At 41.4% G+C, this 266953-nt stretch overlaps 5 protein-coding genes and 1 long non-coding RNA gene across 12 annotated transcripts; 4 read left to right on the plus strand and 2 right to left on the minus strand.

The window, feature by feature from the left end:
* Window positions 1-7246: 7246 nt before the first annotated feature.
* Window positions 7247-31413, plus strand: NME9 (NME/NM23 family member 9). The gene is made up of 12 exons (XM_043595313.1): window positions 7247-7408; window positions 7722-7758; window positions 13942-13999; window positions 18462-18565; window positions 19614-19685; window positions 22050-22166; window positions 23422-23497; window positions 26363-26445; window positions 26737-26829; window positions 27536-27690; window positions 29014-29150; window positions 31168-31413. Exons 2-12 carry the CDS (start codon window positions 7726-7728, stop codon window positions 31230-31232), a joined length of 993 nt encoding a protein of 330 aa, XP_043451248.1. The 5' UTR covers window positions 7247-7408; window positions 7722-7725; the 3' UTR covers window positions 31233-31413.
* Window positions 31414-34488: 3075 nt separating this feature from the next.
* On the minus strand, window positions 34489-142710 carry ARMC8 (armadillo repeat containing 8). Of its 3 annotated transcripts, none has more exons than XM_043595314.1 (22): window positions 142411-142710; window positions 113683-113759; window positions 102593-102664; window positions 101051-101193; window positions 100849-100946; window positions 97049-97141; window positions 91556-91636; window positions 89353-89428; window positions 89165-89255; window positions 87473-87533; window positions 84781-84981; window positions 82050-82145; window positions 65323-65405; window positions 64929-65010; window positions 61160-61246; window positions 58400-58492; window positions 55176-55325; window positions 54025-54120; window positions 47772-47867; window positions 41866-41938; window positions 40403-40496; window positions 34489-36296 (listed from the first exon to the last, which is right to left on the minus strand). In XM_043595314.1, exons 1-22 carry the CDS (start codon window positions 142453-142455, stop codon window positions 36263-36265), a joined length of 2022 nt encoding a protein of 673 aa, XP_043451249.1. In that variant the 5' UTR covers window positions 142456-142710; the 3' UTR covers window positions 34489-36262. The 3 variants fall into 3 exon arrangements, 2 of the variants coding, with proteins under 2 accessions (XP_043451249.1, XP_043451250.1); XR_006299488.1 differs by lacking the exon at window positions 34489-36296 and adding an exon at window positions 47950-48034 and having other exon boundaries at window positions 40457-40496; window positions 142411-142702; XM_043595315.1 differs by lacking the exon at window positions 113683-113759 and having other exon boundaries at window positions 142411-142700.
* An 11538-nt stretch (window positions 142711-154248) lies between these two features.
* DBR1 (debranching RNA lariats 1) lies at window positions 154249-165939 on the plus strand. Its single transcript, XM_043595316.1, has 8 exons — window positions 154249-154598; window positions 155210-155334; window positions 156684-156764; window positions 158940-159025; window positions 160830-161054; window positions 163861-163941; window positions 164190-164335; window positions 165060-165939. The coding sequence occupies exons 1-8, from the start codon at window positions 154402-154404 to the stop codon at window positions 165751-165753; spliced, it is 1635 nt and encodes a 544-aa protein (XP_043451251.1). The 5' UTR covers window positions 154249-154401; the 3' UTR covers window positions 165754-165939.
* Window positions 165940-199407: 33468 nt separating this feature from the next.
* On the plus strand, window positions 199408-206933 carry A4GNT (alpha-1,4-N-acetylglucosaminyltransferase). The gene is made up of 2 exons (XM_043595317.1): window positions 199408-199818; window positions 206151-206933. Exons 1-2 carry the CDS (start codon window positions 199408-199410, stop codon window positions 206763-206765), a joined length of 1026 nt encoding a protein of 341 aa, XP_043451252.1. The 3' UTR covers window positions 206766-206933.
* Window positions 206934-208253: 1320 nt separating this feature from the next.
* Window positions 208254-212464, minus strand: LOC122491946. Its single transcript, XR_006299489.1, has 2 exons — window positions 212329-212464; window positions 208254-209048 (listed from the first exon to the last, which is right to left on the minus strand). It is a non-coding gene; the product is annotated as an uncharacterized LOC122491946 (long non-coding RNA).
* Window positions 212465-212937: 473 nt separating this feature from the next.
* On the plus strand, window positions 212938-257190 carry DZIP1L (DAZ interacting zinc finger protein 1 like). Of its 5 annotated transcripts, none has more exons than XM_043595321.1 (17): window positions 212938-213023; window positions 216225-216490; window positions 223454-224035; window positions 226630-226714; window positions 230711-230832; window positions 231507-231668; window positions 235027-235155; window positions 239906-239968; window positions 241191-241331; window positions 243614-243644; window positions 244682-244735; window positions 245078-245211; window positions 246947-247139; window positions 250454-250670; window positions 251113-251300; window positions 254765-254904; window positions 256479-257190. In XM_043595321.1, exons 3-17 carry the CDS (start codon window positions 223535-223537, stop codon window positions 256638-256640), a joined length of 2322 nt encoding a protein of 773 aa, XP_043451256.1. In that variant the 5' UTR covers window positions 212938-213023; window positions 216225-216490; window positions 223454-223534; the 3' UTR covers window positions 256641-257190. The 5 variants fall into 5 exon arrangements, with proteins under 5 accessions (XP_043451256.1, XP_043451254.1, XP_043451253.1 ...); XM_043595319.1 differs by having other exon boundaries at window positions 216225-216304; XM_043595318.1 differs by lacking the exon at window positions 212938-213023 and adding an exon at window positions 213229-213478.
* The last annotated feature ends 9763 nt before the right edge of the window (window positions 257191-266953 follow it).

The raw sequence follows: 266953 nt of genomic DNA on the forward strand, positions 1-266953 counted from the left end.
ATTTTCCTGATGATTAATGATGTTGAGCATCTTTTCATGTACATATTGGCTATCTGTATATCTTCTTCGGAAAATACCAATTAAACTTTTTAAATTAATATTTATTTATTTTTTTTTTAATTTTTTTTTCAACATTTATTTATTTTTGGGACAGAGAGAGACAGAGCATGAACGGGGGAGGGGCAGAGAGAGAGGGAGACACAGAATCGGAAACAGGCTCCAGGCTCCGAGCCATCAGCCCAGAGCCTGACGCGGGGCTCGAACTCACGGACCGCGAGATCATGACCTGGCTGAAGTCAGATGCCTAACCGACTGCGCCACCCAGGTGCCCCAATATTTATTTATTTTTGAGATACAGACACAGAGACAAACAGGGGAAGGGCAGAGAGAGAGGGAGACACAAAATCTGAAGCACACTCCAGGCTCTGAGCTGTCAGTGGAAAATATCAATTTAGATCCTCTGCCCATTTTTTAAAATCAGATTGTTTTTGCTGTTGAGTTGTATGAGTTCTTTATGTATTTTGGGTTTTAGCCCCTTATCAGATCCATGATTTACAAATATTTTCTCCCATTCAGTAGGTTGCTTTTTCATTTCTCTCCTTCAGATGGTTTCCTTTGCTGTACAGAACCATTTTATTATGTCATTCCACTTATTTATTTTTGCTTTTGTTGCTTTTGCTTTGGTGTCAAATTAAAAAAAAAAATAATTCCAAAACCTATGTCAAGTTGCTTACTGCCTATGTTTTTTCTTAAGTTTATTCATTTATTTTAGACAGACAGAGAGCATGAGCAGGGGAGGGACAGAGTGAGAGGGAGAGAAGGAGAATACCAAGCAGGCTCCTCACTGCCAGCATGCAGCCTGATGCAGGGCTCGAACCCACGAACCTTGAGATCATGACCTAAGCTGAAACCAAGAGTCAGATGCTCAACCGACTGAGCCACCCAGATGCCCTTGTCTATGTGTTTTGTTTTGTTTTGTTTTGTTTTGTTTTGTTTTGTTTTGTTTTGTTTTCTAGGAGTTTTATGGTTTCGGGTCTTACATTCAAGTCTTTAATCCATTTTGAGCTAATGTTGTGTATGGTGTAAGATAGTGGTCAAGTTTCATTCTTTCACGTGTGACTGTCCAGTTTTCCCAATACCATTTATTGAAGAGACTATCCTTTCCCCATTGTATATTCCTAGGTCTTTTGTCCTGAATGATTTGACCATATATGCATGTGTTTATTTCTGGGCTGTCTATTTTGTTTGATCTGTGTCTGTGTTTATGCCAGGACCATACTGTTTTCATTACTATAGCTTTGTAATATAATATGAAATCAGGAAGCATGATACCTTCAGCTTTGTTCTTTTTCAAGATTATTTTGGCTATTCTGGTTTTTTGTGGTTCCAGACAAATTTTAGGAAGACACATGGCAGAAAGAGAGGTAGCTAGCTCTCTGTCCTGTTCTTAGGAGAGCACTAATTCCATTCATGAGGGCTTTGCCCTCATGACCTAATTACCTCCCAAAGGTCTCACCTCCAGATACCATCCCATTAGGATTAGGGTTACAACATATGAATTTTGAGGGGACACAAACGTTCAGTCCATAACACTATACAACAGTAATCAAGACAGTGAAGTACCAGCATAAGGACAGATAAATAAATCAGTGGGATCAACTGGAGAGTCCAGAAGGAAACTCACACTTACAACCAACTGATATTTCACAAACATGCAAAACAACCCAATGGGGTAAAGCAAAGCCTTTTCACTAAATGGTACTTGCATCCATATGGGAGGAAAGGAAACAAACTTGACCCTTACTTCACATCCCACCCAAAAAGTAACTTGAAGCAAACCCATTCATGGGCACACCCATTCATGAGGCATGTAGCAACAACAAGAGAACAAAGTATTGATACATGCAATAGCTCAGAAGATTCTCCAGGGGATTATGCTGAGTGAAGAAAAGCCAATCCCAAAACACTGCATGCTATGTGGTATGATCTATACATCATTTTCTAACATGTGGCAAAATTTTAGAAATGAAGGACAGAACAGCGGTTGCCAGAAGTTAGGGACTGAGGGGGAGAGAGATGGAGGAGGGAGATGGGTGTGGCTATGAAGGGCAACACAAAGCATCCTTGTGTTCAGGATCCTGACTGTGGTGGTGGATACATGAACCTACACAGATGATAAAATTTTATAGACACACACACACACACACACACACACACACACACACACACAGGAGTGGAACCAAAACTAGGGAAATCTGACTAAGAGGGGTGGATTGTAACAATGTCGATATCCTGGTTGTGATATTATACTACAGGTTTGCAAAATGTTACCATTGGGGAAACTGGGCAAAATGTACAAAGGATTTCATACTATTTTTGCAAGTGCATGATTCTACAGTTATCTCAATAAAAGCTTCAGTTAAAAATAAATTTGAGATGGATCATAGGCCTACATGTAAAATTTTAATAATTCCTTTCATTAGAACTTTTTTATAATTCCCAGGAGAAAATAAGGGACTGTCTTCATGACCTGGGAGTGGGCAGATTCCTTAGGAAAAGATTTTTTAAACAAGGCAAAGAAAACAATAAATATAGAATTAAAACTGATAAGTTAAATTTCACCAAATTAAAAACATGTCTGGTCATTAAAGTCATCACAGTAACTTCAAGCTGGCAGATGGGGGACGGAGTCTGGGGGAGTCTACATCTGATACTTCACCATTTAGGCTCAGAAGCAGCGCTCATCACCTCCACCCTGGCTGAGAAAAACTAATCAAATGGCTCCATCTGGCTGCCAGGAATGGCGGTGGCCATTGTGATCCTTTGCTGGGAAGCCACCTCCCAGCGATGGCCCCACACTGAGGAGAGAGGATAGCAGCTCAATAACAGCAACAGTAATGGCTTTATACTATCAAGAAAACTTAGGAGGCATTGCCTCTCTCCACAACATCCCTGAAAGTTGAGTACTCTACTTCCCATCTTAAAGTCTAGGAAACTGAACCTGAGGAAGTTGAAATAACTTCCCCACACTCACACAGCTAGCAGCTGGTAGGTCCAAGGACCCACCCTAAGTCTGTTAGACTTTTTTTAAAGTAGGCTTCACTCCCAGCATGTAGCCCAACCCAGGGCTTGAACTCACAACCCTGAGATCTAGAGTCAGATGCTTAAGCAACTGAGCCACTTAGGCATCCCACAAGTCTATTAGATTTTAATGCTCCTAGCTGCTTTCCTCAGAGCCAGCCACACTAGAGACATGCTGTCATTTATGGCAAAAGAAACCATAATATCTGGAAGCAGAGAGGTGTGAATATGTATACGCTTTTATCATCTAATGTGGAAAACTGGAAGCTACCTGGGGAAATACATGTATTGGTTTGTGATTTTGCTCTTAAAGTAAGTTCATTCTTGTTTTACACAGTCACAACACAATCCTCAGTGTTTTAATAAAGAAAATGCTCCTGGTATCCAAATTGGATCACAGAAGGGTTTCCCTTGAGCAAACCATCATCTTGTGGCAATGAACATAACCGGTAGGAGTAAGAATAATTTTTGTTTGTTTTTTCTTTCTTTCAGATGCCAAAACACAGCAGTAACCTTTAAGGTTAGAAGCTTTTGCATTAAACAGAGCAAAACAAACAAAGTGCCTTCCTTAGGGCAGGACTTTTGGGCACAGCAATCAAATCTTTGATGGATATCATAAAATACGTAAAAGATGGAAATTTAATTAAATCAAGATGTAAAAAGCTGGGGTGATCCATTTGGGGAAAAACTGAGGTGGCCATATATTGTCCAAAATGTACACTTTATTTTGAAAGTAAAAAGGGTTGATATTAATAATTGCACAGGACAGCAGGCATAACGTCGGGGTATAAAGACATGTTGCCCTAAATTTGTCCTGCGGTTTAACTTGGCAAAGATGTGACTACATTTTATAATAGAGACCAACCAGTAGTGAGACATCTAACCCTTTCAAAAAAGAACAAAAAGTATCTTTCAGTGTGCTGGCAGGAATTTGGCATCTGATTTGAATTTTATTTTGGAAATGAAGTTCTAAGGGAGATTTCAAACCATTCAAGAGCTTCAATAACCACCACTCTGTGGCAACACACATTACTTGCATTTAGTAGACCCAATTTGTAATGCTGTGTCTTACAGACACCCCTGTATGGATGTACCATAGTCTGTTTATCCATTCACCTATTGAAGGACATCTTGGTTGTTTCCAACTTGAGGTGGTTGTGAATAAAGCTGCTATGAACATTACATGCAGGCTTTTGTGCACACCTAAGTTTTCCAATCAATTGGATAAACATGTAGGAGCATCATTGCTAGATCATATAGTAAGACTATATTTAGCTTTGTAAAAAAACCGCCAAACTGTCTTCCAAAGTGGCTGTATCCTATTTTGCATTCCCACAAGCCACAAATGAGAGTGTCTATTGCTCTGTTACTCTTCGCCAACTTTTGTGAACGATTATTGTTAGTTTTTTGGGTTTTAGCCATTCTAATACGTGTGCAGAAATGTCTCATTATTGCTTTAATTTGTAATTCCCTAGTGACAAACGTGGATGAGTATTTTGTTTTCATTTGTTTACTTTTCATCTGTATATCTTATTTGGTGAGGTATCTGTTTACATGTTTTGCCCATTTTTTAATTGGGTTGATGGTTTTCTTATTATTGAGCTTTGTGTGTTTTGGATAACAGTCCTTTATCAGATATGTTTTGCAAATATTTTCTCCCAGTTGCTGGCATTTCTATTTAATTCTCTTAACAATCTTTTGCAGAGCACATGTTTAAATTTTTTTATTTAAAAAAAATTTAGGGGTGTCTGGGTGGCTCAGTCGGCTGAGCATCTGACTCTTGATTTTGGCTCAGGTCATGAACTCATGATTTTGTGGGTTTGAGCCCCACGTTGGGCTCGGGGCCGACAGCCCAGAGCCTGCTTGGATTCTCTCTCTCTTTCTCTCTCTCTCTTTCTCTCCCTCCCCCACTTGTGTGCTCTCTCTCTCTCTTCCTCAAAATAAATAAATACACATTAAAAGATTTTTTTAAATTTGAGTATAGTTGATGAGAAGTCGTTAATTTTAATGAAGACTAACTTATAAATTTTTTCTTTCATGGATCATGCCTTTGGTGTCATGTCTAAAAATTCAAATCCAAGATCACCTAGATTTTTTCCTATGTTTTCTTCTAGAAGTTTTATAGTTTTATATTTTACATTTGTCTATGATTCTTTTTGAGTTAATTTTGTGAAAAATGTAAGATCTGTGTCCAGATCCAATTATTCCAGCACAATTTTTTGAAAAGATTATCTTTTCTCCATTGACTTTCCTTTGCCCCTTTGTCAAAGATCAGTTGACCACATTTATATAGATCTGTTTCTGGACTCTATTGTGTTCCATTGATCTATGTATCTATTCTCTCACTAATACCATGCTGTCTTGCTTATTGTAGCTTTACAGTAAGTCTTGAAGTTCAGTAGCATCAGTTCTCCAACTTTGTTACTCTTCAGTATTATGTGTTGGCTATTCTGGGTCTCTTTACCTTTTTTAATGTTTATTTATTTTTTGAGAGAGAGAGAGAGAGAGAGAGAGAGAGAGAGAGCGCACACATGTGAGTCGGGGAGGGGCAGAGAGAGAAAGGGAGTTAGAGAATCCTAAGCAGGTTCTGTACTGTCAGTATGGAGCCCCATGTGAGGCTTGAAGCCACAAACTGGGATCATGACCTGAGCTGAAATCAAGAGTAGGACACTTAACCAACTGAGCCACCCAGGTACCCCTCCTTACCTTTTTATGTAAACTCTAGAATAAACTGGCTGATATCCACAAAATAGCTTGCTAGGATTTTCATTGGAATTGTGCTTAATCTACACATCACATTGGGAGTAATTGAGATCTTAAGAATATTGATTTTTTTCTATCCACAGACATGGAGTAGCTCTCAATTTACTTAAATCCTTTTGATTTCTTTCATCAGCTGGTATTGATTTCTAGTTTAATTCCACTGTGGTCTAAGAATAGACTCTGTATGAATTCTATTCTCTTAAATGTGTTAAGGTATGTTTTATGACCTGGAAAGGGGTCCATCTTGGTGAATATTCCATGTGAACTTGAGGAGAACCTGTATTCTGCTGTTGTTGGATGAAGTATTGTATAAATGTCAGATTAACGTTGATTGACGTTGTTGTTCAGTTTAACTATATCCTTGCTGGATTTGCCTGCTGGAGTTAGTTATTACTAAAAAATGGTGTTGAAGTCATTGGTTATGATGGTGAGTTCATCTATTTTTTTCTATACAGTTGTATACATTTTTGTTTCATATACTTTGATGATCTACTGTTAGGTACATACACATTAAATATTATTATGCCTTCCTAGGCAAGTGACACCTTTAACATTATGTTTTGTCCTCTCTTTATTCCTGGTAAACTTCCTTGTTCTGAAGTCTGCTTTGCTTGAAATTAAGATAGCTACTCCAGCTTTCTTTTAATTAGTGTTAAGATGGCACAGCTTTCTCCACTCCTTTATTTTTGACTTATCTGTGTCTTTATATTTAAAGTGAATTTCTTACAGACAACACACCCTTGGGTGTTGCTTTTTTCTTTTTTTTAAGTTTGTTTGTTTATTTTTGAGAGAGAGAGAGAGAGAGAGAGAGCGAGAGCAGGGGAGGGGAGGAGAGAGTCCCAAGCAGGCTCCCCACCCTCAGCACAGAGCCCCGCAAGGTGACGGACTCACCAACTCACCAATCCTGAGACTGTGACCTGAGTGGAAGTCTGGAGTCAGAAGCTGAACTGACTGAGCCACCCAGGCGCCCCTGGGCCTTGCTGTTTTATCCATTGACAATTTCTGTCTTTTAATTGGTGTAGACTACTCACACCTTGTTTGTAACTGTTTTCCATTTGTTCCACTTGACTTTCATGCATGATTTTGCATTTGTAATTTTGTATTCTTTGTTAAAGGGAATCCCTTCAGATTCCTCAAAACCTGGAGCCCCCCCCTGCCTGGCATGCATTACGTACCAACAGAAAAGCTGCACACCAGCTCTGGTTGGGCAGGAGGGATGCAGGGCTTGGGGACTCAACCGTAAAGTACAGGAGTGCCCAGGGTCTCTGCTGGGCGGATCCCAATCCCCAGACACTGACAAACGTTTCAGCCAATGGGAGTGTTCCTACAGAACAATTCTGACAGCAAGGGGGCGGGGCTGCCTCCCGCCTCTCAGCTGGGCCCACAGTGGGCGTGGCTTACGTATACGCCAGTTTACTACCTGGACGTTTGCGCTTTGTTGCCCTGACGACTGTGGCTGGATCGCCGCAGACTAGATTGGAAACTCGCTTGCAGCACGTCGAGGACAGTGTACCTGTCGAGAGATCGTCGCGGTGTCTCAGTTTCCCGGGAATACACGGCAGCAGTAAGGATAACAGGGTTCCGTGGCCTTTTCCTGCCTGAATTCTTCGCCAGGCGCTCTGATGCCTGAAGGGCTGCGTCGCAGGCTCCCTGACTCCATGCGGGGAGGGGTCTTGGCAGAAAACCGTCCGGAGAGCCACGACCCTGCGGGCTGCGGGCTCCACTTTCCCCGTGGGGTGTTCATTTTGCATCAGGGCATTTCTTTGCTGCCACTTATAATTACCTCTGGATTTGTGGGTCTTCGCAGAGGTTTGTCTCCAGGCTGCTGTTGGAAACAGCGGGAGCCCTTAGTAACAGGGCTTCTGTCTTCCTTGCAGAGCCATGGGCAGCAAGAAGAAGGAAATTGCCCTGCAGGTAAGCCTCAAGGGGAGCTTGCTTCCAGCGTCTGGTGGGGGTTAGGGATCGAGGAAGATGGTGTGGAGTGAGAAGAAATGTATAAAAATGATGTTATTTGCCAGCAGTGATAGACAGTGTTCTCAAACTTGAATACTGTACCCTTCCATCTTGAAGGAAAAAAAAATCTCCACACACAAAAAAAGACAACTTTTTGTGCCCTTAAAATATAAGTAAACATAACATTGGGTATAAGCTTTTTATGTTTATAGTGCTTATGCAAACCTAACCCAAACATGAATTAAAATAAAACTAAAAAGGCAAGAAAATGTGAACAAATGCAATTCGATGCTGACATATTTTTGTTGAAATATAAATGCAGCTTGCCGTGAGAATATGATGTAGAGTTCTTTTGAGTTTGGGCATGCTTCTGTAACTACATGCTCTCTGGAGACCCAGTTCTCACCACTGCTTGTTGCTATCATTTGCTTATTCAAGAAATATGTTTTGATATTTTATGTGCTACACATTTGTTGTACAGAGCACTTTACTTCATTTGCACCTGGAATGAATGAATCTGTAAGCCAGCATCTGCTTTTTTTTTTTTTCCTGGTCCTAAGCAAGAAGGAGTGTGGGACACCTGAGTAGCTCAGTATTTCAATCGTTCAGCTCCTGAGTTTGGCCCAGGTCATGATCCCAGGATTGTGGATCCAGCCCCCACATCAGGCTCCGGACTGAGAGTGGAGCCTGCTTAAGATCCTCTCTCTCTCTCTCTCTCTCTCTCTCTCTCTGCCCTTGCCACACTTGCACTCTCTCGCTCTAATTAAAAAACAAAGTGCTTTGTCATAAGCAGATCATGTGGATGATCTGTAATATGTGCACATTTTAAAGCAAACTTACAGTGTCTCTTAGTTCAGCTCATCTGGATACATGCTCAGGCTACAGGCACTTCCTGCAAAGTAGCAGTGACCTTGAGACACCTGATTTCCCTTTCATTGTCCTTCGTGGCATGAGCATGTGTTTCAAAAGCCTAGTAATTTAAAAAGGGAGAAATCAATGTCAGTGTAAGGATAGAGTGTACGAGGAGAGGGTGGGAAGAGCTTTGGAATGAAAGTCTGAAGCCCTGATAGTTCTTGACTCTTCTCATAGGCAACTGACACTGGAGATAGATCAAATAGGCTCTCTTGCTATAGTTTGCTCATCTGTAGAACAAGGCTGTCCAGTGCACTATCCCTAAGGGCCTTTCCAGCATTGATGCTGTAATACTCCAGAGTTATGAAACTTTTCACATGCGGACATCCTGTCTGTAAATAAATTCTAAGCACCTAGTCCTACCACTTCTTGCTTTGTGAATGATTTCCTCAGCCTCTCTGAGACTCCATATCCTTTCTGTAAACAGGATAATAGATAGCCTGCAGAGTTGTTGTGACAACTGATTGGATTGATTGCTGCCTATGGTGGCTCTAAGATTTTTGCCCTGTATGATTGTCTTTTCATCTGTTTATGCCCTATGTCCCCTTTGGGGCTAATACTATTTTTTGGTGACTTCAAAAAAAATGTTATTTCCCAGAGTTCTGAATTCAATGTGGTACTCCGAGTAAAGGCTCCCATTTGCTGAGGAGGAGGGTGATTGGGAGTGCATGGGGATATCTGTATAAGCATTGCCTCCACCAGGCAAGCTCCTTGAAAGCAGTGCCCTAGGGTTTGCCAACCCAGGAACCCTGTCCTCTCTCTGGTTAAGACTATGTAGGGCTCCTTCTGTCACTGAGACAGAAATCGCAGGACATCAAGAGACAGTTTGGCCAGAATGTGCCACACGTTCCCTATTCATCCCCTACCAAATATAGGGCTTAGTCAAGTCCAGACATTTCCCATACTGTTCTGCTCCTGCCCCATTCCTGGGAACAAGATTCTCTAACTGTTCAGGTCCTGGCTCCTGTGCTGGTGTGGCTCATTCCATGCCAGGGGCGCACCACAGAGAGTTGCTAGTGACTGGCAGTTGAGCCTCTGGAAGAGACTGTTATGAGAGAGGGTGGGGGTGGGGACTCTTCTGAACCCTCGGTCACCTTTTCAGGACTACATTTGGGAGCCCAGGATGAGTTAGTCCAGCTCTCTTAGGTCATTTAAGGCATCAAGAAACTCTTCTGGTTTTTTTTTCTTTCTTTTTTGTTTTTCATAGGAACAAAAAGCATGGAAATATGATTTCTTTAAAGATGGATCTTTAGGAGTGCCTGGGTGGTTCAGTCAGTGAAGTGTCCGACTCTTAATTTCAGCTCAGGTCATGATCCCAGGGTCGTGGAATCGAGCCCCTCATTGGGCTCTGTGCTGAGCATGGAGCCTGCTTAAGAGTCTGTCTCTCCCTCTGCCCCTCACCTGCTCTCTCTCCCTCTCTGAAGAAGAAGAAGAAGAAGAAGAAGAAGAAGAAGAAGAAGAGGAGGAGGAGGAAAGGAAGGAAGGAAGGAAGGAAGAAGAAAGAAGAAGAAAAGAAAGATGGATCTTTAGTAAAAGGTTTGCAGATATTACATGTTTCCAGCTCTTTTAACGGGACAAAGACCTGAGCATACCTATATTAAGAATGAGTGGTAATTGTCATGGTCTTTTAATTTTTATAGTTTTAAATTAGCCCTACCAAAACTTACTAATTACAATGGGAAAGAGAATAATTTCACAGTGCAGAAGACTCACAGACCACCTTAAGTGATTAAAGTGAATATCAACAAGAAGGGGGCAGATCGAAATTGTGTGTCACCTGATAGGATGCCATGAGAGAACACTCTTCTGCTTTTCTGATGCTCCAGCCCATCTAACCAATTCTAACCAACCCAGAGCTGCACAGCCTGGATCTAATCAGGGAACATCAAACATGCCCGAACCGAGGGACGTTCTACAACATTATTCCCTCATAGTCATCACAAGCGTCAAGGCCATGAAAATCAAGGAAAAGACTGAAGAACTCTTCCTGACTGAAAGAGACTAATCCAGCAGATGATTCCAATGAGATCCTTTGCCATTCAGGACATTATTGGGATGATTGGTAAAACCTGAATGGGATCTGAAGATTTTATATTAATAATCTATATCAGTGTTTATTTCCTGACTTTGATGGTTGTATTGTGGTTATGTAGGGTAATGTATTGAGGGATCTTGATATATCAGATTGGTAACTTAAATTCAAGTAATTTAAAAATAATTCAACTTATTTAATAATTTAAACAATTCAATAAGTTCCTTTGAAAAATTTTAATGTTTATTTATTTTTGAGAGAGAGAGAGAAAGAGTACGAACAGGGGAAGGGCAGAGAGAGAGGGAGACACAGAACTCGAGGCAGGCTCCAGGCTCCGAGCTGTCAGCACAGAGTCTGACACAGGGCTCAAACTCATGAACCGTGTGATTGTGACCTGAGCCAAAGTTGGAGGCTTAACTGACTGAGCCACCCAGACGCCCCTCAAGAAGTTCTTCATACTGCCCTTGCAAATCTTCTATAAGTTTGAAATTGTTTCCAAATAAAGACATTATATAAAAATGTACACTGTTAATAATGTACTATGTATAACATAATATGTATTTCTCCTTGAATTTCATTTATGATGGAAACTAGAATACTTTATAGATAAGAGAAAAATGTGAAGAAATGGCAACAAATTCAAATGCTAATTATTTCTGATGTTGATGTTTGGATATATTTAGCAAAAGATGTGCAAAACACATACACCCAAATAGCACAAAACATTGCCTGAGAAATTAAGGAGGATTTAATAAGTGATGAGAAACATGATGTTCGTGGACTGGAAGACTCAATGTTGTTGCTAAGATCTAATTTTTTCCAAATTGATTCAGTGCAATCCCATATAAAGTATCTGCAGGAGTTTTTGTAGAAATGGACATTTCTAAAATATATACAGGAAAGTGAAGGATCAAGAATAACCAAACAATCTTGAGAAAGAAGAACAAATATGGAAGCCCCACACTGCCTGATTCCAAGACTTTTTACAAAGTTACGGTAATCAGAATAGGGTGGTGTTGGCAAAAGAATAGAAAATAGGTCAATGAAACAGAATAAAGTCCAAAATAAACCCATGCTTATGTAGTCAACTGTTTTTCAACAAAGATGCCAAAGCAATTTAATGAGAAAAATAAAAGTTTTGCAGAAACAAATGTACCTCTACGTGGAAATAAAATTAACGTCAATCCTTCCCTCACAATCCAGACAAAAATTAATTTCAGGTAGCTCACAGACTTAAATGTGAAAGCTTAAATTATAAAGCTTCTGGAATCTAAGAGCATCTTTGTGATATAGATATACTCTACAATCAAATAATACAAAGGCCAACGGTCCAATAAAGAAAATGGACAGACCAGTGGGCATTTCTCAAGATACATAAATGATAAGCACACTAAATAGTGCTTATTTTAATAAATGCTTATTTTTTAATAAGCATTATCTAATAATTTACAGTGCTTAACACCATCAGTCATCAGGGAAATGAAACTACAGCCACCATGAGATACTGCTACATTACCATTAGTGTGGCTAAAATTGAAAAGAATGACGTCACTACATTTTGGTGAGAATGTGGAGCAACCAGGACTCTTACACGTTGCTGATGAAAGTTAAAAATGGGTACAACCACCTTGGGAAAAGCGCGGGCAGTTTCTTACTAAACTGAACATACATTTGCCCTATGTCCCAGCCACGCCACTCCTTGAGCATCTACTTACTGACGACAGAGGAGAACATGAGCCCAAAAAGATGTAACAAGAGTGTTTGTAAGTCTTTGTTTATAATGGCCCCAAACTAGACGTAGCCCAAATGTCCTTCAAGCAAATTACAATACAGTCATACGATGGAATATGCTCAAGAATAAAAATGAACTACTGGCACACAACTACACAGATGCACCCCAAATACACCGAGTGAGAGGAACCAGCACAAAACCATACATGCTGCATTATTCCATTTATAGGAGGCTTTAGAAGAGACAAATGTACTGTGACAGAAAGCAGATCAGGGTTCACCTGGGGTGGGGAGCACGGGTGACTGGGAGGAGACAGAGGAACTTTTGGGGGTGATGGGAAAGTTCTGGATTGTGATAGGGGTGTGGTGACCTGGGTGAGTGCATTTGCCTAAACTCGGTGAACTGTAACTCTTTAGTTCTGTGCATTTCACTGTACATGAATTATAGCGCAAGAGCACATAAAAAGAAAAAAAAATGAATGAATCCCTCTCTGTGTATAAATTTACATAAATGTTAAAACTTGATTTGAGTGAGCACAAAAGTTGCAAAAAGATATCTACAGTATGGTACTATTTATGGACATTTTATGGACACAAAACAATTCTATATGTTGTTTTTTGGACAAGCAACAAGAAAAAGTTATTTTTAAAAGGTGACTGAGGGGGAAGGGAAACAAAAATAATAGAAAAACAGGGAGGGGGACAAAACAGAAGAGACTCATAAATATGGAGAACAAACAGAGGGTTACTGGAGGGGTTGTGGGAGGGGGGGGTGGGCTAAATGGGTAAGAGGCACTAAGGAATCTACTCCTGAAATCATTGTTGCACTATATGCTAACTAATTTGGAAGTAAATTTCTAAAAAATAAAAAATAAAGTTAAAAAAATAGATGAAGATAAATAAATAAGTAATAAACATTTAAACATTTATTTACCAAAAAAAAAAAAAAAAATTGACTGAGGGGCACCTGGATGGCTCAGACCATTAAGCACCTGACTCTTGGTTTTGGCTCAGGTCATGATCTCATGGTTCCTGGGATCAGGCCCTGAGCTGGGCTCCGTGCTGACAGCTCAGAGCCTTCGTGGGATTCTCTGTCTCCCCCTCTCTCTCTGCCCCTCTCCTGCTCACGGATGCACGTGCGTGTGTGCTTGTGTGTTCTCTCTCTCTCTCTCTGTCTCTCTCTCTCTCTGTCTCTCTCTCTCTCTCTCTCTCTCTCTCTATATATATATATATAAATTGAGATTTTCTTAGGTTAGTGGTGATTCCTAGAGATGGAGACAGGAAGAGAGAAAAGGAGAAAGGCAGCTTGGGGAAAGAAGACAGCTTGAGCTGTGTATTTGTACCTATTTTGGGGAGAAAGGGAGGGACAGAGGGAAAGAGAGAAGTAGGTAGGTATCTGGAGTAAATACATCAAATCATTTCCCCATCTATGCCCTCACTAATACAGCCTTTGTTCTCTTTGATGGTAGGTTAACATCAGCACCCAGGAGCTTTGGGAGGAAATGCTCAGTTCCAAAGGACTAACTGGTAATTTAAGATCATTTTTGAGATCCATCCTTTTCAAAATTGCCAAACAGCATATTGAACCATGAAGAGAAAGGCTGCAATGAACGCCATTTCCTATAATCTTGAGTTTCATAGATAAAGGACGAGGTAACTTCTTTGTGTGTAAATATATCTGGCTTGATCATCTGTCAGTTCAGGAAAGCAGTCAGTACTGTCGGAAAACAGGGTTCCCTTGTTTGTTTGGTTTTTTTTCTTTTTTTTTTTCTTTTTTTTTTAAATTTTTTTTAACGTTTATTTATTTTTGAGACAGAGAGAGACACAGCATGAACGGGGGAGGGGCAGAGAGAGAGGGAGACACAGAATCGGAAGCAGGCTCCAGGCTCTGAGCCATCAGCCCAGGGCCTGACGCGGGGCTCGAACTCAAGGACCGCGAGATCGTGACCTGGCTGAAGTCGGACGCTTAACCGACTGAGCCACCCAGGCGCCCCCAGGGTTCCCTTGTTTTAAAGCTGACTGTCAGACCCAAGTGCTGTTTAGTGTTAAGGAATGAAAACCTTTTTTTAAAAAAAATGTTTGTTTGTTTGTTTGTTTGTTTGTTTGTTTGTTTTGAGAGAGAGTTAGAGAGCAAGTGAAGGAGGGGCAGGGAGGGAGACAGAATCCCAAGCAGGCTCTGCATCAGTGCAGAGCCTGAAGCAGAGCTCAGACTCACGAACCATGATCATAACCTGAGCCCAAATCAAGAGTTGGATGCTCTAACCAGCTGAGCCAGCCAGTTGCCCCTGAAAACCTCTTCCGATTACATGAGGCACAAAGGGGAATGTATGGTTAGGAATGTGAGAATCTCTTGGAACTCAGGGGCTGATAGGAGAGCTAGACCTCCCAAGGGATGGGAACCAGGGACTGCACAGTCATTAGGAAACAGCAGAGCCACCGTCCCTGGGCCTCCTCGTCCCTGTTGTCCTGTATGTTATCTATTGCTGTGCAACAATTTACCCCAAAGCCTTGTAGCTTAAAACAACGAACATTTATTATCCCACAGTTTCTGTGGATTTGGAATCCAGGTGTTGCTTAGCCTCTGGTTTGGGCTCTCCCACCAGGCTGCAGTGAAAGAGTGAGACAGAGAATGTCAAGCCCAACTAGAGTCTAGTTTGCTTCCAAGCTCCGTCATGTGGCTTTGGCAGATCTTTAAAAGTCATTTCCAACTTCATTCACGTGGCTATTGGCAGGACTCAGGATCCTACTGGCTATTGGCCAGAGACATCAAGTTCTCGCTATCAGTTTATCCATCAGGCTACTTACAACACAGTAACTTTCTTCCCTAGGGGAAGAGGGAGAGAAGAGGAGGGAGAGACCTATGAAAGTCATAGCCTTTTTGTAACTGAGTCTCAGAAGTGACATCCCATCGCTTTGCCCTGCTCCGTTTGTTAGAAGCCAGTCACTAGGTCCAGCCTGCACTCAAGGGCAGGGGGGTTACACAAAGGCATAAACCCCAGGAGGCAGGAATCCCTGGTGACATCTGAGAGGCTGCCTACCACAACTGCCCCTACTATTCCTTTCTCTTCCTCATTTACCATGCATACCTCTGGGCTCCCTTCTCTCTGTGTATCCACTCACTTCTCCCCATAAATACACCACTCAGCCGGCTTGTCTCTGCTCTCATCTGTCTCCAGCACCACCTGCCCCAAGTGACTTCAGCATTCAAGGCCCCTCCCCACCCCTCTCGCATGACTCAATTTTTCTTTCCAGTCCCTTCACCTACTGTTCCCTGAGATATGCCCTGAGCTCCCACCTGTTTCCTGAACATGCCACAAGTCTCCCCACTTCTTTACTTTTATCCATGTTGTTCCTACTCCCTGGAATGCCATGGCCCCATCACAACCTGGAGACATCACCCTCATTCCCAGGCCCAGCTCCAAAGCAGCTAGCTGCCTTGCATGCAATTTTTCCAGAACCTCTGCATGGTCACTTCCCTCTGGGAGTCACCTGGGCTCCAGGGTGGGACTCTGTCTCAGTCTCTACCCTCCCGCACACATCCAGCTTGGTGTGGCCCCTGTCTGGAGGAGCACGCATGGCTTTCCCCCTAATCTCTAAACACGAGGGCATCGTCTTTTTCATCTCGGTCCGTAGCCGACTTGCCCAGGCCTGGTGCAGAGTGAGTGCTAAATCTCGCTGATTGCATCGATCCAGCAGTGTATGTGTGAGTCTTGCCACACTCCACTACTTGAGGGATTACACAGCTTTTTCGATGGTGCCAGGTCTCAACTATTTTGTGTGCGTGTCTCGTCTGTACAACCAGAACATGGCTCTAGGGCAAAACAAGCATTACCTCTCATCATTCTTTAAGAAGTTGCCATGTTCCAGGCACCCTACGTGATCAGAGCTGACGTCTGCTGGGTGTGGACTCTGTCAAGCCCTGCTCTGAGTGGTGCCAGGGAATTGTGCTGACTGGAGGCAGCAGGGGCTCATCCTTCCCTTCTTATCAGGCTCTTCCTTCTTTCTAAAGCCGTCAGAAATTTGCTTCCAAAATCAACCCCTGTCTTGGAAGTCCTGCCTTCTGCTGGATCATTTTCATCTGCCTTCAAACATGCAAGTCTATTCAGATTTACACACACACACCCCTTTTAATTTTCTCTGCCATTTCTTTCCTTCCAGATGTCTTCCCTGTTTTCCTTCCTGTCTCTCAAACTGTTGCTATGCTTCCTCTCCAGTCCTGCTCTCCCTCATAACCTTGCGAAGCGTGCCTTTGTCGCCACCACTGCCCAGAGAGCCAGGGAGTGCCAGAGGAGCCGGGAAGCTGAACCATGGGTGCAAATCCTGTCTGCTGTTGTCCTCAGAGAAACCCAGAGCTTATCCTCCACCTGGGTGTCCAGGAGGCCCAAATCTGTCTCCTGCCCCTGCTGGTGTCTGGTTGCCTTTGGGACCACTGGTCTTAGATTCTCTGGTTCATACTGGAAACCCAGCATGTCTAGAATCTAGTTCACTTTTCTCCCTCCCCCAAATGATCTCTCCCTGCCACCACCCAGTTCTTTTCCTCTGCCAAGCTCCAAGGTGGAGTCCTTTCCATGCCCAGGTGACTTTCACCATCCATCTTTCCCTTCCCTTTCCAAGTCTCATGGATTCCTCCCTTCCTTTCCTCCCACCCCCAGATCCCCCTCTGAGCCTGGCTTCCTCATCCCTCCCACACCCAACTTGGTTCTCGCTTTTCCCCTGCAAAACAATGCTGCTTGGCTGAAACTAACCGATGCTCCTGAATTCATGCATCTTGTTTATTTCCTGGAGTAGTTGAAAGAGCATGTACTATGGCATCAGACAAACCTGGGTTCAAAACTAGGTTCTACTCCTGCACTGGCAGCACAGAGCCTGTTTAGGATTCTCTGTCTCCCTCTCTCTCTGCCCCTTCCCTGCTTGCCCTCTGTCTCTCGCTCTCTCTCAAAATAAATAAATAAACATTTTGGACGGAAGAAAAAACTAGGTTCTACTGCTTGAAGATTTAATTATTCTTTTTTTAAACCTTGGGCTAGTTACTTCATCTCTTTGAACTTCACACAAGCTAGCACTTTTTGTGTCATGATCGGGATGGGCATGTCTCGCATGTATCTGGTGCACATGTGCTGGCTTAGCTTGCTTAGCTTTCCTTACAGGCCCTGTGGCCTAGTGCAGTCAGGCAAGAGGGTTCCCTCACACCCAGTCCTGACACACTCCAGAGACTGGGTGGGACAAACGACCGAAAAAGTATGCAAGTTTCCCTTAGGTATCTATCAGGTACACTTTCTAGGAGAACACTGTTGATTTTATAAAGTAAATAAAACTCTCCTTTACCCAAAACAAGTGGCTTTTAATCCATCAGGGGAAAATGTCTCAACTGTGTTTATTATCAAAGCAGCTAAGAGTACTTTGTATGCTGACAGGCCACTTACAGTGACCTCTTTCTTTTAGAATAAATAGTTTGGGGTGCCTAGGAGGCTCAGGCGGTTGAGGGGCTGACTCTTGATTTTGGCTCAGACCGTGATCTTGTGGTTCGTGGGTTCAAGCCCCACGTCAGGCTCCGTGCTGACAGTGCAGAGCCTGCTTGGGATTCTCTCTCTGTCCCTCCCCACTCTCTCTCTGTCTCTCCAAAATGAATGAATAAACTTTAAAAAAAATACAGTGTTAGTACACTTCAAATATTTATGGAGGGCCTGATTGACCTTGAAAGAAGCCTGAAAATTACTTCAGGTAAAGGATCCACGTTAAGAAAGCTGTTTTCTACCACACTTACTCCATCATGTTTAGAATTCAAAACACTGAGTTCGTAAGAATGAGGGGCAGTTTGTCCGTCCCCATGCTTGCTTCTACTCTAACAGGATAATGAATCCCTTGACCATTAAAGAACCCTGCAAAGAGATGTCCACTGGAGAGGAGTTAGAATTTGCAGGTATAAATCTTGCCTGATGTGGTGAATGCTGGTGCCCACTGATCGTTCCTGCTTCTTGGTTCCATGTAGTTGTCGACGTCTATCAAGGGTGGTGTGGCCCCTGCAAACCCGTGGTGAGCCTCTTCCAGAAGATGAGGATCGAGGTTGGCCTGGACCTTCTGCATTTTGCCTTAGTAAGATCCTCCCCCAGCAGAGCATCATACAACACTGTAAAATAATTAAACACTTAAAAGCAGGAACAGGAATCAGGAGCTGTTTTTCCAGATCGTTGAAAAGGCATCGGTTATGAATTTTTTGGTCATCGGTCATAGATGCTTACAGTTTCTCTAGAGATGAAGATTCCTACCCCCACCCCCGCCTTTCTGACAATCACTCTGGGCTTGGGCATCTCTTGACCCTGTGCACAGGGAAGGGGTCCGTGTCACTCAACACGTGTGTTCCTTCTGGCTCATCAACACTGTAGACTCTGAAGTCTTATCGCCAGAGCACGGCATTTGAAGATCTCTGTGCTCTGCTCCATCATGGGGAACTTCTAGCAAATATTCGCTTGGATGAACGTATGGAAATGGGAATAAGTTCCAGAAAAGTGTGCAAGAGATGATCGATATGCCGCATGGATTAGAGGTGCATAGGCAGACCGCAGGAGAAAATATACGTACACTGACCTTCTGACACTTCTGGAGAGAGTGTGGGAGGGAGATGCCTGCATGGGGAAGTGTTAGGCCCCTGCACAGGGTTTATCAGACACCGAAGGCAAAGTCTGGGGACTTTCATTGCTGGCAGTAGTAGGATGTCAGGCAGTGGAGCCCCCTGGTTTGGAGCAGCAGCTGGCTGGGGAGCAAGAGAAACCCTGGCTTCCTCCTTGTGTTATTCTTCAAAAAAGCACACCGTCAACAAGTTTTACCAATATGTTGACAGCAAAGTTATTCTGATGAAAAGACCTTAGAAGGAAAGGCATGAGAGCAAGCCAGGGCCTCACCTGGTAGGGGCAGTCACAGTGTGTATGTGAGTGGAGGGAAGGGTGTGTGTATATGAGTGTTTACGTGTGGGGTGGTGTGTGTGGGGGGGATATGTGTGTATATATACATGGCCTGTGTGTGTGTGTTTATGGGGATATATGGGGTGTGTGCCTGTGTGTCTATTGTCCTGTGTGGTTCTCCCACCATCGTGCCCCTGCGTCCCTGGCACCCCAGAGCCCTCCTGACAGCTTGTTTTCTTTAGGCAGAAGCAGACTGTCTTGATGCCCTTGAAAAATACCGAGGGAGATGTGAGCCGACCTTTCTGTTTTATGCAGTAAGTATATTTTCAGAACCAGAACCAGAACTTGTGCAGATCATTAGGGTTCAGAGGGAGGCTTCTCACTGAAAGTCACCAAGTGGCTTCACTGATCCAGACAAGTGAGCATTTTCTCCTTGACTGCATTTGTTATTTGGGGTGAGGATAGATGTACTTAAGTCATGGTAATGCAGGTCCCTGCCTAGGATGGTGGCCTTGCTCGTTGGTGGAGGGGGCTGCGAAGACACAGCTCCTGACGGTCACTCTGGGCTCAGCAGCCTTCCTGACTGGCTGTACGTGGGAAAGAACGGGAGTCCCTCAAATGCGCATGCTCCTGGCTCATGGACACTCTTGACTGATGCTTCACAATCAGAGCACGGGGTTTCAAGATTTCTATTCTCTGCTCTATAAGAGAGGAGCCTTCAGCAAACGTACTCCTTTAATGGGGTAGACAACCTCCGCATTCACTTTTATGTAACCATAAGATGTGAAGATATGTTTACAGAAATTCGGAAATGAAAGGGACTATTGTGGAAAGCCAAGTAGTTCAGTGTTTTCAAAAATAATTTGGATGTTTTTGGGTGTGACATCTGTGCCCTGGCCCCACGCCCCTCAGGGCCTACCACCTCACACCTGGCTTCCTAGCTGAGGCCCTGAAGGCAACTGACTGGTAGGCTACTCCTGACTCCCGCCCCTGCCCTGTACAGTTGGGGGAACTGAGGCCGACCCACTCCCATCTCCTGACAGCCAGGCCAGGGTTGTTTAGCTTGGAAACCTTTGGGCTCCTGTGCTCAGCGCTGTAAGCATTCCAAATTGGAAGCTTATGGTAAACATTATTTGAGCACTGATTTTAAATTTACTTATTTTGAGAGACAGAGATAGTGCAAGCAGGGGAGGGGCAGAGAGAGAGGGAGAGAGAGGGAGAGAGAATCCCAAGCAAGCTCTGCACTGCCAGCACAGAGCTTGATGTGGTGCTTGAACTCATGCAACAGTGAGATCATGACCTGAGCTGAGACCAAGAGTTGGACGTTTAACCGACTGAGCCACCCAGGCGCCCCCGCTGAGCGTTGATTTTTGATGGAAGACTACAGTTATGTGCTGAAACATGGGTGGGGATGGCGGGAGAAGTGGGAAGGAGCCAAAGTGACAGCGGAACACAGGTGCAGAAATGGGATCTGTCACAGGGGTTTGCTTGAGCCTGTAGTGATTAAGGTGTAAATCATAAATCATATCGGACTGTGGGAACAGGTGCGAAGGCAGCAGGCTCCAACCTCTCACCCTCTTGAGGGCCACTGAGGGGCAGGGTGGAAATGGGGGAGGCCCACTTTCTGCGAGCTTCTGTGAGTAATATGCAGAGACTGCCAAAAAGGTCAAAACAGGGAACTTATGTCACCCCAAATGGCACCTCCACTGTGTAGTCTCCTTTGACCACCCCAGGTGGAGCTGGGAATCCCTTCTTGCCCTGAATGCCAAGCATCCTGTACATTTCCCTTTTAAAAAAAATTTTTTTTAATGTGTATTATTGAGAGACAGACACAGAGCATGAACAGGGGAGGGGCAGAGAGAGGGGGAGACACAGAATCTGAAGCAGGCTCCAGGCTCTGAGCTGTCAGCACACAGCCCCCGCGGGGCTCGAACTCACAAACTGTGAGATCATGGCCTGAGCCGAAGTCGGTCGCTTAACCAACTGAGTCACCCAGGCGCCCCCTGTACATTTCCCTCTTAGAGCAATGATCGTATTCTATTGTAATTTTTTCTTTGATATCACTACCTCTCTACCCCTTGACTTCCCAGTCATTGAGGCAACTAAGCTTTTCAGGTTTAATGTTTATATCTGTTGCCTCTATCTTGGTGCTAGGCATAGCAAGTGCTCAGTAGACATTTGTCCAGTGGACAAGCCATGTATAGGCCACATTTCATCACTCACAACCTAGTGTGCCCTGCTCCTCCCTTAACTAACTCTCCCCCTCCCCTGGCATTTTCCTGAAGCTTTTTTTTTTAATGTTTATTTATTTTTGAGATAGAGAGCGCGCAGGAGTCAGCATGAGCTGGGGAGGGGCAGAGAGAGAGGGAGACAGAGAATCCCAAGCAGACTCCGTGCTGTCAGTGCAGAGCCCTATGCAGAGCCTGATGTGGGGCTCGATCCCTCGAACAGAACTGTGAGATCATGATCTGAGCCGGACGCTTAGCCGCCCAGGTGTCCCTCCCTGAAGGAAGTTGAAAGGAGAGGCATGGGGTAGAGGGCAGAGAAGCGGATGGCGGCCTCGACCTTGGGCTCGCTCCTAAGCAAAACTCCTGGACACTCACAGTCTCTTGGAAGAGAGTGAGATCTGTGCAGACGAGGTCAAGTGGTCTGAGTAGCGTGTGTGTACCGCGTTCTAGGGCGGAGCACTGGTGGCGGTGGTTAGAGGAGCAAATGCCCCGCTACTTCAGAAAACCATCCTGGAGCAGCTGGAGGCTGAAAAGAAGGTGCTGGCTGAAGGCTGCGAACGGAAAGTGGTAAGGAGCACTCCCAGAGCGGCAAACTCCGTGTTTTTGTTCCCTCCCCCACTAATTCTCCTGGAGCTGTCAGTGGAAAGCTTCATTAAATGCCTCCCTCTGGGGGCCCTTGAGGGCTCAGGGGGAAGCATTGGCATAGGTTTTAAAGGCTTCTTTAAAAAATTGTTTTAAATGTTTTACTTATTTTTGAGAGAGAGAAAGAGAGAGCACGAGTGGGGAAGGGGCAGAGAGAGAGGGAGACACAGAATCCGAAGCAGGCTCCAGGCTCCGAGCTGACAGCACAGCTGACACTTAATCCAATGAGCCACCCAGGTGCCCCTGAAAGATTTCTTTTAAAAATGCTGCCCCCTTCTTCCAAAACACTTGATCTTCATTTATCTATGTCCCTCTCATCCCCCACTTCAATTCTTAACAGGGGTTTCTAGAACCCTCACAATGAGTTCAGAAATGAAAATAAAGTTATGGAGTCAAGTAGTGGATAGGAGAAGTCAGCCTCAGGGTGACTCACCCCTGGTGGCCTGCCTTCACCTCCCATTCCTGAAAGGTTTACTTGTGATCCCCCGAGGGTTTGTTTCTTTAGTTTAGAAATTAAGCTGTCATTCACATGAGAAATAGGATCAGCATAGCTTGTGATTTTGATAATTTCCACGATAACACAGACTACAAGTTTTTCACAAATAAGCGGCTGCCTTTGAAAATCAACACCACCTTAGATAGAGGTATTTCCTGGTGCTTTGAGCTCTGTCCAACGAGCCTTAACGTAGCTTAGTGTTCATTTTTCAAGTTTTCATATTCAATTCCAAGTAGCAAACCCCTATTTTTATAGAGTGGGTTAGAATCAATCATATTTTTTCCCCAGAAAATCACGCATTTTCCCTGTGGAGGGAGAATGATCTCTGTCTTTACTACTTCCTTGCATGGTGCAGCCAATTGCTTAATATCTCCTTGCGTGTCGATTCTTCCTTCGTCTTCTTGCCAACTCTCGATTTCATCTTTTCTACTTGGCGCTTGTAGAAATGGACAGAATCTAAACCTTAAGATCAGCATAGATTTCTTTGTCTTTGAACACCCTCACCCCCACCATCATCCGGCCACTAAAAAGGATCTTGTAAAGTTTCCAAGGCTGATGATCTTGACCTCCTTTTTTTTTGGCTCTGCATTTTGGGCCTTTGCTTTTTTGGCTTCTGTAGGCTTCTGAAGGTCTTTGTAATTTTAATTAGCTAACTACTTTCTGTTTGTGACTAATTTGTCCTAGATTAGAGACGAGGCTCTGTCTGATGAAGATGGATGCTTCACCTGTGACAAGGACAGTGGTGACAATGAGGACATGGGTGAGTATAGAGCCAATAAGCAAGGTGAAAAGGCAAAGCAGACTCAGATTTTTAAATCTGAGTTTTTAAAAACCTTATGAGTAGGGGTGCCTGGGTGGCTCAGTCGGTTAAGTGTCCGACTCTTGATTTCAGCTCAGGTCATGATCCCACAGTTTGTGGGTTCGAGCCGTGCATCGGGCTCTGCGCTGACAACTCGGAGCCTGCTTGGGCTTCTCTCTCTCTCTGCGCCTTCCTTGTACTCTCTCTCTCTCTCTCTTTCTCTTTCAAAATTGATAAACTTAAAAAAAAAAACACCTTATCAGTCATCAGTGTTTTGGGCAATCTGAATTCTGGGAAGATTAACCATGAAACATTTTGTTTCCGATCACCTGACTTCAAACACACTGTGTCCGATCTCCCTTCTGCCCTTTCTTGGCATCTTCAGCACCACGTGGACTTCAGCTGATCATTCAAGTATAACCAGTAAGACTTTCAAGGCAATTACCATGCATCAGGAAAAGTCCCACCTACTAAAATGGAGGGTAGAATTTCAAGCAGTGATGCTGGTGTTGCCTTGGTCTTCATTTGAGCTAAAGAGCTCACTTCGTATTTTCACCTTTTTTTCTAAAGTGTCCAAAAGTCAGCTGTACCGAACACCTTCTCACCCCACAACCTCGCACCAAGTATCAACTCATGGATTTCACACTCCTGGGCCTCACAGTTATTCTCGAACCTTTACTATGAGAGAACAGCTTGACCTGACAGAATGGAAAGCAGGAGTCAGAAGGGCTGTTGCTGGAAGGCAGCTCTTGACAGTAACCAGGGCTCCGGGGGAAAGCAGCGCTGAGTTCAGGAACCGAGGTGGAAAGAGAAGGAAGATTTTTATCATCGCATGAAGTAGAAAGGCTGTTTATGCGTGTATGGAGAATGAGGACTGTTTGAGTTGGATGCTAACAAGGAAAGAGGCACAGTTCAGGAAAGCAAAAGAACTTCACGTGGGGAAAAAAAATCAGTGTTTTGCAGGAAACATTTGTTGCCTTTTTTTTGGATGATCTCCTCTTCCCTCTCTCATTATATCCTCTCAAATCAAGTCTGTCCACCTAGAAAATACCAGAAAAGCCTGCCCTTGCCCTTAGCCTTCCTCTCCTCCATGCCTGAGTTTCCGGAGCCTCCCTACTCCCTGGGCCACCCGTCACCTCTGGCTCCTGCCTGACCCGCTTCAGGCCCATGTTCCTGCTTCTCTCTGGTGCTCACAGGGCACCAGTGATGTTCCTAGTGCCAAATCCCAGGACCGGTGTCCAGTCATATCCTACAGCCTCTCTCTGAGGACTTGGATGATTTCACAGCGTCTTCTCTTTTTTTTTTTTTTTTTTTTTTTTTTTTTAATTTTTTTTTTTCAACGTTTATTTATTTTTGCGACAGAGAGAGACAGAGCATGAACGGGGGAGGGGCAGAGAGAGAGGGAGACACAGAGTCGGAAACAGGCTCCAGGCTCCGAGCCATCAGCCCAGAGCCTGACGCGGGGCTCGAACTCCCGGACCGCGAGATCGTGACCTGGCTGAAGTCGGACGCTTAACCGACTGCGCCACCCAGGCGCCCCACACAGCGTCTTCTCTTTTGGTTTCTGAGATGTCATGACTTTTCTCGTTTTCCTTCTGCATCTCTGGCCTCTCCACAGCCTCCCCATTCATTGGCCTTTTCTCATTTGCTCCCCTTTCAAGCTGGACATCTCTGGGCCCTGATCTGACCTCTTCTGTTCTCACCCTGCACCCCTAGGGAATCTCACTAATGGGTCAATGTATAAAGGATTCATTGTAAGAATCCTTAGAGTACTAAGGGTACATGGGACATCAGAAACAATACAGAAACATGGATAGATCTGTGGCTTAAAATGATTCACATCTTTGCAGTGTATATGTTCTTGTGATTTCCAGAGTAGGAAGCTCTCCTCAAATGCACATACTATCATGTTTCATTGCAATACAACAGATATAAAATTTAATAACAGAAAATGGGTTCTGGGGGATACAGAGTCTGTGGAGAGTGTAGGTAGCTCACCAAGGCCAAGTTCATACAAACAGGAGTGCAGTAGGGATGAGCTTATGGACTGGACATGGGGGTTCCCCTACAGCTTTCTGCAGGCCTGAGTAGGGGCTACAATCACATGCCACCTCTCTTGTTGTCACAGCTGACTGGACCTGTGGACATTGACCAAAAGACAGCCATTAGGACACTGGTCATGGAACTATGGCTGCTACCTTGGCTCCAAACAACAGCTGGCCAATCTGGTCTTCTCTCAAGAGAATCTGTAGAGATAGAGGAGATGGTAGTTGCAGTTTGGTAGAATTTGCTGGTGCTGAAAAGTCATGGACTCAGGGCCTGGGGAAGTGATTGCTGCCCACATGCCAGCAAAGGTAAAGGAAGCGTTGGTGAAGGGGCCAGTGGAGGGAGAGGAGAAGACAGCAGACAGACTTAGAGGCTAAGAATCAGGACAGGGTGACAGGAAGGCACAACGGAGGCCAGGCTTGTGTGACCTCGACTCCAGGTGTCTCGGACTCCAAGCCATCTCTTTCAGTTGTTTCTGGGGTTCTGCTCCTCAGTGGTCTCTGATCTCTTCCCCACTTTCTTCCCCTCCTCCCTCCCCACCCCCTCGCAACCCCCCTTCTCCCACGTTCCTGTCCCTTGTAGCTAGGTTGAGGTCTGCAGCCAGACCTGTGCCTCTACTAGAGTCCAAGTGTGCAGAGGCACAGTCAAGAGGCCGGAGGGTGGGGGGACCCAGGAGCTGAGTGCAGAGGCAGCATGGTCCCTGTGGATGGCCCCGTGAGAGCCTCAGAGATGGCTGCTGTGAACCCAGCAGCTGAGAGCACCATCCTCGGCTTTTTGCAGCGCCATGGGGGAAGACCTGCACCTTGGCCATCATTAAGCCAGACGCAGTGGTCCACGGAAAGACTGATGAGATTATTATGAAGGTAAGAGAGACAAAGCTTCCCGACAGACACCCTCATGTCTCTCTTCTGGTGGAAAAGTAGGGGCGGACATCGTACAGCTGTGTGCTGGTGGGAAAAGAAGGCTTCTGAGAAGCTTTAACTACAATTCCACTTAAGTAAGTTAAACATCTTAAATCCATTTAGGACAGATACGAAGAGGCAGAGAGTCTCCACTTTTAATGTTACCTTTCCCATTATCTTTTACTTCTCAACACATTTAGATATGAATTTGGGCTTGATTTACCCTTTCATCATATATGTGTCTTTTTACAGATCCTGGAAGCTGGTTTTGACATTCTAACAAATGAAGAGAGAACCATGACAGAGGCAGAAATGCGACTTTTCTATCAACACAAAGCTGGGGAGGTCAGCTCATCTGCTTTCATACATCCGACATAATCTCATTTCTTTCTTTCTCCAACATTATGTTTATAGGTTATTAGTTTGGGAGAAAGCAGAGTATTACGAAGAACAAGAATATGAATTTGCTCTCAGAATAATGATTATAGCCTGTATCAGGTTAAAGTTCTTTGGTTGCAAGGAAGAGATTTTGATTCTAACTTAAGTAATAAAATAAAGAATTTACTGGAAGGCTACTCCATAACTCCCAGAACTGAAGAAGACCGTTGAAGGACTTGAATAAGAAGGTGTTGGGGAGAAGGACCAAGACCTTAGGAGTGGAGTTCCATGGACAGTCACTTTTAGGTGCTGCTGTTGGACAACTCAGATTCAAACACTTTCTTCTGCTTATGACTCCCCTGCTTGAGAGGGAGGCCTGGCCAACCTAGCTCGGCCATAGCCCCCCTCTCAGGCGAGATGTGTGTGTCTGGTGGGGGTGGGGGGAAGAGGCATCATGGTTGTCAGCCGGGGTTGTCCTGCCTTTGCCTTCATCTGGGTTCTCTGGTTGTGGTTGGTCATTACCACCACCCCTCCCTGGGCCTTCCGTGCGCATGCTGGCTGGTGGCAAGGCTGCTCACTGAACCCCTCCTGTCCTGTGGAGGGATGGGCCCACTGACCCACTGTTGGCCCCAGGGCCCCGGACCCAGGTCACTGTTTCCTCTCCTTGTGCTAGGAGGCATTTGAGAAGCTGGTGCATCACATGTGCAGTGGACCGAGCCACCTCCTGATACTCACCAGGACTGAGGGCACTGAGGATGTGATCACTGCCTGGCGAACGCTCATGGGGCCCTGTGACCCTGATGTGGCAAGGAGGGAGCAGCCTGACAGGTGACGTCACCAGCTGTGGTCTTTTCGTTCATCTTAAAACCTGAACCCAAGGAAGCCAAGAGCCCTGCCCTCTATTCAGCCCTGAATTCCCCCTTTATATATATTTGGAGAGACCCTGAGAGTTACACATTTGAGGCAGCCCTGAGGAGGCCTCTCCCTCTGATCCAGTCTTCACTGTTCTCTCTGCAGCCAGAGGTTTCCACAGTGTGATCCCAGAACCACACGCACAACTCATCCAGGAAATACAGATTGCAGGGCCCCACCAAAGCCTGCCAAGTCAGCGACTCTGGGCAGGACCTAGGGGTCGGCATTGCAGACTCAACCCCCTCTACCCTCCTCCCCTCCCAGGGTGTCCTAAGGCTCCCTGGAGTCTGAGCACCCTGTTCTGCACACTGCACTAGGCTGCCTTGGCCCTGTATTTAGCCTGGCATTGCCAATGCCAAATCCATGGTCTTGTCTTTGAAGCTAAGAGAAGCCCAGCCAACAGGAAAGAAATGAGCAAGAGACTAAGTAGCTGCAGTTGTACCTTGTAGTTGTCAGGGCCAGAACATTCATATGTGAACATTCATATGTGGGATGAGTAAGACAGCCCAGGGTTCAGATCCTAGGTTGCTGCATATTCAGTCAAGTCCTTTCTCTGAGCCTCAGTTGTCTCCTCTGTAAAATGGGATCACGATGCCTATCACAGGAGGCCACAGTGTTGTAGTTAAGAGCACGTCCTTGGGCCATGCATTAATCCCTCTGTGCCTCAATTTCTTCATCTCAATCATGGGTACTACAATGCCTCAGACACTGATGTGAGGATTGAATGTGTATGTGTGTGTGAGAGTATATGTATGTGTATATATGTGTGTATATACATGTATATCAAGTACTCAAAACAGTGCTTGACACAAAGGAAGCCCTAGCAATGTTAGTATTATCTTTCGGGGTTACTGACAGATTAACTATGAACACCTACATTAAGCTCTTGGCAGGGTGCTAGTCCCTGGTGGCGCTATCAACAAAATGGCAGCTCCTGAGCTTACACCATGACTCACGCATACTTAAACTGAGAATCACGACAGAGTGTCCCTCATAGAACTGTGGCACAAATGAAATGGGATCATGTATGTGAAGCACCTGGCAACGTGCAGAGAAATCACAATGGAATACATGTCAGCTACTATCCTTGCTGCTGTTCTTGGCATTTCCAAAAGAGAGAAAGCCATTCCACAGAAATGCAGCGTGCTAACTGGTAGCTGGTGACCATGTTGCCAGAGAGCAAAACATTTCTCCTCAAATGAAACAAATGTTTCTTGTGCATTTTGCCAATGTTCCCAGTCTCCGCGCTCAGTATGGCACAGAAATGCCCTTTAACGCAGTCCACGGAAGCCAGGACAGAGACGACGCCAACAGAGAACTGGCATTGCTCTTCCCCACTTTTAAGTTTTCAGACGAAGTTCTAGAAGCCTCTCTGGGTAAGTCATCAAGGCAGTTTGGTCTTTATTACATCTGCAGCAAGTAAGGTGGGGGGGGGGTGATGATTATGTGGCAATCAGGTCTTCAATCTAATAAGGTCCTGTCTGGTGAAGGGCCCATTATATAACCTCAGTAGCAGTCCTGATCTGTTTTGTAATGATGTCGCTTTTTAATACCGTATTACTTTTTTTTTTTTTTTTTGCTCCATTCTTACTTTGGAGTCATATTTTCATTGCAAAGTTACTTTTGCAGTTTCTTGTGGAAACTGCTGAGAAAATTTAACTAGCTTTCTAGAATCGTGCTCCAAAGCCAGAGGCCAGATGTCACTTCCTCACTTCCTGTGTGTTTCACACACCCCACGCCGGACCCTTGGTAGGGTTGCTGAGTGGTAGATCGTTATACAGAAGGGCCCTGGGCCTGCTGTGACTCTTGCATCCCTCAGCCCCCACTTTTTGGGAAAAGTGTGCGGGGTCATCTCCACCTCCAAATCTGGGTGAGAAACCCAAGGGGTCCAGAGTACATGTGACTTACCTCACTCCACAACTAGAAGTAGGCCTCACTCGGAATGCCCCTGCCGCCGAGTTGGGGATCTGTGGTTTGAGCCTGAGGTGAAGGGGCCAGGGGCTAAGAATCCTGGGAAAAGCAAAGGATGTGAGGGTGGGATTCCTGGGAGAAGACTGCGTGCAGATCTGAAATGGTAACAACATACTTGTACACAAACGTTTGACTTTTAACCAATATATTTACCTAAGTGTTTGATATCTTCGCGGTCTCCTCAAGATCTGAATCTGGCTGAGTAAGAACATGGGTGGTCTGGGATGGGAGCTGGCCAGCATCAGCCCTCATTTAATCCCTGCAGCTGCCAGCAGAGGGACAGGCTGGGTGTGGAGGGCGTAGAGAGATCATGGCCAAGAGCAGCTTTAGGCGGATCAGACAGACCCAGGTTGACACACGCAAAGCCATTCCCCTCCTAGGAGGACTGGGGTGACAGTGGCACTGCTAGGGCCAACTTTCCTCTAGGGACCCACCTTCAGAGACAGCCCATAGTGCATTCCTTTAGGTGTCCAGGGCCAGGCACATCTCCGTCCTTTTGGGGGGTAATTGGAAACAAGTAGTTTAACTCAGGGCCAAGTCTGGGGGAGGAGGAGAGCAGCCTGGCTGGGGAATAGTCATCGGAGCGATTGCAGACAGTGTTGGGAGATCATGAGCCTGACTTCTGGGCCAAGTGATGATGAGCAAAGGGGACAATTACCCAGGGGTCTGAGCCAGACCACGTTGTGGGAATAAGTGCACAGCCTCCTGGGAGCAGGACTCTGAAGCAGCCTCATCAGGGTGCTGATGTTCTGCTCATTTGTTTAATGGGCCAGGCTTCCTCAGTCGTCAGGAGCACCGTGTGCTTTCCAACTTACCAGGCACTTTCTCTGCTAAGGGTCAGGGGTCAAGGGCCCTGGAGACAAGACAGTCCTGGGTTTGGATCCTGGCTCCACTATTTACCAGATGAATAGCCTCGGGAAAGTTACTTACCTTTTTTGGACCTCAGTTTCCTCATCTGTGAAATGGAGATAATGACAGACTCATTATTAGCCCTGTAATATCTCCACAATAGCGATCTTCCTCACAGGGCTGTCGTGAAGATGAAAGGAGACAAAGGATATTCAAGTTCTTAGCCTGGGGCCTGACCCATATTAAATGCTCAACAAATAACTCATTTTCCTATTTTCAAGATTTTTAAGCAACGTCCATACCCAACATGGGGCCCGAACTCACACCCCCAAGATCAAGAGTCACGTGCTCCACCGACGGAGTCAGCCAGGCGCCCTTCATTCTAATTTTTAATTCCTGGTCCCTAACATACTTATTAGGGCCTCTCTCTGCTGTTTCCTCTACCCTGACCCCTCACTTCATCCTCTGTGATGTAGTTAGACCCCCTTTTCTTGCTTCTTCTGGGTGAGTAGGAGAGAGGGCTGGGACAGGGCTAGGTTTCAGAAGTCCTGCAGAACATCTGTCGTCCCACAGGCCATGAGGCCGAAGGAGCGGTGGGCCCCACTGAGGTGCTTCGCTTCCCTGAGGACACGGACTGAGACGGCTGTGCAGCTTTTCCGAAGCATGTGACCAGGGTGAGGCCACGAGGCCACAAGATGGAATGTCTGTGTACTCCAATCAGCTGCACAGAAGGAAATCTCCAGAATTGGAACCTCTTTTCCACACCAATACTTATTTGGTTTAGCCATCTCTCATGAACAATAAACAGAATATATATACTTTCCTGCCTTATTAAATAGTATATAGAACATATACTTTTTTTTTTTTTTTTTGCTACTTCTGGGATTTTATAAAATAAATGGACATCAGTTATTGTATCCTGGTGTGACAGGGTGTCATCTCGGGGGATAATGAGTTACACAGGACAGTGTTTCCCCAATAATAAATCTATTTATAGATCAAATAACTTTAGAGTTCAAGCTGATAACTACCAACATGAAAACAGTACAAAAAGATTGGTTAGAACATTTCCAGGCATAGCAACATGGAGGCAGACAGGTACCAGCTTTAGTCTTCACGCTGCCTGCCCAAGCCACAGAGGCTGTCCCGCAAAGCTGCCTGACCTCCCATCTGAGGTTCTCCATGAATCAGGCGTGTTCATAAAACAATGCTTGGGAGTTACATTTGGAACCAGTGTTCATCTCATTTTCTTGACGCTCCCTTCCCCCATTTCTTTGGTTTCTGACTCTGGCTACAGCCTAATTTTTAAAGTGAGAGCTCCCAGTGGAGCCAAGTTGCCTCCAGCATTCGCTAAATCACCTGGTTTAGCCATCCTTCCATGGGTGTGCCCTTGACAGTCACTGGAGGTTTTCAGGAGAATGTTAACTATTATTACCCCCGTGAATATTAACACGGATAGCCATTCCCTCCTGCTAGTTTGCTCTGTGATCTATTTGTAAATTCACTATGCCCAGAGATCCGCTTTGCTGAGGAAAAGGCTGTGTTTGTCTACTCCCCAAGACAAATGTTAGCGATCTCCTTCTCATTTGCTGGTTTTCTCCAGAAGACTTAGCTTATGACTTGAAGTTCTTTAAATGCACAGTTAGCTCCCAGAAGACTACTCTTCTTAGGTGCATTGCTCTTTTTGCCAATATTATGTTGGCACTGGGGACAGAAGGATGAGTCAGGCTGCAGGAAATGAGTAGCAAGTCTCCCCAGAAGCTAGGAAGCCAAGGATCTTCCATCACTGGAGAGATGAGAAATGGTGTGACCAAAGCCTCTAAAAGCAGGTGGGGGAGATGAGTAGGTGGGGGAACGGAGGCTGTGGGGGTGATGTGTGTTGTTGTCTGAGATGACCTTTAAGCCTTCCCAGGAAATAGCTGGGGGCAGCGGGGCTGGGAAGGGAAGGCAGGAAGGGACACTAGAGTGGTACAGCCGGTGATGTGCTCTTTCCATCTAGAACTTGGTAGAGTATTTCTTTTCTCAGAGTCTGGAAGGCTCAAGGCAGAAGGAATGGGGGCAGGGGGTGGGGTTGGAGGAGAGAAGCCTCCTGAGACTGGCTAAAACGTCAGCCCACACTGAGGATGGAACTCCTTGGCAGAGACCTGGGCCTGGCTTCCTACAATGGAAGCAAACCAGAGGATGCAGGATGAGCACTAGGGCAGGCTCTGCCCCGTGAAATAAAGACAGAGCTTCCTTCCTACCTAAGGACTGGCTCTGGCCCTCCACTCAGCGAGAGGGCTGACTGCTCAGCAGAGCCAAGGCCAGGAGCCAAGGGCTGCAGAGACAGGAGGAAAGGTGGCTAGGTAGGCCAAGACATGGCCCTTGAGGCAGGGGTTCCCTCAGTTTTTCTCCAGAAGCCAGGTCATAGGCCACAACTAGCCTCGTGCAGGAAACCCCCACACACCTCTCTGCCCAGGAAGCAGGAGAAATCTGCAAAGGAGCAGGACTGGGGCAGCACCAGCCCCTATCCCAGGTGGCAAGGTGTCGGGACCTCTCCCCATCGGCTCTCCATCAGAATCTGGGGTCAGGCCCCCATTTCCCAGGTCTCACTTCCATGCTTGCCCTGTGGCAAGGGAATTCCCTCCCCTGCCAACCACCTCACCACCCTCCCTCCACCAAGCTCTAGGGTAGATGTCCTTGGCTTTCTGTTTCTAGGGAGCCCAAGAGATAGGAGATGCTTCTCTATGTTTTAGAGACGGGGAAACGAAGTAGTGTGCAGTAAGTAAAGAGCACCTGGGCATCCCTGCAGAGAGAGCACAGCTGGTCATCCGCCAAGCTCGGCACCTGAGTCCAGTGGGTGGTGGCAGTAGAAATGTGGCTGAGGAGAGGATGGAAGGAGTAGACCCAGCACTGGGGAGGTCCCGGTGGCTGGGAGCGGCCACCTGTAGAGGGTCTACTTGCTTTCAGGAGGCAAGAAGAGGGGTTCCCAGCTTGCTGCAGATGCCCCTGTAGGGTAGCTGTAACTCCCACAGGGCACCGGCCCCCACTCTGAAATACAGTCACTTCCCGGCCTCTTACTCACCAAGAATCATAGGTTCCAAAAGCCAGTACACAGTATCTTCTAATGTTTCCTAATGTTCTAGACATTTGGAAAACAGACTCCTTTTTAGAAGTTGCCATGATTTTTTTCTTGGCTTTTATTAGCATGTGTTAAAATCATATTATCCAAACACTACCAGAAGAACATGTATTGTTCTGCATAAAGTGCTTAAGGAAAAAAAAATGCAACTTATTAAACTGGACATTCTTTTCTAGTTCATAAATTTTGGGTTACAATCAGGGCACAAAAGGAGAAACAGAGTGCAGTATTAGAGAGAGCGAGAAGCTTAGTGAAGGACTCGGGTGGAGACACAGACCACGCCCCATTCCTCCCACTTTCTTGCCGACTGAACACTGCACCTGCATAAAGCAGCAAACAGCTTTAATAAATACATTTTTCCTTCATTTAAATCAGAAAAGTTAATTATAGTAAAGCACTTTTTCTCTGACCATCTGTTTATAGCCACAGGCAAGATTTATCCACAGAGTTTAAGTGTGAAAGTGTTAGTTCATTGGGCTTTCAGCTTTCTAATGCTATCTGGGTTCAAGATTGTCTCAGCAATTCGTTATTGGTTTCTTTATATTTACCAACTCTATAGTGTTTCGTGTTACAAATGCCAACCAAGGACATTTTCTCAGTACTAGAAATGTCAACGAGTGGACCTATATAAGGCTTTATTCCCAATAAACTCGATTTTCTTTAAACTGGCGTTCTCACATTAACACTCTGTTGGCCGCACAAAACCCAAGTCCCTGCTGTGACAGATTTTTAAATCGGTGGTGTTCTGAAAAAAATAACAACTTGGCAATCTCTGTGTTTGAATCTTGGGTGGTCATGTTGAGAACAGGAAAAATTGCATTAAATACACTTAAAAACATTCATTTGCAATCAAACATATTTAAATCCTCCAAGGAAGGTGCAGGTTGGTGATGGGGTGGCTGCGGTGTGAGCAGCCCCATCAGGAGTGGCTGGGAGGCTTGGGGTTCTGTCAGTGGCACACACTCATGACAAGCGGCTGGGTCACAGACCTCGCTTCCGGGCCGCAATGCCTCTGAACTTCTTTTAGCAAAGGGAAAAGGAAGGCTGGTTGTTCCTCCAAACAGTCAAGAGCAACCTCTGTTGAGTTCACCTTGAAGCTGACCCAGAAGCTGGAGCCAGGTGCCAAACTAAAGGCTGCAGCAGGGCGAAGTAGCACTCGCTGTCAGAGAATCCATCTTCCATCCGCTGGGGAGAGTCCCTTTCCCTCGCTCAAACTTCAGTGCTTTGGGCTTCATGCAGGACAAAATCTCAGCCACATCTCTTACTCAAATTTTGATCTCATTTTACAAAAGCACACTGAATAGCAGTCCTGAGTGACTAGTAGAATTAGCTGAGTATAGCTAAGAGAAAAACAGCTTTCTAAGCTATCCTGTTCTTTGCTTCTTTCTACAGGTGAGTCTGTAGAGCATTCTTTAGTTTCACAGTGATATATGCTGTTTCAGGAAGCACAAGGTGATCAGACTTTGTTTCCAGGAAGTGATGACCTACTTTAGTTTGAGCATAAGGTTCCACGACTGGCTCTATATCCTGCCAGATACCGCTACACCGATGACAGGATTTAGGGCAGTCGGGAGGCTCTTGGTGCCCAGTTCCTGCCAAGTGTAGCATGCCAGAGTCAGGGCTGGGCTTTCACTATCAGTAGCTATATTTCCCCCTGATGGTTCAAAAATCCTATTGTGAATTTGTTGCCTCACTCCACTCCACCCTGTCCATCTGACTTGGAAGCCTGAGAGCTTATTGAATTAGGCTGAAAAGAGGCTCTGTACCTGCTGATATTGACGGCAGTAAGATGCTAGCTTACTATTTTGCACAGCACCATATATCATGCCTGTTATTCAGGCCAACTACAGCCAACCTTTTTTCTTTTTTTGTTTTTTGTTTTTGTTTTTTTTTGTTTTGTTTTTTATAAAGAAAATCTATGTAAGTTGAGGTTCAGAAATGCATATATTTTTTACTTACAAATATTCATCTGACCAAAATTCAACATAACCTTTATGGAACACTTAACAATTGTTTTGTTTTTAAAATAACATTTCATTCAAACTGTATATAATTCAGTAAAGTTTTTTATACAGCAAGCAATGCTTAAACCCTGGAAAATCTGTAGAAAAGAGATTTTCACACAAAATAAGAAAAGAAAAATTTGAGGTATCCCTCACACACACACATCCATTCATTCTGACCCATGTGCACACACACGCACACACACCTATGTGTGCAGAGACACATTCATCCTCACTCACAAAGTGGCTGCAGCATAGGCAAAAAATTGTAGGTCCAAAGGAAAATGATTGATTGTTCTAACAAAGAGTCCAGGTAGCTCAGAAAACAAAACAAAACAAAACACAATAGTCCTCTGAGGAAATTACTACCTCGAAAAAATGTTCTCAAGATGAATTTGAGATCTAAGCCTACCAAATTGCTTTTGCAAAACAGCTCCCTGCAGTCCAAGGTGACTTGTGCAAATAGAAGGAATCAAATGAGGCTAGTTCCTGTACTTCCTTTAACAAGGATGTGGGATGCTCGCAGGTGCCCAGGGTGCTCCGGTCACGCCAGGTACTGCTGCAGTGCCGTCTTTGCCCTGAAATCACAAAGTTCCTGTTAGCCATCATCTGAGAAGTGGAATGAAGGCAAAAGCCCTGTGGCTCAAAGATGGTAACGTGGAGTCTAAAAAGGTAGATCCCCAAAGGGAAGCAGGGTGAGCCCAGCTGGGCGACTACCACACGGGGCAGAGATGTGCGGTCAGTGGGTAACTTCAATCCCAGGCTGGCTGCATTCCTCTTCCTGAGGTTCTCTTAGAAAGGGCTGCTCTTGTCATTACACCTGTTGCAGCTCAGGGGCATGTTATACTTTTCCTTGGTCACTGGCATTTAGGTGTGATGTATCTGGAATTCTTTACTTTCTCCTATTGCCATGCAGGTTTTATCTAGTGCTCCAGGACACTGTGGGGGTACACTTAGGGTTCTGGGAAGCTAGGAGGAAAATTGACCCAGGGAAAGATATTCAGGGGCTGATTAGAAGGTGCCTGGGGGGCCTAGAGCTCATGACCCAATGCTGACTCATGGTTTCAAATGCCTTCAAATTGAGGAAGGAGGTTACAATTTCATCTCATTCTTTTTTTCATGCCTGCTGGTGTAGACCAGTGTGGGATGGCTGGAAAGAAGGCAGCGAGTTGGAGAGGAAGAGACACGATGTGGGCGGTGGCCTCACCCATCCTGATCCTTGTTAAAGTGTCTTCCTTTGAGCTAGGACTGAGGTAGGCCTCCTTTACTACTGCAATCATGAACTTGGTAAAGTTTCTCAAGAGGCTACAATTGTGGGAATTACAAAGTCAGGTTTTAGCAATGGTCTCCCCCTTCTAAGTTATGGAAAGAAACGGCTAAAATGTTTAGTTACAATTAGCTGATGAAATTAAGCCAAGGTAGACTGGGCATGCAGTAAGCTCGACACAAATGGAGTGTCTGGTTAAGTAATGGGACCTGTAGTTTTTAAAGTGGAAACTAAGGGGTGTTCTTACAATTATCTAAGACTCTATAAATATAGTAACTGCAAATAGTCCAGTCCATCAAAATGGGAAGGCCTGTATACACAGTCTCCGAGTTATGAAATAGTTGGGTTCTACAAAGTCATTTTCCTACAGAAACAAGTTGATGAATGATGCCACAAGCCGCCCTTTAATGACCATCCACCTCACCTCACAATCCCAAGGCCCTTTGAGCCTGAGGTGGAAAGGGCTGGCCGACAATAGCTCCTCATCTCTAAGTGTTTGAAAGTCAAAGGATCACAAAGCCTTAAAGATAGAAGGACACTTGAGAGATGTCTGTGCCATGGTGGGAATGTTCACATGAGGGTTTTGACTAAAATTAGAACTGCCAATTCAGACTCCTTCTGAATCTTTCTCGGGGGCTGTCTATGTTTGTTATATTAGACCTTAGTGTGTACCTTATCATCTTTCTGCTATCTCTTAATATCTAAGAAGTCTTTCACAGATGTTTTAGAGGCAAGATCATGGTTCCTTAGATGGACTAGGTAAGGTAGCCCAGACCTTGATTTTTTTTTTTTTTTTTTCTTAGACCTTGATTCTTTCAATGGGGTTTAAAAACTGCTGAAAACTTACGTGCCATACATATATGGGAAATAGCATCAGACTGGTCTAAGCAATGTAGGCCAGGGCCAAAACCTATTGTACATCCTGCTGGTGAGGCCTCTTTTAGTGTTTCAGGTCATCCCAGAAACGATTTTAAGCAGAATTATTTTTGTTTCTAAACAAACCTGAGAAAAGAAAGCCAGGGAACGATCTGGCCCTCAGCCAGGACAGACGGGCTGATAGCCTATCATCTGAGTCAGCAGCCATACTACTGCTGTGGAGGTGGGGGCAAGGGTGCTGGTCCTTAAAGTACTGCTCAAATCAAGGCTTCAACGGGTGCCTAACTTTGACTCGCCTTTGATGTGATACTCACCGAGCAGCAGCCTTGAGCTGCAGTTATTTGGGGATTTGTCTACTTTGACTCACAGGATGGCAAACTTCAGGGAGGCAGGAGCCCCATCTGCTCTGTGTGCTCTAGAGTCTGGCACAGCCATTCACTTGAAGAGCAATTAGCAAGTGCCTTTTCCCTCGAGTGGAACAGACGAGCAAGCTGACAGCCACGACAGTGTGGTATATCCTATGGGTGTTATGGGAGGTCCTGGCAGACGGGGTCCCCTGACAAAGCATAGGGTGCAGAATGGATCAGGCAAGACCTTTTGGAGGAGGGGACAACCTGATATGAGTTTTCAAGGATAAATGGCCACTGTTGGGGCATTCTCTTCCCTTGCTTTCAGGATACCTTCTGTGCCTGGGTCTCTGTCTGCCTCACTGGTTGTTCCTTCATTTCCTTTGCTGGATCTTTTTCTTTTCCCCTAACTGTTCGAGGGCCCCACAGCATGGTTCTTATAGCCCTCCTACTGTCTTCCTCTCTCTTAGTCTCCTTAGGTGACTTCATCCAGCTTCAGTGCTTTATATACCATCCTAGTTTTTATCCTCAGCCCCATTACCTACCTATGTATTATTAGATAATCCACCACTATCTAGTTGCATCCAAAGTCTGGCATGTCCAAACAAGAATCCTCAATTCTCCCTACCCCAACCCAAATTTCTCTTGTATTCCTCATTATCTTGGTAAATGGCAACACCCTATTCTGTTGTTCAGGCTAAAACCCTAGGCATTTTCCTTTCCTCTCTTTAACATCTTACATTAAATCCATGAGCAAATCCTGTTGTCTCTATCTTTAGATTAAATCCTAAATCTGACCACTTCTCAATACTTCTACCACTGCCACCCTCATCTCATCTCTTACCTACGTGACAATAGCCTTGAACCGTTCTCCCTTCCCTGCTTGCCCAGGTGATTCTCTACGCAGCCACCAGAGTGATCTTGCACAAATTCAAGTCAGGTAAGATCTCTTCTGCTCAAAACTCTCCAATGACTTTCTATCAAACTCTGATTAAAATCCGAAGTCCCTACTATGGCCTATAAGGCTTTTTGCTTGCTCCCTGCTGCCTCCCAGAGTCCACTTATTACCAGTCCAGCCCTCATTTATTTATCTGCAGTCCCACTGGTCTCCCTGTTGTTTCTTAAACATGTCAACCTCATTCCTGCCTCACAGCCTTGCACTCACTGTCTCCTCCGTTAGAATACTATGCTTCTGAACATCTGCCTGGCAGACTATTTCATCCAGATCTTTGATCAAATGTCACATCCTCAGAAAGGACTTTACTGGCCCATCTATAGGAAAAGAAACTTTTTTATACTTCATTCCTTCACCTTGCTGTTTTTCTCATAGTACCTCTCACTACCTGCTATCATATTACATATTCATTTGTTTGTGGTGTCTTCTGTACTAGAATGTTAAGTTCCACAAAGGCAAGGACTTCATCGATTTTATTCACCATTATTATCTCCAAGGCCTAAAACAGTACCCAGTAGAGGTTACTATTGAAAAAAATTCTCTGCCAAAGGAATGGGGAATTAGGCAGAGAGTGGACTGGGTAGCAAATCGGATGGAACAGAATGTGTAAATGCATGAAGATGTGATACTGTGACAGGGAAGGTGTGGCTGGAGTACAGGGCAGGGGGAGCACAGAGAATGAGAAAGGCAGAGCTAGGCCATGGAGCACTTGTGAGCCACGTCCAGGAGTGTGGAGAATGAACATGAGCGGCAGAGTGTATACAGCTAGGGAGAACATTTGCGGCTATTTTGACGTTACACAGATCTCTGATTATGATTCTTGCTTCTCTAGGTATATTGCGAGGACAGCAAACCCTCAGTGGACACTGCTGTATTCCCAGCAGCCAGGCCAGGCTGACACAAGGCAGGTGCTCAATGAGGTTTTGAGGTAATGGATGTTTTTATTATTGGCCTTCCTTTCTATTTTAATGTCAAGAGAATGATTTCTGGATCCTCTCCAGATATCCACTAAGATGGCCCAGGCTCATGTTAACTCCCAATAAGATGAGAATCTTTAAGAAATTTGCTGATTATTAGTTTATCTTACTCAAAATTCCTACAGTGGCTCACAGTTAATGAAGGGAATTCAAGAATCTAAAAGATTTTAAGTTTGGCCATGTGAATTACTAAGCAAGCCAGACCCTTTCATAAAAGAATCCAACATACCCCAAAGCAAGGCCCTTTTATTTTGATACTCACTTGTCACAAAGGTTTGAATCTGGTGACTGACTCAGTTTGTGTAGAATATCTACGATGCCCATGTCTCGTAATTTATCCTGGCGTTCTTGTGAACCTAAGAGATTAAAGCTAACAGGTTACTGGGAACACGACCCAGGCATCTGCTTTCCTTGATGTACAATCAACAATCTAGAGCCTTACCAGGGTCCTTTACTCCCCATCCTTCCATGCCCCTGGTCCCCAGTGAAGTTGGATCCCCTCATGCTTGGATGCTCAAAAACTGGTCTCCCTGCTCCTTGACCCTCCTTCCTGTGTCCATCCTGGATTCTGCTGATCGAGTAATGTCTCCAAGGACTATAGCATCAAGGTCAGATTCTTCAGCCTGGCACAAGGCCCTCTGCCATCGGGCCCCATCTTCGTCTCTTTCTGGACATCTAAAGCCAGGCTCTTCCTAGTTCAAACAGGTCTTGTTTTCCCCCTTCTAATCTCTTTCACCCTGCTCTGACCTCCCAACACTTCCTGCAGTCTCCTGGTTAGCATGTGACAGTTCCAACTTCGTACTGCACTGTCCTCCCTTTCAACTAGACTAGGACCTCCTTGAGGGCAGTTTTGTTTCCCTGGTGCTTGGTGTCTAGGCCTACATGTTGAATTCAATTTCTCTTCCTTCCACTTTGTTCTAGACACGGCTGCTGAATAGAATACTCCTCCTGGAGTCTTTCCTCCCCATCAAGAGCCTGCAGTGACTCACTCATTCACTGACCTCCTCTATACCCAGTGAAGCAGAATCTCTTGGTGTATAGCCCAGAAATCTGCGTTTTAAAAAGTTCCCCAGGTGATTCTTATGCAGCCAACAGCATTGAGACTCACTGTTCTTCCACATCTGTCTGCCACCTTGGCTGGACATTGGAATCACCTGGAGAATTAAAATACTTATGCCTATCATCTGCCCCCCCCCCCCCCCCCCCATTAAATTGGTCTGGTGCAAAAATCCTCAGGTGACTCTAATATGCAGTCAAGGTGGAGAACCTCCAATCCACAGAGGCCACTTTCCAGACTGGCTGCTTCAGCACTTGTGTATTTCTCCTTTCTCACCAATGCACCCACTTCTCCATTAAGCTTATCTGCCTGGGGTCCTTACATGTGCCTCCTCTGCACACAATCAAAGACCCAACTGCCCACCTCTCATCTTCTTCAAGTATCTCCCACCAACCTCCTGCTCAGCCTTCTCAAGGGCATGGACCCTACTCATTTCTCTAGGGCTCCTCCACCCCCATCCTCTGTAATCCGCTACAGCGTTGACTCCAAGGTAGGGGCTCAGTGTTAGCTGTCCAGCTGACTCAGGCTAGTCCCATCGATTCTCATGCCAAGGTGACTCTGCTGGGTACTTGGAACCCACTGAATGAGGCCTGCACCTAGGATCTCAGGGGCACCTGCTGCTTTCCCTCCCATAATTTTCTTGAGAACAAATCTCACCAATCTCTTACCTTCCTCTTCATTCCATATGAGGTTTGATATACAGAACATAGCGGCAAGCTGCAGTTTGACATGTGAATGACCCTATTTGATGCAAAAAAAGAAAAAAACAATATGGAGGTAATCTTACTCGATGTACTTTTTTGTAACATACCACAGGCAATTCCAATAGGCTAAAAGTGTGAATTTGGGCTCTCAAACTTCAGTGGGTGAATGGGCTGGGCTTAAGACAACAGAGAATGGTAGGAAATCTGGTAAACTGGGGAGTGAAGAAGACTTGCCAAGAGACATTCACATTCAGATTTTAGAAACCCTCTGGTAAGCCAAACAAAACACCTCCAGGGCTCTATGGGTAGTTTACAATTTATCACTCTCTCTGTTTTTATCTACACGAGGAAACTTTCAGGTCTCCAGTGGTCAATAAATTGGATGAATGTGCCTTTTGTATTTGGCTACTGATGATCTAATTCAAATTACTTTTTTTTGTTTTAAAGTTTATTTTTGAGAGAGAAAGAGAGCATGAGCAGGGGAGGAGCAGAGAGAGAGGGAGGGAGAGAGAGAGAATCCCAAGTAGGCTCCACACTATCAGTGTGGAGCCGGATGTGGGGCATGAACTCACCAACTGTGAGATCATGGCCTGAGCCAAAATAAAGAGTTGGACACTCAATCACCTAAGCCATCCAGGTGCCCCAAATACTCTTATTCCTAAGAGTACTACTCTTACTCTTAAAAGTAAATTACTCTTGGGGCGCCTGGGTGGCGTAGTCGGTTGAGCGTCCGACTTCAGCCAGGTCACGATCTCACGGTCCGGGAGTTCCAGCCCCGCGTCGGGCTCTGGGCTGATGGCTCAGAGCCTGGAGCCTGTTTCCGATTCTGTGTCTCCCTCTCTCTCTGCCCCTCCCCCATTCATGCTCTGTCTCTCTCTGTCCCAAAAATAAATAAACGTTGAAAAGTAAATTACTCTTATTTGTGGGGTGATGTCCCACAATACTTGATTGAGTCTTTACTTGCTTCATCTAATGTTTCTACTATTAAAGAGCTTCCTCATCTTCTGAAACACAATTCTTATTTTTCTTTATGTACTCAAAGTATAACCACTTTTGTTAAAGTTGGATCATTTACCCATATAGAGTGCTTTCTCCTACATGACAGAGGCCCCAATAGTAACACAATCATTACAGATGATTTTCCTATTGATCAATTAAGAAAAAAGTCCCCAGTACATTTAAATAAAATGCACGTCTGGAAAATACCAGTGGCATAATATACTCAACAGTTTTTGAAGGCAGAGAGATTTATCTCATCATGTAGGACTGTATCTCAACAATGCAGAGACAGAAGGTGGACGTGGCTTTCTTCACTACAATTCTATGGCTGGTGATTCTTTTCCCTTTTTACCTGTCCAGACTTTTAAATTGTACTCTCTCTCTCTCTTTTTTTTTTTTTTTTTAAATTTTTTTTTTCAACGTTTATTTATTTTTGGGACAGAGAGAGACAGAGCATGAACGGGGGAGGGGCAGAGAGAGAGGGAGACACAGAATTGGAAACAGGCTCCAGGCTCCGAGCCATCAGCCCAGAGCCCGACGCGGGGCTCGGACTCACAGACCGCGAGATCGTGACCTGGCTGAAGTCGGACGCTTAACTGACTGCGCCACCCAGGCGCCCCTCTCTCTTTTTTTTAATGTTTGTTTTTGAGAAAGAGAGACAGATCATGAATGGGGGAGGGGCAGAGAGAGAGAGAGGAAGACACAGAACCTGAAGCAGGCTCCAGTCTCTGAGCTGTCAGAACATAGCCCAGCACAGAGCTCGAACTCCCAAATTGTAAGATCATGATTTGAACTGAAGTCTGACACTTAACTGACTAAGCCACCCAGGCACCCCATACCTGCCAAGACTTTTAAAAAGATACCCAGTTCAGGTTCCACAAAGACAAAACATAATAAAACTTATCATCTGCTCCCACCTGAATGGGTATTTGTTGAATAAATGAAATGATATACTGTACAAAAATACATGTTTACGATGTATAAGTTCATTCATTCAATACATATTTCTTGAGGAAACAAATTGTGATGGAGCAAACTACAGGGTGAAGGGGTGGGAATCTAATTTAGGTGGAGAGCACAGAAGAGATCTCTTTGAAGGAGGCAAGATTTTTGTTTTAAATGTTTATTTTGAGAGGAGAAAGCACAGGTGCGTGTTGAGTGGAGGAGGGGCAGAGAAAGGGGGAGAGAGAATCCCAAGTAGGCTCTGAGCTGGGCTCAGTCCCATTAATTGTGAGATCATGACCCGAGCAGAAATCAAGAGTCCAATGCTCAGCTGACTGAGCCACCCAGGCACCCTACAGGAGGCAATGTTTAAGCAGAGACTTAAGGGATAGAAAGGTACAAGTTGTGCCAAGAGTAAGGGCCTAGGGGCACCAAGAGGAAGGAAAAGTTCCTGAAAAGGTCTGAGGTAAGAAGGAGCTACCAAGCTTGTGCATACTGAGAAGGCAAAGTGGGGCAACTTTCAGAGAAGTGGGCGTGGCTAAATTGTGGGCCCTTGTAGGCCAGAGAAAGGACTTCAGATTTCACTCTGAGTTGGGAGGAAGCTCCTGAAGGATTTAAGCAGTGGATGGTGAAGATCTGACCTGGGCTGAAGGGACTGGAGTGACCGTGCAGAGGTGTCGAGGAGGCTACTATAGTCAATCAGGCATGAGATGCTATGGCTTGGTCCAGAGTGAGGGCAGTGGTGATAGAAAGAAGCAAAAAGAATCCAATTCTGCTTTGGGGGAACGACTGACAGGACCTGCTGAAAAACTGGATTAATGAGGTGAAAGAGCTGGAGAAATCAAGACTGGCTCCCAGGTTTGAGCAGGGCAGAGCTACTATACTGAGATGGGAAACTCAGGAGAGAAGAAACTTAGGTTTAGGGGAGATATTTAAGAATTCATTTCTAGGGCATCTGGGTGGCTCAGTTGGCTGGGCATCAGACTTCAGCTCAGGTCATGATCTCATGGTTTGTGGGTTCGAGCCCCATGTCGGGCTCTGTGCTGACAGCTCAGAGCGTGGAGCCTGCTTCAGATTCTGTGTCTCCCTCTCTCTGCCCCTCCGTCGCTCACGCTCTCTCTCTAAAATAAGAGTATTTAAAAAAACCCCAATTTTTATTTTTTTAATGTTTATTTATTTTTTGAGAGAGAGAGAGAGAGAGAAAGAGAGAGAGAGAGAGAGAGACAGTGTGAGTGGGGGAGGGGCAGAGAGAGAGGGACACAGAATCTGAAGCAGGCTCCAGGCTCTGAGCTGTCAGTACAGAGCCAGACACAGGGCTCGAACCCACAAACTGTGAGATGACCTGAGTCAATGTTGAATGCTTAACCGACCAAGTCACCCAGGTGCCCCAAGAATTCATCTTTAAACATCACCTTCAGGAAGCATCAGACAGGCACATGGAGATGTAGGGTAGTCAGGATATATGAGTCCAGAGTTCAGAAAACAAGTGTGGAGGTATATCCTCCATGTGACCCTCCTCTACGCCCTGCCCACATTAAGAAAAGAACAAGCGTTTGCAGAGCTGCAGGCACCATCAGGAAAGCTTGTTGTCATAGCTTTTGAAGGCCAGTAACCATTACTTTGTTTGTATTTTATATTGTTGGATACTATGGAAAATGTAAATACTATAAATGCCTATTCCATTTATCAAGACTACTAGACCAGAGCCCAGAAACCAAAAAAAGCATAGAGAGGATGGTAAAAGCCATGGGAGTGGATGAGATCCCCCTAAACCAGGGGTTTTCAATCACAGCTATACATAAGAACCACCTGGGGAACTTTCAAAAACCCTGATGCCCAAGCCACAACCCAGACCTATTAAATCAAAAGCTTGAAAGGAAAGGGACAAGGCTACAATCTTTGAAAGCTCCCTAGGAAATGCCACTGTGTAATAGTGTAATAAAGACCACAGGTCTCAGGAGAGCATGTAGGAGAGAAAAGAAGAGTCCAGGGCTAAGCAAGGAGGGATACTGTCATGGAAAACATAAGAAAAGATTGTTTCCAAGAGGAAATGGTCAGCTGTGTTGAAGGCTGCTGTACGTGAGGTGAGATTAGGAGAGAAAACTTTGGATTCGGCATCATGGAGGTCATTGGTAACCTTAAGCAGAGCAGTTTTAGTTGAGTGATGAAGTAAAGGCCATATGAAGTAGTTAGAGTGAATTTTAGAGGTGAAGAAGGAGTTAGCATGTATAGAAGATACTTTTACAAAGCCTGGCTATGAACAGGTATACCTCGGTGGATATGGGAAATCAAGAAAAACTTTGAAAAGATTAGAGATACTATGTGGATCTGGTATTGGAAAGATAAGGGAATTCCTGGTTGAAGCATTACTGCTTCATTCAACAAATATTTACTGAGCACATACTAAAGGCCAGGCATCGTCCAAGGTGATAGATACGAAAATGTACACAAAACTGACCTAATTCTTGCCTTCGTGGAGCTTATGTGAGGGACACAAACACTTTTATGTATCACTGTAATTCATCTAAGTGCTCTGAAGGTAACAAAGTATAACCCACATGGATAAGAGCCCACAAGATGTGTCAGTTGAGCTCAGATCTGAGAGGTTAGAAGGCACACCAAAGAGTGCGAAGAAAAGTGTTCCAGGCAGAGCAGAGCCAGCATGTGCAAACGTCCCAAGGTAGGAAGGAACATGCATGGCCTTTTTAAGGAACAGAAGGAGGTCAGTGTAATGAACAAAGCAAAGAGGGAAATGAGAGGAGTTGGGGATACGGATGAGTCGGATCATGCAGGACTTCACAGGCCATCACAAGGTGGGTATGGATGTTATTCAAGGTGTTAACAGGGAGCCACTAAGGGATTCTGGCCTCTATTCTCATAATAGAACAGAAGGTGAAGTCATCACTATGAGTGATGAGGGAGAGAAAAGGTGAGGTTTAAAGAACAAGAAGGTAAGAACCCATTTTGCATGAGAGGTGTCAGCTTGCTGGAGAATCAGAGGGGTAGTAGACACTGCTGAGTACCCATGGTGGGGGTGGGGGTGGGTTGGTTGTAAACTGTGAAATTAACATGAAACCAATCAGCCTGGTTCTATGCCTTTCTCTGCAGCTGTGGACTCTGACAGGCAGGCAAAGAGAAGACAGGTTCACCCACAGTTAGGGTTTTGTTAGGAGACACTGACAGAATGAAAAGACTGTCAGATTTTGGCAACAGGCAGTTTCTGCTGATAACAAGATTCACGGGATGGCTGTGGCAATAGGTGACCGACGTGTTTGGAAGTAGGTAGCAGATTGTGTTTGCAAGCAAACAGGTCAAAGAACAAGTGCCACGGGTGCTGGAGGCTTAAGAGCTCACACACATCGGACAGAAGCCTTGAGAGGTAAGACAGGGGTTTCGGGGCAGTGAGGGAAATCCAAGAGCCCAAGTCCTCACTGAATAAGAAGGAGGCAATCAGGAGACAACGAGGGTGGGGAGTGGGGTGATGGATGGGTGGTAATACTGCCAAACAGCACAAGCTTCAAGGCCTTCCAGTCTCTTTTTCTTCAGGATGAAAGAGAGCTCCTTAAATCTGTTACAGAGTAGTCTCTTCTTTTTTTTAATCTCTGCACCGTTTGTTTTGCACTAACAATGCTATAGTCCCTGCCTTCTTTTTTAAAAATTTTTTTTTTCAACGTTTATTTATTTTTGGGACAGAGAGAGACAGAGCATGAACGGGGGAGGGGCAGAGAGAGAGGGAGACACAGAATCGGAAACAGGCTCCAGGCTCTGAGCCATCAGCCCAGAGCCCGACGCGGGGCTCGAACTCACGGACCGCGAGATCGTGACCTGGCCGAAGTCGGACGCTTAACCGACTGCGCCACCCAGGCGCCCCAATAGTCCCTGCCTTCTGATGAAGCTACCGTGGAGCAGTGAAAGGGACAAAGGCCTACCATGTAATACTTGATTTTCTGCAGGATGTCATCATTGGTCATAATGAGTTCTTTTGCTGTTGTCCCATCTGCTATGTTGGCTAGGATGCACAGTGTCTGGAAAAGAACAAAGGGCTGGTGATCAGGAAAGCTCTGCAGTCCCAGAGGCAAGCTCTCAAGAGCCCAGGCAATTTCCCACCTGAAGTACACAGACGTTCACAGGTCCCACTCTGATCTCCTCTCCTGACACCATCGCCAATGAAGTAACCACACCTAAGGAAAGTCTACCTTAGGCAAAAGAGAACCCAAATATCTCATTAGTTTCTTTTGGGGCATAAGCCATCACTGGGCAAAGGCAGCCATGTCTTATGGTTCATGCTCTCATATAAAACTGTTATCATTTTCTTGAAAATTTCATTCCTAAAACAAACTCTTATTGCTAACCCAATGAGGTTTCTTCAAAAAAGTGGTCTCTTTGGTGGGAGCGTCACAGGTGTTGCAACCTCCCTCCTGCCCGCCTGCTCCAAGTGCTACCTGCTCCCAAGCTCCAAGCTACCTCACCTTCTGGGTGAGGGCCTGGATCCTGTCCACTAGACACATGCATTTAGGATCCCTTGACTTTTAAAAACCTGGCTAGAGGAACAGAAAGGTAAGGAAAATGTGTGAAGGAGCTTAGTCCAGGTTGGTCTAACGAGACTGGAGGGAGCCTGTGCCAGCTGGCAGGTCAGGGTAACCTGAGGATAATCACCACAATGGCAGTGGAGGAAGGGACTTTCTGTCAGCTTCTGGGAGTCTCACAGCCAGACCAGCAGGAGGCAAGGGTTAGGCAAAGGTGAGAGAACTGTGGAAAGGATACTGAGCCAGTCAGTGTCGGTATCTGCAATTCAACAAACACTTACTGAGCACCTACAATGTGCGTGCACTCTGCAGGGCATCAGGTAAGACAGGAGTAACACACACTACCTGACTTTGAAGCCATCACACAATTACATCTCACTGTGATGTGACAGAGGAAAAATGGAACCGAGAAAGCATGACGTGCACTTGCTTGATACTTCAATGGTCAGGGAAGGCTTCATGGAGGAAGTGACAGTGAGTCGTGGAGCACAGCGAAGAACCACTCAAACAAAGTGATGAGAAGTGCGAATAGGGTCTAAATTCAAATACTTTTCTCCAACTCTAACCTTTCTTCTGGCAGACTTAAGCTAATTAAGCTTGAAGATTACAGCTAATTGAGGAGACTGTTTTCTTACTATGGCGTAAAGCCTCAGCTATAAAGAGTGTGTGATCTTATTCTTCTTAGATTAGGGAGTGAGTCCTGAGGTTTGAAAAAAAAAAAAAAAAAGGAAAAAAAAAGTTTGCCTCTGGGATACAAGACACATAGAAAATGCAATTTATAATTCAAGGCTTGAGCAGACACCGAGGTCTATTCCAGGGCACGAAAGCCATGATTGAGAGTATGCTGATATGCTCCAGAAGTATGTGAGATGCTCTGAGGAGGATGTCAGATTTCAAAGTGAGCTGGAACATGTGAGCCTGTCAACAATCTTGGCAGGCACAATACCCTTGAATTTCTTAGGACTGAAGGGACAGGAAGGGGATAAATAGGTTTGGACTCTTAACCATGGATCACAATTTAAAAGGCTTCATGACCTAGGTATTCCCAGGAAGAGGAGGGAATGACAAACACCTTTAGCCTTATCTAGGCAACAACTACCTACCCCTCTCTTACCCACTAAGACAAATATAAGGGGGATTTCATGAAACATTTCTCAGAATAGACTAGCTCAGCAAGATAGGCAAGTGATTCCCCTTCTTGGAGTGCACAAATACACCCATGCATGCTCAGGCTTGGAGAGCATGGCAGAATGAGCTACAGGTCTGTTTTGAAGCCCACACAACCCCCACTGTAACAGTCTTAAAAGGATCAATTAGTTCTTGGGCCCAACAATTTAACCTGGAAGCTAGGGAGCAGAGAGGAAAGCTACACAGATGTCCATGTGCACACGGCACACACACATACTCGTGTGAACAACGGGAGATTAATGATATGGAGCAGGGACTGGCAAATTATAGCCTGCCGGCCAAATCCAACCCACTCCCTGTTTGGCCAATAGAATGTTCTTGGAAAATAACCATGTCTACTTGCTTACATATTGTCTATAGCTGCTTTCAGGCTAGAACAGCACAGCTGACTGGATGACCTGCAAAACTTAAGATATCTACCCTGACCTTTGTAGAAAAAGTTTGCCAAAAAAAAAAAAAAAAAAAAAAAAGTTTGCCAACCCCTGAAATAGAGAAAATAGAGGGGAAAAAAAAATCAATGAAATCAAAAGCTTCTTCTCTGAAAAGATCAATTAAGTTGATAAACCTCTAGCCAGACTGAACAGGAACAAAGGAATCACCAACTAAAAGAACAAAAGGGGAGACAAAATGCAAAGAATACTACAGACTTTAAAAAGATAAGAGAATATTATGAAATATTTTATGTTAATAAATTTGAAAAAGATGAAACGGACAAATTCTTGAAGGACGCAAAATACCAAAGCTCATTCAAGAAGAAATTGGTAACATGAATATTCCTCCTTCTGTAAAAGAAATAGAATTTAGCTAAACACGTTTCCACAAAAGAAATACAATGTTCCAGATGGCTTCACTGGTATATTCCACCAAAATTTAAGAAAGAAAGAATACCAATTCGTCACAAATTCCTTACAAAAACTGAGGAGGGAATGCCTTCACCTCATTCCCTGAGGCAAGCATTCCCCAATAATCAAATATCAATATTATCATCAGATAAAGACATCACAAGCTATACAGCATTATCTCTCGTGAATATAGATGTGAAGCATTTCTTACCAAATTTCAGTAAATTGAATCCAACAAAATATGTCAAGAATAAGACATAATGACATTTTAATATGGTGTACCTCTCCATTTATGTAGGTATTTTTTTTCATTATCAGTGTTTTGAAGTTTTCAGCATAGAGATCCTGCACATATTTGGTGAGATTTATACATAAGTATATCATGGTTTCTGAGCTACTATAAATGGTACTGTTTTTAGAATTTCAAATTCTACTTGTTCACACCACTATATGAAAAATACAATAGCTTTTTGTAATCATCAAGGCAGTATGGTACTGGTACAAGAACAGACACTCAGATCAATGTAATAGAATAGAGAACCCAGAAATGGACCCACAAACGTATGGCCAACTAATCTTTGACAAAGCAGGAAACAATACCCAATGGAATAAAGACAGTCTCTTCAGCAAGTGGTGCTGGGAAAACTGGACAGCGACATGCAGGAGAATGAACCTGGACCACTTCCTTACACCATACACAAAAATAAACTCAAAGTGGATGAAAGACCTCAATGTAAGACAGGAAGCCATCAAAATCCTCCAGGAGAAAGCAGGCAAAAACCTCTTTCATCTTGCCCGCAGCAATTTCTTACTCAACACGTCTCCGGAGGCAAGGGAAACAAAAGCAAAAATGAACTACTGGGACCTCATCAAAATAAAAAGCTTCTGCACAGCGAAGCAAACAATCAGCAAAACTAAAAGGCAACCAACAGAATGGGAGAAGATATTCGCAAATGACATATCAGATAAAGGGTTAGTATCCAAAATCTACAAAGAACTTATCAAACTCAACACCCAAAAAACAAATAATCCAGTGAAGATATGGGCAAAAGACATGAATAGACACTTCTCCAAAGAAGACATCCAGATGGCCAACAGACACATGAAAAAATGCTCCACATCACTCATCATCAGGGAAATACAAATCCAAACCACAATGATACCACCTCACACCTGTCAGAATGGCTAACATTAACAACTCAGGCAACAAAAGATGTTGGCAAGGATGCAGAGAAAGAGGATCTCTTTTGCACTGTTGGTGGGAATGCAAGCTGGTGCAGCCACTCTGGAAAACAGTATGGAGGTTCCTCAAAAAACTAAAAATAGAACTACACATGCACCCCCATGTTTATAGCAGCACTATCAACAATAGTCAAATTATGTAAAGAGCCCAAATGTCCATCGATGGATGAATGGATAAAGAAGATGTGGTATGTGTATACACACACACACACACACACACACACACACACACACACACACAGGAGTATTACTCGGCAATCAAAAAGAATGAAATTTTGCCATTTGCAACTACGTGGATAGAACTGGAGGGTATTATGCTAAGCAAAATTAGAGAAAGACAAATATCATATGACTTTACTCATATGAGGACTTTAAGAGACAAAACAGATGAATATAAGGGAAGGTAAACAAAATAATATAAAAACAGGGAGGGGGACAAAAGAGACTCATAAATATGGAGAACAAACTGAGGGTTGTTGGAGGGGTTGTGGGAGGGGGGATGGGCTAAATGGGTAAGGGGCATTAAGGAATCTACTCCCGAAATCATTGTTTCACTATATGCTAATTTGGATGTAAATTTTAAAAAGTAAAAAAATATAAAAAAAAAAATACAATAGCTTTCTCTATCTTGTAGCCTTGGCTAATTCATTGATTAGTTCTAACTTTTTTTGATGAGTCCATGGCATTTTCTATCAAGGCATTCATGTTGTCTGGGAATAGTTTTATTTCTTCCTTTCCAATCTACATGCCTTTTATTTTTTTCTTGCCTTATTGCACTTGGTAGCAACTCCAGAGGCTGCTGAATAAGACTGGGAAGAATGGACATACTTGTCTTGCTCCCAATAGAAGGACAGTGATAGATATGCTCACTATCTTGATTGTGGTGACCACTTCATGGTATATACCTATGTCAACATATCACAGTATACACTTCAAAAATATGTAGCTTATTGGATGTCAATATACCTCAAGAAAGAAAAAGACATTATCAGATAATGTCGGAGAAGAATTAAACTTCCAGCTAACAACCAGACAGTTTAAGCCTCCCATCATCACCTACCCACTCCCAGACCATCACCAAGATCTATATGAAGAATATAATTTGAGTCCTGACAGAACACATTACTGTTATTGGTCTTTTTTTTTTTTGGGGGGCCCTCATCCAAATCTTGCCTCAACTTTTTGCCTTGCTACACTTTTCAAGTTAAAGGAATTCTATCTAGGTGAGGGTTTTTATAGACAAAATGGACACCTATGCTCTTCAGGTAGAATATTTTGAACAATGCATCTTCTTCATTGTTGTGTTCAATAGATCCCATTCAACCTAATTTCAGTGATGCCTATGAGATTAGTTTTTCTGTGTTAAATTTTTATCAATAAACAAAGTTGTTTATTATTGAATTTTAAGAGAAATCAGCTACCATGTCCATCTTAAAATCACTTTGTCAAATATTTTTGCCTTTTTTGCTCACAAATTCAATCACAGCCCCCACATTCTACCACTCTTACTTCCTGGACTGTTCTGAAGCCTGAGGAATTACTCTCACTCAGGAACACAGAGAATGCGGAGCATGGGCCCTGCACTTAGACTCTAGGTTCAACTCTCCACTGATGACCTTGGGCAGGTTTCCTCCACGCATGAAAGTGTACAGCTCAATGAATTTTGAAAGTGAACACACCATGTAGCCAACATCTATGTCAGAGAGTTGAACATTACCATTGCCTCAGATCTTGTATTAGAAATTTAAGTTTGTAGGTGACCTTTCTTTTTATGACAAAACAAAAGATCCTATAATAAATCCCAGGAAATACAGAAAAGTTAATTCCCAAACTGTCCCCTGATGAATGCAGGGTCTCTGTATTTTTATGCCTACCCTAAACCTGCCGTACTGAAACAAAACAGAAAGTAGAAGTATGGGATAGGAATAAAGAACAGGGATGTATTAGAGTTAAAAAAATGAAAAACGACTCCCCCATAAGGGATTATTTTATCAGGGTGTTACAGGAGTTTCAGTTCAGTGCATGGTGGATATAGAAAGCTGGAAATGATGAGTCCTGGAGAGTAGATTCACTCTGGGATGATCAAAGGTGATATCCCTATATATACAGGGACAGTGTGCACAGTGCATGACACAGAGGGTGAAACTACAGACTCTGGTAATGTTTTCTTCTATTCTGGGAGGAAGAATTCTTGAAGACAGTTTCAGGGGTGATGGAGGATCTTTCTTCTCAAATCTTCCTGGTCTCTACAGCACCTCTGATCTCAGCAATCTATCTTTCGCAGATCTGAATATTCAGGAGACTCCTAATGAGGATCCTTCTTGATATTCACACGGGGAAGATTTTCCTCAGGGGAAAATAAAAGGGGGTGGGGGGACACATACCTGCTCTTTGACCTCAATGTTATGCTCTCCTTCCAGAATAAGGGTGACGGCTTGCATAATTTGCTTCCCATGTGTACTCATTATTTTATCTATATGCTGCAAAATAATGGAAAACCCATTAATTATTATCTGGGGAACAGAGAAAAACACCATAGAAAAGAACAGAAAGCTTCTCAAAGTTAAACAATATAATACATAACTGCTTGAAAGAGAACTGCATACAGAACTAGATACCAACAGATAGTGTTTATCATAGTATAAAACTGCATTTTGCCTTCCCTCTCTCTCCCTCTCTATATATGTGTACACATATACATATAGAGATATACATTACGTACACACACATACATATATATTTTACATTTTTCTGGATGACTTGAAGATAAAGAGAACACAGACTTGGCCTGATAGAATACGGGACTGCAATCACTGGGGATCCTCAAGCCCAAAGATATTAAAGAAAAAGGAATTTTAAAAACGTATGGGGAAGGGGGAGAAGCCAGAGACATGGAAAATATGGCACAGATTTACTAATACCCTGGCGCACAAATGTACAAATAAGGCTCAGAAAACAAGTGAGGCACAAAGGAACCACCATGGTTCATCTACCTGAATGTCACTGACACTGTTGTTCATGGAACATTAGAGAACAAGGAGAGGGACCCCACGAGGCTCAGCCTCTCCTGCTTTGACATATACCCACTGTTCCCCATGCTGACATCTTCAGAGGTCAATCCAGTAAATGTTGGCAGGGTGAGGAGCTATCTATGGAATAGCACTGAGAAGGATTCTTTAAATGGAAAGAAGCAGAGGCCCCAGAGGTAAGTGATTTAGGCAGATGGGAAAACCCACTCTGGCCAGCAAACCAAGTAAGAATAAAGTGACATATCAAGGCCGGCTCACATCTAGCATGGAGTAAGGAGAGGGAGACAGGACAGGCAGTGGAGGAGTGGAGGGTCAGGTGGCTTTATGGTAAAGCAGCTCCCAGAACACTTATGCAAGTGATATTGATACTAACTTCAAACTTCTTTGAAAGGGGCAGCATTTGAATCACTTCTGGGCAGATATCGATGGGAACAGTGAGGGTGGACAACGTTTCGCACTGCACATGCAGGGGTAGTTCATCTGGAAACCTGGATGATTTTACTTACAGGCCGAGTAGAGAGGAGATTTCTAAGAAGTCCCAATGTCTTCATCAGCACATTCAAATCTGAATCTGATAATAACCGGAAGAGCTGTTCAGTACTCAAGCTTCGTAAAATATCTGCTTTTATTTTTTGTTCAGCCTGAAATGCCATATTCTGAAAGGATTAAAGAAGTTTCAAGAATCATGCATAATTTGCTTTATTAAATTATATTTTAATAGTAACTCTGATAATTTTCAAAGTAAAAATAAAAGCTGCAGAAATCCTTAAATTTAAGTCACATTATGTTTCTGAATCCTGTTAATCACCTATTAATTATATCAAGAGAAAGATAACTATAACTCCTATATACCCTCCTGTATAAGGAATATGACCACTTCCTGATATGGGCATTTGAGTGTCTTAAGATTTGTCAAATAAATACAAAATCTACTGTTAGTTTTAAAAAATTATTCAATTTACTTAGACTAAAAAAGGAAAAAAAAACCCAAACAAAAAACCAGTTCACCCATTTCTCCCACCACTGCCTCTGGCAACCACCAATCTATTATCTGTATCTATGAGCTTGATTACTTTTGTTTTTTTAATTTTTATTTTTTAAATTTATTTTTGAGAGAGAGAGTGCAAGTAGGGAAGGGGCAGAGAGAGGGGGACAGAGGATCTGAAGTGGGCTCTGCACTAACAGCAGAGAGAGCTTGATGTGAGGCTTAAACTCACGAACTGTGAGATCATGACCTGAGCCCGAGTCAGATTCTCAACTGACTGAGCCACCCAGGCACCCCTGAGCTTGGTTACTTTTGAGAAATCTTTCTGGTTATCAAATTGCCTTCTGTGCACTTCAATAACAAAATTACTGCTAATGACTATACTGTGCCACCCATTTTGAGAATAACTAAAAAGGACTTCCAGGGGCGCCTGGGTGGCGCAGTCGGTTAGGCGTCCGACTTCAGCCATGTCACAGTCTCGCGGTCCGTGAGTTCGAGCCCCGCGTCGGGCTCTGGGCTGATGGCTCAGAGCCTGGAGCCTGTTTCCGATTCTGTGTCTCCCTCTCTCTCTGCCCCTCTGCCGTTCATGCTCTGTCTCTCTCTGTCCCAAAAATAAATAAACGTTGAAAAAAAAAAATTAAAAAAAAAAAATTAAAAAAAATAAAAAGGACTTCCATATTATGGGTTCAAGTTAGTAGTGGATTTTGTTAACTTTACCAGCCCTGAAACACCTAGTATATTCACAGTACTATGCTAGGGTTGATATGGCTGGGCTATATTATATAGGAAGCTCTTCAAGGGGTAGGAGGTGAATCCAAATTACTAGCAACTCCAGATGGCTGGTGTCTATTTTGCTCCTTTTTCTCCTTCCTGCACAAATTATGGCTTATCCCAGCTTAACCTGAAGCTATAAAAACATCTGAAGAAAATAAAAACACAGCAAATTCCAAATAACTCGTAAATCAACTTCTGGTACAAAAATCTCTTGTAAACTACAGACTTATTATAATACGTGGTTATTGCCCTACAGGAACTTATTTTTAATTAAGGAGCTAAGACATGCGAAAGATGAAGTTACCTAATGACACAAGGTGGCATGGCAGAGTAAAAAGAGTACTGGGCTGTGTCACAAAGACCCAAGCCAGGGGCGCCTAGGTGGCTCAATCAGTTAAGCAACTGACTTCAGCTCAGGTCATGATTTCACGGTTCGTGAGTTGAGCCTTGCATCAGACTCTGTGCCGACAGCTCAGAGCCTGGAGCCTGCTTTGGAATCTGTGTCTCACTCTCTCTCTGACCCTCCCCTGCTCACACTCTGTTTCTCCAAAAAAAAAAGGAAAGACTCAAGCCAAAGATGATTCCAGGATTTGATATTTGGTGGGCAGAGAAGAAAGCAGCAGCTGGTTATACGGTGACTAAGGAGAATAAGATAGTTAATATGGATGAGGAGTGGGATAAGTTCAATTTTCAACAGTAAATTGTACCTGTCAGGGAGGCCACAAATGAAGTCTCACAGGCCATTTAAGTGATAGACCTGGGAAACAAGGGACAATTTTGTTTGGGTATATATATTTCAAAGTAACTTCTATTAGGGGGCGGTGAAACCATGAGAGTAGGTGAAGTCCCTGAAACTCAAGTGTAAAGGGAATTGGAACCTGGGTACTGAAACTGGGGAAACATTCCCCGAGAAAGAGGTTAAAAAGGTGGCTGGGAAGAAAGTGAGGTTAAAAAAAAAAAACAAAAACAAAGCTAACTCCTGGGAAAGAGTCTCAAGAAAGAGAAGTGCTAACAGCTGATGCAAAGTTTAAGAGAAAAATACCCGAAACTACTGGATTCGGTGTTTGCTTAGAAGATGATTATTTCTATCACAAAGTTTGTCTGAAAAAACAGCAGATATACATGGAACAGGAAGAAGAATATGAGTCTGAAACAGGTTCAGAACCTTTTGTCATCACTTATTACTTGTGACAACCTGGATGATTCATTTACCCTCCAAGTCCCAGTTTCCCAATTATAAAGTGGATATAAACCAATATAACTCAAAACAAGAATTAGAGATAAAACACAGTGCTTAGTGTCTGATGCATAGTAACTAAATTGTAACTACTATAATTATGTTTGAAGAAATCCGTGTAGGATTTTCATTTTCAATTTCAACAAATTTTATTTTAGTAAATCTTAAGGAAAAATGGTTATTGACTTCATAGTTACAAAGTTTTATAATTTAGATTACTACGAATTATTTACTAGAAGTTATTAAGAAATTATTAAGCACTTATGCATTGTTCTGTTACACTGGGCAAGTTACTTAATCACTCTGTGCTTGAGTTTACTTGTCTGTGAAATATGAATACTCCTGGCTTATCTTATTTCAGAGTTGTTATAAAGAGCAAAGGAGACATGAAAGGGCTTTGTAAAGCAGGTAGCTTAAGGCAGGTATCAATATATTCATGATAAGGAAAATTGGCTTTCTCCATGTTTGATGTCCAGTTTCAACATGTATCCACTTTCCTTAATAATAAAATGGGAGAACTGTGGCACCCAGTGAACGTGCAACTTGCTTATATTCAAATCTGAAAGCTGACTACTCAGTCTTCCAGGTCCTCGGTCATTAGAAAACTGGGCCAAAATAACATTTTTTAAAAAGCAGATTGCAGACATTTCAAATTACACATTCTTTAGTTTTTACTTTGATAACAGCTCCATTCTCTTTGTAAATGATGACATATATAAAAGAACGAAACATACCATTAAAGCCCAAATTCCATTCACTCGCAAAGCGGGATTTTCACTTTGGGTTAATCCACAAAGTAGTTCCACAGCTCCGGATTCTAAAATTGGCTATGATTGGAAAGGAAAAATGCACAGTTTTAAAGTCAGGTTTGCGACTGAATGTATATATACCCTGGCACTCTGTCTATGGTTTCTTTCCTACTCTCACCCAACTCCAAGCGACTTTCACAAGGATACAAAAATTACCTTGAGAAGGGCAAGAACAGTTCTTCTCTTAATAATTCCAACACTAAAGATAGTCCCAGTCATTTCTCTTTTCTATGTAGTTCTGAAAGACTCCGGAGTTGTCTTAATTTCTGTACATTCCACACATGACCTTATGATTCCACTATCTAATTCCACATTCTCATGCTCACCGTCATTTGAGATGCTCACTCCCTGCCTGCTGCACACGTGTATCCCACGTGTTCTTTACCTGCTGGGACTATGACAACATGGTGGCTTAGACGGAACTTACATAACCAAACTCTTCTTTCCAGATTGTCAATGTTATTCCAAACATGCCGCAGAACCCATCTTTTAGAACTACTGTCAGGACTACCTATGAATGGTACAAACAAAACTGCCACATACTTTTATAATCATGCCACGTTTTACATCTAACATAGCATACTTTATTACTTAGGATCCTTGACTGAAAACAGGTTTAATAATTTCTCAAAAAAAAAAAATTCACACCTTAGAGGAAAGATCTACTGTCACCAAAGAATGCTTAAAAGGCTACCTTTCAAGTGGGTTCCAGAACTGTCTTAAGCAATTCAGACTTACACAGGGGAAAAAAAGGGCAGTGCTTTTCAAAAATTTTTGGAAAAGGGTACACATTCCTCCACTTGTACAAATTGGTTTTGTTCTTTTCGAAACCTTTTTTGAGTATGGTGGACACAAAATATTACATTGTTTCAGTTGTACAACAGTGCTTCAACAAGTTTATATATACATCATGCTATGTGTACAGCCCATCACCATATGATGCTATTACAATACCTGTCACTCCTGAGACTTACTCGTTCCACAACTAGAAGCCTGTGTCTCCCAATTCCCTTTCATCCATTTTGCCCATCTCCCCACCTCCTGTTTTGTTTGTTTTTTATTTGGAAGTAACTTCAAACTCATAAAGCGGCAAGGATAGTATAAGGTACTTCCACTTATTCTTTTCCCAGATTCAACAATTTTTAACATTTTGCTGTATTTGCTGTATCATTATCTCTCTCCTTCTGTATGCCCATATCCACATTTACCTTTTTCCGAACAATTTGAAAGTAGAGCATATACCCCTCATATTTCAATATGTATTTCCTAAGTACGAAGATGTTCTCTTAGATAACTGCAGAGCAGTTACCAAATTCAGAGAAATTAACGTTAAAACAATACTTTTATCAAATCTATAGTCCGTGTGTCAATTTTGCCAACTAGCCTAATAAATGCTTTTATAGCATTTCCTTCCCTTGCAGTTCAGGGTCCAGTTTATTTTTAATATTAAAAAAATGGGGGCACCTGAGAGGCTCAGTTGTTAAGTGTTAACTCTTGATTTTGGCTCAGGTCATGACCTCACGGTTCCTAAGTTTGTGCCCTGTTTCACAGTGATAGGGCAGAGCCTGAATGGGATTCCCTCGCTCCACCTTTCTCTGCCCCTCCCCCGCTTGTGCACATGTGCATGCACGCTCCTTTTCTCAAAATAAATAAACTTAAAAATTTTCTTTAAAAAAAAAAATCAATCACATTAATGATCCTATGCCTGAGCTCATCTACCTCACTTCTAACCAGACCCTGACTATATATTTGGAAGGCAGATCTGAGGCAACAGAAGAGCTGTTTGGGATGATAAATGGTATTGTACTGACTGCAATCAGATCATCATCACGCCAAGAACCCCAGGACCAGGGCAGAGAAAAACAGATGGAAACTATGGCATCCTGTCTAGACTTTCTCTTCCTTCAGAATAACTCCCAGTCTCTCCCCATTTGTTCCAAGATTTCTGCTGGCTGAATAACTGTCTCCGAACCTCCACCTTGTTACTAAATGCCTTCCTAATTATAGTCAAAAGCCTACAGGTGTTGCAATGCCAAAAAGAAACTCAACACAAATGGAACTACTAAATAAAGGGTAGTGGCTAACCCTTGGCTCGCAACTGGGCAGACCAGAGATATTTTCACATAATAAAACTAACTTTATAAGGCTCCTTCCCTCCTTTATTAAAGCTTATTGTAGTTTTCCCTAGTCTAAAAACAATACATACACATGTAATTTGTAAAATGTACAAAAGGGAAAAAATATTCCCTCTTGCAATCCCTCCCCAAACAACTACCATTAACATTAAACATTAAAAAGATGATTTTCCAATGGCAGCAGTTATTTCCTTGAAACGATTTCCAATCCTGGTTTATAATATTGAGTCTTCATTTATTCTTTAGTATATACAGTTTGAAAATAGTCTATTACTTTTGTAATTATTCCTTACATTTGCAGTTGTGGGCAGTTTAGGTTAACTGTAAGCTACAATATCTTTTAAATAAGCTTCATATGCCAGACAGAAAAGGGAGAATAGGAAATTAAAACCGTATTTTGAAAAATGATTTAATTTGCATGCACACCCCTCATCAAACAATTCAGAAGTAGTTTTTAAACCCCAATCCTGCAATTTCAGTTAACTGCTGTGAAAATTATTTGACTAAGCTCTAGACTGGGCAAAGCCTAGGAAGAGAAATTGATACTAACCTCTTTGCTTGGAGAAAATTCAAGAAGAAGATTACATAGCATGGAAGATGCTACTACTAGGATTTCATCTGGTGCATTCTGTAAAACCTATGGAATTTAAAAAAGGGATGCTATTAATGGTTTGGAACAATGAAGGTGAGATCATAAGAACAAATGAGAACCAAACACAATTTATCTTGTAATGTGACTTTTCATATCGGAGAAAGAGTTAGGAAAGATCCACTTGATACCGTGTCAAACCTTACCTGGTGCTCTAATTATGACTAAGACCCTTGCACCTCTCTTGCAGGAGAAGCTACAGCCCCACTGCCAGGATGGCAGGTGCTGCACAGAAAGAGACAAACACAAGTCAGGGAGGGGGTGCTCTATGCGACAAGTGTGAACACCACAGGATGGCTTTGGGACAAGTTAGCTCCATTTACTCCATCACATCAGACCACTTATGAAACCACAAAGTTGCCCTAGGGCCTGAAACGTTCTGATGTATGTTGTCTCTAGAAGGACCTGTTTGACCAAGAGCATGGATGAGTCAAGCTACTACACAGCTAGGGCAATGTGGGGACTGGTTTTCAGCACTGGAATCACAGCCCTGGTCCCAACCCTAATCCACTTACTAGATGTGCTCAAGTTTACTTAAATATGCTCAAGTTTACTTAACCTCTCTGAGTCTCTGAATTGAGGAAAACTGCACTTCCTTCGTAGGACTTTTGAAGATTAAATGTGATACGGTGAATGTTAAGGGAAGCAACATGAGAATAAAGAACACAGACTTCCTGAATGCAAACTTCAGTTCCAACACTAAATAAGTATACTAATTCCTTGGCTGTAAAGTGGGGATAATGGTATTGTTGTGAGAATTAACATGTGAAAAAATTTTAGAACAGTAACTGGCACACAGAAATGCAAGTTTTTAAAGTTAATTTATTGTCATAACTGTTATCATCCACCTATAACAGGTATGAAGTAAACAAACTGCCATGGACTCCCACTCAACTCGGAAGACAGCAAAGCACAATGACAAGTGTTAGTCACCATTAGCTGTTATCAGAACCTGTGGTTTCTAGATTCTAAGAGAGAAGGCTTCAGAAACACCACCACTTATATGGAATATCCACTTCAACTAAATCCTCTGCACCAGCGATCAGATCAGGATTGGGCTCATGATCCCAAAAGGAATCTTAGAAGATCTAGTTATACAAACTGGAAATGGATCATCGCAAAAAAAAATTCAGAGTTAAACATGTTATCTGCTTTCTTCAGCTAAATCAAGTCTCAAGTTCCCAAGAATAAGCAAGAATTACAAAATAGAAATAGTTCTTTTAAGATACCGCATTTTAACTCTCCTGTGCACCGTTACCTAGTCGATGAAGATCAAATCTCATATACTATGCATCCTGATCTCTGAGTTTGCCACAACCCCCTCTGAGATTATGTATCTTCCCTTCCTATATCCCTCAGGTACACGCCCTACCCGTTCTTTAAGCTCATCCCCATTCCACAAGCTCCCTTGAAGCCCTTCCAGTCAGAAGCTGTTCCATCTTCCTCTGAACACATCCTGCCTTAGTTTCTGACCTTTCCTAGGACCCTTATTACGGCCCACTATTCAAATTCTTTGTGCAGCCATGCCAATATCCTTTGCTATTAACAAGTTTAAGCTTCTTAAAGGACTAATCTATCTATGGTCTAATTTATCCTGGCCCCTATCAACTGAATGGCAGTGCACAAAAGGGGTGCTCAAAGAATGTGAATTAATAAAAACAGGGGTGCCTGGGTGGCTCAGTTGGTGGAGTGTCCGACTTTGGCTCAGGTCATGATCTCAAGGCTTGTGAGTTTGAGCCCCGCGTCGGGCTCTGTGCTAACAGCTCAGAGCCTGGAGTCTGCTTCGGATTCTGTGTCTCCCTCCCTCTCTGGCCCTCCCTCGCTCATGCTCTGTTTCTCTCTCTCTCTCTCTCAAGAATAAATAAAACATTTTAAAAAATTTAAAAAAAAGGAAAGCAATCATTTTGCAAAAATTATACTACTTAGAATCATTGGTAGAAATAAGTGAGTGCCTACCAAGGCTTTAAAAATTGCTTTAATAATTGACTTTAAAAATACTATTCGTTGTTATATAGAGATTAATGCACTTTTATCGAGTTTTATTTTCAAATGAGGTAACAATGATAAAAACAGGATAGATTCTATGAAAATTTTAAAAGCATTACTCAATGTAGTGTAAGATATAACACTGAAATTCAGAAGCAGACATCTAACACTGACCAAACAGAATTTCACCAAAATAAGGACAAAAAATGACAACAAATAAAATTTTTAATTAAAATCAAATGCCTATTCTTCTATAGTTTGCTAACCAATAGTTGAAAACATAGCAAAGCAAAAGGGGAAAAAAATCAATAGCCATGCAAACAGCCTTTGAACAGAAACCTAAAAGTATCTGAAATAAATCAATGATTTACTTCCAAGCTTTTAGTATTACATTTTGTGCAACAAAGTAGTAGTTTGATACACTCACATGTACCCAAGTGAATGAAATCCTTCTACATGGCTCACCAAACCTTTGCCCAGGTAGAACTAGCTAGAAACAGCATGTTGTTCCACTTCTGATTCATATGAGCTGAGCAATTAGAGAAAATGGCTCCAGAGGAAATATTTGGGAATTATTTTGGGAAACAGGAGAGCATTAAAAAAAAAAAAAAAATCTTGAATGGACAGAATCAATGAATCCAGATTATGCTACTATGAAAAAGGTGCCATCTAAAAACAAGAGTGCCGATTGCAAAACAGCCTTCCTGAAGAGAGCACTGGTCCAACTCTTTCACCTGGTGCTAATACCCCACCCCTCTACCACAGTATGAAGACATCCTTATGCTTCCTACCTACATGGACCATACATAGTGTTTCTGCTCATGCTGTTTCTCCCTCTGGAAAATCCTCCCGCCTTCCTTTTTTCCCTCAAAGCCCCACTTCGTATTTTTCCTGCCTGAAGCCTCCCCTATTTCTACCACAATGATGTCTCTACTGTAACCTGAAGCTTTAAGATGAGAGCAAGTGGTCTATAGTGTGCCCAGAGATTTTCATAGTAGGTACTGAAAAACAAAAACCAAAAACTTAAATAAAAAAAATTTTGTCAATTAAATGCAAGGTGTATGATGACTTAAAAAAAAAAAAAAATGGTGGACCAGAGACCAAGTTGACCTATGGTTCTGTAATATATTGGGGGGGGGGGGGGCGGACATCAGCAGCCACCTGATGCCTAGTTGAAGTCTTGATTCAGACTTATTTGGCCTGAACGACTTTTTTGTTTTTGGCTCTCAAGGAAAGCTGTAAGACCAAAGAAGTGATATTGGTGTAGAGAAGCAGAAGATAACACTGTGGTAAAAAAAAATATCCAGGGATTCCCAAAAGACTAGGAACAAGTTATATCTCTAAATGGCTGATTTCTTTCCTTCTTATAATTAAAAATTACAAAGACTTTGGATCAAGTCTAAAGTGTAATAATACCAAACATACAAGGAGATTAAGATGAAAAACTAAACTTTCGTTTAAGAAAAGATAACTAGGCATCTGTTTCCCTGTCACACTTGAGATGCTGACCCTGGAAACAGGTTCAGCAGACCTTGAGATGCTTACAACATCAGATTTGAGGAGATAAATATTCAAAATGTTTTAAACAAACATCAGCCATGCTCCTAGACCGGGAGGGCGGTCAGCTACCTCAACTCTCGAAAGACTCTGTGGGAATGGGTGCTGCTTGCTGCTTGCTTCTTACCTTCATTAAAGGTTTCCACACAGCATGATCCTGGAAACTGGTTCGAAGCTGCTGCACAGATCTAGATAAACTGTGCAAACATCTACAAAGAACAATCAAAATTAGCTTCAAAAGAAGCTCAAACTTTTACTTTTCAAACACACTGCTTGGCATTTCACTAATTACTGATATGCACTTCAAGTATATCTATAGACATTGTTAATTCAACTACTTCAGGGCTTCAAGGGCTTTTCAAGCTAGCTTCTCTGTTAAACGATGCTACACACTGTATGAGTTCACCTGAGAATACTTTTGAGTAACATTTGGATTCTGCGCTTACTCAGTGAAGGTCCGGAAAGGAAACAGGTTAAACACACGGCAAAGGGTTTTTATTCAGACCATTTAAAGCTCATACCTGACGGCAGCTAACCGCACCTTGACACTAGACTCAGACAAGCCAGTCACAATTCGGTCCATCATATTTTCAGTCTCAATGATCTGGAGAAAAAGGTTAATGCTGCATAAATAACAACATGAAGACGACAAATTTCACTGCTTGTAAATGCAAGTACGTTAATATCCATCAGACGTTTAATGTTGTTTTTAGCAAGAGTTTTGACCCCTGGAACGATCATTTTGTGGTGGGGGCAGGCAGCTAGCTCATCAGAAATATCTGATGAAATACCTTTCACCAGAAAGGTAGTACTACCCACTAAGGACCTGCCAGAATGATAGGCATTAAGGGGGCAGGTTTTTTATTTTTTACAAACACTGAAAACAGTAGCTACATGGCATAAATATTGCAGAGGTGTTGTGTAAATAGTATTGAGAAAAAGTAAAAGATATAACTGAATTGTCATTGGGCAGGTTCCTGCCAGAGTGAGATTCTAGAAAAATCGTAGTCCACACTCAGCCCTTTATGAAATCTGCAAGTTTCTGACAGAGCCAACCTGTGACTACTTTCTTACCAAGCAAATGGAAACTAAACTAAATATTTAGAAAAGTAACCCCTGCCATCTTTTTACTGTAACTCTATGTCCTGTTACTGCGGTCAGAAAGCTTTTTTTGCTTTTTAATTTAAAAACAAGATAGCTTACAATCTTCCTTCATTTAAGCAACGTATACATACAAAATAAATACTGTGTGGAAGAAATTAAACTTAACTTGTGTGGTCCTATGGACAACCCATATATTAGAAACAATACTAACACAATCCCAACAAAAATGTTAACAAAAAAACCTAATATTCGTTAAGTACGTCTATGTGCTAGGCATTGTGCTAATAAGCTTATTACATTATCTGATTTAACCCTTTTTCAGGCATTATTATGGTTATTCTCATCAGCATATTGGGAAACTGAGGATTCTAGATGATACAGAGTTTGCCTGGGATTACAAAACTGAGAGGAACCCAGGCATCTGACTCCAGAGTCCTGACGCTTAGCCATGCTTGTGATAGGGCTGTGGCTACAGAAGTGTGCCTGTGTTCACAAGGTTGTCCCCAACATGAGTGACACATTAATGGGAGTCCTCACTCCCACAAAGGAGAACACCTGGAAAGATCAACCTGGGGAGCTTAAAAAACAAAAACAAAAAACCTCAGGCCAATTAAATCAGATTCTGTGGAGTAGGGCTCAGGCACCTGTTGGCAGAGTCCAGTGCGTAGCCAAGGCTAAGGATCACTGAGCTAGACCAAAATGACAGGAGTTAGAAGGCTGACCTCAGAACAGGAGCGGGTGGGAAATCTCCAGATGTTCAAGCCAAATGGGAAGAGAAAACAGTGTTGAAATTAACAGTGGTGGGGAGAAAAATACCAACTACTAAGAACATGCAACCGTACTTTAGCTATGGAAGAGGAATAGTTTTTTATGTATCAATTTGCAGGTTTCAAAGTGACAGAAGAAAACGTACATATTGATCTACTCCTCTCCCCAGACCAAATATAATCTCACCCTTACTTGTATGCACATCACCCTGTCCTGTTCCTTCTAGGCCCTCAGCTTCTATCTACTTTTGACCCTCACAGACCTTGCTCCCTGACCTGTATGCCCTGCTCAGATACACCACTTAGTAGGCAGATTCCCCGTTTCACTGTCCTTCCACCACTCATTCCTGCTTCATATCCCAGACCACTGATACTACAATGGAAGTCACCAAACCTGGCAGCCTGGTCTCAGTGTAGGCTATCCCACCTCAGCAGGACCTTCATTCCTGGGTCCATCAGTGCTGCACTGACCGGCAAGAGATTCCAATATCCCCTAGGATGGTTGCTTCCTATTTCAAATTCTTCCCACCTCCTCATGCCCTAATTCCCTCTGTGCCCACCTCATTTTTGCAGGGACTTTGCTTTCTTCCTGGGACACAACTTCCTACTTCTCACTAATATGTCTCCAATATTTCTCTTCACTCTTTGTTGAAGTGGGGTACTTCAAGCTCAAAGCCCTTCCACCCTGATCCAGCAACTACTTTCCACACCTCTTTCTTGCATCTTTATTCTGCCCCACCCCACTGGATCCTTCTCTGGCTACCCTACTGCCCATTTCCACCTTGGCTTAAAAAAGACACAAGTGCCCAAACTTTAACCTCTTTAAGCTACAGTCCTCTCACCCCTTCCCTCCCTGAAATGGTCGCATGTCCCAAGGCTCTGCCCATCTCTCATCCTACGTATATGACAAGGCTGTGACTTCAAAATCAGCTTGATATTCCCTCATCTAACATTCTTTATTCCAAAAATAAAGTGGTGGTGCCAAGGGGTGGGAGCATATGATTACTCTCCAAGAGCTGATTATTTTGAAGATGGTACTTTGGAGATGGAGAACAGTTATTAGACTGGCTGCAGGTGCTTAGGAAACCTGATTAGGGGCAAGACTTGAAAGAAGCTTCTAGAGGCACCGGGGTGGCTCAGTCAGCTGGGCATCCGACTTCGGCTCAGGTCATGATCTCATGGTTCATGAGTTCGAGCCTCGTGTCAGGCTCTCTGCTGACAGCTCAGAGCCTCGAGCCTGCTTCAGACTCTGTCTCCTTCTCTCTGCCCCTTCCCCACTCACACTCTCTCTCAAAAATAAACATGAAAAAAATTAAAAAAAAAAAAAAAAAGAGGCTCTAGATAATGTTTACTGGCCACATCCAGCCAAAGATGTAAATCTGCCAAGGGACAAGTGTAGCAATCATTAGGCATATAGATTTGCTCTATAATCTTGATCAACTCACTTGACCTCCCTGGGCCTTCAGTAAAATCAGGGAAGAGAGCAATGATTATTTGACTTCCTCCCCAAAAATCACGTTAGATGGGGCAAAATTATCACATTGTTCAGAAGTGACATGGGAAACAAGATACGGTAGAAAAGACAAGATAGTACAGGTCTAGTTAGACAGGAGGTCAAAATCAGGGAGCGGGCAATTAAGAGCAAACAGGGCACAGCTCCTATTTACATGCCCACATTTATTTATTTATTCAGTAAATACCTGAATGCTAGACATGGTTTTAAAACTCGAAGACAAAATGGTGAGGGAGAGAAAGCCCTTGTTCCCACCAAACTTACAATGTAGGATAAGCAAGTGCAATGAACTATTTAATGAGTGCTGACACTCTATGGAATCTATGGAAACTATGTTAGCAAAAAGCACTTTAGGGATGACAGGGGCCATACAGTTTAAGGCAGACAGAGTGAATTAAGCATCTACCAATGGTGAGAGGAAAAACATCCATTCTCAGACTAGGATGTTTTACTACTGGCTGGGAAATGGCCACCAATGACCTTACCCGAGAATATTGAGGCTTAGGCTAGCAGACAGTGGAGAACTATGTCAGCAAGGCAGTCATTATAACCATCAGAGCAGAGCCTCATGCTTTAAGTTTCCTGGGGGGGTGTGGTGAACGGTATTTTGGAGATGGAGAATAGCTATATTCTGGCTGCTAAACCTTTCCCCTGTGTTAGGATATAAAATAGGACTATTTGGAGGTATCTTCTCTTTTATGTACAAGGTGACCCTTCTTAGGTTACAGTCTATCCAATGTCTACAGTAGGAGGCCTGGATTTGTAACCAAACTTGTTGTGGAGAGACTTTAGTAACCCTGCTAAAGTTCTCGAAAGCCCACTACTTGAATGCCTGGTCTACTTTCTCCATCAAGGTATCAGTCTAGGAGCAAAATAATGCAAACTCAGAATGTGAACCTAGGATTCTGATCCACAAAGGTATTCTAAGAGCCTATGTGAATGAGCAACATGATCTAACTATGGTTTTGTATTCTTGAGGGTACTGAGGTCATCTGTGCAGGGATAAAAGGAGCATGATAGTGAATATACTGACCAAAATAAAGATAAAAATGTGATTATAAGGCAGAGAAAGGTTTGGAATCAAATTCAGAGACAAAATTTTCAGGTCACCTGGGAAGGAGTTGGCATTGGCTGTTGCCATAGCACTCTGACCCCCATGAAGGTCTAATAGAGTATCAGATAACTTTTCAGACCTGGGGTTAGAAAGCCAAGCACAATAAAACATGTTCTCCATGGTGCCTTTCAACAACTTCGGTACTGTGCTACAAAGCCTTGATAATGATGGAGAGCCAAGTCCCAGCCCCTGCAAAGGATTGGAGGTCTTTCCAGCCTATAAGAGCAATGCCAAGTAAAGCTTGAAATTGTTCTGCCTCATGATTCTTGCTGGAGATTCCCCAGCCACAGTTCAGCAAATATGCCCTATGGCACAGCTTGTGAATTTGCTTAAAAAAAAAAAAAAAAAAAAAAAAAAGGGAAGGAAAGGAGGGAGAAGTGCCTCTGTTACACAGACACTGTGCCTGACCAGGAATATAAGTAGTGGATGAACCTTCAGAGTGGAAGTGCCATTTTTCTTTCTTTGCTCTTCTCAGGGGCCTGGGTTATAAATTTAACTACAGAATTAACTCATAAAAGAATGCTGCATTCTAAATTGATCAAGTTTTAGGTCAATGGACTAGGTGCTATGCATTTCTCTGCTGGTGTCTTTAGTCTTCATGACTACATGCTTTTGCTAAGCTTTTTTTCTCTGTCATTGTGGCTCTTGCAGGTAGATGAGGATCTGACACTTCTGTTATTGGGACAGGAGAACTCTATGGCCTGTGGGAGTAAAGGGCAGTCAGCCTAGAAGGTGCATGGGGGAAATGCAGAACCCAGATAATCCTAAGGTTCCTGGAACACATGGGAATGTTAATATGATGAAAATGGCCTTGGCTTATAAGGAAATTCCCTAGTCTTCAATGAGCTCTAGTGAACTCACATTTTAGTTGTGGCCAAATCATATACCATCTTTTCCTCAGAGCATATGAAGAACTGGAAGAGTCAGAATTAAAAACAAGACCCAACAATTCTTCCAGCATGACCCTGGATGAAGCATTTTCCAGTACTAGCAACTTCAGATTGGACTTTGAACTGTGATCAAAACAGGTCAAGCAGAGGATTCGAAAACCAGGCAGATTCTTAGTGGTGTCAAGAAACTTCTTAGACAGCTCAAAGTGGGTGGGTATGGAGTTAAGGGAGTTGGATGGTGAAGTGGGCATTTTCTTAACATCAATTATTTATGCTAATGTGCACAATGGCGAGGCAAATACAATTCAATTCCAGGTAGGCTAAATCCCAGAAAGTTTTAACAGAGGATGACAAGAGAGAACTGGTCAGAAAGAGTGAAGACCTGGAATCAAACTCTGTAAGTCAGAAGAGGCAGTTCTAAGACCTAAGCAGTGTGTTATTAAATCCAGAAAGTCTAGTTAAAGCAGCAGGGACTAGCAGCCAAGCAGGATGCAGCACATGGAGGTCAGGAAGAAAGAGTAGGTCTGACAAGGAAAAAGGATCTACAATAGACACTGAACCTATTAGGTGTGGATGGCGTCTCTTTCGTCTAATAAGTGTTGATGTAGAGGAGTCCCAGGGGCCACTATTTATGGTCTAGCCCCTCCTAAAACTTATTTTTCTAACGTCAGTGAAATCAAGAGACTCATTTTAGAAACAGGGTAGATAGGCTGGAAGGATGGAGAGGGGCTATGAGATGACAAGATAGACCCTAAAGTGAGAGAAGCATGTACAACCAGCTCATTTGGTGGACTGAGTGAAATCAACAGGGGTCTGGAGAGGGATCCATTCCTAAAAATGGAAAACCGAACTTTCCCTAGGTTTTAGGAAGTGACCATACTGATTTTGCCAGAGAACACTTAACCAAAAGACATGATGCCACGCATATCATGGAAATGCACTTAATATTTCTAATTCTTGAGTACATCCTTCACCAATTCCTTTATTAAAACAAAAGAGCAAAACACACACACACCCCAACAGCACATGGCCTCCCATGAAACAAACAAGGGGCAGCTGCAACTCCTGCTCCTGAACAGGTTCAGCTGGGAAACCAATTCTCTGACTACACTCTTCTCAATGCCATTGAAAGTAGCAGACTTAACTATCTGAAAGAATTAAACACAGGTATGGTAATTTTTTGGTTGAAAAATGTTAAAATCTGAAGAGGATTTAGAAATAAATTCGTCCAACTTCTTTAGTTCATCAAAGAGGTCTCTGCAATTCAGGAAGATTAAGTCACTGGTCAAGGTTCTCTAGGCAAATGGGGACAGGGCTAGGGCTCCACTAGGTTTTCTTACTTCTAGTGTAAGGTCCATTCCACTTGTGCTTAAGGATGAGATTTTTGCTTAGCCTTAGTAACTAAATTGAGATCTGACTTGGTAAACCGGGGAAAAAAGAGAAGTTAAAAAGTTATCGGTGCTAAAAATAAATAAATACATACATAAAGTTATCAGTGATATGGAAACTACAGTCTATATACTGACATCCAAGGCCAATAAAAATTAGTACACTATACAAAAGAGGTCATAGTTAATAAACTGAAGAGCCAAGGTGGGGGGGCAGGAACAGGTACAATTCACAGGGCCTCCAAGAAAGAAAATGACAAATCAATGATTTAGCTTGCCTGGGGGTAAAAATGCCAAAGGTTGAGAGAATGGAAGTCAATGGGGAAAAGATAAGCCAAAAAAAAAACACTGTGAAGAAACCACAAGAGTGGAGTTCCACTGACTTTTCCATTCAATTTCCTGATGATCTGATCTCCATTCTAGAATCAGGATCTAGCTTCCACAGATACTACCTAAATAGAACTAATACTCTACTGTTCTCAGGCCAAAAGCTCCATTTGTTCTAGATGAGAACAGTAGACTTCCCACCCACAGCCTATTCTCTGTGATATCTTTGCCACTGCTCCAATGTACAATTTTCTGACATTTTCCTCAAGCAAATATTTTTAAAATAAAGGGTAGTTTTTACCAAAGGCTTTTTTTCTACAAGAGCTTCTCTTAGGACAAATCACTGATCAACACATATTCTGGAGTCTCACTAAACATTTTACAAAGTATTTCTTCCATTCTCTCAGTCTTCCATCGCTCTCTACTCCCACATTTATACCAAATTTCTCTAACTTAATGATCTTAGGAGGTAGGGCGTGGCAGGAGATAGTTATCTTCTCTGAGGCAGAGAAGCGAAAGAAAGCATTCTAAGAGTTGATCCTCAGGGCCTCATTTTCTTCCTTTCTCTGGAAGGCAGTGAACTAAATTAACACCTAACCCCTCCTATAGGCCTAATGGGAACAACAGCACTTCACTTTAAGAGTGAGGTCAAGGTGGAAGGGGTTCTTAGGGTGGGCCCATTCTAAGGCTTCTATATTTCATTCTTGCTTTTAAGTCCCTTTAGGTAGTATTTTGTAATTTCTACCTCAGGACCTTTTTCTCTTAATTGCTGAGCAACTTTCACTTATGTTAAATGTTTAGAAGAAATACTCAAAATTATTAACTTTTCTGTGCTTTGGAAAGAAGTGGGAGCTCTCTCTTGGCCCAACTTCTTTTTCCCCTAAAACCAAACACAGTGTGTCAGAAATACTTATGATGTCTAAAAACAGATCAACACTATGGAAAAATATTTCTCTATATATAACAGTTTGATTTTTAAAGCTCAATCATCAACTTAATGGAAGGACATAAATAGCTGCTGACTTATATCAGTACATAAATAAAACCATTAAAAACTACTTCTCAAATAATAGAACTAGAAACTTCCTTTCCATCTTTTACTGTTTTCCATGGATCTGAATAATGGATTGCCAAGAACTGTGCAAACGATGGCTCTGCTCAGCCCCTATTCCTCTATATACACAGCCATGCATGCAACAGTGTTGATTATCCCATAGGTTGGCTGGCTGAATTTTAATGTCCAGACATACACAATTTATTCAATAAACACAAGCATAGCATCTACTATTTGCCAGGTAATGCTTCTATGGAGTTTATATTCTAGTTACGAACATTATAGCTTAACAACGAATAACTATTAAAAGAAGATACAAGTTGCCTCAAGTTTAAATCTGTTCTAAAAGAAAGCTATCTTGGGGCGCCTGAGTGGCTCAGACGGTTAAGCGTCCCGACTTTGGTTCAGCTCATGATCTCACGGTTAGTGAGTTCAAGCCCTGTGTCAGACTCTGGGCTGACAGCTCAGAGCCTGGAGCCTGCTTCAGATTGTGTCTCCCTCTGTCTGCCCCTCTGCTGCTTGCACTCTCTCACACTGTCTCTAAAATAAACAAACATTAAAAAAAAGTTTTTATAAGAAAGCTATCTACAAAATAAAAGCTGAAACAGTACCTGTCTGACATTAATTCTGGATGCTTCCTTTATAGAACGCTAGTTTACAATGTGATCACATCTAGACAGTGTCCTTAGAAAAACATTTCCAAATGATGTAGAACAGAGATATGAAGATCCTTCATTCTGTGGGTCACAACTTCTGAAAATGATTTTAATATTTTACAAGGGGAAGGTGAAGCTGCTTTCAAATAAACTTTTTTCCCCACAAATAAACCCTTATTTGAGATGGACTATTATATAAGAGATGGACTCTTCCAGATTCATTCATAATAGCTATTTTAATTACAGCTGTATTTTAATCATATCTGGCTGTACTGATCATGATAAAACTGGCTTTCAATGTAGACAATGCTTTTTATTGCACACATAAGGTACTGGAATTACAACATAGCAATTAGTGTCTCATCTTAACTACTTTAGAGTGTAAGCTCCTAGGGGCACCTGGGTGGCTCAGTCACTTAAGTGTCTGACTTTGGTTCAGGTCATGAGCTCACGGTTCATGGGTCCAAGCCCTGCACTGGGCTCTGCACTGATAACTCAGAGCCTGGAGCCTACTAGAGATTCTGTCTCCCCCTCTCTCTGCCCCTCCCCTGCTTGTACTATCTCTCTTTCAAAAAAACAAAAAAACAAACAAACAAAGCCAGATGAATAAATGGAAATAAAGCATCTCACTACACAGTTTGTACCAAAAACTATGTGATAGAAAAGACACATTTTCTGAATCTGATGTTTTTAACCAGCTAATACCAGCTATTAAGTTCCCTCAACTGAAAGCATTTTCAACTATTTTAGACTATCACACATTCTCCTGTAAATTTTCTTGCCATTGTATACCATAATTTGGCTCTAGTGATGGTATTTAACTGTACATGAATAAAGTTATCGTTAACAGCATGGGCTTTGGAGTCAGAGACTGGGATATGATATAAGTGCTATCACTTACAATCCGGGTGGCCTTGGTCACATTGCTGATTTCCTAATCTGCAACAGCTATCTCACAGGGTCGTAGGAGGTTTAAGGGTGATAACATGCCAATGCTTAGCACAGTGTCTAACACACAGTAAATGCTCAATAAATGGTAGCAGTTATGTTAAATTAGGTTTCCTAAATAGGTTATCACTTGATATAAGTATCTGAGTTATATAAGTTTTGTATGCCCCCATACCATGTAACATAATGCTTCATATGTTGTAAAGGCTGAATAGATGTTTGTTTAATACATGAACTGGATCTTTATTTTTCTCTTTGGGATGGTGAAAAGTCTTATTCAGGCAACTTTGCTAACCAATATACAGAATCTAATAACATTTCCTACATAACTATTATCCAATTTGTCTGGGGTCCATTATATGCCAAAATCATTCAAACAACGGAATCAACATGTAGAAAAGTATCCAGTAACAATATCCTATCATCAACACTTGATAATGTCTCTTTTGCAGGAAGTTAGACAACTGACCTCTCCCCCCTCCTGTGGCTTTGGTATGGTCCCATCTTTCTATATAGTCCATTACAAAGAGGCAAATGGGAATCAGAGTTTTTCACCACACCGGTTTATGGTCATTTATATTTAGCTATGCATTACCAGCATAAGGTGAGCCAATTTTTTCTGTAAAGGGCCAGATAGCAGATATTTCAGGCTTTGTGGCCTTAATGATTGTGTCATTAAGTACTCAATCTGCCACTGTAGTGGAAAACAGCCATAGGCAACACAAACAAAGCAACATGGTTTTATTCCAATAATACTTTATGAATATTTTGTCAATTATATTTCGATAAAACTGAAAAAAGAAAAAAAACCTTTATGGACACAAATTTGAATTTGACTTTTCAAATGTCAGGAAATATTCTTCTTTTGATTTTTTTTTCCCCCACCAACCATATAAAAATGCAAAAACCATTCTGAACTGGCAGGTTACAGAATTATTACATAGGTAATAAGTACCTACAGGCTATTGTTTGCCAAGCCCTATACTAGCATTTATAATTCTGGGGAAAAGTGTAGCAGCAATGGTCCTGGTTCCTTACCACAAACTTGACTTTCTTAAGGTCTACTACTCCACAAATATTGTATCATCCCATACATTTCATTCATTTCCAGGAAGAATGTTCTGAAAACCCAATTAAATTACTAATTTTAGAGCTCTACAGATCTAATAAAGATATTTTAACGCATTTCTTGGTTTATAAGATATGTCTTAATTGTTAGACTGTAAACAAAATAACCAACTTGTAGTTCATACTTTAAGAATAAGAACTGTAATTCATTGGTTAACGCAACTACAGTACCACAACTAATAACAGAACACTCAATTTTATGTCTCCATTTAATGAAACTGAAATAAAAATTCATTACTTCATTTTATAAATACCTCTATTATGTATATAGCATTATCACTCCCAGGTTTGCTTCTTTCAGTATGCTGAAGGCCAACGGTCTCAATTATGTGGTCAAGTGGCAAAACCTGGTGTACTGTCCCAGTTAACTCTTTAAAAATACTTACCATCATGAAAGAATGTTGTAGAGTTCGTTTAAAATTCTTTGGTAGATTAGCCTTAAGAAGATAACTAACAATTTAAGCACAGATTAAGTCAAGGAATTCTGAATTCTGCATGAATTTTATTATTCAATAGCAGAGCCAAGTCCTGAAGAGTGCTACTTCTGTGGTACCGTCGAAAACCTTCAAAATGTTCAAGGCGTTTGCTTCAACACGCAGGCTAAGGCTCAGAAATAATTCCTTGCATCTGCCCAATTTCATGGCAGAGGCAAATACAGAAACTTGACACTGTGCCTTTTAAATGACCATTTAAAATTACTCAACTTTGCAAAAAATATTTAAAAATATAAATTCATGGTATAATCATACTGTTACCCAGAAGACAAACTAGCAATAAAATCAAGCTACAATGGATGATAAAAATATTCAAAAGTGAAATGCTCAGGCAAGTTTTTCACAGCAGAAAGATACTACGAAAAACTGACCTATATTTATAAATATGCTTTAAAATCTTGTAACTTTAAAATTACAGAAGAATTTACATTTGTTCAAAATTTGAACATTTGTATTTGGGTTAGGATTTTATACAAATGATGACCCTTTGGTGAAATGACATCTAAGGCAACCATGAACAGTAATACTTAGATAACCAAAGTTAGGTAGAATTTGGCCTCTTTACTCTTCTCAAGACATCTATTACCTATGATTTTGACCCATTATTGATTTATATTGTAACATACTATTTAACTCCAAGAAACAAATTATATTTGATGCTTTGGAGAACATGCTACAGCTATGCCAAGAAAAAGTTTTAAAAACCAGTATTTTAAAATCTAAGAGTAAAAAGACATCATTACAACTAAAGAAAAGGCTTATGCTTCTGAAATACATTCTTTTTACTAGAATAAGTTTTGGAAACTCTTAAAAATTTATGCCCCAATGCTGTTCAGCTTTTCTAATACACTTGAAAATGTTTATTTTTAATCTTCCAATGAAATCATTTAAGATATTCTAACAAACGCTTCCATTTATTGAGCACCTACAGGCACCATGCTAAATATTTTAAATACATTAGATATCATCCCCACAATGACCCTGCAGATACAACTTCCTTTGCTAGGAAAAAGTGGGTAGAGAGAAATTTTTTTCCTTTTCTTATTTCTCTCTGCCTTTTCAAACAAACAAACAAACAAACAAACTCCACTGTTCAGTTTAAAAAGAAAAAACATCTCACCCTTGGCTACGTTCTTCACATGTAACATACAAACATCTGTGACTAGATGATTTTTTTTTCCCCCACAAGGAACAAAAAATTAAGATTTCATGTTTTCAATTCTTGAGAATATAAAAGGCATGTAGAAGAAATTAAAAATAATAAAAATATTAATTGCCAAATCGCTTCCAAGATAGTTATATTGATATCACCATGTGCATTTTAATTGGTTCCCAGTAATTCTTTCATCCCCTAGAAAATTCTTACTAGCCATTTCTTACTTTTCTCTGACTTACTGAGGTTTTATTATAAATGCTGAGCTTTAAGGCTATGTCTTACTGCTGTTTACCTCACCTCTGCTTTCCCCTTCCCTCCACTCATCGGGTAATGTTTATACAATGTAGGCAGCTCAATCAATCCAGAAAGAATTAAAACTCTGACATTCATTAATAGGGGAGATATTTTACACAGATGTATAACACTGGTCCAGATTCATACTTGTGAATGCTATACATTTTTCAAACTCATACATGTAGACACACACAAAAAAAAAAAACCCTAAGAAATAATGGTAAAAATTATTTCAAAATTAAACAACTACTACACCATAAACATGTTCTCTTTGATCTATGTCAAAATGAGAAGATACACCCTTGGGATTGTCTGCCTATTAAAAAATGGGAATTTCTTGCATTTTCTCTGTGCTAAGTATAGTGAAACTCCTTGCCTATATGATCAGATATAGATTTCCTGTATTTTAAAGGTTGTCTGTTCATATACCTGTGTAACTGCTAATATAGTTATGAAAATTCTTAATGCAGAGAGGCCATATATAATTGGATTAAGGGTGCTTAATGATACAATTTTGCAATATGGTTTACTCATCCATCTGTCCATTTTTTTTGTCATCCATTCCTTCTTCAAGTATTTATTAAGTACAAACTACGCACCTGACAGTGTTGTAGATGCTGGGAATATGGTGATGAGCAAAACATAAAAAAATCCCTGCCCTCATGGAGCTTACATTCTAGTTCCTCAAAAGAGATCTGCAACTAAGATAGAAGTACTCAAAACCCAAGAGGAAAACTTTTTCAAAAGCTCCCTTAGTCAGATACCTTAAAGGAGCAAAGGCTACAATAAGTACTGCATTTAACATTTGTAATGTGTCTTATTTTTATCAAAAATAAAAATCATATCTTATTAAGTTTATTAATTTCCTTGAATTTAATTTATATTTACTACTTATTTTCCTCAATTTACACCTTGTTTATGATAAATTCCTCTAGTTCCTTGAAGAGAGTCAAAGTGAGACAATCCTTTTAAATTTCAAACCTAACTGATGATCAGTAGGTATGAATCAAGTGAGAGTCTTCATAAGAGCAATTTTTTGTTACAAAGGATTTGGCTTCATAATTACAGGACTGTCTGCCAGCACTGCCTCTGCATGACTTAACTGCTGACTGGAGTTTTCACTGGGGATGCCAATACCTAAAATCATGTTAGGTATCTTCTTCCCTTTTTACTGTCCCATTAAATGAACATATGCTTCTTAGCATTAATATGCAGTAAAGGCTGTCATTAGAGACTAGACTTTGTTTGTCCATGGCAGAGATTACAGCTAATCTTTACCTGGCCCTGCTGTCAGTACACTTCTGCTAATGTGCTCTGGACCCTTCTTCCACTGAGCTCTCAATTGCTGCCTCTGCCCTTGCTTTCTCTGACCAAAATCCTTGAATTACAATTCTAAGTTCATTATCGCCAGGCCTCATCTGTTGTCATGCTCAGTGGTCCTTCATCTTTTCTTGGGGCTTCTCCCTCTTCATATTACAGCCAACAGTAAGTAATGTTTTCCACTCTCACCAGCAGAACTTTTCCACCCTCCTTAACTTTCTAACAGGACACTGGGAAAACGGTAAACTTCAGTATGCCACAGAGTGATAATGAACGCAGAGCCAGGAATCAGAATACCAACTTTGCTCTGAACAGAAGGATACAGAAAGATCCAAGCATATTAAAGGAAATGCCACTCTGTCTATGGTTTCTGTATTTTCATTTCTATATTTATTCAGCAAATACTTATTGAGTGCTTATTAGGTTCCAAAGACTATTATACAGTTGATTTCTTTTAATGGAAATCCACCAACACTGCTCCAAAGCTGAAGTGGTAAATTTCTAACCTGTAGGTCATATTCAGTCTTTAGCTTAATTTGGTCTACCTCGGAGAGAAGGATCGAGAAACAGAAAAGCAGGCCTTTAGAAGTCTTTAGAAGCAATAAGATAGACTAACTCTAAAAAGCGAGAAGGCCTGTATCTTTCTCCTTTATTGCTATGTATACCTCTCACTGTCTACCTCTTTGCTCTAGTTTTTTCTCTTCTTCATTCCACCTCATTTCTTTAACTGGCCATTATATGGCAATGGGATATAGGTTATTTTCTGTATTTATTGAATTACATTCCTATTTTTAATTTAAAAGGCAGACCAAATTAACACTTCATATTTTTATCCTAAAACAGTCTTTTTGTTGCTTTTGTTTGGAGGAGTGGGGAGAACAGGGCTACAGTCCTCGGAATTTCTTTCACAGATTCTCTACTCAATTAACTCAGTAACTGAAATTCCACCTTGGCAAGCAAAAATATTGCATTAAAAGATAAAACAATAATAAACATTGTACTTCAAGAATCTACACAAAAAAAGGATACAAAGTTTATAAGGCATAAGTGTAAAAGGTAAATAACTATTTCATGAAGAAAGCAAATAAAAATCTACTCAGATAATTATTTCAACAACAAAAAAAAAGGAATAGAAATAAATGCATTCAAAGGAAGAGTTATCATTTACCAATTTTTATACACTGAAAATAAGGATTCTCCACTCCTAAGAACCATTTTCATGCAGATTTTTATCACAAATTATATATTTTCCATTTGACAATTTCTCTCTTCAGTAGTTGCTACAAACTGTAAATTATTCCAACACTTAATTTCCCAGGATTAAATATCTTCCTAAAAACTCTATAATCCCCATCACATAAGAATGTCACAGTATCTTTTCTTTATCACACAAAAAAATTATAATAATTATAACTTATTCTTTATTTGTCATCTTTCTACAGAAATTATCAAGATTTAGCCTTGCCAGGAAATTATACACATTATGAATACAAGCTTTAATAGACTACTAATCAGACTATTGTATTCCAAGTATTTCTATAGAACATGATATCACAAATTAAGTCATTAATTCCAAAACAGTAGTTTATTAACAAAAAAGTACAAAGAAGTACAAATGGACATCCTACTTTCCCCCATTATGGTCCATCTATCTATCTCCCTTTCAGTCCATGGCACAGCCTTCTTGAGCTAAAAGAATAGGCAAAATACTTCTCTTTCCAATGGGCCTCATAACCATCCCCAAACAAATCATTACGTATTTAAGTTATACAGTCAATGTCAATTTTTAAAAAATGTTTTATCTATAGGAGTTGCTATAAAAGCCTCTTCCCTTGCAATATATCATGTACCTAAACTGAATGAAACATATCAGCATCAACATTCATAAATCATGCTTAGATACAGGGAATATCAGATCATTAGCATATTTGCCTTGAAGTAACAGATGACGAATGAAAGCGTAGAAGTGTCAAAAGGGATTTTCATAGATATTTACTAAAACACTTCAAGTCAAAAACATCTTGTTAACTAAATTGAGGTACATGGAAAACATTCAGGTTAGTTGTGTTTTTTTCCACTGATTTTAAATCAAAGCTACTCACATATCTCATCTATTATTTCAATTTTCTTCAGCAATGGTTCCTTTTCAATTTATTTCAATAAACCTACAGTTATTCCATACTTCTCGTTCTACAAGCCCAAAGTACTTCTCTGAATCACAGTAAATTCCCAGTACTTTTCGATTTTTCTCACAGGGCTACAGATGGGAGATTTAGTGAACTGCCATGTTCAGTAAACAATGCTCAATTTGCTCTTTCGGCTATAATTCTTCAAGACAGAACATGTGGATTAATTTACTGATGTTCCTAAAAGCCATGTGTAAAATTTATCTTACTTTTTTTTGGAATGGGAAGCTCCAGCCTTTTAGTTTGTGGAGGCAGCCAGGTCAGAGCTTGCTACTACACTTTAGTCCCTGCCTATAACTAGTCTCATGAAGAACAGGAGTTCAGTGTTAGACTAGACTATAGTAACATAAGGTGCTATATCAGTGAAACACTTTTGGGGAACTGGAAAATTCAGATGACCACTCACTAAACATAAAATCATTATTCCACAAAGATTTTATTCACATCAAACTTGCACAGTAGCAAAAAAAAAAATCAAAACATAACTAAGCCACATATCAAAGAACAATATACAATAAGGATTTGAATTTCTCAATGGCATTGGGAAGTATTTCCATAAATAACATTTACAATTCTAGTGTTAGATCTTTCAAGGTGTCTGAAGCTTCACAGTGCTAGAATTGATTTTTATCAACACATGCAAAAATGTGCAACATAATAATTCATATTAATGACAGAAAAAAGCACGCCAGTTATTTGTCATTCCAGCACGGCCATGCCACTCTATGTTCTAAAAACAAACAACCCCCCAAATCCGGGTCCCATTCATTCTTCAATTATGCCTTTAGTCACTCTGCTTTATTATATTCAAACAGTCACTGTTAGTGCTCTTCACCACGACTTTCAGGCTGACGTCACTCCCTGCCTGCTGGCTGTCAGGACTGGGGGACGCCCCTCTCCCAGACTCACCTTCTTCCGGATGTCTTCATCATTTGCTCCTAGAGAGGCATAGAGCTTGAATGCAGCCTGGCGGAGTTCATGAGCGTGTTTTAAGTCATGATCAAGCTATGGACGGGGAAACAAAAGGTATATTGCAACTCAGTCTACATATTTAATTTTCAATAAAACTATCTGAGTTGGAAAAAAATTTTAACCACTATTAAGATATTAGTGCTATCATTGAATTCCTGGTTATTTTGGGGTTCTGTTCACATAGGACTGAGCCACTCCTGTGTTTGTGCCAATATGACCTAGAATGCATGCAGTCTGCTTCTGTCTAAAAGTGGACACCACAACGTTTGACACTGGAATGGTATATGAAAGACCTTTGTGAAACTCTGACCCCTAAACAGCGTTCCTAGAGAGGAGTTTTAGTGGCACTGATGCTTGCTCACACCAGCTCTTTGAAATGCCCTCCTCAAGAACAAGGCACATTCAGGCCTTTCTAGCCTTAGAATACAGCTGGTAAAACTTGAGTGCTGCTACAGTACTTTTAGAAGGTTTCTTAAACATGAAGAACAGCGCTGGCCCGATTTCAGTATTTACTAAGATTTTAGAAAAGAGGGAAACCTTTGTGAAAATCCTTAATAAACAATACACCAAGGTAATGATTGCTATGTATCTATTACAATTACCTGAGATTTATATTCAGAGGCTTTTTTGATACATTTATTAAAATTACTTACTGGTATGAAAACAATTAATGCTAACTTTACACATGTAAAGTTTTTAAATGATCAATTCTTCCATACACCTGTTTTGTCACTAAACCACCATAGATGTGAAATAGAAGCATGTTCTCACAACACTTTAAATGACTACAAATCGGTAAGTATATAAAGCTTATCAATAATGTACATAATTTTATAACTAATTCACCCAAATGACTACCACTCCAAATGAGTTGCCTTTGAAAGGTTCACCTTTATGCAATGATGTGTTATTTATAACATTCTAAGACCCTTCTTTAAAACTTCCTGAAGAGCTAAGTGGCATATTAGCTACAAAACCCTAACAATAATATATCTTCATCAAGTAAGAGTTTTAAGTTAATTGTTACTGACTGTGGTGTGTGAAGATGGGGAAATAAATCCAGCTGGGTAACATCATTTAGAGTAACAACAGTAGTTCTAAAAATATTTTGATCAAAGCAGGCACTGATGGATTATGGGAGGAACTCCTCAATATACAACACTCATTTTGATGTATAAGTTCTGAAATATCTAAAGTCGTAAGTACTTTCTAGTCATAACATATAGTTAGAATATTGACTTGGATTAACATATACCATGAAAATCATCCACTTATTAAGATGCAAGAATTTCCGACTATGGGTCTAGTGTCTATATTTTTATGGTCAGAAACCACTGTATAATCCATCATCAAAAACAGAGGAATAATCTTCTCTATACCAGTTAAATGATTTACACATATATAGGCCACAAGTTCTTGTAACTATGTTTCCTCACTCTTCTGTCCATCAGAGTATCCCGTTTGCCTTGTCTGGACAGTCAACTGAGGGTGTTCATGAGGCCATAGTTAGGACTTGCTCATGTATCTTTATACCAGTGAAATACTGTGTCAGCGTGAGGAAGTCCACAAGGGAAAACAAACAAGGTAGCTGGTTCAATGTAACCCATTACCTGTGCTGCAAAAACAATACCACTAAAGGAAGAGCAGGCACTAACTTTAATACATAGTGTACATGACTAATACCAGTAACAGTGAAGGTTACTTTGGGCACTTTCTGAGAAAGAGAAAACATAAACCCTTCAGAGTTCATTTTATTTTCAATGTTAAATGCCAAATAAACAGTTGCCTGCCAAATGAAGTTTTGGGAAACTCAGGGGCATGAGAAAGGTCAAGAGGAAAGTTTTTAAAAATTTACCATTGGGACCACTGGCATCAAAAATACAGTCACATTCATGAAACAGTACTGGTTACTAATTAGGAGACAATCAATGCTTTTTCTACCATGATCTCCTTAAAAAAAAAAAAACAAACTTTCTCTAATTGAATATTGTTCTCCTATGCTTAGAGAAATGGTTATGACAAACAGGCTGAGAAGAACAAAGTCAAAAGACCTATCTAGCTATTCTAAGGAACTTATGGTTTGTGAAAAAGTTTGAGAAAAGCACAGTTTGGTTCCTTATGGTCTCAAACTAGAGGTTAAATAGTACTTTAGCTGACACTAGCAGGACCAAAACACAATATAAAACTGAAGCAAGGAAAGAGAAGATGACAAAAGTTAGACAGTGAAAGAGAAAGACAATGGCAGAGAGTAAAATAAGGCCACTCAGTCACCTGTCACAGAAGAACACCCTTGACCTAAAGAATGAGAATATAGCAACACAGATGATTCTGGGAACTTAAACAGGATTAGATGATGTTGCTGTAATGTCAACACCCAGCTTAGATACACCATTATTTTTGGGTTTTAGTTGGGAATCAGGGACATAATTTTCTTCCTTCCTGATTTCCTGCTTAGTAAAAAATTTCTGGTAATTACATGAAATAGACTGGATTCAAAAACCCATAAAACATCATCTTTGTTATCAAAGATTCCTCCATTTAAAGGAAGATTCCTTTATTTAAAAGGGCTCTGAACTGTAATTATCAATTGGTTCAAAGTTGTAAGCAGTAAGAAAACCTTTTAAAAAATCCCTTGACTTGAGCTGCTGAAAAGGAAAACAGAACATACCCTTTTAATATCAGTGATGGCACTCACTGAGCTGGGATACTTGAAATAATCAGCAAGCATGGCAATGAGGTGATCAGTTATGCTAGCGATTCTCTGTAGCTCAACATCTGGTTCAATCAGATAGGCGAGTGTCTCAGCTCCTTCAACTCTCTCCTCTAGTAATCTCTCCTTACTGCACATTCGAACCAAACAAGGCAGTGTCTGGAAGGTAGTGAAATTAATTATTGGCTTTGTGGTAAAGGCAAAAGCTTGATGGAGAGCATAAAATAAGTGAATCAACTCAACGGTTTTTAGTGGCAGTCAGGTTTGTTATCAAATGTTTGAATAAGTACTTTCACAGAATAAAAAGGTTTTTTTGGAATGTAAAAACAAAGTTCAGTGTATATTAATCATTTGCTCTGGCATACCCAATCTAATCATACAACAGAAGTGCATTAATACAAACTCCCATCAGGCCTTTGTGATGGATAAAATTGAAACTTTATTGTACAAAAAAAAAAAGAAAGAAAGAAACTTTATTGTACAACCTACAAAAGACATTTAAGAATCTCTAATAAATCATGTGTGATGTTTCTGTTCCACCTATGTATTTATTTACTTAAAAGACATCCAGCAGTTTAATCAGGAACAACTTTGCCTTAGAAAAAGTTTGCTATCTTTTCCTTAGCGAATAATATGGATGGGATGGTTTTTATTTTTTGTTTGGGGATCAATACCTACAGTTGCAAAATCAAAATACAACTTAAAAAATTCAGTGATCTTACCATTACTCAGATTTCATGAGTTTTCCTTTAAGTGAGTAAAATGCATCCATCACAGTTCCTAGGTTTTCCAAGTAACTCCCTAAAATGACTGTATCTACTAGTCCAATTTTACCTGAGGTCCTTCAAAAATCTTAGTGCTGGCCTTGGTAATTTATCTACATTAGGTCCTTGATAAGAAAAAAAAAATCCCATGTATTTATTATTTCTTCTTCTTTTTTAAATTTTGAACATGAGCCAGGGAGGGACAGAGGATCCGGAAGTGGGCTCTGCACAGACAGCAGCAAGCCTGATGGGGAGCTCGAACACACAAACTATGAGATCACGACCCGATCTGAAGTCGGACGCTCAACTGACTGAGCCACCCACGTGCCCCTATTTACTATTTCTAAGGCTGACGAACCCACTTTAAAGAATAACGTTGAAGTGGAAACTGAAATGCTCTAATTATAGGAAGCTTTCCTCCATTATCGTAGTCAACTCAACTGTGCTTTGCTCCTTCCTAAATTTCTACTGTATCTTTATCATAGAGTGTAGCACTTTATTGTTCACTATTGATTTCCTGTCAGGCTACTGTGTGCTTTATAATACAACCCCAAGCTTCCAAGAGGAAAGCCTTATTCTTATTTTCTTTTGAACAATTACTAACATTTATCAATCCATAAATTCACAGATTATTGAATTAACCACTCACAAATACTACACAAAGAAGATGCTATTAACATAGTTTACCAATATGTAGGAAACAGAGGGGTAAAGCATTTGAATAAATAAACCAAGGTTACTTGCATGAAAGCCCTTAGAATTTTACAGTGTTGCTTACTTAGGGGGTCCTCAGATCTCATTAAAATAATTGAGTTGCTTCACCAAAGTCTAAACAAACATTAGTCTTAATGCTCTTTAATCCTTGGGTTCATTTTGCACACTGAAAATGAGAGATCTCGCATTCATAAAATGATATTTTATTTACATTGTTCTTTGTGGCTAATAAAACATTTAACATATTTAACATACTGTTATCTTCAAAATAACCCTGTGGAATAGACGAACAAAAATTATTGCTTCCATTTTCATGAGTCACCAAAAGAATAAGGGATGTGTCCAGGGTTACCCAAGCCAGTTGGTGGTAGGAGTGCTGAAATGAGACTCGAGGTCTTAGAACTTTTAGGGAGAGTGTCTTATGTGGGTTTTTCTGAATTCTAGTTGCTTTGGACATGTCACAATGATGTTGATGGTTTTCATGTGTTATTTACTTTTCTTTCTCATTATGTCTTTTGATTATCTGCTATGAAGGTGATAAAAAATCTTTATCTGCAGAGCTGGTGAACTGCTTGCCTATAAAACTATGTTGTAAATTTAATGAAAATCAAGGATTAAAATATATTTTCTATTTCACCTGAATTTTACATATTTTTACAATTTCTATATCCTTCTAATTTAACAAAAATGAAAAAGGTGACAGGAACGATTTCATTTTGACTCTTAAAACACATCTAAAACCAATTTTTGAAAATTACATGGCATCATATGGGGCACCAGGGTGGCTCAGTAGGTTAAATGTATGACTTTGGCTCAGGTCATGATCTCACGGTTCGTGAGTTTGAGCCCCGTGTCAGGCTCTGTGCTGACAGCTTAGAGCCTGGAGCCTGCTTTGGAGCCTGTGTCTCCTTCTCTCTCTCTCTGCTCCTCCCCTGCTCACACTGTCTCTCTCTCCCTCAAAAATAAGTAAATATTCTTTTTTAAAAAATTTAAAATTACATGGCATTTCATTAAAAAGAAAAGCATTACGTTTTAATAATGTTATTTTATGCTATGCACACAAACCATGGTGATAAATGTATGAAAAGGAGAAAAAAAAGGGAATACCAATATTTATATTCAACACTTAGGACTGTGTAATGTTCACATGTGTTTAGAATTAATTAGCTCACCTTCAATACAATACAGTTGTCATCTGTCCGAATTGCTCCAGCTCTACACATGTAAGTTAAACTGGAATAAGATGGCAGAGAGTAAATTTCTGCTTGTGTTTTAAAGCTCTAAAAGAAAAACTCCCCACCTTTAAAATATTATGGGTAAAAAAAATAAGACAGCTATTCTTATTTATCTTGAGGGAGAAGGTTTTCACATTACCTTATATGAGGGTCTACCAATTCAAAAACAACTGATAGATCTAGACAGTAAGCCAGATATTTTTCAAAAATACACGCAAAATTGTTTTAAAAATAAAGGATAAGAGGATAAGCTTTGAAGCTAGGTGCTGGACACATTGGAGTTCCTTATACTTGTCTCTATACTGTTTTGTTAAAATTTTCCATAATATAAAGGGGAAAGAGTTAAAAGTAAATATAAAGTTAACACTGTCTAAGATTAAATGAAGTTGGGATATTTTAACTTCAAGAAAGGTAGTGTAAGTATCACAGAAGAAGCACTTAACTTGTCACAGAGCTAGCTATCAGAAATTAACTACTAACTCTTCAGAGCTTGCCAGCAATGGTTTTGAGAACTGGGTCAATGATTTGGTTCTACTGAAAAACAATTTACCTTCACCATTATATCTGGCTTTGAATAAGAATAAAATTACTTTGTCCTCCCTAAGCAGGTACTGAACACTGAGCACTTCAGAAACTTAAATTAATGAATTTCCTTTTTGAATTAGATTCCTTTAAGTAAGCTGAGGGGGCAGGGGAAGGACTAAAACACTCAATATCCTGGCTGCTACAGAAAGCTATTAAAAAAAATAATAAAATTTTTACTTAGATTGTTGAGGACTGAATTGTTTATCTTAAGACTTGTTACCCACATTGTTTTCTGAAACCAGTTCCATGAGAGAATTCACCTTACAAATAAAGAGGCAAATGCTCAATTGCAAAGACAAAAAACACGCAAAAATACAAAATAGTATACTCATATTAAAAAAAAACAAAAAATTCACGATCCATTAGTATTTTACTGAAAATTCCTTACTCTCACCAAAATACTAGAGAGCCACAAATTCTTAAATACTGGAACTAAACAATTAATTTAGCAAAGAATAGGTGCTCAACCTATTAACGTATTGATAATTACAGAACTGACATGTACTTAATACTTAAATGAGCCAGGACATGTGCTAATAATAAGAACTTGACTATCTTATAAACCGTCACATCTCTATGAGAATTTTATGCTTTGTTTTTCTAAACTTGAGGAAGCCATATTTTATGAAATCATGCCTTGGTTATCAACCTCAACTAATTCTCACTCCATATTTTCACATCTTTATATTTTCTTGTCTTAGTCCTGACCATAAATCTGTTAGTTAAATCTGATCTAATTCTGTCTTATTTCAACTGAAATAAGGAGAATGAAACAAAGTAATTTGCTTGAATGAAACAAAGTAATTTTCTGTAGACAGTCTTAGCCATTAATTAAATGAGTGTTGCTGCTCTGCATGCTACTAGTAAGCGGAGTAAAAAAAATTCATGCCCATTTAATAAAATGTGAGACAATCCCATGACTTGCAAATTCTAAAATCCTGAAAGAAGATAGGGACTGGAAGTGAGCTAATTAGGCTGTTCAAAAATACTCTTAACATATTGATAAAGCACTGTCATTCTTCCCACACTATCTTGATTTTTTACCATTTTGCTGATGTGAGCTGCATCTCAATAGGTTTATCCCTCTGTAACATCTTCACAAAAATTTGTGGTAATAATTCTCCATCAACCAAAACTAGAAATAAAGCAAAGAACAAGAATTAAGGAATTCTTTAAATCTACAAAGTTCATAAATTAAATCATTGTAGATGCCATTCAAAGTTCCAGCCTACCATTTACCAGCGTCATCGATACCTGGGGGTTTTCAAAAGCTAAAACTGAGAAGCATTTCAGTGCTTGCATTCGAACCTGTAACAATAAATAAACAAAAAAAAATGCATTTATGCGTTTTAAATGTCTCAGAATCTAAACTCTTCTGAAAAAACAAAGTACTAAAAGAAGGCCTCAAGGGAATAAAAATAACACCTGTATATCTGAAGAGTAGAGAAAGTTAAACTTAATTATAAAAAGCTGAAATTAATTTTGAATGAAAAGAACAGGAAAAAGTGGCAACTAAAATTCAGATAAATTCCTAGTCAAATTTAAAAGAACAATGTACAAAATCCAATGTTAGTAAGACAAAGAAAACTTAATAGCAATTAATCACCAACTGCCTTTCAAGTAGGGTACTTCTTCCCAAACTACAAACCAGAGAACTGAAGACGAGAAACTAGGAACAAATGAAAAAAAGTGTGCTCTTACAGTCATATACAGGATGGGGTTGGGGCAAAGAGAACAGAAGGAGAGGAAACAAAATTACAGTAAAAATTTGAAAAGGACTAAACTAATTTCGTTTTTACAACACCCATGAATTGTGCTACTATTCCTCATAACTAGATTACTGAGGCCAAACTCTTGACCACATACGGCATATTTTACAATTTGTAGGTGCTCCTATGAGAGCTATTATTTTTCACTCTTTCTGTTCAGTTTTCATCAGTCTCATCCTCACTTCCAAGCCTGAGTTCACATGTGATGTTTCTGTGTGCAACTCGAGATTGGCAGGCTGGGCAGCTGAAGTGTGGGGAAGCCCTGTCCCTCACTTTGGCAATGACCTGCTGCCCTAGCATGTGCACACCTAAAATGTGGGACATAAATTATGTCAGTGATACTGACAATGGAGCAAACGTTACAAAAAGCAATGTCACCAAAACCTTTTTCCTTCCACAACCCATAATCTGTTACAGTAGATAAGGAAGCTTGGTGCAGAAAAGACAAGAAAGAAAAGGAGGGAGAATTGAGGGAGTTAAAGAAGACAAAGAGGAGGGGCAGTGAGTAGCCACCCCAGCAATCGTTTCTTCGTGTGCCAGTGCTGACTGCTTTCCTGCTTCTATGTGGCACAGGGCAGAGGAAGCAGCTCTCCCCCGGCTCTGATTAATTTCAAGCCGGGTCCATTCCCCATTCCTATCCTTGTGAGTGCTTCACCAGGATCAAACTTTGGATCTCTCAAGTAGAAAGAACATAGGTAGTAGCAGGCTGCAATACAGCCAAGCACCAAAAAAAGAGCAGATCAGAATCAGTGCAAGAGGACAGAAGACAAAAAGGACTACTGCTCTCTCTGCTCTACAACAAACTCCTGGCATACCAGCACTAATGTGACACAATTAGGACAATGCCCCATTATTTGCTATAACTTACTAGTTGGATAACAATGAAGTGACACAAGTTTTAACGTAACGTTTGATTATATAACGTGATGCTGTTTACCTATATATAAAAGAGAGTGAAGAAAATTTAATTAGCAAGTCTGAAAACCTTTGACTTTTTAACCTAAAATACAAAATGGAACACATTTTAAATGTTGATATATATGTGGGTATACGCTGTAAGTTTCAGTCACTGTGGCTCAATCAAAGCCCTTTCTGACACAGCAAGCCACTGTTTCCACACACTTCAAGGCAACACCTCATGTGTGGCTTTGGCACCGACATCACAGCAGAGAAAACTGTAAAAATCAATAGCAAATCAAGTCACAACCATATTCTGAATAAAATGCAAAGGCAAGGGTGGCTTTTACAATTTTTTAAAGAGGATGCTGTAGTATAACAATGCCCCATAACATTTTATAGATAAAATGTTATTCTTGGTCACAATATCTATCAAAGCACCAATAAAATAGACGGGCCTCCTAGATGAAGACTCTAGAAACCAAAAGTAAAGTATAAAAATCTGGCCATAGGGGCGCCTGGGTGGCGCAGTCGGTTGAGCGTCCGACTTCAGCCAGGTCACGATCTCGCAGTCCGGGAGTTCGAGCCCCACGTCAGGCTCTGGGCTGATGGCTCAGAGCCTGGAGCCTGTTTCCGATTCTGTGTCTCCCTCTCTCTCTGCCCCTCCCCCGTTCATGCTCTGTCTCTCTCTGTCCCAAAAATAAATAAATGTTGAAAAAAAAATTAAAAAAAAAAAAAAAAAATCTGGCCATAATTTTTAACATCTTACTTTGTAAGATACTGAGGTTAGTAGGTGAGCAATATTCTGAACTGCACCATGGTTAAACAAAATTGTTTGATGATCTGGACCCTGTAAGAGAAGAGATTAACAGTACATTAAAAAGAGTAATGATTCATTCCAACAAAACATTTACTTAAATGTAGAAAAGCACATCCGCTACAATGCAGAATTCTCAACTACCCTTCTCTTGCATAAATCCATCCTAACAAGGCAGAGTAGACAAGGGGCTGCCATTTCTTATGTCATCCCAGTTCTGTAGAACTGCTGCTTCCTTACCCACCACCGCCCCCCCCCCACCCCAAATAATGAAGGGGACAAAGAAGCTACCCTGATAGGCACACGCTGTTTGCAGTTATTAAATAACACACTATCAGGGCAACAGAATCACTGTCAATTCTACATTTCATGTGCACAACCTTCCACTATGTCCACTGAAAATAGTGGTAATCATTCTTACAACTTTAGACTGATGAGCTCATCAAAGGAACTCTAAAACTAATTAAGTACATGGAGAACTGGACCAAAGCTTAACTCATCTCAATACATCAGGAAAGTTTGAGTAATGGATGGTGGAAAACTAAACACTCCATACTGAGAAGTGCAAGTGTTTTGGTTTCTGTTTCTATCTGATTTCTTTTTAAATTTTTTTAATGTTTATTTATTTTTGAGAGAGAGACAGAGAAAGAGGGAGACCCAGAATCCAAAGCAGGCTCAAGGCTCTGAGCTGTCAGCACAGAGCCTGACATGGGGCTCAAACCCACAAACCATGAGATCGTGACCTGAGCCAAAGTCGGCCACTTAATCGACTGAGCCACCCAGGCATCCCTATCTCATTTCTCTTCTTAAATAATCATTTCTTAGCACAGGAAGGTGAAGAAATGGGAAAATTTGGGGGTTTTATTTTTCATCAACAATCTTCTACCAAGCAGTTTACTGAAGATCTTCAAAGTGACAGAAGCTAAAGGTTTATGCAGGGCTTTGAGGTTGCCACAGTTCTTATGTGCTGATTTTAATTTTTTAAAATTTATTTTATTATTATTTTTTAATGTTTATTTGAGAGACAGAGAAAGACTGAGCATGAGTGGGGGAGGGGCAGAGAGACAGAGGGAGACACAAACTCTGAAGCAGGCTCCAGGCTCTGAGCTGTCAGCACAGAGCCTGACACGGGGCTCAAACCCACAAACCCTGAGATCATGACCTAAGCTGAAATCGGACGCTTCACCGACTGAACCACCCAGGTGCCCCTAATTTATAATTTTTTTTTAAGTTTAAGTAATCTCTATACCCAGTGTGGGGCTTGAACTTACAATCCAGAGCTCAAGAGTTACATGCTCTAACAAATGAGCCAGCCAGGCACCCCTCCTATGCATTGATTTTATGTACCACTCACCCATTCAATAATGAAGTCAAAGCAAGGATAAGGATGCTACTTCATGCTTATCATTATTCAGAAAAGAAAAACACAGCAGGGAAAGTTGGCTTTCCCTGGACTCACCAAAGGAAACCAGATGCTAGTCTAGAAAAAAACTCTGAAGCCAATTTTTCCAACCCACTCTTTAGCCAAGTAACAACTATCCTGTAGATGCTCAGTCTTTCATGGACCAAAACATCCATCATATGAAGTGGGGAGATTAATATTCATTGTCCTAAATCACAAAACACCCATATTCTATTTTATAGGTAATAATTCTATTAAAAGAGCCCTTTAAAAAACAAAGAAACTTCAGTCATTTCTCTCTTAATTTCTATACATTTTCTAACTTCTCCTAATATCTGATTATTAATTGATACATAATGTCCACACTTTATTCAGGCAAACCCACATTACATATATTAGGTACTTTCTAATGTCTATTAAAAACAATGCTTTATCGAACTTTTTTTCTAATGTTTATTCATTTTTTGAGAGACAGAGAGCAGGGGAGCGGCACAGAGGGAGGGAGAAGCAGCTGTTGGCACAGAGCCCTACGCGGAGCTCAAACTCATGAACCATGAGATCATGACCTGACCTGAATTCAGAGGCTCAACTGACTAAGCCACCCAGGTGCCCCCATGCACATTCTTTCTAAGAGCTAGTTCATGTATGCAATATCTGTACTGATGAAGCCATACTATGAAAAAGATGAAGCACAATGCAATTTACTTAACATAACTGGTCCCTGCTGCCTACAAGACATAGTTTTTAAAATTCTTCAATTTCTTTGCCCCAAGGATAGCAGCAAATAATGATGACAAAAGCAGCTCTTCCTCCTCTGTGCTTGTACATAGGATTATGTAAAAATAATTACAAGGAAGCAATTAGTGATGGAACCAACTAGAGACAGAGCTTTCATTTGTTTCTTATCAAGTCTCTCTTGATCAACCTGGGCTACTGAGGCAACATCCACAGGGTGGGAAGCAAATAAGTCACTAAGTTTTTAAGCTCCAAAAGACAGGTCTCAGAAGTTTCGGAGTAACCTGTTTGAGAGCGGCAACAATTTAGTTCCAATTCATTTTACTAGTTCTTTTTCGCTCCTTAATAAATCAGGGAGAGAATTTCAAAGATATAATTAGGATTAGCTTATAAGACAAATGCTTTAATAATCCCTTTTTCTGTTTCCCTCTCCCCCAAAGTACGTAAATGTATTTAATATTGAGACCAGTACAGCTGACCCGTGAACACTGGATTTGAACTGTGCGGATCCACTTCTATGTGGATTTTTTCAATACACACAGCACAGTACCATAAATGTATTTTCTCTTCATGATTTTCCTAATAACATTTTATTTGTTCTAGCTTACTTTATTATAAGAATACAGTATATAATACATACAAAACACAAAATATTGTAAGAAAACAGTATATAGTACATATAACACAAAATACTCAACTGCTTATCAGAAAGTCTTCCAGTCAATAGTAGGCTATTAGCAAAGTTTTAGGAAGTCAAAGGGTATATGCCGATTTCTGACTGAGCAGGGTTTGGCACCTCTGACCCTTGCACTGTCCAAGGGTCAACTGTATATTCAAATTTGTAAGTCTTAAGTCTATAAACTAAACAACACGAAAGTAAAAGGTTTTTATAGTTAATGACAATACAGAGATCATCAATTATTTTCAAAGATTCACATTACTAATCAGTAGAAAAATTAACATTTTATTTTGGGCTAATTATCACTGGGTTTATAAATGCTATTACGTTTCCTAAAGTCTAGTTGTATCTCAGAACACTTAAATTTGGTCCTTTAATTACAATGGCAAATGCTAATTATTATTAGCATACCAGCTAAAAGAAAGCTGAGTTAAGGTGATTTTCTCTGATAACATCTTCAGTTCTGTCAGTGGCATGAAGATGCTGAGTGTAAGTTCTTCCAGCAAAAGAACCAGTGATTTAATGGTATTCTTTCATCCACGATTTCAGCTAAAAAAGCACTGAGAAGTTTTAGATGAGCAAGCCTAAAAGGACTTAAAAGTTTCTGATGAGTCATTCTAAAAGCTATTGGAGGGCGCCTGGGTAGCTCAGTTGGTTAAGCATCTGATTTTGGCTCAGGTCACGATCTCACAGTTCATGAGTTCGAGCCTGGCAGGGCAGAGCCTGCTTGGGATTCTTGCTCTCTCCTCTTTCTCTGCCCCTCTCCTACTTGCACTTTCTCTCCCTTTCTCTCTCATAAAATTAACGAGCATACTTAAAAAAAATAAGATAAATAAAAGCTATTTGGGTAACTTCTGGAATGGGATTATTCAAACTTCTCACGATGTAACAGTAATTTGACATGTAGTAGTTACACCCCCAGGTCCAACTTTCAGTGCCCCTTTGGGATTACTGTGGTTTTAACTAGTAGATGCTGTGCTCTCAAGCACTCATCGCAGAAAGATTTTTAACAAGGCACAGGAGTTCTGGAGTATCCTTCTTTACCTATCTTCTCGGGCTAGCTAGAAGACTTCATTTCACTGCTGGAAAATTCTACACCTTGTTGAGTTCAGCTCCTTTTTAGCAAATGAATTGCAACAAAATTGTCATTTTTCTCAAAGGCTATCTTTGCTCACCTCAAGAGATTAAAGGAGTGTTTGATATCCCTGGTCCTACGAGTTAGCTTACACACTCTCAAATCAATCTGAAAAGTAAACTTCAAAGACTTTTGATAAAATTCTTAAATTCTAAATGTCTTAAATAGAACTGAATAAGCTGTGAAAGTCAGCTAAGATTTGGGGATGGGAAGTGGTTAAACAAACAATAATGATACTTTTTGTGGAACCAAGTGATTTAATTTTCATTTCTTTGGGAAACTGATCTAAAATAGCATAGATCCGTGATCTTCCTGTCCTGAAAAACTTATAGAATCATCAGGCAACAAAAAATTATTTGTTTAGACATTAGCAAATGTGTAGAAATTATGAAAGTTCTCAAATAGATAATCACCCATGGCTATCAAAAGAGTACACTCAGTATATAAACTAGTAAGCAAAATAAGTAGCACTTTATGACACTGTTAAGTTTAGGTTCACGCTCTTTTAGGAACAGAAATTTCTCTCAACAATTAGCACAGAAGAATCTCCCACTTCTCCGCATAGGAAGGACATCACTTAAAACAATTTCCAACAATGAGAGTATGGGGAAATAGTCATGATCACATACTACTGGTAGGAGTATAAAATGGTACAACCTCAAAACAAGACAGTAAATGTATGGTAAAATTACAAATGCACACACTTTGACTCAGCAATTCCGGTTCTTATAAAATGCTTTACACAAGTTATTTTTGCAGTATTGTTTTGTGATAATGTAAGACTGGAAACAAGGCAAATGTCCAACAATAGATAACTGGTTAAACAAATTACTGTATATACTATATAGTGTATACAATATAATTATTGTATATAGTATTTTACTATATTGGACATACTATACACAATACTATATATATATATATCTACACAGTATATATGTATATATATATATACACACACACAGTGTATATATATATACACAGTATACTGTGTATATATATATATAGTATTGTACACTATATATATACACACACTATATATACATACATATATGTACATATATACACACTATATACATACATACATATACACACATATATATACATACAGTATATATACATACATATATAGTATATATATAGTATATATATATACACACACACAGTATATATGTATATAGTGTATATATATATATATATAGTATTGTATACAGTGTATATTGTATATAGTAAAATACTACACTACCGTTGGAAAAAAAAAATGAGGGAGCTCCTTATGTACTGACATGGGGTAAGTTTTAAGTTATGAAAAATGCAAGGTGCAGAACAGTATGTATGCAATGCTACCATCTGTGTCCCAAAAGGGAAAGAAGAGATATATACATAGGTCTGCTTCTATATGTATGTTATCTCTGGGAGGATACACAAGGATGGCACGTCTTCTGAGACCATTTAAGATTTTACACTACAGAGAACATTTATTCTGGTTCTTACTTTACAGCAGTGTGAGAAGATCTGACAGATGTACTCCTGGGTGTAGCGGGACCTGCTGAGCAGCGCCATGAGATGTGGGATCACCGTGGCATCCTGCAGTCAAAGGAAAAGAGAGCACGGTAACAAGCAACTTAGGTATTGTGAATACACCTAACCAATTATTTCCATGAGCAGGTACATATGCAAACTTCTCAGCTTAATCAGTCAATCAAGTCTCTTTAAGGAACACAGCAAAACAAAAACAACACAGTCCCCAAAACCGTTCAGGTAAAGGACAAGGAGAGGGGCTTCAATATTCATCCTCAACAACAAAATACAAGAATGGGAAATTCTCAATTTCTCTCCAATAAACAGCCTACATCCCCACAATAAAACAAAATCATTCAAAAGACTTGACAGAAATCTGTTCTGAAACCAAAAAGTGAATAAGATATACAATAATAAATAGCCTATAAGGAGGAAATATATAAAAATAACAAGCGACAGTTTTGATCTCTGAGATGTTGCAGTCAGTATCAGTAACTAGCAAGAATCAGTATCAGTAACTAGTAAGAATTATGATGACTGTAGTTAGCTAATTTCAATATTCACAAGACAATTTATAAAATATCAACTTCTCACTTAGAGCATGTCCTCTGCCTACTGCTGACACTTAGCAAGATACATAATGGAGCAGTGGAAGAGAGGAGAATCTGCCCAAACTATTGCAGGGCTCTCCAAGAATCTCTTTTTTCTTAGGGTGCAAAGGCAATTAAAAGTTGAAAGGTATTTAGACTGAACCACAGATGGAAAAAGAGACTTAGCTCAAGCCTCCTAGTCAATGCTGTCATGAGTCCTGGAGCTATATATCCCAAACATGAATGTGCATGCAAAATCCCAGGGGATATTCAGTATGTGCAGATTCTGATTCTGTAGGTTTGGAGTAGCATCTAAGCTCTCAGATGCAGCTGATGCTGCTGGTCCATAGACCACACTTTGACAAAAGACAACAGAGGGCAAAGAAGGCAACTTAAGAGTACCATGCTGGGGGACACCTGGGTGGCTCAGTAGGTTAAGTGCCCGACTTTGGCTCAGGTCATGATCTCATGGTTCACGGGTTTCAGCCCCTCATCGGGCTCTGTGCTGACACCTCAGAGCCTGAAGCCTACTTCAGATTCTGTGTTTCCCTCTCTCTCTGTCCCTCCCCTACTAGCACTCTCTCAAAAATGAGTAAAAACATTAAAAAAAAACTTTTTTTTTTAAAGAGTATGTTGGCATGTGGGATGAACAAGATTTGGGGTTTCCCTTAGAAAGAAAAAGAATGCCCAAGATATATAACAGCTAAGTAGGAAAATAGAAGGCTGCTGATTTCCTATAAGTAGAATCTTTCCCTTGGCTTGTTAGTATAATCCTCTATATTATCATAAGCAGTTTAAAAACAAAATGAAAAATTTAGAAAACTTCAAAGAAAATCAGAAAAAAAAGGAAGAGAGAAGATGAGAATGTCAAGCACATGTCTGTTTTTATGGGGGTGGGGGTGGGGGCAATGGTTACATTGATAGAAGACAGGGAAACAAGTAGCAGCTAAGAAAACAGGCAATTGAAAGGGTGATACAAAAGCTTCTCTTAAGCTCCTGAAACTACTTCCACCTCCTTTCTTTCCTCCATTGCTCGCTCATCCCGCAGTTTTCCTGTTACACCTGCCTCCTTTCTGCCAATTGTCTCACAGATCTGCAATTTATAGTTGATTAAACAAAGCAAAGAACAGTTGCATAATTTGCCCAAAGGCACCCATCTGACAAAAAGGATTTCAAACTAGACATCCTGTCCTCTTCTAAGTGGACTGCCTTGTTTTTCACTCTACTGCCCGAGTTGCTATGCCTGCTAGCTCTATACAATCCAAATCACAGACACCAATAAATTAAACTAAAACACTGTCATTATCCTATGCAACACTTTTCACAGACTCACATTGTCTCTGAGGCATAAAACTGAGATGTTTCATAATTTAGACATTCTCACTGTGAAAGCCACTTAATGTCCCTGAGCCTAATTGTTCTTATGTAAAAGTTAAGTTGGTATTAACCAGTTTTCCAAATTATGTACCATGATCCATTAGTGGGTCATAAAATCATTTTGGAAAATGAGGAGGAAGGAGTTAAAACTGCTGGCCAGGATCAATTCCTCACTGTTACTGGGAATGTAGAGAAACTTATAGGGTAAAGAAGACAAGTGATTGGTTTAATCTCTTTGTAAACATCAAAATAGGACCTTCAGGGAAACTGACATTTACTAGGAGGAGAGCTCTTCTCTGTATAAAGCTTTGTGGAGGATGTCCCCAATTTAGGACAACTTAAAGCATAAATCATTAGTTCTCAAAGAGTGGTCCATGGACCAGCAGCCTCTGAGCTACCTGGAAACTTGTTAGAAAAGCAAATTCTCAGGCCCTACCCCAGACTCACTGAATCAGAAAGTCGGGCAGTAGGTTCCAGCAATCTGTGCTTAATAAACCCGCCAGGTAATCATGGTCTATGCTTGAGTCTAAGAACTGTTGTACTGAGCAGTATCGATTTATGAAGAATAGCTCCCTGAAGAATACTGCACAAATTCCTGATGTGTAAAATTGAGATGTTGCATAATTTAGAGCTTCCCTGCTGTGTGAAGTGACCCACGAACCTCACTTACAGACCTTATGCATCATTATGGGCCAAAGGAGCATGTGTCCAATGTGGGGAGGATGGACTATAGAGACTCATGACATTCCATCCTCCCCCTGCTTGCTATGCCTATGCCTCGATTGCTTGTATTTTTGAAATATTCATAAAATGTGATTCTAGATAAGAACAGGAATGTGTCCTATCTGACACTGATTCTTTGTGTTGGCTCAGAGAAACACAACCAGTATATTTTTAAGAACAAGAAAGGTTAGAATAGAAACCAGAGGGCATCACATTTATAGAACTGTTTTGTGAAGACTGTCACAGGAATATTCTTTCTGTCTTCACCTCCCCCCCCCCCCCCCCGCCGTCCTGCATCCCCTTTCTCTCCCTCTCCCTGTCTGTCTCTGTCTCTGTCTCTGTCTCTCTCTCTCTCTCTCTCTCACACACACACACACACACACACACACACACACACACAGTGTGGCAATGGAAAATACATTTCTTATCATGGACTATAGGTCAGAGAGTTTGAAAAATATTGGCCTGGATAATGTTCATTAAGAAGTCTCATGTAATCGATAAATAAATGCCCCCTCATAATCCCTGAGGTTTTTGAAATCTATTGAATGACTCTAAAGATCTCCAGATTCTCTCACACATGTTCTGATTCTAGCCTGGCAAACAAGCCTCCTATAGGCTGGTTCTGGGTCACCTCTCCAGTTGAAACTAACACTGATGACTTTCCCACATTAGACTACTCTGCCCACCGCCCTGCATATTCTTACACAGATCTTTCCTAGAATGGCCTCTTTCCTCTCCACTTCTCTAAATCTTATCCATTATTCAAGATCCAGGTCAAATTCTCTGTAAAGCTGACTCTGCTGGATTTAACCTAGAGTAAGTACATTAAATATATTGTCTTTAATTTGGTATTAAGAGATCAAAATGGGTTTTTTAAACAGCTTATAAATTCCTCAAGGTCTGATACTATCTTCCACTTCTTTAAAAGATCTAGAACATCTGATATCTGCCTATTAGCAAACACTGATATACTTGAGATTTTCCTATAACATAGTTATGATGACTTTTGAGATGCCGAGTAAAGCAGAAGTAGGTTGTTAGTGAAAGCTAACTGATGATTCAAACACTTCTACAACTCACTGTATACAGTAGCTCCTCTGGAGTGACGGGACTGGTGAAGATGGTGCGCAGGCACCGGAGGCAAGCTTCAATGAACTTCAGGTCTGGAGACAGTAGTCCTGTCAATAGAAAAGAGATGTGAGACTCCTCCTTTCGATCCGTATTTTAAACACTGCAAATTGATTCTAATTTTTACTTGTACAAAAATGACTTCCTTACATACCTTGCAGTAAGGCAGGGATAATATGGCAATCTAGAAGAGACTTGACGTTGTTTTCAGTACCCATAGCAAGACTCCCCAATACCACTGCACATTCAGTTTTCAGCTCTGTGCTTGAGGTTTCTTGCTGAAGCAAGTACAATAATCTAAAAAGAAGGAATTTGATAAACAGAGGAGACTAAAAAAAATTAAACACAAGTAAATTAGCTAAAAGTAATGTAACAGAAAAATGCTACCAATACATCCCACATACTAAAAGTATGGTTGGTGAGCTTATAGAAGGCTAGGAAATGGTCATTTGTTTATATCAATTACTAACTTAATAAAGGAATATTTGGGTAAAAAAATCAAGAAGAGAGTTTATTCATTTTGAGCCAAAGAACTATTACATACAATCTTAGAATTTATCAGGACTATTATTCTGAAATTTGTCCACAAGTAGACAGAGCAGCACCACAGTCCATGTTATCTTCCACTCCAGGATATGAAGACTCTGGACAGTCAGAGCCAAGTGCTGTCAGATCTTAAATTCAGACTAGAAAGGGACCTGGACTATCCAGAGGTATAGTTCAGAGATCACAGAGGTTTAGCCTACAAGAAATAATCAGACTCCTTGTGCAACTCTTCAAGCAAGGAAAACTCTTCTTTCCCCAGTTCTCCCATTTGGGGAACCAGGAGATCCTCTCATTTCTACCCCAGCCTTGCCTGTCAAGCAAATATTCCCTAAACTCTAATCATCCACCACTTACGACCATCTCCTTTATGTTCTACAGTAAAACACACACATTCCTTAAAGTATATTTACATACACTGAACACTAATCCCCTAAGAAAGGCTTCTGAGAGTTTTATGGTTACCACAGTATACATTTGAGGTCAGTTATGATAAAAACAATAAAGCTATCAATCCTGCATCAAAAGACAGGTATGAAGAAAAGAAAAAAACAAAGTATTCAAAATTCTGAATAAAAAACTTATAGCAACTGTACATAAAACTTAGTTCTGAGTACCAAAGGAAAAGAGAAAGTTATACAGTTATCACTGTCTGCCAAAAAGAAGCTTATTTAGTTCATCAGAAAAAAGATCAAACTTTCTAAGTTAAAAAACAGCAAATTCTAAAAATTAGAAATTAAAAAAAAAGCAGGATTAAAAATCAAGCAGGAATTTTTGTCAATTTATTTTAAAAAGGTTTTGAGAATCCTAAGAAATTATTATCCAATCATATAAAACTGCCAAAGCTCTGAGGAGATAGAGAAGAATCAGGCTGGTATATATTGTCTATCTACCCAACACATCTTTATTATAGGGTCAATGATCTTCCTGAATTTCCAAAAAGTACTAATACCTTTGCTTCATATTCCATTCTCTGGTATTTAAAAATTCCTAAAGCTATGCTTCATATATTTCAAAGCATTTATTTTAAAAATTAAGAGGCTTTTAAAACAAGATAGACAACATAGAAAAAAGATGGGTCTTACAGAGGAGAATGAGAAACACATCAGAAACTTAGTATGAATAGCAGAAAGGGGGCTGATAGCAAACATACCTTGGAACAGCTCCTAAAACAATGAGATTGGCTTTCTGCTTGTTGTTTCCAATTACAGCATTTTTCATGTCTCTGAATTCAGGGGAAGAGAAAAGGGCAAGGGATGTTGAGACCTCACAGAAACATCAATGATCAATTCTTTGCACTTTATCTTTACTATGCAACATCTTGGATTGACAAGTATAAATATCTGACAAAGTGAAACCCCGATCCTTTTTCACCTGGAGTACCAAAGGAAAGAACAGAGATAGGTACTGAGTGAACCTGAGGGCTGTAATACAGGAGAGTAGGGGAGTGGGGGAAGTGGGAGATACCCTGAGCACTCATAAAAGACTTCCAATACAAAGAATGTTGAGTTCTTCAGAAAAGGCCCACACATTATATCTAACGTTGCTTCAGGGATCATGATTTTGTTCCTTTCTTTCCTATTTTTCTGACTTCTTTGGGCTGATTGTTTCTTATGGTTCCATTTTATCTCCTTTTATTGTCTTATTAGCTGTGCTTGAGTTTTGTTTTGTTGCTTTTTAGTGGTTGTCTTACAATTTACAGTCAGAGCCAAGTGCTGTATGTTTTAACTTATCACAGTCAGTCTTCAAGGAATATTATCTTATTTCGTTTGTGTTCTAAGAGCCTTGCAGGCATATACTTCCATTTTTCCATCCATTCTTTGTGCTATTACTGTCATACGTATTTTTTTAATTGGTTAGAAATAACAATATATTGTTACTATTTTTTTAGTTAAGCAGCCTATTACCTTTCAAAGAGATTAAAAAATATGAAAAAAACACTTTTATTTCCCACATATTCACCCATATTTTTTTACTGTAGCTACACTCAGATCTTTACTTCCTCAGGAGTAAAACTCTATTCCACAAGAACAGTATCTCTATGAATGACCAATTGGTTCACAAACACTGGTCCCAAATGACAGGTTGAGAAAAAATAAATAGCTCCAAGTAAACAGAGTACTACTAATAAGATGATTAATAAAAAATACCCTCATCAGTCAGTAGTGCTATCTTAATATAAAACACTAGAATGCTAAGTGATTCTACACAGCAGTGGTTCTCAAAGTGGGGAAGAGAGGATTAAAGCCCCATAGGGGCATTTTGGAAGTTAATTGAGGGTGTCTGGAAATTTCTGGCCATAGTTTTACAATTAGACAGAAAGTGTTTTTTGTATACTTTTAAAGAAAATGGAATTTTTCAGTATTGCATTTGTCCTGTAAATAAAAGAAGATTATACTTTTTATTATAAGTTATTTCATTTTGGGAAATCAGACCACCAGCACAGTGTCCACTCACAGTACTAGAGTTATCAATACCATACATCAGTCCACATTTTCAGCTCTTGCACTCACACTGCTGAAGTTTTCTAATGTATTCATGACTAAATGTTTACATATGGTAACATAAATTATCTTAAAATTTTTTTCACTTATACTATAAGCAGGGAAGGCATTATATTATTTTTGGAGTTATATATGTGAGGAGTTTTATTATTACTAATTTAATTTCAGGGTAGCACAGGCGTCATTAACAAATATTTACGGGGCGGGGGGATCACGTCTGACAGTGTTAAGACCATCAGTATAGAGCCTCAAAGTTCTTAGCTCACCAATTTCTTTCATATCCCCAATAAGTTCCTCTACATTGCCACACAGTGTCTCTTTTGACTCTTTCTAGGCAACAGAGCTCTAACATATACAGAAATGTTTTGTCAACTTTGAAACTTAGAATCCTAAAAAATTCTATAATTGGTAAACCATGATTTTGTAGAAAAACAGTGGAAAACGGAGAAAAAGCTACTTTAAAAAACCAACAAATGTTACAGTCAGCATGTGTTTCCAATACCAACCAAAATCATCGGCATTAAAAACCCTGTTAATAATTATAATGACTTTTCTCCTTAATTACCTTCTTCAATTATGGCAGAAAAATACTGCTATGATGCAGTGATGTGCTGAAAGCGGATTCTTGCCACAAGTTTTTGAATGGCATTTTCCCAAGTTTGGAGCCAACCACTGTTGGCCTAGTCTTCCTCCCAGTAGCTCAGTGCCTGAAGGTAGGTCTATTTTTTTTCAGGGCCTTATCTGTTTCTCTCTATAAACCATCATTCAGATCTTCTACATGGTTCACAGGGGAAAAATAAGAGTATTTTTTCATTTATGGGGACTAAGCTGAATGAAACTTACTAGGGTTTTAACCAAGTTCTGATAGACAATTATAAAATCATGGGATATCAAAGCCTCACAGAACAAAGTATAGGCTTCTACCTCCTTATGGAGATTTACTTCTCAATCATCAACTTATAGACCCTAACTTAGCAGTTTACCACTTACTTTCGTCTTCTTGCCTTCTCTTAATGTGTTCTGTCTATACTAATGTAGCACATCCATTTGTCCAGCAGATATCTATTGAGAGCCTATTTTTTGCCAGGTACCATTCTCTATTCTGGAATTCCCAAAAGGAACATTTCCCCAGATTTCTCTCCACTCTTCCTAAACTAAGCAGAAATGAGGTGTACTTACATTACCTTATAAATGTGTTCCAAGTAACTGAAACCTCACAAAAGTAAATGTTTTTATAGACAAAAGCAAACAAAACCCCCTCCAAAACCAATTTTCCAGTTCTCTTAATAGTTCACAAAAAAGACATGAAGGAGGTAGCTGGTAGTTACAGAGTAAATGCAGACTGAAGAGAATACAATTATTAAAATGGACCAAGGTCTAAAGAAAATAATTCTTGCTGTGGCTTTCGTAAGTAAAATATATCTATGGTACATAATGAAGAGACCTTAACACCCAGCAAATAAATTCTCATCAGGTGTTAACTATAAAGGGATACTAGAAGATCATTTCTATGAAACAGTTACAACCAAAAGAAATAATCATTAGCATATATACTTATCTGTAGCAGATCGAAATATGGTGTAAGATTAAATCTCAGAGCCAGCCAGAGTGTAGCTATTTTCTCTCTCTTCTCCTTATCCCCTCCCTCACACCTTCCTGAGGCTAACTTTACTCATCTTTCAGGTCTGATCATAGATATTCATGTCACTTCTTCCAGGAAGCTTGCCCTGACAACTCCCAGGTCTGGGTTAGGTGTCCCTGCTAGCTACCCTCTATCATAACACATTCATTATTTTGTTAGGATAGAGGTCTATTTCCTCTTGGGAGGCAAGAAAGCCAGTATGACCTGAAAATATCAGAGAGGTTACTATCAATGGATCACAAAATGCACCATAGAGAAATCCAGATTTCTGTAAAATGTAAACTCACAACTATCATCCAAGATGGGGGCACAAAAAAATTATGCAAAACTTATATACTGCCTTGAAGTTTACAAAGGCAGTTTACAAAGGCATATCTATTATTTTATTTAATCTTCATCACAATCTTGAGTAATATTAACCCCATTTTACTGATGAGGAAGCTAAGAATCGGGTTTGGGGCTTTTCTCAGAGCTCCACATTAAATGATAGAGCCAGTCTCAATCCATGTCTTTTATGTCAAGTGTTTTTTCCATTACCTCCAGCATATCAGGCAATCAGAACAAACTGATCAAAAAGAAGTCAGCTAATGTATTTCCTTTTTCCTCCCGTGTTTCAATTTTACATTTTATACAAGATAAAAGCATTTCTCATTTTAAAGATATCCTTTTCCCAGTAGATCAAAGGAATATATCTCATATATACCAACTTTTTAAAAAATGTTTATTTTTGAGAGAGAAAGAGAGAGTGTGTGCATGCCCAAGCAGTGGAGGAACACAGAGAGAGGGAGATAGAGAATCCCAAGCAAGCTCTGTGCTGATAGCACAGAGGGGGCTCGAACTCATGAACTGTGAGATCATGACCTGAGCTGAAATCAAGAGTCGGACGCTTAACTGAGCCACCCAGGCGGCTCTCATTATCTACCAACTTTTAATACTCAAAGGAAAAATGCCCTACTTATACACTACTGAAACTCAACAATTAAATTTTGAGCTCAGCACTGTGTTAGGCTCTATGAAGAATACGAAAGCATCACATAATGGGATGTTTGAAGAGTTTACAATCTTCTTGGGGAGATAAAAATAACACTAACAATGTAAAGCAGTGCTATATTATAAATCAAGTGTTTATAGGCCTGAGATAAATAGATGATCAGACAAGCTTACCAGGTTTTTAGGCAATGGCAGGAACTAAATGAACTTCAGAAAACGGCCAGGATTTAGATAGTGAATGGGAAGGGCAAATGGAAAAGCCATTCATAGAAGACCATATTGGAAATGAACACATCATATTTCTAGGGCAGGACCAGGAGCCTAGATTAAAAAGAAGTGTCCCTTTAAAGTGGGAATACTAAGCAGAACATAAAGAAAAGTGACAGGGAGAAGAGACAAACTAAAGAGGGATAGATTAAGGAGCAATCAAGTTTCCATCAGAAAAAGCGTATCAAGGAAGCAGTGACTAATGAAGGTAAGCTGAATGTGGATTGGATGGGAATGCAGATAATACTAGAGTCAAGAAAGGGAACTAAACGGCTGATGCCCTTCCTCTGTGGTCCCATAACTACTACCCTGTACTTATGATTACCACAGCATTCACTAACCAAACTATAGTGGACTGTCTATTTAGCTATCTGACTCCTTCACTAGACTTCTGGATCTTCCAGAGCAATGACTTTATTATTTATTTGTACACACTCTCACCCTATCACAATGCCTAGCACATGGTAGGCACTCAGTAAACGTTTGCTGAAGGAATTACGCAATCCTTCCAGATATCAGGTTATGTGAGACTAAGATGGCAGCCATGAGAATCATTAATACAGAGCACATTCTGAAGAAGCAGTTAATAAGATGATTTGATGGGTACAGGAAATCGGATATATATCTTGAGTGACTACTTCAAGTCTGAGTTCCTGGATGCAGAGAACAGTAGGAAGCTTGGAAAATAAGTCCCTTAACAAGACAAAGATCTATCTTGATTTTGGACACAATGAATTACCTTTGAGGTGAGATAAAAAATATCCAGGTAGAAAGCTAAAAGGTAAGCCTTGGGAATATCCCACTCTTTGAAGATGGGAGAAGAAGCCAATATTAAGATGTTACAAAAATGCATCTGTTAGGGTATGTTCTTAGCTAAAATCTACCTAGAATCTTTTATTTGCCCGCTAATAAATGGACTCAAGAAGCATCTACTTTTACGTGGAGGTTAACCTTTCTACTTCCTTTCTTTAGTCTGAAAGACATTAATTTTCAGTGTGGAATAGAAAAAGGTTTAAATATTAAACCAACATGTACAGTGCCTACCAGAACTTGTCTAAATTAGAATATTAGGATAGTGATCAAAACCAAGAGAAAAAGTAAACACTGCACTTTGCAGTTAAACAATAAGAAAAAATTTTTAAAAGAACTGGGATCTAGACCTGCTGGGGAAAGTTTTAGTCAATCGGTCAAAACAGCATAAATTTTAAATGAAAACCTAATACCTAAAAACAGAAAATTATCTTTAAAATCATTGAAGGCTGAAACCACAAGCTAAGGATCAAGTATATCATTTTCATTTTGAACCAGTATTACTTTTCACTTACCTGAAGAAGCTCCTGTTTGGAATACTGTACACTCAATTCTTGGTCTAACTGGTATGAAGTAGCCAAAAAAATACACTGGATATTGGAAACTACAAACTGATATAAACTTTGACCTCCTTCTGAAAACTTCCTGGTCATAAAGACAAAATCACATTTGTGGGTAGCTAGACTAAGGTGACATGGTGAACAACTTACAAAATTATTTGGATTTGCAAAATTATAAACATACTCACTCCCCTGTCCCTGTAATTATAATTATGATGTACTTTTTGGAGAATATAACATGCAAACACCCAAGTATATTAAGCTTTCCATTATCAAGGATGGTTAGGGAGTGAGATATGCTGATATTCTAATTAAAGTTACCAGTGCCACATGTGAACTGCCAATTGTAGAAGAATTAGATAACGGGACATTAGATAATATCCAAATTGAAATTATTTTTAACATAAGGGTTTGATCCAGGAGGCACTTGAGAAATTTACAGTGAACTTCCCATTTTAAGTCAACTGAGGCATTTATTGTGTACCTGCTATACATACAAATCGAACAGAATTGAAAATTCACAGTACTTTAGGTTTTTTTAAAATAAATTATCCTGTTGTGTAGATTTTTTGGAATGTACATGGCATTAGATACAGATCTAATTCACTAGCTCAGAAATTAGAAGTTAACATATTTAACTCTTTGTTTTATCAGTGTGTAGTTGCGAATCACCCTACATTCTCTAAAAATGAAGAGTGCAATGTAATAACTGCATTAAAATAAATGCCAGATTTTAGAGCATAATAATAAATCTTTTTAACACATGTAATCATTCCAAAGAACATCAAAAGTGTTAGAACATTATAATATGGCAACAGTAAGTTAAATGTTCTACAAATATAACAAGATATATATACACATATGTATACAAATATACAGCTATTCTTCATATTCAAAATTAACAACACATATATAAACAGCTTACCTATCTGTGCATAAAACTGTATCATCTGATTTAATAATTTCTGGAAAAACTTGCCAACCTTTTAAATAGACTGAATGGTCTCAAAATACATAGGTTTAAACAAGTAAGACTTACAGTCGTTCCATTTCATCTGGTATATGGTCATTTTTATTTGTCTATAACACTTTTAAAAGTAACAGAACTATTTCTTTTGAATTATCCTAAAACTTATATTTTAATTAAAAACTTCTCAAAATCCAAAGCCTTGATTTTATGAAAGCTTTATGCAAGGAAAATGGGACATATCTATATTCTACTAAACCAAAGGTACATAATTTCCTGGAACCAGAAAATCAAGTAATCATTACTAAAATAGACTTATATCATCAGCACATTAAAATATGTTGTAAAACAGGGGCTCCTGGATGGCTCAGTTGGTTGAGCATCCAACTCTTGATTTCAGCTCAGATCATGATCTCACAGTTTGTGGGACTGAACCTGTTTGGGCTCTGTGGTGACAGCACAAAGTCTGCTTGAGATTCTCTCTCCCCCGCCTCTCTGCCCTCCCCTCTGCTCATGTTCTCTCTCTCAAAATAAATAAACATTAAAAAATAATTAAAAAGGGGGGGGCACCTGAGTGGCTCAGTCGGTTAAGTGTCCAACTTCAGCTCAGGTCATGATCTCACAGTCCGTGAGTTTGAGCCCCGCATCGGGCTCTGTGCTGACAGCTCAGAGCCTGAAGCCTGCTTCTCATTCTGTGTCTCCCTCTCTCTCTGCCCCTCCCCTGCTCATGCTCTGTCTCTGTCTCAAAAATAAATAAAAACACTTAAAAAATAATAATGATAATAAATAAAATGCCTCAGAAAATAATTTTTAGAAGTGAATACTTGGTGAAAACCTCCCAACAATTCCACAGTACCCTCAACTGAGTTTAACAAGACATCCAGTCTAGTTTCCCCATTCTATTCAACTTGGAAACTAAAGCCAGGCAAATTTGTTTATATCATTTTTTGCCTGTCAACACAGGGCCAAGTAGGGATATCTGCTGATCTTTTCCTGGAGATTCACTACTTACTATAAAAACCAGATGAGGTGGTCTTATTTATGAAGTTTTTTTTTTTTTTTTAAAAGACCACAGTGTTAAGCAGCTTTGACAACCTACATAAAGAGTTGAACAGTTATTCTTCTTCAACTTCAATACAGTTGAAGTGTATTAGGTTGACCTAATACACTAAAATATCCTTTAACTGTTTTTTAAAGTCATAAACAGATCTCCACACTAGAGGAAACTCAGAACTTGCAACCCAGTATAGTTTATTTGATGTAGCTACTCTGTTGTAGTTGCAGAGGCTACTATTTATGATATATATAACTGACCTCCCTGCTCTCTCTACTCATATCTTACTCCTACCTAATGATCTTCTATTCAGTTAGGCATTTCAAACTTTGCTCTTTTAAGGTTTGCTTCTGTATTCAAACCTTTAATACAATAGGATCATTTAAAATTATGCTAAATATTGTACTACTAACAAAACAGTTATTTCTAGAGAACTCTTCATTTTTCAACAATTAAAACTAAGCACTTCTGTTGCTTCATACTATTTTTCAGAAAGGACATATTCACTAACTATGTAAAATGGTCCTTTATGATGTGGGTTTTCTGCAAAGAAGATCCCTATATGTATGGTAGGATTATGGCTCTAACACAGCTGAGTCGATTAGTTATACACCATGATGAAAAGTCCTCATTGGCCTTTAATTTCTTCAATTTTCTTTTTCCAGCTCGTATGTTTTATATCTTCACAGTTCTTAAGAAAAATCAAATTTAAAGCTGGAAAAATAAAACTCTGGTTGTCCTATCACTAAAGCTAGTTGTCAATTTTTGAATGTCTTTCCAACTGGTTATTTTGGACGCAAATCTGATTACTTCAGCTTCTATCTTCTCCTTCCCTAAAATTAGGCTACCTTTGATTATTTACACTCTGTGGCTACCTCTCCGCTACCCATCTATTTTGGTCTAGTAATGGTCTCTGTATGACTCAATTATGGCTGTGTAGTGTGTCTAAAAAGGAAAAAATCGGTCCTCTCTCTTCCTAAACATCATTTTGGCTCCCCTTTTCTTCTATCAATATTGTACTATTCTGGTATTAAGATTACTTAATAAAATGTTAAAAATAGTTCACATTTTATTCTCTTAAGTACAATTAATTTTCAGACAGTGACAAAGTTTAGGACAGAACTGAGTCAGAAAGCATAAATTTTCTCTCTGGAGACAAGGACAGGTTATCAAATCACCCTACACATATCTGTATAAGGCCAGCTCTATTCTGACATAAAGTGAAAAGATTTGGGGTAATCTATGCCTTTCAAATTTTAAACAGATTTTACTATTGTTAAGAAGCAATCACATATACTGGAATGTTACCACTTGCATTCTCTTGTCCTAGCCCCTCTCCCTCTTCTGTTAGTTTGAATTGTTTTATGTTTGTATTTTTATTTTTCTTTCTCTTCTTTGAAAAGAAGCATCCTATTTTTGAAGTTGTTTTATATTAGAGTCAATAATGACTAAGCACTTAAGTGCCAATTTGTGGGTATCTACAACATACCAGGCACTGGATTTTTTACCTCTGACTTAATTCTTACAACTTGGCAAAACAGGCATATTACACTCCCTTTACAGATGATGAAGTTGAGGCTCAAGGAAATTATGTAACTTGCCCAAGCACACAGCTAGGAAAGACCTCCACTAGGAAATGTCAAGAATTCAACCTCCTGTTGTCCAACTACAAAGACCATACTCTTTGCACTCCACGATCCCTCCACAAAAACCTTTCTCATCTATTTCAGCTAACAGCTTAGTCTTCAAGACTTGATAACTTTAAGAGGCACTATGGCCATCAAGCTTCACCTTAGGTGGTTCATTATAATATGCTCTTCCCACAGTATTTGATGCCTTATTTATCAACTTTCAAGAAGCTATAGTGTTCTTTGATAAATGAGAAATTTCTCAAAGTAACAAGTAACACCTAAATTAGCTACTCATTATCAGATACAAGTCAAGATAAAAGTCACACAGAAATCTTGATTGACAAGATTAGCTTTTCTCCTAAATAACCACTGTAGCAATCATAATAAAAATGATAATAACGTCATCTTCTATCATTCACAGAATACTTAATTGGTCTGATATTTTCAGCTAAACTACTTACTGAACAGCCCTAAATAATATCTAGGATTACTAATATGAAGAAACTATCTGCCTAAAGAGGAGTATTAATCAAACCCATCCCCACAACTAATCTCTGTGGGTAGGTACAACTCAAACTGATTTATTTAACAAATGGATTTAATACCATTTTTCCTGGCAATAATCAAATTAGTTTACAAAGGGGCTGATTAAATCATTACAAAGTCTCCTAGTTAAGGGGACAAAAGCAAAGTCAACATAATGAGAAAACAAGAACTATAATCTCCTGTTTCTGTAAACTGAGAAAACGTGAAGATAAAGTGTCAAGTATGTCAGGTGGGTCTACATCCAGCTTCTCACCTTTTCCAGCTCATTTTGAACAGTCAAGCAGCCTTACTCACTTTTATCTTGCCCCCACATCCCAAGATATGCTTTATACAACGCCCTTTTTGTTGGGGTCAGGGTGGGATGAGGTAGGGGGAGAATTACAATCTGTAGAGATTTTTATAAACAAAGCATCCTAGTCTTTCCATGACTGAGCAAAAGTTAAACTGAAAAGTACTACTTGGCTGATAACACTAACAGGGTAAGAGGAGAATAAAGTGATTCATGTGTACTATCCCAAATGTCCTGACCTGTTTTTCTTTTCTCCTTCCCCTGGCCACAGTTCAGGCCTGTGGGCGCTCCATATCTGCCAACCCTAAAAGGAGTCTTAGGCTAGACTTTCTTCTTTAGAAGTCATGTGTTAAGAGCATAATTATCTGCTCTTGGGATAGAAAATTCATCTTTCAATCACTTGCAATCTTATCACACTTGTCTGACTTAACTTTTTATTTAAGTATTAAAACCTTGGGTATGTTGCTTAAAAATGTTTTCTCTCATTAAACACTAGGGAATTTTGGAGAAAAGAAGGGCATTTTATCAAGAATTTATTTAACTTTTCTAATGACTGCTTTCTAAATTCTGAGATTTAAAACATCAGTAGGAGAGTCAAGCCTTACAATCAATGAGTTAACCGAAAACAAAACAAAAAACCCTACTGACATTCTCCCAGCCCTTTCCAATTATAAAAGATCATCAATTTTATTCCCTTGCTTTTGCTGTATATTAAAGTCACAAAAGCATTCTCCAAAAAAAAAAAAAAACAAACATGTTTTAAAATGGTAAAACAGGTATTCCATAAAAAAGTTAACCATGTCAGTTAACAACTATCAGACAACTCTTTACAGTACAATATTAAAGTTATGAATACCAAGGGATCTTTCCAAAATGGAAGAAAAAAGTTCTAATCCTGCATTTTCAGAATTATAATATTTGGCAAATTCAAACACAAAAACAAACAAGACTTTTTGATAGACTCTTAAATACATACTACTTACATGACACCTTGTAGAACTTTCTGGGGATCAGGGTCAAATAGCCTGTCAACATAGTGGCGACTGCTAGCTGTTACTTCCTAGAAAGTGGGGGGAAAAATTATGACATCTGAAGCCATGCAAATCACAAATTCACAGCATCACCCACATCAAACAGCTATTTAATTTAAGGCAGATGCATTAGAATTTCTATAAAAATACTTACTATATTAATCATTCTCAGAAAAGCTTGTGACAAGATAAATAAGATGGGGAAGAGAGAAGATACCTAGTTCTCACTAAAACCGTAATTAGACAGTGAGATCTTTGTGGCGATCCCTGCCAGCTTTGCCAACAGAACTGAGCGTAAGTATTAAGAAGCAAGGTAAGTTTCTTAATCAACTGTTGGATGTCACCTTCATATGAACAACAGATAGGAGTATTGCTTCTGTTCAGTACCCACTAAAGGGAGAGAAAATCTGGCTCTCAGCAAGGAAAAAAGGGGAAGCACTTGATAAACAGTCCAAGAAGGGTAGTTCACAGGCAAGAGGAAGACATCCAGTCTGATGCAGAGAAGCTACGATGATAGGAAGCAGACATATGTAAAAACAAAAACAAAGGTAAACGAGTTGTCACACTTTCTGTGAGGGATTTATCAAGTCCAACAGAGTTATCTAGTCTGAGATGGCTGAAGCTATGTAGAAAGGGGGGGGTTAAACATAAAGAGCAAGCAGAGACACTTACCTCTTTTTATTTGTACTGTGGAATTTCCTCTATTATATTATTTTCTGTAATACTTTGGGGGGGGCAATATTTTTTATATTTAATTTTCATTACTTAACTTTTTAAGATTTTCTTTAAGTAATCTCTACACCCAACAAGGGGTTCAAACTCACAACCCCAAGATGAAGAGCAGCATGTTCTACTGACTGGGCCAACCAGGCACCCCATTTTTTTTTTTAAAAAAAAGAACATACGTTTAAGAACTAGAGAAAAAGGATTTTTGTCCCTTCTGTTTCTTTCTGGTGGCTGCTGAAATATGCCCCTGTACTGCCACCCATTCACAATGAATTATCATGGAGAGGAAGAAATACCGCTCCATTTTACCCAGAACCCCTAATCAGAAACAGCTAATTGACATCAAAGACACAGTGCCAGCTTAAACCTCTGAGTCACCAAAAATATCTCTGGAGAAAAACTGCATAAACTCTAATTTCCTGATAGTAGAATTAATTCAAAATCAAAACATTTTTTTCCTATTATGAGCTTGCTACCAAAATATCCTCATAAGCAACCCAAATGCCTACTTTTAGTATGCACTCCATTTATAAAGAACAAACAGTGGCAGCAAACAAGCAAAACTGATAGAAATACTTGTGCCCAACAGATACCATTAAAGTACCTGCTAACAGGATTTGGTTTACTGAAAATAACAGAATCAGAGAGTTAGAAGGATTCTTAATAAGTATTTGTTCCAATCCCTTAGGTAACAAATGAGGGATGGATCTTTACTCTGATGTGAGATTACCAAAGTTTAAGTAGGGATGCAAACAACAGTACAAATACATCAAAAAATAATATATCAAGAGCAAAATCCAGAGTAAAACTCAAAATAGTATTCCTATAATATAAACAATGAGTTTTGTCACTCCACTTGAACATATGTGCTTCCCTGGGTTTCCAACATTTTAAGTCCTTCTGAGTACCTCAGACACTTAGTTTCCCTTCTATCCAGGGGCTGATCTTCAGTTTTACTGTTCCTCTTCACGTTCTCTCTCACAGCTCTGGATCTCTTGCCTCTCAATGTGGTTTGGAAAAGGTGCTTGGGTTTAAGACTTGTATCTTAAAAAACTTAAGTTTCACCCACGAACAGCAACTCTCTTTACTACTCTGTACCTGGTTCATTCAATTTTATAAGCACTGAATACCTGCTACATGCAAGGCATTGAGGAAGGCATTAAAGATTTTAAATTTAGCACGGCATGGTTCCTGCCCTCAAGAATTAATTCTCTACTGCAATTGTGTTTACACCTTTATATTCCCTACTAGAATATAAAACAGAAGTATAAACATATATAGGCAGCACTGAGGAGGGAGTTAGTAAACTAGGAGAATCTATGATGAAGGCTTCTTAGAGGAGTTAGTTTTGTCAAACAAATAAGACAAGGGAAGAAAGAATCAGTGTCCCAACACAGCCATAGTGCATATGAAGCCAACACATATATACCATTAGCAAGTACATACCAGTTGCTGGCAGTGAGAAAGAAGGGAGGATAGATGACATCAAGAATGTAAAACACAAAAGGCTAACCAACAGGTGGCCCATAATTGGAGTACAGATTGTCTTTTGGTCACAGTTCTATGCTAGGTGCCAAAGAAGACACAAAAGGATGTTACAGCAGAACCTTGCATTTAAGGGGCTTGTAATCTAGAAGGGTATCAGGCATGTACACACACACGCACAAAACAATCCTCTGAGCTAACTAGGTAGCAGTGAGCTAAGGGGATATAGTCACAAATTCAATTTTACTCTGTGCTTTTGCCTAACATATTCATTGATTTGTCTGTATGGGACAGTTCTTTTATTTTACTGCTTCCCTTTATAGACTAGGCACCTCTCCCCTTTCAGCCCTCTTCTCTTTCAAAAAGCAACCTGGAAATTTAAGAATTTGGGAAAGAAGGTAATTGATAAAGATAGTAAACAAACTGGCCAGGGAAAGCTTCTCTAAGAAGGTGATATTTGAGCAAAGACCTGAAGAAGATGAAGGAGTAAGTCATGTAGCCACCCAGGGGTGAAGCTGTTCAGGCAGAGAATGCCAAATACAAAGGCTCTGAAATTGGAAGTCTCTTCTGTGATCAAACAACAGGAGGCCATTATAGGTTGGCCATTATAGGTTGAGTGAAGGAGAAAGCCACACAAAATAAGTTCAGAGAAGAGGGGCCAGATGGTAAAGAGCTACACTGTCCAATATGATGGCCACTGGCCTCATGTGGCTATTGAACATTTGAAATTTGGCTAAGAACTGAACTTTAAATTCCTTTTGGGGGGGGGGGGCGGGGAGGAGGGGCAGAGAGAGAGAGAGAGAATCTTAAGTGTGCTCCGTGCTCAGCAAGGAGCCAAATGTGGGGCTCAATCCCACAACACTGAGATCATGACCTGAGCCAAAATCGAGTTGGATGCTGAGCCATTCAGGTACCCTGAATGTTAAATTTTTTAACTTTAATTAATTAATATGTAAAATTTTAAAACCAAGACTGGATTCGGTTATTAGGAAACTTTTAAGAATGTCTGGAACTACTTGGGTATGTATATCTACTTGTTTAACTGTAAACTGTATGAAACCGAAATGCCAATCAAGTATTTCCAATCAAAATTTGGCATCCAAATTGTATAAAATACACACCAGATTTTGAAGACTTGAGATAAAAAAGTAAAATAATTTAATTAATAATTCCTTATGTTGTGTTTTGAAATAAAATTTTAATACATTGATTTAAGTTAGATATATTGATTAATTTTTTCTTTTTACTTCTAGAGCATGGCTGCTAAAAACTTTAAAATTGTATGTGTAGCTTAAATTAGTTTTCCACTGGATAGGGCTGGGATAGAGCCCTGTTAGTCATTGTAAGGATTTTGCTTTTTATGGTTTGAATTGGGACGCCATTAGAGTTTTGGGAAAAGAGAGACATGAACTGACTTGTTTTAAAAGGATCATTCTGGGGGTGTCTGAGTGGCTTAATCAGTTAAGCCTCTGACTTCGGCTCAGGTCATGATCTCGCGGTTCATGGGTTCGAGATCCACATCGGGCTCTGTGCTGACAGCTCAAAGCCTGGAGTCTGCTTCAGATTCTGTGTCTCCTTCTCTCTCTGCCCCTCCCCCACTCACACTCTGTCTCTGTCCTTCTCTCAAAAATAAACATTAAAAAATAATAATAAATTGGGGCGCCTGGGTGGCGCAGTCGGTTAAGCGTCCGACTTCAGCCAGGTCACGATCTCGCGGTCCGTGAGTTTGAGCCCCGCGTCGGGCTCTGTGCTGACAGCTCAAAGCCTGGAGCCTGCTTCTGATTCTGTGTCTCCCTCTCTCTCTGCCCCTCCCCCGTTCATGCTCTGTCTCTCTCTGTCCCAAAAATAAATAAACGTTGAAAAAAAAAATTTTTTTTTAAAAATAATAATAATAATAAATAAACAAAAAAATAAGTAAATGGATCACTCTGGTTGCAATCTTAGAAACAGACAAACGCATGGAAGGGGATGGAGGACAAAAGCAGGGAGACGAGTGGGAGGCTGTTTCAGTATCAGAAATGCTGTTATTTCAGAGAGATGATGGTAGCCTGGACTAGGACAAGAGTTTTGAAGGTAGTAAAGTTCACTCAGATTCCAGATAAATGTTGAAGTTGAAATGACTATCAAATTGGATATGCTGTCACAATAGATATGGGCTATGAAAGAAGAGAGGAGCCAAGAGTAACATTTAAGGTTTTTTGCCAGAGTATCCACAAGGATTTGAGGTGTCAATTAATGAGCTAAGTACGACTTTAAGTGATGCAGATTTGAGAAAACCAAAAATTCAGTTTTGAATATGTTAGGTTTGAGAATTTTATTAGCCATCCAAATGAGAATGTCAAGTTGGCAGCTGGATATAGGAATCTAGAATTTAGGAGAGAGTAGTGGGCTAGAGATACAAATCAGGGAAGTGCCAGCATGTTAATGGGATGAGTTCACTAAGGGAGTTCATTTTACCATGGATAAAGCAAGGTCAGAAGAGTGAATGCTGGAGCACCTGGATCAAGAAGAATTCCCCAAATGAGAGAATGTTTCAAGGAGAAAGTAATCAAATATCCCACATATGAATAAAGTACAGCATAAGATGATGACTAGGGCCTGATACAAAAATATGGAAGTCATCAGCAACCTTGATAAGAGCAGTAGAGGCAGACTGGTGAAGCCAATGACCACTTGAAGAGGGCATAAAGGAAAACAGGAAAAGAGGAATTAGAGAAAATACAACTCTTTCAAGGAGTTTCATTTTGCAAAGGAGAGTGAAGAAACAGACTAGTAGCTAGAGGGAGAAGTGGAGTCAGGAGACCATTTTTTTTAAAGATGGAATTAATTAGAGCATAGTTATTCACTGATGAAAAATCTTTTTTAATTTAAACATTTTTTTTTAATTTTTTTTTTCAACGTTTATTTATTTTTGGGACAGAGAGAGACAGAGCATGAACGGGGGAAGGGCAGAGAGAGAGGGAGACACAGAATCGGAAACAGGCTCCAGGCTCTGAGCCATCAGCCCAGAGCCCGACGCGGGGCTCGAACTCACGGACCGCAAGATCGTGACCTGGCTGAAGTCGGACGCTTAACTGACTGCGCCACCCAGGCGCCCCCAAACATTTTTAATGTTTATTTTTGAGAAAGAGAGACAGAGCATCAGCCAGGGAGGGGCACCGAGAGAAGGAGACAGAGAATCCAAAGCAGGCTCCAGGCCCTGAGCTGTCTGCATAGAGCCCAATGTGCGGCTCAACCCCACGAACTGTGAGATCATGACCTGAGCTGAATGAAGTAGGACACTCAACCAACTGAACCACTCAGGCGTCCCTGGAAACTTTTTTAATAGAGAAAAAATATGCTGCAATGAGGCAGCAGGAGAACTTTTGGAGCAATGTTCATGAATAATTGAGAGGGAACAAGATTTACTGACCAAGTAGAACATGGAACGTATAATAACTAGAGAGAATTAAGAAGATGGATATAGCAGTGAGCGCTTGTGGACATGGTCTCTAATTACTCCTATTCTTTGAGAGTAAAAAATGGTGAGAGTGGGTGGGGACGTGGGTGGTTTGAAGAAAGGAGGAATAAGAAACCGAATGGGCCAGGAAAATGTACCAGGATTGCCAGGCAGCACTAGCCTTCTTGAGGTTCATAATTATGAATTTAAAGTATGACCAGTCAGCATGGCTCTTTTTGCCCCAGCAACATTAAAATGTACAGAAGTAGGCATGAAAAATAGGGCTGAATTTAACCAGGGTTGGAATTTCATCACACAAGGATGACAAAGCTAGGGGAAGGGGTCAGCTGAGTTGAAGATATATACAAAGTTGTGATTGTAATGATGGATCTACTGAAGGCCAGTGAAAGAGTGGTAGGACTAACAGACTCTAGATAACAAATGGACTCACGGATTGTTGACAATGGAGCAGTGGAAGGAGTGGCTTGGAAGGACAGAAGGTGGTGGCTAGGATACCTGAAATTGAGATTATGGACGAACTTTAGTTATCAAGTCAAGGTCTAGGAAATGACCATGGGAACACATACCTCAAGGCACGATGGAGGATATGGTCATTGGGGAAGCCTACAGCTTAAGGAAAATTATCTACATAGGCAATGAAATTTCCATATTTCCATAAATCATCACACAAGTAGTTCTAGAGAAAGTGACCGTGAGCTACGAGCTAAATCTTAAAGAAATGAAGGAGAATGAGCCTATAGATGTACAACAAGGTAGAGTCAGAGAAGATACAGATCAGGACTATTTAGAGAAAAGGGAAAGACAGGGGTCTGAAAAAAGCAATGAGGAGCAAGTCTATTTCCATCTCTAGAGATAGAGGGATATCAAAGACATGGAAGGAAAAACAGCCACCAGCTGAAGAAGTTTACAAAAGAAAGCTGGGAAAAAGTGTCACCAGGTCAGTCTAAACAAAAAAGATGAAAGAAATGTGCAGAGAAGCAGTAGGAGAAAGACCAAGGGATGTGGATAGAAAACTAAAAAGACAGTTATATGGGCATACGGAATGACCCTAGACACCTGGACTTTTTGTGGTAGTTAATGTAAACAGATATAAAGAGCTTAATCCTGATGATCTCAAGGGAAAAAGAAGTGTGGCTATGATACTGGGGAGGAGTGGAAAGAGCTTTGGGGCTCTTCTTCATTCTTGCCAACAACAGTGCAAGGAGGGACAGTTTGATCTGGGCACTCCTTATTTACTCCAGAAACAGGAGAAGCAGTGGGGTTCCTTCTTCCCTCCTGCCCATAGAGATAAGAGGATTAGGAGGGTTTCTGATGTCCTGTCCTTTCAAGATGTGACTTCACTTTCAATTCAAAACACCAATGCCCTTTTAAATTGCTTCCTGTAACTTCCGGTAGCTAAATACATGGTGAATCTTCCTTTCCTCCAACTGACCGAGTGAATGTGCCAAGCAGCCAACTAAAGCTCAGGATACAGTCTGTGCCCATAAAGGAGAGCAAAGCTAGCCAGGGTCAGACTGTGACCTCCTCAATTTGGCGCAAGGCTTCAAACAAATGACCTAACAAGTCCTTAAAAGCTGGATCTGAACTCATTTTATGCATTCAAAGCTGCAGTAAAGCTACTACAAATGTATATATAAAACCCCTGTTGCATTTTATACTTACTAGTACTCCCTGAAATTATATTACATGAAAAGGTACATGGGTACCTTTAGCAGAAAGTTTGTAGATACCAAATTTGTGAACCAGAGTTAATTCTAAGAAGAGTTGAATCCACCGTGTGTACAAACAGGTATTAATCATTAAAAAGAAAGAGAAGCCTGAAGCAAATTTCTTTTTGTAGGAAAACAAAAACAGAAACAGGTAATAAGTTGCATTCCATTATGGAGAAGTACTAAGGAAAGCAATTTCCCTTTTATTAGGGTGACCAACTATGACAGACAGCCTCTAAGATGGCCCCCAATGATACCTACCTCCCGGTATTCAAACCCTGTGAAATGTGTTCCCTTGAGTGAAGACTGGACTTAGTAACTTGATTCTAGCAAACAGAATGCAGTGGAGGTGACGGGATGTCATTTCAGAGGTGTGTGTGTGTGTGTGTGTGTGTGTGTGTGTGTGTAAGTGTGTGTGTAAGGCCAGCTGCCATGCTGTGCTATGGAGAGGCTCCCATGGAATGGAACTGCAGGAAGCCCCCAGCCGTCGGCCAGCAAGGAACTGCAACTGCCCACATGGAACTAAATCCTGCCAATAACCATGTGAGTGAGCTTGGAAATAGATCCTCCCTTCAGGTAAAACATGGTTCCTCCTAACACCCTGAACTGCAACCTCTCAAGAAACTTTGGGGCAGAGGTACTGACTAAGCCACACCTGAATTCCTGACCTACAGAAATTGTGAGATAATGAATATAAGTTTTAAGCAGCTAAGTTTCAGGGTAATTTGTTACACAATACAATAAATAATACACCTTCAATTTTTTCATCCAAAATAGGATAATTTTAAACAGTGAACGAGAGCACTATTACTCGTTATCACAAAGTAACAAACATAAATGAAGAGTGCTAGAAACAAAGTAGGCTGTACGATCATCCTACTTTTAATCCTTCTTTAGTAGTACCTAAGAAGAAAAACTTAGAGATACTTCAGAAAACTGGCCAGACAATCCTGAAAAGGCAAACTAAAACAGTCTCTAATTACCCTTCTGAATAAGACACAGACAAGGCACTTTCTCACAGCACTGCTGAAGCCTATGGGTAATCACAGAAGACATTTTTCTGCTGCCTCTCTGAAGCCTTTGAGTCTGCCCCACCCAGCTGCCACACTCTCCAGCTGCCTTGCTGAAGCCAGCGGACACACAATCCACACAGGGAACATCTGGATTGCCCGGCCCTGATGACCAAGAAGGGTGGCTTTCCAGAGCTGCACAGGACTATACAACTGGATAGAGAGCTCCTGGCAGGCCACCACCCCCAGGACACTGCAGAGACAGAAAGAAGACTGAAATACAACACTCTTCATGTGAAAAAAGCCTATTTGCTTGGCATAGAGCTTCAGCCTGAAGGCCAGGCATCAAATTTCCCACAAACTAGAGGCTAAAAAGGCACTCCCAGGGAGACAACATACTTGTCCACCACCTGGGCCTTGGGCTCAGCAAAACTCCCCAGTAATGAGTTTATACACTTGTCTGGAGCCCAGACTTCTGCAACTGTTGCCCTAGGGACACCTCTAGATCCTATGGTTTGGAGGTCCACAGGAACTACAAATGTAGCCCCACAGGACTGCATATATTTGCACAGTTGAAAAACTGCTGCCTGAAGGTCTGGCTTCCAATCAGCCTGAAACTAGGTGTTAAAAGAGATTCCTTCTCTTGGATTGCTCACAGGTCTTGGCACATCCTCAATAACAGGGGCTTATCAAGAATAAGTCAGGCAGTTTAAACAATCACAAAAGTACAAGAGACAACCAAGAGCTAGTCAAGGTTGAAGGATAAGGATCAGAATCTACATAAAACCACTCCTTCAAGACTGAGAAAGGTAGCTGTTTTGCCTGACAGAAACAAGCGCAGATAATCCAACAAAATGAGAAACAGAGAAATATGTTCCCAACAAAAGACGACAAAACCTCAGAACAAGACCTTAATGATATGGAGACAAGGAATCCACCTGGATAAGGAATTCAAAATAACGGTCATAAAAATGTTCATGGAACTTGGAAGAATGGATGAACATAGTGAGAAGTTCAACAAAGCCAAAGCACCAAAGAAAAGTCACAGGGCTAAAGAATACAATAACTGAACTGAAAAACACACTGGAGAGGTGCAAACAGCAGACTGGATGAAGTAGAAGTACACATCAGTGAGCTGGAAGATAAATCAATGGAACTCACCCAAACAGAGCAGCCAAAAGAAAAATAATCTTAAAAAATGAAAATAAGGGATCTCTGGAACAACATCAAGTAGAATAACATTTGCATTATAGGAAGTCCAAGAAGAAGAAAATACAGATAAAGACACAGAAAACTTACTTGAAGAAATAATGGCTGAAAATTCCCCTAAAGAAGGAAACAGACATCCAGGTCCAGAAAGTCTAGAGAGTTCCAAAGAAAATGAACCCAAAGACAGCCACACTAAGACATATTATAATTAAAATATCGGAAGTTAGAAATAAAGAATCTTTTTTCCTTTTTGTTTTTGAGAGACAGAAGGAGCATGAGCAGGGGAAGGCGAGAGAGAGAAACTCGAAGTAGGGTCCATGCCCAGCTCTCAGCCCAGAGTGGGGCTTGATCCCACAATGTGAGATAGTGACCTGAGCCAAAATCAAGAGTTGATCAACCGAATAAGCCACAGAGGTGTCCCAAAAGAGAATCTTAAAAGCAGCAGGAGAAAAACAAATTGCTATGTTCAAGAGAAATCCCATAGGCTATCAGATTTCACAGCAGAAACTTTGTAAACCAAAAGGGAGTGGCTTGATATATTCAAAGGGCTGAAAGGATAAAAACCTCCAACCAAGAATACCCAGCAAGATTACCATTCACATTTGAAGGACAGTCTTCCAAACAAACAAAAGCAAAAAGAGTTTATCACTATTAAACCATCCTTACAAGAAATTAAAGATACTTCTTGAAGCTAAGAAAAAATGACACTAATAACAAGAAAACATACAAAACTAAAAATTCTTACTGAAAAAGGTAAATAAATATATAGTAACAGTAGTGGATTAATCACTTATAAAACTAAGATGGTTAAGATAAAAATTGGTAAAATTAACTAAAACTACAATAATTAGTCAAGAGATACTAAAATAAAAAGACGTAAAAAGGGGCATAAAATGTACGGTGAGAGAAAATAAAATTATAGTTTTGTAATGTATTCAAATTTAAGTTGCTATTAACTTAAAATAGACTATTACATACCCAAGATAATATGTGTGAATTTCACGGTAACCACAAAGCAAAACACTTACGGTAAACACACAAAATGAGGGGGCACCTGGGTGGCTTAGGTGAGTATATGGCTTTGACTCAGGTTGTGATCTTGCAGTTTGTGCGTTTGGGCCAGCATTGGGCTCTCTACTGTCAGTGCAGAGCCTGCTTTGGATCCTCTCTCTCCCTCTTTATCTGACCCTACCCCAATTGTGTTCCCTCTCCCTCTCTCAAAAATAAATAAAACATTAAAAAAAAATGTTTAATGCACAAAATAAGAAAGAAATCTAAACACTAAAGAAAGTCATCAAACCACAAGGGAAAAGAGAAAAAGAAACAAGGACAGAGAACTAAAACACAGCCAGAAAACAATGAACAAAATGGCAAAAAGTACATACCTATCAATAATTACTTTAAATGTAAATGGACTAAATTCTCCAACCAAAAGACATAGAGTGGCTATATAGATTTTTTTTTTAAAGGACACATCCATACCTTGCCAACAAAAGACTCAATCCAGAAGGACAAAAACACACAGAGACTGAAAGTGAAGGAATGGAAAAAGATATTCCATGCAAATAGAAAAAGAAAACCAGTGTAGTGATTCTCTTATTAGACAAAATAGACTTCAACACAAAGACTGTAATAAGGGACAAAAAGAGGCACTACAAAATAATAAAGAGGTCAATCCAACAAGAAGATACACCATTTATAAATATATATTCACCCAACAGAGAAGCAGAGAAGCTCCAAAATACATACAAATATAAACAAACATAAAAGGAGAAAAAGATAGCAAAACAATACAAATAGGGGATTTTAACACCCCCCCCCCCTTGCCTTAAATCAATGGATTGATCATCCAGAGAATCAGTAAGAAAACATTGGTCCTGAATGACATATTAGACCAGATGGACTTAATAGACATATACAGAATATTCCATCCCAAAGCAGCAGAATATACATTCAAGTGCACATGAACATACTTCAAGATAGCTCATGTTAGGCTACAATACAAGACTCAATTTCAGGAAGACTGAAATTATATGTAAAGCATCTTTCTGACCACAATGGTATGAAACTAGAAATCAATTAGAAGAAAAAAACTGGAAGAACTACAAATACATAGAGATTAAACATGTCACTGAACAACTATTGGGTCATAGAAGTAATAAAAAATACCTAGAGACAAATGTAAACAGAAATACAACATATCAAAATCAATCAGATGCAGCAAAAGCAGTTCTAAGAGGGAAGTTCATAAAATACAGGTCCACCTAAAGAAACAAGAGAATCTCAGATAAATAACCTTATACTTAAGGAACTAGAAAAAGAACAAAGCCCAAAGTTAGCAGAAGGAAGGAAATAATAAAGATCAGAGTGGAAATGAATGAAACAAAGACTAAAAGACAATAGAAAAGGTCGACAAAATTAAGAAACAGGTCTTCAAAACGATAAACAAAATGGACACACTTTTAGTTGGACACACCAAGAAAAAAAGAGAGAAATTCAAATGAAATTAGAAATGAAAAGAAGCCAAGTTACAACTGATACCACAGAAACACAAAATCATGGGACTACTATGAACAATTATATGCCAACAAATTAAGCACAGAAGAAATAGATAAACTTCTAGAAATTTAAAATAGTCCAAGACCGAATCATGAAGAAATAGAAAAGCAGAATAGACTGATTACTAATAAGAACATTCAATTAATAATCAAAAACCTCCCAACAAACAAAAGTCCATGACCAGAGAGCTTTACTGGTGAATTTGAGAAGATTTAACTCAAAGATTTAATATGATTCTTCTCAAACTCTTCCAAAAAACTCAAGAGGAGGAAAAGCTTCCAAACCCATTTTATGAGACCAACATTACCCTGATACCAAATCTGGATAAGGACACCCCAAAAAAAGAAAATTACAGGCCCAACATCCCTGATGAACACAGATGCAATAATCCTCAACAAAATATTACCCAACCAAACTCTACAATATATTAAAAGGATTATACATCATGATCAAATGGGATTTACTCCAGAGATGCAAGAATGGTTCAACATCCAATAATTAATGTCATACATATTAAAATTAAACATAAAAATTACATGACCATCTCAATATATGCAAAAAAACATCTGACAAAATCCAACATCCATTTATTTAAAAAAAAAAAAAAACCTCTAATATTGGTTATATAGGAAACATGCTTCAAAAATACTAAAGGCGATACATGACAAACCCACAGCTAAGATCATACTCAGTGGTGAAAAGCTGAAAGCTTTTCCACTAAGATCAGGAACAGAACAAACAGCCCATTCTTTCCACTTGTATTCAACATTGTACTGGAAGTCTTAGTCACAGCAATTAGGCAAGAAACAGAAATAAAAGGCATAATATTAGAAAGAAAAAATCAAAACTGTCACTACTTGCAGGCAATATGATACTATATATAGAAAATCCATAGATTCCACCAATAAACTATTAAAACTAATAAATGAATTCAGTGAACTTGTGGGATAAAAGTAATAAAAATAATGAACTATCAGAAAGAAAACAATCCCAATCATAATTGCATCAAAAAAGAATGAAAACTTTAAGGCACAGATGAAAGAAACTGAAGACACAAGTATTCTGTGCTCATCAAGTGGAAAAATCAATATTGTTAAAATATCCCTATTACCCAAAACAATCTACAGGTTCCATTCAATCTCTCAAAATTCCAAGGACATTTTTCATAGAACTAGAACAAAATTCTAAATTTTGTATGGAACCACAAAAGCCCCCAAAGAGCCAAAACAACCTGGGGGGGCGGGAAGGGAAATTAAGAGTTATCATGTTCCCTGGTTTCAAATTATACGACAAAGCTTTAGTAATCAACACAGTACGGTAACAGCACAAAAACAGACACATGTATCAACAGAAAAGAGCCCAGAAATAAACCCAATTCTATGTGGTCAATTAACTTCTAACAAAGAGTCAAGAATATACAGTGGGAAAGGACAGTCTCTTCAACAAATCATGTTGGGAAAACTGAACAGCTACAATACAAAATAATAAAAATGGACCACTATTAAAAAAAATGGAACACTATTTTACTGTATACATAAAAACAACTCCAAATAGATTAAAAACTCAAATGTACAACCTAAAACCATAAAACTCCTAGAAGAAAACATAGGTGGTTAAGCTCCTTGACAATGGTCTTAGCAATATTTTTTATATCTGACTCCAAAGGCAACAGAAAAAAATCAACAATAAACATATATGAATACATCATCCTAAAAAGCTTCTACACAGCAAAGGAAACAAAAAGGCAACCTACTAAATGAGAGAAGATATTTGCAAATCATATATTCTATCAAAGGTTAACAGCCAATACATACAAAGAACTCATACAATCCTGTAACAAAAAAAATCCAATTAAAAAATGAGCAGAGAATCTGAATCGGTATTTTTCTAAGAATACACACGATGGACAACAGGCATTATGAAAAGATACTCAAAATCATTAATCATCAAGGAACGGCAAATCAAAACTAAAATGAGGTATCACCTTACAGCTATCAGAATGGCTAGAATAAAAAACAAATAACCAGTGTTGGCAAGGATGTGGAGAGAGGGAATCCTTGTGTACAGATGGGAATGTAAATTGGTGCATCCACAATGGAAAACAGTATAAAGGTTCCTCAAAAAACTAAAATTAGAGCTACCACATAATACAGCAATTCCCCTACTGGGTATCTAGCTGAAGAAAATATAAACACTAATTCAGAAAGATATGTGCACCCCTATGTTCACTGCACCATTATTTACAATAGCCAAGGTATGAAAAAAAACTAAGTGTCCATTAATGCACGAATGGATAAAGAAGATGTAGTATATATAACTGACCCTTAAACAACAAAGGTTTAAACTTCATAGGTCTGTTTATGTGCAGATTTAAGGTACTATAAATGTATTTTCTTCCTTATGATTTTAATATTTTTTTCAAGCTTACTTTATTATAAGAATACAGTATATAATATATACATGTGATATTTGGCTGTTGATGTTATCAGTAAGTCTTCTGGTCAAAACTATACTAGTACTAATTAAGTCTGTGGGGAGTCAAAAGTTATATGTGGATTTTTGACTGCATGGGAGTTGTGTCCCAACCTTCATGTTGTTCAAGGGTCAACTATATATACTATGGAATATTACTCAGCCACACATGAGAATGAAATCATGGCATTTGTGACAACATGGATGGACCTTGAAGGTATTATGCTGAGAGAAGTCAGAGAAAGACAAATACTGCATGTTTTCACTTATATGTGGAATCTAAAAAACGAAACAAAACAAAATAAAACCAAGACTCACAGATACAGAGCATAGATTAATGGCAGGGGCGGGGGGCGGGGGGTGGGGGAGGAGGAGGCAGGGGACCACATGGCTAAGGGGAATCAATAAATACACAGTTTCAGTAATAAAACATATGTCATGGGATGTAATGTACAGTACAGATCATGGGAAATAGAGTCAATAACACTGTATTAATTTTGTTAGGTGACAGATGGTAACTAGACATATTGTAGTGACCATTTCACAATGCATAGAAATGTCAAAACGCTATGTTGTACACCAAAAAGTAATATTAATACTGTATGCCAATTATGCCTTAATAAACATAAATCCCCGCCACTTGGAAAAAAAAATTCTTAAGGAAGGGTTTTGAATGTCGAATTACTAAATTCCAGACTTACCACATACGGGATTTAACTTAAAAATTAAGAGAAAATTGTTCAACTGCTGTTTTACAACTTGAAGTAAAACAAGGAGTTTATTAAACAATGAAGACTAACAGTGTTAATAAGAAAATATCAAGCTATTTTATTTTGTTCATTAAAGTCTTGCTGTATGCACATTTCATTAAAATATAATGTTCTTTATTTCTAACATACTCAAGCATTGTGTGGCAGGAGGAACAAATGATCTGGCATTTGAAGACTTGGGTTTGAGTCCTCATTCTACTACTTACTAGTCTTGTGACTTGGGCAAAAATAAAAATTTGAGACCATTTCTTCAATTATAAAATGGTGACATTACCACATAGCTCAGAGTGTGAAACAAATGTAAAAGTACCACACAAATAAGATTTCAGGGAAATTCTATTTTCATATAAAAAAGATAATTGCTTTAACAAGTATATTAATGATTCTCTTGATTATTTATCTTCATGATTAAAGTCTAACTATCCAAAGATACCCTTTTTCTTTTCTTTTCAAACATATCTTTTTTTACCTGATGCCTTTTTCCCAGAGCACGCTAAGTACTCAGCAAAAAATAGGCATCTGAGTGCTAAACTTAAAATTCTAAACTTTCATTATTTGAGATTTTTAAAAACCATTAAAATGTATAAAAGTAATAATCTGTGCATTTCTATAACTTCCATGATAACTTTAAGTGTTATGATGGACTCAGAGAGAATATAACAGTTAAGAAAACCAATATATAGTTCAAGAAGTAATCAATTTACAGTGTTCTTTCTCCCATACAACCAACCCAGAAGAAAAAGGGAAATAAGTATTTTATAATACCTGTTATTTGTTTATGTTACAGTTTACAAAATATTTCATATCTATTTTCTCATTTAAATCACGTGATCTTTAGAAATTAAAACGTAACGATTCTCAAAGGGAAATTCTGATCCCTAACATATGAATGTTTAAACTAGTAATTGCCAACAAAACAAACAAAACCCTAGTAACTGCCAATCAAATTTAACATCTCAATTATCCCACAAACTACCAGGAACTTCAAGATAAAATTGCTTTCATAATCTTCATCATTCAGCACTGTAAGGATAAATCTTGGTTTGGGGGAGAGATCAAAGAAACACAACTAAAAATATAGGATGTTTGAATTCCATAAAGATTCCATTTAAAACCTATTTCAGGCTGAAATCCAATATATGAAATATTCAATTTACCCTTGCATTACGCTAGGTGCTGGTAATAGATAAAACAGAGTACCTTACCCAAAAGGCATTCACAGTACAGAAAAGAAACATATATGTAACTTACGAGTGTAACTTACAGGATCAGTGCAATAAGTGGATACGATATAAAGTTGAAGATATAATTAACTGAAGTACTGAAGTTAGGGGTGGAATGGGAGGTGATGTCTAAGCAGTGAGGAAGATTAATCTGAAAAACTAGTCTTTTTTCCCCTCCCTTTTCACCTAGCAAAATAATGCAAGAACTCTAGGTGGAGAGCACAATACACGCACAAGAGAACATGGTGTGTTCGAAAAATGCAATTTAGTATTATGATATAGTATACACTTGGGAATCCAAAACAAAGCTGAAGTTGCACCCTTTAATTCAGTCAACAAATATTTAAACAACTATGCAGGCACTTTTCTTCTAGGCAATAAACAAAGACACGCCTCCCCAAACTCACCTTTGCAGAGCTTCAGCAAGGGGAGAAAGATAAAAAGCAAAGAATGTAATAAGTAAGTGATACAGATTAGAGGACTATACACAATATGGGGGAAAATATTTAATAGCACATTTTATTTCCATGTCCTTATACTATACACTCTCACAAGCAGGTGGGAGGAAAAAGGGCAGGAGAAAAAGAGGGAGATACACACACCACTCAAAAAGTCCCATGTTCTCTGCAGTTCTAAACAGGAACAGCACTATTCCCTAAGATACATTTTATAAATCCATGTAAGTGATTTTGGCTGTCAAAATGACAACAGGTGTCACTGATATCTAGTAGGCAAGGACTCAAGATGCTGGCTGGATGTTCTGCAATGCGTGGGGCAATGGGCCCACATCCAAAAGACTTTCCACTGTGCAGTCATGTAGGCAAAACAAAATTTTAAAAATTAATTATCTGAGGGGCCCCTGGGTGTCTTAGTCAGTTAAGCAGCCGACTCTTGATTTCAGCTCAGTTAATGATCTCACAGTTCAAGAGTTCCAGACCCATGTTGGGCTCTATGCTGACAGCATGGAGCCTGCTTTGGATTCTCTCTTCCTGTCTGCCTCTCCACTGTTCTCTCTCTCACTCTATCAAAATAAATAAATCAGCTTTAAAAAAAATCGGAGTCTAGAATCTAACTCAATTTTGCATATAAACACAAAATATGTTCTGTATTTTACAGTACAATCATTTTCCCAAAAATGCAACTCCCATATGAATAAGGAAAAGGTTGTACTTTGTCTTGTTAGGAACTTTACCAAAAAAGGATCATTGCAGAAAGTCACATTAAAAAAAAATAAACAATTCTTTCCTAATTTTGAGAGCAAAAAATCTGTCCATCTGGGCCAATACAAAAAAAAAAAAAAAAGAAGAAGAAAGAAAATCATCAACAAAGACTGACCTTTTCCTTGCAAATAGGTATCATGCCCTTCCCATGTATCCCAAAATTCCCACTTACCTCCAAATCAAAAAAAAAAAAAAAAAAAAAGAAGAAGAAAATGCCCAAGTACTATTTAAAAAGATTTTGGTGTTTTGTTGTTGTTTTCTTTTAATTTTTGAATTCTGGTAAACCTCTAGCCCCATTAGAACTCAATGAGATTCTCATCCAAATTCTTTCACACCTGTCATATAGTATTTTTGCAACTATTTTTATTTTATTTATTTTTTTTAATCATGGGATTCATACTTTGGTGTTTCTAGAGGTTTGCAGCATTTCTCTCCCCCCAGATGAGAAATCTAGTTTGGCTGGGTCCTATCTGTGTAGAACGTAACATAATTATGACAACTGAGACTCCTAGAATATAATCTGCTTTAATTTCACAAGCTCAATCATGAAAATACTTAAATACTTCATTTTTAACTTAATCTACTTGGATAAGAGGCAACCCTCAACTCTCAATAATTAAGACTCAAAATAGGACTTTACATGTTAAGAAAACACTTTAAGATAAATAGTAAATAAGTCCATGCCCAGAGTTTGAAAATAAAATTTTAAAATGTGTAAGACTGTACAGTTTTTTTTTCTGTCTTAAATTGGGTATTTGGAAATTTGGCTCTGACACTTTATATAAGAGCATATGACAGTGCACAGTCTGCCTCTCTAGTTCTCAGTTTCCCCAATTAAAAAAAAATGGTAAGAATGAACTAAAGATTATCTACAGATTTCTTCCACAAAGACTCTGTAATTTTACACTCACACAAAGAGGGATTTTTTTTCATAATTCAAAAGCCAGAGAACAGTTATATTAAAAGGGATATGTAAAGTAGTCTTTATTTTTTCTGTGGTGAGTTTTTAATGTAATAAAATATTATTATAGCTCTTGTATAATATCAACAATTGCTATAAACATGCTTTGGTGGTCACAAGAAATGGAAGCAATTTAGCATTCATGCTTCTTTCTAATCAGGTACTGCAGAGTTTATCCTTTTAAAGTATGGTCAAATCACAAGGACTTATTTGGGTCTGGATGATCTTTAAGGTTCCTTCTAACTATTAAATTCTATTCGTTTACTCTTCAAAGTAGATGGGAATGTCTGAAGACCGGGAGCCAAGAGGAGACCCTTCCAGAGAGAGTAAAGGAACTAAGTAAAGATCTATGGTACGAACAGCCTAATCTGGAAGTCCAAGGAAGCAAAACCATCTCTGGGGCATAGGAATGACAAAGGTTGTGAGGGGTTTTACAAAGACTGAGATACTCTGGGTTGGCTGAGGTTCATTTAGATGCCTCCCAAGATGATAAAATAGCCCAGGAAATCCACTAGATTTATTAAAATGCTTCTCAATCTTGACATAACAGAGTAAGGCTATTCAGTCATGGTTGCAGTGTCCTGGACCATAAGAATATTGTAAGTTGTTATTCAAGATTGAAATAATATAATGGCTTAGAGATCCCGGGTAACCATCTTTCATGGTACACCTTGTAAGTGTTACTGTCCACACAGGCTGTCTCCTGATTTTTAAAAAGGGCTTATTTGCTTTAGAGTTTTAGAGACAGAACACCAGTGCCTCGGAGCTATCCATGGTGCTTGACTCAGATGCAGCCCACCACTTACAACAATTGGTGCATTAGCCTTCCTACTAAATAGTACCATTAAGGATCTGTCTGACCCATAATCCACACAGTGGCCTGTGACAATCAGGCCAGTATCATGGGCCACTTGTAATCTCTGTCTATTCCACTTTGCCTGTGCCCAGACCCCCAAGTGCCTTACTTTGTCCTAGCATGGATCTCCAGCTAACCTACCCTTTTCTCCCAGGCCTGCTACTTCATCTGCTATACAAAACCCATCCTGTGGAGATGGTGTACTTATAGAAGATCACTGGCATACTCTGGGCATAAGATTATGGTTCTTCCAAGCCAAGTCCCCACATGCCACATGATACTTTATATGAGTTTTAAAACCTTACTATTATTACAACTTTTACCATTCAAAAATGAATATAAATGACCTTTAAATTTTGCTATATATGTTTGTGATGGACTTTGGGATCAGTAAAAAAGGAAAAAAAGGAAATATTACAAGATTGATGTGTGAGTCAGTTTCAGGGAATCATAAACCACTTGAAACTATGTGCTTCTTGAGGCAGATGCAGGTTTTTCTGGGGAAGAGGGTGTTGATTCTCCTATCCTTAAAAGGTTAAGAACCACTGATCAATATGGTAATGACTCCCAAATAATGATCACCCCAGGTTTAAGCACTAGATTTTTATGTTTGTGATGTAACAAATATATTTGGTCTTTGCCCCAGTTCCTGGCACAAAGCTACTAAAATCCTTGGGATTCCTTAAGTGGTAAGAGTGTCTGTGGTTATTCATAAGGATCCCCCTTTGAGCACACCTGAGTTTATGCTAATGAACAATTAGGCTAGGGCCCCAAGAGAGCCTCAGGATGAGACTGGTAACCAGAGAGACCATATGATTACAGGGCTGGAACTTCTAGTCCTACCCAGCAACCTCTGGGAAGGGGGAAAATGGTGGTGGTGGTGGAGTGGCAGGGGGTGGCAGTCGGGGTGGGGGTGCTGGAGATTAAAGTTCTATAAAAACACTTGAATAAAATTTGATGAGCATCTGGGCTGGGGAATGCATCCATGTGCCAGGAAAGTGGCATACCCCAATTACATGGGGACAGAAGTTACTGCATTTGGGACACATCTGGATCTTGCCCTACGTGCCTCATCATCTGGCTGTTCACCTGTATCCTTTATAATAAACTGGCAAACAAAAGTTAGTATTTTCCTGAGCTTTGTGAGCCATTCTAAAACCAAGGAGGGTTGAGGTGCCTGGGTGGCTCAGTAGGTTATGTGTCTGACTTTGGCTCAGGTCATAATCTGGTTCGTGGGTTCGAGCCCAATGTTGGGCTCTGTGCTGACAGCTCAGAGCCTGGAGGCTGCCTCGGATTCTGTGTCTCCCTCACTCTCTGCCCCTCCCCAACTCACACTCTGTCTTTCTCAACAATGAATAAACGTTAATTTTTTTTTTTTTTTTTTTTTTTAAGGAGGGTGTTGTAAGAACATCAGATTTATAGCTGGTTGGTCAGAGGCACAAAAAAACCTGGACTTGCAACTGGTGTCTCGTGGGGCAGTCTTGTAAGACTGAGCCTTTTACCTGCGGGATCTGACACTATTTTTAGGTAGGTAGTGTCAGAATTCAGTTAAATTGTACAACACCCAGCTGGTGTCCATAGAGAACTGGAGAATTGCCTAGTGGTATAGAAAACACTCCAGAATATCCAACTGCCTATTGCACACCTCTAAAGAGATGTCCAGAAAATACAGCAAACTCAGCAGATCTAAAATGAAACTTATTTTTCCTCCATACTCCCCTAACATGTTCCTCTCCTAATCCTCAGTAGATGATACCACCTAATTGTAAAGGTAAAAATCCTGTCAATCACGTTTGATTATAATCATGACTCTTTTCCTCACTTCCCTTACCTTATCATTCACCAACAACTTTTTGGAAGCCTAATAAATTCTTAAAATACTCCTGAAGCAAAAGAATCATGTGTTCTATAATAATTTTGCAGGTGGTAATGACCACGAAATATTAGTAGGCCCAATACGCTGTAAACTCTTCCTACTGCCTCCACAACTTTTCATTTTCATGAGGCAGCATAATACTCTTATCATTCCCCCTCCTCCAATAACTGTATTATGAATATACTGGAGAATGTAGATAACTCGTTATTCTTCTAATTTTATAGAAGGAAGTCAAAACAGTTTTTCCTTTATCAAAGTGACAACTGGAGGCTGTTTCTACAAAACAACTCTTATTTGGAATTCCTTTCACTCCCATCTAAATAGTCCCAGGGATCATAGCACCACTGCTTAGTGAAGACTGCTGTTCTCTGGTTTCCAAAAGCTAACAAGACTTTTCCTTTGTCAATAACTCCCTATCTTTACCCAGAAGCCAATATGACAGATGGTACGGCAAAACAATCGCCAAATCAGAAATAAAAAAGATACAAGTCAAAACCACTGAAATTCCTGGCTCTTGGCACTATTTTAAAACTCTTAATGAAAATGGGAGGAGACAGGAAGGCTGGATCTCCAAGTGAAATAGAAAGACCCTACACAAAGGTGTTCTAACTCTTGGTTAAGTTCACAAGACTTCTTGAGCACTCACTGAATTCAGGTGGCAATCTTTCCTTAAAGATACAAGATGCCCAGAAACATACAAATGAGCATCTGCATTCTTCATATATTGCCACTAAAGATTTAGAAGTTCATCCTGTTAAATTCCTTTTGGGACTGACCACCTTCTGACATACCCTGAGCTTTCTGGTGCTTTGTAGAGTGAATTAATGGCAAACTTCAAAATGTGCTGACCAGATTTTACTTTGCATTTATTACTAAAAACCAAGAGAGGCCAAATTCATGCCTATAGTATAGCCAGGCTTACCTTCACATAAAAATCTTTCCTATTGTCAGTTGTCCATGTAAGAGAGCAAATCAATTGTTTATAATTATCAAGAACAGAACCAAATCAAGGAATACTCAGACTTGGGCTACCCTGTACACTTCTACCAGCCGTTGGTCAAAAAGGCATAATGGCACTAGGAAAACATTGTGAAGAAGACAACTAAAATAGATGCCTTAGCTGTCTATAGCAGCCTACAATGTTGTTCAATGGCATTTTATTATCTTTCCTCTCAAATCATTATGAAGTGACCAAAATAAAATGCAATCATCCTCTTAATAGAGTCTTTCACAAAGCATAAATTTTCATTTCGGTTAAGTCCAATTACTAATTGGACTCAATTTTTAATTAAAAAAATTTTAAACAGGTCGTGTGTTTGGTGTTAGATCTAAAACTTCTTCACCAAGCCCAAGGTTCTGCAGATTTTCTCTTGTTTATTCTAAAAGTTTCATTTTATGTTTTACAATTAATGGTAATTATGTTTTATTTTATTTTATTTTTAATTTTTTTTTCAACGTTTATTTATTTTTGGGACAGAGAGAGACAGAGCATGAACGGGGGAGGGGCAGAGAGAGAGGGAGACACAGAATCGGAAACAGGCTCCAGGCTCTGAGCCATCAGCCCAGAGCCTGACGCGGGGCTCAAACTCACGGACCGCGAGATCGTGACCTGGCTGAAGTCGGACGCTTAACCGACTGCGCCACCCAGGCACCCCAATTATGTTTTATTTTAAAACAAAATTAATTATGTTTTACAATCTATGATCCATTTTGAATTAATTTCTGTATAAGGTGTGAAGTTGAGATCAAAGTTCATTTTTTAACCTATTGTTAAGAGGATGAAAAGATAGGGGCGCCTGGGTGGCTTATTAAGTTAGGCATCTGACTTGTTAAGCTCAGGTCATGATCTCCATGGTTCATGAGTTTAAGCCCCGTATCGGGCTCTGTACAAACAGTGCAGAGCCTGTTTCAGATTCTTTCTCTCTGTTCCTCCCTAGCTCGTATGCACACACACCTGCTCCCTCTTTCTCAAAATCAATAAACATAAAAAAAAAAAAAAAAGAGGAAAATGAAAAGATAAACTACAGACTTGGGAGAAAATATCTGCAAAGCACCTATTTGACAAAGGACTTATATCTAGAATCTATAAAGAGCTTTCTAAACTCACCAGTCAAAAACCAGCCTGATTAAGAAGTGGGCAAAAAGGACATGAAGAAATACTTCACTAAAATATTTCTTCATATTTCAATAGAATATGGATGGCACATAATGAAAATATTTTTGACACTATTTGTCATTACACAAAAGCAAATTAAGACCATGACGAATTATCACTAGACATCTATTTAGAACAGCTAAAACAAAAAATAACAATACCAAATGCTAGTAAGGGTGCAAAGAGTCTCTCGTACATTACTGATGGGAATGTAAAATTATACATCCACTCTAGAAAAGTGTCAGTTTCTTTGAGAACATATATTTACTATACAACTTAGCAATTGCACTCCTGGGCATTAATCTCAGAGATACAAAAAGTTATGTCCACATAAAAACCTGAACATTGGGGCGCCTGGGTGGCTCAGTCAGTTGAGCGTCCGACTTCAGCTCAGGTCATGATCCCACAGTTTGTGAGTTCGAGCCCCATGTTGGGCTCTGTGCTGACAGCTCAGAGCCTGGAGCCTGCTTCGGATTCTGTGTCTCCTTCTCTCTCTGCCCCTCCCCAACTTGTGCTCTCTCTACGTCTCTCAAAAAATAAATAAATGTAAAAAAATAAATAAGTAAAAACCTGAACATGATTGTTCACTGCAGGTTATAATAGCCCAAAACTGGAAATAACCAAAACGTCGAATAGGTTAGTAGCTAAACTGTGACATCCATACCATGGAATACTACTTAGCAGTAAAAAGGAACAAACTACTGTCACAACTTGGATGGATCTCAAGGGCATTATGTTGTATGACAAAAGCCAATTATTATAGAACGTGACAAAATCACAGGTATGGAAATTAATGGTCACCAGAGGTTAGAGATAGCAGGCAGGGGGTGTGGGTAGGTGTGAGGTAGCAAAAGGGAGATTTTTGTGATGATAGACTAGTTCTGTATCTTGACTGTGGTAATGGCTACACTATATACATATGATAAAATGATACAGAACTAAACATATATCAGTATCAACTTCCTGGTTTTGATACTGTACTACAGTTATATAAAATGTAAACAATAGGGGAAACTGGCTAAAGCGTACACAGCGTACTATCTCTGCAACTTCCGTGAATCTATAATTACGTCAGAATTAAAAGTTTTAAACAATCCAATCAATGTAAAACCATCCAAGAGTTTGGGAAACATGGGAGAATTTATAAATTTGTTGAAAAGGGTGATGTTGTAATGCTAAGTGCAAACCAAAGATGGATAGGGATGATCATGGTGCACCCTAGAAAGACAACTGAAGAGTTTGTTCAATTCCCGGAAACATAGTTCTACCATTTACTGAATGCCTATTATATGCAAGACATAGTGCTATAAATAGGAGTGGGCTTAAGAAAAAGAAAAGGTCAAGCATTTACCTCTGAATTAATTTACTAAGAAGATAAGATAGAACAATTGTTAAAAGCCCCAGGGCCTTTGCCCGGAACTTGCTTTTGTTTTTCTAGTTCATTCTTAACCATCCTTGAACTTTTAGTTCATTGTCACTTCTTCAGAGAAATCCTCCCTACCTCTCCTCGATGTCCTCTACAATAGATCAGGTTCCCCTACCACATGCCCATACAGCACCCTATGTTTTTCATTCATAACACTAATCACCATTCACTATCAAAGAACTGTGTAATGATTTGGCATCTATTTTCCCCATTAGGGTAAATTTTCCTAAGGACAGAGACAGGTCTGCAGCTCACCACTGCATTCCCAAACCCAATGCCATACCTAGCAAATGACAGAAGCTCGGAATATATTACATGAATAAAAGCATACTATGCTATAATTCACATGTACAAACAACCAGGAAGACATTAAGGGTTACTGGGTTTGGAAGAACCCAAGATCACTTTAATTTGAAAAAGCCAGTTTATATGGGACAGACGGTTCATGCAGAGGATATGGAATCTTACATTTAAAGCTGAATAGGATTATCAGCCTTTCGGCAATAGGAACCCACTAAACAACTGAAACAGGAAAGCAGTGTGTCCAATGTCTTCTATAGGAAAATTACTGTGGAGAATGGATTTGAACTGAAAGGGTAAAGCATAAGAGGCAGTAAGAATTTTGAGGACATTGTGGTAATGCAGGCACAAAATGATATGAGAGGGTGGCCATGGGAACAGACAGATGTGTGAAACACTAAGAGCCAAAAGACCTTAAGGACTGATTAGATATACGGACATGGAAGGGGAAGGGCCAAAGATAATTCAAAAGGTTTAACGATGAGTGATGAAATAAAGTATCATGAACAGAAATGCAAAGTGATAATTAAATTCTCTTAGAAGAGAATGTGCTTTGTTAGAAATCTTAGGTAACATCCACACAATTGAAGATGTGACAACAGGTGGAGAAAAGTCAAGCTTGGCAATGTAATATGTGAGTTGATTACAGTTAAAGTTTTAAGAGTGAATGAGATCTCTCATAGAGAAGAAGGTATATAGGGCCTTGAATGAAACCCTTAAAGCCATTGAACTGCCCTTGCTTGAATTACGTTTATCAAGCCACGGAGTCATTTGGACCATGAGATCCCTGAGGGCATATCTGATCTTCATCCTTGCATTCCCTAGACGTATACACTACAGAGTGTTGTATATAACTGGTGCACAGTAAGCAGCCTATGAAAGAAATAAATTATTTTCAAGATAGTGATTAGTATTTCCTGTTCCACCTGCACTATTTCAAAAGGTGGTGCCATAATGGGGTCTGATTTCCCAAGGCTCTATAACTGATGAACTGACAGACAAGAATTTGGAAACGGTGAAAAACTTTAAAAATAAATAAATAAGCCCTTAATGAGATTAGAACTAAAGCAAATCCCCACTATGAGTAGGGAATACTCTTCAAGAAGTTTCTGCATAGGGGCGCCAAGGTGGCTCAGTTGAGCATCCGACTTCAGCTCAGGTCATGATCTCACAGTTGATGGGTTTCAGGCCTGAGACAGGCTCTGCCGTTACAGCTTGGAGCCTGCTTGGAATTCTGTTTCCCTCTCTCTCTCTCTCTGCCCCTCCCCCACGCACGCTATCTCTGTCTCAAAAATAAACAAACATTTTTAAAAAAACTAAACAGGAAATACTCTTTAGTGAGGGAGTGAAACAAATGAAAAATTTCCACTGTATGCACAAGTTGACAATGCACAAAAAGTAAAGAAGCTTCAGGTGAAATGAAGGCTAGAAAAGATAATTAAAGGGAATTAAGGGCAGTTGAGAGGCATACTTCAAAAAAAAGAAAAAAAACATAATGAGGGAGGGGCGCCTGGGTGGCTCAGTGGGTTAGGCTTCCAGCTCTTAATTTCAGCTCAGATCTCACCGTTAGTTGGCTTGAGGCCCTTGGCCAGCTCTGCACTGACAGCGTGGAGCCTGCTCAGGATTCCCTCTCCCTGCCTTGCCCTTGCTTGAGTGTGCATTCTCTCTTTCAAAATAAATAAATAAAATTTTTTTTCAAGTTTATTTATTTTTGAGACAGATAGCAGGGAAGGGGCAGAGAGAGACAGAGGATCTGAAGTGGGCTCACTGACAGGAGAGAGTCTGACCGGGGCTTGAACTCACCAACTATGAGATCATAACCTGAGCCAACGTCAGATGCTTAACCAACTGAGCCACACAGGCGCCACAAATAATGAATACGTAAAAAAGAAAAAAAAACATAATTGGAAAAGTCATTCACCTGCTCTCCCACAAAACATTCCTGGGTATTAGAGGTAGAATAACAGGCTAATCTTATTCAGTCCTTAGATGAACAGTGTTTCCCCAAACTGCAGTATGAAATAAGGAAAAAGACTGCTAAAATTAGTCAAGGGACAAATTTGGTGACAGCCCTCCACCAAATTATCTAGGTTGCAGTATGCCACAAGGTTCTAACCCTCAATCATAGCAAATATCCTAAGTGCTTCCAGATAGGCCAGTGTCTCTGAGGGAGAAGTCAAAGAAGAATAAAGAAACCAGTTGGGGTCACAGATTCTAGGAACCTGACAAGCCAAGTAATCTGTAATTCAACCACCCTCTCAATATCAGCTTCCACAAGTCTAAAAGATAGCCAACCATTCTTTGCCTATTTCCAAGAGCAGCAAATGGACCATTGGTAAAGTGACTATTCTGAGTTGGACAGCTCTAAATTGTAAAACCCTTTGAAGTTATCCCTCAGCAACTTTCACTCCCGGTCCTGGTTCTCAAGAGCAACACAGTGAAAGGTGAAAGTTGTATTTTGGATTTTAACTTGAAACAAAACAAAACAAAACAAAACAAAAAAACAAAAAACCCCCTAACAACTAGGTATTACTTCCTGGCGGATCAATACGTTTCCTTCTTCCAATAGTATGAAAGTTTTATTACCCCCCCCCCCAATGTTTGACTCCCCTTTAAGGAAAAAGTAATGCCAGGCACAGGTTCCTCTACAACCTGAGATGCGACCTCCAAAGCAAAGCGGAGAAAAGGGGCTTAGGCAACTACATAAGCTAGAATATGTTGCAGCTGGTATGAAATCCCCGTTGCCAAGAAGCAAGCAGCTCTAGCCCGTGCCGGGACGCGACAGAAGCCAAACAGACCTGGCCTGGCCGTTCTCAGGCTATGGGGGCCAAGGTGCCTGCACCTCCTCTAGCCAAAGCCACGGGGGGCTGAATGGGCGCTTGTTCCCAGGCCAGCGGCAAGCCGGGCGCCTCACAGGGTAGAGCGCTCGGCCCCGGAGAAGCGGCAGGCTGAGAGGAAGGCTCAGTGAAGCACCTGGCAAAGACCAAGCCGCGCCACCGGGCCAGCTGCCCGTACGCCCAACCACCCTGTCCGCCACAGGCCACCTGAGAAACGGCACCGGTGGGAGCTCCCGGAGTTGGAGACGTTTCTGGCTTGGTCGGGGTCCGGTCTATTCCGCCCGCCCACCCTCTCTCTCCGCGGCCCAAAGATAAGCCGGGAAGCCACCCCAAGGGGTGGTGTCCAGGAGGCACTCCGCGTTTGGGGTGAATGCTGCGGGCCGGCCCGAGCTCTCGAGGTGGCGGGCAGCTGCGGCGGTCACTCACCGAGAGGACGCTCATGCGGATTGGGGTCTCCAACAGGCACGCCATCTTGAGCCTTCCCACCCGGCTGCGGCCGGTGCCGGCGCGGGGGCCGGCACTTTCGACAGGGAACTATTAGGCCAAGGATAGGCGCCTTCTGCAGAAAGTCAGGTAGGTAGACGAGAACGTACCACGCTCTAGACACAGCTAAAGTACAGCCAGGGCCTGCGGAAGGGAGAGGCAAAGAAAACCGCGCTAGGGGCCTCCCCTCGAATCGTCCTCTCAGAAACAGCAGCTACTCTCAGCCTAGGTTAGAGGTGGGAGCGGGCAGCAGTTTCCGCATGCGCAAAGAAGATCTGCCAGCCCCACCTGCCGCTCGCGGTGGGCGGAGCCACAGGGGCGGGGCCTCGCTCTGGCGCTGCAAACTTCGCGGTTGATTCGTTACAACGCGGGAGCTCTCGTATTCATATTCTGATAAACTACTTTGTGTAGTCACGTACGTAATTTGAAGTTCACAATCACATTCATTATCTCACTCCTTTGCACCAGACTTCTAGCGTTGTTATTATCGCCATTTTACACATGGAGGGACTGTGGTCTCAGAACCAGGTCTTCGGCGTAATCTACCCGACCCGTTTATTCTGGTGTGATGTTAAAAGATACTCTAGAACCAGAACGCCTGGGTTTAATCTTTGCTATTTATCATCTGCATTATCTCCAGCAAGTTACTTAACCTCCCTATGCTTCAGCTTTCTCTTCTGTAAAATAAGAGTTATGAGGTCGGAGAACTAAAGCTTTTTACAACATGCCTTCAATGTAGAAAGTGTTATATATGTGTTAGTATTTCCCCAGCCTCTGAGTCAAATAGAAAAAAAAAATGGGGACAAATATCTGAAGAATTAACACTAAAATTCTTCAAATAAAAATAAAAAATTCTCCAAATAAAAATATGCTTCTGATTATATTTTCTGATTAGTTCAGTTTTCCCACTCCGCTCATGTGTGTGTGTGTCTACAAAACTGCCCTCGACTTGACAGGTTTCACCTTCCTGCTGCCTGTAACCAGTAAGGTTTTCATAGAATGGTTGCAGTGAGCCTTTTTCATTACTTTTCTTTTTTCCATTTTTATAGCCACTCCCTCATTCAAGCTGTTACTACCTCTCCCCTGGACTAGAGCAATAGCCTTCCGACTGATCTTGTAGCCTCTAGCCTTTTCACTTTGCTCCTCGCTGCTTTCCTATCTTCTTCCTGTTTAGGTATCCCCCTTTTTTAGAAAGTTCCCCTTAAGCCAAAGTTCCCCTTTGCTTTCAGAAAAACCCTACATTAGAACCTTCTTTTGCTAACCAAAGAAATCCAAAGAGGATGTTCACTTTTACGAAAAAAGGTAGTAAGTAAAAATAGAAGTCAGAGTTTGTTTTTTCAGGGCCCTAATAAAGGCAGCCCTGAACCCCAGACAGCATGGGAGAGTGGCATCCCCAAGCTCCTTCCCCCAGGAACTACACTGAATATCTCAGTATCAAAGCCCATAATTTTGAACTGTGTCTGTGAGCATTTGTGCTTTATCTGCATTTGTTTTGTGCATCTGTTAGCAAGATAGGCACCTTCTGCAGAAAGGCCAACAGAAGCCAAACGGACCTGGCCTGGCACTCTCAGGCTGTGGGGGCCTGAGAAAGGTATCAGAAATGCCTGAGAGGTTGTTTTTCAGGTCTGGGAATGCTCAAAAATGTTTCCATATAAATTAATGTTAATTGCTTCTTTATGCCATTTTGACTTAGAAAATTTTAATAAGAACACTTTAATTTTGAATAGAGGGGGAAATCTGTATTTGGTTTCCCAATTTATTGTAGCCCTAATCATCTTTGTTCATGGCTTTGTGTTTCCAAAGAAACTGTTGAGTTTCTGGAAAGCAGGAATTTCATTTTAGACTTTTCCTTTTGTAATATTTCCCAAACTTCAGTAATCAGTATACCACCCATGCAATCTTTGTCAATCTGCACCAAGACGTTATTATTCACTCAATATTTTTCTTTAAGGTCAGTTTCAATTCATTAAATAGTTTTAGCTTCATCCTAAACCCTAATACTCTGTAAAATCAAATTTTTGTGCTACTTATTTTATTCTAGTCCTTATTAACATAATAACTACAAAAAAGTATAAATGTCCATCCACCACCTAAAATCATGTCATATACTACATACCACAGCAGAGCAGAGCATAACCCTTGCACAGAGCATACAAAAGTATCAATTGAATTTTCAGCTGATATTTGTATCATATACAGTTGTGATAGCTGTGTATTATTCATGCTTCATCCATTAACTTAAGTAATATATCCTCCAGGAAGCCCCTTCCCCAGGTATAAGTTAAGTGACCCCTCCCCCATGCTTTTATGCATCACTGTTCTTGCCACTAACATAGCATCTCCAACAATATATTGTAATTTTTTGTGATTGTTTACTTATTTGTCTCCCCATTATGCACTTCGGGCAGGTATTAGAAATTTTATCTACTAGGTCTTTTATCTCACTACCTAGCATAGAATAGTCACTTAGTAAATGCTTAGTGAATGAATTTTTACTTAGTTTGGACACTAAGGACAAATCCTGGGACAGTGATTTGGGTACAGGTAGTTTATTCAGGAAGTGTTTCCAGAGAACAGGATTGATGGGTCAGGGAGAGTAAGAAAAGAAAGAAGGAAAAGTCAATATAAGGATCCATTATTGAAGTCGCTGCTTACTCCTTGAGGACTTCTGAAAAACATACAGAATGCTCCCCTGGATTTCCCTCTTGAGGTTGGAGCATTTATCCACCACTTCCCATCCTGTATTGGTTGAGGGCTTCCCTGGGCTGTTAACTGTCCTGGATTTCACAGAACAGTGAGGTCTTCCTTAACCTGGTATAGAAAAGCAGAATCTGTAGGCTTACTTTTGGGGTGAGATACAAACAGTATTAATCTGAGCTTGCAGCAAAACCATCATTACAACTGTGGCTGAAATCAAAGTGGAGAGAAGCTAGGGAATGTGATTCAAACATGCAACACCTTTGCTACTCAAGCTTTCCTATTGTTTTCCAGAAGACTGGCGTGGCCAATTTATGGGAAGGAAGTGTTGATTAGCAAACCTGTAAGCTTGAGGACTAGGAATCTCATTTCTAGTTCAAATTTTGCTGCTAAATAACCTTAGGTACACTCGTCAAAGCCAATTAATGAGTAGAAACTGAGGGGTAATAAGAAATTTCGATTTAGCTTCCACATAACAGCAACAACAAAACAGGTAACTTGGGCACTGGTGAGGAGAGGGAAATATCCACACTGACTTACCTACAAACAGGAATGAAATTTTCCTCATTCTCCCATAGCTCTTATCTCAGAGAAGAATTAATTTTGGAAAAAATAATGACAACAAAGTGTGAATTTAATAAAGAAAAATAGAAATACAAAATAAAAAGTAACCAGAAGGAAATCTGAAAAGGATTTATAAATATCTAAGTACAACTGCCAGGATAGAGAAAGACATTTTTGAAAGTAGAAACAAACCTATGCAAAAAGAGGAAAGCATTAAGTATAGCAATATAGATGTAAAACAAAAAGTGGCCTCAAAAGGAATTTAGAAGAACCTTTAAGAAAGATTTGAAAACAGAGGAGATTCTTTAATTGGATCAAAAAGAGAAGATGTATTGGGGGTCTGGGTGACTCAGTCGGTTGAGGGTCCGACTTGGGCTCAGGTCCTAATCTTACAGGTTGTGGGTTCAAGCCCTGTGTGGAGCTCTATGCTGACTACTCAGCCTGGAGCCTGCTTTGGATTCTGATTCCCTCTTTCTCTGCCCCTCCCCCGCTCATGTGTGTGCACACACTCGCTTGCTGTCTCTCAAAAATAAGTAAATAATGTGAAAAAAGGGACAGAAAATATACCAATGGTGGTGCAGTTTAACAGTCATTAACCTATGGGTTTACTTGTGCACACATTGTCGTAGGGGATTCAAAGTCAAGACACGGTTCCTGCCTTGAAGCAGACAGGAATAAAAGTGAGACTCTGAGAGGTTCAATGATTTGCTTAAGATTGCTCAGGGAGTAAGAGACTTAATCAGTTTGGGCCCAGACTTCTCTGTTTCAAGATCCTTACAGAGCTCTCACAGTCTCCTGGGACCTGACAGGCCTCTCCTACATAGGACTAATAAGCCTCACCTAAGCAACCAGCTAATTAAGTAAAGTATACAAGGACTTTGCAATGAGAAATAAAGCAACAGAAATTTATCAGGTGTTTGGAGGGGGTAAAATGTACCTATGCATAAAGCATCAGTAGTAAGACGTTGAAAGTCTTTTATTAGAAACTACAGTAAAAAAATAAAATGTTCTTTTTATAACCAAATTATGGTTCTAGAATTCAAACTGACAAATATAGAAAAAAATGGTGGAATTTGAAAGCTACCACATGACAGCCATATGAGTTAAAATTGTTTGAAGCAAGAATCATCAATGGCTGCTTAAACTGGGAAAAACATAATGAAAAACAGGATATTCAGTCTCAAAGTATCTTCCCACAAGTTGCTCATGATAGTAGAGAAACTTGGTAGACATCAGTTCATTCAAGGGACCGAAATTAATATCATCACTAACGGGATAAATAGACACCATGATAAGATGCACTAATAAGGATACAACATCACTTCCATGGTATTCCTGCCAAAAATGTATGAGTGTAATCATGAGGAATCATCAGACAAACCCTAACTGAGGGACATTCCACAAAACAACACACCCACATCTTTTAAAATTGTCTTGAAAGACAAAGAAAAGCTAAATAATTGTTCTAGATTAAAGAAGAGTAAAGTGACATGACAACCAAATGCAATTTGTGATCTGGAATTAAATTCTGGATTAGGAAAAAAAACCAAAACACGTTTCCCCCTCTTGCTACAAAGGATATCAACAGGAAATTTGGCAAGATTTGAACAAAATCTGTAGATGACGTATCATTGCTAACGTTCTGACTTTGAGTATTGTATTTTTGTTACAAAGTGAATGCTCTTGTTCTCAGGAAATAAATACACAGTGAGGAATTTAAATGTAAAAAATTGAGTAGCTATGGATTAAGCAATTATTTTTCTTTAACAATGAAAAAGGAACTCATTTAGAGAATAATGTTTTTAAATGTATTTATTTTGGGGGCACCTGTGTGGCTTGGTCCGTTGGGCATCCAACTCTTGACTTTGGGTAGGGTCATGATCTCACAGTTCGTGAGATTGAGCCCCGAGTAGGGCTCTGTGCTGACAGCACAGAACCTGCTTGGGATTCTCTCACTCCCCCTTCCCTGCTTGTGTACTCTCTCTCTCCCTCAAAAATAAAAAAATAAATACCGGTAACAAAAAGACACCTCCACCCTGAACGATGGCGACCATGTTAGGCAGATGTGTTTGAAAATGTAAGTCTGATCTTTTTACAATTTACAATACAGGAATGGAAACTGGAAGTTATCCAAACTTGTAAACAAGAGATATTACCTAGTGTTTTTTTTTTTAATGAAATCAGGAAGTCCAATGAAGTGTATGACAAATTTAAGATTCAGAGGCTAGAAACACCACAGAACTTTTATTCTTTTGTGATGTTTGTGTCTCTTCAGTTTAGTTTTACCACCACAGACCTGCTCCCTTCTTAGTTTTCTAATTGAGTGTGCTGCCACCAGGTGGTGGTAAATGCCATAATCATCTAGTTCAATTACAAGATAGAGATATCAAGGATGGATGTTTTTCTTGATGTTTGTCATGTTTTATTTATAAACAGACTTGAGGGGCACCTGATGGCTCATTCAATTAAGTGTCTGACTTTGTCTCAGGTCATGATCTTGCTATTCGTGGGTTCGAGCCCCATGTTGGGCTCTGGGCTGACAGCTCAGAGCCTGGAGCCTGCTTTGGACTGTGTGTCTCCCTCTCTCTCTGCCCCTCCCTTGCTCACACTCTGTCTCTGTCTCTCTCTGTTTCAAAAATAAACATTAAAAAAAATATAAACAGATTTGAGAACTCATTGCCCAGATATCTCCATAGCTCACTCCCTTACATCACAAAGTCTTCTACTCCATGTTCCCCTATCAACATGGTCTTCCAGAACCACACTATATTCACGAAGTACCCTACTCCCCACCTCAGCATTTCCTATCCCCTCAAGCTGCTCTATTTTTAATTATCCATCATTTAAACATGGTTCTTCCTGTGTTCTTTATTTTTATCCAACTCATTTGTCTGGATTTCATTTTCAAATAATTTTTTTTTTTTTCTTCAAAAGGGGCCCCCATGGTATTGTTTCCTTGGAGTTCTTTTATGGTTGAAAACATCTGTTTGTTGCCTTTCACTTGAATGACACCTTGGCTGGTATAACACATAGGAAAATAGAACCGATTCTAGGTCTTTTAAGCAAAAAGATCACAATGTTTTTGGAAGGGCTAAAAATGCACGGGGGGTGGGGGAGGAAACATATCTTACTTCAGATCAGGAACAGTAGGAAGTTCACTAGCACTGAAGGAGCTTGAGATGCTGAGCTACCACTGCCATGGCTAGAGCCAGAAGACAATAGAAAGAGTTTTTACTTTTCTTCACCCTTCTAATTTCACTCAAATGTTCTCATTTGCAAAATGGAATCCAGACCTCAGCTGGCAAAGGAGTCTAAGAAATATAGTTTGTTAGTTCTAGCCCCTGCAATACGTGGATGGGTAGAAACTAAAGATACACAGAGAGGGGCGCCTGGGTGGTGCAGTCGGTTAAGCGTCCGACTTCAGCCATGTCACGATCTCGCGGTCCGTGAGTTCGAGCCCCGCGTCAGGCTCTGGGCTGATGGCTCGGAGCCTGGAGCCTGTTTCTGATTCTGTGTCTCCCTCTCTCTCTGCCCCTCCCCCGTTCATGCTCTGTCTCTCTCTGTCCCAAAAATAAATAAATAAACGTTGAAAAAAAATTAAAAAAATAAAGATACACAGAGAGCAGGGAAAGTGCATATATATATATATATATATAATATACCTATCATACACAATATATGTTATACATATGAGTAAGTGGCAGAAATGGTGTTCCTTTATTCCTAAATATATCTATATCTGTATCCATATCTCTAACTATAATATGTAAGTTTCCTAAAAACAAAGAATTCCCTTATACAGCCACAGTAAAATTATCAAAACCAGGAAATTAATTCTGATGCAAGACTATTGAATTTACAGACCGTATTTATATTTTGCCAATTGACCTGCTAATATGTTTTATAGCACCATATTTATGAATTCAGTCTTTAATTTTTAATCTCTCTCAGTTTGTCCTTTATTTCATGAGCATATTTTTTAAAAAGACAAACCAGTTATTTTTCAATTGTCTTTCTCAATTTCAATTTGTCTGCTATTTTTATTTTTTAATTATTTTTTTAATGTTTATTTTTGAAAGAGAGACAGTGTGAGCGGGGAAGGGGCAGAGAGAGAGGGAGACCCAGAATCTGAAGCAAGCTCCAGGCTCCAAGCTGTTACCACAGAGCCTGATGCAGGGCTTGAACCCACGAACCATGAGATTTGACCTGAGCCAAAGTTGGACGCTTAACCGACTGAGCCACCCACGTGCCCCTGTCCGCTATTTTTCAAGATTAGATTCAGGTTATGCATTTTTAGCAGGAATATCACAGAAATAATATATGTCCTATCAGGAGGCACTTGGTGTAGATTGGTTCATTCCTAATGAGATTAACTTTGATCATTCTGTTAAAGTGACGTCTGCCAGATTTCTCTAGTGTAAAATTCTTATTTTTGTTTGTATTATAATAAGTATGTTTTGGAAAGATACTTTGAGACTATATAAGTAGTCTCAAATAATAGATACATTGAAACTATGTAAGTATCCCATTACTCTCTAAAGTTTTACCCAGTGGTTTTAGCATCCATTGAAGATTCTTGCTTGAAAAGATAATAATGAGGATAATGTAATGCTTTCTTATGTAAAATCCCTATTTCCCCAATTACTTATTTATATTGATATAGAATACAGTTGACCCTTGAATGACACAGGTTTGAATTGTGGGTCCACTTACACATGGATTTTTTTCACAGTACAGTACTGTAAATATGTTTTCTCTTCCTTATGATTTTCTTAATGTTTTCTTTTCTCTAGTCTACTTTATTGTAAGAATATACTATGCAATACATGTAAAACACAAAATATGTGTTAATTAACTGTTTATGTTATCAGTAAGTCTTCCAGTCAACAGTAGGCTCTTAGCAGTTAAGGTTTAGGGGGATCAAAAGTTATACATGGGTTTTTCACTGTGCAGGAGTCTCTGCCCCTAACCCCCACATTGTTCAAGGGTCAACTGTAATAGATTCCTACTTTATTCAGTGGCCTATAGTCGGTTACTATGATTTTGCATTTTCATGCTGACATTGTTTCAGATTTGGCCAGTGGCAAAACTTCAATTGGTGTCTCGTGATATCTGAGATTCTTTGAACACATCCTTGCTTTCTTGCACAAGATGATCCATGCTCATTTTGTACCTTTTTTGCCTTGGAATCAACGACTTCAACAAGCAGACTTGATTTCTTTTAGAGGAGAATGCTTTTTAGAAACCAAGGTCTAGGGTCGCCTGGGTGGCTCAGTTGGTTAAGCATCGGACTTGAGCTCAAGTCATGATCTTGAGGTCTGTGAGTTCAAGCCTTGCGTCCAGCTCTGTGCTGACAGCTCAGAGCCTGGAGCCTGCTTCAGATTCTGTCTCCCTCTCCCTGCCCCTCCCCCACTCATCTCTGTCTCTGTCTCTCTCTCGTAAATAAACATTAAAAAAAATAAAAAAGAAACCAAGATCTGGTTACCCCTAAGAAGTTTAAATGAATACATGCTGAGCCTCACCCCAAGTTATGCTCTTTTTAGCATGTTTCCATTGTCGACATGTGGTGTCTCTTTTCATCTTGCTCATTGCTGGGTGCTTCTATCTAGATGCTGTCTTTCTTTCCCAGCTGAATTTCTTTCCCAGCAAATCTGAGACCTACCTGTCTGTTTTCCTCATGGGACTACACACACATTTTGAGGGTACCTGTCTGTTCAATGAGTGGCCTTTCACATTTGCAAAAATAATTATCTTCATTGTTCACCCCATCCATTTTTCTCTAACAATGTTCCTGTTTTTTCTCATTTAAAATGGGGAGGGGAGGTGAGAATTTCTCTTAAATTTGATTCTCTCTGCATTTAAGAAAGTCAGTGAGAATTCTAAAGTTTGGTGACTCACTGGTATGGCCTCTAGAAATGGGGTGTGGGTTGGAAGCAGGAGCTGAGCCACAATACACTTCTTCATCCTTATTCATTATCTTCTATTTCTTTCTTTGACCACTAGTGTTTGAATGTTATGGCATTAAGTTATTGTTTCCTATTGGTCACAAAAGAAGAAAATTCAAATTGACTGATACATTAAAATTTTCTTGTAAACTCTGCATGGCAATTATAAGGAGATACCATTGTATGCCTAACGAAATGGCTAAAATGTAACAGACAGACAATACCAAGGCTGTTGAGCATATGGGATAATTGGAATGGTCTTATGTTACTCAGGAAAGTGTAAACTGGCATATCCATTTTGGAAACTAACCTATCTATTAAATCTAAACATATCTAATCTATACCCAGAAATTATGTTCCTGGAAATAATCCAAGAGAAAGCAGTGCTATGTCCACCAAAAGATTTTTTACAAGAATGTGCATGGTGGTTTTACTTACAATAGCTCCAAATTAGAAACAACCTAATTGTCTTTCAGCAGGAAAATAGGTAAGTAAATGATGGTGTGTTCACAATGGAATACTACACAGCAATGAGAAACAGCATGCTATTATAAATCTATAATATAGATTTATGGATGAATCACACAGACATTAAATTAAGCGCATATATAGAGAGAGACATTTATATGAAGTTTGAAAACAAAGCAAAGGTAAAACAGATGATGAGGATTAAGAGAGTTATGATGGAGGAACCTCGATGGCTCCGACTTTTGATTTCAGTTCAGGTCATGATCTCTTGACCTGCTTGGGATTCTCTCAGTCCCTCTCTCTCTGCCCCTCCCCCACTCCTGCGCATGTGCTCCCTCTGTCTCTGTCAAAAATAAATAAACATTAAAAAAAGAGTACACATATGATAAGCACTGAATAATGTATAGAATTATTGAATCACTATATTGTACACTTGAAAGTATTATAACACTATGTTAACTATACTGGAATCAGAAAAAGAAAACCAACAAGCAAAGCTGATCTATGTTGATAGAAGTTAGAATAGTGCTTTTCTTTTGGGGATAGGGGCTTGTGAGGAAGTACAAGGGAGCCTTTCTGAATACTGGAAATATTTTATATCTTGATATGGGTGGTGGTTATATGGGTAATTACACATGTAAAAATGCATGTTCATGCAATTTGTTCATGTTACTTTATTTAGACCTCAATTAAAACAAAATATTTTAAATGCAAGAAAAGAATATCCAGAAAAAGACAATTCCTGTAGCTTAAAAATAATGGAAAAGGGTGCCTGCATGGCTCAGTAGGTTAAACATCTGATTTAGGCTCAGGTGGAATTGGGCTTCATACTGACTATGTGGAGACTGCTTGGGATTCTCTCTGTCTCCCTCTCTGCCCCCCCCCCCCTCCACTTTCTCTTTCTCTCAAAAATAAATAAACTTAAAAAAATAAAGATAAACGGAAAAAGTTAAACTTTGCAGTACTGCAAAAGCATCTCTTCTTATGTATTTCAAAAATCCAAATCAGAAGGAAGACAAAATATTAAAAAACAATTAGAAATACTAGATTTCCATAATTTTCTTCTCTCTTGATCAGTTTAAATATCATGAAAGTTATATCTTGTAAATTTGAAAGAAATTGCCTGTAATTCACTCTGAGTACAATGTCCTTCAATGGATTTAAATTTTCCAGTATTATTATCATGTTTCTGTTTACATCATCTGCTTAATTTTTAATTAATTCTGGTGTCCTTGTTCCTAGAATGTTATTTTATGCAAATTTTTAAAATGAGAGTTGGATTTGTCACTGTTGTCTTTTTTTTTTAATATTTATTTATTTATTTATTTATTTATTTATTTATTTATTTTTGTGCCCTCTCTGAGGCAAAAAATATTTTATTTTTAAGACCCCACCTGGGTCTAGAACTCACAACGTCAAGATCAAAAGTCGTGCTCCAACCGCTGAACCAGCCAGGCACCCCACTCTTTGTATTATCTTGATTAGATTACTTTTCTTGTTAAATTTGCCAGACGTGTTTGGTGTTACTGATTTGCTTGTTTCTGTCTTGGCCACTCATTTTTCAACTGTCAGTTTCGTTCTTTTCCCTCCTGGATGTTTTCGAGACATTCTTCTGCTTTCATTGAGCTCGCAGTCTAGTTATGCAAACACCTATTTGGTAGGAAAATAAAGAGTCCCCTGCTCCTTTAAAAAAAAAAAAAATAACTGATAATTTTAGAAACCCTTCGGTGGGATCATTTTAAAATATTCAGTAAGTTTTTAAGTTTTATTTAAAAATTATTTTCAGTTTGATGTGTTGTTTGTTTTGTTTTTCCCAAAAATCTTTTAATTTCTAATTTGCTCTTAGGCAATTATCTTTGCGTTGACAGGTTCGTCGTAGGAATTAGCCAATCGCACCGGCTCACTTTTTTAGTTTGGCTTAATTTTATCAAACTAAACTACTACTTCTGTGTCAAAAAACAAAACAAAACTATTCTGGTTTTGATTTTTATCATCTGTCAGGCTGCTAAAACTGAAAGACCCAAGAAGACAGAGCTCGAGTCAATTTGAAAGCTGTCTCAAATCCTGGAATTCTTGCCCTGCTCCATCCTCTCGCGAGATTTGGAAGCCGGAAGTGGGTTCTATTTCAGGCGTCTCTGCGAGGCGTGTGCTCAGTTAGTGTTGGCGGGAGCTGAGCGATCAGTCTGCTCCTTGCTCCCCGGCCTAGGCTGGGTCTGGTCTAGGGGCTTGCGGGCAGCGCTCCCCGTCTCCGGCCGGCAGGATGCGGGTGGCTGTGGCCGGCTGCTGCCACGGCGAGCTGGACAAGATCTATGAGACGCTGGCGCTGGCGGAGAAGCGCGGCCCCGGGCCGATAGACCTTTTGCTGTGCTGCGGCGACTTCCAGGCGGTGCGCAACGAGGCCGACCTGCGTTGCATGGCCGTGCCGCCCAAGTACCGCCACATGCAGACCTTCTACAGGTGAGCAGCGAGGTCCGGGCCTCAGACCCAGCGGTGCGAGGCGTGACTAGCCGGCAGTGAGTGAGTGGGAGAGAACCCGGACTGGATTCGAATTCCCCCTGCCACTGACTCGCTGTCTCCCTTACTTACCTTCTTTGTTCACGCTGTGTCTAGGAACTGGTGCTTCGTAAATGTCACTTTTCTCTTTTCCTTTCACCTGTCTTATCTGTTTCGGAAGGGATCGAAGCCTGAGGGGAAAACCTGGAGGAAGAAGCTGACAGGGTAATCTACCTTGCACTTGATAGGACTCTGGGACTAGTCTATTTACTGATGCAAGAGTTTTTATTGGACGCCTCCTCTGTGCTCGTCCGCGTTCTAGAAGCTAAGGTTAAGAACTGACAAAGTTCATTGAGCGTACACTGGCTTTAAACCCAAGGTGGCAGACCTTCATTCTTAAGAACAAGTATAGGCAATTCACTTAGAGCTTTTTAATTTTTTATAATGAGCTCAAATATCTCCTTTGGGCCTTATTTTGCTTTTCTGCTATGCCCGATTGCATGGGCATGCCTAATTGCTTTTCTCTATGCTTGATTTCTGCTATGCCAACTGACAACTTTACTCTTATGTTCTAGGTATTACTCCGGTGAAAAAAAGGCCCCAGTTCTCACAATTTTCATTGGGGGAAACCATGAAGCCTCAAATCATTTGCAAGAGTTACCCTATGGTGGCTGGGTAGCGCCAAACATTTATTATTTAGGTATGTGTTCTGGGTAATTTCTTGCTTTGTTTGTAATGGAAGCGCCTGTCAGGATTTGTGTAACAGGCAGCATCTTGAGATATATGGTGTTTGCGAAATGTCTCTTAATTTAAATAGTTAATCATGAAACTGTAATTAGAATGGTTAATTTAAGTAGGTAATTATGAAAATATGTCCATGCTTCTAGTATTTTAAGCAATATAGATAATAAAACATAGTAAAAAATGCAAAGGCCTTATGTACTGTTCGCAATCCCTTTATTTTTTCTTACTCTTTCTGTTGATTGAGAAAACTCAAACTTATTATGATGGAAATTGTTAAACATACAGAAGAATAGAGAATAGTGTAATGAATCTCTGTACGTGTTAACCAGTTTCAACAACTATTATTCTGCCATCCTTATTTCAACCCCACTCCCCTCTAAACTTTTACTTAAGTAACTGTAATTCCTCATTATTTATTGCTTAGTTCATGTTCAGATTTCTGTGATTATCACAAAGATGTTTGTTTTACTTTGTTTGACTTGTTCAAATAGAATCCAAATGAGGCCTGCACATTTCATTTGCTTGTCATGATTCTGAAGTCTCTTAGGCTGTAAGTGTCCCTTTTCTCCCCTACCCATGCTTGTTATTTGTTGAAGAAAATGGGAACTTTTTCTTGTAGAATTTCCTGTGTTCTGGATTTAGCTGATTGGAAATTCTTATATTGTTTAACGTGTTCCTTTTATCCTCTGCATTACCTGTAATCTGTGTTTAGATTTACAACCGGATTAGATTCAGGTTCAATTTTAGTCCTGTTAGACTATTTAGTCCATTCTTTTCTTCGCTTAAATGTTTTCAGCTCTAATGATGACATGATAACTTCAGAAATATAATTTATCTACTTCATTACTGATCTTTTGACAACTGTAATATTGTGAAAAGATGTTTGAAGATGATCAATCAGAAATAAAATATAGAAACTGCAGGTTATTGATACTTTATACCTGTTGACTTTCAGATGTATAACCTATAAATCCATCATAGGACACTTTTCCTTATTTCCCTGCCAGCCCACTGTAATATTTGACTAAGTACCAAATTATGTCTATTTTTCTCTTAACATACCTAATCTCATTGGCCCTTCCTTTCTGCTTAGTATCTTCCCTGATCTGCTTCTAGGCCTTTCATCCCTAGTCTGCCTCTTATATTGTTGGCATATTGCTATGTGAAAGAGTAACTTCATCTTGATATTTAATTTTCAAATAATTTTAGGACTGCATGGAGTTCTACGCCTTTAAACTGTTCTTTTAGTTAGTAAAGAGATTGCTTCTGCCTATGGTAATTTTATTTAACTGCGTACTTTTTCAGGTTTGGCTGGTGTAGTAAAATACCGAGGTGTAAGGATTGGTGGAATCTCTGGTATCTTTAAATCTCATGACTATCGAAAAGGTATTGTTCTGAGAATTGTTTTTAAATTTTAGAACTTGCATCTGTCAGACTAACTTAAGCATAATATATAGTTTGACCTTTTCATGGAATTGTTTCTCTGAACTGACTACTTTCAAAAAAAATTGTTTTTAATGTATGTTTATTTTTGAGACAGAGTGTGAGTTGGGGAGTGGCAGAGAGAGAGGGAGACACAGAATCTGAAGCAGCCTCCAGGCTCTGAGCTGTCAGTACAAAGTCCGACGTGGGGCTTGAACCTATGGACTGCGAGATCATGACCTGTGCTGACTGAAGTCGGATGCTTAACCGACTGAGCCACCAAGTCACCCCTGAACTGACTACTTTATTTTATACATATGAAAAATTTGAGAGTACTAGAACAAATTATCTCTGTATCCACCATCTAGTTTTTTCAAGTCTTAGCGTTTCGCCACTTTTAGTTACGATTTTATTTTGTTTTATTTATTTTTTGAGAGAGCGAGAGAATGTGTGAGCAGGGGTGGAGCAGAGGGAGAGGGAGAGATAGAATCTCAAGCAGGATCCATGTGGGGCTCGATCTCACAACCATGAGATCATGACCTGAACTAAAATCAAGAGTCTGACACTTAACGGACTGAGCCACCCAGGCACCCCAGTCGGGATTTTAAAGAAATAGTACAGATTCAGTCAGAGCTCATAGTTTATCAGTTCTCAGTCCTATTCTCCTTTTATCCTTCCCTTTCCTTACCACGAGTCACTCTTCTGAATTTGGTGTTTGTTATTTGCTTGATTATGTCATTACCAGATAGGTAACAGCTTTAAACAGTGTACAATGTAGCATGTTTTAAATTTCATATGAATGTATCATTTTGCATGTATATTTCTGCAACTTGTTTCATTGTTTAATGTGTTTTTGAAATCCATGTTGATACATTCATTTTAATTTGTGAATAGTATTCTATTATAGAAGCATATCGCAGTGCACTCATTTATTCCATTGTATCTGAAAAAATTGATCTTAAAGGAATAGCTTGAGTTCACATTGATTTCAAAATTTTATGAATTAAGTTGGCAGCTAAAACTTACATCCTCTGTGTAACTGTTAAATCACAGATCTGTTCCCTGCTGCCCTGCTCCCTATGATTCTAAACTATTGGCAGGGGAGTACAAAAATAGGTTGTCTCCTTCACGGCAGGTGTGAGTGCAAACTGTCCTCCACTCTTTGGAGGACAGCTGGTAATCTGTGGAAATTATAAAAGTACTCTGACCCAGGAGTTCTACTTCAGGAATTTAATGTACAGATATATTCCACACATGCAAGATGATGTGTACACATTTATTATTTCAGCCTTGTTTGTAATGGCAAAAGGTACGAAGTAATTAACTCTAACATAACTCTATCATGATAAAACTATACAATGCAATGCTATGAAGCTAATTTTTTAAAAAAGTAGAAGAAAGCAACTCTATGTGTAACTGATACACAAAGAACTCCAACTTAAGTGAAAAAACAAAAACAAAAACCAAGGCATAGAACATGTTTCAACTATGCTGCTATTTGTGTAAAAAAAAAAAGAGAGGATAAAGAAGTTTGTGTATTAAATGCATAGATGATGTCCCTGGAATAAAATACTAAAAGCTGATTAACTTGAGTTGCCTCTAGGTAGTGTTAGTAGTTAGTAGGAATAGGAGGATCCCTGCCTCCCATTGTTTTATCAGCTTTGTTGAGGTAAAACTTACATACTATTATAAGTATACAATGTCGTGATTTTGGTAAATTTATGTAGGGTTGTGCAACCATCCAGATTTAAAACATTTCTAGTATTCCCAAAAGTTTTGTAGTTAATCCCTGCTCCCACCCCAGCCCTGGGCATCACTGGTTACTTTTTATTCCTTTCTGATGATATCTCTTAAATTTTAAACTATATGAATAAACAACGTATTCCAAATTATAATTTAATTTAAAAAATCATAAGCCCCTCAATTATTTAGATTTATAGTTAGTGATCACTCATTAGTAGAAAATACCAACATTTTTTTTTTTTTAATACCAGCCTTTTAAGAGCAGTGTTTTCATAGAATTTTTAAGAACCAAAACGGTAATGACAGACCTCCGTTTTGGAAAAGTGTGTGTATGTTATTTGTATTTGCTGTATTTAAGGGAGTTGAATATAGCTTATTTCTCTTCTTTAATTCCAGGTCATTTTGAGTGCCCCCCTTATAATCCAGCTACAATAAGGAGCATATACCATGTGAGAAATATTGAAGTCTATAAATTAAAACAGGTATGTAAAAATTACATTGCTGCATACTTGAAAAAATTAGTTAAAGTCATTCTGTACCAAAATGTGTTTTGATCATTTTGGTATACCACTTCCAAGAAATATTTCAGTATAGAATACTTCAGTATTTCTAAAGTTTGGATCTTGAGTTGCTTTTAGGAGGTTCACAGATGAACATTTTTTTTTTTATTCTAATGTTACGCATTTATTTTAGGAAGTAATAATAAAATAGAATATTTAATCTATGACTGTGTATATTACTACTTAGAATAAGGGTAAAGAATATATGTTGGAATAAAGTGATACTTTAAAGAAAATATTAGAATATTTCATTTTATTTTTTTTTAATTTTTTTATTAAAAAAATTTTTTTTTTTCTTAATGTTTTTATTTATTTTGAGACAGAGAGAGACAGAGCATGAACAGGGGAGGGGCAGAGAGAGAGGGAGACACAGAATCCAAAGCAGGCTCCAGGCTCTGAGCCATCAGCACAGAGCCTGATGTGGGGCTCGAACTCACAGACTGTGAGATCATGACCTGAGCCAAAGTCGGACACTCAACCGACTGAGCCACCCAGGCGCCCTAGAATATTTCATTTTAAATAATGGTATTAAGTAGGGAATAAATAATGGTAAGGAAGATAGAGAATGTGGTAAAATTGTGAAAGTGGTATTGGAACACTGGCTTAACTAGAGAGTAGCTGACACTAGGTTGTTGTTTGAGAACCCATTAAATGCCTGACACTGGGCTAAGCAGTTATCACACATGACATTTCATGTAATCGCCACACAATTCTGTGCGGTAAGTATTACTCTAACTTTGTCACGTTAAGGATGAGAGATCAAGGCTCAGATAGGTAAGCAGCCTTCCAGGGAATTCCCTAGGAGTTAGGTGGTGGAGTCGCCTGAAGCTGTCAGACCCTTCCCACCATGCCCTACAGCCTCTGCAGGAGCTTAAGGATGCTTGTGGGCGTTTCTTTAATGTCCTACTCATAACAGGTCCCTACCTTGAATCCTTTTTCCCTTTCACCCATCTCAGTCCTACCAGTGTTTGACGACCCAGCTTAGGTACCAGTTTTCTAGTTTAAAGCCATCACTCTTCTCTGAATTTTCATCACACTTACTGCCCGAATCAGTTATTCAGCGATTATTCGTATCCTTTATCTTGTATTGTCTTGAACACATAAATTATTTTAATTTAGTTTTCCAAGTTTTGTTGCCGATTACTTGAAGGTGCTGGGGATGTGTAATGTATGGAGTATATTTTGTAGCCTCCCCATGAAGACACCAGCTACCTTGAATACCTCTAGTATAATTTATGTAGCAAGCAGCATTTTTTACGTGTATGCTCTATGAGTCCATTAGAAAAAAAGAAGGGATTTATCTTTGGGTTTTACTATATTATTTACATTAGAGATCTCATGAAATCTGTGTCTCTCTGTATCTTAAAACAGTTCCTTTACTAAAAGTGACAAGAATAATGGTTATTGTATATTTCAGAAACCCTATATTAAAGACCATGGCTAGTTGGCAGTTAGATCAAAGTATGTCTCTGTTGACCTGCCTTGCCATGGAATATAAGGATGATTTGTGAGGTAGAGAGAAAGCTTTTTCTCCTTGCTTACATGAGTGAGGAGTTTAGCATTTCTTAGTATTTCTGTGACCTTCTTAAATAAAGTTTGCTTAGAATGAATTACATAGAAATCTAAAGATCTAAGCGGTTAAACAATTGTGTGGTGGTGGAGAGAAAGTGTAGGGGATTGCTTTTGGCTAATCTGTTTTTGGGTTTTCTTTCTTTTTCTGTTAAAGCTGAAGCAACCTATGGACATATTCTTATCTCACGATTGGCCAAGAAGCATATATCATTATGGAGACAAGAAGCAACTTCTCAAGACTAAATCTTTTTTCCGACAAGAAGTGGAAAATAACACATTGGGAAGTCCTGCTGCCTCAGAGCTTCTAGAGCACTTAAAACCTACCTACTGGTTTTCCGCACACCTTCATGTGAAGTTTGCAGCCTTGATGCAGCATCAGGTAGAAACCAGAATATTCTTTGATTTGACAAACACTTAGCAAATATCTGTAGGCTAAGGCACTGTTGGCACAGTTGTAACTTTAGAGAAAGAACTCAAAGATAACTTTGCTTTTGCGAGTAACTCCATATCCATGGGGCAGGGAAGAGACAAACAGGCAATAAGTATTATTATTCGTGATTAGTGATAGTAATAAGTTTGTGATGAAAAGTGCCATGATGCTGTGGAAGTGCCTACACCAGACTCTGGTGAATTGGGGATGTAGACACAGAGATGAAGAGATTGAGAAGGTTTTCCAAAGGAATTGATTGTGCCAGGAAGCAGTAGAATATGAGGGCAGTGTAGGTAGGGAGCCCAGTGTGTGCCAAGGCTAGAGGTCTGAATGCGTGGCGCGCTGGGGGCTGCAGCAGTCCCTGCAGCTGAGGCGAAGGGAGAGATGAGGCTGGAAGGACATCCTAACTGCCTGCTGGGCCATGTTCTGGAGTTTGGGTTTTAACCAGAAGGTAATGGGGAAAGTTGGGGAGTAGTGAAACCAGACTTTGATTTTAGAAAGATTAGTTTGGTAGCATTTTTGTGTATGGATCATAGTAACGTAAAATGGGAGGCAGAGAGGCTATTTAAGCATAAGATGAGGTTCTAGCCTGTGGCAGGGAGGGAACACAGAGAACACGATCTCCAGAGAGATTTTGGAGGCAGAATCATCAGGATTTGGTGACAGAGGGGGACTTCCAGAATTTTCCTTGGGTAGCTGCATGGGTGATGGTGCTTGATGAAAGGTAGAGAATAAATAGAGATTTCAACTTAGGCTTTTATGGAGATAGTTGTTTATTCTTTTCCCCTCCCATTCTGACTGACTTTCCACCTAAAGTATTCCATAGGGAAAACATTTAGAAAACGCTGGGTTAGCAAGGTTAGAAATTCCTTCTCGAAGTCTTCTTCTATAGAATTCCTGAGAGTCTTTAATGTGCTGATGGGCGTCGTCTTTCTCCAAGAGTGAGTGGAATGTGGGGTGCAGTGCTGCTTGAACTTGACCATATTCTTTTCTGTGGTGGAAGTGCACTTTAATGATGTTCTTCAAGTACAGTTTGGAAAATTCTGTTTGGAAACATTCCTGTGGGCCCTTTCTGTTGTGGGCTTATCCTCACTCCCCAGTTTCATTGGGAGAAAGAGGCAAGGTGACTCCTTTTCTCTTCCTTTGGATCACTGCCAAGGTGATTATCCTCTTTAAATGTCCAAGTTATCTATTCAGATCAGTCACCTTTTCTACATCTTTGTTATTCTCTCCCATCTTCTAGGGCTCATGACATGCCCTAGGGCTCATGACACGCTCAAAATCCTAGGGCCTGGATTTTTACTGAACCATCGGCTTTGGTTCTTTCCCCCCATTCCATCTTGGGTTGTCAGCCTCAGGGAGTTCTATCTCTGAATGAATATGTTCAGTCCCTTTTAATTAGCTCCTCAACCTCGCCTGCCTTTGCCAGTGGTCTCTTTCAGCCCCTTTACCCACACCAAAGATCACCTTTTCTCAGAACTGCCCCTCTGTCAAGATCTGCCTGCACTCTCTGTGCCTTCACCTCTCAGTCCATCACCACCATTGAACTGAAACCTGGCCCACAGCAGGGTGTCCCATAGCTGCTTCCTGTCCTTTTTCCTACGTGGGCCTTACTGTTCTCCGTGAGTCACTTTTGTACTTCATCCAATATGACCTTCATGTTGTGGTCCATCACCCCCTGCCCATGTTTCTTTTCTGCCAATTCAGTTTTTACAAAATAGCTTACTTGGAATATAATTTACATGTCATAAAATTCACCTATTTAAATGTACAATTCAGTGAGTTTTGGCATATATCCAGAGTTCCAGAGGTTTCCAGAGCAAACAGCACATAGCCCAGTTGTAGAACATTTCCAGTACCCCAAAAGATGTCTTGTGCCTGTTTGCTGTGCTGTTTGCTGTCAGTCCTTGTTCCCGCTCTCAGCCCCAGGCACTAATCTGCTCTGTGTCTCTGTGGATTTGCCCTCTTTGAAATTTATATAAGTGGGATCAAAGTCTATAGTCATTGGCACGTGGTTTCTTTTGTTTGTGTGTTTTTGAGGTTCATTCGTGTAGCAAGTGTTAGTATTTCTTTCATTTTTATTGTTGAGTAATATTTCATTCTGTGAATGTATCCCATCACTTTTGGTGTTGTATCTAAGAAATCTTTGCCTAATCCAAGTTTATAAAGATTTTTCCTTATAATTTCTTTTAAAAGTTATATAGTTTTAGCTCTGCCAGATTACTTTTCAGCTCTTCTGTTATCTTAGCCTTTGCGTTATATACTTTGATTTAGCACTGGCATTATCATCAGCATTAGTGTCTGCTTTGACTTTTGTAAGGAAGTTGAAGCCCAGAGAGTTTAAGTGCATTGCCCGTTATTACACAAGTGGTTGTAGAACTAACTTATTTTGGAAAAGTGACAGTTGTTGCTTTGACACATAACTTAGGGGTATGTTTAATAAAGATTGTTTCCATCCTATTCTGTGTATGAATTACTGTGATAATTTAACATTCTTTCTGCGGCTGCCTGGCTGGCTCAGTCAGTTAAGTGGCCAACTTCGGCTCAGGTCATGATCTCATGGCTCGCGGGTTCGAGCCCTGTGTAGGGTTCTGTGCTGTCAGCTCATAGCCTGGAGCCTGCTTTGGATTATGTGTCTCCCTCTCACTCTGCTCCTTATCTGCTCATACTCTGTCTGTCTCTCTCTCAAAAATAAGTAAACATTAAAAAAAAAAAAATTTAACATTCTTTTTAAAATTATGGTTCATATTTGTAGGCCAAGGATAAAGAACAGACGGCCAAAGCAACAAAATTTTTAGCCTTGGACAAATGCTTACCACATAGAGACTTTCTTCAGGTAAAAAGAAAATGAAATAACTTTGCAATATAGTTTTGCTCTTCCAATGATTAAAAAAAAATTAATTTTCCCTTCAGAATTTATTTGTGCTCTTTATAATTTATGTATTGTGAGAATTTTGGAATACGTTACATTAGTGTTTTTAAGCTACTAAATTAAATTCCTTTTAAATTTTATTGTTATACTGTAATTCTTAGCATATTAAAAATAGAAATTTTTTTCTTAAAATTATCAATTTCTTCCTATAGGTAATAGAAATAGAACATGACCCCAGTGCTTCTGAGTACTTAGAGTATGATATTGAGTGGCTCACTGTTCTAAGGGCTACTGATGATCTTATTAATGTGACGGGGCGCCTATGGAATATGCCTGAAAATAACGGCCTGCATACAAGGTAAGTCTGACATTTAGGGTTTGCTCTCTCTGGTGCATGCACGATTTTTTGTCCCCTCCACCTTTTTTTTTTTTTTTCCTTAAATCAAGGGAATTATTGTTAAATGAGTGTCAGAATAATTCAAGGGTTACTGACTGGTATGGAAAACTACAAATTTTCCATCTAAGGGATGTAAGAAAATGGGCTATTGAGTACCAACCCAAATTAGCACATAAAGCATGTATAAAACTATAATGTGGTGATGATTTGGTTCACACATTAAAGTAACTTATGCTTATTTTAGAGTGTGAGTTAAGAACAGCTTTTTCTTTTTTCTTTTTTAAAAATTATTTATTTTGAGAGAGAGAGAGAGAGAGAGAGAGAGAGACCGCAAGTGAGAATGGGGTAGGGGCAGAGAGAAGAAGAGTGAGAGAATCCCAAGCTGTCAGCACAGAGCCCGATGACATGGGACTCGAACTCATGAACCATGAGATTGTGACTGGAACTAAAACCAAGATTTGGATGCTTAACCAACTAAGCCACCCAGGCACCCCAAGAAGAGCTTTTTCTAAGAATTGTTTTTATTTCAAAATGGTCCTTTGGTAAATTAACTGTAATTTTATTAAACGGAATTTTTATATGTGGTTTAGATTTTATCCTTACACCTGATGTCCACAGTTAGATCTTACCATTTGTTGTCTGAGGCTGATAAAATGTAAAAAGCTATTGTTTTGGACTTTTGTAGGTGGGATTATAGTGCAACAGAAGAAGCTATGAACAAAGTATTGGAAATACTGAATCATGACCTCAGAGTTCCATGTAACTTCAGCGTAACAGCTGCTTGTTATGACCCTAGCAGGCCACAGACACAAATGCAGTTGGTGCATAGGATCAATCCTCAAACTACTGAATTTTGTGCTCAGCTTGGCATCACTGACCTAAATGTCAGGCTGCAGAAGGCCAAGGAAGAACATCACTTGTGTGGTGAATATGAAGAACAGGAGGACCTGGAGAGTAATGACTCTGGTGAAGACCGTAGTGAATATAACACAGACACGTCTGCCCTGTCCTCTATTAATCCAGATGAAATAATGCTAGATGAAGAAGAGGAGGATGAGGATAGTATCGTAAGTACACACAGTGACATGAATACACCGTCTGTAGAGCCTTCTTCTGATCAAGCTTCTGACTTCTCTGCAAGCTTCTCTGATGTCAGGATCTTGCCAGGTTCCATGACTGTATCTTCTGATGATACATTGGGTTCCCCAGATGGCAGAGAGGGGAAGCCTGGTGAGGCTCTGGAGTCGGAGGATGGAAAGGACTTAACCGAGTTGCCCCTGAAGAGGCTGAGTGACGAACATGAACCTGAACAAAGAAAGAAAATTAAGAGGAGGAATCAAGCCATCTATGCTGCAGTGGATGATGACGATGCAGCATAAGACAATTTACTTAGTATTATATGTAGATATGTGATTTTTAAGACCATATTTTTAGAGTTGGATTTTTGACACTCAAGACTTAACTTTGTAATAATGAAGTTACATGAGAGAATTTTAGTTAGGTATTGACTTTGTCTTTAGTCCTTTGTATATTTCAGATAAAAATATTAAAATTTTATATATTTACTTGATTGAGTACCTTTTTTTTTGAAGACGTATACCATTCACTTTCATTATTTTCAGGAAACACTCACGGGATACCTACTCTGTACCAGGCACTTTTCTGTAAAATGACACTATGAAGATGAGTAAGACCGGAATTTCTACCTTTGAGGAGTTACTACCACTGTGAATATTTTTGTGTATAAAATATGGCATCTTTATATTTTGTTTTGCAAAGTCATTGTTGCATGTACGATTTTGTATGCTTTCATTTTATTTATTATAAATATTTTCCCTGGTCTGGTCTTAACGTCTGTCAAATATAATTGAAATTGAAGATGGTAGGTAAGGTTTCAGGAAATAAATTACTTTAAATACTAAACATTGGTAAACATAAAGTTTTACATTTAATTGCTGAGATGAATATAACCTTGTTGATTTTGGCATAGTTTAGCTTTAGCTTTAATTTTAAGGTGACTATAGTAACTGTACAGGTCATTTTTGACACAGTTCATCTTAGAATTAATTACTATCAGGGATTGAATTGCACAAATGCTGCCCCTCGTGCTGTATCATGTGGCTTGTTAGTAGTAGAGTATTTTATTTTTAATGTTTATTTATTCTGAGAGAGAGAGAGAGAGAGAGAGAGAGAGCGAGCGAGCACATGCATGCAAGCAGGGGAGAGGCAAAAAGAAAGAGAATCCCAAGCAAGCTCTGTGCTGTGAGTGCAGAGCCCTAAGTGGAGCTCTGTCTCACGAACTGTTGAGATCATGACCTGAGCTGAAACCACGAGTCGGACACTTAAATGACTGAGCCACCCGGGCACCCTAGTACTAAAGTATTTTTAAAGATCCACATGGAAAAACTATCCCTCCATCCTGTCTCTGGTTAAAAATGTCTGGATCACCTGAGGAGATGGTTACCCTGCACTTTGGATGAGGAGTCATGAATCCAGAAACTATTCTGGGATGTCATCCCACAGCAGTCCAAATCCAGGGGTCATTAACCTAGGAGAATGCTGTAGCAACTGGCTTCCATCTTGTCAGCATCTGACTTGAAGAACGTGGAGCAATTTCTGTTTATTGCTATCCATTGTCTTTCCCTTTTTAAGTTGAATAGTTATTTTAGTTTTCATTTAGTTTCAAAAGGATTTTCCTCATCACTGATTTAATGGAATCCCATAGTTCTGACATTTAGGTTTTTTCCCCCCAGAAATTATTATTTTTTTAAATATAATTTATTGTGAGATTGGTTTCCATATAACACCTGGTGCTCATCCCAACAGGTGCCCTCCTCAATGCCCATCACCCACTTTCCCCTCTCCCCTACCCTCCATCCACCCTCAGTTTGTTCTCAGTATTTAAGTCTCTTATGGTTTGCCTCCTCCCTCTCTGTAACTATTTTCCCCCTTCCCGTCCCATCTTCTGTTAAGTTTCTCAGGATCCACATATGAGTGAAAACATATGGTATCGACCTTTCTCTGCCTGACTTAATTCACTTAGCATAATACCCCCAGTTCCATCCACATTGCTGCAAATTGCCAGATTTCATTCTTTCTCATTGCCAAGTAGAATTCCATTGTATATGTAAACCACATCTTCTTTATCCATTCGTTAGTGGATGGACATTTAGGCTCTTTTCATAATTTGGCTATTGTTGACAGTGTTGCTATAAACATTGGGGTACAAGTGCCCCTATGCATCGGCACTCCTGTATCCCTAGGGTAAATTCTCAGCAGTGCTATTGCTGGGTCATAGGGTAGATCTATTTTTAATTTTTTGAGGGACCTCCACACTGTTTTCCAGAGCAGCTGCACCAGTTTGCATTCCCACCAACAGTGCAAGAGGGTTCCTGTTTCTCCACATCCTCTCCAGCGTCTATAGTCACCTGATTTGTTCATTTTAGCCACTCTGACTGGCGTGAGGTGGCATCTCAATGTGGTTTTAATTTGTTTTTCCCTGATGAGGAGTGATGTTGAGCATCTTTTCATGTGTCTATTGGCCATCTGGATGTCTTCGGTAGAAAAGCATCCATTCTTCCCATTTCTTCACTGGATTATTTGTTTTTCGGGTGTGGAGTTTGGTGAGTTCATTATAGATTTTGGATACTAGCCCTTTGTCCAATGTGCCACTTGCAAATACCTTTTCCCATGCCATTGGTTGCCTTTTAGTTTTTGTTAATTGTTTGCCGTGCAGAAGCTTTTTATCTTGATGAGGTCCCAATAGTTCATTTTTTCTTTTAATTCCCTTGCCTTTGGAGATGTGTCGAGTAAGAAATTGCTGCGGCTGAAGTCAGAGGTTTTTTTCCCTGCTTTCTCCTCTAGGGTTTTGATGGTTTCCTGTCTCACGTTCAGGTCCTTTATCCATTTTGAGTTTATTTTTTTAAATAGTGTTAGAAAGTGGTCTAGTTTCATTCTTCTGCATGTTGCTGTCCAGTTCTCCCAGCACCATTTGTTAAAGAGACTGTCTTTTTTCTATTGGATATTCTTTCCTGCTTTGTCAAAGATTAGTTGGCCATACATTTGTGGGTCCAATTCTGGGTTCTCTATTCTATTCCATTGGTCTATGTGTCTGTTATATGCCAATACCATGCTGTCTTGTTGATTACAACTTTGTAGTACAGGCTAAAGCCTGGGATTGTGATGCTTCCCTCTAGTTTTCTTCTTCAATATTACTTTGGCTATTTGGAGTCTTTTGTGGTTCCATACAAATTTTAGGATTGTTTGTTCTAGCTTTGAGAAGAATGCGGTGAAATTTTGATTGGGATTGCATTGAATGTGTAGATTGCTTTGCGTAGTATTGACATTTTAACAATATTCTTCCAATCCGTGAGCATGGAATGTTTTTCCATTTCTTTGTGTCTTCTTCAATTTCCTTCATAAGCTTTCTATAGTTTTCAGCATGAAGATCTTTTACATCTTTGGTTGGGTTTATTCCTAGCTATTTTATGGTTCTTGGTGCAATTGTGAATGGGATCCGTTTCTTTATTTCTCTTTCTGTTGCTTCATTATTGGTGTATAAAAATGCAACTGATTTCTGTACATTGATTTTGTACCCTGCGACTGTGCTGAATTCATGTATCAGTTCTAGCAGACTTTGGTGGAGTCTGTCACATTTTCCATGTAGAGTATCATGTCATCTGCGAAAAGTGAAACTTTGACTTCATCTTTGCCAATTTTGATGCCTTTGATTTCATTTTGTTGTCTGATTGCTGATGCTAGGACTTCCAACACTATGTTAAACAACAGTGGTGAGAGTGGACATCCCTGTTGTGCTCCTGATCTCAGGGAAAGCTGTCAGTCTTTCCCCATTGAGGATGATATTAGCTGTTGGCTTTTCATAAATAGTTTTTATGAAGTTTAAGTATGTTCCTTCTATCCCAACTTTCTTGAGGGTTTTTATTAAGAAACGATACTGTATTTTGTCAAATGCTTTTTCTGCATCTATTGACAAGATCATATGGTTCTTTTCTTTTCTTTTATTAATGTGATGTATCACATTGATTACTTTGTGAATATTGAACCAATCCTGCAGCCCAGGAATGAATCCCACTTGATCATGGTGAATTATTCTTTTTATATGCTGTTGAATTTGATCTGCTAGAGATTGTTTAATAAAGATAAAAGCAGAAAGTAATTATGTATAAAATAACAGAGTTCATTAATGATGGTTCTCAAAGTAAATAGTAATAAAAAAAAGACAGTCCTCTAGCTTGTCTAATCATGAAAGTACAAATGCCAAAAAAATAAAAGAGATAAGTAACCAGTAAAACAGGGTATTCAAGTAAATATGGGGTTACTCTCATAACTGGGTACAGATAAATTTGATAAATGATTACTTTCCTAGGAAAATAGAATTTACTGAAATTCATTCTTTTTTTTAAATTTTTTTTCAACGTTTATTTTTGCGACAGAGAGAGACAGAGCATGAACGGGGGAGGGGCAGAGAGAGAGGGAGACACAGAATCGGAAACAGGCTCCAGGCTCTGAGCCATCAGCCCAGAGCCTGACGCGGGGCTCCAACTCCCGGACCGCGAGATCGTGACCTGGCTGAAGTCGGACGCTTAACCGACTGCGCCACCCAGGCGCCCCTGAAATTCATTCTATTAGAGGTAGAAAGTGAAAAAAAAAATTCCACAGAAGGAATAAAGTTCTCAAAGGATCAACTCCCATGAAAAAGCAGTTGGCTCAGATGGTCTCAGGAGGAAAGTACCAAATCTTCTAAAGGCCAGATAATCCCTAATGTTAGGTAAACTTCCAAAATGTAGAAAAATAAAGGGAAGTTTAGTTTTCTTTTTATGAAGCAAGTATGGCGATGATACCTAAATCTGATAATTTGCAAAAAAAAAAAAACACCCCACATATGACTATTGCTGCCGAAGTCCTAAACAAAACATTAGCAAACAATTTATAGCGCATTTTAAGCATGACTGATACAAAAATGGTTCAGTATTAGGAAATGTGTTGATATAACTCACACAGTGATAGCTCTAAGAACAAACATCATGATTATCTCCATTGATGATGAAAAGGCCTTTGGCAAAATTCCACACCCATTTCTGATTTTGTGAGAAGTAAAATCTAGCATCTTGTTTCATGGGGAAACACTGTAAGTGTTCTCATCAAGGGAAACTAAGCAGAAGGTCAAGGAAAAAGACAGGATCCCTACTACCTCCGTTACATTTTAACATTGTGTTGGTGTAAAGAGCAAAACAATTAGACCAAAGGGGCACCTGGGTGGCTCAGTCGGTAAGTGCCTGACTTGATCTCAGCTCAGGTCATGACTTCCTGGTTCATGAGCACTTTCAGGCTCTTTGCTGACAGCAAGAAGCCGGCTTGGGGTTCTCTCTCTCCCTTTCTCTCTGCCCCTCCCCGGCTTGTGTGCAAGGTCTCTCTGTCAAAATAAATACAAATTTACAAAAAACAAAACAAAACAAAAACAAAACAGATGAAAGAGAACAGTGAGGGAAATCAAGATTGCAAAGGAAGAGACAGCTATATAGAGATGAACTGAACATTTAGGTGGAAAACAGGAAAATCAAAATTAAAACTAATACAGCAAAGTAATAAGATAAAAATTGACCTACAAAGCAATAGGTTTCACATACACAATTACCATTGACTGGTGCAATACAAACAATATCAAAAAGAAATAATAACAAATGTACAAAACCTGTAATGAGGAAAACCTTAAAATACACACAAAAATGCAAAATTAGACTTGAACTAACGGAAACCTCTCTTATTCTTCGATAGGTAAACCCAACATTTTAAAGATGCCAATCCTTCCTAAGTTAATACATAAATTTAACATGACCCCAATCAAAATATCAGCACATGCTTTTATTTTTTGTTTCTTTTCCTAGAGCTAGGCAAGTTACTTTTAAAGTTCATGCGGATAAATAATTTAGAACAGACAGGAATATCCCCCAAAAGAGCAATAGATTATGCTAGCCATATGAGCTGTTAAAACATAATATAAAACCTCTATAATTAAAGCAATGTGTATTGGTTAATGAATGGACAGACCACTGGAACAGAAAGACTGGAAGTAGGCCCAAACATGAAATGTTAGTATATGATTTCAGTGGCATCTCTAATCACTGAGGAAAAAGATGATGTTTTAAATAAATAGGGTTGGATCTCTGGATATCCATTTGGAAGCAAAACACCCCTTTTTTATATTTATATATACACATACACATATATACATATATATTATAAATATAAATATATAATATATAAACTATAAATATATATAAACTATAAAAATATATATTATTTTATATATAATATAAAAATCCCTTGTTATATATATTATATAATAATATATGATATATAAATGTTTTATAATATTTACATATATTTATGTAATATATGTTATATACTATCTATATAAACTCCAAATAGACCAAAGATATAAATGTGCAGAATGAAAACATATAAATACCATATGAAAACCTGGGTAAATGTTCTCATAATCTGGAATTGAGGAAAGCCTTTGTAACTGTATCTCAAAATCCAGACATGGTAAAAAGGAAAGACTGATACATTTTGACTCTATACAAAAATAGATAACTTTTGCATGGCAAACAAAACACCAAAAACAATGTTAAAAGACAAATGACAAACTGGAAGAACGTATTTGCAACTCATAACACAGACAAGGGGCATATTTTCACAAAATATAAAGAACTCTTTATAGAGACCTAGTTATGCCACTTTTTTTTTAATTAATTTTTTAAAAAAATTTTTATTTTTAGAGAGAGAAAGCATAAGCGAGGGAGAGGGGCAGAAGGGAAGAGAGAGTAAGCCGATTCCACACTCAGCATAGGGCCAAACATAGGGCTCACTATCCCATGACCCTGGGATCATGACCTGAGCCAAAATCCAAAGTCAGATGCTTAACTTGCTGAGCCACCCAGGCACCCCTTGATCAAAGAGATAAAAAGATGAAAATCATTGGTGCTCATTAGTTCCAGCAGTGGCACTCTGACAGAACTGTTGAGTAGTTTCTATTATCTATTTTACACCCTCAGAGTTGCTCTTTTCGAAGCATAGGGTTTCAGGATTCCTTTCATCTTCTAATCCCCATCACCTTATCTCCTTACGGTAAATTCCCCTCTTGTTTAATTCAGCCAGCCAGAGTTTTGGTGCTTGCAACCAAAATACCCTGACTGATACATATGCTCCTGACTGTTAATGAGCTTGTAATTGGAATAGGGGAGGAAAAGGCAAGATAAGAAAATTATGGCCCTTATCTATTATGATTTCCTTTAATTCTTATTTATCAGCTTAGGCCATTCATTTATTCATTCAAGAAATATTTATTGAGATAAATGCATCCCAGGCACTATGCCAGGGAAACAATGGTGAGAAAAATCAGGTATAATTCCAGCTTTCATGGAGTTTATAGTACAATGAGGGAAATTAATATTAATAAAATAATACCTCAATAATTAAGAAATCCCAACTATTACAGTGTGATAAACGAGAGGAATATAGTACTATAGGAGCAAATCAAGGGGACATTTGATTCACAGCTATTGTTTAATATAATACTGGAGGCCTTGGTCAAAGCTATAAAATAAGAAAATAAGAGATATCAGGAGTGGAAAGGAAACATCGTTATTTGCAGGCCATCTACATGTAGATCACTCATATAAAAAGGGAAAAAGCAAAATAAAAAGATTCATAGACATAAACAAGGTCAACGAAAGTTTGCCAGATACAAAGAGAACCTTAAAAATCAGTAGCATTTTTCTAAAATAGCAATAACCAGTAAGAAAAATATAATACAGAACAACAATGCAACAACAAAAATAAAAATGTTTCTGTAAATTAATTTATCAAAAAATGCACAGACTTCAATAAAGGGAAAATTAAAACTGTATTAAGGGAAAGAATTTAGTATTTAAATAAATGAGAAAACAGTCCAGGATTCCGGATGTGATAGCTTAACATTGTAAAGGTGGTGATTGTTGCCCATCAGCTAGTACCAGTGACCACAAACCACCGAGGAGAAAACATGAACCCCAATCCTGGTAATTTAATAAATCTGGAAAGTTAAATTTTAATATAAATTATAGTAGTGATATGATGAAGAAGATTCGAAATCAGTCCCTGAAAGTATATAAAAGTATGGTAACAAGAAAAAGCATTGTGAAATATTGATGTGCTCTCTATCTTTATTTTTAATATCTCAACGCATATCTCAAAGAATTCCAAAACATTTCCGTTGCTTTCCTTTGTCCAACTTTGGACTTGTCTGTGGATCAACTTATTGACTCCAAAGTGTGAAGTTCCTAGTGATTTCACAAATTCCTCATTAATGTATTAAACTTCTGAACTCTCTTCATAAATCTGTGTTCATCAGTCATTGTCGGGGTACACAATTGTTCTTCCTTAAATTTAATTTTTTGGGAATTGGTTACATATTCACATGGTACAGAATTCCAATAACACAAGATACATCCAATAACATGAAGATCTCCGTCCTGTCTCTGTCTGCCATTTAGCCAGTTCCCCTCCCTAGGGTCAACCAACGTTATCAGTTGAATTTCTTTTTCTCCTCTTTTTTGAGAAAGATAGTGGCAATCCACACATTCTCTTATTCACTGTTTTTTTCCCCCACTTAATATATATCTTGGAGATGATTCCATGTCCATATATAAAAATCTTCCTTGTTTTTTATTAATGCATATTGTTTCACTGTATACAAATATATTCTTTGATTTTTTTTTTAATTTTATTTTTTATTTTTTAAAATTTACATCAAAATTAGTTAGCATATAGTGAAACCATGATTTCAGGAGTAGATTCCTTAATGCCCCTTACCCATTTAGCCCATCCACCCTCCCACAACCCCTCCAGTAACCCTCATTTTGTTCTCCATATTTATGAGTCTCTTTTGTTTTGTCCCCCTCCCTGTTTTTATATTATTTTTGTTTCCCTTCCCTTATGTTCATCTGTTTTGTCTCCTAAAGTCCTCATATGAGTGAAGTCATATGATTTTTGTCTTTCTCTGACTAATTTCACTTAGCATAATACTCTCCAGTTCTATCCATGTAGTTGCAAATGGCAAGATTTCATTCTTTTTGATTGCTGAGTAATACTCCATTGTGTGTATATACCACATTTTCTTTATCCATTCATCCATCAATGGACATTTGGGCTCTTTCCATACTTTGGCTATTGTTGATAGTGCTGCTATAAACATGGGGGTGCATGTGTCCCTTTGAAACAGCACACCTGTATCCCGTGGATAAATGCCTAGTACTTCAATTGCTGGGTCATAGGGTAGTTCTATTTTTAGTTTTTTGAGGAAATTCCATACTGTTTTCCAGAATGGCTGCACCAGCTTGCATTCCAAAAAAATATCTTTAAAAAAAATTGTTAATGCTTATTTATTCTTTGAGAAAGAGAGAGAGAGCACGAGCAGGGGAGGGGCAGAAAGAGGGAGCCACAAAATCTGAAGCAGGCTCCAGGCTCTGAGCTGTCAGCACAGAGCCCGACGCGGGACTTGAACTCACGAACTGGGAGATCATGACCTGAACCTAAGTCAGACACTTAACCGACTAAGCCACCCAGGTGCCCTTAAAAATATCTTAATTTGTTAAACCAATCCCTTCTGATGAACATTAGGTTGTTTATGATCCTTTGATCCAGGATCACCTAGGTTGTTAGAAAGTTGCCATTTAGCCCATAAAGTCCATTTATATGCCCCATTCTGATCTTCACGCTCTCTCTTCCTCCAAAAGTATCCATTATCCTGTCTTTTATAGCAATCACTTTTCTTGTGTTTCATTATAGCTTTTCACTTGTGGGCAATCCTAGACACTATAGTTTAGTCTTATCCTTCTAAAAAAATTACAATGTCTTTAAAGGATCTTTTAATCTTCAGGATGCCCCTCCTGAAGGGCATTTATTTTCTTTTCTTTACACCTTTTTAGATTATGACCTCAGGACTTTTGATATGCAGCTTTCCACAGTTTAGATTTTGCTTTTGGTGAAAGAGTTGAACACATTCCTCTATCCTCTGTATTTCCTGCAAACTGGCAGCTGGAGCCAGATGCTTTATCAGACTTAGATAAAATCCCTCTGAAAAGACTATAGGTGGTGCTATGTTCCTTCATCAGGAGGCACACGATGTCTAGTTTTCTTTCTTTTTGTAATATTAGCAGCTTTTGATGCCCAGGGTCTAGAACGATTAGTTTACTGAGAGTTGCAAAATAATGATATTCTTTTCATTTTAAGTTTTTTATTTATTTTGAGGAGGGGGTGTATGAGCAGGGAGGGGGCAGAGAGAAATAAAGAAAGAGAGAATCCCAAGCAGGCTCCGTTCCATCAGCATACGGAACCCGACGTGGGGCTCAGTCTCATGAACTGTGAGATCATGACCTGAGCTAAAATCAATAGTCAGATGCTCAACTGACTGAGCCAACCCAGGCACCCCCAAAATAATGATATTCTAATTCAATAACTCATTTTTCATTTATTATTTGAGATACTGTATATACACTTGTAAGATGGAGTATTTTATAAGAATTCTGTTTTTATAGTCAATAACCAATAGTGCAATTTTATGTGGGAAATATAGGATAAATATTTGATTCTTTCTCTTGCAAGTTTTCAGACAGTGAATTGAATCCCTATTACAATCCAAAACTGGCTAATCAGTTTTTATTTTTTTTAATAATTAGCAACCTATGAATTTAAACATATTTGAAGAGTTTCAATCAGTCCCACTTTGGCCTTTTAAAGCTAACAGTGTTCTATTTTGTTCAGTAGAAACCCCTTCACGTTGGTTTCTGAATAATTTTCACACGACCCTAGTAGCTTCCTTTATCTGGTGTGAGAATATATTCTTGATTGTACTTTTTTTCTGCCCCGGCATGGAATGAAGCATTTCCCCCCAAAAGTCCTTGTTTCTCTTAGTGAGACATGATATTTCAAAACCACAACCGGGGTACAAGGACTGCTAATTGCTGCTGGATTGGTCATTGTTTCTAGACTTCTTCAGTGGACAGAGTTAGGAAAAATATACACACACAGACACGTAAACACTCCCCCCAACACACACACACCCCAAAATACTTCATGAGTTCATACTGAAATTTCCAATTAAAATGCAGGACCACAGGCTGTTTTACCCAACCTCTTCTATATTACATTGATATCTCCTATCTTTTATACTGGAAATTTTGATTTCAAGGACCTAAGGTACAGTAGAATTATAATCTCCTATAATCACTCATTTTCTTTGATCTCTAATACACACATACCTCAGAGTAATACAAGTACTCAGAATAGTCAGTTTTTTGCATAAATGTGATTTTCTCCCCATTTTGGTTTTTGACTATTGATGTGGTGAATTTTAAGTCTCTCCTCTTACAATTTTTCTCTATTTCTCCCATCTGTATTTTGTCCCCCTTTTCTTCCTTTTCTGGTTTCTTTTAGATGAATTGAATATTTTGAATGATTTGATTTTAACTCCTCGGTTGGGTTATTAGCCATCAACTTTGTTGTGTTATTTTAGTGGATGCTTTAGGGTTTCTAGTATACATCTTTGTTGGGGAAGGTCATCGAAAAGACCTGACCGCCAGTTGACCTGTGAGCTGGACCCAGGTGATTGGAAGTGCCTCACCTCCTCCTGTGTCCTTGGAATGTGGGTTTGCTTGCTTTTCCCACACCCAGTGGCTGCTCCAAGGACATAGATTTGAGATAATGATATGGTGTTGAGAATACCTGTACAGTATAAGTGACTATACCCAGGGAAGGCCTCCCTCCATATAAATTTTTAATACGTGGCAGGCAGATTCCGGGATCCCCTGGCCTTGCAGCAGCCCAGGGTAAGCCTTATACGTAAGTTCCCTTTGCTTATCAAAACTGCCACATAACAACCTGGAATGGCCTCTTCCTTTGCTCTCTCCCTGCCCACTGCATTTGGGGGCCAATTTCAGGTTACACCTGGAATGCTCTCCAGAGGGTTGTGAACCAACAATCTTTTAAGTTATGACAGCATACCTTCAGGTGGTAGTATAACACTGCACGTATAGTGTAAGAACCATACAATCATATACTCACATGGCTTCCTCTTCAGCCTTCATGCCATTTCACATATGTCTTATTTTTGTGTGTTACGAACTCCACAGTATATTATTTGGATTTTTATTTCAACAGTGACATATTTTAAAGGGGTCGAAATAATCAGAAGAGTACTTGTATATTTATCCATGTCATTACCATGTTTAAAATACATTTATGTATTTATTTAAAAAAATTTTTTTTAACGTTTATTTATTTTTGAGACAGAGAGAGACAGAGCATGAATGGGTGAGGGTCAGAGAGAGAGGGAGACCCAGAATCCGAAACAGGCTCCAGGCTATGAGCGGTCAGCACAGAGCCCGACGCAGGGCTTGAACTCATGGACCGCGAGATCATGAACTGAGCTGAAGTTGGAGGCCTAATCGACTGAGCCACCCAGGCACCCCTATTTTTTAAAGTTTATTTATTGTTTTAGTAATCTCTGTGCCCAATGTAGGCCTTGAACTCAAGTCTCTGAGATCAAGAGTTACACGCTATTCAGGGTGAGCCAGCCAGGGGCCCCCTGTTGTTACTATTTTTGATATTCTTTCTTCCCTTGTACCAGATTTCCTGGTATAGCTTTCTTCTGCCTCAAGGACCTCATTTAACATTTCTTGTAGTGCAGGTTCTAGGAGGTAATTAATTCTTTCAGCTTTTGTATAGCCAAAACACACACACACACACACACACACACACACACACAATTTTATTTTGCGTTCAATATTGAGAGATATTTTCACTGGGGATAGAATTCTAGGCTTAAAGGTGTTTGTTTTTGTTTTTATTTTGTGCTTGAGTACTTTATTTTTATTTATTTATTTTTAATTCTTTTTTTTCCAATTTTTATTTATTTTGAGAGAGAGACAGGCAGAGAGGGAGAGAGAGAGAGAGAGAGGGAGAGAGCAAGAGAGAATCCCAAGCAGGTTCTGCACCGGCAGCACGGATCCCAATGTGGGGCTTGACCTCATGAACCATGATATCATGACTTGAGCTGAAACCAAGATTCAGATGCTTCACTGACTGAGCTACCCAGGCGCCCCTGTGGTTGAGTACTTTAACACGTTACTTTACGGTTTCTTTTTCCCATTGTTTCTGACAAGAAATTGGGATCATTCTTATCTTGGTTCTTCTATGTAATGAGTTTTTTGTTTTTTGGTTTTTTTTCTCTGACTGCCTTTAGTATTTTCTCCTTCTCCTGGATCTGAGCAATTTGGTTATGATGGGCCTAGGGGTAGTTTTCTTCTTGTTTCTGTTCCTGGGGTTAGCTGAGCTTTTGAATCTGTGGCTTTATAATTTCCATCAAATTTGGAAACATTTTGGCTATTATTATTTTTCCAACTATTTTCTCTGTCTCCATTATCTGTCCTCTGGGGGACTTCAATTACCAATATATTAGGCACTTGAAGTTATTGCATAACTCGCTTGATACTCTGTTCATTTTTAAAGATTCTTTTTTTTCTCTGTGCTTCACTTCGGCTAGTTCCTGTCATTATGTCTTCAACATTTCTATTGGTATGTCAAGGACATTCTTTTCTTGTGCAATGCCCAATCTGTCACTAATCCCATCAATAAATTTTTCATCTCTGATATTGTAGTTTCATCCCTAGAAGTTTCACTGGGGTCTCTTTTATCCTTCCACGTCTCTTCTTAACTGTCTTGAACATACATAGTATTTTAAAAGTAACTGTTTTTAATATCTTTGTTTGCTAATTCTAACACATGTCAGTTCTGGGTTGGTTTTAATTGATTGAGTTTTCTTTTCCTTTTCATTATTGGTTATCTTTTTGCTCCTTTGCATGCTTGGTAATTTTCAATCAGATGTGAGACATTGTGAATTTTACTTTATTGGGTGCTGGATATTTTTGTTTTCCTATAAATATTCTTGGACTTTGTTTTGGGACTCAGCTAAGTTACTTGATGCTTTTAGGTCTTGCTTTCAAGATTTGTTAGGCAGTATCAGAGATGTGTTAGTGTAAGGGCTAATTTTTTTTCTCCCAATACTGAGACAAGAGCCTTCTGAGTTCTCTACTCAATATCCTATGAATCAGGAGGTTTTTCAGCCTGACTGGTGGGAACAGGCACTATTTCTGGTCCTGTGTGACCCCAGGTATACTTCCTCTGATTCCTGCCAGTGCTTTTTTCTCTAACCTCAGATATTTTCTCACACATTTGCTCTGATTATTTCTCTGCTGAATTCTCAAGGATGACTCTGTCGGTCTTCAGAGTTTTTACTCTGTGAAGCTCTCTCCTCTCCAGCACTCTGCTTACCTCAATCTACCTAGAATCTCAGCTTGTCTTTTCCGTGCAAGAAGTCTGGGTTCTGCCTGGGCTCCTCGTTTCCTACACTGAGGCCTTGAAATTCTCCTGCGACAGGAAGCTGTGGCAACCAGAGGGCTCACCTTGCCTGTTTCCCATCTTTCAGGGATTATTGTGCATTGCTTGATGCACAGTATCCTGAAAACCATTGTTTCATATATTTTGTCTATTTTTGTTTATGTATTTTTGTGCATTTTGTGTATTTTTTGGCTATGTTTTTGTTTGTGTATTTTTTGTTTCAGCTAAGAAGCAGGTATTCTGGTACTCTGCCTTTCTTAAGTGGAATTCTTTACTCGTACAATTTTGTTTCCATTCCTCTTGGTATCTCCTCAGTGTGAGGCTCTGTGTTGGAGAGGAAGTCTGGTTGTTCAATTTCCAGAGCTCACAGAGGCTCAGGCTATTCCAGGCCCTTTGGGTTTTACTATGGGTCCCTTGCCCTCACCCACTACTACACTGGATGAAGCCCTCCCAGTCTTGGTGCTGCTGCACATCCCAGCAAATATCTGGTGGATACTTTGAGTTTCTCCCGCTCTCGGACCTGGTTGCTTCTCTCTGCTTTCTCCAGCACAAAAACTGAGACCGTGGAGTTCTTGGGGCTGTTGGTGGATTGTTGCCATCCACTTATATTTTGAGATTTATGGAGATACCTTCTCACCTAGTTGTGTTGTAAATGTTACATGTGGGATTTTGGTTTAACAATTTAGCTGCTCCTTCTGCTTTTATGTGGGGATTTGAGAGATTCAAAAATTATGCTGCTGTTGCCATTTTTCCAGAGTCCTGCTGAAATTTCTTGAGACATTTATGTTCTTACCACATCATGGATTTCTTTTAGACTATCATTTCCACTAATAGTTTGTCTTTTTTCCTCCTATATAATTTAAATTCTTCTTCAGTTTTTCCCCTGGAAAGCTGTGGCTGTATCTTTCTTTTTCTCCATCTCCTCTTCCTTCTCTTCCTTTTCCTTTAAAAATTTTCCCAAGAATATGTGCCATCCAGCCACAACTTTTGACCTGTTTTTTATCTTTCCATTTCTATCGTACCGTTCTAGGGACAAGCATTTAATCATCACTTCTCTGGTCATTCTGTCCTGTCAGTGCAACTGCTCCAAAGGCATGTGGGAGAATCAGAGAAGGGAGTGGGTCCTTCAATACCTACCACAGATTAAGACCTACCTAAAAAGCGAATGGAATTTAAGAAGTACAGATATCCCCAGGGTGCCTGGGTGGCTCAGTCGGTTAAGCGGCCGACTTCCGCTCAGGTCATGATCTCGCGGTCAGTGAGTTCAAGCCCCGCGTCGGGCTCTGTGCTGACAGCTCAGAGCCTGGAGCCTGTTTCAGATTCTGTGTCTCCCTCTCTCTGACCCTCCCCCATTCATGCTCTGTCTCTCTCTGTCTCAAAAATAAATAAACGTTAAAAAAAATTAAAAAAAAAAGAAGTACAGATACAGGAACAGAATAATAGACCACTGGAACAAAAGAGAAAACTCAGAGACAGAAATATGGGGGCATCCATATGGTAACTTGCTATATGATAGTGTTGATATGACAACACCATGACAAAAGCATGAACAGTGTTGCAGATGATGTTGGGGAAACTGGTTTACTACAAGGAGAAAAAGAAAAATCATTCTTCACATCTCACCATGAACAAAGAAATGGATGAATAAACTTAATGTGAGCTATGAAATTCTAAGGAGAAAGAGAAAAAAGATGTAGGAGTATATCTTTGTGACTAAGGAATGAGGAGAGTCTTCTTCGATAGGATCTCCCAAACACAAATCATTCAACAGAAGAACTGTTGTATTTATTGCATCAAACCAAGAATATTTGTTAGACAGAAGATACCAAAGACAAAATAATCCAGATGACATATTGGGAAAAGAAAGTTGCAGTGTTTAAAACCAACATGAGACTAATATTTAGATTATATAAGAAATTTATAGATTTTACAAGAAAAAGGCAGAGAACCCAACAGTAAAATGAGCAAAGCACATGAAAAAGCAACTTACAGAAGAGGAAAACGAACAGCTAACATATGTGAAGAAATTCTCAACTCATCAGTTATCAGAGAAGTGCAAACTAAAGCAACAGTGAGATACCCCACAGGAACACTGGTGAACTGCTGACAGTCTAGTGATTGGTCACTAGCCCAATACTGGCATGCTAGGCACATGAATGAAATGACTATGGTGGCAAACATAGAGGTCCTGTATTGGTCCAACAGCATTGACCCCCCACTTCCCAAGACTGATCTAGCTATTGCTGTCTCTGTTTGTTCAACTTGTCAGCAACAGAGATCAACACTGAGTCCTTGATATGGCACTATTTCTTGAGGAGACCAACTGGCTGCTCGGTGCCCAGTTGGTTGATTATATCAGGCCCCTCGCATTGGACAAGCCAATGGTTCATCCCCACAGGAATGACTATTCCAGATAGGAGTTTGCCTTTCTTGCCTGCAAATCTTCAGTTATAGCCCTGTCTGGGGTTATGGAATGCCTCATCCACAAGCATGGAATCTCACACACCACAGCTTTTGACCAGGGGACTCACTTTACAGTGAAGGAGGTGTCGGAGTTTGTCCATCACCATAGGATCTATTGGTTGTATCACATATTGCACCATCCTGAGGGAGATTTGTGAAACAGTCTTCCAAAGGCACAGATGAAATGCTAGCTTGGAAAAACACGGAGAGAATGAGGTGCCATCCTTCAAAACACAGTATAATTATATCAGTCTGAGACCAGTATATGGTGCTCTGTTCTGAAGAGGAAGAGTCCATGGATCTACGAATCAAGAGGTGTATATAGGAGTGGCTCCACTGGTCACCATTCCTAATGACCTGTCAGAGGGTTTTGTGCTGTCATTGCAACTTTGGGCTCTTCAATGTTGGAGGTTCTGATCCCAGATAGGACAGGTTCTTGCCAGGTGATACTGCAAGGGTGTCATTGAATTACAGACTGCTGCAAAGCGCTGGGCTTCCTGTGCCCAGGGACTAGCAACTTAAAAGGAACAGTTATGTTGGTGGAGATAATTGACCCTGACCAGCAGGAGGAGGTCAGGCTGCTTTTACACACTAGCAGCAGGAAGGAATACGGTATGTATGGAAAGTAAGAGATCTGCTTTGGGGCCTCCTAGTCCTCTTTTGCCCCATTGTAACTGTGAACAGACATGTGCTGCAACCTTGAACTGAGAAAGGATATGACTATCAAGGATTCAGGCACTACAGAATCATGAGTTGCCCAACAAGCTAAGTTACCAAGATGTGACAAGATGATGTTTGAGGGTGAAGGGAATTCAGAATGGATGTTGGAGGAGGGAGTGGACAAGTTGTAGCTCTGAGGTCAACTACAGTGACAGGGGCTGTAGTTCATCTCTCTAACCTCTTTGTTATTAGTTCCTTCCCACCCCCAGGAAGAGAGGCCTGTGGGAACCATGGAAACACTGCTCCCCGAAACTATGTGGAGAAGTAGATCTGTGCAGCTCATGGGGTGCACTGTGGCAGCCAGGAGGATGTGCCTCACAGACCTCCAACCAGAGGAAGTATAACTGACCAAAGGCCCAGCTACTGCTCTGTGAAATGCACTGCTGAGTTGTGTCCAGGCCACTTTTCCTATGGGCTTCCAGTGACTGATGTCACAAGAATCCTGAAGTAGACCCATTCCTGGGAGACATAGCTCTCCTCTAATGGCTGAGTGCTCTGAGGATTCCCTGATGACACTAGTGAACCTGCCAAAGACAAGGACAGCCGTCAGCCTAGGACACTTCCACCCAAGCTTTTCAGACTCCTACTGGGATTTTTCCAGCTTTCCAGCCTCACACAGTTCCCTTCCTATTTTCTCTCACACAGACACATACACTAATAACTTCTTGTACAATTAATCTTGTCCTGGTATCTGCTCCTTGGAGGACTTACATAGCTTGTACAAGAGAGGGTAAGCAAGGGAAGAGTTAAGAATGACTCCTTGCTTTCCTAACTTGAGTACTGGTCACATGGTGGTACTGTTAGGCACTGAGAAAAGGGAAACCAGGGGGTCTCCATTTAAAGACAGAAGGTATATCAAGAGGACAAACAAGAGGTATGGGGGGGGGGGCCTGGGTGGCTCAGTTGGTTAAGTGTCTGATTCTTGATTTTGGCTCAGATCATGATCTCATGGTTCCTGGGATCGAGCTCCATGCCAAGCTCCATGCTAACAGCATGGAGCCTACTTGGACTTCTCTCTCTCCCTCTCCTGCTGTCCTTCCCCACTCATGCTCTCTTTTTCTCTCTCTCTCTCAAAATAAATAAGTAAACATTAAAAAAAAAAACCAAAAGAGCTGTGTGGAAGGACAAAAGGAAGGGAAAGCAGAGAGGTCTCAGGCAAGGAGGACAATTTCACCCATTATGGGTTTCTGTTGCAAATGAAGTTGTCCTTTCCTCATTGGAGGCCTGGTTTCAATTCTTCAAATCTTAAGAGAAGTTCCAACCTCACTTATGGCTCAAAAACAGATTCTCATGAAAATATATGGAAGGGAACCAGAGAGAAGCTTACTCTGAGGTTTCTGTCTCAGTTAAGCTGCTGTAACAAAATACTGTGCACTGGTAACCTAATCAGAAGACGTTTACTGTTCACAGTTCTGGACACTGCTAAATCCAAGATCAAGGTGCAGGTTAGGTTCCTGGTGAGGATCCTCCTTCTGGTTTATATATATCCTGCCTTCTTGCCATGTCCTCATATGGTTTTTCCTTGGTGCAAGCTCATGGAGAGAGAGAGAGAGAGAGATCTTATCTTCCTCTCTTAAAGGATGCCAACTTCTTAACCTCATTTAAACCCAATTCCCTCTGAAAGGCCCCGCCTCCAAGTACCATCACAGGGGGATTAAGACTGTATCATATGAATTTTAGTGGTGGTGGGTGGGGGCACAAACATTCAGTCCAGAACAGTTTCTTTCAGCCATATTGGGAAATGCTGATTCTCATGGCCACTCAGTCTTCATAGAGTTCCCGTGCCATGTGAACACTGGGCATAGATGGCTCCCAAGTCATTACAGGAAGAAGAAACAAAATACTGACTTAGAGAGTGTAATATCAAAATGCCTTCAGTCCTCCACTCTCAGACTGGTCCACTGTTTTCTCCAGGCTTCTTGCAGACTCAGATTCTTTAGCTTGAAATTGTTTCACTGAGAACAATTATTTTCTCTCCTTTCCCTGCCTTTATCCCTACCCTTTCTTTTAATTGCAAATAAGTTTTAAAAGGGGAGAAATTACATGTGCAAATACAGTAATTTCCTGAAGGAGCCCAGACACACATTCTTGATGGCCAAGTAAGGTTTTGTAAACAGAAGCATGTTTAATTAGTACGACTGAGACCAAAATGCATTATCTCCAGAAACACAAAGATAGAACAATTTTCTTAAAAAATGCAGAATGGTTTAAAATATCGCGATGAGACAAAGGGAACTTCTCTGGCACAGACTCGCCGATTTTTTAATAAAAAAATTTGTTTTCAAGACTTAATATTGATAATATCACTCCTTAATGTGCTTCGGTTGTTCTCCCATGGGTTCCCAAGAGGTGGGCTATAGATTATTTCTCTCTCTGCTGTGCACTGGCTCTGTCCAGCTATCTCCTCACTATTCATGTAAACCCAACACTCCAGTCTTTGTTCCAGTCTCACAACAGTGGTGAAAGGAATTAGCACTGTTGATAAGATAGGACTGTGTGTATTAGTTTTGTCCTCTTGAGAACTGAATGCTTTAACACATTTATCAGTCTCCCTTGCTTAACAAGTAAGTTAAAAACCGGAACTGTGGTCTCCAAAGTTCCAAAGTAAATAGGACAAGTATTGTGGGCTTGAGTATTTCCTTCTTACAGTAAATCAGAGTTGAAAGAAGCTACAGAATTGAGAAGTGTGCTTTTCATGTGTAATTCAATTCAACAAACATTGATTGTTAAAAATTCCTTTAACTTTTCCTTCTCAATACAGTGAGTCCTTTATGGCAGAGGGAGTTTAGGCCCAAACATTGAACTATTTACAGTTGAAGTTATCAGAAGTTATCCATAAGGCTAGAAGGTTGGGGAAAGTTCTGCTACAGTTCTGTGGTTTTTTTTTTTGTACTACATTTTATTTTATTTTATCTTTTGGTGCTAGTTTCAAACATCCAAAGAACAGCATTGTAAAATGCAAAGAACTCTGGATTCAGAGTCCCCCCACCCCCCATCCTGCTCATTTATTTGGGTCTACACCAATCCACATTTCCTAAGGTCTTATTACTTAGCAGCAAATACCAAGCTTCATAGCCCATGGGACTGACCAAGTCTGGCTTACATTGTAATGGAGAAAATGAAAGCATCTCTCACAAGTGGTAGAAACTCCTAGGAAAGTAGACGCTATCTGGATACACATGTGGCTGTCACCTGTGTGTTCAGACCCATCCACTCTTCAAAGATAAATAGCTCTTTGTACATGTCTACTCAGATATCTATACTGGGGTCCCCAGGGGCTGCTTGGCTGGCTGGAGAAGGCCTGAGATTGTGTGGTGAAGATATTTGGAGGGATTTTGAACTGAGGTAATGTCCCAGAGGGACAAAGAGCAGAGACATGTAGGTGACTTGCAGGAGAAGCTATGGATAAGTAGCATCCAGAGTAAAGCTACTGATATGAGCTATGGCCCCAGGCTTCAGGGGTTCCTGAAGTCCGTCCTTGGAACCTCTAGGGATCTGTGGAGTCTGGTTGGGAGCTGCAGCTGGGGCACCTGACCACAAACACAGGTTGGTGTGGCACAGGCCAGACACAGCAGAAAGGGGAACAGGAGGAAGGAAAGGCAGTTCTGCTCAAAAAGGAAGAGAGAAGACTGAAGGGAAGGAAATGGGGGCTCTGAGAGGTTTCTGGTAGAGTGACTCAGGTGACAGGAGGCCTCCTCAGAAAGACTTAGAAAGGACCTCAGGCTGTGGCTCTAAAAGGCCCCAGGTCCCAGTGACTGACTGCTGGTTTCTGCACGTGCTTTCTCCCCCTCACATGGGCTGAGGCTTTCCTTCTTAAATGTATACTGGGAAATAGATTTCATTCATCTGCGACCAACAACTTAATATTTGTCATCAGGGAGTCCAAATACCATCCACAGTAATAGTGTTCTATTTTCCCCTTCTTTACCATGGTGGAAAGTGCAAGTTGCTTCTTTGCCTTACAGAGAGCCCTTTCATCCTCACCCTGAGCCTGAGGTCATATATTTTCCACACCGCACAAGAGAGATGAGGCTCCAGGCAGAGCTGGGACTTCCTGATGCACTAAGCCTGGGGCAGGTAGAGGCATGACTCCAAGCTCAGTGCTCTGTCCATCATAACCTCTACTCGGTTCTTGGTCAGATAGGTCCTACTTTTCATGCTTAGGATTTCAGTGCATCACCAAGGCTCACTTTCATCTTTGTGACAAAGACTACCAGCTACTTCCTGCTCTCTGCCGCAACCAGTTGTTCAGTGATTTTGGTCACTGTGCAAGCAGTCAGAAGGCACTCGGGTATGTGAGTACCTGAGATACAGACACTAGAAATGTATCACTCCCCCCAGATGGAGCCCTCTACTTACTCCAGAGTGGGGAGCAGGAGCTCTGCTCTGCCCTGCCTTTTGTAAGGAAAGAAAACCAATCTATCCAATGCTAGGGAACCCTGGAAACAGGCCAAGCCACTCTGAACCAAGAATTGATGAGGTCTGGAGAATAAACTCAGTTCCAAAGGAAGAAGGTGTGCATGGAGACCTAGAAAGCTGTCCTGGGGAGCTGGGGACACAACGAAAACCAGAAGCCATAGACGAGTGGGACAGCTTTACCTTCCTGGATGTAGGACCTGAGTCAGAATCCAAAGCCTGCTCTGGAGGGGACCTCTCTGTTCACACTAGAGCATCTAGGGGGAACTGAGGTTACCTTTTGATGGCTGAGAGAAGGTTCTGAGCTGAGGATATGTGACTCCCTCAGCAGAGGATGGCTCCATAAAGGATTACTAGGTGCTCATGCCAGGGGCGTTGGGAAGCAGACAGCAGGAGAGGGACGGGATCATGGAAGACGTGGGGGCTGCCGCATCCATGGAGGGTGATAAAGCTGATCTCCTGAGACTGCCAGAAGTTCACATACCACAAGGGGAACCTCAGGGCAAAAGCATCCTTCCTGAATTGACTTAACTGAAACTGGGAATCAATTCCCATTCCAGATCACCAGGTCCTTGGACTACTGGGATTTGTCCATTGCTTATTTGTGGTGATGGCTTTCCTTTTCTTTTAATCAAACCTTGTGTTTGCAAGGTTAGAATCAGTTTACAGGGGTGTCTAGTGAAGAAACCTTCCCAAGTCTCTGCCCATGATTTCGATTGAAGCAGACTGCCCAGTCACATGCTCTGCCAGTTCCAGGGTTGTGCTGTATGTTTCTTCCAGGTGAAATGCTTGCCTTATAACCCTCCTGATAGATCCATAAGTAGGCAGGATTAGTGTGTGGGTCACCTGGTAGATTGCAAAAACCCCTTATGTTCCACAAGTCTCTGCATTTGGGGGAACTTAGTAAAGGGATGAGCTTCTGGAATTTTTGTGTTTGGTGTTGATCTTCTGCCAATGATTTACTTCCCCATTGTTGAATTGGTTGAGGAGGTGGTGATTTATCAGAAAGCATAGCAGGAAAAATTTGTTGTCATTGCTAAGACCTCAGGTGTTAGCTTATTGCAAGTTCCTGGATTAAAGGTAATCAAATAAAGGAAAATTTCAACTTTTAATGTTTGTAGGTCCTGCTCCTGGGCTCCCAGGGAAGCTATACTTTAACATTTACTAAGGTCAAAATGACTTGACAAAATCTCAGGGTATGGCTTCATTTCTGCCCTGAGCACACATTGTACATCTGATTTGTTTAAAAATAATCAAAAAGGAGCATTCCAAACATAAAGATGAGGAAAAGAAAAAAACCCCTCCCTGGTTCCCATAAAATTAAAGTCATACAGCCCTGCATATGCTAGAAGGTTAGAATATGGTCTGCAACTTTCTGAAATGTCTTTTGTCTAATGATTTGTAACTTTTTAATGTAGAAGATGTACATGATCCTGTCCCAAATGTGCCTGTGCCAGAGCACTATCTTCTTTGTGAAGATTGTACATCCTGGGCAGCTGTCCTAACTTGGGCTCAAATAAAACTCTTTCTCTTCTTTTAGAAATTCTAAAAGGTTTGTTCAATTTGCATCAACATTTTTTGGCATAGTCAGCAGGATATCAGAGCAACTCTTGTGAGATCACCTGGAGGTCCCCTGGAACTCGGCCCTCTACCAGCACGGGCCCTTTGTTCCTCTCCAAGTTCTCAGCACCTCGCATGTGTATTGGGTGAGTTATGGTATCCGGACCTCCGCAACTGGAGTTAATGGTCCTGAATTTTATTTGAGCTGTTTGTTTGAGATTTTGAGCTAATGTTGTCCAGGCAGGAGTAATCTAGAGGGGTCAGAGTCGATGGGTTGGTTATTTTAATTTGGCAGTATGCTACTTGATGCTATTAATATAAGGCTTGAGTAAATTTTTCTGGCTAGAAATATGAGAGACTGAATCACTCAGCTCCAAAGAAAAGGGAACCCTTGCTTTTTCAGGCCAAACGGTGCTTTCAGGTGGTTGCAAGCCTAGCAGAAGTGTCTGATGACCCTTCTATGTACAACATGCATGGAGCCTCTACTGGCAAGTGCTTACTTAAAATATGGAAAATTTTAACTAAGGATAACCTGAGTCTCAGATGGCCCAAATGGGATTCTTTGGACATGTCTGAATTAGTTTTCTTGGGCACACAGTTAGAGAAAGCCGGTTGGAAGACTAAACAACCAGAAGCTAGAAAGCCATTTGGTTCAATCAGTGAAGCCCCCAATTTTGTGAGGAATCAATGATCATAGAGGTACTCTGGGCTTCATTTGATTTAGTTATTGCTGCTGCTTTGGGTATATTTGGACAAAACTGGCTGTGTTCTAATTGGCAAATGGAAAATGACTAATTAATGCCACCTTGTGATTAGATTTGTTTTATAAAAGAGGACTAAGAGACTTAGTTTTCACTGGAGACTGAAGGTTTTAAGAATTAAAATTCTGATAAATGTGATTGAGACTTGAAAATGATACAAAAGTAACTCTGAATGTAGGAAAATGGGAGATTTATAAGAGGTATAAGGAATGAGGATACATTTTTGTTGAGGGAAAAAAAGTAATTTTGCTCTGAAATGAGGCCGGTTATTTAGAGGGAAAACTTAGGACAAATCAAAATGAATAAAAGAAAATTATAAAAGTTTTGTGAAGGAGAATCTTCGGAAAAGAATTTTACATGTTGTCAGGACCACATGGAATGAATGAATTTTAAAAGTACACTAGCATAAACAAATAAATACATAAATAAATAAATACATACTAGTACAAGATTGGAATTTGGTTTTTCTCTCTGTTAAAAAGACTAAGTTTTCTTGGATTGGTGGCCTGCTCTTGATAAGAAATTATCAGCAAAGTTTTTTCTCTTTATTTGCCCAGAAAAAACAAAGTTCTATGTTCTGTCTTCATTAGTTTTTTTAATTTTTGACTAAGAAATTTAAAACTTCTCAATATTAAAAGAGCTAAATTTTGATAACAACTATGTAATCTGTATTTGCTTTTAGTATCTCTTATGGCCACTTATGTTAAACAGATTAATTAAGGTTTAAGTTTTGTAATAATCTCTAATCCTGTTTAAGAAAATGCTTTAGAACCTTCTGAGGTTTTTAACAAACTTTCCCCCAAATTCTAAATGAAGTTTTTTTGACTAGTTAGGCTTATTTGGTTTGTTAAGTTACATGGGAAGTATTGTCAAACAAACGATGATAAACCTTATGTTATATCATGTGGGTAAATGCTGTTGCATTATATAAAATTCCTAAAGTTAAAAAAAAAATTTATGTTTTTATTTTATTTTTGAGAGAGAGACAGAGTGTGAGCTGGGGAGGGGCAGAGAGAGAGGGAGATGGAATCTGAAGCAGGCTCCAGGCTCTGAGCTGTCAGTGTAGAGCCGGATGCGGGGCTTGAACTCACAGACTGAGATCATGACCTGAGCTGAAGTTGGATGCCCAACCGACTAAGCCACCTAAAATTCCTAAAGTTTTACTATGTCCTGGTATAATGTCATCATTTGATATTTTACTGATTTAAATGTTGTGTGTCACAAAAATAACCACATTTCCTTGTCAACTACATTTTAGGAGACTGTTGTCAGACTTTTAACCATGGCCATTTTTTGAGTCTTTTGTCATTGCAGTTATTATCCTGATGCTCTTGCAACTGTGTTTTAGCTTCAAGGAGATTCACAAAAAGGACTTGTGATGAGCACAGGATTCTGATATCTTTAAGATCATAAAACTAAACTGGGTAAGAATTTTCAGAATTAATGGAAAAACTGCATTCAGACAACAAGAATTAATAACATGAGACAAAGTGAATTGAAAAAGATGATTATAGTTCTTATGACTCTTGTTTAAAATACTCTCTAATGTTCTCTAATGTTTGCTCTTCCAGATTTAAGAAAACCTTTTCTCTTAAGATCTATGGCTTAATAGAATTTGATAAAATATTCCTTTGTAAGCAAATAGAAACATTTGTCTTTTCTCCCTATCTGAACCCTCCAGAATTCAGAAACTCTAAATGAGAATTCTTTCTCACTTGGCAATTATAGTCATTTACATACATCCAATGAGAATCTGTTTTTCTTGTAACAGGACACCACTGAAAACATTGGCTACATTACCAAGTCTTTAACTAGAATGTCATATTTGAGAGACACCTGCATAGATTCAGATATGACCAGACAGGTTTAAGGAACTAAGATTAACTTTATGAAGCCAGTAAAGTCCCTTGGAAATGTTAGCCTGATACCTTGCTTATAGAGTTCCCAAGAGCCTTACCAGGTAAGTAAAGAATATCACTTCAGGTGCAGGAACCTCAGGATATTTTGGGGACCGCAGGAGAAGAGAAATTCACCCAAATCTACAGGTATTGCAGGTGAGTCTGATGGCAAGTATTTGGCTGGGCTTCTGGCCTTGAGAGGCTATTAAAAGTTCAAAGTGCTGCAGTCGCTCTGGAAAACAGTGTGGAAGTTCCTCAAAAAATTAAAAATAGATCTACCCTGTGACCCAGCAGTAGCACTGCTAGGAATTTACCCAAGGGATACAGGAGTGCTGATGCATAGGGGCACTTGCACCCCCAATTTTATGGCAGCACTTTCAACAATAGCCAAATTATGGGAAGAGTCTAAATGTCCATCAATTGATGAATGGATAAAGAAGATGTGGTTTACATACACAATGGAATACTACTGGGCAATGAGAAAGAATGAAATCTGGCCATTTGTAGCAACGTGGATGGAAATGGAGAGTGTTATGCTAAGTGAAATAAGTCATACAGAGAAAGACAGATGCCATTTGTCTTCACTCTTATGTGGATCCTGAGAAACTTAACAGAAGATCATGGGGGAGGGGAAGGGGGGAAAAAGAAGTTACAGAGAGGGAGGGAGGCAAACCATAAGAGACTTAAATACTGAGAACAAACTGAGGGTGGGGGAGAGGGGAAAGTGGGTGATGGGCATTGAGGAGGCACCTGTTGGGATGAGCCCTGGGTGTCGTATGGAAACCAATCTGACAGTAAATTATATTTAATATAGAAAAATAAAAGTTCAATGTGAAATTCCTTATAAAAACTTTGAGCAAAGCACATTTTTAAAAACAGATGGTAAATCACTATTCTTGCTATGTTTATGTAAATAAGTAGGACAAATTTGTTAAAAAATGGACTTATTTTACAAACGAATTAATTTTAATTTTGCTACCTTCAACAGAAACGAGGGTGCTTTTAGGGACAAAAATTAAGTTTCAACAACACACCCTTCATAGATGTTAGATTCTAGTTCTGAATCTGAATGTTTGTTTGCTTATAAAATCAGGCTGGATCCTGAATTCTTCTGGTTTCCTCAAATGCCTGGCTATGACTCTCCAAATGAAGGTTTCCAGTTTTGTCCCATTCTCTTGACCTGGAATCACTGAGAACTAAAACTGCCCCTTTTTCTGAAGGCCTGCAAACTGAAACTAGACAACTTGAGGTAAACTTCAGAGAAATTTCTTTCTTTCCTTTTTATTTTATACATTTTTTATTGTTTATTTATATTTGAGAGAGAGAAGGGGTAGCGGGAGCAGTAGAGAGAGACGGAGACAGAATCTGAAGCAGGCTCCAGGCTCCCAGCTGTCAGCACAGAGCCTGATGCAGGGCTTGAACCCATGAGCCGTGAGATCATGACCTGAGTTGAAGTTGGATGCTTAACCAACTGAGCCATCCAGGCGCCCCCAGAGAAATTTCTATAATAGCTCATATGTAGATGCTCTTCATGTCTGTTGCTCTATGGGCCACTCAAAAGAATGAATTATTATTTTCCTGTTTCTTTTTTTTCCCAATATATGAAATTTATTGTCAAATTGGTTTCCATACAACACCCAGTCCTCATCCCAACAGGTGCCCTCCTCAATACCCGTCACCCACCCTCCCCTCCCTCCCACCCCCCATCAACTCTCAATTTGTTCTCAGTTATTAAGAGTCTCTTATACTTTGGCTCTCTCCCACTCTAACCTCTTTTTTTTTTCCTTCCCCTCCCCCATGGGTTTCTGTTAAGTTTCTCAGGATCCACATAAGAGTGAAACCATATGGTATCTGTCTTTCTCTGTATGACTTATTTCACTTAGCATAACACTCTCCATTTCAATCCATGTTGCTACAAAGGGCCATATTTCATTCTTTCCCATTGCCACGTAGTACTCCATTGTGTATATAAACCGCAATTTCTTTATCCATTCATCAGTTGATGGACATTTAGGCTCTTTCCATAATTTGGCTATTGTTGAGAGTGCTGCTATAAACATTGGGGTACAAGTGCCCCTATGCATCAGCACTCCTGTATCCCCTGGATAAATTCCTAGCAGTGCTATTGCTGGGTCATAGGGTAGGTCTATTTTTAATTTTGTGAGGAACCTCCACACTGCTTTCCAGAGCCGCTGCACCAATTTGCATTCCCACCAACAGTGCAAGAGGGTTCCCGTTTCTCCACATCCTCTCCAGCATCTATAGTCTCCTGATTTGTTCATTTTGGCCACTCTGACTGGTGTGAGGTGATATCTGAGTGTGGTTTTGATTTGTATTTCCCTGATGAGTAGTGACGTTGAGCATCTTTTCATGTGCCTGTTGGCCATCCGGATGTCTTCTTTAGAGAAGTGTCTATTCATGTTTTCTGCCCATTTCTTCACTGGATTATTTGTTTTTTGGGTGTGGAGTTTAGTGAGCTCTTTATAGATTTTGGATACTAGCCCTTTGTCCGATATGTCATTTGCAAATATCTTTTCCCATTCCGTTGGTTGCCTTTTAGTTTTGTTGATTGTGTCCTTTGCTGTGCAGAAGCTTTTTATCGTCGTGAGGTCCCAGTAGTTCATTTTTGCTTTTAATTCCCTTGCCTTTGGGGATGTGTCAAGTAAGAAATTGCTACGGCTGAGGTCAGAGAGGTCTTTTCCTGCTTTCTCCTCTAAGGTTTTGATGGTTTCCTGTCTCACATTCAGGTTGTTTATCCATTTTGAGTTTATTTTTGTGAATGGTGTGAGAAAGTGGTCTAGTTTCAACCTTCTGCATGTTGCTGTCCAGTTCTCCCAGCACCATTTGTTAAAGAGACTGTCTTTTTTCTATTGGATATTCTTTCCTGCTTTGTCAAAGATTAGTTGGCCATACGTTTGTGAGTCTAGTTCTGGGGTTTCTATTCTATTCCATTGGTCTATATGTCTGTTTTTGTGCCAATACCATGCTGTCTTGATGATCACAGCTTTGTAGTGGAGGCTAAAGTCTGGGATTGTGATGCCTCCTGCTTTGGTCTTCTTCTTCAAAATTACTTTGGCTATTCGGGGCCTTTTGTGGTTCCATATGAATTTTAGGATTGCTTGTTCTAGCTTCGAGAAGAATGCTGGTGCAATTTTGATTGGGATTGCATTGAATGTGTAGATAGCTTTGGGTAGTATCGACATTTTGACAATATTTATTCTTCCAATCCATGAGCATAGAATGTTTTTCCATTTCTTTATATATTCTTCAATTTCCTTCATAAGCTTTCTATAGTTTTCAGCATACAGATCTTTTACATCTTTGGTTAGATTTATCCCTAGGTATTTTATGCTTCTTGGTGCAATTGTGAATGGGATCAATTTCTTTATTTGTCTTTCTGTTGCTTCGTTATTAGTGCATAAGGATGCAACTGATTTCTGTACATTGATTTTGTATCCTGCAACTTTGCTAAATTCATGTATCAGTTGTAGCAGACTTTTGGTGGAGTCTATCGGATTTTCCATGTATAATATCATCTGCAAAAGTGTCATCTGCAAAAAGTGAAAGCTTAACTTCATCTTTGCCGATTTTGATGCCTTTGATTTCCTTTTGTTGTCTGATTGTTGATGCTAGAACTTCCAACACTATGTTACACAATAGCGGTGAGAGTGGACATCCCTGTCGTATTCCTGATCTCAGGGAAAATGCTCTCAGTTTTTCCCCATTGAGGATGATGTTAGCTGTGGGCTTTTCATAAATGGCTTTTATGATGTTTAAGTATGTTCCTTCTATCCTGACTTTCTCGAGGGTTTTTATTAAGAAAGGATGCTGAATTTTGTCAAATGCTTTTTCTGCATCGATTGACAAGATCATATGGTTCTTATCTTTTCTTTTATTAATGTGATGTATCACGTTGATGGATTTGTGAATGTTGAACCAGCCCTGCAGCCCAGGAATGAATCCCACTTGATCATGGTGAATAATTCTTTTTATATGCTGTTGAATTCGATTTGCTAGTATCTTATTGAGAATTTTTACATCCATATTCATCAGGGATATTGGCCTGTAGTTCTCTTTTTTTACTGGGTCTCTGTCTGGTTTAGGAATCAAAGTAATACTGGCTTCATAGAATGAGTCTGGAAGTTTTCCTTCCCTTTTTATTTTTTGGAATAGCTTGAGAAGGATAGGTATTATCTCTGCTTTAAACGTCTGGTAGAACTCCCCTGGGAAGCCATTTGGTCCTGGACTCTTATTTGTTGGGAGATTTTTGATAACTGACACAATTTCTTCACTGGTTATGGGTCTGTTCAAGCTTCCTATTTCCTCCTGATTGAGTTTTGGATGTGTGTGGGTGTTTAGGAATTTGTCCATTTCTTCCAGGTTGTCCAATTTGTTGGCATATAATTTTTCATAGTATTCCCTGATAATTGCTTGTATTTCTGAGGGATTGGTTGTAATAATTCCATTTTCATTCATGATTTTATTTTTTTTGGGTCATCTCCCTTTTCTTTTTGAGAAGCATGGCTAGAGGTTTATCAATTTTGTTTATTTTTTCAAAAAACCAACTCTTGGTTTCATTGATCTGCTCTACAGTTTTTTTAGATTCTATATTGTTTATTTCTGCTCTGATCTTTATTATTTCTCTTCTTCTGCTGGGTTTAGGCTGTCTTTGCTGTTCTGCTTCTATTTCCTTTAGGTGTGCTGTTAGATTTTGTATTTGGGATTTTTCTTGTTTCTTGAGATAGGCCTGGATTGCAATGTATTTTCCTCTCAGGACTGCCTTTGCTGCGTCCCAAAGCGTTTGGATTGTTGTATTTTCATTTTCGTTTGTTTCCACATATTTTTAAATTTCTTCCCTAATTGCCTGGTTGACCCATTCATTGTTTAGTAGGGTGTTCTTTAACCTCCATACTTTTGGAGGTTTTCCAGACTTTTTCCTATGGTTGATTTCAAGCTTCATAGCACTGTGGTCTGAAAGTATGCATGGTATTATCTCAATTCTTGTATACTTATGAAGGGCTGTTTTGTGACCCAGTATGTGATCTATCTTGGAGAATGTTCCATGTGCACTCGAGAAGAAAGAATATTCTGTTGCTTTGGGATGCAGAATTCTAAATATATCTGTCAAGTCCATCTGATCCAATGTATCATTCAGGGCCCTTGTTTCTTTATTGACCGTGTGTCTAGATGATCTATCCATTTCTGTAAGTAGAGTGTTAAAGTTCCCTACAATTACCACATTCTTATCAATAAGGTTGCTTATGTTTGTAATTGTTTTATATATTTGGGGGCTCCCATATTCAGCACATAGACATTTATAATTGTTAGCTCTTCCTGATGGATAGACCCTGTAATTATTATATAATGCCCTTCTTCATCTCTTGTTACAGCCTTTAATTTAAAGTCTAGTTTGTCTGATATAAGTATGGCTATTCCAGCTTTCTTTTGACTTCCAGTAGCATGATAAATAGTTCTCTATCCCCTCAATTTCAATCTGAAGGTGTCCTCAGGTCTAAAATGAGTCTCTTGTAGACAGCAAATAGATGGGTCTTGTGTTTTTATCCATTCTGATACCCTATGTCTTTTGGTTGGCGAATTTAGTTCATTTACATTCAGTGTTATTATAGAAAGATACAGGTTTACTGTCATTGTGATGTCCTTAGGTTTCATGCTTGTAGCGATGTCTCTGGTACTTTGTCTCACAGGATCCCCCTTAGGATCTCTTGTAGGGCTGGTTTAGTGGTGACGAATTCCCTCAGTTTTTGTTTGTTTGGGAAGACCTTTATCTCTCCTTCTATTCTAAATGACAGACTTGTTGGATAAAGGATTCTCAGTTGCATATTTTTTCTGTTCATCACATTGAAGATTTCCTGCCATTGCTTTCTGGCCTGCCAAGTTTCAGTAGAGAGATTGGTCACGAGTCTTATCAGTCTCCCTTCATATGTTAGAGCATGTTTATCCCTAGCTGCTTGCAGAATTTTCTCTTTATCCTTGTATTTTGCCAGTTTCACTATGATATGTCGTGCAGAAGATCGATTCAAGTTACGTCTGAAGGGAGTTCTCTGTGCCTCTTGGATTTCAATGCCTTTTTCCTTCCCCAGATCAGGGAATTTCTCAGCTATTATTTCTTCAAGTACACCTTCAGCACCTTTCCCTCTCTCTTCCTCCTCTGGAATACCAATTATGCGTAGATTATTTCTCTTTAGTGCATCACTTAGTTCTCTAATTTTCCCCTCATACTCCTGGATTTTTTTTATCTCTCTTTTTCTCAGCTTCCTCTTTTTCCATAATTTTATCTTCTAGTTCACCTATTCTCTCCTCTGCATCTTCAATCCGAGCCATGGTTGTCTCCATTTTGCAGTTCATTTATAGCATTTTTTTAGCTCCTCCTGACTGTTCCTTAGTCCCTTGATCTCTGTAGCAATAGATTCTCTGCTGTCCTCTATACTGTTTTCAAGCCCAGCGATTAATTTTATGACTATTATTCTAAATTAACTTTCTGTTATATTGTTTAAATCCTTTTTGATCAGTTCGTTAGCTGTCGTTATTTCCTGGAAGTTTTTTTGAGGGGAATTCTTCCGTTTCGTCATTTTGGATAGTTCCTGGAGTGGTGCGGAACTGCAAGGCACTTCCCCTGTGCTGTCTTGAATAACTTGCGTTGGTGGGCGGGGCTGCAGTCAGACCTCATGTCTGTCCTCAGCCTACCGCTGGGGCCACAGTCAGACTGGTGTGTACCTTCTATTCCCCTCTCCTAGGGGCAGGTTTCACTGTGGGGTGGCATGGCCTGTCTGGGCTACTTGCACACTGCCAGGCTCGTGGTGCTGGGATCTGGCATATTAGCTGGGGTGGATTGGCAAAGTGCACAGGGGCGGGAGGGGCAGGCTCAGCTCGCTTTTCCTTTGGTGATCCACTTTGGGAGGGGCCCTGCAGCACCGGGAGGGAGTCAGACCCGCCGAGGGAGGGATGGATCCGCAGAAGCACAGTGTTGGGTGTTTGTGTGGTGCAAGCAAGTTCCTTGGCAGGAACTGGTTCCCTTTGGGATTTTGGCTGGGGGATGGGTGAGGAAGATGGCGCTGGTGAGCACCTTTGTTCCCTGCCAAGCTGAGCTCTGTCGTCTAGGCCTCAACAACTCTCTCTCCCGTTGCCCTCCAGCCTTCCCGCTCTCCGAGCAGAGCTGTTAACTTATAACCTTCCAGATGTTAAGTCCTGCTTGCTGTCAGAACACACTCCGTCCGGCCCCTCTGCTTTTGCCAGCCAGACTCAGGGGCTCTGTTTGGCTGGCGGGCTGCCCCTCCCGCCGGCTCCCTCCCGCGGTTCGTGTAGCGCGCACCGCCTCTCTGCCCTTCCTACCCTCTTCCGTGGACCTCTCATCTACGCTTGGCTCCAGAGAATCCATTCTGCTAGTCTTCTGGTGGTTTTCTGGGTTATTTAGGCAGGTGTAGGTGGAATGTAAGTGATCAGCAGGACGCCGTGAGCTCAGCGTCCTCCTCCGCCGCCATCTTCCCACCTGTATCTACCTTATTTTCCTGTTTCGAATCGTCCTCAAATTCCTCCAATAAACCCTAGTGACTGCATTTTTCTCGTTAATATTATTGTACCTGATATGATCATATTTCATTGAGAATTTAAACAATCAAATCTTAGAAGTGATATTCATGCATCATTTTCTTATGTGCTCTCTTGATCAGGTTTGGAGAATGTATATTTGTAATTAGCCGTGTTGATTTAAAGGAGCAGGCGGGAGAGAGGAGTAGACATGCTGAAGGAGCTCCAGTTCTTCCTGTCGGCCATCCTGCTGCTTGCCTGTGTCTTCTTCTACCAGCTCAGCCTGAAGTCCAGCTGTCTCTTCTCTTGCCTTCCTTCCCAAAAGGCCCAGCAAGACCCGGAAGCCCTCCTGGGCCATGGGCATGGCATTGTGTTCATAGAGACCTCAGAGAGAATGGAGCCAACGCCTCTGGTCTCTTGTGCTGTGGAATCTGCTGCCAAGACTTACCCAGAGAAGCCTGTGGTGTTCTTCATGAAGGGTCTCAACACCACTACACGGCTGCCCTCAAACTCCACTTACCCAGCCTTTTCCCTCCTCTCAGCCATAGACAATGTTTTCCTCTTCCCTTTGGATATGAAAAGGCTGTTTGAAGACACACCATTGCGTTCATGGTACACTCACGTAAGTGTTCAGAGAATCTTAGAATTTCAGTGTTGGGAGGTACCACAAAAAATGAGTCCAATCTCCTCATATTTTGAATAGGTAAACTGAGCATAAGGACTCAGTGTCAGAGATGGGACCAGAACCCAGACCCTGGTCTTCTTTGTACAGGGTTGAGTCCTGATTCAAACAAACAGGAGAGACTTCAGTTAGGTTTATCTCTAGCCTGGTGTCTTTTGCTTCCAGCCTTATTTCTTAGGAACTATGCTTCTCTTGAGACCATTCTTAATGAATGAGTTTTGGTAACTTTTATGGGGGTATAATCACTTATTTTTCACTTATTTAAACCCATATGTGTTAAACTGTTTTTTTTTTTGCATTTGAATGGGAAATGAGGCAATATTTAACTTGAAGATGATGTAAATAGTGAACTCATGAGAAATCAGATGGGGTGCTGCTATATGAGATTGGGTTATATTGAGATACAACCAAGACATGCCAGGAGCTCTTGGGAATTTTGTAATCTTCATCTTAGCAACATAGTATAATAAGGAAATAACATTTCAATTAAATATTTCTCTCACAGAGGGCCCACAATCAGATAACGCTTAAGTAAATTATAGTACAACCACTCAATGATTCCACTATGCAGGCTTTAGCCATGACATCTTATGAAGACTACAACACAATATGGAATAAATACACTTGTATTAGAATGTAATTGTAATTATTTTACCTATGTACCACCCTTCCCCCCAACCACATGGAAGAAAAAAATCCTGAAGAAAATACACAACACACAGTAATAATAGGTGTGTTAGTGTGATTGGATTGGGAGTGCATTTAGTGATGAGAATAAGTTAATTTTATAAATAAAATTATTATTATTATTATTTTTTAATATATGAAATTTACTGTCAAATTGGTTTCCATACAACACCCAATGCTCATCCCAACAGGTGCCCTCCTCAATGCCCATCACCCACCCTCCCCTCCCTCCCACCCCCCATCAGCCCTCAGTTTGTTCTCAGTTTTTAAGAGTCTCTTCTGCTTTGGCTCTCTCCCGCTCTAACCTCTCTCTTTTTTTTTTTCCCCTCCCCCATGGGTTCCTGTTAAGTTTCTCGGGATTCACGTAAGAGTGAACACATATGGTATCTGTCTTTCTCTGTATGGCTTTAATTATTTTAAAAACAAAAAAGTAATTTAAAAATTGGCATCAAAATTATACTATTTGCTTATCCTGTAAAGTTCTTTCTAAGTTCTAATCATAGGCTAGACCAAATGTCAGATGGTAAATACTTAGTAAAGGGGCCAGACAGTGAATACTTAAGGTTTTGCAGGCCAAGAGGCAATATTGAGGCCATTATGGTGGTACTTGTGTTAGTTGCCTATGGCTGCTGTATCAAATGACCACAAACTTGGTGACCTAAACCAACAGAGATTTGTTCTTTTTTGGTGATGGAGGCCAAAAGTGCCAAATCCACTTCACCGAATGGAAATCAGGTGCTGGCAGGGCCCCAGTTCCCAAGGAAGCTCTTAGGAAAAACCCTTCTAGGGGAGATCTGCACATGTCCTTTTCCTCTGTGTGTGTGAACTTTCCCCTTACATCTTTCTTTCTTTCTTTCTTTCTTTCTTTCTTTCTTTCTTTCTTTCTTTCACCACTTTAGTGACGAATGACTGACATATGAAAAGCTGGACAACTTGGTGAGTTTATGATGCGGCTGTTTTTTTGTTTTGTTTTGTTTTCTTAATTTTTTTTTTTTTACATCTGTCTTTAAAGGATACTTGTGATAGCATTTAGGGCCCAAATCAGGACAACCCAGGATAATCTCCCCATCTCAAGATCCTTCATGTGATCACACCTGCAAAGACCCTTTTCTCAAATGCAGTAACATTTACAGGTTCTGGGATGTAGGACCTGGGGTCTTTGAGTGGCCATTATTCAGTCCACTACAGTATTTATATATAAAAAATGAAAACTCCTGTCATGCCCTGCCTCATTCACCTGGGTACTGAGTGTGCTTTCCTGGGTGGAGGACACATTTGAGCCTACTTACTGTCATCTGGAGACATTTACTGGACTAAGCAACTGGCATGTGGGGGAAGTGGTCAGTTTTACTTTTGACTCCATGTGACTTCCATAACCAGGGTGCCCATCTCTTGTCCTGAAGAGCCTGCAAGTCTCAAATTCAGACTCATCAGGAGGTGATGAAGCAGCTCATCAGACTGAGATTTTACCGGCAGCTGCCAGCACAGGGGTCCTAACAAATAGTTGGTGACAAGCGCAGGCCCCTCGGAAGGAGCAGGACAGGCCACAGGCTGGGAAGGCAGGCCCTGGCAGCAGAGAGGGTCCCTGGAGGGGACATGCTGGCTAGGTCCCTGTCGCTCTCAGGGCTAGCCTGCTAGAGGGTGTTCCAGGAGATCTAAACAAGAACAGCTGTCTGTTGGCCTACTTTCCCCACAGCTGGGCTAGACTAACGTTACCTAAACTGTGTTACGCTCCTTACACAAATAAATTTCTGCCCAAATTGTTTTGGAAGGTGAGATGCTGCATTCTACACTGTAAAAAAAATTTTCCCTCATGGACTAATCACGTACATGAAGAGATTAAAGCCTCTGTACTTCTGAACTAAAGAAACAGTAATTTGATTCAACCAGAATCTTCCAAACTTATCTGAGCATGAACACCTCTTTCAGTAGGACATAAATGTTTTCTGAGAGCTGATGTTTCATAGAGCACAGCCTGGGTCTTCTGAGCTGTACCTCAATTTTACAAGGTTGAATTTTAGGAACGAGGTGGGCCCTGGGACACAGAACCCTTAAGTGTCTGCCCCATCTGAGCCCTCAGGGTACTGCACTAAGCCATGCATCTGCAGTGATCACACCATGATAATTTTGGGGTGCTGGTCTGTGACATGTTCTGCTCCATTGGGGATGACCTAATGTGCCATCACTTGCTGGTTTGCTGCACTGATTTGGCAACTGTAGCCTTTAAAGATGTCTGGGGTTGCGTACTGTGGGGTAGGAAGGGGATGAGCAGTCAGAATCCTAATCCCCTTGCTGGAGCTCACCCTTGTGGGAGCTTTTGTGTTTTAGGTAGATTTAGTCCAATGCCCACAAAAAGGCAGGCTTCTTCCTCCTGTGATTTCGTGTGGCTTTTGATATCCTATGTATCTGTTCACTAACACTCACCAATTTACCAAATAATCAATTTTACTTATTTTTACCAAAACCTTATTTTTTTTGGAATGAATGGATTTCTGGAGCCAGACTGGCTGGTTTCAAATTCAGCCTTTGCCTCTCTCGCTTTGGACAAATTACTGAATTTCTTGTTTCTTTTATCTCTTAACTTGAAAAATGGGAATAATCATAATATCAGTCTTTGAGCATTTGTGTAGATTATAAAGAGCTTGGAACAGTTTTTGATAAATTTTGGCTGTTATTATTTATGAGGTTTTCAGCAATTGTATACAATTTTGTGATGTTAACAATTTGTGTAAAGATTCCTGCAAAGTATTAATTGTCTTGCCTTCATTTGGCTTTATAGCAATGATTTTTTTTAATTAAAAATTTTTTTTGTTTAAGGTTTATTTTTGAGAGAGAGAGAGAGAGGGAGACAGAGTGTGAGTGGGGAAGAGACAGAGACAGAGAGGGAGACACAGAATCTGAAGCAGGCTCCAGGCTCTGAGCTGTCAGCACAGAGCTGGATGTGGGGCTCAAACTCATGAACTATGAGATCATGACCTGAGCCAAAGTCGGATGCTTATCCAACTGAGTCACCCAGGTGCCCCTATAGCAGAGTTTTTTTTAAGTGTTTTTTTTTAATGTTTATTTATTTTTGAGAGAGAGAGAGAGAGAGAGAGTATGAGTGGGGTCGGGCAGACACACACACACACACACACACACAGACACACACACACAGAATCTGAAGCAGGCCCTAGGCTCTGAGCTGTCAGCACAGAGCCTGACTCGGGGCTCAAACTCACCAACTGTGAGATCATGACCTGAGTCGAAGTTGGATGCTTAACCAATGAGCAATCCAGGTGCCTCCCTTTAGCAGAGTTTTAAAGAATGTTTATTAAAAAATAAATAAGTAGATAAATAAATAAATAAATAATAAATAAATAAATAAATAAATAAATAAATAATGTTTATTTTGTCAGGGCACCTGGGTGACTCAGTTAAGCGTCTGACTCCTGTTTTCGGCTCTGGTCATAATCTCCTGGTTCGTGCCCACGTTGGGCTCTGTCCTGACAGTGTAGTGTGAAGCCTGCTTGAGATTCTCTCTCTTTCCCTCTCTCTATGCCCCTTACCCAGGCACACTCTCTCCTTCTCTTTCTAAATAAATAAATAAACTTAAAAAAAAGAATGTTTACCTTGTCAAATGCCAAATGTTTATGTTCAATCTTTCTTTACTTTTAATTCATTTATTGGGGCGCCTGGGTGGCTTAGTCAGTTGAGCGTCTGACTTCAGCTTAGGTCATGATCTGATGGTTCATTGGTTTGAGCCCCACATGGTGCTCACTGCTGTCAGCGTGGAGCCCACTTTAGATCCTCTGTCCCCCTCTCTCTCTGCCCTTCCCTTGCTACTGTTTCTCTTTCTCTCTCAAAATTCATTTAAAAAAATTATTTATTTATTTATTTATTTATTTATTTATTTATTTATTTATGTATTTAAGTAGGCTCCATGCCCTGTGTGGAGCCCAGCGTGGGGCTTGAACTCACAACCCTGAGATGAAGACTTGAGCTGAGATCAAGTGTTAGGATCATCCAGTTGTCTCTATTTCAGTCTTTTAATCAATATGTTTCAATCCAGAAAAATCTATTTTGTTTTCTCTATTCAAACTTTTAGCATTCCATTTGAGAAGGTTGCTGTCTATAGTGATTAGTTTTTATTGCCATTTATAAAGATGGTTTTTTATTCTTTTTAGAGTCACTTACTGCTTTGCTCCCTTTTTTAGCATTTGCAGTCACCCTCGACTCCTCTCTCCCCCTCCACATCCAATCCATCCACACCCTGACCCTCTTCATCTTTACCGTGTGCCTAGGATCTGAACATTTCATCTGCCTTCCTAACTTGCCTCTGTGTTTCTGCCCTTGCTGCCTCCCAAGCCCTGCCCCTGTCTGTTTTCCACAGAGGACCCTTTCAAGACTGAGTCAGGTCACGTCACTCCTTTCTTCTAAACCTTCAAGTAATTTCAGTCTTCAGATAACTCCAGTCTACGTGATCCATCCTCCCTCTCCACCCACCCCTCTCTGCTCTCATCTCCTACCCCTCCTTCACTGCCCTGCTTTGGCCACACTACTCTGTTCTCTGTTTCTGCACACAGTGATTGTATTCCTACCTCAGGGCCCTTGAGCTTGCTGAAACCCAAGGTAAGATAGTGTTCCACCCTGCCCCCTTCATATCCTCCTCACCCAGCTGTTTTTCCTTCATAGTCCTTGTGAACACCTGACATATTATATATTGATTTATTTATCGTCTATCTCCTCCAGGTAGGGATTTTTGTCTGTCTGTTCATTGCTCTCTCCCTAGCAGCTATAACAGAGCTTGGCACATTGAAAGTAGGCCCTCAATGGGGTGCCTGGGTGGCTCAATCGGTTAAGTGTCTGACTTCGGCCCAGGTCATGATCGCACACTTCGTGGGCCTGAGCCCCGCGTCAGGCTCTGTGCTGACAGCTGAGAGCCTGGAGCATGCTTCCAATTTTGGCTCTCTCTCTCTCTCTCTCTGCCCCTCCCCCACTTGTGCTCTCTCTCTGGCTCTCAAAAATAAGTAAATGTTAAAAAAAATTTTTTTTAAAGGAAATTAGGGCCTCAATGAATATCATTAAAGGAAATAATTAGTGAGAGAAGGCATGCATGCATTTTAAGATTCTTTTACCAATTTCTCAAGAAGCGTACATATTGATCTATTCTATAGTTTCCTAGTTTACTTTTTCTTTATTAGTTTTTAGCATTTCTAGGACTCAAAAAATTCCTGCTTCACAGTTTCATATTTGTGGTTAAACTACACCCTGCTGAAAATGGCTCATATGGTTTATTGTGAAATCCCTTCAGGGTTTCTTCTTTACCATTCTACTGCTTTAATTAAAAACAAACAAAAACCAAATTCATGAATTCTTTAAAAGCTTGCAAAGTCTGCCCATTGACACTGGTTGCTGTAAACTTTTCACTTACAGGCAAATTTTGGGGTGGAGGTAAGTTTGGTCATTTTGTAAAATTGGGTTTTTGTAAGCAGATTTTCGAGAAGCTGGCTTGCTTCCTTCTCCTCAGCTACCGTGGGCTGGCCTCACGTTGTGACACCCTTCCTTTTTCTCCTGCTGCTGTGGCTGATTTGCACGTGTTCCTGCAGATCAACGCCAGTGTGGAGAGCAACTGGCTCCACGTCAGCTCAGATGCGTCCCGCCTGGCCATCATCTGGAAATATGGCGGCATCTACATGGACACCGATGTCATCTCCATCCGGCCCATCCCTGAGGAGAACTTTCTGGCTGCACAGTCTTCTCAGTACTCTAGTAATGGGGTGTTTGGATTCCTCCCCCACCACCCCTTCCTGTGGGAGTGCATGGAAAACTTTGTCGAACACTACAATTCAGACATTTGGGGCAACCAGGGTCCCAGTTTGATGACAAGGATGTTGAGACTGTGGTGCAAACTTAGAGACTTCCAGGAGGTGAGTGATTTCAGGTGTTTGAACCTGTCCTTCCTACACCCTCAGAGATTTTACCCCATCTCCTATCCAGAGTGGAGGCGCTACTATGAAGTCTGGGACAAAGACCTGAGCTTCAATGACTCCTACGCCCTGCATCTGTGGAACTACATGAACAATGAAGGAAGGACTGTGGTTAGAGGGAGCAACACGCTGGTGGAAAATCTCTGCCGTAAGCACTGTCCCAGGACTTACAGGGACCTGATTCAAAGCCCAGAGGGGTCAGTGACTGGGGAGGTGGGTCCAGGTAACAAATAGAGCCCACACTGGCTCTATGTTATAGAACTGGTTCCTGGAGTGCCAGCGTGCAGCTCATGTCCACGTTCCCCAGGGGTGGGGGGGTTTACCCACGTATTGCTTAGGCTCAGCTTTCTCTGTCTATAATACAAAAATCCCAAAGACCATTGGTGTATAAAATATAGAAGCTTATTTCTCTCTCATGTAAAAGAAGTCTGAAGGCAGGCGATTCGGGGGGGCGGTGTGGTCACTGTGGTCATTGGGGACCCAGGTTTCTTGCATCTCTCTTGTTTGTTATCCTTAGCGTCCATAGCCCCTGGTCTATGTGGCTGCTTGGTATCCAGCCCATTATGTCTGCATTTCAGGCAGCAGGATGAAGGAAGGAGGAACGTACCCCTCCTTTATTTTATGAAAACTTCCTATAAGTACTGTGTAACACTTGCCTTTACATCTCACTCACTCACTGCAAGAGATGCTGAAAAATTTAAGGAGGAAGAGAAGAAAATGGGTGTTAGGAGAGGCAGCTAACGGTTTCGCTACCTGTTAAATTTACTTCTGTAAGATTAATTTCAGCAGAATGGACTAGGGACAAAGAGTCTTGATTTCTGATCCTGACTTTGATATTCATTAGTGAATTCAGTCAATGAATATTAACCAAGCCCCTTCTGTGTGCCAAGCACTGATTTAGTTGCTGAAAATACTGCTGGATCAAGCAGACATGGTTCCGTCTTAGTCAGTTTGGGCTGCAGTAACAAAGTACCACGGACTGGGTGGTTTATAAACAACAGAAATTTATTTTTCACAGTTCTGGAGGCTGGTAGTCCAAGATTAGGGTGCCAGCACAGTCAGGTTCTAGTAAGGATCCTCTTCTGGTGGCAGAGGGCACTTTTCTTGTAGAATTCTCGTATAGGGGAAGGGGTCAAGGGAGCTCTCTGGGGTCCTTTTTATAGAGAAACTAATCCCACTCATGAGGGCTTCACCCTCATGACCTAATTACCTCCCAAAGGCCCCACTTTCTAATATCATCACATTGAGGGTTAGGATTTCAACATATGAATGTTTTTTAACATTTATTCATTTATGAGAGAGAGAGAGAGAGAGAGAGAGAGACAGAGACAGAGACAGAGAGAGAATGAGTGGGGGAGGGAGACACATAATCTGAAGCAGGCTCCAGGCGAGCTGTCAGCACAGAGCCCAACATGGGACTCGAACCCATGAACCGTGAGATCATGACCTGAGCTGAAGTCGGATGGTTAGCCAACTGAGCCACCCAGGAACCCCAATCTATTTATTTTTGAGAGAGAGAAAGGCAGGAGAGGAGCAGAGAGAGAGGGAGACACAGAGTCTGAAGCAGACTCCAGGCTCTGAGCTGTCAGCCCAGAGTCCAACCCAGGGCTCGAACCCACGAACTGTGAGATCATGATCTGAGCCAAAGTTGGACGCTTAACCTACTGAGCCACCCAGGCACCCCTTTCTATTTCTTATTGATTTATAACCACCCTTTGTATATTAAGGACACAAACATTTTTATTATTTTAGTGTAATTTTTTTCAGTTTCTCCCAGCTTGCCATGCCTTGGGTTTGTTTCTAGACGCACAGAGGGTCCTGGTTAGACTGATGCTGCATTTTTCATTTTGCAGGAAAGAACAATTTTTTTTTCCTGAGACAGGCGATCTCTTTTGTAAGTGCATCTATCACCTTTAAGGTGATTTTTTCAGGGAATGTGCTAGAGTATAATTTGTGCCCAAGGAAAAGGTTTGAAGCCCAAGCTTCAGCCAGTTCTTGACATGTCAGAGTGCAGGCCACTTGTTGCAAGGTCCTCAGATTTTTCAAAAGAAATCAGCAAACCAGATTTTTATGTAAAATCTCATTTTGACTATATACCTGTCAATCCATCCATCACCACTGTGAAAACCCAACAACATACTTTTGACCTACGATTACCTCAGTTAGCATTTGCGGCCAGCATCCGGGCATTGGGAGATCTGTCCCATACACCTCAGATGCCCTTCTGGAAGCTAGAGCTGGCTCTGGAGCTGGCTTCTGAGGTGTGATGCCAACAGTTGACAGCAGAGAGCACTCCCATGGTGGGCTGCCTAGGGTCTAAAGTCCACCTTCAATCAGCAGTTGGTTCCACTGCCTCCTGTCACATCCCTAAGTGTAGGAAGGAGACCAGTTGTGACGGTGTCTGTGCTGAGTCAGAGAGCGGGTGTCTGTCACTGGCCTGAGGAAGGGGTGAGAGGCTATGGGGCCAGATGAGAACTGCAGGTATTCAGGACCCACCCTCTTGGTATTCTTCGGAACCTAAAATAGAGCACATAGAAGGCACTCACTAACTCTTGGCTGTATCGAATGTTGAAATGTGGCCCAGTAGGGGAAGGATGTGAAGGTTCCACGTGTGGGAAGTCTTGGTCAGCCAAAGACAGTTTTAGCTTTTGGAATTACTGACAAGGTAGATGAGGCTGTATGTCAAGTTCACTTTCTCACAACAACCCTGCAAAGGAGGGTACCCCAGTTACACAAAGGGGAATTGAGGCTGGTGTAAATGACACATACAAACACACACGGGTACCGCCAGAGCTCCTTTCTGCATACTTCAGGGATCCAGTGGGAAGAGAACTGAGAAACAAATTTTCCAAGCCCCCACAGATTTCAGATTTGTATGAACTCTAGAGGGCACATCACTGACTGCAAGGCCCTGGGCTAAGCCTAGAGATGGCTTAGCTAATTTGGTTCTCATAATGACCCTGCTAGACAGAGTTTATTTTTCCCATTTTACAGAAGGGTTAAGTGACTTTTCCAGGGTTACATAGTTTGGGAATGTGGAAATGTAAATGCATCATTTAAAATGTTTAATTCCAGTATAGTTAACACACAATGTTATATTAGTTTCAGGTGTACAATATAGTGATCCAAAAATTCCATACATCACCCAGTGCTCATCACAAGTGCATTCCCTAATCCTCATCACCTATTTCACCCATCCCCTATCCTCTCCTCTCTGGTAACCATCAGCTTGTTCTATATAGTTAACAGTCTGTTTCTTGGTTTGCCTTTCTCTCTCTCTCTCTTTTTTCCTTTGCTTATTTGTTTTGTTTCTCATTTTTTACAGGGTGTCCTATGCTTATCTTTTTAATGTTTCTTTCTTTTTTTTGAGAGAGAGAGAGAGAGAGAGCATGAGCAGGGGGAGGGGCAGAGAGAGGGGGGGACAGAGGATCCAAAGCAGGCTCCATGCTGATAGCAGTGAGCCTGACATGGGGCTCGAACTCACGAACCGTGAGATCATGACCTGAGACGAAGTCAGAAGTATGATGCTTAACCAAGAGACACCCAGGTGCCCCAGTTTGTTTTGTTTCTTAAATTCCACATATGAGTGAAATCATATGGTATTTTTCTTTCTCTGACTTATTTTGCTTGTCATTATTCTCCCTAGCTCCATCCTTGTTGTTGTAAATGGCAAGATTTCATTCTTTTTTAATGGCTGAGTGATATTCCATTGCGTGTGTGTGTGTGTGTGTGTGTGTGTGTGTATTTGTGTGTATTTGCGTGTGTCCATCACCTCTTCTCTATCCATTCATCTGTTGATGGCATTTGGGCTGCTTCCATAATTTGGCTTTTGTAAATAATGCTGCAATAAACACAGAGGTGCATAAATCCCTTTGAATTAGTGTTTTTGTATTTTTTTTTTTTTTTGGGTAAATACCCAGTAGTGTGATTACTGGATCATAGGGTAGTTCTACTTTTAACTTTTTGAAGAAACTCCATACGGTTTTCCAGAGTGGCTGTACCAGTTTGCATTCCCACCAACAGTGCACAAGGGTTCCTTTTTTCTCCATATCCTCACCAACACTTGTTTTTTGTGTGTTTGATTTTAGCCATTTGGACAGGTGTGAAATGGTATCTCTTTGTAGTTTTGCTTTGCATTTCCCTGATGGTAAGTGACATTGAGCATCTTTTGATGTGTCTGTTGCCTATCTGTATGTCTTCTTTGGAGAAATGTCTGTTGATGTTTTCTGCCCATTTTTTAAAAGAATTGTTATGCCACCTGTTGTTTTTTATATTTTTATGATTTTTTAAAAATCTTTAAACGTTTATTTATTTTTGAGAGAGAGAGACAACGCGGGCAAGGGGCAGAGAGAGAGGGAGACAGAGGATCTAAAGTGGGCTGTGCACTGGCAGCGGAGAGCTGGATGCAGGGCTTGAACTCACGAACCGTGAGATCATGACCTGAGCCAAAGCTGGACACTCAACAGACTGAGCCACCCAGTTGTCCCCTGCCCATTTTTTAATTGGTTGATTTATTTGTCTGTGTGTTGAGTTTTATCAGCTCTTTATATATTGTGGATACTAACTCTTTATTGAATACATCATTTGCAAATATCTTCTATTCGGTAGGTTGCCTTTTAGTTTTGTTGATTGTTTCTCTCACTGTGAAGATTTTTATTTTGACATAGTCCCAATAGCTTATTTTTTCTTTTGTTTCCCTTGCCACAGGAGACATACCTAGAAAATGCTGCTACAGCTGATGTCAGAGAAATTATTGCCTGTGCTTTCTTCTAGGATGTTGTTGTGTCTTTGACCCTAAAGCCTGTGTCTTTGTCTCCCCTCTAGTAGGTGGCAGGAACTCCTGGAGTGAAAAGTGTGCCCTGGCCAAGAGGAAGAGGAGGAACAAGATTCCCCATCAGAGTAGATGGCTTACAGACATCCCTACTGGGTCCTGGTCCTGGCCGGCCAGTTCTTTTTTTCCATTTAAAAAATTGTGGTAAAATATATAGATGCCATAAAATCTACCCTTTTAACCATTGTCAAATGTACAATTCAGTGGCGTTAAGTACATTCAACCAACCCCACCATCCATCTCTAGAACTTCTCCATCATTCCAAATTGAAACTGTACCCGTTGAACAACAACTCCCTATTCCCTACAACCCCCGCCCCAGCCCCTGGTAACCACTATTCTACTTTCTGGAATAGCTCTATGAATTTGACTATTCTAGTTACCTTGTATAAGTGGAATTATATAACATTTCTCCTTTTGCATCTGGTTTATCTCACCTACCGTAGTATTTCCAAGGTTTATTCATAGTGGGGCATGTGTCAGTCCTTCATTATGTTTTAAGACTGAATAACAGTTCATTGTATGTATGTACTACATTTTGTTCATCCATTTATATGTTAACGGACACAAGTTGTTTACACCTTTCGGCTGTTGTGAGTAATGCTGTTATGAACAGGAACGTACAAGTATCTGTTTTAGTCCCTGTTTTAATTCTTTCAACGTTTTTTTTTGTTTTTTGTTTTTTGTTTTGGGACAGAGAGAGACAGAGCATGAACGGGGGAGGGGCAGAGAGAGAGAGGGAGACACAGAATTGGAAACAGGCTCCAGGCTCCGAGCCATCAGCCCAGAGCCTGACGCGGGGCTCGAACTCACGGACCTCGAGATAGTGACCTGGCTGAAGTCGGACGCTTAACCGACTGCGCCACCCAGGCGCCCCAGTCCCTGTTTTAATTCTTTTGAGTATTTACCCAGAAATGGAATCGTCAGATCACATGCTAATTTTATTTTCAATTCTTTGAGGACTCACCATTCTCTTTTTCACAGCAGCTGTACCATTTTATATTCCCACCAGCGATGAAAGGAGGGGTAGCGGCTCCAATTTGTCACATCCTTGCCAACACTTGTTGCCATACACGTTTGCAGATTGAGACTGGAACGGGAGGAAGACCTTTTAAAAAAAAAAAAAAGCCAGAAATCTGAGTCTCAGTAAAGCAATGACTGGCTAGGGATCGGGGACCATATCAGGGGAGAAAGAGTTCTTGGGTCCTGGGTTTCAGAGGCAGATCCACAGGACAAGCTAGAAGGTTGGGGGTTGTGGGTTGCTCGCCATACGGACTAGCTCTGCAACTGCTCCGGCTTTTCAGCAGAACAGCCTTTGTTGTTGTTGTTGGTGGTGGTGGTGGTGGTGGTGGTGTGTGTGGGGGGGTGGCTGTGTAGACCGGAGCACGTCCAGCCTCCCTGGGCTCCACGCGGCCGCCCTCTCAGGAAGGCCTGGGAGCCTTTCTCTTGGATCCTGGATTTTCGCAACGGATTAAACGTGGCATTCCCTCCTTCCCTTCTCCGTAACAACCTAAAAATAGCTCGTCCCGGGGGGAGGCGGATGGGAGAAGCTCCACCCCTGTCTGGGTGGGGTGGGGAGGCAGTCTCGAGAGCGCGAGGCGTCGGAGACCCGGGGGCCTCCGGCTGCTGGTGCGGAAGGCTCTGTCGCCCGCGGGCCCGCAGGTCGGCTGCACGGGGGTGGGCGGCCGGTTCGGTGCCCGCCGGGGAGGGCGTCCGGGCTCCACGACGCTGGGGGAGCATCCCCGGCCAGCGCGGCGGCGAGCGTTCCGGGAACGGCCCCCGGGAGGTCGGGGCGGTGGAGCGAGCCGGGAGGCGGGGCCGGGGCCGGGGCCGAGCTGGGGAGCCCGCACCTCCGGACCTCTGCCGGCTCCGCCGGCTCCGGCGGCCCCCAGGAGAGCGGGGCTGCGTGGGAAAACTATGGCAGGAATTCGGCTCGGGAGGGGTGCGGGTGGGGAGCGCCCTCGCCGTCCGAGCTGTGGATGCCGCGGGCTGCCGGAGGTTAAACATTAGCGACGCCCCGCAGGGGACCAGCCGGCGGAGCTGGGGCTCTGGACCGCCGCTTCCTGCTCCCCGCGTGGGCCCCCAAATCCAGCTCTCTCGGCCTGCCCTGGACCGAGGTACCCCGGGAGGGAAGCAGGAGTGACTGCACCCCCAGGATTGGGCTTCCCTGGGTGGACAGACTTGGATGCTTACTTTTTGAAAAAAGTAAAATGGTTTGGGGGGCTTGATGCTCTGAGTTCTGCAGGTAAAAGGGGATCTTTTGATAATGAGGTGATTTAAAAACAAACACATTGGCATCTTGGTTTGTCCCTCTTGCGCTCTGGGGCTGGAGTTTAGCAGGAGGCAGCACAATGGTATTTTCCTTTTGAAGTCGATGCAGATGAAGTCCAGGGGAGACTTGCTTTGTACAGGACGGAATGAGGATCCAGAAGGGGGTCTGGAGGGCTTGGACAAGGGCTGGCCTTCAGCCAGCACCCTAAGGGCCCGGCCCCTACCTGCCCCTCCATTGTTCACGGAATTTGATTTCTAACAGCACAGCACTTGGAAGAGAAGCCTGGTGAATGAGGTGCTTTCACTGTGGCCTCTCACACTTTTCATCTGCAGACAGAGTGGGTGGTCTCCCTCCTCTGTCAGGGTCCCTCATCACTTCCTTCTGTCCCCCTGGAGCTGAGGACTGGCCAGTGAAAACAACCCCACTTACAGAAGGCCAGTCCTACAGTCAAGTGGTTGATAAACAGTCTTTTTTTTTTTCCTGTCTCTGTCAGCACCAGGGGTCTAGAGACATCTTCCTCATGTGGAGATACTTTTGGATACTGTCCAACTTGATAAAATGGTCCCACAGAGGTATATGCTTCAGGTTGGGAACAGAAGCCTGAATTCCTTTGTGGAATATAACTGGCTTCTGCCACAGAGCTGGGGTTTGGTCAAAAGGCCTGTGGCTCAGTGGACACTGACAGGAGCAGGGAAGGGGGCAACTTGGTGGGCTGTTCCGAAACCCCTGGCAGGCCCCTTTCGTAAACGGCCAGTCCTGGTTAGCAGGGTTGACTACCTGCAATGCCAGCTGTACCTAGGCCTTGCGCCTCTAGGGGGGGTTTCTGTGGGGGCTCCATGGGAAAGAAAGCGTCAGTATATTCTACACTGGTATTCTTTTAGATGTGAAAAGCAGTAGTGAGTTTTGACAATTCTGTACCTAGGAAGATAGGTCATGTCGGTTTGTAGTCTTCCTCCCTAAAATACTCCTAAGCAAGGCCAGTCAAAGCCCTTCCCCCAATTTTTATTTTATTAAAATTTTTTTCATGTTTATTTATTTGAGAGAGAGAGAGAGAGAGAGAGAGAGAGCGCGGGGTAGAGGCAGAGAGAAAGGGAGTCACGGAATCCAAAGCAGGCTCCAGGCTCTGAGCTGTCAGCAGAGAGCCTGATGCGGGGCTGGAACTCATGAACCTCGAGATCATGACCTGAGCTTAAGTCCGACAGTTAAGTGACTGAGCCACCCATATTTTTGACAAAACTATTGGTGCCGTTTTTTAAAAATGCCTCCTTAGAGGAAAATACAGGCTTCCAGTTATGGAGTAAGTCAACAGAATAAAAAGCAGAGCATTAGGGATACAGTCAGTGATACTGTAGTAGATGGAATGGGACAGGTAGTAGCTACTCTGTTTGTATGTAGCTACTGTGTATGCTATGTTTGTGAACATAACATAATGGATAAACTTGTCAAATCACTAGGTTGTACACTTGAAACAAATGTGTAACATTGTGTGTCAACTACACTAAAGAATAAAGATAGGGGCGCCTGGGTGGCGCAGTCGGTTAAGTGTCCGACTTCAGCCAGGTCACGATCTTGCGGTCCATGAGTTCGAGCCCCGCGTCAGGCTCTGGGCTGATGGCTCAGAGCCTGGAGCCTGTTTCCAATTCTGTGTCTCCCTCTCTCTCTGCCCCTCCCCCGTTCATGCTCTGTCTCTCTCTGACCCAAAAAAAAAAAAAAAAAAAAAAAAGAATAAAGATAGAAAACTACCTCCTTAAAGTTCCTGGGAATGGAAGCCAGCTGTAAGGGAGAGAGCGGTTCGCTACTTGTTGGTTCTGGGAGTGGGTGCAGACCCCAGGAAGGGCAAGAGGGAGTGGGAAAGGTACACCTTTCTTTAGAAAACAACAGAATCAGGGAATAAGGCTAAGATCTGTAATGATAATGTTCTAGAAGAGCTCTTGAGTCACTCTCATCTCCTTTGGGATCCCCAGGGCTCCCTCGTCTTTGATGTGAGCATAGCTTGTTTGCAAACTGTGTGAGGGTTTCCTTGGCAGCCATAACAGTGAGCACTAATGACATGCCTGGGCTTCCCAGGGCGTGTACTGCTGAAGGTGGCTCAGGAGCCAGGGCACCTTGACTCTAACAGCTGCTCTTGGCTGCGTTCTTGAAGGAGCAGAAGAGACAGTAAGGTGGCAGCGGCAGTGGTATAGTTAGCTGTCAATTTGTATTAGAATCAGCCATTTGATTGATTTTGTGCAAGTTATCTTTGACAGATTATAGGTGGGCAGGTTTCAGAAGAACCGTAAAGTCTTCAGGAGTTGTTCCTCCGTGGGATGGCTGCCTCGTGAGGTGGTGAGCACCTCATCACGGTGGGTGTGCAAGGCAAGAAAGCTTTCTTTCTTGGCTGTGGGATTGCCCCAGGTAGAAACCATCTCTTCAGTAATGAAGCAACCTTGGAATGTTAGCATAAATAGCATTCTTTGGGGTCCACTAATGCATGGCATTGATCTAGGATTGGAAGTTTCCTGGGACCCCATCAAAACATCTAGAGACGGTTAACATGGCTTCAGATTTCGTAATGACAGCAAGTCATTTCTGCCTTGTGTTTCTATTTCCAGATGTGGGGACAGCTGTCTGCTGATAACTCAGTCTGGAGAAAGCACTGTGTTCCTGCCTGTGGGGGGTGTGTGGTTTCCAGGTAACCTGCAGCACTCTTATTTGGCTTTGTCTCCTGCCATCCCAATCTGGACGCAAGCTGTGGAGTTGAGTCGTGTTCAGCTACGCTCTGTGGAGATACAGAGAAAATTTCGAGTCTCCGGCACTGGTCCTCTTGTGATTTCCTGTAAAATCTTTCCGTTCTCGGAGATTGGACAAGAGATCTCAGGTACTGTCATTTCCATGATGGGAAGTAATCTACGTGCCATCATCATCATCATCATTGGGAGGTAGTTTGGCATAACTCCAAAGCCTTGGAGTCAGAATCTGATTCGAATTTTGGCTTCAGATTTTAGCAGTTGAGTGAGTTGGGGCAGGTCTTTTAGCTTTTCTGAGCCTCGGTTTCTACATTTGTCAGATGAGGCAGATCAGAGCTACATACAAGGTTGTATGATGGGTAGAAATAGCAAGGCTGGCACAGTGCCTGGTACACAGAAACTTTGACAGTTCTGTTCAGGTGAATAGCAAGCTGGAGTACAAGTAATATGCTAGGGGTTAGAATACAACAGATATGAATAAGCCCTGGGGGACCTTATAGCTGGGGGAGAAGGGGAGGAGAAGGGAGACAGGAATGTCCTGGTATGGCCTCTCCTTGGTACACCCACTGCACCCTGTCCTAGCTCCTACCCTGGCACTTACCAGTCTGTAGGGTAATTTTTGTGTATTTTTCTGTCATTCTAGAGAACTCTGGAGCCAGACACCGTCATTTACTAGTTGTATGAGTGTGGGAAAGTCTTTTGCCCTCTTGGGTCACCTCTGAGTTTCTTCATTTGTACCCTGGGTTGTAGTGAGAACTAAGTGGGATAGTGCATGGTGAGCCTTATAACTGTGTGGAGCACACACTTCCAGAACTGCTAACTGGTTTCATTAACAACAGAGGGACTGTTGCCTGGGTCGCCATCAACTCTGAATGCCAGTCATGGTGCCTGGCACTTAATAGGGGCTCAGGAGTCATTTGTTGATGACAGATTTGCACAGCCACACCAGTACAGACCGGAGTGTGGCCAGGTGCCCAAAGGAGTGTACACCCTGCTCTGGGAGCCCGGGGGAGGGGCAGGGAGTTCTGACTGTGAGCCTGGGAGGGATTTATGGTGGCTGTCAGGTGTGAGGAAAGCCTTGAAGCGTGCGTTCATTCACGGGCAGTGGGAGCAGGAGGATGTGGTGCAGGTCCATCTCTACCAATAGGCAGCATGATAGTGGCTAAGAGGTCAGACTCTGTAGCCAGGCTGCATAGGTCTGGATCTTGCCTCTTGTGTCTGGGGCAAACTTCTTTACTTCTTTGTGGTTTGGATAATATTAGTACCCCCTTGAGGGCTTGTCCTGAGGATTACAGGGGTTATTCTTTTTTAAATTCTTGTTTATTTTGAGAGAGAGAGAGCGCACATATGCAAGCACAGGCAGGGGAGGGGCAGGGAGAGAGGGAGAGAGAATCCCAAGCAGGCTCTGCGTTGTTAGCGCAGAGCCTGTCGTGGGGCTCGATCTCACGAACTGTGAAATCATGACCTGAGCCAAAATTAAGAGCCGGATGCTTAACCAACTGAGCCACCCAGGCGCCCCTACATGAGTTATTTTTTATAAAGCACTTAAAAACAGGGCCTATAAATAAATATGCCAGAGATATAAATGTGTGGACAGTAAGTAATATTGTAAGTGGGAGATGCAGCTAGAAAGCTGGTTTGAAAACAGTTCATAAAGGTCTTTGAATATCTTTTTAGGTACTAGAATTTAGAATTAGCCAATGAGGGACACATAAATCCATTTCCATATGGCTGAAGCCCAGTGATGGCTGCCCCTTTTAAGATTTTATTTTGGGGCGCCTGGGTGGCACAGTCGGTTAAGCGTCCGACTTCAGCCAGGTCACGATCTCGCGGTCCGGGAGTTCGAGCCCCGCGTCGGGCTCTGGGCTGATGGCTCAGAGCCTGGAGCCTCTTTCCGATTCTGTGTCTCCCTCTCTCTCTGCCCCTCCCCCGTTCATGCTCTGTCTCTCTCTGTCCCAAAAATAAATAAACGTTGAAAAAAAAAATTAAAAAAAAAAAGATTTTATTTTATTATTATTTTTTATTAAAAAAAATTTTTTTTGTCGCTCCTTATCAGGGAAATACAAATCAAAACCACACTCAGGTATCACCTCACGCCAGTCAGAGTGGCCAAAATGAACAAATCAGGAGACTATAGATGCTGGAGAGGATGTGGAGAAACGGGAACCCTCTTGCACTGTTGGTGGGAATGCAAATTGGTGCAGCCGTTCTGGAAAGCAGTGTGGAGGTTCCTCAGAAAATTAAAAATAGACCTACCCTATGACCCAGCAATAGCACTGCTAGGAATTTATCCAAGGGATACAGGAGTACTGATGCATAGGGCCACTTGTACACCAATGTTCATAGCAGCACTCTCAACAATAGCCAAATTATGGAAAGAGCCTAAATGTCCATCAACTGATGAATGGATAAAGAAATTGTGGTTTATATACACAATGGAATATTACATGGCAATGAGAAAAAATGAAATATGGCCTTTTGTAGCAACGTGGATGGAACTGGAGAGTGTGATGCTAAGTGAAATAAGCCATACAGAGAAAGACAGATACCATATGGTTTCACTCTTATGTGGATCCTGAGAAACTTAACAGGAACCCATGGGGGAGGGGAAGGAAAAAAAAAAAGAGGTTAGAATGGGAGAGAGCCAAAGCATAAGAGACTGTTAAAAACTGAGAACAAACTGAGGGTTGATGGGGGGTGGGAGGGAGGAGAGGGTGGGTGATGGGTATTGAGGAGGGCACCTTTTGGGATGAGCACTGGGTGTTGTATGGAAACCAATTTGTCAATAAATTTCATAAAAAAAAATTTTTTTTTAACATTTATTTATGTTTGAGACAGAGAGAGACAGAGCATGAACAGGGGAGGGGCAGAGAGAGAGGGAGACACAGAATCTGAAACGGGCTCCGGGCTCCAAGCTGTCAGCACAGAGCCCGACGCGGGGCTCAAACTCATGGATCGTGAGATTGTGACCTGAGCCGAAGTTGGCTGCTCAACCGACTGAGCCACCCAGGCGCCCCTATTATTTTTTATTTTAGAGAGAGAGAGAGAGCACAAGTGGGGATGGGGTTGGAGAGACAGAGAGAGAGAGAGAGAGAGAGAGAGAGAGAGAGAATCTCAAGCAGGCTCCATGCTCAGCATAGAGCTTGATGTGAGGCTCAATCTGATGACCTTGGGATCATGGCCTGAGCTGAAATCAAGAGTTGGTTGCTCACCCCACTGAACTGCTGCCCCTTTTACACAGGGTGTGCACTCCCCATTTTGCCACAATCCCCAACACTTCCTAGTACAGTCGTTCTGAATCAATAAATCTGGGGGTTTGCATTTCTAACAAGTTCCCAGCTGCTGCTGCTACTAGTTGGGACCAGTTTGAGAACCACTGCCTAATTGTATCTTGGACACTCGAGTAGGGAATCATTTGTTATATTTCCTGCATTTAATGCTACCTTCCTGGCTCTAGGAGAGTTTGGATTTGCAATTTCTGGTATATCAGTATTAGAAGGCTGGATCTAAAGGTCCCAAGAGAGAGATGGGCCAGCAAGAAAGAGATTTGGGAGTGGCTGAGGCTCAGCCTGAAGCAGGCCTTCGGTAGCTGACGCTGTGGGTATGTGTGAGCTCATCTTCTGGGAGAGTGTGCAAGGAGGGATGGGTTGTGAATGAACAACTGAGTATCACGAGGGCATTGCCCACCCACAACTCTTCCCCACGTTAAAGGAAGGGGAAAAAGATAGTAACTGTTCCAGGAAAAGGCTAGAAGAAACATTCGAAAAGGTGGGAGAAGTGAGAGAGTTGCTGGTGGAGCATTCTTGGCCTTAATCTTAGAGAGAGGACTGTGGGCAAACCTCTGAGGCTAAAGCTTAAATAGTTAAATGGTGAGCTCTAGGTGAGCTCCCAGTCTGGGGAAGGATAGGAAGCAGGTGTCCAGTTACCCCACGGCATGCCTGGTAACCTGCTGTTGCTCTGAGGCATAGCTTGTTGTGGCAATTGTCTCTGGGGCTGCAGTGACACAGCGGCAGCTTGGAGCTGAGCATGGTAAGTATCATGTCTCCTGTCTCCTTTTTTTTTTTTTTTTAATTTTAAGTAGTGCAACATGTTAAGTAGAAATGAGCTGATCTTCTCATGGCCATGATGGGGGTGCACGTGGCTGGATAGTTTTGGTTTTGGAGTATATTTGGGGGAGGGGTATCTGAGAAAGGGAAGCATGGGAGTTAAAGTGGAAAAGGTGGGTGAGTGGCGGCCTGTGAGCAGTCTTCAAGGCCGGGCTGAGGGGTTTGGACATTGTACTGTGGCAACATGGGGCACGCTGAGATCCTGTGTGGAGGGCGGATGTGTAGTTAATATACCTCGGTAACCCCAGTGCTGGGCACCAGGCCTGGCACCACTAGGCATGCTGTGAATGAGGGAGGGTGGTGAGTGAATGAATGAAGGAGTTTGAGGCATAAGGGGTCATGATCTGATCAAAGCGAAGTTTTAGGACAAACAGCTTTAAGAATCAGTGTTCGGAGTCCACTTTGGAGCCAGATGCACCTCCAACCGTACTTCAGCTCTGGCCCCCTAACCTGGGACAACACTCCTAACTTCTCCAGACGTCAGTTTCCTGTCTGTAAAATGGGAACAGTGATACCTGTTTGTAAATTTGTATGTAGAGGTCGTGTGTGGCACAGAGGCTGGCCCTCGATACTCCGGGGCCCGAACGTTACTGAGTGCCTTCGCCTTGCACCTCCTCCAGTTCTCAAGGACCCTATGGGGAGGTAGGGCAGGCCATCACGCCTGTCCCTGTCTTTCTCAGGTGAAGGCTCAGGAGGTCAGGGGTCTTTCCTGGAGGCCTTCCCCACCTTGCAAGCCTAGCCCCACCATTCCTTCAAGGCCTTTCTCCTTCATGAGGTCAGTGACCTCTCTCGTGACTTTCTCTTGTGCTGAAAAGTCTCATCTAGAAAGAACTTGATTAAATAGGGTCACCTGTACTTCTTGTTGCCCCTGTCAGATTCAAAGTTCAATGGCAGAAATTGTATTTTTTTTTAAGTTTTTTTTTTTAAGGTTTATTTATTTTTGAGGAAGAGAGAGACAGAATGTGAGCAGGGGAGGGGCAGAGAGAGAGGGAGACACAGAATCTGAAACAGGCTCCAGGCTATGAGCTGTCAGCACAGAGCCCGATGCGGGGCTTGAACTCACAAACGGTGAGATCCTGACCTGAGCCGAAGTCGGACGCCCAACCAACTGAGCCACCCAGGCGACCCAGAAACTGTATTTTTTAAATAAAAATTATAAAAGTAATAGATGATGATAGTAAAGAACTTTGAATAGTATCGAAAGGTGGAAAGTGGAAAATCAGTCTTCAGCTTCCATTCCCACTCCCAGAGACAACCATTGCTCACAGATTGTTTATTTTTACGGAAATACCATAGTCTATGCTTACAAAATGTTGGAGATAATGAATCATATATAGGAATCATAAATTAGTATATTTTATTTAATTATTATTATATATGAGTAACAACTTTGAATCATTCATATATGTGTATGTACATGCATATATATTATTTATGTACCATTACCATTATTGGTCTGTATAAGGCTTCCCTGTCTATCCATTTCCTATTGATGCATTTTCCATCTATTTATTTATTTATCCCTGTTTCACACCCCATTTCCTTCCTCCTTTATAGGCAACCATTCTAATGTGGGATATATCTATACATCTGTATAGAATATACAGGTATAGATATATCAAATAGATATAGGTAGATGCAGATGTGAGATATACATATATTTATTTTTGCATATTATTATTAGATATGATTATATTAATTATCATTCAAGCAGATAGGGATATATCTCTGTGTGTGTATATACATACACACACACTCATTCTGTATCAGTGCATGAATAGTAGCCTTATTCTTTTTTTTTTAAAGTTTATTTATTTATTTTGAGAGAGAGAATGTGCATGCGAGCAGGGGAGGGGCAGAAAGAGAGGGAGACAGAATTCCAAAAGGCTCTGCACTGACAGTGCAGAGCCCAACATGGGCCTCAATTTCACGAGCTGTGAGATCATAATCTGAGCCGACATCAAGAGTCCGATGCTTAACCGACTGAGCCACCCAATAGTTGCCTTATTCTTATCATTACCTGCATAGTATTTCATTGTATAGAGATACCATTTGTATCCCCTCTAGTACTTTGTGCTTCACTTTCTTATATTTTTTCTTGTACTTTGCTGTTACAAACAACACAACAAGGATGGTTTTTGCACAGGCACCGTTGCACACTTGTATAAGTTTATCTTATACAAGTATAATTCTTAGTAGTGGAATTTTCCTTTTAAAACCCTATTGCTACTATCAGTTTACTCCTTAGAGAGAACAGTTTCTGTGACTACCTAGAGAGTGCAGAGGAGAATCTGAGTCTTTTGACAACAAATTGGGCCTCTTTTCTCAACCAGTAGGTTTGAAAAAAAGACCATGGTGGATTGAGCACAGTCTGTGTGCAGAGACATGGCTGCCACATCAAGTGTCCCCATCATTTTGCTCATATCCCACCAGAGAGCATAGTTGTAGGGTCACCCTTTGCAGCTGGGGCCACTGGGAGACGTAGCCCACTCCTGTTCCGCTACAATCTTGCAGTTACAGGAGGGAGGACGGGATGTGGGGGAAGTTAGGCGGCTCTGTCTCCCACGGCAAGTTATTGGACTTTATCCTGAAATCACTTTGGGTTGTAGAAGGACCACTTAGCCATTTGATGGCTCCCTTTGACGAAGACCTCCGGCAGGCACTCTTGCAGTGGACTTCGGTATGGGGCATGGTGGAGGGGGCACTCCATGCCTCATTCCTAACCACAAGCCTGCAAAGTAGGCCCCCTGCTCCCCAGTGGACACAGAAGGCTTCAGGATATGAACCTGTGATCTGAATCCACATCTGTGTGATTATAAGGCCCACACCCTGGCCTTACACCTCTCTCGCCGTGCCCGAGCATGCAGGCATACTACAGCTGTTGCACACGTCCCTCACCTCACCCCACTTAGGCTCTTGCTGGCCACGTGTGTAGCACGCGTGGCCACATGCATCTTGCCTAACTTGGACTCTTTTCTCCTTTTCCAGGCCTTCTCTCAGCTCCTCTGCCTGCTGCCGTGGCCTTGGTGGCACCCTCCCTCAGTGGTCAGCCCGGGGCTTCCTCAGCCCATGCAGTCCCCTGCTACCACTGCTGAGGGCCTCAGTGGCCCTCCCTTTGGGGCCTACCCACTCCCTACCTTCAAGTTCCAGCCTCGCTCTGAGAGTGTGGACTGGAGGCGCATCAGCGCCCTGGATGTGGACCGCGTGGCACGGGAGCTGGATGTGGCCACCCTGCAGGAGAACATCATGGGTGTCACCTTCTGCAATTTGGACCGGGAGGTGTGCAGCCGCTGCGGGCAGCCCGTGGACCCGGTGCTGCTCAAGGTGCTGCGCTTGGCTCAGCTCACCATTGAGTACCTGCTGCACTGCCAGGATTGCCTGAGCGCCGGCGTTGCCCAGCTTGAGGCCCGGCTGCAGGCCAGCCTGGGGCAGCAGCAGCGAGGCCAGCAGGAGCTGGGTCGCCAGGCCGACGAGCTCAAGGGCGTGCGGGAGGAGAGCCGCCGGCGTCGCAAGATGATCGGCACCTTGCAGCAGCTGCTCCTGCAGACGGGGGTCCATGGCTACCACACGGTGAGGAGTCTTTGCAGGGTGGGAGATAGGAGGTCGCCCGGCCCCTTGGGCAGTTCCGCCGCCCTGGGCCCCGGGGTTGCTGGGGGCCATGCTTACTGAGGTTAGAAGCAGATGTTAGAGATGTCTCATCAAGTTCTACACAGTGTGTGTGTGTGTGTGTGTGTGTGTGTGTGTAGATTGCATATGTGTGGCAGGTGTGTATATGAAGGATGTGTGTGCATATGTGTGCTTGTGGAGAGGGCGCATGTACAGGATGTGCATGTGTGAATGTATATGGAGGATGTGTGAGTGAATATGTGTGTCTTAACGTGTGAATGTTTGGAGCATACATCTGTGCATGATATGTGTGATATGCAGTATATAGAGTATGTGGTGTGTAACGTGCTTGTGTGTGAAAGTGTGTATATAAAGATGTATTTATGGTGTGTGTGAATGAATGAAAGATGTATATGTGTGTAAAGGTGTATGTATTTATGGAGGGCAGGAGCGTATGTTTGAAGGGTTTGTGTGTGCATGTAGCAGTGTGATATGAAAAGGTGTGTGTAAGAGGGGTGTGTGTGTGTGTGTGTGTGTGTGTGTAGAATTGGTGTGTAGCAAGGGACTGGTATTGCCAGGCCCATTCCGACATGTTCAGCCAAGTGACAGTTCATTATCCAGAGTGGCATTTGAACATTTGCAGCTGCATGGAAAGTGTGGACTGGGGACAGTTGCAGTTTGGTGAATTGTCATGGTGGCCAGGCCCTGTGCCGAGTTCTGAGGGTGCAGGCACAAGTCATGTTCATTCAAGTTTTCAAGAAATTCATAGTTTAGGGGTGGGTGGTGGGATGGAAGGAATATATGGTGCAATATTAATTGAATGGTAATTGATATAACTAATATAATGTCAATTATGATAAAAAGGGTCAGAATCTTTTAGTAGTAAGTGACAAAACAGCAGTCTGAGTTGGCTTAGGCCAATAAGGAATTTATTGGTTAATTTCACTGAAAAATCCAGAGCCATGGTGGGACTCAGGTATGGGTTGTCCTTGGAATCAGACAGTGACACTAGAATTTAGTTTATCTGTGGCTCTTGGCGACTCTTCCTCAGTGTGGGTTCCATTCTTAGAAAGCTGCTGTCTGTGTGGTAGCATGTTGGGCCACCGCAATGCTAGCATCTGATTTTCCCAGATTCAAGGCTGGCATGATAGAGGGCCTACTTTGGTCCCAGAAACCTGGCTAGTATTTCACTGTCTCCTGTATTTGGCTGTGTTTGGGTCTCCTACCCATCTCGGTTGGTGAGCTCAGGGTTGGGAATTCAGGGCTGTAACTGGCTTTGGTCTAAGTCACATGTCCCACCATGGAGCTGGGGATTGACCAAAGTCCATGGCTGGATAGTAAAGGACAGGGTAATTCCCCAGAAGAAAACGGGGGTTCTGTTGTCAGAGGAAGAAGGAGTGGCTACTGTCCTATCATGACTCTTTGACGACACCTTCTAGAAGTTGCATCTGTCACTTCTGCTTACATGTCATTGGCCAGAATGTAGTCACATGGCCATACCTGGTTGCAAGGGAGGCTGGAACTTATAGTGTTTATTCTCATTAACGTCATGACCAGCTAAAAATCAGGGTTTCTAAAACTAAGAAAAAAGGGGCAATAGGTATCAGGGGACAGCTGACAGTTTCCGTCACATTTGTGTAAAGATAGACCCTCTTAGTCTGATTGAGTAGGATTGGCCGCCTGCAAAGTTGTGTTGGAAAATTTTTGAAGTTTTACAGTGAAAAGATGATGTGAAAGATTGGTAGGGTCTGAAATGCTTGAGGAGAGTGAAGCAGAATTAGAGATACTATTATTTGCTGTCCTATGCTCTGGTGGTCCTCAGCCCTGGGGTAGGACCTGGATATTGTTTTTGTTTTTTCTTAACTTTTTACTGTGAAAAAATGTAAACATGTACAAAAGAGGGAGTATGGTAATGAGCCTTTATTTGTGCACTACCCAGCCCACTCATTATCAACCCTGGCCAATGCTTTTTCGTATGTTCCCCTACCCACTTACCCCAGTCCTGCATTACATTCGGCTGTATTAGACATATGGTGTTATCTCTAACTATTTCAGTATGGATCTCTAAAAGGTGAGGACTCCCACTTTTAATTTTTTTTTTTCAACGTTTATTTATTTTTGGGACAGAGAGAGACAGAGCATGAACGGGGGAGGGGCAGAGAGAGAGGGAGACACAGAATCGGAAACAGGCTCCAGGCTCTGAGCCATCAGCCCAGAGCCTGACGCGGGGCTCGAACTCACGGACCGCGAGATCGTGACCTGGCTGAAGTCAGACGCTTAACCGACTGCGCCACCCAGGCGCCCCAAGGACTCCCACTTTTAAACATAGACATAAGACCATCATCACGCCTTTGAAAAACCAACAAAAACTCCTCAGTATCATCAAATACCCAGTCAGCACTCACAGCTCCCCAGGGTACTGGTCGTGTTCAAATCGAATCCTTCATTTCTGAAGCAGCCCAGGGGTCCCAAAGAGATGGGAATTTTGATCTCGGGAGAACCCCAGGCTGAGCTAGGTGATCTGATACCACACTTCCCACTCTTTGCCTTCCGTGCAGTGCCACCTGTGTGACAAGACGTTCATGAACGCCACCTTTCTCCGGGGCCATATCCAGCGCAGGCATGCGGGTGTGGCAGAAGGTGGTGAGTCCAGGTGGCCCTCCTGGGACCGTGGAAGGGCCTGGGCTGGTCTTCAGTGGGTGTGGGGCACATACACCACCACAGCTGCCCTCAGGCCTCATCATCCAGTAGAGGAGGAGGTGATCCCATCGTCCACACTGGGGAGATCCATCCCACATGGGCCTGGGAGGGTTTCTGACAATGTGTGTAGAGAAAAAGGGAGTCAGACAGTGGGTTCCAGTGTTAGCTTTATCCCTTTCTACCATGTGACCACGGTCATTGCCCCTCCCTCTGAGTCTCAGTGGCCTTTGCTGTGAATTGGGCAGTCAAATGGGGTGACTTGGAAGGGTCCTTACCTCCCAACCTTCTGTGAATCTGCTCTTCTCTGATGCTAACTGTGAATGAGCTTAAAAGGGGTTAATAAGCAGTTAGACTGGTTCTTTAACTCTGTATGTACATGAGCTTATTATGACTTAATCACTTTAATTTTATCATTTCAAATTCCAAAAGGAGTAGCAAGGCTGTATGTTTCTCCATAGAGAGATTTGCATACTTTATATCCATTTTTAATGGATGTTAATATTTTAATATGTGACATAACAAATAGCTGCTAACAAATAAAATAAATACAGATATGAAAATATAAATCATACAATATAAATCTAAAAATTCCATTAAGTAAAACCTTTTTCGTATTTTTCATTTTAATTTCCTCTCCAAAGAGCAGACTTAGAGTTTTTATTTTATTTTTTTTAACATTTATTTATTTTTTGAGAGACAGAGAGTGAGTGGGGGAGGGGCAGAAAGAGAGGGAGACATAGAATCCGAGCAGGCTCCAGCCTCTGAGCTGTCAGCACAGAGCCCGACACGGGGCTTGAACTCACAAACCATGAGATCATGACCTGTGCCGAAGTCGGACGCTTAACCAACTGAGCCGCCCAGGCGCCCCATAGAGTTTTAAAACAGTACCATTTATCTAGTTGTGATGCATTTATTAGATATCTAATTATTTTTGATTCTACTTTGGAGGCTGCTAAAGGAAAACAGATTTTCTACTTCTTAAATGAATTTTTCTGATGAAAAGATAGGTCTTTGAAGAGATATCTGTATACTGAGGTACATGGCAGCATTATTCACAGTAGCTAAGATGTGGAAGCACCTAACTGTCCACAGACAGATGAATAGAGAAGGAAAATGTGGTCTATGCAAGCAAGGGAATATTATTCAGCCTTGAGAGGAAAGGAAATTCTGTAACATGTTACAACAGGAATGAACCTTGAGGATATTATGCTAAGTGAAGTAAGTCAGCCACAAAAGGACAAATACTGTATGATTCTACTTATGTGATATCTAGAGTAGTCAAATTCATACAAACAGACAGTAGAATGGTGGTTGCCAGGGGCTGGGGGGGGGAGACCATGGGAAGTTATTTAAAGCATACAGAGTTTTTGTTTTACAAGAAGAAAAGAGTTATGGAAGTGGATGGTCGTGATGGTTACACAACATTATGAATGTACTAATACCTCTGAGCTGTACCTTTAAAAAGGGTTAAGAAGTGGGGCTCCTGGGTGGCTCAGTTGTTGAGTTTCCAACTCTTGATTTCAGCTCGGGTCATGATCCCAGGGCCGTGTGCTGAGCATGGAGCCTGCTTGAGATTCTATCTCTCTGTCCTTCTGCCTCTCTCCCCTGCTCATGCACGTTCTCTCTCTCTCTCTAAATAAATTTTAAAAAATGGCTAAGATGCTACATTTTATGTTATGTGTATTTTACCACAATAAAAAAATTGGAAAAAATGCCTTTGACCTGGAAAATTTAAATACAGAAAAGTAGAAAAGAGAAAATAAAAACCATCGACAACATCACCTACTTAGTATTTTGGTGTGTTTTCTGTTATTATTTTCCTGTGTACATATGTAATCATACAGTATGTGGTTGTGACTATTGCTTTAAAAAAATTTTTTTTTAACGTTTATTGATTTTTGAGAAGAGAGAGACAGAGCATGAGCGAGGGAGGAGAGAGAAAGAGAGAGACACAGAATCTGAAACAGGCTCCAGGCTCTGAGCTGTCAGCACAGAGCCTGACTCGGGGCTTGAACTCACAGACCACAAGATCATGACCTGAGCTGAAGTCAGATGCTTAACCGACTGAGCCACCCCGGCTCCCCTATTGCTTATTTTTAATTAAAAATATATCACATTTTCCAGTGTCATTCAGGCATCTTGGAAAACATGATTTTTAATTGCTGAATAATATCCCATCATGCAGCTATCATAATTTATTTCACGATTAAATTATTACATACTTTATAGGGGTTACTCATAAATTTCCTTGTTATAAATCACTTGATCAACATTCTTATATGCAAATCTTTGGGCATATTCCTTATTATTTTCTTAAGGTTAAGTGCTGAAGGAGAGGGAAAATATGTTCTTAAGGCAACTTTTGCTAAATTAATATTCATGACCTTTTTATTCTCAGGCAGATATGGCTCTTCAGATATCTCCACTCTCCTATTTCATATCATCCTAAATCATTTTGTTAACCCAAATTAATTTCTACTGTGTCTAAAATTGCTTCTTTCCAAAAAGTACAGTCTGAGAAAGACCATCTCTCTTTTCAAAGAAAGACTTAGAGTTTTAGATTTTTTTTTTTAAACGTTTTTATTTATTTTTGGGACAGAGAGAGACAGAGCATGAACGGGGAGGGGCAGAGAGAGAGGGAGACACAGAATCGGAAACAGGCTCCAGGCTCTGAGCCATCAGCCCAGAGCCCGATGCGGGGCTCGAACTCACGGACCGCGAGATCGTGACCTGGCTGAAGTCGGACGCTTAACCGACTGCGCCACCCAGGCGCCCCTAGAGTTTTAGTAACAGTACCATCTATCTAATAGTCACTAAAGGTACTTTGAAAAGTAACAAATGTGGGTGCCTGGGTGCCTCAGTCCCTTAGGCATCTGACTTCAGCTCAGGTCATGATCTCATGGTTGGTGAGCTCAAGCCCACATCCTGTGAACACGAGCCCTGCTTCTCTGTCTCCCTCTCTCTCTCTCTCTCTTTCCCCATCCTTGTTCACTTGTGCCCTCTCTCTGTCAAAAAAAATAAATAAATAAATTATAACAATTGTACAAGTACAATTGTCTTTTTCATTGGTTTATCTGTATGTGGTTTAGTTAGAATGTTCTTTTATAATTCATTCTTTTTAAAAAAAATTTTTTTAATGTTTATTTCTGAGACAGAGAGAGACAGAGCATGAGTAGGGGAGGGGCAAAGAGAGAGGGGGACACAGAATCCGAAGCAGGCTCCAGGCCCCGACATGGGTCTTGAACTCACAGACCGCGAGATCATGACTTGAGCCGAAGCCGGACGCTCAACAGACTGAGCCACCCAGGCGCCCTAATAATTCATTCTTTTATTGTTTAATCTTAGAAAGTTTGAAGTATACACTTAAAAAACTTTGGCTGAAAGTTTCCTTCATAATGCATGCTGTTTTTTTTTTTTTCACTTGAAACTTACTACTATACGTATTTCTGAAAAAAAGGGAACTTAAAACTACAATTATTTTCACTACTTTAAACTCCTCTCTGATGGCTGTGAGGATGCATAGATATGTTCTTTGTATTGATAATCACCGTGTACATGCCATTTGGTATTCTGCTTCTGTTACTCTATCAATTTTGCTTTTACATTTGCATGTGTTAGTACTGTCAAAATAGTTACTTTAAATGACAATAATAGTTCACATTTATTGAGTGGTCATGCCAAGCACTATGCTAAGCACTTTGCACTGTCACATTTCATCCTCATGACAACCCTCTGAATTAGGTGCTGTTATTATCTCCTCTTTCCAATTTGGGGAAACTGAGGGCCAGGGAGGTTATGTCATTTGCCTTGTGGTCAGTATCCAATGGGAGTGGCAAACTGGTCTCAGACTGAGGTGTGACTGATTGCATAGGCGACGAACTGCACTCCATTAACTTTTTGACTTAACCCGGTCACCCTATCTTTGCATGGAGCCCACAGGGAAGCAGAAGCAGCAGGAACAGCCAGTGGAGGAGATACTGGAGGAGCTTCGGGCCAAACTAAAATGGACCCAAGGGGAGCTGGAAGCCCAGAGGGAGGCCGAGAGGCTCCGGCAGCTCCAGGTGGGCACGGAGTGGAAACACCAGGGAGACTTGCTCGAGTCTCATGCAGGAGACCCATCATCCACGGGTGTCTCACAGGACCAGAAGTCTCGCTGATTTCCTGGAGCTGGGAGTCAGAGCTAGGATGGCATCTTCTTGGTTGTGGCAAATGATCTTAGGTTATCTGCAAAGGAAAATCCAGTTGTTTTCCCAGATCTGTATGGCCAAAAGTAGGAGAGAGAATTGCTGTTTTCTGCCCTATTCAGCATCCTCTGAAGGCGTTTGAACCTGAATGTTAACTTCTTACACTACAATGCTACTTGGCTTTTTGAAAGCCAAGACTGGATAAACTCCAAAGTCCAGTCTCGAGGACATACTTAGTAGATAATTGTAGAATGAAAATCTGTAATCTTGCCTTACTCATTCCTTCATTTCTTTATTCTTCATTCATTTCTTCAGCATCCATTTATTGAGCACCAACTATGCCAGGATCATAAAGAGAGAGAAAAAGATCTCTATTGTCAAGGGACTTTATAGTTCAGAGAAGACTTGTCTCACTCCATGTCCAAACAGTAGGACGAATCTTCTTTGGTCTCTAGAGTGACTTGCACAGACAAGGGGCCCTAGCAGTTTCTCAGTAAATGTTTGCCATGATGTAGAATTAGTGATTCTATTGTTCCTGTTTTTCTTTCCAGGAAGCAGAGATTGCTCGTCAGAAGGAGATAGAAGCTAAGAAAGAATTTGATGAATGGAAAGAAAAAGAGAGGGCCACGCTATATGAGGAAATAGACAAGCTAAAAAAATTATTTTGGGATGAATTTAAAAGTGTTGCCAACCATAACTCAACTCTAGAAGAGGTACCCAACACAAAGTCTTTCAGTGTTCTTTTGCCGAAAATATGTTTATTTGTTCTCAAAATTCATTTCTTCGTTTGTACTCGTTTTATTTCCTCTGCCATTGGGAGCTAATACACTGTGAGGCTGGATATCAGAGGCCACTGCCAGGGATTGAATCCCTGCTCTATCACATATTGGCTGTGTGACCTTAGGCGAGTTACTTAACTTTCCTGTGCCTCAGTTTCTCTTCTGTACGACAGGTTGCTGAAATGGTTAAATTAACACGTAGACAGCACTTAACATTGTCTGGTATATAGTAGAAACTCCCTAGACATTATCTTTATTTTTGCAAAGGGCTTTCTTTTGTCACTGGATGAGCTATGAGGCAAAGTTTGAATGAATGCATTTTTCTCTTAATGGGTATTTGCTGAGCACTGGCTATATGCTAGGCACCCTGTTGGGGTCTGTGGAGATCATGCATAATAGTAAGATTTACTGAGTGTATTAACTGGTTTCTAGCCCCTGTGCAGAACACTTTATATACATTAACTTTTAATTCTCACAACAACAAAACAACCGTAACATTCTCAAAGTAGGCACATTATTAGTTTATAATTTCTTTTCTATTTTCTTTTAATGTTTATTTCTTTTTGAGAGACAGAAACAGAGTGCGAGTGGTGGAGGGGCAGGGAGAGAGGGAGATGCAGAATCCGAAGCAGGCTCCAGGCTCTGAGCTGTCAGCACAGAGCCCGACGTGGGGCTCGAACCCACGAAGCATGAGATCATGATCTGAGCCGAAGTTGGACGATCAACCGACTGAGCCACCCGGGTGCCCCTGGTTTATAATTTATTTTTAAAAGTTTTTTTTTTTTTTTTAAAACAACACTATTATCATTCCTCCTTTACAGGTGAAGACACTGGGGTTCACATAACGTGCTCAAGGTCACACAGCTACTAAGAGGTAGACCTGGGATTTGAACTTAACTTTTTAAACTTGTACGCCTCTGCTCTTCTAATGGATATACTGTTAAGTTCATTCAAGAAAACATTATTAAAGATTATCTCTAGACTGTATCTTCCTATATAAACCTGTATGACTAAAACCATATCAGGGAAAAAGTTTTGAGGAGAAATATTTTCAGAATGTATCGAGCTCTTATTGGTCCTTCTAACATCAAGGAGAATCATTTCTTGTTTTTGAAAATGAACTGTCTGCATTTCTCATAGTCATTCCATGTTTTGCTAAAGGAATACCTTGACAACTTTTCCAGAAGGGGCTTGTCATAGGATATGCTTGGAGTCTTGGGTGGTCCATCATCTCAATCTGAGATGGGAAGCCAAGGATAGGGGTGGCTGTGGGGTTGAGATGAGAGCTGTGTGTGTGTGTGTGTGTGTGTGTGTGTGTGTGTCTGTAGTGACTTAAGCCCTCCCTGCAGTGTGGTCAGGAACGATTTGTGGGAGATAAGATGCTTCCCCACCATATGGACCTCATGGCCCTACCCCCCCCCCCCCCCCAGCTCCACACCCATCTTCCCTGAGCTGGCGTGCGCCCTGCTGACTCTCATCCCCTGACACGGCACTAGCTGACTGGATGTTTGATAGATAGGTATTGATTTGAATTTGGAGTTACTGTTCAGAAACCACCCCATCAAAGGTCAGAGGGTTACTTTTGGCTAGGAAATTCTAAGTTTTGGTGAGTGAGGACATAATTACCATCCATGGTTTCTTTTTAACTTGGATCACATTTCCCTAAACTGGAACATCATTTTTCTGTTTTTTATTTTTTATTTGTCTTTTCTCTGTAGGATTGCATATGCTGTGTTTTTGTGTTTGTGTGTCTCTCCCTGTCCCCTCTCATGTGACATTTCATTATTTTACTTTTATTATGGGAACCAAACTGGAGACCCAAATTCTCAGTGTATTTGGATAATTACTTTGTTATTTTTTTTTTCTAATTCTGGGGAGAAAGAGAGAAGATTTCGGTTAGAGTGAGTGTGAATAACACTGTAAGACAGTCTACCTCATAACACAACAAAAGATTTCCCTTGCTGTCAGGAGGGCCAATGAGAGGGAAATACTTAAAAAAAAATTTTTTTTTAATCTTTATTTATTTTTGAGAGTGAGACAGAGTGTGAGCAGGGGAGGAGCAGAGAGAGAGGGAGACACAGAATCTGAAGCAGGCTCCAGGCCCTGAGCTGTCAGCACAGAGCCTGATGTGGGGCTCGAACCCACGAACCGTGAGATAATGACCTGAGCTGAAGTCGGACGCTCAACTGACTGAGCCACCCAGGAGCCCCATTGGGTAGAGGGAAATACTTTTTGAAGATGTTTCTCCTCAAAATTTCCCCCCTGGTACAGAAGTCTGTGAGCTTACTTTGGCTGAGTTGCCTGACTGAAGAGAGATAAGATGTAGGGTAAATCCAGTGGCCAAAGGAGTACCCATTTGAATGGAAATCACCATGCCGGTTTGTCATATGCCGAGAGAGCCAGCTCTCTGGGCATCATAAATATTGGGGTGAAGGCAGAAATGACACACGAGAAGCCGAGGGTTGTGCATACACTTAATAAAGCATTTGACTCTATGAAAATACTCAAGGGGTTTAGAAATGGTTAACATTTGGACCGGATATTGCTTTAGCAATAGAGAAGAGTTAAAGATTAGCAAGAATGGTATCAGGTTAAACTCAGGGACTTGCAGTTCTTGAAAGCTTTAATGGGTCTTACGAGTTTTGTATAAAATAATAGAGATGGAGATGATTTAATTTTGTGAATACAGCAGTGATATATTTAAAAATATAGCCATAGGTGGAAAGGCCTCTTCTCTCGGATCCACTTTCCTGTGGATCCTTCAGATCCACGCAGATTTCCTTCAGATTACACGCAGCTAGCTGAGGAATCATTAGGTATGGGTGATACCACTCCAAGCCACACAAAGCCAGGTCTGGTTGGTGACAACCAGGATTTTTTTGTGGGAGGAGGGACAGGAGTCCTCAGGGAATGGTCCAGAGTACCCGAGACCCTCCCAAAGGCCATAGGAGTCTGATTCTCTTCAGCCTATTTGAGACTGAAGAGGAAAGGGGGCAGCTGTCTAGTGAGCTCCGGATTTTGAATGCAGCAGAATGCTAGTGCTATTGAAATTATGTTCTCAAATTCTGTTCTTCCACGGGAACTTGCTTCTCCTGTGTAAGCACTGAGCTCTCAACCCTGGGGAAGGGGAATGCTCACTTGTGGGTGTGTTTGCAGGGATGTAGATATCTGGTGAGGACAGCTTGGACTTTGTGGTTGGGTAAGGTGTGCCTTTTTGACATTGCTCAAGGTGTAAAAGACAACATCAAGACTAGATCTTCATCTAAATAAAACTGTGTCCCGGCCTTTTCAGAAACTGCAGGCATTGCAGTCCCACAATATGATGGAGTCCAACCTCGGGTCACTACGGGACGAGGAGTCTGAGGAGCGACTCAGGCAGACTCAGGAACTCCGGGCCCTGAAGGAGATGATGGAAATGCAGGTGAGCTAACGTCTCATGCTTTTCCTCTGCCGCCAGCCAGGTTGTCTTCCAACAAAGTTTCTTAGTTTCGCCCTGTGGTGTTACGGAAGCTGAAAGACATCAAATTCTACATTTTCAGACCTTCTGCCAATACATGGAATCATGGAATAGGATTCTTAGGCTTGGGGCTGGGGCTTAAGGTGGGGCTGGTGATACAGATGGTACAGTATCAGGTTTGCTTGGGATCTTTTCAGAACACATACAGTTGTGTCTCTTATTGGGCGCCTTTACTCTCATTTTGATTCCAACCCAGTTGGAAACAAATCTTCTGGATTTGAAGGTATTTGGGATGGGTCTAGTGATGTGATGGTAAATATTTAACAACGGCTCTCTGCTTTAATAGGTAGCAGCTGCCATTTTCCATGGTGTAGAATTTCCCGCCATCTCTGATTTCGTGCTACCACCGTGAGGTCCCTGGGTATGGCATTGGAGAGGCTGGTGCACAGTCTGCTCTCATAAGCCGGCAGGAGGCGGCTCTGGCCACCCCTGGATGAATCGTGCAATGATGCAGCGAGATAGGGTCTAAATCACTGATAATCCCACGGCAAGGAAGGGCAATGGGGATCGTTACTAAATCAGGTTGTGCTTCTGTTTCTGCTTCTCTAACATTGTGAAGAAAGAGCTTAAAGTCTAACTAACAGCAGTAAAATATTTCTACTGCTTGATGTCTCCTTTCACAAGTTTCCCGGTAAGGGAAGCTAATTTTTTTCTATGACCTCTGTTCACATCCTTTTGCCTAATTTTCCTTCCCGGTTTTTGTGAGTTTGTAACATATGGAAGTGAACCCAGCCCTCTGTTATTCTTATACTTATTTTTCCCTTAACACTGGTCTTTCAATTTTCTTTATCGTGGTTTGGGTCATACAAAATTAATAATGTTTATGTGGTCAAAATGATCAAATCATCAGTTTGTTTATGGCCACTCTGATGTTTAAAAAGAAAATATTTTTGTGTTTTCTTGTAGTGCTTTTATGGCCTTATTTATTCATTCATACATACCACTTTACTGAGATATGATTGGCATGTGAAAAGTTGTACATGCTTGATGTATACAACTCAGTGAGTTTGGGGATAAGAACTCACCCTTGAAACCCTCACCACCATCAGGCCACAGTCATATCCATCACCTCCCAAAGTTTCCTTCCACTCTTTATTTTATTTTCTTTGTGTGTATGGCAGTAACACTTAACATCAGATCTACTTTCTCAGCAAAGTATACAATACAATTGAGTAGATATTTATGATATGATATTAGAAATTTGCTTTAAAACAACCTAGTCTTGGGGGTGGGAGTAGATGGGGTATAAATAAGACAAGATTTGCCATAATTGCTAATCACTGAAGCTGGGTGGTGGTATATGGGACTCCATTATTCTATATTCTCTATACTTTTGTTTATATGAGAAATCTCCGTAATAAACACTTTTCGAAAAAGATTATCCCAGTGTTTCTCACACACAGAGATATTCTTAGGAAATTGAAAACTGCTCTTTAGAGCTTTTAAAAATTTTCCTACAACTTAAAAGTTATATATACTCAAAAAAAAAAACCAACCACACATTACACATACTCATAAAAATCTAAAGAAAGAACAAAAAGAGGCCAAAAGAGAAAAATTTATCCACAGTCCTGACATTCAAAAATATATTCAATTTTAACATTTTGGTGTCTTTCCAAGTATAAGTTTTAGTGATACATTGTGGTGATACTGTATATGAATGAGGAATTTTTTAGCATGCATGTTTAGGTTATAAGGTTTTTAATTCTACACACCCATACATTCAACAGATACCATGCATGTATTATGTACCAGGCATATATATCTTGCATAATGAACTTTGTACCCTTCGACCATAACTTCCCCATTTTCTCCCTGTTTTAACTTCTAGTGATCACCATTCTGTCTCTGTTTCTGTAAGTTTGACTATTTTGGATTCCACACGTAACTGAGATCATACAGTATTTGTCTTTCTTGCCTGACTTATTTCACTTAGCATGATACCTTCTAGGTTCATTCATGTTGATGCAGGATTTCTTTTTTTTAAGGATGAATAGTATTCCACTGTATGTATGTTCCACATTTGCTTTATCCATTCATCTACCAATGGATTATTAGGTTTCCCTATTTTGGCTACTGTTCATAATGCTGCAGTGAACATGGGAGTGTATCTCTTTGAGATCCTGATTTCAGTTTTTTTGGATCAATATCAAGAAGTGGGATTGTTGGATTATATGGTAGTCCTATTTTTAATTTTTTTCTTTTAACAACAGGAAAAGCAATCAAGTTTATTAACAAGTATACCTCATGCACACCTGGGAGATACCCCAGGGGAAATGAGTAACTCTATTTTTAATTTTTTGAGGCACTTCCAATCTGTTTTTCATAATAACTGTGTCAATATACATTCCCACCAACAGTGTATGAGGGTTCCCTTTTCTTCGCATCCTCACCAACGCTTATCTTTTTTTTTTTTTTTTAAATAACAGCCATCTTGACAGGTGTGAAGTGATATCTCATTGTGGTTTTATTTACATTTCTCTGCTGATTAATGATGTTATAGGCCTTTTGGGGGGAAATGTCTATTCGGGTCTTTTGTCCATTTAATTTTTTTCCCTGCTATTGAGTTAAGTTCCTTATATTTTGGATATTAACCCCTTACCAGATAATATGGTTTGCAAAATATTTTATCCCAAAATATTGTTCTCCTTTTGGGTAGAATGTTCTGTATATGTTTGGTCCATTTGGTCTGGCATACAGTTCAAGTCTAGTGTTCCCTTATTGATTTTCTGTCTGGATCTCTCCATTGTTGAAAGTGGGCTATTGAGGCCTAATGCTCTTGCTGTGCTGCCATTTTTCCCTTTGGTTGTATTAATATTCACTTTATATATTTAGGTGCTGTGACGTTGGATGCATATATATTTACATTGTTATATTCTGTTGATGAATGGACCCCTTTATCATTATGTGGTGATCTTCTTTGTCTCTTGTAACCGTTTTTTACTTAAAGTCTTTTTTGCCTGACAGCAGTGAAGCTACCCCTATTCTCTTGGTTACCATTTGTGTGAAGTATCTTTTTCCATCCATTCAGTTGCAAGTGTGCCCTTAATGTAAGTCTCTTGTAGGCAGCACACAGCTGGATCTTATTTTTTTAGTCCATTCAGTCACTCTTTGTCTTTTGACTGGTGAATTTAATCCATTTAAATTTAAAGTAATTATTCATAAGTAAGGACTAACTATTGCCATTTTATTAATTGTTTTCAGATTTTTGTAGTTACTTTGTTCCTTTCCTCCTCTCTTGCTGCCATTCTTTTTTTTTTTTTTTGAATTTTTTTTAACACTTATTTTTGAGACAGAGACAGAGCACGAAGAGGCAGAGAGAGAGGGAGACACAGAGAGAGAGCACGAAGAGGCAGAGAGAGAGGGGAAGAGGCAGACACAGAATCTGAAGTAGGCTTCAGGCTCTAAACTGGCAGCACAGAGCTCGACGTGGGGCTCGAACTCACGAACTGCAAGATTGGGACCTGAGCCGAAGTTGGACACTCAACCCACTGAACCACCCAGAGGCCCCAGCTGCCATCCTTTTTGATTTGATGGTTTTATTTTGTAGTGGTATGCTCTGATTGCTTTATCTTTTGCATATCTGCTGTAGGTTTTTGTGATTAGTATGAAACTTACATAAAACATCTTCTAGGACAACGGTCTGTTTTAAGCTGATAACAACTTAATATCAATTGCATATAACTACTCTGTACATTTACTTCTCACTTACACCAGCTGGTGTCCAGTTGGATCTGTGGCTGGTTGTTGAGATCCGTGTGCCAGCGCCACAAGCTGAGTCAGCTGTGCTCTTTCCCTCAGTTCTGAGAGGGGTGGGACAGAAGCGGGCCTCCCGGGCAGCATCCTGCAAGGCTGGGGCAGTGGGTGCTCACTCTCTGTCCCCTTCCCCCGTGGGAAAAATTGTGGGCTGAGGAGGTCTCCCTTGGCACTGAGCTGTGCCACCTTGAGGGAGAGCTGATGCAGGTAAAGTGAAACTTCTCTGGAATGCATCTATTCTCAGGTGTTTTTGCTCCATTGAGGTGCTGGAAGCTCTCAGCTGGGTTTGTGGGCTCCCATAAAGGAATTCTCATCTGTGGAGGGTTTGAGAGCTGGAACTTCTTATTGTACGGTCTTGCTGATGTAACTTCCATTTTTTAAGTTTAAATCTTTGACCCACCTAAAATTTATTTTGGTTTAAGATATGAAATAAAGATTCAAGTTCATTTTTTTTTTCTAGGCAGTTTAACTACCTCTTGAACTCCATTTGTCAATAATCTATCTTTCTCCAGACTAAGCTTCCATTTTTCTCCCCCATCTTTGTCTGGGCTTTCTTTCTTCTCACTACTCTGCCTAATTATGGGCCAGTACTTTTTAATTCCTGTTGCTTTATACTATATTTTATCTAATTAATTTATTTTTTAAAGTTTATTTATTTGAGAGAGAGTGAGCATGAGCAGGGTAGGGGCAGAGACAGAGGGAGAGAGAGAATCCCAAGCAGGCTCAGCACTGTCAGCATGGAGCCCGATGCAGGGCTCAAACCCACGAACCGTGAGATCATGACCTGAGCTGAAGTCAGATGCTTAACTAACTGAGCCACCCAGGTGCCCCCCATACTATATTTTAACATCTAGAGGTAGTTTTGACAAAAGTTTTGACAAACTTTTATCTTTTCCAGAAAACAGAATGGAAGAGAAAAATGAAGGAACTGCAGGGAGAGCACGCAGCTCAGAAGCGAGAGGTAGCCCTCCTCGGGGGGTCTGGGGGAGCTTGGTTTCCTGTGACCTCCTCTCATCCTATGGCACCCCCATCCTTCACCCCTACTCCTCTCGAACTTGTTGGCAGGTATTTTGTTGCTGACACAGTTCCTGGCGGCTGACTCCCCTCCATACAGAGAAGGCCTTGGTCCGCTGCCTAGACAGCAGCCTCCCAGGCCAGGAGTAGGGCCCCCTGGCCTTTTCTTCTGAACCCAACACCTGCTTTACACTGCGGTCCTCTCTGCAGGGACCCCTTCAGGCTCTGCGAGGAGGGTTGTGCTGATACCCTCTGATGAATTGCCTGGTCCTTTCATGTTTGGGCCCTTCTTTGAAACCCCACCCAGGAGAGAAGCAGGTGGCTGTGGACCTCAGCTGTAGTTCAGAGGGAGCCCAAATGGAAGGGCTCAGATACTGAGACCAGGGAACAGAGAGCAGCAGGCCTCAGGCCGAGAAAACAGCTTCTATGAAAACGCCCCTGAGAAGAAAGCAAATTGAGGAGGAAGCCAATTAACAAGAGCCCTATGTTCTGCCTGTAGAAAGCTCAGAAGTTAAAAGTCTCAGATCAGAGGCTGGCACGTGATAGACACCCCCAATTCCTGTAATTTCCATCTTGGTGGTTTTATTTTATTTAAGATGTTTTAAAATGGGCAATACACTTAAATTTATTCAAAAAGCAGAAGAAATATGTTAAGGTACCCTCAGCAAAGTGTGCTGAGATATATTAAGGTTCACTTCCTCCCCATCTCCATCTACCTGCCCCCAAAACCCACCCCACAGCTGACTTTTATTGCTTTCTAGTGTAGTTTTCTAAAGTTTCTTTATGCAAACATAAGTAATATCATCTTCTCTCTGCTCTTACAACAGCATGTGACCATATTTCCTTCACCTTTTGTTTTTACCTAAAAACACAATTTGAGGACTTTTGAATGGCCTCAGGTTATCTGACTGGGCTTCAGTACGCAGTCACACTGGACAGAGAGCCTTTTTGCCCTGATCTTAGGGGCCTGAGTTCAATTCTTATTTTCCCTTGAGTGAAGCGTGGACAGTAGTCAATCTTCTTAGAAAGCCACCTGTCCAGGTCTGGCAGCCCCCTCCCCTGCTTCAGGTGAAACTCCGGCCAGTGTTTGCCTACAGGTGCAGGCCCTGCAGATCCTGGGCAGCCATAGGTCCCTGCGGACATGTGACTGACTCTCCTGTGCCCACCAGCTGCAGGAGCAGAATGAGAGGCTCCAGGCCTCCCTGTCTCAGGATCAGAGGAAAGCAGCCGCCCAGGCCCAGCGCCAGATCAGTGCTCTCCGCGCCCAGCTCCAGGAACAAGCCAGGCTCATCACCTCCCAGGAAGAGATGGTAGGTCTGTCCCTCTTCCCAGCCAGGCCTCGGTGCCCCTCGACCTCTGCGAGGATCTCCTTCCCTTCTCTGGGACTCACTACTGGCACTGGTCTCATTAGTCAGGCTCATTAAGGAGAGAGAAAGGTCCTCAGGCTTCAGGGGCACAGAATGGTGAGGATGCAGCCTGTCTTTTTCCAGGCCGAAGATGTGCCTGCTGTCCTTAGGGGCTGTGTTACTGGGTTCACACTAAAATCAGAGACCATCTAAGGACAGTCACCTGGTGGATACTTGGCTTAGTACTTCATTTAAACCTCACTCTTCAAGGCAGATATTGCTGCCTCCTCATTGTCACTTGACAGATGATGCAACCGGCTGGAGAAGTCAAGTGCCTGTCTTGCATCCACATCGGACACCCTGTAAGAGCCAGGGGAGGATTCAGCCCTGGCCAGGCAGTGGAGTACACAGCCTGTGTTCTTTTCACTGTGTCTACAGACATAATTTCCTACCCAATACCCTTTTCATAAGTGAACACCCTCTGGTGAGGTCGTCAGATAAACTGGTATGATGAGAAGTCACTTACTCACGAATGCCTCTCTCTTAAAACTGGCCCCAAGACTCTGCACCTGTTGCTCAGGCTCAGCTCCCCCTTCTGAGTTCCAGGTCAGCAGAGAAGTGTATCTGTCCTCAGAGGGGCCCCTCTGTGGCCTCAGGTCCTTGCCATGGTTCTGATACCACCCTCCACACAGATTCTCTAGGCACAGCACTTCCTGTCACTATCTAGTTCAGTCTTCTTGTTCCTGCACGCTGGCTATTTGTGCTCTTCTGTTTTCCCAGCCATATTTCAGCCAGGTGTCTAACCCCGTCCCTTGCTGCTTTTCTTTTTACTGCACAGCCCCTCCTCCCACCTCTGCAAACACTTAGCTTCACTGCTGTGGCCACCTCAGGACCAGTCTGGACATCTCTTCCTTCTGTTATCCAGAACTCTTGTTTGCAAATATTTCACTTAGGAGCTCATTGGTTAAACATGGATTTAGAATAGGTCAATAGGGGGTTATTTTCATTGTAAAAGAGGTGACAGTTGATGGCCTTGGTTTAGCAGCAAAATTATGCCATTGGAAATCCAGGCTGTTTTTCTTTTTACCATCTTCAGTGTGTTGACTTCTGTTCTCATGCTTGACTCTCACAATTGCAAGATGGCTGCCATAGCTCCAACCATCACAACCATATTCAATAGAAGAAGTGGATGAAAAGGCCCCTTTGTAAGACTTTTGCTTATGTTTTATCAATCAAAGCTGTATTACATGGGCAACTACAGCTGCAAAGAAGGTTAGAAAGCAAGTAATTAGTTTTACAGTCTCTAGAATAGAGGTAGACAAGGGAGGAAACATTTGGAAATGGACATTGGATGTGTCATTCATTGGTAGATAATAAACAACTCAAGCTTAAGCAGAAGAGGGAATTTGTCATTAGGGTAGACGGGGTATCTCACAGAGTTCATGGCAGGAGAGCAGCTGAGCCTGGGAATAAACTGGAACCAGATACATGAATGTGGTCAGGGGTTTTCCTTTGCTGTGTACCTCTGTTCTGTGTATCTGCTGCAATTTTTTTCTTTTATTCTGAAGATCACCTTTCACTTCATATCTGTCCCATGTGGCAAAACAAACAAGCAAACAAGTAAACAAAACCCAAACCAAAACCAGTTGGCTGCCACTGGCTCTTGACTTCACATGTTATCAGTTCAGAGTTCTCCTCCCAAACCTAGACAGTCAGCTCTGTGGGGGGTGGGGGGGGTCACATACTCACAAGCAGCTGTCCCATGTGCAGCTATGTGGAAGGAGGATGAAGAGGAGGGGGGCCGTGCAGACAGTTTAGTGACCGTCCACATCACTCCTCCTTCCTCCCAGGGGGCACTCAGCTCAGATGCCCCCGTCGTGGGAGGGAGCCTACCTTGCCCTGGTTGTCCACCAATTGTACCAAAAGTATTGATTGTGTCCCTGTCCCCCTCAGCTTGCATGGGGCTCCTGCCCTTCAAATCACAGTCCCTCTCTGAAGGGGGGGGGGCGCGTTCCCACCAGGGGAAATGGCAGCACGATGCCATGCTGGTTGCTGCCATCCAGCCTTGGTGCCACCCCCCTCCCCCCACTTATGGAGATGCTGTTGGGCAGTGTACTTTGAGCTCCTCGCTCCCAGGGGGAGGCACGGAAACAGTGGCTGTCCCTTCTTTATGGTGCTAGGCAGAGGCACTGCTCAGAGTAGAGTCCCCTGCTGGCTGTAACCTGCTCTCTTCCACATCTTTGTAGATCCAGACCATGTCTCTGAGGAAGGAGGAGGGTAAGCCTGCACGGGGTGTTTTGTCTTGTCCTCTTCTCTCTCCTGTTCCCCACCAGTCAATTTGGAGAATGAGGGTGGTGGTGGTGGTGACAGCAGCTCAGGGGACATGTGCTGTCAGGCTCTTCGGCTGGGTGAGGGAGGGCAAGAAGATATTTTCTTCTGGGACATATAGGGCTCCAGCCTGCGGTGGATTCTTACCTGGCCTGCTCTTCTCTGTAGGGTGGTGGAGACATGGGGAAGGGTGAGGATCCTGGGGGCAGTGATGGATGGAGCAGGGTTTGGGAAAAGTTTCTTTCTAACTCATCACGTCTGCAGTTTGGACCATCAACTTTTACCTTGCTCCCAGGGGATAGCATGTTGTCCCCAAATCAGTGTGAATGTGGCCAGTTTAGGGAGTATGCTGTCTTCCTCTGCTGTGCTGTGTGCGGGAGTGCATGTGCTGGCCTCTAAAGGGAGACAGTAACTGGCAGGGCACTGCCCCTGCCTGGACAGCCCTGGCCAGCCCCTTATGAAACCTGGCCCTTCCTGCTCCATCCCACTTCTTCTGTCCTAGCTCTTCAGCCTCTCTTCTGCCTTTTCTTGCAAATCCACACGTCTCTTCCCAACCCCTGCCTCTAGGTCAGACGTTTCTTTCCCAGCTTTGCAAGCAGTTCAGAGAAGCACTGTCCCTGCAGCCCCAACCTTCCCAAGGGCTTCGCCGAGCACTTTAGATTCATGGTCTCATTACACTGTCCCCACAATTTAATGTGGGCTGGGCATTATCATCCTCATTTTCTAGATGAGGAGACTGAGGCTTGGCGAGGTTCCAGGACTCCCCGTGTTGTGCACAGCTGGTTGGGCAGGGCTGGACTGTGTGAACTCTGGTCTTTCTGGCTCCCCGTGTCAGTGTTTGTGACCATGGCTCCATCCCGGGTAAAGAAACAACTGGAGGGCTTACCCCTTCTTGCTGACACTCATGTCGTGTCCCATGCTTTCCTCTGGGTCAGGGATAGGGTCCAGGGCTTTGAGGCCACACTAACTGTTCCTGCTCTTCTCAGGGATCCACAAGGGCCCGAAGGCTATGGACACAGAGGAGGACTCTTCCGAGGAAGGTGAGGTCTTAGTTTCCTTCCCTGGTGTCTAATGCAGGATACAGATTTGTCCTCTTCATTGTTTAGTTTGTGTCTACTTCACCGTGTCTGGCTACTGAAGCTGGGGGGGAGGAGAAGTAGGGACAAGGAAATAAGTATTTCTGAAGCCCTTGTGTGTGCCAGGCACGTTACACACAGGCACTAACATGCGATCTAAATGGTCCACCGATGGGTCAGCGACTTGCCCAGAGTCACAGAGCCGGCAGGTGTGTGGAGGCAGGATTTGGAATGGCATCTGATGCGTAGCCTGTCCCGTGTGCCTGTCTCACCTCCTCTCACCTTGGTCATTGTCTTGTGCTGCAGAGTTAGAGGACTCCGGAGACGGACAGCAGAAGGTGCTGGCAGCGCTGAGGCGAAACCCCACCCTGCTGATGCAGTTCAGGCCAATCCTGGAGGACACCTTGGAAGAGAAGCTGGAAAGCATGGGGATAAAGAGAGTAAGATCCCGGGCTACTGTTGTGAGGGCTGCTGTCTATCATTTAGACACACGATGTTCTTAACCTGACAGATGCTTGATTGCTCTTTACAGTGTAGGCGTATTCGTCTTATTTGTTTCAACTGGGGTGCCTTTCATACCCAGGAACATGAGCCCACACAGCTTCCCCTCACTGCACGGCAGCAATGTGGTCTCTCTTCTCTGTTTCCAGTGGTTTCTTGGGGTGTCGCCCTGCATCCTGACCTTTCTGTGCTCTCCACTCATCTGTGTCTATTTCTGACAGAGGGAATTTAATTGGTTCAGTCTGCCCTCTGAAAGGGTTCCTTGGGTGAAGTGTCCATCATCAGTGGCACACGTGGCCACGGCACTCAGCAAGTGGCGGTGGGTGAGGCAGGCAGTGAAAGCTATGTCTGGGACCCTCATGCCCGTGTTTAACCAGAGCATGCATTTTATCATTAAAGGCATCGATGACATATTTGATTAAATAAAAACACTAACCTTTGACTGTTTTCAACTACTGTTCCATCTAACTTTGGCCCTATGATCAGATTTGATTAAAACATTTCTTTCTGGGGTGCCTGGGTGGCTCAATCGGTTAAGCGCCCGACTTCGGCTCAGGTCATGATCTCACGGTTCATGGGTTCAAGCCCCGTGTTGGACTCTGTGCTGACAGCTCAGAGCCTGGAGCCTGTTTCAGATTCTGTGTCTCCTTCTCTTTCTGCCCCTCCCCTGCTTGCACTCTGTCTCCCTCTGTCTCAAAAATAGACATTTAAAAAAAATTTTTAAAAACCCATTTATTTCTTTTTTTAAACTTTTTTTAAATGTTTATTTTTGAGAGAGAGAGAGAGAGTGCAAGCAGGGGAAAGAGAGAGAAAGACATGGAATCCAAAGCAGGCTCTAGGTTCTGAGCTGTCAGCACAGAGCCCGATGTGGCGCTCAAACTCACGAACTGTGAGATCATGACCTGAGCCGAAGTCAGATTCTTATCTGACTGAGCCACCCAGGTGCCCCCTAAAACATTTCTTTCTAACCTTGAATGAATCCTTATAGGCTCTGGGTGGATGTCAAAAGCCCAAGCAACTTCCAGTAGGTCTTGGAAGAAAAATGTTTATTCATTTTTAAGAGAGAGAGAGAGAGAGAGAGAGAGAGAGAGAGAGAGAGAATGAGCGGGGGAGGGGCAGACAGAGAGGGAGACACAGAATCTGAAGCAGGCTCTGGGCTCTGACCTATCAGCACAGAGCCTGATGCAGGGCTTGAACCCACGAACCATGAGATCCTGACCTGAGCCGAAGTCAGATGCTTAACCGACTGAGCCACCAGGCGTCCCTGCAGTTCATTTTTCACACATTGTTAGGCACAGAGGACAACCCGTCTGGCATGATGGTGGTTATGAGGTACAAATGAGGTACAAAAGGAGCAAGCTCTGGTCTCTGTCCTCACATGAGTGGGGTGGCGGAAGGGCATGTCCCACCTGAGCCCCAGAAGCTGTGATGTCGATGGAGTTGTGCGTAGCCCCATTGCATCGTCTTGCCATGCACGTTTTGATGCAGCTCCCAGACCCTAAACCATTACACTTCCTGCAGCGTGTGCAACCGCTGCCCACCCTGCTCTGACGCTCACCCCATCCTCTTCCAGAAAGCACTGGGTGCTGAGCACAGTGACTCCCAGGCCAGCAGCAGGTGCGAGAGGCTTAGGGGAACTTCTGTCTCCAAAGGGGGAACTTCTGTCTCTTCTAGGATGCAAAGGGAATCCCCTTTCAAACTCTCAGACACCTCGAGTCCCTCCTGAGAGCCCAGCGGGAGCAGAAGGCACGGAGGTTTTCTGAATTTCTGAGTCTGAGGGAAAAGCTTGTCAAGGAAGCCACCAGTAGAGTGAAGCAGAGACAGAGACACATGGCCCCGGCATCCCAGTTGGACAGCGGGGCTCCAGGTGAGCTGGTCAGAGGGCTTGCTTGGGGGCTGGGGCTGAGAGGGTCCAGGCTTGTTTGCACACGAGGAGGGTGTGCTTTCTGCCTCCAGCAGGGCACTGCTTGAAAGAGCGAGATGGCAGTGTCTTTGCAGGTGACTGAGTCCAAAAGTCCTCTTTTGGGGGAAACAGGGTCAAGGAGTGGGCCCCAGGGTCACCCAGGGAAGCTGGAGGAGAGCCGGCATTAGAGCCTGTGGTTAGCCCTGAGCTTGCTGCCCCTACTTTGCAGGTTTACTTGCTTTGACCGCAAGTTGAACTTGGCTCCAACAGAGAGGAACACAGTTTCTGGCCCTGAAGCCAGGGATGTCAGTGCTGGGAGAGGGCCCAAGGCCTGAGAGCACTGGGGCTGCAGGCAGGGGCAAAAGGGATCAAATGCAAAGTCTGCTCCAGAGCTGTGGGAGGCTGGGTGAGGTCTGCCTGCTGACACACCCTCAGAGCTCAGACTTGGTTCTCTGGGCCGGGTCACAGCCACTGCTTCGCCCCTGGGGGTTGTGACAAGGAAAGGCCGGGGTGGGTGGGGGTGGGGGTGGGTTCTTGGGGAGGATTCAAGTGTGTGAGTGGTGGCCCTCCAGTCTCTGTCCTCGGGGAACTGAGGAAGCAAGGTAACTTGTGTTCCTAGGTTTGAGAGCCCCCTGTTTCTAGAGGATTTCCAGATCCACCGAGCTGCTGAAATTAGGGGCCCGGGGGAGGGCTTCAGGGGGTCTGAGGCTGTTTGTGCAGTGTGGTGCTGCAGCTCCTTTTCCTCATAAGTATATACCAGGGGGCTATTGATTCTCTTATCGCCTTGTGTCCAGGCAGACCCAGCCTGAACTCGTCATCCTAACGAATTTCCCAGAGTGTGGACCACATTCTCTGGGGATGTGAGAGATGATTTTAGTTGGTACGTGGACCAATAATTCTAGAATTTACTAAGGCCGATCCGTGCCAAGCACAAATCCTCTGCTGGGAAACCGGCCCAGACTTGGTGATGATGGGGCCAAGCACAGGGGTGGTGGGTGCACGGCAGAGAGAGGGGACCGGGAGGCATGGCAGAAGAAGGAAAGCATCCTCTGAGGACAGGCTTCCAGAAGAGGAAAGGTATCTTGCTCCTCCAGGCACCCCCCCCCCCCTCCAGCCCTTGCTCCTGTGGTCAGAAAACCGGAGTGAGAACCACCCCCTTGCCTGTCTCCCCTTCCCTGGTCCTGGGGCCCTGCCGTCTCCAGGGTATGTCACAGAGTTGTGACGTGAGCACTGTGTTTCCACAGCATTTTGCAGACCTCTCTTTCCAGCTGGATGCCCACATGCTCGTTTTCTACGTCCCACGAGTGCTGCATGAATGCTCACCTCTGGTCTCCACTTAGATTGTGCCTCTTTTCTTTTGGGGCAGAGCTGTGGGATGTAGCAAGGCTGTGAGTGGCAAGAGCCCTGGATTTGGGGTGGCTGATGACCTGGGTTTGCAGGTACCACTGACTTGCGTGGAGCTGTGGGCCCTGAGTCCCTGGATCTCTTGCAGCCCCTGTAAAGTAGGGAAAACGACACTCTCCTAAGGCATCTGGGGCCAGGTGGGTGCTGTGGGTAAAGTGCTTAGCTTGGTGTCTGTGTGCAGTAATTGTAGCTATTCTTGTTACTTTCTGTCAGCGAGTCTGTCTGCTTTACCCTTCTCTCCAGTCTGTTCTTAGAAGGTCCACTTCTGTGTAAGTGCATTCTCTGAGAGCAGTGTATTTCCAGCATTTTTGATCTTGAACTGCAGTAAGAAACACAGTTTACCTGTGACAGTCCACACACGTAAGAGTTTTGTGGGAAAGTACTCTGACACTCTGTGATGCCCTTCTCTTCCCTTCCCATAAAAAAAAAAAATTGCCGATCCTGGATACCCCGCTGGGGAATTCGGAAAAGGGAGGGGCTGGGTCTGAGTGCTTGCCTTTATTTATTTTATTTTTTATTTATTTTTTAAATATTTTTATTTTTATTTTTTATTTTTGTTTATTTTTATTTTTTCAATATATGAAATTTATTGTCAAATTGGTTTCCATACAACACCCAGTGCTCATCCCAAAAGGTACCCTCCTCAACACCCATCACCCACCCTCCCCTCCCTCCCACCCCCCATCAACCCTCAGTTTGTTCTCAGTTTTTAAGAGTCTCTTATGCTTTGGCTCTCTCCCACTCTCTTTTTTTTTTCCTTCCCCTCCCCCATGGGTTTCTGTTAAGTTTCTCAGGATCCACATAAGAGTGAACATATATGGTATCTGTCTTTCTCTGTATGGCTTATTTCACTTAGCATCACAATCTCCAGTTCCATCCACGTTGCTACAAAGGGCCATATTTCATTCTTTCTCATGGCCACGTAGTACTCCATTGTGTATATAAACCACAATTTCTTTATCCATTCATCAGTTGATGGACATTTAGGCTTTTTCCATAATTTGGCTATTTTTGAGAGTGCTGCTATAAACATTGGGGTACAAGTGCCCCTATGCATCAGCACTCCTGTATCCCTTGGGTAAATTCCTAGCAGTGCTGCTGCTGGGTCATAGGGTAGGTCTATTTTTACTTTTCTGAGGAACCTGAGTGCTTGCCTTTAAAGGACTGAGTTCCGGGAGGATTTAGTGGGTCTGGGTGGCCCATGTGGTCCTGTTGCGACCTCTGGTGGCAGCAGGGTCTCCCTGCAATGTTGTCTGCACTCCAGTGGCTGCAGCCTGGGTGGGTAGAGAGGATGGGTGCTCTTGGCGAGGTCAGCCCCTAGCACTACACAGGGATGGTTAAGCTGCTGACAAGCTGGGCCCCTCTTCATTTTTTTTGTTAAGTTTCTTTATTTGTTTTGAGACAGAGAAAGAGAGTGCGAGAGCAGGGGAGGGGCAGAGAGAGAGAGGAGAGAGTGAGAATCCCAAGCAGGCTCTGCGCTGCCAGCACGGAGCCTGATGTGGGGCTTGAACCCACGAGCCATTAGATCATGACCTGACCGAAGTTGGATGCTCAACTCACTGAGCCACCCAGGTGCCCCACGGGCCCCACTTCAGACCTGCCGACTCCCGTGGGACTCCTGGAATGATGGCATGACCCTGGAAGACCAGCTGCTCTCCTGGTCTGTGCTAGAACTGTGGGTCCCAGCCCTGAGTCTGGCCAGCAGCAGGACTCCTGCGGTGGGGGCGGTGGTCATATTTGCGCTGGTTATCATGGTATGCTGCGACAGACTGACTTGTCCATTTCTAGTGTGCTGGAGCCTGTCTCTACGTCCTCTTCGGGCTTGAAGCCCCAGCTGCTCATGCCTTGGAACTTATTCCTATCTGTGTTTCTAGTCAAAAGCCAGCAGAACCCACTGGCCATCAAAGAGGCCCAGCCAAAGTCCAGGACGCTGCATGTGGCATTGCCATCTAAGCCAGCAGAGCCACCCACGACAACTCTTCAGAGCCGCAGCAGCCACGGTCCTGGCCTGGCTCCAGTGCCCACCCCTACTCCGCGCCCCAGAGCACGTGGACCCTCCGGCGCCTCTGCTTCCTCAGGGCCCGGGCCAAGGTGAGCCCCGGACTCCGCACTCCCCCTGGGTCTTGGCAGTGGCTCCCAGCCTCAGGCAGCCCTGATCTGGGCTTCCCGCAGGCTTCTGCAGACAGGTGAGGGGCAGAGACAGAAGTGAACAGGAGAAGCCTCAGTTGGGGTCCATCCTGAGACCTCACGAAGAGACTGGGGTCCTTTGCTCCTGGCCAGGACAAACCCACCCCTACCTTCCCCATCTCTTCCTTAAAAGCCTTAGTTGCCACGCCGGAAAGGCTGGGTCCTCATCTTCTAACAAAGTTGCTGGTGTGGCTGCTATGCTCCAGAGTGACTCCTGGCTATCATCTGGGCCCAAGGAAGGAGCAGGGCTGACTTGGGGCAAATCAGACACGCTTGCAAGTGGTGAGGTTTGGCTTCCAAAGCTTTTCTGGCCCACGTAGCCCTCATTTCTTCTTGTCCATGACAGTACACCCCCATTCAGTTCTGAAGAGGACTCAGAGGGAAATTCCGTGCAGCGGACATCTCTCCAGCCCCCACGAGGTCCTTCCAGGATGGGGCCCCGGCCAGAGGACAACTGGGACTGGTCTGACACAGAAACGTCAGAGGGGAGTGCCCAGCCCCCTGAAAAAGGCTCAGGTGGGCTGGCTTCTTCAGGTGAGTGATCTGGGACCACTGAGGTAGCCCTTCTCCAGCCCAGATTTCTTTAGTCCTGGAAACACTCTTTTTCTTTGGGTTCTCTGATTTGGCAACTCATTGTGACTTGGAGAGAATGACTGTCCCTCCCATCAGGTATTTTCCTGTGGTCGCAGAGACAGTAGAAGGAGGATAGAATCTGAGTGAGTTTTATTTTGCCCCTTGTTTTGTCATTGAATTGCCTAACTGGTGGAGTTGGAGGAGCTCACTCCTTTTGTCCTCCACATCCTTACCGTTAGAGAATGAACATGGTGGCCAGACAAATGGAGATTAAAGTGTTGTTCTATTACTGGAGATAGTGCCTAGTAATGCTAAGGCATAGGCTTCCTCTCAGAGCCTGATTGGCTCCTGAGGCCAATGTGGGGACCCCTCCAGCCTCCCCAACCCAGATTCTCACCGTACTTGTGGCTATATGGGGTGGGGTCAGCAAAACCGCAGAGAGGGCTGAAGTATGCCACTGTGGGGACAGTCCAGCTGGCCTCCAAACGTAGTCACAGGTGCAGGGAGCATATCAGAAAAAGAAAGATGGCCCAGGGGATGTTGCAGTCCCTCTGCTTGGCTACTCCAGTGGATAGGAGAGGTAAGAAAGTGGGGGGGGGGGGTGCTGAGAGGGTGTCCATGCTCTGCTTGCCCAACCTGGTAGAGGAGGAATGCCTTCATACCATGCATGAGGTGACGTGTGCCACACACATTGTCACTGATGTCCAAACTAAGTCTCTGACACCTTATGTTACTTGTTCAAGGTCCCAGAACTAATAACGTGAAAAACAGATTCTGTATTATGTTTTTGAAGTTAATGTGTTGGTGTCATTTTTTTTTTTTTACTTGAAAAATAAATTTTTCCCAGAAAGAACTGCCTTTAGCCATTTTCCTAATTTTGAGAATATCCACACAGTCTTTTATGCTTCTTGAGTTCATTAGTACCCGATCAAGGGGTTGTGGTTACCCAGCCAACTATCGCTGCAGTAAAAGTAGCCTCCAGGGCAAACCTAGGTTACAATGAACATTTTGAGAGATATAGTTGGTTGTAACACATGCAGTCTCACACAAAGAAAGTTTTTGTAACAAAAGAGTAATGAAAAGTGTGGTTTTCCAGCTAACCTTAAGATGGAGGGTGACAGCTTCAGAAGGTCATAGTGAACCTTCACTGCAGGCTGACTCATTGCCACCAATGGTCTTAGGGACATAGTGGCATTTTTACAGGAAAGTTCTTTGCCCTTTTCAGCAAATAGATTTAGCAATTTCACTTGATGAAAAGACATCATAGAAATTTGAGTTAAATGTTACGATTAACTGGAATGAATATATCCATTAAACTTGTCACTTTAAGATTTTTAAAAAATATTTATTTATTTTTGAGAGAGAGAGAGAGAGACAGAGTGTGAGCAGGGGAGGGGCAGAGAGAGAGGGAGACACAGAATCTGAAGCAGGCTCCAGGCTCTGAACTGTCAGCACAGAGCCCGACATGGGGCTTGAACTCACCAACCGTGAGATCATGACCTGAGCCGAAGTCAATTGCTTTAACTGACTGAGCCACCCAGGCGTCCCTAAACTTGTCACTTTCTATCTAACAGTGTACTACAATAACTAATTGAGCATTTTTCTTCTGAAACAACTAAGTCAACTCACATTCTTTCAAGATTTTCTTTTATTTTTTTCTTTTTATGTTTTTTAAATTTATTTTTGAGAGAGAGAGAGAGAGAGAGAGAGAGAGAGAGAGAGGATCCGAAGTGGGCTTTGCATTGACAGCAATGAGCCCAATGTGGGGTTTGAACTCATGAATCGTGAGATCATGACCTGATCCAAAGTCGGATGCTCAACTGACTGAGCCACCAGGTACCCCTCTTTTAAGATTTTCTTATAAAACTGCTAATGAATAGGCCTGCAGCTTCTGGCTTCAGTTGAATTTTCTTTTTCTTAATTTTTTTTTTAATGTTTATTCATTTTTGGGAGAGAAGAGAGAGAGACAGAGTGTGAGCAGGTGAGGGGCAGAGAGAGGGAGACACAGAATCCCGGAGCAGGCTCCAGGTTCTGAGCTGTCGGCACAGACCGTGATGTGGGGCTCGAACTTGTGAACCACGAGATCATGACCTGAGCCAAAGTCGGATGTTTAACCGACTGAGCCACCCAAACACCCCTTCAGGTGCATTTTCTAGCCAAGGCTTAAAGAACATGGAAATGAAGAGTTTTGTCTTTTCAAAGTCATCAAGTGGAAACTTTGGAATATAAACCCATATCTGAACAACCTGTAAATTCCATGCTCTTAATGGATTCTGCAGAACTTTATCTTGTCCATAGCATATTCCAAGCCTGCCAGTCCATCAGAATCCACCAGAAGTAAATCTTTGGAGAAGTACCGATGGCCACCAGGCGGGGCAATAAGATGGAAAGGTGTTAGAAGTGGGAGTCAGGAGTCCTCTGATAGTTTGGGTGCTGTCACTTGTTACCCGCTTGTGTGAGGGGTTTTGGTTTCTTTTCTATAAAATGAGGTATCAAGAGAAGACAGTGAGAAGTGAGGAACACAGTGCCTGGTACATAGTGGCCCTTACCAAACATTTCTTGAGGGGCGCCTGGGTGGCTCAGTCTGTTAAGCGTCCAGCTTCAGCTCAGGTCATGATCTCACCACTTGTGGATTCGAGCCCTGCATTGGTCTCTGTCCTGATGACAGCTCAGAACCTGGAGTCTGCTTTGGATTTTGTGTGTCTCTCTCTCTGCCCCTCCCCTGCTTTTGTTCCATCTCTTTCTCTCTCTCTCTCTCTCTCTCTCTCTCTCTCTCTCATAAAAGAATTTAGGAAACAAACATTTCTCCAATGAGTCATTGAACCAAGGGCTGTTGGAGCCCCAGACGGCTGCTCAGAGCCTCAGACGGTTGAATACTACAAGGCCATGGTTAGCTCCCTGCTTCCTGGCCATTCTTGAGATCTGGCCATCTGCCATGGTTTACCATGTCACCAGGAGTCTGTTGATAGTCTTTGTGCCTTGCTTAGCCCCCCTTCCTGCATGGAGTTTGCAGAAAGCCTGTCGGCCCTCAGTCCTTCTGTGATGATTTATATTTATGATATTTCTTCTCATCTCAGTGCAGATGTTGAAGGAGGCCGTGTCTGCACATTAGTCTTGCTTTTCATGTACCAAGTGAGCAGAGGTTCTGCCTCTGCCTCCCATTTGGAGAGAAGAACAGCTTTCTAAGCCTCTGTCTGCAGCCATGTTGTTAAGTGCAGTTATATTTTTAGGATGGTCAAAGCCTTCTTTTTCTGGCACCCATTGGCCTGGGCCTTCTCTCTATCTTCGCCCCTCTTCTTTGTGGTTACCCTTTCTTCTTCCTCCTGACCCTTCTCTACACTCCCTCTGTCCACTCCAGAGCCTGGTCATGACCTACAAGGATGAGGCATTCATTCTCTGGAGTTCTCCCTCTGGTTGCCTTCCAGGAACCCTGGTGCAGTCGCTGGTCAAAAACCTTGAGAAACAGCTGGAGGCTCCAGTGAAGAAGCCTGCTGGAGGGGTCAATCTGTTCTTAATGCCCAGCGCCGGCCCACAGAAGGCTGCCGTGCCAGGAAGGAAGCCCCAGGTAGGGTGCAGGACTCTTGGAGGTTGCCCTGCCATTTCCCACAGAGCCAGCTCTGAGTTTGGGGGCCTGGGGTGGGGTCTAGTGAGTGTCAGCCTTGGCCCTAGTGGGACATCACAGGTGACCTCACTGTCTCCTCTGCCCCTGCCCAGGTGGAGGAGTGGCCACTTCCAAATGCTTTTTTTTTTTTTTTTGTATCTCTGTTGACATTAAAAAGCCTTTTGGTTCATTATACAAGCAACTGCTTGTATAGGTCGCTTCTCCTGGTCACTCACGCTCCCATTTCCTGCCTCTGACACAGCCTGGACCTGACTCTGTGCCCAGCTGCTGGTACTAGCTGCTCTCCTGGCTCTGGTTCACCCCACCACAGGCTTCGCCCCCTTCCTTCACTCAGCCGAGGCCCCCAACACCAGGCTGAGTGCGGAGCAGACTTCTCCTCAAGGGCAGGCATTGGAGTGGGCGACAGCATATAATGGGAATATTTAGATATTTCATTCTCAATATTCCAGGCCATTCCTCATCACTAAGAATGCCTTGGTGGCCTTGCCTCTCTGAGGCTCTAGCTGCTGTCAGACTTAGAGCTCAGATGCTCAGACTCCCCAACATTACCGTTCAGACGCCCTCCTCACTGCCTCCGGTCAGGGAGTAACTCCCATGTGCCCGTTACTTTCTGGGGCAGAAACATTTAGAGCTCTCGCTACTTCACATTCCTGTATCACCTTTTTCAGTCAAAAAGGTGCCTCCTGGGATGACCAGAGGTATTGCCCTAACGGTCTGAAGTAGTGGGCAATCACTTTCTCAGGAGACCATGTTCTTATTACATAATGTGCTTGGTTTATTATGCAGCCCATGTGCATTGGTGAGTATCTAGTCCAGGTGATTAAAATAAATTTGCCCCTTTTCCCCTGGGGAAAGAGGGTCAATATCCAACAGCAGGCTTAGCCTGCTGCCCTGGGCCTGGGGTGGTTCTGATTGCTTGGCTTTACGTTCTGGGAGAAAATGCACAGGATGTTCCTATCAAAACCCAGGTAGCCCTCAGTGCCAGGGGGTGGGGCACTGAGAGCTCTGAGGGGTGACTGTGGCTCAGGGGTACCCTCGGGCTCTTGCGTTGGCTGCAGCCTAGACCCTTTCCAGGCTGACGGTTCCTGGTCCCCAAGAGCTATCCTCCTGCTCCTTTGGTCAGGGTATTAACCAGCCCCACAGAAGCCATCTGAGGGCCGGTGGGGAGGGACTTTAGCCCCTGCTGCATTCAGGAAAGTCAAGGCTCTGGGCGTTCAGCTCCATCTATGTGGGGGATTGAAAAATCTAGACAAAGTTTAAATAAGAGCAGCCTGATTTGCTGTAAACCTTTCCAAGGAGCTTGCCTTGGTTTGGCCAGTGGAACTTCAGGAGTGTTTGAAATCACTCTGACCCCAGGTCTCTGAAGCAGGTTTTCAGACAGGAAAACATGAAAAAGCAGGAGAAGGAATGTCTCCCAACTGCTTCTTCCAAACCTGCATTTTGTCCCTGTGTCTGCCCAGCATTTTCATCCTCCCTTGTCAGAAGGCATTTTCTTCTCCCCCCTTACTTCCCTGCAGCTTTCAGACGATGAGACTGACTTGGAGATCTCTTCCTTAGAAGATCTCCCCCAGGACCTGGGTCAGAGAGAAGAACTGAAGCCCCTGTCTCGCTCAAAGCCGCCGGAGAAGTTTGGCACCAGCCCTTGGAGCCCTGGCCGACCCAGGGTCCCTGGCTGGTGATCCCACCCCAGAACCTGGCTGGGGCCAGCTCAGGGTGCCCTCCGCCCTCCCCCCCCCCCCCCCAACACAAGAGGCTACTAGGCCGCTCTTGTCTTCACCAGTAACTGAGTCTTCTCTGGAGTCTTCTCTGGAAGAGAAGGTCTCTCTGGAGATAAACAGAGCAGAAGGGGGATATAATTTCTCCTCTCTTGCCTGTGAGGAGGGGTCCTGTTTCAGAGCTCCAGGGGCACCTGGCTGGGTGCTCCCAATCCTATGGTTTGAGAAAGGGTTATAATGAGCCCTTTCCTCCCCCCACCTCCATGTTCACTCCAGACTGAAGGAGCCACTTGATCTTTGTGACGTATTGTCAGTCTGTGGGAGTGCTGTGGAGAGGAGCCTTACTTGGTGTCCTTCTAGGGACACATATGTCTCAGTCAGTCATTCAGTGATTGATCCAAAGTCATTTACCGAGTGCTTGCTCTGGGCCAGGTCCTCCAGGCTCTCCCTACCTTGCTGGGGTGCTGGCAGAGGTGAGTGGGGCAGAAGTACTGGGTAGTAGTCTAGTGACATAGATTAGGGTGTCATGGGAGCATAGTGAGGGCCACCCAGTGCAGGCTTGGGAGATCTTGGAGAGACTCCCAGAGCTGAAGTCTGGCTGTGCTTGCTTATGGGTGGGAGAGAGGGAGGGAGGGTGGGCCACCTGGCTGGGGCCTCATGCCCAAAGGACCACAAATTTAATCTTTGACATTATTTCTAAAATTAGGTTATATATGTAACCACTGTATTTTTTTTTATGTAAAAGGTGTTAATTTATCATATGGAAACATTTAAATATAGCACAATGGTTATAACTCGCTTGCGTTCATTATTTTTGGAGCTTCAGCAGGGGCACAGGGGGGCGAAGGCACCTGCACCTGTGTTGTGGCAGGTGCGGTCCATTGGGATGTGGTTGCCAACGTGGGGCAAGGAGGGTCAGAGCTTTGCTGGGCTGAAGTGAGAGGAAGCAGGATCGGCAGGGAGAGCTCTCCAAAAGCAATGCAGGTCCCATCACTGTGAAAGCAGAGGGAGCAGGAGGCAGGAGCAGGCGGGGAGTGGGGGGGGCCCAGACTGCCGCTTGGGGCTGACATCTCCACCAACCCAGTGGGAGCTGCCGAGCAGGGAGTCCCTGTTGGGCAGAAACGGCCAGGCCCTGGAGTCTGCACCCTCTCGGCCTACTTCATTGCTCGTAGTTGAACAGCAGTGTTTTGCCTGAAGGGAGACCCATACCTGTACCTCGCCGATAGAGGACTCCAAGTTCATCCGCCCACCTAGCAGAGACGATGATCAAGACTTCGAGCATGCAGCAAAGGAAGGGTTTAGCGAGCGGCAGCCAAACAGGGAGACGGGAGGACAAGCCAGAAACCGCTCTCTGAAGGAGGAGAGTCAGGGCAATTTAAAGACAGACTATAATGGGGCGCCTGGGTGGCTCAGTCGGTTAAGCATCCGACTTCGGCTCAGGTCATGATCTTGCAGTTTGTGGGTTCGAGCCCCGTGTCGGGCTCCGTGCTGACAGCTTGGAGCCTGGAACCTGCTTCGAATTCTGTGTCTGCCTCTCCCCTGCTCATGCTCTCTCTCAGTAATAAATGTTAAAAAAATAAAGACAAACTACAAGAGGGCTGGGTAAAAAGTTGCAGCTGTACTTACTAGTCTACAGCTGCGATGGGTCGCCTAGGGTTACAGGTTTCAGGAATAGTGTCCCCAAAGTCCACGTCCCCAACACCCAGCCTCGACCACTATCATCAGCTCAACTCACGGGCAGCCTTGCTCCATCCATCTCTTCCCCTGCCTTGGGTCCCTTACCCTTCCCTGCCCTCCATCCAGTCTATGTTTAGCCTCTGGGTAGAGGTGCTGCTACCTGGCCAGGCCTGAAGTTCTGGTGGGAGGAACCAGGGGAAACGAAGGAGGAAAGGCTCTGCAGAGGGCAAAGGGCATCTGGGGGCGGGGTGGGCTCGGGGGCTTGTGGTACCAGGCTGCTCAGCGAGGCCAGAGCACAGCTTGTGAAGGGCCTTATGTGGGACTTGGGGCCAGTGCAGCCCTGGCCAGCTGGAGGGTGAACTCCCTTTGTGTAACTCACACCTTTGAGCAGCTGAGGACGTGTGCAGTGGATGATCCAGTGAGTGCGTGAGGGGGAAAGGGGCAGTGAGTGGGAAGTGCGGTGGGTTCACACCCCTCCCAGGATTCTCCCAACAAAGTCATGTTTTCCTAGTCACTGGGTTTGGGCAAGGGACATGTAAAATTATGGTGCTCCCCACCACCTCCTGGTTTCCCCCCACCACCTCCTGGTCTCCCCCCCACCAAGTCTTGGTCTCCTGCAGCCCCGACATATGTCTGATGTCAGCCCCTACATCACACACCTTGGGGGTTTCTGCTTTTTGGCCTCAGGGTGGTCTCTGATGCTGTGGGAGGCGGCATAGTCTTTGCAGGTGCAACCCTGAAGTGCGGGAGAGCTGACACCAGGGCAGCCCATGACCAAGGTGGGAGGGGAGTTGTTGAGTAATCATTCCAGCCTTCCCATGCAGGGGTGGGACAACTCCAAGGTTTTTTCCATGGTTTCTCAGCCCCGATGGGACTGAATCCCAGTTGCTTGCAGGCGTTACTCCTTATTAGTGCACCTTTTATTGGCCTTTCTCCCTGCCGTCTAATTTTTTTCACTCTCTCACTTCTGTGTCTTCAGAGCACCTGTGAAATAAATTAACCTGTTCCCAAGTCCTTGCCTCAGGCTCTGCTTTCAGGGGCAAGCCCAAGTGAAATAGACGTATGTGCATATGTGTTTGCATGTGCACATGCGCACTAGTGATAATTACCAATGGGAATGACTCTGTTTCTGAATGTTCACTATTAAATTCTCTGTTTCCAAATGTGTTTTTCTATCTACTTTGGAGGTTAACATATTGGTTTTGTATTTCTATGCTGTTTATTCCTCCCCACTTGCAGATACATTTTAGAATGTTTGGCAAGATTTGTAAGAACTTTGGAACATATGTGTATTAACCAGTGTTCTCCAGAGAAACAGAGGCAATAGGGTATGGGTATAGATACAGATATAAAAAGGGGATTTATGATAGTAATTGGCTCCTGTGGTTATGGAGCCTGAGGAGTCCCATGGTCTGCCATCTCAGGCTGGAGAACAACAAAAGCTGCTGGTGTCAGTCCTGGAGTCCGAAGGCCCCCAAACCAGAAGCTCTGATGTTCAAGGGCAGGAGAAGATAGATGTTCCAGCTCAAGAAGAGAGAGCTGACTAATCCTTCCTCTGCCATTTTGTTCTCTTTGGGTCCTTAGTGGATTGGAAGATGCCCACCCATATTGGTGAGGATGGGTGTTCTTTACCCAGTCTATTGATTCAAATGCTAATCTTTTCCAGAAACATCCTGAGAGACACGCCCAGAAAGACTATTTTATCAGCTATTCGAACATCCCTTAGCTCAGTCAAATTGACTGAGATTAACATCATGATATGTAACATATTAAATTATTTTAAAATTATGCAAACAATAAGATTGATCTAGAAAAATTGGAAGACACAGATAATCAAAAAAAGAAAAATAAATTTGAATAACCCCGAAATCCAGAGGCAACCACCGTTGACATCTAGATATACATGCACTGATTAAAAAAATACATATGTCTGCTTCCTAGGATTCCACTATATTCATTCTTCTTTAGCTTGATTTCCCTTCTCGAAAATATATTATAAATGTCCTCACATCAGTACGTACGTATCAACATAATTATAATAATGGTCACATAGTATTACAAGGTAAAGATGGCAAAAATTTATTTAACCAGCCATTTCCACTTTTGGCCTTTGATAAATCATGAAATGATAAGCAAATGTGTATATACATCTTTGTGCACTTAATTAAGATTTCCTTAGGATAAATACTTCGAAGTGAGGTTGCTGGACCAACATAATAATGAAAGCTGTGTTATATGCCAGGCACTGGTCCAAGGTGCTTATGAATATTCACTGGTTGAGCCTCACAGCAGTCAGGTGCAACTATTACAGTCATTGTACGATGAGTACATTGTAGAGCAGGTCTTCACAGAACTTTAAGTCCTGTTGCCAGCAAGGGTACGCTAGGGATCTGACCCAGGCCGGCTAGCCCTGGACCCCGGCTTCTGACCATGTGAGTTTGGGGATTTTTGTTACCAATGGTCAAATGCTCTCCAGAAAACCTGAGCCAGTGTAGCTTAATGTTTGCAGTGTTTGCTCATTTGCACATTCCCTTGCCACCAGGGGGAATCGTTCCTCTTTAAATGTTGTGGACAATGGAATGAGTGAGAAATGAAAGCTCACTTCAAAGAAATTGACATTTCTTAGTGTCCTATTAAGATTCTTTTCATTTTCACATCAGTTATTTCTATTTCTGTTTTTACAAATTGCCTGATCCTGGGACAACTGGGTGGCTCAGTCTGTTAAACATCCTACTTCGGCTCAGGTCATGATCTCACGGTTCATGGATTCTGTGCTGACAGCTCAGAGTCTGGAGGCTGCTTCAGATTCTGTGTCTCCCTCTCTCTCTCCCTCTTCTACTTGCACTCTGTCTCTCTCTTGCTCAAAAAGAAAACAAACTGAAAAAAAAAACTCCAACCCCCCCCCCCCCAATTTTCTGATCCTATTCTTAGCCCTCCCCCCACTCCAGGTGATGTGATTAACTTGCTGATGTATAACCACAGAAACTACTTGGACCTTAATTGGGGTATGTTATGAATACTTCTAAGCAGAATGTCTCATTCCTCACAATTCTTCCTGTTCTGGATTCTCATCAGGCTTTTTATTTTTTTTTTGAATAAAGTGGGAGTATAAACCCCTGGTAGTGATCCAAGGTTCCCAACTTATATTTTGCCAAGTAAGAACATGAAAGAAAGTATGCAACAGTTGGCACGCACTAGCACACTATTATTTTATAAAAGACATCTTAAATACTACAAGAGTCAGATTTGAGTTAATCTTAGAGTAAAAGAACTTCCCAAGAACAGATCATTGGCCTCCCACAAGGACACACCCCCCCCCTCATTTTTCTCATTTCACCTTGGACAAATGAAAACCTGGTTGTGGACTGAAACTGGTCCACCGCCTGGCACTTGGGAATCCCTGCACTGATTTGTATCTGCGGACTACACCACCTCTTACATTCTATGATTGCATGATTCAATATGAAAAAATTAAATTTAATTAGTCATATCTTCTAAAGTAACTTCAAAAATAAGTTTAACTTAGGGGCGCCTGGCTGGCTCAGTTGGAAGAGCATGTGACTCTTGATCTCGAGGTCATGATGTGGTGCCCCATGTTGGGCTTAGAGCTTACTTAAAAAAAAAATGAGTCCACTTAAACATATAGGGATGACATTGATCCGGAGTTAGTAATAAGTTTACGGTTACAACATGAAACCAATGAAAATATAAACCCACAGTTTAGGGAGTAGAAGACGCTTTGGTCTCATGGCTGGAACCTGGTAGTAGTATATAGCTGAGATGAAAATTAAGACCATTTTTCAGCTTTGGAAAATCTAATATGAAATAACATATCATAAGTTGATCTACAAACTATAATCAAACTCTAAGTTGATAGGGAATTCAAATAAACCAACCTCTAAAGCCAACAGAACCTCCAGTGGGATCCTAGCCTTTCTCCCAACCTCCACCCCCGCCCCGCCCCGCTTCTCAGCCAGTTTCTGGGGGGTATTACAAAGACACATCAAGTGTGCTCTAGATTTAGGAGGAAAGAATGTGGAAGGAATCCTCCTGCACCCACATGGCCTGCTCTCCATCTGTTTTCATGCCTGTGGCTGTTACAAATGGCTACAAGTCTGCCTTCCTGCAGGAGACAATGCTGCAGGCTCTACCTTTAGAAGAACAGGCAGAAAAGGGAGCTGCCAGGCGCTAACATTTGGAGGAGGGTGCATTGCTGACCCTTGTATCACTCGAATGTGCACAGAGCAGACACTTGCCATCCCATACACTGAACTGGGCTGGTTCCAAGTCAGTTTCTGTGCCAGGAGTGTCTTCATACATTGTTCTACCTAATGACAAGACAGTAGAGCTAACCTAAGCAAGGAACCAGAAAGAAAAATATTTCCAAGGGGTAGAGGGGACTTAAAATAAAGATGAAAGCGTGGCGAGTAGAAAGACCTGATCCAGAGCGAGGTAATGATCTGAACTGTCCTGCCACTTCCAATAGCTGGTCATCGCTAGGCTCTTGTGAAAGGTGAAAGTGCATTTCATTCTCATCAGCGGACTGGATAAGATGGGTGATCTGAAGGAGCAGAGAGCCACCGCCCACTGCTCATTGATTCCACGATTCTGATCAGTCACACCTTACAGAGGAGATGGGTGAGAACTTGAGCCCGAGAGCTGGTCACTTAGTTCTTTTGCACCCTAAGACTCAACAGCCTTTTTTTGGCATTGGTTCAGCTCAGCAGCCATACAGAGGAAAGTGCTTAGGGTTCCCTGATCAGAAGTGACAAGTTGGGTAAGGCTGCTACTCCTTTGGTTAGATTTTATGCAGGATCAGCCAACCAGCGCCCACCACACGGTGGCGCTGTGGGCCACAAAGCGGATGGCCATACACAGACTAAGGATGTGTGGACTTTGCAAGAGATACCCAGGGTTCTTCTAGCCTGTACCACCTCTCCAGGGCATGTGGGCAGGACTTGGCAAACTGTCTCATTCACCTAGGCAACTCCCCTGTGATTGAAACACAAAAACCAAAAAGCAAAACCTTTAAAGATAGGGTATAGAGCAGGGACTTGCTTTCCTGCTTACCGTTATGTTGGCAAAGCCTACCCGAGAGACTCGCGTGGAAAGAAGAGTCAACAGATAATTAATGGGTTTCCACACTGTGTGCTCTCAAGGAGTCTCACTGTTAGGAGGCGTTGCTCGTCCTGGGAATAGCCAACGCGCATGGCGATCCCACGCTGCAAAACCCTCATGACCTTGTTGCTTCCTCAGTGGCTGTACTATTTCTCTCATTTTGTTTATGGATACATCGAATTGACTTGTCTATACCTGCTTCATCCTGTTCCTCAGTCCATCAATTTCTTAGGTGCACCCCATTGTGACTGGATCTCAGCTTTGGCCCGCATGCCCTTGGGTTGCCCTTGAACTGTCCCCTACTCCTCAGCACATATACGTACTGCCAACACCATTGGCTCCTCCACCACCATCACCTCCACTCCCACCCACAAGCAACACCACCATGTATTTGTTCATATAATTCTGGGGATTGCTGCCCCTTTGTGAACACACCTTCTACCATTCGCTTGAGGGGAAAGAACCTGAAGAAGGGAGTCAGGAGCCCTGATTAGAATCCCGACAGCCACAAACATGTTTGGGGGCCTTGGGAAAGTCATGTCACCTTTTGTTTTCTTGCCTGTGAAGTCAGGAGGTTGGCAGAGGCGATCTCCCACACTTACAGTGTTGTAGAATTCCATGAACGCCTTAGGCTTTAGAAATTCACTTTTACCTTTAAAAAGGTTAGTCAATTTACTAATTATAACCTGAAAGTCCTTTTGATATTTAAAAAATCCTCTTGCTTTCTCTTTGTTCTTTGAAAATTTAGAGCTGCCTCATTTCATAATGCCTAAAGCCTATATTTATAATCAGCATCTATTTCATGGTTCTGAGCCGTTTTTCACATAATTGTCTTTTTTTTTTTTTTTTTTTTTTGCTTTAGAATTAGTTCTCTTGTGGTTAATGTATAGCAGAAACAAAATGACTTTTGAAAAAGCCCTTTAGGAATTATGGGTTCAGGGCTGCATCACTAGGGGCCCACACAGCTCTGGGAAAGACCTGGGTCTCAGGAGGGAAGACAGCCCCCGTTCTGAGGAGAAAGAGGCTGCCCAGGTCAGAGGCAGTGCTGCAGTGGTGAGACAGTTTTAGCCTGGAGGAAGCCAGAAAATGGTAGTCTGGGCTCCGTAGGGAAGGGGATGAGGCTCACCTGTGAGACTGGCAGGGATGGCAGGGCACAGGGAGGGTATGAGCTGAGGGAGGGTATAGGTAGAAGTGCTGTTTTCATGTGGGGCCTTCTGGCCACCCCAGGAAGGAGCATGACCTTACTTAGGACCCACAGGTGAGCAGATCTAGGTGCATTTGCATTTTGCATATAAATTCTGAGAGATCTGAAAAGGTTAGGGAGGGTACTGTGGCAAAAGATGGAATTTTTATTAAATTAGAAATTTTGTTTATTTATTTTGAGAAAGAGAGCACAAGCAGGGGAAGAGCAGAGAGAGAGGGAGAGAGAGAACCCCAAGCAGGCTCTGCACTGTCAGTGCAGAGCCCAATGTGGGGCTTGAACTCACAAACCGTGAGATCATGACCTGAGCCAAAACCAGAAGTCGGGCACTTAACTGAATGAGCCACCCAGGTGTCCCCAAAGATGGAACTTTCTATTACTCAAAGTTATAGGGGCTTGGAGCCTCAATAGTTGGAATGTGGCTGTATATGAATGATCACATAATTTCTACTCATCAGCCACTACAGCCTAGGTGGCAAATATACTTGGGTTTAATACCCCATTAACTTGTATATTTTCCTCTTTCTGGAGTGTGGATTCAGGCATTCTCAATACATTCTTTACTCACATAGGTGGTTGCCTGTTTCCATATTGAAGGGGTTTCGCGGTGACAGTCTGACTAGAGGATAAGGCACGTGAAAACCTGTCTTATAGTTAGTTGCACACTTTTAGGGATGCTGTATGCTTTTACTTGAATTGCGTGCCATTAGACTAAGTGAAAATAGAAAATAAGACGATTTCACTCTCATTTTTTAAAAGATAGACTATTTAGGTATGGAATACTAGGATGATAATTGCTTTCCATCTTTACATTAAGACATGATTCCTCTGTGTTCTGGAAACGTCTGTCATTACTCCAAATGCTGTTGCTTTGTAGTCAATCTTTACCTTGATTAAGTTTAAGGTATTCTTTTTATCTCTGTAGTTCTACAAAAAACACAGTGTTTGTAGGTATGAATTGATTTTTGTCTATCCTTACTAGGATAGAGTGTGATTTTAAAATGGAGAATTCATATCCTTTTAAAAACACGTTTAAAAATTGAAGTGTGCTAAATATAAAGATAAATGGGATAATTATCTGGATTTTATAGAAGCAGATCTGGGATATTTTTTTTTTCTGTATACGGTTGACGTGGTCCCTCTACAAACAAATAATAGTAGTTTACACTGATTGAGCATTTATTGTATGAATAGTATATACCTGAGAGGTACTTATTATACAAATGGCATGTCAGTGAGAGTTACTATTATTCCCCCATTTTGGAGAGCAGAGTACTGAGGCTCAGACAGGTTCAAGGTCACATGACTATAAATGATAGAGGTGGGGTTTGAATCCAGGGAAATTGGCTTTGGAAGCAACTGTTTGTTTGTTTGTTTGTTTACTTATTTTTATTTTTTTAAACTTACATCCAAATTAGCGTAGAGTGCAACAATGATTTCAAGGGTAGATTCCTTAATGCTCCTTACCCATTTAGCCCATCCCCCCTCCCACAACCCCTCAAGTAACCCTCTGTTTGTTCTCCATACTTAAGAGTTCCTTATGTTTTGTCCCCCTCCCTGTTTTTATATTATTTTTGTTTCCCTTCCCTTGTGTTCATCTGTTCTGTGTCTTAAAGTCATCCTATGAGTGAAGTCGTATGATATTTGTCTTTCTCTCACTGACTAATTTCACTTAGCATAATACCTTCCAGTTCCATCCATGTAGTTGCAAATGGCAAGATTTCATTCTTTTTGATTGCCGAGTAATACTCCATTGTATATATATATATACCACATCTTTACCCGTTCATCCATTGATGGACATTTGGGCTCTTTCCATACTCTGGCTATTGTTGACAGTGCTGCTATAAACATGGGGGTGCATGTGTCCCTTCGAAACAGTACACCTGTATCCCTTGGATAAATGCCTAGTACTGCAATAGCTGGGTTGTAGGGTAGTTCTATTTTTAATTTTTGAGGAACCTCTATACTGTTTTCCAGTAGTGCCTATACCATTTTGCATTCCCACCAGCAGTGCAAAAGGGATCCTCTTTCTCCTCATCCTCACCAACATCTGTTGTTGCCTGAATTGTTAATGTTGACCATTCTGACAGGTGTAAGGTGGTATCTCGTGGTGGTTTTGATTTGTATTTCCCTGATGATGAGTGATGTGGAGCATTTTTTCATGTGTTGATTGGCCATCTGGATATCTTCTTTCGAGAAGTGTCTATTCATGTCTTTTGCCCATTTCTTCACTGGATTATTTGTTTTTTGGGTGTTGAGTTTGATAAGTTCTATATAG

The sequence above is a fragment of the Prionailurus bengalensis genome, chromosome C2 (assembly GCF_016509475.1).
Source record: "Prionailurus bengalensis isolate Pbe53 chromosome C2, Fcat_Pben_1.1_paternal_pri, whole genome shotgun sequence".
Taxonomy (NCBI): Eukaryota; Metazoa; Chordata; class Mammalia; order Carnivora; family Felidae; genus Prionailurus; species Prionailurus bengalensis.

Excerpts from the sequence above, each read along its gene's own strand:
- NME9 (XM_043595313.1), top strand. The coding sequence starts at position 7,726 with ATGGGCAGCAAGAAGAAGGAAATTGCCCTGCAG. Across the intron at positions 14,000-18,461 it reads CAGTTCCAAAGGACTAACTG|TTGTCGACGTCTATCAAGGG; the intron begins GTAATTTAAGAT and ends GGTTCCATGTAG. Across the intron at positions 19,686-22,049 it reads CGACCTTTCTGTTTTATGCA|GGCGGAGCACTGGTGGCGGT; the intron begins GTAAGTATATTT and ends ACCGCGTTCTAG.
- ARMC8 (XM_043595314.1), bottom strand. The coding sequence starts at position 142,455 with ATGGCGTGCCTGTTGGAGACCCCAATCCGCATGAGCGTCCTCTCG. Across the intron at positions 54,121-55,175 it reads ATCTCCTCTCTACTCGGCCT|CATATAGATAAAATAATGAG; the intron begins GTAAGTAAAATC and ends ATTATTTTGCAG. Across the intron at positions 40,497-41,865 it reads CATATGGAATGAAGAGGAAG|GTTCACAAGAACGCCAGGAT; the intron begins GTAAGAGATTGG and ends TTAATCTCTTAG.
- DBR1 (XM_043595316.1), top strand. The coding sequence starts at position 154,402 with ATGCGGGTGGCTGTGGCCGGCTGCTGCCACGGCGAGCTGGACAAGATC. Across the intron at positions 155,335-156,683 it reads GCCAAACATTTATTATTTAG|GTTTGGCTGGTGTAGTAAAA; the intron begins GTATGTGTTCTG and ends GTACTTTTTCAG. Across the intron at positions 161,055-163,860 it reads CAGCCTTGATGCAGCATCAG|GCCAAGGATAAAGAACAGAC; the intron begins GTAGAAACCAGA and ends TCATATTTGTAG.
- A4GNT (XM_043595317.1), top strand. The coding sequence starts at position 199,408 with ATGCTGAAGGAGCTCCAGTTCTTCCTGTCGGCCATCCTGCTGCTTGCC. Across the intron at positions 199,819-206,150 it reads TGCGTTCATGGTACACTCAC|ATCAACGCCAGTGTGGAGAG; the intron begins GTAAGTGTTCAG and ends GTGTTCCTGCAG.
- DZIP1L (XM_043595321.1), top strand. The coding sequence starts at position 223,535 with ATGCAGTCCCCTGCTACCACTGCTGAGGGCCTCAGTGGCCCTCCCTTT. Across the intron at positions 224,036-226,629 it reads GGGTCCATGGCTACCACACG|TGCCACCTGTGTGACAAGAC; the intron begins GTGAGGAGTCTT and ends CCTTCCGTGCAG. Across the intron at positions 239,969-241,190 it reads ACGCAGCTCAGAAGCGAGAG|CTGCAGGAGCAGAATGAGAG; the intron begins GTAGCCCTCCTC and ends TGTGCCCACCAG.